The 288,358-nt window shown below is 39.0% G+C and overlaps 1 protein-coding gene across 3 annotated transcripts; it reads left to right on the top strand.

Annotated features, from left to right (window-relative positions):
- Positions 1 to 150,666: 150,666 nt before the first annotated feature.
- Positions 150,667 to 283,498, top strand: ntm (neurotrimin). Of its 3 annotated transcripts, XM_029519178.1 has the most exons (9): positions 150,667 to 150,996; positions 151,170 to 151,260; positions 229,902 to 230,134; positions 254,969 to 255,094; positions 276,764 to 276,892; positions 277,902 to 278,022; positions 278,278 to 278,429; positions 280,249 to 280,284; positions 283,046 to 283,498. In XM_029519178.1, the coding sequence occupies exons 2-9, from the start codon at positions 151,217 to 151,219 to the stop codon at positions 283,144 to 283,146; spliced, it is 942 nt and encodes a 313-aa protein (XP_029375038.1). In that variant the 5' UTR covers positions 150,667 to 150,996; positions 151,170 to 151,216; the 3' UTR covers positions 283,147 to 283,498. The 3 variants fall into 3 exon arrangements, with proteins under 3 accessions (XP_029375038.1, XP_029375036.1, XP_029375037.1); XM_029519176.1 differs by having other exon boundaries at positions 150,667 to 151,260; XM_029519177.1 differs by lacking the exon at positions 280,249 to 280,284 and having other exon boundaries at positions 150,667 to 151,260.
- The last annotated feature ends 4,860 nt before the right edge of the window (positions 283,499 to 288,358 follow it).

The following is a 288,358-nucleotide window of genomic DNA, read 5'->3' as shown; positions in this document are numbered from 1 at the left end:
CACAACTCGCTCCCAGTGGCATCCACGTGCATGTCACCCTTCGGGTGTGTCTACGGCTACCAGCCTCCGCTGTATTCCTGATGATGACCCCTGCCTCCAGTTGGATTAAAAGCTCTTGCCCTACTGGACTCACTACCTCTGCCTCGTTTCCCCTTTTTGCACCTGGGTTCACTCTCATCAGCTCTGATACTTTCTGCAACACCCATCTGTTCAGCTGAACATATCTGATCACAAACATTCTTCCTTCTCAACAACTGCATCACTCACTCTGAGATAAAAAAAGTGTCATTGTGAGTGATTTTAAACAGCGTTAGAAAAGATGACAGTATTTTGAATTTAGTACAGAAACTAGCTTATAATATACTGACACATATTCAATAAATAACTAAAACCAACATTTGAACAACTGAACTTATATAACAGTCATATCAATCAGTGGGACGAACCCTCATGTGTCCTGTATATGGGGGATTCAGGTAACATCTGTAAAAATTATTTTGTACCAAAAATCTGAATTTGACTCATACCTTAATAGCATAGCATACCTCCCAGTGTTGTCAACTAATCCCCCAAACATTAAGTCGGACAGGAGGTGGATTAAATGGCCTGCAGCTACAATGACGCCACTGTGGGAGCAGTATGATGATGATCTCTACTGAATTCTGAAGGCATAGCGTAGGGAGAGGCTGGCCAGAAACTTCAGGCCATAACAATAATCATTGTCAACATCGCAGCTGAACAGCATGAGAGAGCAAGCAAATGGGCTGCCTTTACAGTCAACCCCTTCAAGTTCACTAAAGGCAGAAGTGCAACAAGAGACTCACCTCCTCGGAGGAAGACATAGACCAACATCTTTCACAGACGTACAGCGACCCTGAGAGAGATTAGGAGCTGGCAGAGTATAACATGTTCCTAGATCCCCCTGAACTGGAAGTACAGTATGACATGTTGGAGATGCACCTGAAGGTGGTCAGAGAGGTTGTCCACAAACAAGGGCCAGCTCTGCTCCAGGACCAAGTGGCCCCTCGTACAAGGTGCGCAAGAACTGTTCCAAGCTCCTACTGCATCTGTGGAAAATCCTGCAAGTGTTCTGGAGGAAAGGCAAGATCCCAGACCAATGGCGAGTGGCAGATGTGGTTTGGATCCCAGAGGAGGAAAATTCCACCCAGCTAGACCAGTTCTCCATCATCTCCATCCTGAGCATTGAGGCAAAAATCTTCTTCAGTGCCATTTCCATTTGTGCACCTACCTGACAAAGAACATCTACATCAACACATCAGTCCAGAAGGGTGGCATTTCACAAATGCCAGGCTGTGAGGAGCACACTGGCTAATTCGGGAGCCAGGTTGCCACTGACAATGGCAACCTGTAAGTTGCAATGGCTTGACCTGGCAAACACATTCAGCTCCATTCCGCACAAACTACTCCAGCTCACTCTGTTGAAACATCATGTCCCCAGCAGGTATACAGACCTCGTTGCTGATTAATACAGCAACTCCAGTATGAGGATCTCATCAGGAGCAGCTTAATCGTGTTGGCACAAGGTAGAGCTTGGCATCATCACAGGCTGCACCATCTCTGTGACACTCTCTGTCTTGGCCATGAATATGCTCACTAAGTCTGCTGACCCAGAGTGCAGAGGACCCCAAACAAAATCTGGGCAACAACAGCCACCTATCAGGGCTTTCATGGATGACCTTACTGTCACAACAGAATCCCAGTCCCAGGCTGCCAGTGGATTCTAAAGGAACTCCAAAAGCTGGTTGAGTGGGCCTGGGTGTGTTTTAAACCTGCCAAATCAAGATCCATGGTGCTGAGAAGAGGAAAGCAAAGGTGGAGGACAAGTTTGCAGGCACAGCTATTCCATCAATCACAGAGAAGCCAGGCAAGAGCTTGGGCAAGGTTTTTGACAAATCTGGCATACCTGGAAAGTTCAAAGCCTGGGTCTACCAACATGGCATTCTTCCCAGGATCCTGTGGCACCTCCTTGTCTATGCCATCACAATCTCTACAGTTGAGTCCTTAGAGAGGAATGTCAGCAGCCACCACTATGGCTAGGACTACCAAAGAGAATGAGCAGCATCACTCTCTATGGGCACAACAACAAACTGCAGCTGCCCTTCAAATCCTTGGAGGAGGAGTTCAAGGTGACAAGAGCCAAAGAAGTGATGCAGTATAGGGACTCAAGCAATTTGAAGGTGGCCAAAGCTGAAATCTAAGTGAAGACCAGCAGAAAGTGGAGGGCGGAGGACGCTGTCCAAGAGGCAGAGGCTTGCTGCTCATTTTCATTTACATCTGCTAGTAGCTGACAAGCATTTAAAGTGTTTATTGGTGTCTCATATGATGGATGTGGAATGAATGTCCTCAGTGCTTGGCAAACACTTTCACTTTTAGCTTTGAAATATGCTTAGTCATATGGGATTTGATTTTATGGCTTACGTTCTGAAAATGTCGTGACAGCAGCTTGCGTCAAAAGAAAACTGCTATGAAATTATCTGAAGATGCCTTTTATATTCTAAATCAAGAGGAACATTGTTGAAAGGAACCTATTTTGTTTCAAAAAACAGCATTTTCCAGACATGATGTATGATTACATTCAGAAATAATGAATTTATATGATCCATGCTGATTACCAAAACATTTTCTGGTTGTTTTTACTTAAATATTGGCAAACAACAACAACAAAAAAACTAAATCAGGAGTTTGTCTCTAGATTATTTATGACAATTTTCACCACATTTTCATTTTAGTTTTTTAAATTTTAAATAAAATCACTATTCTTTAGTCCTTATGATCACAGTCATGGTTCTACTCATGGTTTCCTTTCACAGAAACTAGTCCTCAAAACAACACACTGTGGGTAGAATTTTTCAAGGTAGTCTTTGTCAATGTGATGCTGTTACAGTCTGAGGGAGATGAAAGCAACACATTTGCCTTTTGGAAACATCTGTTGCAGTGATATAAAAACAATTAACACACTTAGGACTCAACAATGGTTGGTTACGCTTATGTAAAGATTGAGGTCTGTACACACCTAATTCATTGGAAAGAAGTACTACCAAGGTGAGAGTGTCCCATTGGAGGTCATAATGCATTTTGAAATGTTAATCTTGAACATGATTGTTTTTCAGCCTATATTACTTCTTCATCTTTTTTCACTTTGCCTTGTAGGAAACTGCTTCTGCATCCTGCAGCATCTGCCATCACTTTCAGATACTCCACTCTCTCACCAGTCACTCCACATACCAATGCCATCAGATGTTTTTTTCTTTTTAAATACATTAATGTTATGTTATTATATATATATATATATATATATAATAGTGATTACAGTGCAGGTAAATTTTCAAACACAATGTTTCTAATATCACTGATTCTAAGTAAGTGTCCAGACAACATCCATGTGATTGCCCTGCCTTCTGTTCATCCATCCATCCAGGCATCAAATTTAATAACTGGAAAGTGTCATTAATAAACAGAGGTGGCAAAAGTGCTCATAATTTGTACTTAAGTAGAAGTTTGTCACGTCATCTCATCATCTGTGGAGGTTTGAAAAAAAAAAAAAGTAACGAGCCTGTTTTTACAATTTAAGGAATAGAAAGTACATTTTTTTGTGTATAAATGTAGGGAGTAAAAGTAAAAAGTTGTTACAATACATATGCACAAAATACTCATCCCTCAGGGTTTTATAAGATAACAAAAGTACAGCTGCAAGTGATCGTGCAAGTGAACATTTCTTTCCGTTACATCACATTTTACAACTCTGAACACCACAAAACTTGGCAAATAAAATTTGCTTCAAAAAGGTTTCCTTTCTGAGTTTATTCTTAAGAAAATAAATTACATAAATTAAGGATGTGTTATTAAAAAGTACATCCTTTATGTTGTTGTTGGCAGGACAGCAAAATAAAAAAAATATTGATTTCATCAGCTAATACAATGCAGCATGTTCCCTGCTGGAGTCACTTTAAATCTTCATGCAAGGCTGATGTGAGTGCTCCTACACATAGCTGGTTAGTTACTTGTCTCTCTGCATCACTAACAAACCAATCCTGTCTACAAGTCAATTTAAAGTGAGGAATAGATTCATACACACGACTCACATTGCTCTAACTGAGTGGAAAGTGAAGGAAGAGATTTAATAAAGGTAAAAGTGGTAATATTACCATTGGAACAATTTATATAACACATCAATCTATCTATGACACTCGTTAAGCTTTTTTTTTTATGGTGGCTGGGGGGTAGAGGGTTACAGGGAGATGGAGTGAAGGAGGGATTAGCAGAAGCGGCCAGATGGCAGAGGGAGGGAGCTGAGATGGAGTCCTGGGCAGCCAGCGCTGGGAAGGAGAGCAGAGCAGATGGGAGGATAAGAGGCTTCATAAAACCATATTACCACCGGCATTATCATTATCATGATCACAGGAACAGGAGCAGTGATGAAGCTTATTATGTCAAGCGCTGGATACCGAAAGACCATAGCTGACTGATGAAGGGGCGGGATTAGTGGGGGCACTCAAAATGAGATTGTTGGCATGTTTGACTCGCTTAATAGGAGGTACAGGGGGGTGTTGGCCATCGTAAGTGACATGGGCAAAGGTGATGTTTGAAAACAATTTCAGACAGAGCATCTTCCCACTCCGAATATATGGTCTGAATTCAGTGTGACTGAGTAAGAGAGGCCTTCCCTGTGCTCTGGGTACCAGTCCCTCCTTTTTTCCTCTTTGAGTAAACGTAAAAGCAGACGGGCAGAAAAAGATTGGTTGCATGTAGAACTGATTTCAGGCCTGTGCAGTAAGTGAAAGAAGTTACCAAAGCTTTAAAATAGTCTTTTGTGAAGCAGGGGGCACATGATGGAAATGACTTCACATATTTCTGGATGACACCATTGCTGAAAATTGCCCGCTTCAGTTTCCCAATTGAACTACTGACATTTTCCAAAGTCTCTGGAAAGAAGGCCTCCTATGGCTAAGTACTTCTTGAACATAAAACCATCTTTCTTGTGGTTATTGTAATAACATGATTAACTTTTTAGAACTGTCTTGCCATATTTCTGTATTTTGGAAATCTATCCATCAAATTATTCCAAAGGTTACTTGGCAGCAGGAGCCTTGCTTTGCAATGCAATGATAAGGACAAGAAAAGCTGTTGATGGAGTAAAGAACCTCAGGTCTTCTTTTGTTATAGCCTTTGCATTCTACAAGGAATACAGCTTCATAGAGCTCTGAAGAATATAGCTCATTAGTTGGGATACAGCTTACATCATTACGCTTTTCCCTTTGTTTCTGTCAGTAATACGACAGCTACGAAATGTCGCCCAGCAACAAAAACCTAACTTTGACGTCATAATACCCTTCTGACAGATAACACAGTTATTGTTGATACTACACTGCTACAGTCTGAGTGAGGAGCCAAAGCAGCACAATCAGCAGCATTCCTCAGACTTCTGATCAACTGCTCTAAAAGAAAAGGATCATTAGGTTGACAGTAATTAACAGGTCGATGAAATATTATTTTCTTTACACAAATGATATACTGCACAGTATGAACAGAAATAATAATTGTTCATAAGGTTTGAGAACCTATAACAGTTTGAGATGATGCTATTAAAGAAAAACGTAAACGCAAAAGCAGGATGAAAGATAAATTACAGATTTATCTATTCAACACAAACACAGCGATTTGCTTTGGAGTCAGTGGAAGCACTGGCACGTCCAAATCACAGGACTGATTTCAGATGAGCAGCAAGATGCAACCTAACTAAGTCAGTTTGAAGGTGTGTGGACAGCAAACTGTATTGAGATAATAATAATAATTTGTGAGGCATGTTAGTGTGACACCTGAGTGTTTTATTTCATTTATAGGATGGGCCCCAGAGGGTTAAGTGGTTTTTGAAAACCAAATTAACCTTTTGGCCAAAAATCATGAATTTATGTGCTAATTATGAAACACAGAACTGTCTTAGAGAATGAATTAATGATGTTTCTTATCTATAACGTCGAAGGTCAGACTCTCTCTTAACATCACAATCTTTGAATAAGATACTTTTGGCCTTAACTCATTAACGCTAACTCAGCAACAGAAGGGGAGGTTGCAACCATATTTTCTGCAGCTTGAGCAAGAGCAATTAATTACTTTCCTCATATTCTGTGGGCCCATGATGCCTGAGGGTAGGTGCTTGATTGAGGATTTTTGTGGACAAAGTACCCATTTTATACAATTTAATCTGATTAAATAAAATTGGCTCTTAATTTCTTCAAGCAACAGTAGACGGCAATATTGCAACAATCACCAGTTAATCTATGTGTCTGCAAACTCTTTATAAAAGATTTTGTCTTGTGCATTTAAATGTGCTGACTTGGTGAAATTATAGCTCTTAAATGAAGGTGGTAGAAGACATCTTTGTGAGTTTGAAGAAGGGAATGTTTGCTTGTCCAGTTGCTAAAGATTTGTGAGCAGTTACATTTGGTTAGAGTGGATAAAACACAGAAAAAGCCCTCCACCCAATCTGCATGAATGAAACATCAGCAGTACTCCACCCCTACTCCGTGCTGGAGAGTTTGTACTTATCCACAAAGAGCATGCAGCTCTTGCATGAGGCAAAGAAGGCCTTCTATATTATGTTGGATTTTTATTAGAAGTAAACATTGGCTCAATGACTGAAACAGAAAATGAACAAACATTCCAAGACGTAAGGTTAAAGCAGTGGACACATTGTTTGTAGAGCTCTTGGGATAGCTCATCAATGGCAGCTTACCATCAAATACAGTGACAGCTTTAGAAAAACAGCTTATGTCTAAGTCTTAAGTCTATGACGGCTCTCTCTCTGCAAGAATGACAGTAAATTTATAGAGGCTCAAGGCAAACTTGCAATGGAAAGCAAGCAGAGGGGACTGAAGAAGTGGCACCTGTGATGTGATGGCATTTCAGTGTAGCACTTGTGTATTTAAAAAGAAGAAATGCATGTATCTGTGTGTTTCTTTGTATAGTGTGTCTTTGAACATTTTTGCATGCATGTGTTTATCTGTTCTACAAATCTACATGGTTTGTTAACGCATAATGCATCACTATTTCCCTGAAAGCCTGCATAAAACGTGTGTGCGGTACATGCCTAATATTTATACAACTATGTGTACAGTTGTGTACGTGTGTGTGTGTGTGTGTTTGTGTGTGTGTGCGTGTATGTCAGAGAGATTGTGTGCACACATCTGAGCATGCAGTCTACGATATGCCAAGAACATATTAAGATATTTGTCATGTAATTGCATGGGGGCTGCATTCAGCAGCATTATGTCGATGGGGACATCCTCTGATGAATAATGCAAGAAGTTCATTGAAGGGGCTTCCAGAGAAGAGAGCAGAGCAGAGAAAAGGAAAAGAAAGCTGGTGAAGGAAATGTTTGCGAGTGCTGTCTTATGAATAATTAAAAAGATTTCTGAAAAATTCAGCACTATCTCACTTACTTGAAGGTCATATCCCTGGCATGATGTCTGTCGCCCTTCAAAAGGGAAATTGAGTTTCCGTTCATCACTTGGATAAGATCAGTTACCTCTAAGGATGGTGTTTGCCACACAATAACTAGACCAGTGCTGACAACAAGCATTAGCGCTTGGTGAACAGTGTCAGTGCAGAGGCCTTGGTGTAATCCAAGACTGGAGTCCTGTCTTGCCAAATTAAACTGCAGATCGGAGCTGTGCAGCAAATTCTGTCAGAATTAAAGGGCCCACATTTTTCTATGTTGGTGTTTTTTTTATTTTTTTTTATTTTCATAAGATTTATTTTTCTTTTAGTAGGCCTTCCAACAACATATTGGCTCCAAATGAATAGAGTAAAAAATAGAACCAATTTTAGGTAGAGACATAAAGAAACCAAATCCTCTTTTTAAACACTTTTAATAGACTTTTAAACAAAAGTCTATTAACAGTCAGAATTGCATATATTTCATAATTACACCTTCAATCCCTAAAAAGGCAGGGGTTTGTTCCTGAATGAAAGCTGAATCTACTTTACCTCATGTCTGTCTCAATCCAGAGGTTTAAGCCTAAGAGGTGAGATGGAGTCTTACCAGATAAGACCAGAGTTTAAACAATGAAAAAAGAAAAATCTGCATATTTCTGACTGCCTGCAAATGGTTGTCACAAAATGTGTTCATTTTTCATCTTGTCATTGAATAAGTAGTATTATGATATTATGATATGATTGAAAAGGCTGATAATCAAACAAGTACAATTATTCATGCGTGGTTTTAATCATTTCAGTATTGACTTTGAGACGTCTTCTGGCAAGATAATTATCTTACGAGATAATTACTAGCTTTTGAATATGATCAATAAAAAGTCATTAGTAAGGAATTTTAGACCTTTTTAATCATTGGTTATGCTCTTCTCAAGTCTGTGCATTTTTTTCAACAAATATTGTCACTCAGAGCTGGGCTTATTAAAATTTGATTTGATTTAGTCAGACCCTCTTTATAATTGAATTATCAGAGTTGTATTCAGCCTGCCTTCTGCTTAGGCAGCCTGCTAAGATCAGTTACAGTGTAGTTAGGCGTAAGGAGGAGCCAAGTCAGACGAAGAGATCCAACGTGCTCTGATTTGCAGATGCTTATAATCTTTCATCTTCTTCTTTTACATTTGTTATAGAGGAAGAGACAGAGGTAACATATTTTGGGGCGATGCAAGCGATGGCAAGCAAGTCGCAAACTGTAATTTATATATAGTCTATTTTGTTAACCCTCAAACCCAGAGACAGAGGACTGACAATAAATTGCACTCCCATTCCACACATTTTTTTCTCAAAGGCATGGTGCAAAATGTGAAGCTTTTTAAAGGCCTTTCTTGCACCACTAACTTTGATTGCTTTTCTTCGTCCAGCTGTTATGGCCACTCAGTATCAGTTTTAATGATGTGGAGACAAAGCTGGGACGGGATAGAGGCTGACCACACTGCAGACTCAGTCAACTGAAAATGTGGTACTTGATTGAAAGTCTGAATTGAGTCTCAAAGGAATGTTTTTCAGAGCCTTTAGTCCACAACATGTCCCTTACCCTGCACTAAGGCAATTATCTCACCTTATTATGGTCCAAAGCTTAAACAGTGGTCATCCTTCCACTGTAACAGTCAGTTACACAGTAATCCTGCTTTATTATTCACCTAACTGCACTTAAAGGGGGTAGTTAGACATTTTGGAAAATAAAGATCTCTGATTTCTTTTTCATGATTCACACGAGAACACACAAAGCAGCCCCGTGTCTGTACATGACACACTAGCTGAATACAGGATGTAGTTAGCTTAACTTACGTTAGCTTTGAAAAGAAGGATAAAACTAACAACACTAATAACTCTGACTGATCAACACATTTATTTCACCTGGATTTTGAATGTAAAAAGGACCACTGGTCATTTTGGTTGGATGGTCAAAGTTGAGAAAAAACTATATGGAGCCTTATCACACTGCGATGGCTGGATTTAGTTCAATTATGCCAAACCTTAAACCTGTATTCACTGACCATATCTGGAAACCCACATTAATGTCAGAGACACTCCACAGAAGTACGAGGCAGACTGATGAACTGCTGTTGGTCAGTTCTTGATAAACACACAACGTCCTCTTAATATCAGGCTATATTTCTGTTGAGTAAAATAAATTAGATATGTGCAAATGATTTAGTTGTGATGGTTGTTACAGAGAAGCTGTGACTCAGGAAATAGAAAGGGTTGTCCATTAATCAAAAAGTCACTAATATGCACTAATATACGGTATGAGTTCATATTTAATGTCATAGTCATGTCAGATGGCAGATTGCAGCTTCAAATTACTAGGGTAGTTCATATCATTAATGTCAGCCCTAACCATGTTTACCCCGATACTGACTATCTCAAGTTTCGGTTCCTAGGCTTGGGGCCTTTCTTTGAGGAGTTTGCATGTTCTCTCCGTACCTGCGTGGGTTTCTTCTGGATAATTTGGATTCCTTCCTGTGTCCAGAGGCATGCATGTTTAGGTTAACTGGTGACTCTAATTCGTCCCGTGATGGACTGGCGACCTGCCCAGGCTGTACCCCACCCCCACCCAGTGTGAGTTGGGATTGGCTCCAGCACTCCCTGTGACCTGGAGAGGTCATAGAAGATGACTGAATGAATGATTGCAACATAAATCAAAATTTAGACACAAAACACACGTTTTAGCATCACACATGCCTCTGGATATAATTGCTTTGCTTTTCAGTTTCTCATTGTCCTCAATGTCCCAAACATGAAAGTAAAAAAAAACCAAAAAAAAATACACACACACACGAAAAAAAAAAAAAAAAAATAATAATTTTGAGTCATAAATGCCAAGTTGTTTTTTCCAACCCGCCCAGGCTAATAATAGACCAACTTTCCCACCTCCTGTTTACTGCTTAATTATATTTCACAGGTGACTTTACAAATGGCAATTGTTCTGCTAGTTGAATGTGGGGCAGAAAAAAATGTTTTAGTGCATTTGCCACCTCCTTCACTGCTGCAGAGGGTCTTTAACTTTCACCTTGTGGCAACTGTCACCTTGCAATAATTCCTATGTGCATGGAAGATTCAGAAAATTGGATATGAGTATTTATGCACGTTAACTGGAGGTGAGAGCTCATTTGCAGTCAGTGTAACTGCTGTGGCAATGTTTCACAGGTGAAGTGTGGGAACACACTGAAATGACCCTGACACCATGAGACCGAGAATGTTTTCCTTTCCTCATACTTGTAGTAGAGTATGTTAGAACAGCAAGACAAAGCTTCAATTGATGGTCCATCTGATGACATTGCAGTATGGAAAGAGAGAGTGTTGATTGGTGGATGATATTTCTCCTGTGTCTGCTGAGAGATAACTTCAGCAATTGACCTGACTTCTGGGGATGTGGATTTGCAATGCTGGGTAGTGAGATTATCATGGCAGCTCCTGAAAGTTTTAATGGTTTTAAAAGTTTTAATTAAAGGGTAATTTCACCTTCTCTGTTTCGCTGTGAGTTTGTGGAGGTTGAACAACAGAGCTTATTTAGTGTGAGGCAAAGAGGTTGGTAAGGAGAATTCTCTAGGATGGGGTGGATAAAGTGCTACGAATGAATGCAGGAACCCAGGAGCAAGCTGGTTTTCAATTGCGATTGGCCATTAGAAGCAGAGGGGCTTCTTTTTTTGATCCCAAATGGTCAGGAACCATTATTTCAGTCTCACCCTGGGGCTCATGCTCATTAAAACCAACAAATGTTTTGCTTATTCTGAATGGAGTGGTCAAAGGGACCAGTTTGTGTGCAGAAGAGATGTTTCAGCATCTACCATAAATGTTTGATTTGACAAAAAGTAAATGCCAAGTAGTTACCATATGTATGGACAAAAAAATAGGTACTCTTCTGGGGAAACAAAGCCTTTCCACACTGCTCACCTCAAGGCAACACCTGAGCTAGCATTAATTCTGAGCTAATGAAATGATCCAAACCTTTTCCATTCACTCAATTATGACTGAGCCAAGACAGTCCCATGACAAAATATACAGCTTGTCCTAACTACTGTATTGTCTAATTGCTAAAACCAATCATTTGCTGTTGAGGTTGCTCATAGGTTTACCTACGCCAACTACGAAAACACGCAACAAAAGATAAACACACAACATTATAAGTTGTTCACACAGGACATAGGGCTGTCTGCATAGGCAGCAGCAGATCTGAATATAGAGTTTGTTTAGGCCTCAGTTTCATAATCCTTACACCCACCATACTGCAAAATTTCAGTTGATTGTGTAACAAGTTTTTAGTGAGTACTGGTTTGAGACAAGTTGATATTTCTTTTCTGCATTCGTTGAGTCATGCCATGAGTTTTACCATTGATCTGAACAACAAACACGGGTCATTTGAGTTGCGCTGATATGGCTGCAGATTTTTTTTATCTTTTAACCAAACAACGGTAGAAAAAAGGTTAAAAGTGTTGATGTGTTGGAGGTTTGCTAGTTGGCAATAAGCACAGAACTGCAAGTTGTCTGCAGCTCATCTAACAGTTCCTGTTGGCTGTTTCCTGCTCTATTTTTTCTGAAATATTTAAGACAAATCTACAGACTAAAGAGCAGGGGTGAGAGAGTGATGGGATAAAGGTCTTTTTAAATGCCTTCCTGTGGTACCAGTACTACTGGCCATCTTACTGGTGCTGTTATAATCAAATCAAATCAAATCAAATCAGAGTTATTTGTATAGCGCCAAATCATAATAAAGTTACATCAAGGCACCTTACATATAGAGCAGGTCTAGACCAAACTCTTTATAAAATTATTTAAAGAGATCCAACAGATCCCCCGATGAGCAAGCAATTGGCGACAGTGGCAAGGAAAAACTTCCTTTAAGAGGCAGAAACCTCAGGCAGATCCAGGCTCAGGGGGGCGGCCATCTGCCCCGACCGGATGGGTTGAGAGTGGGAGAGAGAGAGAGACAGAGAGAGAGAGTGAGATAGGCATGGGGGGGGGTATAGACAGGAACATGTTGCTGCATGAAGTTCATGGAGTTGAGCTGTTGTACAGAATTCATGAAGATATGGGACCAGCAGGTGTTGCAGGAACATGGGATGGTGATGAGTCACCACCTGCAGGATGAGGACAGGGAGAGAGAGAAGAGGAACTGGGAGAGACAGAGAGTTTGGCAGAACATGGTTAGTAAATGCAAAAACTGTGTTTTTTAAGAAGGATGGTTCTTATCAGCACATGTAAGGGGGGAGGAAGGGAGAGCGAGCGAGAGAAAGGGAGAGAGAAAGAGGGAGGGGGGGAGAGAGGGTGACAGGGAGAGACAAACAGAGAGAGAGAGAGTTGTATGGTTATAGTGACTAATGATATTTTGGTAGCACTATAATGTGTCTTTAACTGTACAGTGTCATAACAGAATATGTTGAGTGTGATATATTGGCCAATTAAGAAAATGTGTAAAAAAAAAAAAAAAAATTATCTGAAATACAGTCACGGTGTTGTGCTGGCATTCATTAGGTCCCTTATACTATACTAAAAGATTCCAGTTTTTCCCAGAGAAAAGTGTTTTTGTTTATTTTTTCTTTTTTTTTAACATTCTGTCATTTCATCTGTCAGACCCATAGTCTCTTCTGGCTTAGACCTTATGTTAGTTACTTGTGCCATCACGCTGATAATTGCATCAGAATTCTCTCTATAGACTCAGATATTATGTCTTGAACTAGAAAATTGGAAAAAATTTGAGCTATTTGTTTGATCCAATGTCTGTGGCAAATACGATGTTTCCAAAACTATTTCCAAAACTATTCCTATTTTTTCCCAACGTTGAGAACTGTAAGCTCAACATGGCTGAGGCAGAGCAGGTCTTCCAGAAATCGAAAGGTTGGTTCCCTGGCTCCTCCAGTCTCTCCAGTGTTGATGTGTCCTTAGATACTCTACCTCAAGTAACGGTAGAAAGTGCTGTGTTGAATGATCAAATGCGACTTCTATTGTAAAGTCTTTGAGTAGTGGATAAGACAAGAAAACTTGTATGCAAGTGCATGCCATTAACTTTTTTCCTCACATCACTGTTAACAGGTGCTGTGTATGTGCATCCGTGTAAAGCCAACAGTGGCAATATACATCCAGATGAAAGTGAGAATAAACTTCCATTTCAAGCCTGAACTAAATTATGTTATTTTATGTCTGACCACTTGGACCCCATGTCAGAGCATTCTTAATGTGGTTGTTTCCACTCCATTGTTTTTTTGCCTCAGCATGCAGGGTGATTGTGAAAGTATCAAGGGTGTCATTGTCTCACTTTCCCTGCACTCATTCTCCTTCCTGCCTCTTCACTCTGAAATGAAGTGAACCAATACAAAAAGGCCCTGTCCTTGAGAAAATTATAGGGTCAACAGAGATGTCTTTGTGTATGAAAGGAAAATACAATAGGTACGATAGGAAGTGACTTGCAACACCTCCTTATAGATGCCTGCTTTGCATCAACCAGCAAACAACAAAGAAGGGCAGCACCTGTGATGGGATTATGGTGCACAAGGTAGCACTCCAGATAGACAGAGGATGATGTTTCTAAATCAAAGCAGAGAACCACCCTTTGAAAAGCACAATCTCAGAAATGAAGTCTCAGCAGCAGGATATGTAACAGTTCTTTAGGTAAAAACCCTAGAGATATACTAAAGCTATTTGCTCCATGAGGCAATAAAGGTGCTTTCTCTAGCTCGCTTGCTAGTTTTAGTTATGGATGACCTGAGCTTTTCTAAATACAAAGACAATCAAAATTTTTCTCTATAGGAAAATGGAGAGCACAGGAGCTTTCTGGTTTGAGCACAAAGTGTTTAGCACAGTGCATCCTCGTATTCAACATGTACAATTCTACGATTTGATTGACAAGAACAAAACAAGAAGAAAACAATAAATGGAGTATAGCAGATAGCATGACAAACCTTCAGATAATTACTTTGCAGCAGACAGCTCTAAAATTTGTTACAAGCTGGAGAAAGTAGTTCAACAGCAGCTGTATAACAGCTATATGCAGACAAAATTATAAAGGTGATTTCTGACTATTTATTTAGTCAGTTCTTCACATCTATTAATGATTAAATTAAAAGGCCAACATAAACTGTACTGCACTTACACAGCCATTTTATTGTGAAACACTCACTGAACAATGGAAGAAACATCCAGTCATTTAGTCATGTAATTTCACAGACTTGGTCAATCAGTTTAAGAACATGTCACATCTTTTCCTGGCATTTAGAACTGACATGCAAGCAGATGAATAGTAAGATGTGCATTTGCCAGCTATGGAAGGTCCTGGGTCAATTCTCAGTTTTTATATTGACTGTCATACTCACAGGAGCGGCGTATGTTCAGCTTCCTATGTTCAGATTATAAAAAGTAGATCCAAACACATGTGTCTTACACAAACCTCCTGGTAATGTGATAAAGACCGTGCCCATGTTTTACCTGCCTATGTACTGCTGCCTATGACCTGGCAGTTGCTCTGATGTATTTTATTCAACCATATTCAAACTACTTTCAAAGTTGTTTGTTTGATTACCCCTCGGCAGTAGAAACACAGGAATAGATTCTGCCTAGCATGAAGCAAACTGAAAAAAAAGAAAAAAGTTGAAGTTTAGCAGAGAAAATTTAAGAAGCTGCACAGGTCTGTTTTTATGCCAATCAAATGAATGTCTGCAGGGAAACATTTGTGCTTCCAACCAGTAAAAGGGAATGCAGAACCTAATCCAACATGCTGCAGTGCAACTGGAAGGCGTGACACAAGCCTGTCTTTAATTAAAACTTTGGTTGTACACAGCTGATGAAATCCAGTTTATCATGGAGCTAATGGGACAGCAGGATAAGGAGAATCGAGTCGACAGCAATTTGTAAAGACCAAAAGTTTGGACACACCTTCTCATTCAAATGAATAGAAAAGTGTGTCCAAACTTTTGGCCTGTACTGTATAATACGAACAGAGGAAACAAACAAACACAAAAAGAAACTGTGGAGGATAGCTGCTGATGATAGGGTGCTGGAATTGCAGAGCATGAATGAAAGAACAGCCTGAACAACCATCTGAATCTCTCCTGAAATATTGCCTCCATGGCGGCTCACATATACAAGCCTGATTGCCATGGTTATAATAATAAACATGTGGACTTTACAATTAGCAGGGTGCCTACTGCCAGGATCTGCCAGGTTAGCTTGTCTGTTCTATTGTCTTTGTCTGTCACTTGCCTGTTTTATTTTGAAAGGCTCTTTCAAGCAAAGTACCTGTGTGATAACGGTTAGGTAGTTTAGAACCAAGTAGACGCCAATACAGCAGACAATCAGCTGGTCACTTCAGAGGTTTATTCCACACAACTGACACACTATGACCGAGTGGGATTTGAAGATGAGACTTCAGGGTGAAAGTCAATGTTGCCACTACGCAAAAAGTAAAGGTGTCACAAAAGGACCAAGAACATTCACTAGCATTCATTGTGGTGCCAAAGAATGTGCAGCCCATACTAGGTGTATCTGCCTGCACATGATTGAGCCTAGTTAAGAGAGTGCATGTCGTAAACACCAAAGAAGATACAGACTATGATGAGCTGATGAAAGAAAAAATGATCTATTCCAAAGTCCTGGTTGCCTTTCTGGAAAACACAGAATCAGAGTGGATGACAGTGTACCACCAGTCATTCATCCATGCTGCGTGATGCCTTTTGTTTATCAAAACCCACTGAAAGCCAGCCAAGCTGGACAGGATGGAAAACCTGAAAGTGACTGAAAGGACTGATGAACCAACTGAGTGTGTGAGTTATCTTGTTCTTGAGAAAAAGAACAGAAAAATCAGAGCATGCATGGATTCCAGAGATCTAAACTAGTGTTGCAAACTACCAACAAGAGAACAAATGCGACCGTCTGCAAATTGTATGTACTTTGGCAGCTAAAGTTGGAAATAGCAAGTTCAAGATTGTGCGCATTCAATGGTCCATTTGGCAGATATAGATTCCTCTGATTGCCATTCGGCAATGCTTGAGCGCCAGAGGTGTATCACCAGACTATACACATGATCTACAAGCACCTGGAAGGGGTCGACACGTCAATGGATGATATCATTGTGGGGGGAAACACAGAAACTGAGCATGACATGACAAATGTCCTTGAACCAACTAGTAAAGATAATCTGAAGCTGAATAAGGAAAAATTCCAGCTTGGAGTGAAGGAACTGACATTTGGGGGAGATATCCTGAGCACTGAAGGATCCTAGAAAAGTATCAGTGATTGAAAACATGCCAAGGCCACAATGGAAGAAGAATGTGACGAGGTTTCGTGGCGTGATAAACTGTTTGGGAAAATTTATACCCACTTTCTCTGAAAAGATTGTGTCTCTGAGACAGCTTACTGAAAAGACAATTGAATGGGAGTGTAGCTGTTAGCATAAAAATTCATGATGCAACTTGAAAAAGTTGCTTCCAGAAGAGTCAGTTCGAGGTTCTATGATCCAGCAAAGCCTATTAAGATTTCATCAGATGCATCACAGAGGGGATTTGGAGCTGTTCTTATGCAGAAGTAAGGTGACCGGCAACCTATCGCATAAGCATTGTTTCCTATGACAGATGTAAAGACGCGATATGCCTGTGGAAGATTCCGCCAGTGTGTTTCAGAGCAGGCAATAAGTGTTGAAACTGACCATAAGCCACTCATTGCATTGTTCAAAGCCACTGTCCACCGAGAAGCCAAAGAATGATGATCTGGCTGCAACTCTACACACTCAATGTGATGTTCACTCCTGCTAAGCTGATATGCACAGCCTACACATTATGTAGAGCTGCTGACTGGAAAGAGCCAGCGAACACAAAAGTGTAAAGATGTAAAAGCTAATGTGGATATGATCACAAGTGCAATGCCTGATGAAGCTCATAAAAACTGAGATGAACAAAGATGAAACTCCAGGAACACTGCGCAAAACCATCATAGATGGGCGGTCCAAAGGTAAGCAAGATTGTTCCCCTCTCATCCAAGAATACTGGAACAGCAGAGTTGTCAGTGGTAGGATTAGGGTCATCATCGACAACGTAAGTAAAATTATTATACCAAGGAGCCTATGAGAAGAAATGCTGAAGAAGATACATGCAGCACATCTTGGCATCGAAAACTGAGCACATGAGATGATGTACTGGCCATGGATCAACCAGGATGTGACCAATGAACTGTACAACAAGTCTGAAGTATCGAGACAGCAATACTGCCCAGCAGCTAAAGCCACACCACCACACTGACCATATCAGGGGGTGGGCGCAGACCTATTTATTTCTGGAGTAGAGGACTACAATGCACTCACAAACTACTATTCTCTATATTCAGGGGTGTTTAGACTGCACACGAGAAAAGCAGAGACTAATAACATCCATGAAAGCCAATTTCTCCAAGTGTCTGCCAAGTGAAGAATTCACAGATAATGGACCCCAGTTTCCCAAAACGAAATTCAGACATTTTCTTGAAGAATGGGACTTTGTGCACCCTGAGATCAAACCTGCCCATTCAGAAAAACCTGCTGAAAAGAAAGGAGGAAGACAGTATGAAGAAGGTCAAGGAGCAACAAAAAGTGAAACAGAAGTTCTGTTATGACTGAGGGACACAAAATCCACCTGAACATGTTGGAGAGTAAGTGAGGTTCAAAGGCAAAACAAACACATGGGTGCAGAAGGCAACTGTTCTAAGTTGTTATCCTTTCTTTTGAAATGTAGCCAAACTTTTGAGCGTTTGTGCCGCTTGGGTGCCCTGTTTCCTGCTATCTGCACCGCTGACGTCATTTGTACTCACTGGAAACTGAAATTCTGAAGAACGAACACTGAAAATCCGCAAGAAGTGTGAAGCCAACTGAGATTTAAACACATACATTAGCCTGAAGGTTATGATGTCATAATATCTCTTCAAGTTTTACTGTAGTGTTGAACAGCCTGAGAAAAGTACAACATAGTTGTGATAAGTGCTTAAGTCGAGTTTAATAAGTCAAACGAGAGATGTTATTTTCACAAGAGAATACTTTTATTTTGAAACTGAGAGATCTTGTGTTTATAAAAGAAAAATGCCTTAGTTTATTTATTTTTCAAGAAGAGCTGTAATGATAGGAGCAAATAGATCCATCCATCAGGTTGTTGTTCCTGTCTACATCTGAAGATGTTAAGTTTGGTCAAGATCCTTCTCATTACAGGGTTAGTCTCAATACAGTTTTGTCATTGAAGAACCCACTACACAAATAGTACACCAGTTACACTCAGTTATACCTATGGGCAATTCACCAATCAACCTACACATGCATGCTTTTGGACTGTAGGAGGAAACTGGATGAATCCAATCCCTCTGTGGGCCTGAAAACTACCTGATTTAAATGAGTGGCTCCTTATCAGACATCAGAGCTTGATGACTAGCTGATCATTTGAATCAGGTGTGTTAGAGCAGGGTAACATCTAAAGCATGCAGGGCAGTAGCTCTCCAGGACTGGAGTTGGTGACCCCTGCTCTAAATTGACCATAGGTGTGAATGATTGTTTGTCTTTGTGTGTTAGCCCTGTGATGGGCTGATGACCTGTCTAGGGATTATACCACCTGTTGGCTGGTATTGGCTCCAGAAGCCCCACGACCCAGAAACAGAAAAGCAGTAGAAAATGGATAAATGAAAACACTAACTCAACATTTTGCAGCCCTTCTTCACTCCATAGAAGAAGATGAAAAATCAATTTCTGGTGTAGGTCTAATATACCACCAGCTGCTTTATTCTTCAGTAAAATCAAGCAAGAGGTATTATAGAGTGACTTAATTCCATATTTGAATGCAATAATGTGTCATGATAGATTTATTCTTTGAAAAGTTTGATTCAAATAGTTTTTTTTTAAATTACTTGCATGTGGATAGCTTAGTTTTCCCAGATAAATAAAAATATTAATGTGCTGTATGACCTTGTTGGAATGGGTAAATTCAAAAGCCCAATTAGCTACTGGGCTTGTATTTGTTTGTGCTGGGAGAGCAGCAGACTGAGCTGAGCAGTTGGAGCTCTTAATATATCCAGGCACAGATTGCGGGCATGTTGCTCCCCTATTTGTGAAATTGACTTTTAGCATGTAATGAACAACTGCATATTTAAGTACTAATAGCCTCTAATGGAAGTTAATTTTGTGCCCTGGGGAAATGATATTAAGAAGCATCAAATGTTACGGTGGAATAGGATTGAAAGGATAAAATCAAAGATGCTTAAAGCTGCAATTGTTTGATTTAATCTGCCACTGTGGTTGAGAGACGACTGATTTAAAGAATTGAGTAGCTAACTTTACTTTGAGGCACCCACAGAGAAGACAGCTTAATAAAATTCTTTACAGGATATGAGATGCTGGATAAGGTCAAATTTACACTGCAAGGGTATAGGCTAATTGAATGCACTGAAATTATACCAGCAGTGTAATTGCTCAATTAAATTACAGTAGTTCCAACATGAATAAATATAGCAAGAGGCAAGCAGAGGAAATGTAATCAGTTAAAGGAAGATGTTGTTCAGAAGCCTTATTCTCAAAATAAATGCTAATGATGCTACAGCTTCTTTGCGGTGTTAAAGCCTAATTTCAGTTGTCACCAACCTTTCACAAAATTTGTGCTTGTCTGAGTGAGGAAAATGTGTGACATGCAACAGGCTGACTCTGTATTAACAAAACTCGTCTTGATGTTGAGGATGGTATGTGTTTTTTTCATGATTTTTATTTATCAAATCAAAGTATGAGTTGATGGTAAATTGAAGAGGAAAGAAAAGCAAGACTCAGTTTTACTCCTTCTGGTGCTTGTTACAGAGATTTTTACTGCAGTGTGGAAAAGGCCTCAAGCCACCCTGTTGCTTACAAGTACATTCACAAGAAAGCCAATTTTTTCTTTATTTTTTACGGAAAAGACACAACTTTCCACATATAAAGAAGAAACTGAATAGTGTTGAAGAAAAAAACAATCTGAGTCTAGTTCCAGGTTGGCTGAGGTGGTGTGAGTTTATTGAAGTTCCAGGTGATGGTGAGCCTACCGACACAGAGTGGGTCCGGTAACAGAGATTGACCGACACTGGCCGACCGACAGACTGACCGACAGAGACTGACAGAGACTGACAGAGACTGACAGATACTCACAGAGAGACTCTCCCAATGTAGGGCCAGCTAACAGATATACCCTGTCCCCGGGTGTGGTCACAGACAGTTCATGCATGGATCGTATAGTGGGATGTGTATTACCGATAAACACAGGAGGGTGAACTCAGTAGGGGGCAGGGATGGTTCCCAGACAAGGCCACAGACAAAGAAACAAAAGGACAAAGGAATGACACTCAGGTAGACACTGATCAGCAGGGGAGCGAAGACAGGAGGAAATATCATTTGGTTGGGTTTGCCCCAGACGTGTAATGACAAGTCCCTTTTCAAAGGAAATGTATCTAAGTTTGTAAATTCTTCTTCAATAGTTTCTCCCATTAATCTTTCTTATCTTGTTATTATTCCATAACTAGTTAATAAGTTAGCTTGACCCTTATTCTGTGCATCAATCAGCAGCAATGGATGTGCAATTTAGTTTAACCTTGGCTGTAAGGAGAATAGAGGAAACTGAAATACGTTCCCCAGCGAGTGAGTTGCAGTGTAGTAGGATGAATGTGTCTGACATCAGGGTCTGTTTTCTCACTGGTTTACGGGTAAGTAAATGCAAATGTAGACCAAGCAGTTCCACGCAAATAAATCCCACAAATAAATACAGCATTAAGCAAAAGCAGAAACCCACAATGCTTGTTCTTCTATTTTTCTGTCTCTTTTGTTGGATTTTAGTTGATGCAGGCTTGAATAGATTTGTTGGATATATGACTACATTTTTCTACATGGGACACAGGATAATGTTTCACCAACAGGGCAGTAACATTACCAAAACTAATTTAATGGTTATTAAGATGGAAATTCAAAATACTCAACAAACAAGAACTGAGCAGGCATCATATATATATATATATATATATATATATATATATAATATCGGGAAGAGTAAAACGACTCTAACTTTACATAAAGCTACACAAACAACGAAAATGTGTGTATCATTCTGTGTGGAAGTTTTCTTTGGTTATTATAGTTCCCAGTGTTTTCCTCTATCCTACAGTCTCTATTGAGTTGCATGTTTAATTAGCTGAGGCTGTGATAATTATTATGTGGAGACTTGATGACATTTTAAAAATAACTTAAGAGGAAATCATAATGGTATGAAAAAACTGAAAAACTTTAATGTGGCACAAAAAGGTCAACCAAAACCTGACATCTAATGATGTGATAATGAAACCCTAACCCTTGGAAAACATATGAAATTCAAAATTGATAGTCCAGATTTAAATTGATGCAATTGATTGTATGAATACATCTAAATAAACTTGCCCACTCTTTGAAATTCATACATTGCTTTTGTCACCTTGCTGAAAAGTTTGTCCTTGATAAATCTGAAACTGATAACCAAAATGCAAATTTCCAATCTGATTTCAAACAGAAGACATTCGAATATCTGCCAAGTGAAGCTACAAGGAATCAAAGTGGGAAAGATCCTGTCATCACTTAACCTTTCATCTAGAGATTTGCTTGACTGACTGCAAATGGCATGTGAAACTCAACATGAGTCTGTTACACACAGCTTTGAATTCCCATCAGACTGAACTGCTTCTTATTTATAGCTCAGATCCCCTAATTCAGGGAATGGTATAACCTCATTTGAATTTCAATGTGTAAAGTCAAAAGAGTGATATAGTGACAAAAAGCAACATAGCTGGGGCAATTCAAACATCATCTGACAAGGATATTAGAAATGTAAAGTGTGCAAATTTTGCTCCATTTCTCTCATAAAGCATAAGACCTCTTTTTACGATCATAGTTTAAACTGCAAAGGATGGATTTTCTCTGTAAAATACTATTAATATGCAAAGCTGAAAATTTTGCTGCATAAGATATGAGGTCATAAATGAAAATATGTTGCAGTGGAGTTAAAAATGGCTCAATGGCTCCCTGTAAAGATGTTTTTGCCCACTGTTTTGGCAAATCCCTACATGATGACAACCTTCAAACCCCTATCAAAGGCTGAGTTTTAAATCCCATTTACCCATTTACAGAATGGAAGTCACTGACCTTCGACAGGACAATTGCTCCATCAACGGTTACACATATATGAAAATCACTGTTGATGTTGTCTAATGTTAAGCAGATGAGATGGGTCTCATCTCGCAGTTTGACTCAGCTGAGCACCTACATACCATATCTGTTATTTCCTTGATCACATTGTGAGAATCAGAGCGAGATGAAGTGGCTCAGTTGTTGATGGTATCAGCTGTAGGTGCAGTCAAGCGACAACCTAAACTAAATCATGCATCAAATTAATTTCCAGACGGCCTTTCAGAAGAAGCCTTTATAATAAACTTAAATACTCAGTGTAGTGGATCTGTTCTCTGCAATGGGGATCTGTCACTTGATTTCTCTTTCACAATCCTCTGATGTTGTTGTATATCTCCATCTGAGACGTTTTTATTCAGGTGTGGTTGTAACAACAACATAGACTCCCTGTGTGTGTATGTCTGTGTGTGTGTGTGCTGTCCTCATGATCCATATGTCTTCATCCAGTGTAGCATATGTTACACTGGATGAAGACATATGGATGGATGGATGGTTTACCGTGCAGGGAGCCTAAAAATAATATTTGAGTTAGTAGTGAGCTTACCATATTTATAAAATTATAATTTGGGCGAGAGTGTGTTTTGAATTGGGAGGAAACTGATTTGATTTACTTTAAAGTAAAAGTGTAAAAAAAATAAGAATAATAACCCCCCCATTTTTTTGCATCATAAAGCTATGTTGTGTTATCCTGTTCCCATGTCTCTACTGAAACAGTGCAGTTTCAGGCAGATTTTTGCTACATCCTTATATTTTTGATGAGAAGGTGCTTGCATCTGTCCCTCTTGTGGCTGCATGGGGAGCAGTTACAAAAATAATTTCAAAATCTGCAACTAACTTAAAGGAACTCCACAAGTGAAAGCTCATTTCCTGTTGGGAGCAAAACTGTCTAGAATTTTTCTTCCACTTGCATTGTTGACATAAGTTTCATGCGTGCAACTCAATCTTTTTATCAGAAAACAGGAGAAGGGAAGGGAGATAGCAGAATAGTTACACTGTATTTTAATACAAACTGCATCTCACTTACAATTGTAACATTTTAATCCCACCTGAAAAATAACATTATTCGAAACTGCAAGTAACTTACGTCAAGGTTGTTGAATTGAGTTAAACTGCCAAACAAAGTGCAATGATCCCTTCCATGCTCCATGCTGACTGGCTGGAATAGTGTATGGGTCATCTGCATTGTTTGAGGGCTTCTTTTGTTCTTGTGTGTATTCGATGGTTTATTCAGACCCAAGCAAAGCATTCAAAGTGAAATAATCATTACCCCACCATTCAGGGTGGGGTAATTTGACCAGGAGACAATCCTGATGCTTGCTTATTGCATTTACTTGTGCCAGCATTGGTCCATATCCATCACCTCTTTGAATTTTTAAAATAACTTGCTGAGCAGAAGTAGAGGTTTTGCACAAAATTGAGGTGAGTTTGATTTTCATATTTGAGCAACTGGATTACTTACCATATGAAGCAGGTAATTTCCTACTTGACAATTTGTTGCACAATATAGAATGTGGTTAGTCTGGAAACAGCAGGAACAGGAGCATTTTGTTACATTTTGACCTGAAGAATATAAAGTGTGATGCAGCCTCACTGTAAAGTCCAGTCATTGTCATGCTGCTAATGTCTTTGCATGCCTTGATGAAGTAAAGTGACTGGAAGATGTATTAACACCTGTTCCTACTGTATAATCTGTAGAGTGTCTACACAAATCACAACTCAAAGCTTGTTGCCTTACAGGGACATATGGTGTGAATGCATTAAGCATAAACATTGCACACGCAAGTGAGTTAATGTCAACAATGAACAGATGGTGGAATATAAAGATGTTATCTAATGCCAGGGTAGAGCTAATGGGCTTACCATACGTATATGTGTGCATCACATGTGACCTCATGAGATGTTTATTATTCGGTGTACATCGATCTAGTCTGCAGCATTACTTTAATTTGGCACAAATTAAAGTCTGTTTGACACTACATACTGCATCAGTATGATGTCAATGCAGGACTATATTTCATGTGAAATGGTGACACACTCAGACCGATAACGTTATATAATCATCATTTGTGACGTCTACAGTGTAAAAGGGGGACATTCATTCAAGGCCTGTTGGTCGCAATAGAATCCACAGTGACAAATGTAATCAAACTGTAATTATCAGAAATAGCAACATTTGGTAATACATTCTGCAGAACAAAGCTTTTACTTCTAACTCTCCTCACCCCAGACTACTAATCACTGATTGAATGAAATAACACTATGTAGAGTAGGTGTTTTTTTTTCTTTCCATACACACAAGTGTCAAGTGCTGCTTCAGTAATCTGACAATATTCAATGACCCTGTCAAGACTGCAAATGTAAGAGTGACGTATAAATTTCCATCACTTCCAACAATGCAGATCAACTGAAAGAGTTTGAGTAGATCTCGAAAGCAGGAATTTCACCCAGGCTAAAATAACTGCATGGAAATCATTGATTTTTTTTCTGTATTTCAGCTATGTCACCAGGAGATCAGTGGATAAATGACTGAATGTTGAGAAAATGTCATTATTTATGTTGGATTGTGCAGCCAGCGTTACTCTGTTGAAGCAGTGTCCACTAGGACTGTGACCATTTGTGAGGCCACAGCCTTTTCCCAACAAAAATACAATTCAATTCAACGATTCAAATTGTGCTGCTTTAGGCACCTGTGTGGTTTTACCAAGAAGTGCTTGATGTGCAAACTGCAGCTCCACTCTACATGCTAAAAATAACAAGATACACACAACTCTAAGAGATGCAGGGTTACCTCGAGCATGATCCCAAGACAGAGTGAGTGCTCATTACAGCAGCCTTTTTGCACATATCTATGTGTGTGTGTGTGTGTGTGTGTGTGTGTGTGTGTGTGTGTGTGTGTGTGTTTGAGTGCAAACTACGGACAACAAACAAGAAAATGCCATGAAATGAATCTGTCTTTATTGTCTTACAGACTAGCAACCTTGCATAGCAAAAGAACGCACCTGCCCAGTCAACAATAAGACAGAAAAGATCCTCTGAGACTTGATCAGGCCCAACCAGACCAATGACCTGTAGGTATTCATGTGACTCTCATGTGACTGCCAAACAACCTTGAATTGGGGTTGAATTATACAGCATATGTGATGCCTGATTCTGCATCATTCCCGGGTCCTTTTTTTCAACAGTTGACTCTCCTGGAGAGTTTTAAGGAGAAATGTGTGAAATTATCAAAAATTATCATTATGCAAGTTATTTTTTACAGAATGTAAATATGATCACATTGGTTTTTTTTTACCAAGTGATGTGAGAATATTTAAAATGTTGTTATTGTGTATACCAAGAGTAATGTCACCCACTGAGTAATTAAATAATACAGAAAAAATCTGAGGCCCACTATTAAATGTATGCAAAATAGTGCAGGATAACAGAGAACCTTAATAACACAAATCCCTCCTGAAGTATGAACAGAATTTGGTTCATCCTGCTCTTCAGCACTAATCTTTGGAATTTGACAGTGATATACATTTCAATATCTCGCAATTCAGCTTATCTGTGATAAAGTCACCAATAAATTAATTCATGACCTTGACAGAAATGTCTGAGAGCATGCTTTATGTTGCAGCTTTCTTTGCATCAAGTTTTAGACATCTGGGCTCTCATGTACAGTAGACCAGTTTATTCAGACTCAGATAGATGTGCTGTCACATGCTATCAGACACACTGAATGGCATTTCAGTTTAATCCAGTTGCGAGGTCCCTTTGGCCAGTCAATGCCAAAGCAGTTTGCAATGAATCCACTCTTGGCGCTAATGCGGCAAATGCTCTGAATGCATGATGTAATTGTTTGTTTTACTCTTTTCTCTCTCTTTCTCTCTTTCTAGGTAAGTGAAACAAATTGCTGAGGCTGAATGAAAGCAGACTGCCTTGGGGTATCACATTACACAACACACCCTTCTCCGGTACAGTACCCAGCCTTCACACTAAGGGAGCTTATACTATTTTCAATTATCTCATACCTGGACTAATGTCTGAATGTTATTGTTTTTTTTTTTTGTTTGTTTGTTTTCTTTTGCTTCTGACTGGTGTTGAGGTGACTGTGAAAGTCATTCATTGCTCTTGAGAGGGTGGTGATGGATGAAGAAATGTATTAATTTTAATTGGAAGCACTGAAGCTCAAACTGTAGTGTTATGATTCTGCATTGATTGAAGTAGAAGAAAAGAGTGCCAGTGCTTAGAAACAGAAGTTGACTTTTGACTTTTACAATACAATGTGTGAGGTAATTTGGGCTGTGCTCAACAACTAAATTTGCAACTGCTGAATTTATCACAATTTGACAGTGTTTCCACAAAGCTACTCTTGACTGCTATCTCACTGTTGGCTGACTGTTGTTGACGCTGTTCAACTGCATACTGAGGCATAGCAGTAAAGCTTCAGATCTAGAGCAGATTACTTGGACAAATAGATGAAATGCTAGTGTTGTGTACAGGAGGTTCCTTGGTCCATTTTAATTACTGGTTTCTGCTTAATCTTTCTGGTTTTCTTGACTCCATTACCATTTAAAAAAAAAATCACCAAATCAGTTATTCAGAAATAGCACATGCTCAGGTAATTATATATTTATTCATTTATTTGGCCCACAATTGGGAAATTTAAGAGTAAAAAAGAAGTAATGGGGTAAAAGTAGTGAGAAGAACAGAAGTGAAATAAAAAGTAGTTAAAAAGTAAGGTAAATCTGGATATTTTACAGTTGTCTGTAGATTATTTACACATATGTGTATGTGTAGTGTGTAGTTTACTGGTAAGAGTACTTCTATTAATTAAATTACTGTCAACTACAATACACAGAAAGTTACATGTTTGGGTTGTTCCACAGCTAATCTGAAGTTTCTATCTTTGTGTAATCAGGAATTCTGTTCTTTCTTTTGGGTAATAATGATGAGAAAATCAAATCCAAAGCCTCCAATCCTCTAAACATCCTGTTGTCCATGTCACAAGATCATACTCAGACTAACTGCTCATCACTCTGAGATCAGGAAAACACAGGGTTGATCCCAGAGCCTTACAAGCAACTATGAGCTAGGCTTCTGAATGAGACACTCTGATTGGCTGTGATATCACCCACTGGAGTCAATAGGAGTGTCCTATGAAGAGATTTGACTTTGGAAGTCATTAAGGATAAACCCACAGAAGTAAGGCAGCACTGTTCCAGTCAGATCAGACTGAACAAGAGCTTGACTAATTTTGTTCATAGAGGTATCATTTGAGGTGAGCAACCCAAGATGACCTTTCTAGAACAAGCAGATTCTCCAGTTTAAAGAGAAAAAAGAGGCATCCCTCCTTCTCAAACCACCAGAGAGAAATAATGCTCTAAAGACAACATGGGCTTAAGAAGGTTAAGACAATGCACAGTGCAATGCAAACATTTTTAGAGACAAAACACCAACTTAATGAGACTGTTATCCATTTCCTTAGCTAGCCAGGAAATGTCAGCAGTCTGAGGAAGAACCCACATCTTATATACATATATATACATGACTGAAATTCACAATGAAACCAAATAAAAACACAAGCACTGATTAAACTAACATTATGATAAATAAACTGTTTCCTTGTGGCACAGTTCTGTTGCTCATTCATGCAGAATATCAGCAGCAAGACATGAGTCTGATCATCAAGGACACTTCAGCAGGCAAGGCAAGACATTTTCTACCTATTGAGGCAATAATGTAAAGGAGCAAGATCATGGTCAGTCAGAGAATAAGAGTATCTTTTTTTTTCTTTTTTTTTACATCACAGCAGAATTTGTTTCCTTGAGATAAATTAAATGTCAAGAATATTTTACTCTGCTTCACATCAACAAGTTATATTTGGAGTGTTAGTCAGTGAACTACTTCTATTTATATATTATTATTTATACAAGGTGTTTTTGGCAGTACTGCAACATCATAGCCCACCCTATAAACAGCCACCATTACAACATGGTGGTTGGCAGCTGTAGGAGTGTCCTCATATGTCAGTGCTCTTTCAAAATAAATCTGCAGCATTGCCAACTTCAACTTCATCAGCATCATTTGATTAATTTACTTTTTAGAACGTTTGAGGAACAACAGAGGACATTGTCACAAATGTGACAACTTTCTGGACAACCCTTTCTTTTCATTGAAAAGGGTAGAAAATGGCAGAGATGTGGACCAACAGCCAGTTACTCAGATGGCAGCTCTGCACTGTGACAAACAGACACGTAATCTGTCTTTGGTAACTTTCTCTCTGAGTGATCACTGTACATGAGCTACCCCTGAAACCATGACCACACTGTACATTTTAGTCTGACTGGTGGAGTATTGGTCTGAAATTAGCTGAGACTAAACTGAAACCATCTAAGAATGGACTGAATGCAGATATGTTGCGTATGGACCAAGTCTTGTAAAACAAGCGTTTGAGAGAACATGTCTGTGTGATATCTTAATCCTGATGACAAACTGGGAACATGAGAGAGATGAGTTGATTTGCAAGCCCCTTTTGCGATTCTGAAATAACACAGATACACCATGCCTAAAAATCTTTGCTGCTTTAGTTGTCTTAATTGATAGAAATGTCATCTCTTAATAAGCTTTGCCACCGACTGTGAGGTGAAATCACTGCATTTGTGCTTGACTCCTGGCTGTGTCATGCAGCGTAATTGGGCTCCAGTCCTTCGATTTTAATGCCCAAGCAGCCAAACAAGTGCACGATGACTCTGCTCCAATTGGTCATGCTCATTACAGAAGATTGGTTTGCTGAAGGTCTAAATTAATTACAGTGCATTACAGTGAATGCGTGCAGATGTATTTTCTGACTTTATATAAGAGAATGGAGTAAGAGAAGGAGTAAGCCTTTTCAAAATTAACTTTTATAGTTAGATGCACAGAGACAGTGAGTAATTAAAGCAAACATCATTAATAGTTTGAAGTTTACATGCTGACATCAGTGTCTTAGAATCAGTTTAGAATAAATCTTTCTGGGTGATTCATGACAGGAATTCCTTGTGAGCAATACATGAAAACTATTGTATTTGTTAATAATGAGCAATGAGCCCAGAAAACATCTATCCAGCAATAGCTCCGATGCCACCTGGCATATTACAGTAGTTGTTTATTTATTTATTTATTTATTTTTATTTAAATATTTGGTTCCTGATGATATTTCATGCACTCTAAGCTTTTCTTTGATGTATTGATTAAAGAAATATCCTAATTTAATACTTACTTAATTAAAGCTTACCGCTGTAATACATTACATTACACTCACTCACTTATGATGATCTCATTTCATTTTATTTGAGCTACTAGTGTAGCTTGATAAAACTGATGGTTGGTGAGCTCATTGAATTCACACACAAATGCTCTGGCTCTGAAAAGACTTTAGTGTGTTGCTGATTAAGTAGATAGGCAGGGCTGAGGACGTAGTTGAAGGCTGATTATATTGGTTGATTATATTTTAGTTGGGCTCATTTTAAGGCTCATTCTCACTCTGTGAACATTTCTCTTTGTCCTGAGTCTTAATAAATTTACAGTATTAACTTAGAACCTAGACCTGCTTTCTATTAAAACAGCCATGGCCATTTACCTTTATACTAGCATTCAGAAACTATCACTAAAATAAAATAATTCACTGGACTCCATGCAGCCATTTCTTTCCCTTTTTTTTCTTTTGCAAAAGCCTTAAGAATTTAGACTGATGTTTGATGTTCTTAAGTGACCATGAGGCTGAAGGATTACTTCCCAAATGAAGCCTGCTTTGGGTTGTTGGTATTATAGTCCTTTTAATGATCAGTTTACCTCTTCATTTTCTGTTGAGCTGTTGAATTTTTCATTTAACAAGACATTCTGGCCTGACTTTTTTTTCTTGGTGGTTCCACTACAGTAATTGCAGTGATGTGCATTGGCAGAAGGACAGACAGGAGAAGCTTATTTGAAAAATAAAGTTGGAGAATTAGTGATGTAATTTGTAATGGTTTTAACAATTTCACCACTGTCTCTTCATGAAAAAAATAAAAGAAGCATTATAATTTTAACATACATTTTATTTATTTTTTTCCCCAGTACAGCACTATCACTGCATAGATCCATTGTACTGTAACATAAACAGATAGCAGTGTTGTCAGGTGAAAAATCTGAAAAATTCTTCCACAATTTATTAAAGACTAGAGAGACTACAGCTCAGAAAAAGCTGAACAATCTGTCTTCATAGTAAAACAAGTCATAATTTAACTTTTCTTTTATCAATTCAAGACGTGTTTTTTTTTTTATTTTTTATTTCTTCTCCCTAGTTTTCTTTCAGGCTTTATGACCTCCTCTGTCAAAGAGGCTGAGTTGGCTTTGTTTCTGGCCATGTAATAATGGCACTTTGTTTTGCGTTATATCAGAATTGGAATATCATGGAGCCAAGAGTCAGATGCCTCTGCCGCCCAGCACAAAGGAAGATTTGTAATCCTTGCTCTTTTGTTCATAGTGACATGGTGAATATTGTGTTTAGGGCTCCTAGACAGAATTCTTTCTGTACTGGTAATGTGGATTTAAATGAGAAGAAATTATAACACAGAAACAAATAAAATAAATACATTGAAAAAAAAAAATATAAATAAATAATATTTCGGTATTTCAGCAGAGACATCTTTCCATTATAATATAATATGGTCCATTGGCACAGATTATGTTAATCCACAAGGCGATGGTGTTGAAATTATTCATTAGCATAATAGGAAGAAGCTAATTGAGTGAATTCTTGCCAAATTACCAGACGTGGTTAATTGTCTGCCTTAAGCCTCAGTCAAATGTGAGCATCTACATGCATCTACATGCATGCAAACACCTACACTTGCACAAAATGCTTGCAAAGGTATATGCAAGAGGGATGACTACACTTCATCTATGACAGGCATTCTATTTAGAGCAAGTGTTGCACAGGTGCTCACTGCTTTAAGATAGACAAGATCTTTGAGTGGAATTGACTCCTGGCTGACAAAAAAAAAAAAAAAAAAAAAAGAAGATATGAATACTGAGTAGGTCAGTGGCAATACAGTTAAACACTCACAACCCTGAATGTCTTTCAATTGTGTCACTCACACACAAGAGGTAGGTGCTCCTTAAAAAATACTATCCAAGCCAATGGCAATCACAAAGCTGGCACAGGGACAGATAATACAGTTGATTTTTGTTTTTAGAAGGTATACAGTGTGTCAAGCAAATGCCTCAGACCATACCAAAATAACTTGCTGATTTACACAAGAGCCTTCATGCATGCAGTTAAGGAGCAGCGTTGATTAATCAGAAACTATTACTTCTTTCCTATACCTTAATGGGGATGTGCGTGTGGGTGTGTTGAGCACTAGTACACCCTGGATAATGTCACATTAGCATACCTCTATCCATATGTCACTCAGTGTAAAATATAAGATGTACCTGTAGAGTCAGCCCTACACTGACTTCACAAATATGTCTCTCGTGTAATCAGGAGGCAGTCATGTGCTTCACCACAGCAGCTGACATAACAGCCCTGCATAACTTACCGGGGGCTGCACTGAGGAATGGACACATTAGCTCTACTGTAATACAAAGGAGTGGTTCATCCAAGTAAAGCACAACATACAAGAGCTTCACATTTTCTGCTGAAATCACGCAAAAAATTTAGGCATGAGGTGTGACTACATTATGATCAATTAGACAAGTAGGAGGATTGCTGCATTCATGGCCAACATCAGCTATTTCATTTATTCATTCATTCATCTTCTACCCTACTTATCCAGGTTGCAGGGGTTGCAGGGGAACCAATCCCAGCCCACTCTGGACATGTTGTCAGTCCACTCCAGGACCAACATATAGAGACAGACAAGGACGAAAAACCAGTCACATTCGCACTTGTGCCAATGCAGAGTCACAAATCAACCTTCAGTAGACATTAAAAATAACAAATTCCTACTTGAAAATTGTCTTGCCATTTGAGACAGCAGTCATGCTGATAGCTGATAGCAAGCAAGATACCATTTTCATCATTGACACACATTAATGTGTACATTCATCAATAATACTGTCATTTCGTTCGGACCGTACAAGTCCTGAAACTGATAGCACTGAGCTGGACTAAATGAGCCCAAAAAGTCTAGCAAATATTAATATGTTTTTTAATTCATGTTCAAACTATAACAAGTAACAAAAAATTAATGCTCAAGGGATAGAGTTGTTGCCATTACATAAATATTCGGACAAATAATTTAAATGCATGGTCCAATATCTACATCTTAAAAACCCACTGAGATTTTCACAGGGATTCTGATAGTGTATATTATTCTGATGGGAGAAAAAAATAAGGAAAAAAGCCTTAGGCTGCATCAGGCTTTTTGTAGCATAATTCTCAAAGTGAGTCTGTAATAAGAACAGAAGAGCATTCTTCACTCATTAGAAGAGACTGTATATAATCAGCTTATTTGGCCTACTGAAATTCTTTTGTCAGGTGCAGAAGCACCTTCCCTTGCAGGAGTTGAGATATTGACTTAATGTTATGCTTCTGAGGAACAATTTTTCAGTTCCTTCTGGGATATGTTCAAGGAGTTCCCAGGCCAGATAACATTTATAGTTTTGCCAGGGTTAGGGAACATACTGTAGGTTTGCTGGTGTATCAAAAAGTTGTCTTTTGGCTCAGCTCCTTCATCACCACAATACTGACACAGCACCAGTCCATTAGTCAATCTCATGTTCCATTTTATCATCATGAACCCCAGACCCCTGAACCATAAATTCCAGAGCCATTCTTGTGTGTGGATATGAGTCTAATCACGACTATAAACACGCACATTAATGCATTTCAGTGCAGCCACTGGGAGTTGGTCAGGGTGGATACAAAAGTTCTAACTGTGAAACCAGAAACTGGGTTTCACATTCACAGTCTCATCTGTGATTTGGAAACAGTGCCTTCTTCAAGGTTGGTGAAAGATGAAAATAAATATGTTTTGCTTTTTAAGTGTCAGCATAGCTTTTCTTTATAGTGTTTATCGAAAAAAAAAAAAAAAAATCGCACACTTGCATTTAGTCATATTCATACATATTCACTGTTGAAAGTTATCTGAGCCATGTTTCAAATATATTTATATAAAAACTTGCCTGCTTATTCAATACTGTGTTCAGCCAACAAGCATTAAAAAAATCTAATAAAATGGGGATATGAATTCAAGTGCCAACCTTTCATGACGTATCCCATTGGTTTTGTGTGCTGTAATGATGAAGCTTCCACTTTGTAATATGTCAGTCATCATCTTGTTTGAATTAAACCATTAGAAACCTTGTTTGGAGAAGAAGGTGAAGCTGGGAAGGCGTGAGGTCTGGATCTGCCCTGTTCTGTATTCCAGCCTGATTGTGTGATACAGTCTGTAAATCACACTGTTGCCACACCCTAAACCTAACCATAAATATCCTGCCTTATATACATATACTTTACAAAAACATATTCCTACGGTCAAATCAAATCAAATTTATTCATATAGTGCCAAATCATAACAAAGTTACATCAAGGCACTTTACGCATACTGTAACTCTGTAACCACTGTTACCACATACTGTAACCACACTCTTTATGGAGTTGTTAAAGGGTTCTAACATATCCCTCTAAGAGGAAGGACTTGGTGACAGTGGCAAGGAAAAACTTCCTTTGAGAGGCTGAAACCTTGGACAGGGTTAGGGGAGCGAGAGAGAGAAGCAAAGGCAGTGAGAGAGATACTGTGACAGCGAGCATGAAAGAGAGGAAAACCGGGACATCGTAGAAGGATGGTGAAAGAACAAGAGCAGGAGGAGAAAGAATACCATAGAAAATGCAACCACAAAATACAGAATAGTTCTTGCAACCTGGTAACACTAAATGTGTCCTACTACATATTAGGTATACTTAATAACAATGGGAAATGAGTAGTAGTATGTAATGACGTAACTGGCGGTAGATATCGCAGCAGATATTCAGCAGGACCATGGAGCAGAGTTGATTCAGCACCCGTAGGATAGGGACAGGAGGGACAAAACACAAATTATGGAAAGAAACAAAGCGACAAGTAATTATGTAATGTATTTCACATAGTTCATAACAATCATGTAACAAAATAATAATATATACTAAAATCTCTTGGAATATGAATTTAACAGCTTAATATAAAAGAAAGACCTGAGTCAGTGTCAGAAAGGACTTAAAATACACCAAGTGCTGTTATTTATCATGCTATCCTTGAAATGACAAAGATTTGTGAAACACTCATGGCTTGTTATTGAGCTATTGAGAATGCAAGAATGCTTTCAAATGATAAGGGCAACACTTAATTGTTCACAACATTAATTTAGGGATTAAGTGGTGACAGGTATGAAGAGAAATTTTTTAGGCAGTTCTCCAGATACCCTATTAAACCGCAGCGGATGAAACATGAAAGCTAGAGGATGAGTACAGGCTGCTTATTTTGTGACACCAGAGCTGAACACTTTCATTTGTGAGGATTTCTGTGTTTAAGGGGACATTTAAGTCAACTTTCAATCACCCTGATTGAAAGTTGAAAACCCTGATATTTCTCTGCAGCTCAGGAGGCAGAGGGCACAGGTGCATCAGTTTAGAAAGGGGAGAAGAAAATGATTTTCTTGAGATGATTGTTTACATACAAATAAAAGATAACCACCAATCAAGTCAAATTTAGAATTAACACTTAGTAGACTGTCTGGATGCATTTCATTTTAAATTACTGGACAATGAGGAGTCCTCACTACTTTAACCAATTAAAACAAGACTACTTTATTACTTGTTACAAATTTATCATAAAAAATATGAATTAAAAACACATCTCTGTAGACTGTCTGACAAACAGAGATTTTCTGTGGGAAACATACTTGACTTATAAGCCTCTTTGATTTGACCAAAAGACTTGACTGCAGCAGTAGCTTTATAAAATCTACAATCATATCAGTCTCATGGTTTAACCACTTGTTTCTATTGCAAGAAAGTTCATGTAAGTTAGTAATTTGAAAGAATGAATCTTCTTTAAATCCCAAAACAGACTGGATTTACTCTCCAGCTTCTACCTTATAAAATAACATTGAGTATAATTGCAAAGATTAACAAAATCAAATTATGCGCAGTCCTACCTAAAGGTGAGCTGCCAGCCTGCAACTAACATCTGTCCTCTTAAACCATCTCAAAGTAAAAGGAAAGGAATTGATATTCAGTATATGCTGAGCAATAGAACATTTTTTCACATGGCTATAAAATATCTAATGACAAATTATGTGCCACTTCATTTGAAAAGAGAATTATTTTGTATGTTTGCTTCTGTCAGTTTTTGGTTTTTAAAGAAATAATCATATCTCTTATTGCTATAGCCAGTGTTAGCTGTTTTTCACTATATTTATTTGCTATCCAATTTTGCAATATAAGAGATTATAATGAGCAGCTGTTTCTTCAGGCCAGACCAGACACTGCAGTGACTCAGTATGAGAAAATAGGATGTAAGAAACAATGGATTGTCCCTTATATAAGATATTAGATGCATAACTTGCCAATTATAAAAAGTAGCACTTTTCACAAGGCTTTGTACACTACTTTCTAGCCTGTATGGCTGGTTATGAATTCACTGATGCAATGAACATCACAGTTCAGCAACTGAGATTTTGTTGGCTTGAGTCGATAAAGCTTCACAGAAAATGAATAAAAGCAAGTTGCTAAGGAGGGGTGAAAGCAAGGCTTCTGGTGGTTTTTACTTGTCCGTGCTACCATGTCAATGGGACCTTCTCCTTTGTTGCTTGTGCTAAAATTTAAAAAGCATGGAGGTCATTCTTTCAGCTTTCTGCAAAGTCTTTTCAAACTTTTGGGAACGGAAATCTGTGGTTACAACTTTTTTATGCTCTCACCTATTGCTACAGGTATACTGCTCTGAGCTTACTGCTATGACCTCAACAGGCGAATAGAAAACCAATGAAACTCCTTTCAAATTGCTCTCTGGTAATAATCTGTTAGTCTCAAGGAATGTACACAGACACTAAGACTTTTACTTGCTATTTATTTTATGACAATTCATAATTCTAATAGCTACGATCTCCAAGGAAGGCAAATGAGTTGCACAACAGTAATTCACAACAATTCACAACCACTGTCTTGTGGCACTAAGGATGCCACAGATAATAAAACTTTGAGCCTGCCTTGTCATATGCAATATACTGCTGATTTTCCTGTACATTACCAACGACGAATTCTGAAAAGTTTAAACTGCCACTTGCTGCCTCTTAGTTTAAATGACTGAAGGTAATACTTTCCAGAAATCCATACTTCTGGAAACTTCTTTAAACTTCTTTAAAAACGACAGCCATCATTTTAAATCATTGCAACCATCTGTTCAAACAGAGCACTTGCGAATCCCAGACATTATTTCTGAAGAAATGTGTCGGAGGGAAACACAAAAGAAAATTAATCTTTTTTTCTGTGTCTAGGTATCTATGTTGTGGATGAACAGTAACTTCCCACTCTGGCAATCTGTTTCAGCTTTAGCAGAGACACTCAATGTTATTAAAATATTAAACACTGCTTAGTTTGCATGATGAATGTGGATGATCTCTCTGGTCATTTGTCTTTTGTACTAGTTGTGTTGAACATCTTATTCCTACTTGCTTCAATGTGCCTGGTTAGAAAGGAAGTGACACTTAACTGATTTGTACACAGATCTGCCCCACTTCTGTGTAACTATTACTATTTAATGCTTTTATGAATTTAAGTTTGAAGTTTTTTTTCATCACGAGCTTTAACTAAAATATGTGGCCCTCATGTTCTCTAGTTGAGTCACACTGTCAAAAGCTGCTCTGAGTTGCCCAACTCTCTCCAAGTGATGAATTATGCAGGGTATTACACTAATATCGTGCCTCGCCAGAGAAAAGTGTTTTGTATCTCATAGCACTGATTTCAAGGTAATGCACCTTAAATTTTGACTAACTCCACTCCAAAGAACGTGGTGTAAAGCATTTTTAATGTTTATATGCAAGGCGAAATACAAAACATCAGCATGATTTAGCGTGGTCCTCCGAGTGTGGAGTGATGTTTATTCCATTGCCTTTTTCCACCCGCTGCAGCATGCAGCTGAAATAAACGAGTGCACTATACGAACAATTGGCTATACTAATGGGTCAATTTAGCCCAGAGCAGAAATGGAAAACAAGGCACAGCTGATACAGGTTTACTGCAAAAGTGCTGACAATTTCTGAAGTGATACAGGTATTAAAATAATACGCTTCTTTACAACTTTACAGCAGCATATAATGAGTTGGATACAAGCCACGTGCATGTGTATGGTGGTAGTAGGTCTGTGTCACCCATCTTAGCATTTAAATGTTTAAATTTAATGCTTCTTTTGCAGTCCTAGTAACTGCCTATTGGGTGTTTTAATCATGAGCTCTTCTCTAGAGCTGTTTTCAAAGCTTTCGTTTTAAACAGCACCTTGCAATCTATGGTTGTTTTTATGAATTTGATGATTTGTGTTCCATGTATTTGTTGTGTCATGTGGCGTATCTATGTTTTTAATGTAACGCCGGTTGCACAGAGAATTGCCTCTCGGGGATAGTAAATATTCTTGAATTGAACTTTCATCTACTCAATGTACAGCAGGTTGGATATAAAATCTGCCAGAAAAGGACAGAATATAAGAACCAACTGGAGAAATTAGTCCCAAGTGTCTTTTGCTCTGTGCATTTGGAATAGCTTGGAATAGCAAGTTTGTGAATTGAGTTCGGTTTTCCAATTTCTGAATGATAGTTGTGAAAAAATTATCACAAATCACCTTTCCACTGATGTATTTAACTTCAAAAGCATCAAATGTAGCAAAGTAATATAATTCTGGGCCTGTCTCTGGCAGAATCCAGTGAGACTGTGAAGCTGAAATTCATATGGAGAAATAAACTAATAAGACAATTAATTAGAAGAATCTGCATAATGAAAAGAAGCCATGGAGGTATATTTTATAATAAGTTAAATTAGAATCTGTCATGTTTAAATGGAAATGTAACTAAATGAGAATGATTGAACACTGTAAGACTAAAGTGATAATTAAGCCAAGGTTACACAATGTCAGTGGACTGTTGAGGCTGCAGAGAGGAATACTAGTGTTAGCAGTCACCTTGCACCACAGTACGAGAACGTATTCAGCTGCTACATAAATTTGATAGTGTTTAAAAAAAAATAGTTTGGTTCAATCTGTTTTCCCTCCCCACAGAAAATAACAATTTACATAAGTAATTATGCCTCAATTATCTATACTGCTTGGCCATGCAGAGGGGATGCAGCCAATTCCAGCTGACAATTACTGGCAGGTACTGGCTGTCAGTCTTGGGAAACATATAGACAATGAGGGTCCTGTTTTACTCTAACATAAATGTCTTTGGTGTGGGGGAGGAAGAACCTGAAGTGAATCCTCACTGAACCTGGGTGAAAATGCAAATTCCACACAGACAGGACCTAGTTCCAGGTTTAAGTCAAGGACCCTCTCACAGTGAGATGGCATTAAATCCCCATGTAGTTCACCTTGCCTTCCAATGTCATGAAGTACGGGGGGTTGGTAGCACTGAACTCCCCAGCAAGAAGATTCTGGGTCTGAAACCTGGGTCTCCCATTTGGGTGAAGAGTTGTTTGTCTCTACACATTAATAGACTGGTGACCCATCCAATGTATACCTGCCCAATATCAGCTGAGATTAGCTCCAGCCCGAGACCCTGCACAAAAGAGCAGTATAGATAATGGATGGATATTATTCATTTATCTATGTATTTATAGATATTTACTGAATGTGCAGTCACTTCAATTTCAGTTATTCTCCCAACTCAAACTCAGTGTTTTTTCTCAGTCTCAGTGTGCTTTCTGTGGTTGTCTTCCATTTCTTTGTGGCTTTTGGGCTATTCTTTATCACTGAACTGTCCCTCTTCCTAGTCTGTTGGAATGACTTTGTCGCCATTCAACTTATTCCTCTGGGTCTTTTTAACAAGAACTGCATAAAAAAAAGGGGGGCTCTGGCTCAGGGGCTTCCCTTGGGCCCTTGGTGTGTTCCTGTTCAGTAATCCTTCCATGACCACAATCATTTCCAAACATGAATCCTGGGACAGTCATTTGCATGCCTTCTGTCCAACAACTCCTGCCGATTTTACTGCTGCTTCCATAGTTCAAAAAACAAATTTCCTCTGAACCTAACTGAGAAAACCGTTGAGATGTTGAGTATGAACATGTTTTCTTCGAAATGAGACATGTAGTAATATGAGTGGTTCTGCACATCATTCTTTTTAGACCACCACTGAACACACTTTATTACTGCCTCACCCAAAGCTGACCAGTAAAAAATCACTTTATACATCACATCTAATCATTTGTTTAGAGCTGCACTCATTTTCAAGTGCATTTCAATTCTTAATGAGCTGATCTGCCTGTGAAAAATAGCCTTGCTTTAAAAATGCATAAGAGAAGAAAAAATACAGGACAAAAGCCAACAGGGTCTATTTATCTGGAGGTAACGAAGGATTGCTCATTTGAATGCTGCTGTCAGTTTCTCTTTTGTCTGGTGTTGCAAAAATGAGTGGGGAGGGCTCTGACAGTCATCAGCATCAACTCCAATAATTCACTCTGGAGTATGACTCCATCACAGGCCACAGGCAGCTCTGCAGGGGCACCGGCCTGCCATCAGGCAACATTATAGAGCAAATGGAGGTGAGCAGTAAACCTTAGGTAGTCATCACTGCTGTGACAGATTGTCCAATAACACTGTGAGAAGTCAACAGCTTACCTATAACAAATGAGACATTTTATTTTCTTTAAACCTTCAGTTCTAGTCTGATGAGCACTCTTTAGTCTGTATATCATTGTCATTATGTCAATTGCTGCCTTCATGTGAAGTTCATGGTAAAAAACAAAAAAAAAAACAACTGTCCAATCGACAGGTGGCCACTTTATCCCCGTATCTGCTAGCATAGTTAAGATAAAGGAATTAAAAAAAAAAAGAGTGTAGGGTGTGGGAACCAGCCTGGGAGGCCAAGGTGGTGACAGTGTTGCCTGTTGTGATAGCAAAAGGTGGAAACACAAACAAACTGTCACTTAAAAAGCACTGATGTCAGTGAATAACTTCCCCCTGGACCAAAACCATCATAATCTCAACCAGCAGTCCCAGTGGAGGATGCCCCAAAACCACGCAGTCCAGCATTCTGTTTCACTGCTCCACCAATCAATTAGACTGGATAGAGATAAGTGCAACACAACTGCTAATTTTAGCTATGTTGCAGCAAACTATATAGCTAATTATTTTCACAAAATTCTTGGCATGAATTATACTTACTTATCTCAATTAACACTGAAACAGTCCATGTGCCTAACATGTCATCAATGGAAGAATATCATTGATGATACCAAAGATTGTGAAACAATTCCAGGAATACTGTAATATGATGCTGTCACTGTCCAACAAGTGAAACATACTATAATATTAAATTTAGGTCACATCTCCGGTCCCCAAGTAAAAACAGGCTACCTGCTGCTGCTGCCAATAACTTTCAGTCGAACCCAGTAAATGGCCGGAAGACAAGAGGAGGTGGAGGAGAGATGCAGAGAGTAAGAAGAAAAAGGCCAAAGGCACAAACAAAAGTGCAAGCTCAACCACATTTTCAAAGTCTGGGATGGTGTGTGTGAAGTTTCTTATGCTTGAATACGGAGATCACTGTTTGAGCTCTGTGGCTCTCTTATTGTAAAACCAGTGGGCTAATTGTTATGTGTGTCTCGTCTTATGCATTTGTATGCACTGATTGTGTTTGTTATGGTTCTTTGAGAATTCAGTCATAGCTATTGACACATGCACAGATGGACGTCAGAAGGAAGTCACAGTGCGGTTTTGCCTCCAAGAGGGAGACTGAAGTCACTGTTTGGGGTGTGTTACAGTTTCTAACCCTCCCTCCCCTAATTGATCAGCATGGCAGGGAGAATAGAAAGAGGGAACCGGAGGAAGTCAAAATAACTCAAATATTAGTGCTGAAGATGCTCTTTCATTAGCTTATTTGTTTTGTGTTTTGTGGGTAAGCACTAGGGGCACTGGGCAGTAGGTCAGGCACAGCAGAAAATACAGGTCACCAAGTGTAGAGGCAGGTAATGCACTAAGAGTGGAAAAAGTTGTTTTGATCCCCCACCCCAGGGCACAGCAGAGAAGCATCATGTTTTAAACATGTGTGTTTGCTGTTCAACAGGCTGCAAATAAATCATTCTAACTGTGAAACTTGCCTGGCAAATGATTACATTATTATTACATGATTACTGATTACACCTAACTGGCATGGTGAATGTTTTGTCCTTTGTAAGTTGATTATGACTTTTCTTGAATTTTGAATTTTTTGAGAAAACTTTTTTTCTTTCTTGTCTTTATTTGACAAATGAATACAAGTGCAGTTCATTACTGTAAGCGCATTAAAAAGTTAAAGGCCAGTAAGAACTTAAACTAACTACTCTCTCCTGGGTTCAAGTTGAGTGTCCAGAGTATAAGGACTAACTGAATTCAACAGTGATTAGTGTTTGTGAGTCTGTCAGTGCTTTGCTGGTACAGCTGTAGCTGTGCTATGAGTGATAGACCGGTATCAGACACAATGAAAATGTCCATGAAAAAAGCAGAGGAGATAGAGGTGGAGGTGAAAGTTGCCTCAGAGCAAGAATATCGTGTTTGTCAGCTGTATTACACTGAAGAGAATGTCAATTAGGGAGTCGGGACGGTTATACATGAGGAGAATTTATTGAAATCCATGTAGTCCCTTTGCATGTATCATTACTTGACTGACAATAAAGGCTTTGTTATGAATACAAGCATTTTATAGTCCCTTTCATGGAGTAATTTCATTTATGGGGTTTATTTAAATGTCTGTAGAGAATTATCTCTTACCTGAGCCCCTCCTCCACTAATATCCTCCAATTATTCCTATATAACCACAGCACACTGAGATGTACACTGACATCTCATTACTCAGCCTCATTAATCTGTAACCTCCATTATTTATCCTGTTTAAATGTATAACTGACACATTTATTTTCTTTTACCATTACATGTTGGAATTGAGCAAGTTGAGGCTTGTTTAGTCCTCAAATCAAATGTAATTTTTTTGCAAACCTGTTTTGTTTGGAGATGGGGAAAATGGTAAAAGGCTCAAAGGGGCCAGTGAAATCAAGCACAACCTGCATGCATCTGTTGTCTCTGATTGATGAGTGGATGCTTCCTGTTTGACAAAGAATGCAGCCCAAGAGCACTAAACATGGCTCTTAGAGGTAGGGCAGACAACCTACGGTGAAGCTGTTAGAACCATATGAATGCAGCCATGTGTTGGAACACTAATGACCAGGTAATGCTTCATTTTAGGACCTTAACATAATCTGTCAAATGTGTCACGGCTGGAGCATGGGACCCAAGAGCTGACCACAGAGACGAGTGAACGCAGAAAGAAGTTTGAGACAGGGATTTTAATAATGATCAAACTGAAGGCAGCAAGGGGTCAGGATGGACAGTTCAAAGGAAGGAGGGAAGCAGCTGGAGTTCAGACAGGGAGGTAGTGCACAAATTGCAGTATCAGGTGAGTAGAGGCAGGGCAGTGGCAGGGGGAGCAGGCAAAACTGTTGCAGGTAGGCCAGGTTCTTTTGATCCGTCCAGACGATGAATGGGATTTCGGCTCCCTCCAACCAGTGCCTCCACTCCTGCAAGGCCAGCACCACCGATTCCCAATATCATAATGGTGTTCTTCAGGAGACAGATGGCAAGAGAAGAAAACACAGGTTTGTAATTTATTCCAGCAGAACTGAGAGAGGACAGCGCCGACCCCTGTGTCGGTGGCTTCAGAACAGGAGCAGAGGAGAACAGAGTCTTCAATGTCATCTAGGTAAACAAAAACAAACTGGTTGAGCATCATTGACCAGTGCCTGAAACACAGCTGGGGCATTAGTCAAACCAAAAAGGCATCACCAAATACTTGAAATTCCCCAGCTGTGTCTTGAACGCCGTTTTCCACTCATTTTCCTGTCGGATGTGGACCAGGTGGTAGGCATTCTTGAGATCGAGCTTAGAGAACACTGTAGCCTGGTGAGTCAAGCAACAGTAAGGGGGTATTTGTTCTTTATGCTTATGTTGTTTAGTCCTCTATAGTTGATACAGGGCTGTAAGGTCTTGTCCTTCTTGTCAAAGAAAAAAAAACCCTGCACCCACTGGAGAGGACGAGGCTTGGTACGTATGTACGACTCCATAGATTCAGGAAAGTTTGTAGAGAGGGCTGGGTGGGAGAGGCGCACCGGACAAGAGATCTATACCACAGTCATATGGGCAATGAGGTGGCAGGGAGATAGTCCAGTGCAATGTTCCAACTAATGACAGTACCTTTGACCCAGTCGAGGTGAAGGTTGTGCAGCTTCAGCCAAAGGAGTCCGAGAATGAGGGGAGTTGATGTCCCTGAGGGTTAACTGAGGTGAGAAGGGGGATAGGGACTGTTTGATGAGTGACTTGAGCCAAAAATCTGCCATCCAGCACTTTAACTCTCTGGGGTTCAGAGAGTGGGGTGACTGTAATAGCATACTGGTTGGCTAAGTGTGATGTGATGAAGCTTTCATCAGCACCTGAATCTATCAAAGACTTCACCGGGATTCATACCTGGTTCCATAGGAGGGTTGTCTCCAATTGGGTGCACTTGGAAGGCGGAGAGCTCAGAGTCAGAGTCAGGCATCTCTGCTGCATCCTCCACTCATGCTTTGCAAGTGTTAGCCCGTTATGGCTTAGCTGCATAGGCTCACAAGGAAAGGAAATCTTAGTACAATGACCACCTCAATTACTGCTACAGGTTCAAATATGAAATATCCTGTCAGTGATGGTTATTCTTTGTTCACATGTTTCATGTACAGAATCAAAGTGTGACAGTTATTAGATGCAAAATATCACAGGTGTGAGACTGTGGTAGCACACTGAAGTATTAGCCAAAATGAGAAATGTGTGGATATGTAACATTTTCATTCATTTTTTTGTGGAATGAGCCCCAAGGTTATTGAAATCTAACTGTACAAATGGCCTCATAGAATAGGAAGTAATACGTGTGATTAGTGCGAGGAAAAAGTTGAAGTAGCAGCAGCTGCTGCCACTGTGTCCTTAATCAAAATAATGCAAAACATTTTCAACTAATAAATGTTTGACTGATTAGCCGCTCACATTACATGAAACAGGAGACTTTCTTTCCAAAGAGAAAACGCAGACAACACGCAAAGATGATTTAGGATAAGAAGGGCACTTATTTAATACATTAAAAGTAAAAATTCAGATGTACTGGTACCCATATATATTAAAAGAAACAGCTTCTAATTTGTTCAAGTGCTGAACCATCCATCCATCATTGTTTTTATCCGTTATCCAAACTTCCTCGTCCATGTGTGACATTTAATTTCTCCAGTTTGTTCTAGGTTTAATGTCAGACTTTCAAACAGCTGGTTGTGCCTGAAACATCTCCAATAGGAGAAGGCTCTGTCAGATAAAAATGTTTGCAGATGTTTCACTTGTAATCGAGTTTTCCCTTGATATGAATAAGAGTCTCGGAGAACTGGTGAAGTAAATTGTTCCTCTCGTCTGGTGCATAATTAAAAACACTGTTTACATTAGAAATAGACCCGGAAGCTGTTTCATTAATAGAATTCCTTTTTAACGTAACACAACTAAGGAAATAATGGGAACGTAAATGATGTGGGTTGCTAAGAACAGGTGACACTTCAGATCTTGTGACTCACTTTATCCACTATTTCACTGCGTACATGGTCTTTAAATGCAAAATACAACCAAACATCTTGGTTTTGATTATATCCTTTTTCCATCACAGTGACAAGAGCCTATAAAAGACATTTATTAAAAGAAAGTTACTGGACATTATGAATCTAAGTCAATTTATTAAAGCAAACATCACAACCCAACATTCAACATGCTATTAGTTATACAAAATACAATTTTTGTGTAAAAATTAAAAGTTTGATTGTAATTAAAAGTTGACTAATCATCCATTATGTATTATATTGGATTAAATTAAATTTCACAGTTTTCAATTGATGTTTCAAACCTAGTTTGTGTAAAGCATTTATTTGGTGGTTTCAATAAATCTAGACCAACTGATCTACTCTCCCACAGTTTTATTTTTCATGTAATAAAAGCTTTTCACTTGACAGCTCAGAATGATTTTATGAATGTATATGAGATAACTCATATAATATATTCAGCCAGTCAATATTTCTCACTCTCAGTCTAGGACTATTAAGAAACATGGATAGATCCACCCCAGTCTCCCAGCCCCAGTCCAGGCTAAATGGAAATTTTTATTACTTCACCATTTCTACTCAGCAATTTGGGAAAGGGGAGGCATAAAACACAAGCAATTCAATACCTTGATTTCAATAAGATACCCAGTCAACAGGGCACAAGGGCAAACATACATTGAACCTGGGTAATGCTCATAAAAATGTTGGGTACTTTATACTGGGATAGACCAAGCCTGGTGAAAAACAAATAAAATTTTAGGAACTGCATTCTGCTCCACTGAGGATGGCTCTTAAATGCAAGAGTAATTTGGGTGTGGATCCTCACAGCACCAATCACTCAGAGTATGTAACATGTTGAAATTATGGTCAACACAAATCAATGACAGTAAATTTAACAGAGATATGGTGTAAACAGCATCTTGAAAATTCTTTAATGCCAGCCCACACACATTTTGCTGCTTGTTAATAAAGTTTCACAAGCTTTACAGTAAAGCCTAACCTCCAAGCAATGTTGGGAAACTGTGTTTTATTGTTTACAGTGATTCATAAGTCTTATCTTGAGCGACCAAGTCCAAGGTACACTAAAATCAATAAGTTTATAAATTGAACCAGAGTCACAGTTTACTCAGCATAGTGAATAAACACTGCTTTCACTTGGTTATCTCTGGTGTTTGATAGCACTAAAAGGAAGGAAGGAAGAATAGTGCAGCTTCTCTGCTGCTGGGTTCAAATGCAACCACACTTGAATGTCTCATACAACCAAGAGCATCTCACTCCTTAAAAGTCCCTCCAGCTACAACCGTCTCTTCCTGGAAACATAAATGCTAATGGGTCAATGAATACATAATGAGCTGAATGAGAGTAAAATAGCGTCTAATTGCCCTGAAACAATTAAGCTGACTGCTACTGTCCTGAATACTGTTGCTTGTTTCTCCCTTCAGGGATTCTTCTTGGTATTGATAGAAGATAACATTACATGACATTATATGACATTACATGCCATTACATGAAACAACTTGGCATGCTACATAGATGAAGGTTTTCTCTAGGTACATTTCAATTGATTACCAAGCAGGGACCTCAGCTGGAAAAGAAAGTCTGCAGTGCCTCCTTCATCACTAAGCAAATATATTCTCATATTCTCCTACTTCAAGATGGCAAAAGCTGTTCACCCTGAGTTTAAAAGCCATTCTATATGTGATATTATGGCAGGGAGTACCTTTGAATGTGTTCCAACAAAAGAACTCACTACTGTCACCGGTGCACTAAACTGAAATTCTGCCGTAGTGAAACATCAGCCCAGTATTTCTTTGTCTTGGGAATGTTTTCCATTCTGCACCATGTGTTAGTGCCGGGTGTAAACACACACACACACACACAGTGAAATTAACAGAGTTGATACAATTTTTCCATTCTATTTGAACTGGCATGTGTGGGTGAATACCTTGCTATGTTATGAGTAAATCAAAAAGTAAATAAATAAAATGATATGTTCCTGATACAAACACTGTGTTAAAAAACACATTACTAATTAAACATGACAAAGAACAAGCTCTCTGTACAATTAAGGTTTTTTTTTTTAGTTTTTCAAGTTGTGTTGACAAAACTTGAGAACTTGCTTTCATTCTTCCAGCTGCAGCTAGATCTCTTTTTTTGTACAGAAACCCTCTGTAAAGCATCTAAGGAAAGTGTCCATGAACAACATTACCTGAATGTAGCCTTTTAGTTTGTTTTCTATGTTTCTCTCTCTTGTTCCATTTGAACACTGCACACTCAAAATGAATGTGTACACTAGAGACTCTTAACCCATAAAAAAAGACCTGCAAGTTGTTGGTGCAAGTAGGTTTTTATGTCCCTGCAGCACATTTTGCGGCAAGTGTTGTGTGAGAAAGTGTCAGTTTTTTCAGTGAATGGTTGTGAATGTTTTCGCTCATTGGACAGAGCCTGTCTAGTGGCTGTGATGCTTCAGGACTGAGGCGTGTATGTGAGAGGTGGGTCTACAAGATAATTTCAAAGTGATAGTAAGAATTTCTGTCAAACAGAATGTAAGTAATTATTGTCACGTTGACAATAAGGTTCCACCAAAACTGAGAAACTTTGTAACCCCAATAAACGTCTATCTGTCATATATCTCCTGCTCATACTGCTTGTAACAGACCATGAGGAGAAGCAACAACCCATTAGGTTAGGTTGGAAGTTTTGCACTTATTAATACTGTGTAATGACTGATTGTCTCCACAGTGTAAGTACTATCAGACTTTAATTCGTGGAAGTTCCCACTATGATTATGAGCTTTATTTAGATAATACTTGGGAAAGGGAACCACATATTTACTAAATGTATGATGCCAAACTATTTTTGTTCCCTAACCCCTAATCCTAGGGGTTATGTTAATGTTGGATAGTTCCATATACCCCAACCTGTGCCCACAGCACACACCCACAAAGATGTACTATCTTTCATGTACAAAGGTAGAAAATTAAATGTGTAGAGGTGAGGGTGTAGAGTGTATCTGTTTTCAATTACATCAGTGTTTGACATTATTGTCTAAAACACAGTTGGTATACCAGCTTTCAGCTCCAAAATATCTGAGAGAAGAAACATGTTTGCTGGTTTATGTGTATTTGTTTTGCTAAAGACAGTATCTCCCCTTTTTCGCTTTAAAAAATAATTAATAGATCATAATGATCTTCATGAGCAAATTTGCATGTGACCATTTTGCTCTGAATAACCTGATGATTAGCTGGCCTGGCTGTTCTGTGTGGTTCTACATTAGTATTTCTCAATGGCAACATTCAGGAAGGCCCTTGCTCTTATCAGAGTGGAGTATAAAGTGCTCCCCATGATGTGGAGTAAAACTGGGGATGAGACGGCTCGCTGCAGTTGATGATACAATTACACCAGGCCCCTTCGGAAGCTGCCCTGATGAAGTACTGGCTTGACTTTGACTAGAATTACTGTAGCAGAGTTTATAATGAAGTCTGGGAATTCGCTATTAGCATATGCCATGTGATGATGTGATATCAACATATTGTTTTATCAGCTGCAGCTTAATTAATATTTCATAATGCTCAGCATACATGTCAAGGCTTCCAGTGTTCATATTAGGGAAGAAAGACAACATAGTAGCACTGTAGACTGCTTTCTTTTTTATACTGGAAGTGAGCTAGAAGTTCTAAAGAAATGAGAAGCCATAAGAGAAGCTGCTGATATTTGCTAATATTAAAACTTATATTTAGCCATTTCTCCTTCTCTGAGCATTGCCTCTGATAGGGGAGGTGGGTCATTTTGTTATGTTTTTGATATCTGCAATTACCTAAACATTCTTAATCATAATTATATTTGTAAATTGCAATTATTTATTATTCTGAACCAGCACAGAACTCTGTGATTCATTACAGTCCAATAATTACACGTTGTAGAGAGGCTTAAGATGATTTGATCTCGAGGAAAATGTATCACACTTCATACTGCTACTCATATTACTCATTTTTTCTCAGTTTACAGCTCCTAGACACAAATCTGTTAAATGGAGAAAATGGAGAAAATGAAGTTATTTGTGTTACGAACTGTATTATTTGTGCATATTGTATTGTATGTATAGGCTGAGGACAGAACACCACATGTTATGAGACATCCTCACATCTATGTGTCAATAACTGTACAGCTAAAGGCTAGGGTCATAAATGTATCCAGATACATGTGCTATAAAAAGGAATGACTCTGCAGGAGTCCTAAATGTGACACTTTAAAGTGAAACATAGTGGAGTAGAAGGTTTGGAATTCTCAGCAGGTGCGTCCTTCACTCTGCTTTGTGTTGGCATTACTGCTTTTTTTATCGGAGGAGATGGGCTGATTGCGAATTGGGGCATATTGCTACTTTATGATTGCAAGCCTCCAAACATTATTTTCAGAAAAAGCCCCTCAGGACAGTGGGGACACCTTGACACATTTCTTTGAACAGTTTGGCTAAGAACAACAATATTATAAATCCCTGTCTCTCTGGTGATGCTCAACACACCAGAGGCATCATGTTTATTTTGCTCCACCCTCACTGATACAAGCCATTTCAGTGGCTTGTAAATTGTCAGATCACTGCTAATTTCTTCATCTAGGTCTGCAGACTTCGGTCAACACAATCGAGTTTATTGTTTTAGAAAGTGCAAAACTGAAAACTGCACTAACATAACTAAAATTCAGCAATAATGCTGTATGTAATCTGCAATATTTATTTGAATGAAATTGGTTGTTTTTTTTTTTTATTTTCTAAATTAGGGAATGTTGCCTTTTTAATGTTGATTTTTACTGCGCATCTCTGAGGACATAAATGAGTCTCTCTGTCTCTCTACACTTTCTTATTAAATAATTAAGGTATGAAATAGCCAAAAAACTGTTGTTTTGCAGTCATTTAATGCATGCTGATTGGACTTGTGGTGGTCTTTACTGTTAAAACCTAATAAGAACTAATGCATCAGTCTCTCCGTCTCTCGTGCTTGCCCACCTGCTCAATGAGCACATATAAGTGTGTGTTGGCAACTAATAAGGACTAACAGCAGACAGGCCACTCTTGTGTTAAATATGAAATACAGTGTAATCTTAACACTGTATTTAATGCTGTTACTTAATGAGGGCACTGTATATTTACAAGGATGAGGTGAAATGTATGAACATAAAATCTCAGCATCAAAAAATCTTTGCATTGAATACATGAATCATCATCATTGAGAGGGCAATTCAGGAAATGTACAAAATAAATATCAATGCGGAGAAGCAGTGTTTGGAACTCTTTGTAAAACATCCGTAGTAGATAGATGGATAGATGGACAGACAACAGGAAGACAGACAGATGGACAGAAAGACAGAATCTTATTGTTTGAACAAGAATCATGTACTTGTGGCAGGAGGTGTCAATATGTTTAAGAGTCAACCCAAAAGGATTAAATTCCACTGATTTCAAATTACATTATTCATTAATTTTCTCATTCAACTTCTACTGCTGGAGTCAATCCCAGCTCACATTAGGCAAGAGCGGGGTACCCCCTGGACAGGTTGCTAGTCCATCACAGGGCCAACACACAGAGAAAGACAGAGATGAACAACCACTCACACTCATACCTATGGGCAATTTAGATTCGCAAATCAACCCAGGCCCGACCTTCTTGCTGTGAGGCAACAGTGCGGTTATATTTTTTATATAAACATTAAAGTTATCTCAGGGCACCTTTCATAAGCAGGTTTAGACCAAACTCTTTGTAAAATTAATTAAAAGGGACTGAAAAAATTCCACCATGCATTATGAGGTATTACTTTCTCACCTGCCAGTAACTGAACTTCATTAAATGTGTGAAAATGATGTTTGAATTTTTCTCTCATGGCCAACAGACAGATGTGTTTAGAAGAAAGTATCATTTTTGTCAGTGGTTGCTCTACCAATCACTCACAGATCATCTTGAATTTAGTTCATCATCACAGTCTATCTCATCCCAAACATGATGCTTCTGTAGCCCAGATCACACAAGATGAATTTTTCTGTAAAAACATGTTGATTCATATTGAGGATCAGTCACCTACTATGCTGTTTTCAGTTTCTAGTCTCGGTGTTTAACAAAGATTTAAATGCAAAGTTTCTTGTTTTATATTTTGGTTTGACTATCCAGAGAGTGCTGCAGGAGAGCTGACTAACATAACCTGGAACAGGTTTGACAGATGCAAAATGGCAATTTGGCATCAAGTTCTTTCTGCTTGATCTCACCTTTAGCTGAGTTCCTGTGCCTTGAACTTGTCAACCACTTAATGAAATATTGCTTGCTATAGAATACCCCGACAAAAAAGAAGGATTATCCATTGTTCAAATAATCTTATACCTAAGTGCAGTGGAAGAAGCTTTTATTTACACAGTTTGCATATTTAAATCTAGTTATGTCATGCTTTTAAAGATGTTAACACAAAGTACCATGTTGTCATGGGAATATCTGCCTGTTGGCACCTACATCCCCTTTCAGACATTTCAGGATCTTGTATGTTAATTTAATGGTAATTAACCTGTCAGTCTCACCATCTGAAAAAGTCTCTTTTATGTTAAAGTCACAGTGGTCGGGCCTGTTAACATTATCTGCATCAGCTTCAACACAGTAGAGATCTGAAGTGCATGCAGACAGATTAACATGAAGTCTGCAGCAGCACAAGGTGAAACATGCAGAGAGAGAGAGATTAAGTGTTTTCCCTCCAAGATTACAGTCATCTACTGCTACATCATCATTTTCAATACATAAAGAAAATAAATCCAGTTAAATGAACCATCATGTTTCTCATGATCACAACTGTTTTAACCCCCGCTGCTCTCTCTCGCTCTCTCTCTCTCTCTCTCTCTCTCTCTCTCTCTCTTGCTCTATTTTTTGATGCCCAAGTACCTGGAGAGCAAAATATGCAAATAGCCACTTTCTGTAAATGTCCTTTCGTGCGTGTAAGAATAACATGAAGTCCTCTTTGTCTGAATGTGCAATGAACAAATGCTTGATAGATGAAATTAGTATTGTTGCATGTTTTATGTATAAAATGGCTCATATCTAAACCTGTGTCTGCATCTAACTTGTTATATAAAGATGAAGCTTTAATTGAAAAGCAAGTTGTCAACTTCATCATTTTTTAGGTCAATAACTAGCAGTTGGCTAATGGGACAGTTTGTCCCCCTGCACAGCTATTCAATATTTTTCCCTCTGTTTTTTCTTAGCAAGGACACGTTTGACCTCAACATGACATGAACCAAGCTCTTTTAATGACAGTGTTAATAGGCTTCACACTTGCAGGTGAAGTGCTGCAGAGTGCTAATGAAATGCACACCACTAGCTAGACTGCTCAGCTCAGGAACCCATCGGGGTGGGAGGTGAGAGGGAGAGAGCGCTGCCTCCTCATACAATAATTCACTACTGTTTAACGATAGCTTGGGAGTGAGGTGCCCAGGCAATAGGAGAGGCATACATCCAGACTGAAATCTTTCAAATTGCATCTGAATGGCCCTTTAAACAACTGGCACCATGACTCCATCAGAGTGTGAGTTTCCTCTCCAATCACAGATAACAACGGAGTCAGGTACTTCCTGTGAGGAAATGATGAGGAACTCCCTTCCTCTTTTGCCAGAGCTTACTAAGTGTAATATACAAGGACATTATTTGCCAAATATGCACACATCCATACATACAGACACACACACACACACACACACACACACACACACACACACACAAACACTCCAGCTCATTCTCTGTGCAAACGATTTGTCAAGGTCAGAGCGAAAGAGCGAGTGAGTGGGTGTTACTCATGTAGGCACTGGCGAAGAAAAGCAGAGTCACTTAATGGTCTGTTTATCATCATCTGGAACACCGAAGTGGATGCATCCCTGGCTTACTGGTCATTGCCTTTTAATGTATTTATGCCCCTCACACTTTGGACTGTTGGAGCTTTTGCATTGGACGAGAAGTTCACAGAAACAGCAGGTTCATGTTTTTTGCACGTTTTGAGTTTATTGGAAATTCTCCATCAGTCATTTGCTGACTTCACAGCAAATGGCATGAAAGTGCACAGTCTGTGAATATCTGGCTTTGCAGTTTAAGGCACACTAATTGAAATTAAGTGGCTGATAAAATGAACTAAATATCCATTTGTAGTGTTTTGGAACTGGGAAAAAAAACTATTAAAGTCAGGTTTATTGCTGGGAAAAACTTCAGATACCAGAAGCATAGGCTCTGCTTCTTTGCCAACGCCAACAGATCATCAATGTGCTGCTGCAGAGTTAGCCATGTCAATTTGTTTCTAGAGACAAATTCTGCTCAGCAGAAAGATGGCATGCTGGTTCATTTGTGTAAGTTTGAGGGCATTTGTGCACCTCAGTTAAGTTTCAGGAATAATATCTAAATGTGAAAAACGTTGTGTTGTGCTTACATGTTAAAGAAACACAGTAAGGTCAAAGATGCAAAAGAAAAGAACGGCACATAAAAAAAACTGAAAAAAAACTGACTTATAAAATTTTTTGTAATAGTGGTCTTATTTTTAAACTGTGAAACATGAATGTAATCTACTTTATTTAAATCAGTGTGAGTTAAAGTTTGAGCGAGCTCCCCTCTAGTGTCAACTTTACACAAATCTGAATATAACATAATCAGATCTCGGTTACATGAAGTTACATGAAGTCAGGTGGTTCAGATTGTGGGGATGGCCTCTTTAGTCTTATATACCATGCCTCAGGGATGCATATAGCAGGCTGGGAGAGGAAAATGACTGACCTTTGCACAGGAACAAGTGCTTTAATGGCAGAAAGACACATAATTTAACCTGATTTAAAACTCATTTCCACTTTCCACATATTTCAGATTGAGCTACTTCTGTGTTCATAATAACTTGTTCAGGCCATTTTATGCTTTTATTTGACACAGAGAGTGACAGAGAGAAAGAAATGGAATGTGGAAAGAGAGTGGGAGACTGATGAGAATTATGTTATCCTGCTGAGGGCAAAGTTTACTCTCTTGTCATTCAGCTGCAACAGTGCCACCCCGAGTTCATAATATTTCTATTTAAATTATATCAATGATATCCACAGAGCAGAAATTGACTGGCTAAGATCTGCACAGCTGTAGATTAGATATAGAAGCTGTTACTTTTGCATTTGAAGGTGACACAACCCTTTTTCCTCGTATTGTTTGGTCAGGGAAAGAAACCCCTTCTGCCAAAGTGTCTGAAATTAACATGTTTGGAGCTACACAACAAAATGACATGTACAATACAAGACAGAAGGCAAAATCACAGAAGAAAGTGTCACTCATATAGTCAAGAACATAGTAATGTGGTTGCTCTACATTCAGCTAACAAACCAAGTTAACTAAAGTGAGTGACAGAAGACACACAATTAGTGTTCCTGATAATGCCATTTCAATAAAATAACAAGTTGGCCTCCACTCAATATAATTATGCATTATATTAAGACAGCTTTCCTATATTGTGAGCAATTTGTCAAAAGTGTAAATATATTTTATTAAAGGGGCCTATGACAAGCAAAAGTAGTTTGAGAATCCCTGGTATACTGTTCATTCGAGTGCATGTTAATGTCAGTCTTTTTATGTTCATGTTGTATGAAAGTAATAACTGAGGTTGTGAATGTCTCTGTCAATCATGTCCAACAGTGGAGAAAAACGAGATGTTCTTTTTTAATATGTTTTTCAAATATATGAATTTTACCCTCAATGTCAGATAATTAGAGTTGATCTGAAATTTAAACGTCCTATGTGCTACATCCTCCAACACTGCATGATTTCTTTCTTTAGGTGATTATTGGAATTCTGCTATATCTATATTAGAACGCTCAAAAGAGAGTGAGTGTGAGAAGAAATGCAAGATTGCATTTGCATTGGTTCTCCATCACAAACAACCGTAAAGGACATATATTATTCCATATTTGGTGAAGGTGGAGCTGAGTAGGAGTGACCGGTGGATCAGATGTGCTCAGGCAGGTTGCTGTGTGTGGTGCAGTTTGTCACTCACACAGCTGCCACATTCTAATGCATATCGTGCTTTGGTTATTTACTGTAGAAAATGTTGGCAGACATAATAAATCAAGAAAGAACTTGGGCCATTTTCAAATTTTATATAGCGTTTATGTTTGTATGAGCATTTCGTCAGCATCAGATGATTTTGTGCTGATGGTTCAAATAATAACCTTAAAATAAATTAAATTATTTATTTTTTTTGCACAGTGGCCGTTTTTGGTGCTTAAAAGCACAAACATATCTTCTGGTAATAAAAACTTCCAATAAAATATTGTAAAAGTGAAGACTGAACCATCAGAAATATAGGGCCAGAATACATCAAAGGATCTTATGCACATCCACACATGTGAATCATGTGTGGGTGTGTGTCTCCACATGAAGGATCTCCAACATGCCCAGTGCACACACTTACATTTAAAGGCAAATTGAGCACAACCATGTAGCTATTAGGGGAAAGCAGGCAGGTATCAGCCTGCCTCCCTGCTTGAACAGCTGTGTGCCCACTGCGGCTGTGTGCTTCATGACACACTTGCACCAACTACCATATGGCACCGGCTTTGGCTCTTTCCGCCCTCACTGCAGAGCATATTTAATAGGAATAAATTGAGCTAATTTATCTGCCCAGTTGGCATATTTCATAACAGGATTGATGATTTCATTTTTTGTAGAATATTAATGATGAGAAATGTATGCATAATTTTTCCTTTTCAGTGAAAAGTCTCCGCTGCTGTGTCAAATGGTTGAGGCAGCAACCTTACCTCATCCTGTGGGGTTTCTTTGGTCATGTGAAAATTGGAAATTTGAAAGCAGATGCATGTTGTGCCTAGGATTGTGTATCGTATTGCCTCTTATCAAGTCTCAATCTGGAAGGGATGTTCTTTACTATGGATTGACTTAAGAACAATTACTGAAGGAAGGAGTGTAACAATGGCTTAATTATGTTTTTTTTATTAAATTAAAAGGGGTATATAAAAACGTAAAAACGTGCTAATTATATACAGGTGTAAATCAAAGCATAAACTAGGTGAAACAGGTGACCTTGGATATGTAAATGGAATGGCATGATCTAACAATGATAATTAAGCGGCTGGTGACACTTGAGGATTTGGGTGAATGAATGGTTTATAGTTTATCAAAATACAAGGGGGAGTCTGTCTGAGAAAAAAGGAAGAAGAGCTCTAAAACTAAAATTTGATTCATCGGGGCCTTTAATAGCCATGCCTCGCACCACTCAGAAGCAGATAAATGCCACCTTACTTGGTGGACGACTCAACTGGCCACACAAAGAGCAGGAGATGACCGACAAGAACCCATTAAACCCTAACCCGCATAGAGGTCCTTCGTCGTGGCCTCCCAAGCTAGACTGGTTCTCGGCTGAAATGGCTGTCGGTCTGGCTCGTCCCTCTTCAGCGGCAGTGTCGTCTTTCGTGCGATTGGCTTGGTTAATATCTTGGTTAATAATTCTTCTCTTTCCTGATGAAAAGAGACTGGAGCCATGGGCAGCAGAAGCGGCCCTGGTTACTGCGGCAACTCGAGACGCTGGAGGCTGGGTGCCGTGCAGTCAAACTTGGCCTGGCTTCAAGTTGGAACGTAGCCCTTGTAGCTTAGTGGCTAAATACTGACTTCTGAGTCTCTTTTTTGGTTGTGGTTGTTATTGCTTCGTCAGGTCTCCTGGGGAAGCTCTCCTCTTCAGAACTTCCCCAGAACTCCACCAAATTCAAGAACGCCTAAAATTTAATTTTGACTACTTTTGGTCGCCAACCCATGGGTGTGGTCTGGTTGTCGGCGCAAATTTGGTCCAATCGAAATTCCCCCCTTAACTTCAGGGCATAGCAAGGGCGGTTTTTGGATTTTTACTACGCCTTTCATTCACCCAAGTTTGGAGTTATATATAAAACAAAGATAAATGTATCGTTTCGATAGGTACAGTTTTCTCTGCTTGTTGTGGTTACTTCGGTGGGCATGGTTTTATCTGATTCACTGTAAAACATAATTAAATGGTAATTAGGTAATCACAACATCACAGAGCACACAAACAAATGAACTAAGAAAAGAACATTTTCATGCACTGGCTGTGGAAAATCAGAAATGTATGACAATGGACTGTGTATGAAGTTTCTTTTTCTTTTTACAGAACAGTTATAGGCAACAACCAAGCACATAGATTACGCTGCTCAGGCAATATTCCATCGGTTCCAGTGGTTCGTCATTCAGTTGGCGCTGTTGTTACATTATGGGAATAGTTCATAGTCCGGTATAAATTCTATCTCAGCCAAACTATCTCGTAGAAAAATGGTTCGAACAACTGTGACGTCCTCTTCTCGCGGGGAAATTGTTCGGCATGTCTGGTGTCTCTCATTTGATCAGAATATCCAATTTCTTCTGATATCTTTGTGTTCTTGTTGGCCTGTATGCATTCCAAAGTGGCAATTTGCATCCGTTGCCTGATAGTGTTGTTAGGCCATCCCGAGTGGAGGGTCAGAGAAGGGGTACCTCTCTGCGGGGTTAGGCAGGTTTATGCAGATTTGTGGCATGGACTGCAATTTATTGTTTGACAAATCTCTGCAGAGGCAAATCGGAGCTGAGCAGTTGTGTAGTAAGGCCTTGAGAAGTGGGTATGCACATTAGTTCTCCACCTGTTTTTCTCTTCTCTTCTTTTATTATTTTTTTTTACAGGCTGGTCCAAGTAGTAAAAACACCCTATGCTATAAACAGTGACATCTTAGACTCCTGAATAATTAGCTCAACCAGAACTGGGCCAGTTTATCATGAATTTAACATTAGGAACAGAAGAGCTGGAGATTTTACAATCAATACTGGCCTTCAAACTAAAGAGCGACACAGCTACAAAATGATGCATTTAGAATGAACTCTTCCTTTTTCATTTCCACATATGGAAATTGGACAACTATTCTCTAACCCAGCAGGTAGCACATTGGCCAGTAGTTTCTTTTGTAAACTATGAACTGCTGCAGTCTAATAGAGACATTAAAAGTCCATATACTCCTAAGATAGACATCCATATGGTCGTTAATTATAAACCAGGTCTAGATTCTATCGTAATACTCTATCAAATGTCTCAGTTCACAGAGAAATACTCAGGGTCTGTATTCAGACAGTGAGCCTTGAAACCAGCTGTCAGGGCTTCTAGAACTTTTTTTTTTTTTTTTTCAAACGTCACCTGAAATTTGAATTGTATGCTTCAGCAACATATTGTATCCATGTGCTTATGTTAGGTGATGGAGGTACTAACACATCTGGAAAGAGGAGAGGGGGCAGAAGTCCCAGCCACCTTTTTTAACTGATACACTAAGACAAAGAAATTTGGACAAAAATTTAAAATATGTAGCCATGGAATAGCTAGAGACAGTACAAGTTTTTTTTAATACGGAGTCTATATGGTTGGTCCGAATGTGCAGTCAACTTTAACAAACTTAAAATTTCCTTTTTACATCTTTAAATATTATTGAAGAAAGAAATATAAAGGTTTGGACACACTTTCCTATTCATATATATATATTTGGTTGACCTCCTGTCTGCAGAATTTTCTGATTGGTGGTATAACAATAACACAGTCCCCACCTTCAGCCACACCATAAGCACAGCCCACATTGACCCACGATCCAGCCTTGCAGGATTTGGTTTCTTTAATTACCTGAAATCTGTTATTTTAAATTGGGCACACACACAGATCTGTTAGCTGAAGTAGCACAAGAAAGGTATGACAGTTAAATATATTCAGCTGCCTTGCAGCAGCAGAGTGCATGATGGGTAGTCACTATCGTTATTTTGGAATAAATAGTAGCAATTGAAAAAAAGAAAAGCATGGCGCTGTCACTCTTTCATCACTGTGATGGCAAAAAATAAAAATTCAATTAAATGAAGAGAAAAACTGTCAAAAAGGCAATTTGAAACTCTCCCTATTTCCTTCCAATGCTTACTCTGCACCTGCATTACCTCAGGGTAGTAGTTAAAGCTCTGTTTGACAGGTTGTGGAAAAAGATGCGCTGTGCATCTTTATTGCTGTACGCCTTATTTGTGTGTTTTCCTGTGCCTCTTAAGTATGCCTTTCCCTGACTGCTTTAGGTTCAATAGAGCCATCACCTGCACTGTGCCTCCATAGGTTGTCGCCCAAGGTCAACAAGCTCTCAGCCACTCAGACACACCATGTGATTAGCTGGAATATCATACACACTGTTACGCAGGGCAGACAGCAGAAAAGAGGTGAGCAGTTTGTATATCAGTGCTGGGGTGCTGAGCCTCTAGCCCTGTGTTAACTTTAAACCAAGACAGATATTTTGGGTCTTTAGTTTAAATTCAACATCTTACAAAATAACTATAGGGATTTGGGTAAACATTAACTCGACCTGCAGTGCAACCTGCCTGGATGTAAAGAGGCATTCACTGGGTCTGCTATTAAAGTTAATTAAAGTCTTTCTACTTTGCCAGGATCGTTTATTGTTTTTCATTGCTTCCTGTTTAAAAAACAGGAAGTAACATATGCACACTAAACCATTTAAAAGTCTCTTGTGCCTTTGCCTGAGTTATATTTTAACAAAGGGAATATACCTGAAATAATGTTTTGTTTTTTACTATTTTCATTATGTCATGAATTACACAACTTCAGAGTTGGTTGATGAGTTGGTCACATAAATATATGATATATTTTTTCTCCTTGCTGAAATGATAATGAAATGATTTTGACCTGTCTGTCTGAACATACATACTGTTATATTAATTAGCCAAACATCTTTGCTGAAACATAATTAACTAGTGTGATTTAGTTATATTTAGTGTCATCTTTATTGGAGATATGATGATAAGAAGGCAAACAGTACAATCATCCTGGCAGCCCAATTAGATCATTCACTCTAGTACCTCATAAATATGCTAGTTTCTTCTTGGTGTTCCCTCAAGGCAAGCAGAGAAGCAACGATGTGTGGCAGAGGTTCACACAAGACAGCTGCATCAGAGAGAGCTGGAGCTGACTGGTCAATATGGGATTTTTGACTAAACCGACAAAATCAACTAAATTCTCCATATCTATTCACCAGTGCAGTTACCATACATGTGACTGTGCGTGTCCCTGTATGTCTGTGTTAGGTCTTACATGCCTGTTTTCAGAAACACTTCAAACAAACAAACATACAAATGGAAAAACATCCCAGCCACTGATGTAATAGTAACACAACTGGCTCTTCCTGACGCTCAGGAGACTAAAATCTGGTCAAAGTGGTGTCGTTGCAAGTAAAGCGTTTGCTTCTAGCTTTGGCAGTCCATCACTCCGCAGGACTTAATGTAAAATTGGACACATCTACACTCATAGATAAGGAGTTAGAAAATAATAAAGTCAGAACACTTTCTCCTTGCTGAGTTCCAGGTTGCCTCTGCACTTCTGTATATTTTAATGCAAATTATCATATCTTTTCCGGTCACTCACCTACGCAAACACTACACTTCTTTTTGACTTGTGTGTCTGTGTGTGTGTAGGTTAGGCAGCTCCTACACACACTTCACAAAGCCACTGACTACATATCCATGAAAACACACATCTGGAGATGTCAGGTAAACTGTAATTGAAAGGAGAGAGTGTGGTAATTTAATTCCAAGGGCCTTGAGTACTTTTATGATGGGAAAAAAATAGCCTTGCCACATGGGAAGGTCATCAAAGAATTCACTTGGTGTATCTTTTATTGTGAAAATAAATAAATAAATAAATAAATAGATAAACAAACTGGATTTACGCAAAAACATCCTGAGATATGAAAAATGATATACCTCTGGCATGATTTTGGATTTCTGCAGATGATCTGGATGGAAAGGAATGAAAAAGAAAAAGGGAAATCAATTGATGTTTAACCTCTTTGATAGTGAGGGTTATACAGCTGAACAAAGGTGCATTGCTAGGCTCATAACTGTGTTCATTTATGAGCTGCTCTCAAACCAGGTTTCCCAAGGCTTGCTTGGCCAGAGCTTAGGTGTCTCCAATCATGCTCTGATGCTCTGATTCCCACTGCAGAAATGATCACTCTGTCTTCTCCAATAGTTTGGATTGAGCTAACAAACATACAAAAGCTCTGTGCCAAGATAAAGAAAAACAATATTATTTCCATCAGAGGAAACAGTTTGGTTCCTCATGTTCTTCCCTGTGTTCTTGCAGGAGGATGTCCCGGCTTATTTCATTTGTACATTTGTACAACTTCGTCTGAGTTATCTTACAAAACATGACAAAGTTTGTAGTGGAAGAAGAGTCTTGTGAATGTGCAACATTTTTAACAGGTTTCTGTTGCTGCCAGCTCCCAGAGGGTCCCAGAGTCCCAGGGGGCCACTGTTTAAGGTCCAGTTTGAACTCTGCATTGCCAGGAATGGTGGGCAGAATCAGGCAGCACACATGGGTAGCTGTAATGAGTTTGTCAGGGTGTGTTCGGAACAGGAACTTTATATTTGTCATTTGCAACTTGGTAGTAACATTGCTCATCCGAGCTGCTGAGAAAATTCTGTCTTGTTGTGAATAAATATTCACTGGTTTCTTGTCCCTTTAGAGATGCCACGTGTTTCTCCTCCTGCCTTCACCATTTCATCCATCTAGCACTGCTGGAGTTGGTTCAAATCTCCATTTCCCCTTTTTTTTCTTCAAGATCTGTCTGTCAGTGTCACTCTGTCTGTCAGTGTCTGTCTGTGAGTACATATGGATGGCTCTTGTGTTTTATTAATTAATGCTGTGGTTTGCGGGGCTGTTAGACAGCTGCCATGTAATTTTTTGCATTAAGTCAATTACACAAATTAAATTCAGGGAATATTTTTAGCAGAGACTCAATTAAGAGACAAAAAATTCCCCTATTTTCATATCACAGATTAATGACGGACTCATAAAGTTGATATAGCATGAAGCATTATAAATCTGATTAGAATCTTCAATAGCTTTTTTCTTTCATTGTCTATTAAAAATGAAGAACAAAGGCTGGTTTTAAGGCAGTGTACATTTCTCCAGGGACTCATACTTTTACAATATTAATAGTTGATCAGTAATATAATAGATATGATTTATCATGGAAGACCACATGGAAATCTCAATTACATCCATACATAGAAATATTTTTTATAAATATTGAGCCTCTTCAATGTTAAGAAGTGACTCTGGTTTCTTTGAGCTAATCTTTGCAGCTCGGCATCAGTTTGCAGAGTTTTTATCCTTGGGTCGTAAACATGCTTCATAAGCATCTATTCACTTCTACTGTACTTGAAAGTCATAAGTGTTTACAGCTAAGTCCCCAGATGCAGAGTTCTTCGCATTATGGGCTCATTTAAAAGTGCTTTGCTCACAATGATAACAGCTTAGATGGAGGTGCAATAAAATGCACTGTAGTCAATCTTCATTATAGACTTTAATAATAAATATAACTTGGTTGGGGTTATATAAACTGTATTTCTGATCCCATTGTACTAATCAGGATGCAATAGAGTAGGTCTATGTTTGGGTGTTGCAGTGTGCTGCTTTTCATTTTAATAAACATACAACAGCCAGGATGGCATTAATTTATCAAGGTCCATAGAGTTCTACACAGAAAAAATGGTAAATGTGTGCAATCAAACATGTTTCTTTCGTATTGAACAAACAAACATTATGTTCTATTTATACAGTTTTTACTTGACTTAATATGATTGAAAAATTCCAGGACTAAAATACAAGAGTTTGGCTCACCTGTCACCTTCTTGATTGTTTGATGAAAGGTCTCCCAATTTATCTCAGTTTATTAGGAAGTGAATGCAGGTGTGACACTCAAGTAATTCAAGAAAGAGGCTCATTGTTCTGGCATTTGTTCTTTCGCTATTGTCAAGAAATCCCAGAAAAAAAGAAAAAGGAGGAGAGATGTGCTGGTGGGCTTTCAGACAAATGTGTCCAAACTATCAATCAAAGCAAAAACTACAGTATGTGTCTGTTCAAGCTAATGACAGAACATGGGACAGTTTAATGGCCAACAATGCACAGAAGGAAAATATACACAGGCAATGCTTTAACAATAAAAAACATCATGTGGATGCTTTGAATAGAGGAAGTAATTTACAAAGTGTCCATCAAATGACAGTGTTTTTATTGATTGTTATTCCATTTCACCATGTGCATTCTTTATCTGCCAAGTGCATCTCATTAATTCACGTCTGCACTCATCCTCTTTCACTCACTGTTCAGATAAACATCAATATTGACTCCTAAAAAGTCTGTGTCCACTCCTCTTGATTCCCTCTGTGTCAAAAATAATTCTCCATTTCATGTTCTGAATCTCATATTCTTTGAATTAACACATTCCTGCTTCATATGAAAAGAGAGATATTTCACCTGGACCAGTTGCAGAGTTCAGGTCTCAAAACACATGTGTGGTTTCTGTTTAACATAAGGACATCAAACACGGATAATCTTCATACTGATTCGCCTTGCCAAAGATTAGCCTGTGCTTTGTGCCAGTGCACAGGCAGGACAGTGTTATTTTGAGACTACACTGCGTGTATCCCTCTGCTGCTGCAGAAGAAGAATTGGGGGGGGGGGGGTCACTCTGCATTAATGGATCTCAAGGACATTAACAACAGCCTGCAAATTATTACTTAGAAAGAAAGTAGCCGTTATTGGACTTGGTGCTGAGAACCAGTCTCAAGTATCCTGTTTTGAAGATTATATGCTTGTGAAATGGTCTAATCAACCAATTATTCAACTGACTGCTATTTTCTTAGTGAGATTTTTGCAATGTATACGAGGAAAGATGAGATGATACTGCTAGACAGTTTATAAATATATTTATTAGATGTGCAGGACTGTGATGTCTAAAAAGAGTTTTGTGAGTGTGGCACAAATTAAGCTACACACCTTCTCATTCAAATGAATAGGAAAGTGTGTCCAAACTTTTGGCCTGTACTGCATATAGACAATAAAGTCACAGCAGTTCCTTCCATCCTCTTAGATAGTGTCTCTGTATTTAGCTGGAGATATCACAGACAAGCCCTCAGAGGGAGGGAGGAATTGGTTCCCTTGTCACCCAGCAAATGCATCCTTTGGGCTTACACATTGTCTTGTCTTTACAGGGAATACATCCGACTGCCTTTTCCTGCTCTGCTCGTCCTGCTATGTTTTCAGCTTCATGTGGTTTGTTGTTGAGTAAACTTTTGCTGATCTCACACTTCAACCACTGCAATAATCTGTTCAGGTTGTAGTGGGCAGACACACAGAGTCGGAGGAAATTAGAACAGGCACCCTAGCCCTCCTCCTGTGGGGTGGATTAATAGAAAAGTGTAGGCATGACATCAGCACCAAGGCTTACGCTGCAGACGATGTTGCTGTGAAAATGTCATGATACAGACTCTCAGAAGCTGTTGTGAGATCGAGTTTTTCCCTGTCATCCTCTTCACTTCTTATCTTATACACTCACATGATTTGGGGTTTGTGGAATTAGCCGCTTTGTGGTAGGGCAGATTCCTCACAAACCCTTAGTGTTGATAAATACTGGAAAATTCAAATCAACACTGAAACACAAGTTTAAACTCAATCGTCTTGATGGACGCAAATTGTAATATTAGTGAACACATCATGTGGAGATGAGAATACAAGAGATGACTGGCTCGTATGTCCAGGCGACTGAATAATTTGTTGCTCTACTGTCCTCTAGAGGAAAATTAAATGCATCACAGCTCATTTCCCCTGCAGTGTTGCAAAAGCTAAATTGGACAATGGATGTTAAGAAAGGAAACGAGATGGGACAGACTCACCACACACTAAAGAAAAACAGTTCCTCCACATCCCTTTGCTTTAATTTTTTTTTTGCCCATCATTCATACCAACAGCTTTCTTCACTTTTTGATAGGATATGAGATGCTATTGTATTGTTATCAAACAGACAGTGAAACCCACGGTGATGTGTGGATACAGCTTTGCAGAATATGTGAAACGTGACTCATTGATCACCTCAGCCCATTCACAGACAATGAAGTCTGAAGGTCTCCCCTTATTCACTGGCTCCATCGCGCTTTGTCACATCTGAACAAACATGTCATAGAAATTTGATTTGTATAGAAGTAATTTGATCTTGCAAGAGAAACATTATGCATTGTTCACATGCAAGTTTCTCAAACACAAACATAACCACTATGTTCTGGACTCTCTGACTCTGGTCTCTGGTGTGTGTTTCATTTGATCATTCAAAAGATAAATTAGTTAACATCAAAAACAAGACATTCCCAGCTGACATACGGTTAGGACTGGGTACATCCTGCATAGTCCTTGGCATAGAGGCATACAGACACAAACATCCGGCAATTCAGACTCACACTCAGACAATCAAATTAAAGGACCTCGAGAAGGGAACTCACGTAGGCATATGGCCCAGGCTTCAGAACCACCTTACTGTGAGGCTTACTGTTGACTGCTAAATATAATCCATCATAATTGAGAAAACTGTTTAGTTTTAGATTAATAAGATTTAGGTCTGGATGGGAATACTGACAATAGAGTATAAAATATAGAACAGTCTGACCCTTTAGAGAAAGTCCTCTTTGACGCATGCAAACCACCTGCGAATAAAAATGAACCTGAAATGACACTTTGCAGGTGAGTCATCCCGATATTAAGGTTTGATAAAGCTAATGTTATTTGATGAGCTACTGGTGTGTTTCTGCCAAGCTACGAATTGAAGACACATAGGTGTCAGAAACAGAAACAGAAGCAGAAACATCTAAGCTTTTTCTCCCACTAATTCACGCCACAGTTACAAATGACGCTTGATGACAACAGCGGGCCCAGTGAAACTTTCCATTCACCATCTCTAATTAGATATGGTAGGGAGTTCGGCTTGGATAATGGATACAGACAATGAGGACAATCTGCAAATAAACAAAATGTCTAGTAATATCTTTGAACAGAGCGACGTGTTATCCTTGGTGGTCATGTGAATATGACCTGCTGCATGGAAGATGAAAGAGCAACACAGTAACTTGATCTTTGCAGGTCATTGTTTCACTTATGTAGCAGCAGATGCAGCTACTGCTTACTGGAGATAAATGGGCAGTAAAAAAATTAAGAATCATGAGCTTCATTGAGGGTGACACTAATTCTTTACAGCTCACTGGGATATACTTCATGATATACTGCAAAGTGGCATTAAGTTGTTTCAGGTCTGCTACCTTGACATGGGATCTTGGGGTCAGATGGGGTCATGGTTATGAAATCACAATTTCAGCAGCAGCATGAAGTGATGGTTGGTTATTGTCGCCTTAAGGGACCAGGGTCCAGCCATTGGCTCAAACTTCACTGGTTCTGCTGTCAAACTACTGTATTTGGGCAAGAGGTGAAACACTGCACTAGGATAAAAATTATTACACTGTCATGATGCCATGAATGTACTGGATTTACCTAGCAAGGTGACAGCAACTTCCTGCTCTAATTCATTTCCATCTAAAGCATTTGATATCACTTGTTTACACTATACACAAAGTTATGACCTGGACTTGTTCCTCTTTAGTGGGAAAAGTAAGCTCATAAAAAATAGTAGTAAGAAATGATCTCTGTGCCTGGTAGTTTGCAAATTACAGTTCTACAGTTTTTATTTGTTTCACTGTCTTCTGTTTGTAATAGTGCCTGTCACTCAGGTGCTCACACCAAAAACTGAAAATGTCACTGCCATAGAAACAGGCTTTTATCAAGAATAAAGATGTTGATGAGCTTGTAGCTTCTCTGCAGAAGTTAATAAGTGAAACCTTGAAAGTTACCCTGACTGTACGATTCAGGGATGAAAGCAGATGTGATACTACTGTATACGATTCTATTATTTTACTACTCTATTTTCCTTCTTTTCATTTCATAAATAGGCATTGAACAATGTAAAATTAAATAACAAGAGAGTCGAGATATTTGAAACATTTGGCTTTTTTTAGTAGATGTGCAGGATATCTAAACTTCTTTGAAAGATCAATAGAGAGGAATTGACAGAACAATTCCCCTCATCACTTCTATCATGAAGGTTTTTCCACTTCCCTTGGAGATTTTGTAGCTTAGCAACAGCTTGGGTAAGTGGCTGTGAGCTGGAGGAGAGACGAGGGGTGGGTTAATGGTCTGCGTGTAGAGTCTTTTGCACCACTGTGCCTTCCATTAATACTGTATCTCTAATTGGGCACAGTTTAATTGCATCACAACATCTTAATGACACACCCATCATCCTGTCCTTGAGCAATTCAAATATAAGCTTGGCCTTTAGTGCTGAGAGTTTATTGTTTGGGAGAAGAGCTTTTGTTCAAACAGAAAAAGTTGATTTTTAACACCACAGAGGAGCAGCCAGTTTATTCCCTGTGGTCTGTTTAAATTTAGCCCTCATGCTTTTGTTTTTGCCTCTGCTGTAAAATAGCACATAAAATCATTTGGCGGAATGGAGCATAGACAAGACTGCATTTATAACACTGACAAATATTTATTGCTGCAACATCAGACACATGCTCTAGGAAGAAGCTGAGGCTTTTTTAATTGTCATAAAGAGCTTTGTGAGTCATACAATGGAGTTATTATGTTTATGTTGTTTATGTTTGTCTTATTTTGGACTCCAGCCTCTGTGATGTATAAATTTAATGAGACATAGGGCAGATGAAACGGAAGCAAGGGGCACCAGAAGCCGGGTAGAAGGGCAGAAGGGCGGGAAAGTTTTTTTTTTTTTTTAACAATTACTTTGTCTTGATAACACTATTCGATAAATCAGTCAAGAAAAACACAACAAAACAAAAGAAGACATAGTCCTGAGTCTTTCAATAATGAAATAATTCTAAAAGATTTTTAATTTCCATCCCTCCTGCAACTATTCCACCTTCAGTGACAGTGAAAAGGGAAAAGCCCTCAGCTATCATTTTAGAAAAAAAAAAAAGGCAGAGCATGAGAAACATGAAAGAGATTAATATGGAGGAATATTAGGGCCCAGCAGGAGAGAAATATTTGAGAGAAAGAAGATTTTTTCTCATTATGCACTTCAAGAAAAAAGTTACAATTTTGAGATTAATGTTGAAATACAATTTTAAGAATAAAGTCAAAATGTTGTGATATCAATTATGTAGTTGCATAACTTCAGAAACGTACCCTTAACATTACACTCCACGGATGTAGTTACAGCTGCTGCGTACATAGCTATCAATCACTCTCCTAACTGGATCTGATGGACCAGAGGAGACATTTCGACATTATTCATGAAATTGTATTTCAACTTTATTCTTAAAATTGTACTTAACATTTGACTTTTATCTCAAAGTGCTTAATGAAAAAAAAAATCTTCCTCCTCTCAAATATATTTCTCCCACCTGGCCCTAATACTCTTCCGTAGAGGAAGGCAATACTGTGATGACATAGTTTATTAAAAATTGCAAAAGCACAACGTTAATTACAGCATTTGCAACCCAGCTAGTGTATCAGCAAATGCCAGTTGGTTGCTTAATGTCAATGCTACACCATGCCTGAAAATGGACAAATATAGAATATTTATTATCAGGACTGATATTGGTCAAAAAAAGAAAAAGAATTAATTAAAAAATCTAAAGTAGTAAAAGTTATTTATTTTTATAGCAGTTTAGAAGACAGAGATTTTTGCCTTCTACAGTATTCTAAGGGACACTTTTCTAAATGAGGCATAAGGTTTAATGTGCTGCTGTGCAAGCCACCCACTGTTTGACCTCAGAAACGATAGAAAGATATGCATAGGCCTGTTCATTCATTTATTCATCTTCTTCCACTTATCCATGTCCAGTTTGCGGGGGTGCTGGAGCCAATCACAGCTCACATTGGCCGAGGGCAGGGTACACCTTGGACAGGTTGCCAGTTCATCACAGAGCCGACATACAGAGACAGACAGAGACAAACAACCACTCACACCCAGACCTATGGGCAATTTAGAGTCAACAACTACCCCAAACATGCATGTTTTTGGACAGTGAGAGGAAACTGGAGTACCTGGAGGAAACCTACACAGACACGGGGGGATTCCATAGATTATAGTCATTGCTTATAAAAACAATGAAATATTGCTAGAGCCATCATAGACTTGGCTTAGCCACAGCTCCAAGCCACTGCACACGCCACCATCTGTCACAGCACTGGAGCCAAGCTAAAACTTGTAAAATCCTACCTCAGATCTATCATGGGGTAAGAGGACTAAGCAGACTTCAAAAGAGCTGTCTTATGATAATGCAATAGATCAAGATGAGGTGATACTATAGGCTATCGAACTGAGTTGAGCAAAGGTTAGGGTTAGGGTGGCAAATGTAGATAGCACCCTCTATTGGACTTTACATACTATGTATTTGCAAAATGTCCAGGTTTTCCAGAGTATTTTGTAAATCAAAGTCAAATCAAATCAAATCATATTTATTGTATAGCACTAACATACTTACACATAGAGCAGGTCAAGACCAGTGTAGGGTCAGAATGACAACAGGAGAGGGGGATATTCAAACGTGTAGGCAGGAACACGATGTTGCATGAAGTTCATGGAGATGATGCTGTAGTACAGAATTCATGAGGATAAGGGAGCTGTAGGTGTTGCATGAACATAGGATGATAGTGAGTCAGCATCTGCAGGATGAGGACAGGGAGAGAGAGGAGAGGAGCTGGGAGAGACAGAGACGTTTGGAAAATGTGGTTAGTAAATGCAGTACACATGCAGAACCGGAAGAAACAGGGATTTTTAGGAAGCATGGTTATTGTCGGCGCATGCGGTGGGTGGGCGGGGGGGCTATAGCCTAGGCCTATAGCAGCATAGCTAAAGAGTAGATGGACTTTTATTAACTATAAGCTCTGTCATACAAAAAAGTTTTAAGGTCTTGAAAATTTCTAGAGTTCGCCCCCCGGACTGATACTAAAAGTTGGTTCCATAGAGAAGAGGGGCCTGATGACTGAAAGATCTGCCTCCAGATTTACTCTTGGAGACTCTGGGAACCACAAGTAAACTTCCATCTAGAGAGTGGAGTGGCCTACTAGAACAACAAGGAACTAGAAGCTCTCTGAAATAAGATGGAGCTTGGCCATTAAGTGCTTTATATGTTAACAGAAGGATTTAAAATTTTATTCTGTAATTTACTGGCTGCCAATGAAGAGCAGCTAACACAGGAGAGATGTGATCTCTTTTCCTAGTTCCTGTTAATATTCGTGCAGCAGCCTTCTGAATCAACTGAAGGCCTTTCAGAGATTTGTTTGGACATCAAGATAGTAATGAGTTACAGTAGTCCAGCCTGGTTCTGCTGTCAAACTACTGTATTTGGGCAAGAGGTGAAACACAGCACTAGGATAAAAATTATTACACTGCCATGATGCCATGAATGTACTGGATATACCTAGCAATGTGACAGCAACTTCCTGTTCCAATTCATTTCCATCTAAAGCATTTGACAACACTTGTTTAGACTATACAAAAAATTATGACCTGGACTTGATCCTCTTTAGTGGGAAAAGTATGCTCGTAAAAAATAGTAGTAAGATATTATCTCTGTGCCTGTTAGTTTGCAAATTACAGTTCTACAGTTTTTGTTTGTTTCACTGTCTTTTGTTTGTAATAGCACCTGTGACTCAGGTGCTCACACCAAAAACTTAAAATGTCACTGCCATAGAAACACCTCAGTACGGACCTGGAGGACGGTACACTGTAACTAACAGAACTGGTTTTTCACCTTTCCAGTTTCAATGGGAAAGACTAAGAGTGAGGTTGTTGAAAGACCTTCCGCCAGAGTCTGGTCTAGGGTTGATTAATAAGCTTAATTGAAATATTGCAGCCACCACGACCTGTGGTACGAGGGATATGAAAATTAACATGACTGGGGTGTAACTTTGTTAAGACTAACATACTCATCCTGCTGCAGCCAGGTTTCAGTTATACAAAATAAATCAATACGATGATCAGCAATGAGCAGCAATTATTAACTAGTAGGGATTTTGATGATAGTGATTGAATATTCAGCAGTCCAAATTTAATTGCAGTGTTATTTGAAGCTGAATTTGTGGCTATGTTGATTTCAGTTAAGTTTTTGTTTTTGTTTTTAGCTCGTCTTCTGTTTAATTTGGGTTTATTAACTTTTCTAAATTTAGGTGGTCGGGGGACAGACACAGTTTCTATAGACCTAAACATAGACAGACTCTGTTCTATTCTCGGCAGGTGACTGCTCTGACTGAGGCGCAGAGGAGCGTGTTAAACTGCGGCTCTGCCTCCTGGTCTCGACTCGGGGATGTCAGGATTTTGGCTTTCTAATAAAATATTCCATATTCCTAGACATGAGAGCGGCCCCGTCCACGGTGGGATGGACGCCATCTCTCCTAATCAGACCAGGTCTCCCCTAGAAAGACTTCCAGTTAGCTATGTAGCCCACATTGTACGGTGTACATCGATTTGGCTGACTTGCACACTGATTCCACATTAATTTTTGTGACTTCTGAATGGCAAAGTCGGGTGTCATTATTGTGGTGTTGGATTCGTTCACAGACAGTAACGACCACTTTGGGTTTGCTTTGCAGCCTTTACTGGAACTTATTATGCAGTACATTTCCATACATGAGCGGCCATTCTCCGCTAACCGTATCCCCTCGCCTTTGTCTCATGAACAACAGTTCCTGCCCCAATGACGTCATCGTCTGGTCAAACGTTTAACTGATAACATAACGCCACATCCCCCTTATTTTAAGTTCAAAGTTAACCTTAGCTGTGGCTTCTAAGAAGTTCAATTTAAACAACAAACTTTTTCAGTACACCTTATCTTTTAACTCTTTTCTACTTTTTCTTCAAATGTGATGACATAACAAAATCGCATAGCACATCCCAATAACGCTGTGGCCTCATTTTAAACTTAAAATTTATAAACCATATTTATAAACCACTTAACTACACTACTAAACTTTATTTTTCTTTTACAGTCTCACAGGTTAAGTCTCTGTGGTTTTATTATTTCTCTGCTCGACCTTGTTCTCATGACTCCAGGCATGCTCTGAGATGTTGTTGACAAAGCTTGCTTTTGCTGGAGTGTTCACTTTTGGCAGATTCTCCTGTTGTTTCTCATCCTGAGACTCTGGCGCTGGCATTGGCACAAGATGGTGACAGTTTCTCCTCAATGTCCCTTGTGGCCCGCTGATCACATATGACCGTGGGGTGCGGTGTTCAATATTAAATGAGCATCGGCTAGAGCAAGAAGAACGCTAACTTTGACTCTCTCCCTTATTAATCCACAGTCCACAGTAGTCCACAGACCATGTTTTATCGGCTACACAGCGCACCCTCGCCTGTGTAACCTTTGCTGCTGGTCCAGATTTCCCCTAGGTCTGGCACCGATAACACATGGAAGGATGGAAGCTAGGTGTGGAGGCCTTCCGGCCTCCTGTGGGCATCAGGCTTAGTTGGGGAGAGTATTCCATCCCTTTCTTTAAGGACATCAGCTCTATTTCAGTCTGCTTATGCTGCTGCACAGCTTGCTCTTCTTGCTCCTTCGCCTGGTCCAGTTGTCATGGCAAGTCCCGCTGTCGGTCCTGTTCAACACTTCGGGCTCTCTCATGGGCCCTTACCTTGGCCCTCAAACCACTTCTTCCTGAGCCATGTAGAGCTCTTCCTGTGCTTGCATTAGATCCTGGTTTGTTTTAGTTAATTGATCCTCAAGAATATTCACTGCTCTTCTCTTTTCTTTTAGTTCGCCAATGGTTGTCTTAGCGATTTGGTTCATATACCTATACTGTGCTGTCAGCAAGATGGCCAACTTGCCAACAACCCAATGCCGCAGTTTATAGCTTATCTTCCAGTGGGGTCCTCAAGGCCTAAACTATGAGTTCGACTATAGCTTGATCTATGCCGAGTGCATCGAATGCAGAGAACTTGTCAAGATAGCTGGGTATAGCTTTTTGAGTCAGTTTTGCTTGTGCGTCGTTGAGGTTATCAAAAGGATCTACTAGGCTCAAAGGAGGAGAATTAATTCTCTCAGCCATGTTTGTTCTCAGTGTGCCCAGTCTGGTTGAGAAACCTCTGTCTTTTAACAAACAGCAGTGCACCACAGCATCACAGAACACAGCAGAAATGATGTGGCAGCAGCAGTCAAGGATATTCAGCAGGCTAAACAGTGACTCACTAAGCAACCAGAAATGCAACTAAATTTTAGTAGACAGGCAGTTAGTTGGGTAGGTGAGTGTGCAGGTTGGCTACTTAAATGATAATGTTCAGCCTCTATATTATAGCAATTCTACATGTACGTTTACTGTATTCAGGTTATTGTTCAGGCGCTATTGTTACATAATTGGAATAGTTCCTCCTCCGGTGTAAATTCTATCTCAGCCAAACTATCTTGTAGAAAAATGGTTCTAAAAGCTGTGAAGTCTTCTCGCGGGAGAATCAATTTGGCATGTTTGCAGTCTCTTATTTGATCGGAATATCCAATTTCTTATTAAATCAATCTTTGTGTCCTTGTTGGCCTGTATGCATTCCAGAGCGGCAATTTGCAACCATTGCCGGGTAATGTCATCAGGCCGACCCGAGTGGAGGGTCAGAGAAGGGGTACCCCTCTGCGGGGTTAGGCAGGTTTATGCAGATTTATGGCATGGACTGCAATTTATTGTTTGATAAAGGTCCACGATGGCACTTAGCAGAGATCTGGGAAATCTCTGTGGAGGCAACAGTCTCTTTAAAGAAGAGATCGGAATCTCCACCCCACACTTTCCGGACCTAACAACACTTGTTACCTGACAATGCATTTGTCAATTGCAATTTATTTATTGGCCCTGAATGAAATAATTTACTGTATTAGTAGGGAATGATTTCTTCCTGGTCAGGTGGGCCGAAGTAGAGGAAGCCATCTGTATTACTCTCCAGATGTGACAAAGCACAGCTGGTGGCTGTATTTCTAGCAGAAATAAATTCTTATACATAGTGATCTACATTATCTACAGGATAACAGGGACGTCCACAGAGAGCAGAAACAACTGAGGTCTTTGGTTGACATTAAGCAAACTTTCACTGATGAGGTTCATAGAGCATTTCTAATTAAGTTACTTCAGATTAGTTTTGCCATTGTTAACACACACAAAAAAAAAAAAAAATAATGATTCCTGTTGTCCTGCTAATAATGACAGTTTTAACTATGTTAAAGGTCCCTTCGATTCCACATTTTTGTTGTTATCAAATCAAATCAAATCAGATTTATTTGTATAGCGCCAAATCATAACAAAGGTACATCAAGGCACTTTACAAATAGAACAGGTCTAGACCAAACTCTTTATAAAATTATTTAAAGAGACCCAACAGATCCCCCGATGAGCAAGCACTTGGCGACAGTGGCAAGGAAAAACTTCCTTTAAGAGGCAGAAACCTCGAGCAGAACCAGGCTCAGGGGGGGGCGGCCATCTGCCTCGACCAGTTGGGTTGAGAGTGGGAGAGAGAGAGAGAGAGTGAGATAGGCATTGGGGGGGGGGGTGTAGGCAGGAACATGTTGCTGCATGAAGTTCATGGAGTTGAGCTGTAGTACAGAATTCATGAAATATGGGACCAGCAGGTGTTGCAGGAACATAATTTCCTGCAGATAGTCATGTTGGCCCTGTGTTGGAAAGGGTTGGAAACTGCTGGAGTATAAGCTACTGCATTGTCAGCGTGAAGAACAGTTACACAGATATCACAGCTATGATTTAATATAATGCAGAACACAATGCAGACAACATGCATCTGTAAACACACCGCCTCAGAGCATTTTGGGAAATCCCACATGCTTATTCACTCTGCATGCCTCTAAAATGAAGTGAAGTAAAAATGTGAATTCTTAGCACAATTTGGAATTCAACTGTGGAAAGTCTGTTCTCGTTGTAAGTACAGTACTCAATTTAATGATGATGTTAGTTTTCATCGGAGTAAAGCGCAGACATGGTGTTTCACATACTGCTACCACACACACACATACAGTATATATATATATATATATATATATATATGTATACATATATATATACACAACTACCTTCAGTCTCGCTGCATTCGCTCAACATAGCACAAGTGACTGTGCCAGAGGCTTTTGATGGTGTTTGCAACAGTTTCTGGGGAAGGCAGCGATCTATTGAAATTATTCATTAAATCTTGAGTGTGTTGATAAGCTGCAAGATCAGGGGAAGTTGAATTGAAGGCAGCAGTACACTGCAGGTGTGTGTGTGAATATGAGCAGAATTGCAGCTGTGTGGGATGTAAAGGTAATACAAGAACGATGACAGACAGACAAATCCATTTCAGTGGTCTCAGCAATTGTGCCTAAAAAAATAAGATTGTTTATAAGCCTGTTGGCATTTAATGCAACATTGGGAAATAGTCAACTCAGCGTTGTGCTGCTAATTCAAAAGGGGATTTATTCATACCTCCAACAGTATGAATTGTTTTTTTTTTTCTGAGTGGTGAATGCAGACCTTAGACCTGTCAATCCTTGGTATCAGAACAAAACGTCAGGCTGGAGTTTATAGTCAGTCAAAACACACATCACATGTGCCCTTCAACTTTTTTTGTTGATTTTTTTTTCTCTTACTTTAAACGCTATATTACTTATCACATCCATATCTTCTCCCTGTTCCTCTGGTGACAACTTTGAAATATACAAGAGGAACAAACAACATGTAGTGCCTGGCACGGCAGATGCTCACAGCCGTGAAGCAGGCCTGCATGAAGTCAAAATAACCCTTTTAACTAGTGAACAAAAGCGCTTAAAACGTCCTCTTGTGTGATGTGTAGATTGTGTCCAAGGAAAGTATGTATTTATCCTGCTGGATTGCATCAAAATCTGTATCCTGTCAATCTCTTCCTACACTCAAGTGTTCCCATGCATTCTGTGGGTTTATTCAGCAAGGAGCAAACATGCAGTTTTGATGCAAATGCTGCAGAGAAAATGGTCACTTTGACTGTCATCATTTCCAGTCACCAAAGCTAACACTTGCACCAGGAATGATGTTTTCCCTTGGCCAGAATTGTAAGACAAATAGTTTTCATGCTGATGCAACCCCATGAATACAGGCATCTGTGCTGTCACACAGCTGTTAAATGGCTGTTCAGACTGGCCAGTCTACAGGTGAATAAATCACAGCTATTTCTACCTGAGGCATAAAAAGGAACACTGTGTATAAGATTTATAAAAGAATAAATAAGAACCAAAAACTACCTCAACTACCTGCTCTCACAGGCTTCCATTTGCAGCAATAAGAACAAAAGCTCTCGGCTCGACTTGTGAATTATATACACAAACAAATTTCTACATTTCCATATGAATATGCTCAGTCTCAGGACCACAGTTATCCTTGTAAGTCTGTTTGAATGATGTAAATTATTTGTTTAACCTATGTACATCGTGAAATGTAATTTAAATTAAATATATTCACTCTTTTAACTTATGCATTTTTGGCTGACACGTGAACAGACTTGTAGTAAATGAAATAATGCTTTTAAGTGTCTTTCAAGTGTCTCAGTGACTTATCTTCTGTGCATATAATGGTGGGACAAAAGTCGGACGTCACAGCAAGACAATGGTGGTGGTTAGCTTAGCTTATTTTATATTGACAGAAGAAGACAAGACAAGACAAGACAAGACAAGACAAGAAGAAATAGTTTAACGTTATAAAAGTTACACAGTTCACATTTTCCTCTCAAAATGAACAATGGTGGTAAGCCAGCAATTATCAACAATTAAAAAACAATCTTATGTAATGTCATTTACTAGCGTAGGATTTAGAGAACACAGCCTGTAAATATCATGTAAATCTGATTATGTTTGTATTATTAGGATGACATCCTGTGTACAGGAGGTGTTGCTCTGTGTGTGACTCAGTATTCATACATAGAGGTTCAGTCTGGCTGGCTGGCTGAGTTTTATCATGTTTATTACATGATTGAACTTATCATAAGAGTTTTATCATGTGTGCAAAATTGGTGGCAGCTTGGACAATGTATGCTGGAGTTGCAAGAACTTCCTCTTTTATGCTGACATATTGAAAATGTCACCATTACCATGACCAACATGTATAGTGGATGAAAAAGAAATTGATACTTTCCCATCTTGAAGGATCTTAATTGATACTCAGTGTATATGAAGTCGTTTGGATAAATGTTGCAGGAGTAGTTCTTTTATTTGCCAGTCCTGCTGCCTTCCTGTGTCCAGTAGGTGGCACTCTGAGTGTGACTTAGTAATAACAGATAGGTGTGTTCAGGGTGGGACCCTGGTCATGCATGATGGATTTGAGGCAGCTTGGTTGATGTATGCTAGTGTTATGAGGACTTCCTCTGTCATGGAGACTCAACTAAATTGGCGCCTCAGGAATAACTGGCAAAAAAGATTTTGATAATTTATTATCTTCAAGGCCATGAGATAATTCTGAGGGATTGTGAAAATTGTATTTATATCAGGGTTAACCCTAACCCTAACCCTAACCCTTTCAAGCAAACACTCAGAGAAAACCCATCCTGCAAGGTTAAATGGTCAATCCAGGTGGAATGGGCTTAGGGATTTGGCTGGAGGCAGTGACTGCTTAGTTGTAACATCACAAACATCCAGTAATACTGACAGTTGGTTTTAAGGCTTAGTTAAGGCTATGAGCATTTCTGTGTGGAGTGACACCTTTGATATTTTCACCATAGAGAGCCTGGACTTGATTTATAATCCAAGACCACATGAAGGTCTACCTTTAGACTATGTGGATCTTAAAAAGGCCTTTGATTGGGAGAAAAAAGAGAGTAAACAGCCTTAGCACCAGTTCCTTGGGTAATTGCTAAAGAAATTATATTTGCATACATCGTTCTCAGCATGTTTCACAGGAATATATCCACAGCGGGCTTAAAACACCTGCTGATGGCTGATGGCCGCCCCCCCTGAGCCTGGTTCTGCTTGAAGTTTCTGCCTCTTAAAGGAAGTTTTTCCTTGCCACTGTCGCCAAGTTCTTGCTCACTGGGGGATCTGTTGGGTCTCTTTAAATAATTTTATGAAGAGTTTGGTCTAGACCTGTTCTATATGTAAAGTGCCTTGATGTAACTTTGTTACTGTTGAATAAAAACTGTTTTGTCTAGTTTGCATTGAGTAGGAAGATCCAGGCGCTGGTTCAAAAGGAACCTGAATTAGACTGTTATGGCAAATTGTTATTGGCTGTCAGAGACTTAGACTGGGAGAGAAAGACACTCCCATAGCAATCTGAACTTTGTGGGAAAGCAGGAAATAAAAAGTCTGACTGAGCGGAGTATATGTCTTGTAGAGCACCAGCCCCATCTACTGTCTCCGCCAGGCAAAAGCAGCACCATTTATCTTCATAACATGATCACAAACAGAGCTATCTGAGAATGAAGGAGGCAAAATGAGAGTTATTTTGGTGTCAGTTCGGTTTGCAAATTCCATTAATCAATGACCGATCAATACCATATAATTTCATCCAGCTTTCCAGAATAGTGAATGTGGCTCGTATGTTTGCTGGTGTTTGTTGAGATATAAAATCTGCCTGATGGGAGCTCAGACTCAAAATTAGGATGGAGTTACATTGTTCTCAAGCTCTCCAGTTGATTTTAATGATAATATAAGCATCAACTTTTTTCTTTTACTTCTTCCTTGACTTTTCATGACATAAACAGTTTACGGGTGCATTAGATTGTGTGTTGCAGACGATTGGCTTTTCCAGTTCATTAAATGAGACAACATATTTTCTATAGAGTTCATGATGTCTTTCTTAGTAAATAGATCAATGCAGAATGAATGAAAGGGAATAATCTCACTATACTGTACCTTTCCTTTGCAAAAAAGGTGTCATAGTACAGTGAGTCTGTGATGTTACTACATCAGTGTAGGGGAAAATATATGACATATCACACTGCATTATGTATTATGTGGTCACACACATACATGCAGGCACATGGTCAAATACTCATGTATGCAGGGTGCCTCCATGTTTTATTACAATGCTCAATATTTGGTACAGGTGTATTGATAAGGTATTTCAACAGGAGGTAACACAACATATTCCGATTTTGTTCCCCTGCCTTATCTGCTGCATGTAGGACACACTGTGCCTGCATCCACATTTTTGTACATTCTATAGATATATGTAACTTCTTGTATTAAAGGTGATCATAGTAATCATTTAAAAGGGTTAAAAATAATAATAGTAATCATTTGAACCTCAGAGTCTTAATGTAACTTGTCTGGCAGTGGCCTGTACAAACAATTAGCCTGTCTGCACAATGACTTTTTGGACATAATGTTTGACGTCAAGCTGAAATGCTGACTGTACCTCCATAAGCTCAGCTATGCATTCTGAAGGATGTTTCTGCTAGTCTATCTTTGCTTCACATCATGAACCATCAGAAAAAGCATTGTTCTTTTCTAGGGTCAGTGTGGCTTTTCACTATTTGTCCATGCTGACACCCCTTTCTGTTTTTTGTAAATATTGGCTGCAGAAATGTTTAAACTTTTTTGTTTTCTGTATTCAATGAACAAGAAGCTAAGTATTGGGTTGTACTTGAGAGACAAAATGTATCGACATCAAATATTGTCAATATTTTTTTTATCTGCTGTAGTTAGGTGATCAATACAATTTATTCACGCCATTATTTCTGAAAGCATCCCAGATGCTATCTCATCTATATTATTAATGCTTACCAAACTGCAATGACGAGCCCATTACAAAGCGACACACAACGCACTTTTAGAATTTCTGATATTGAATATCTTAAATCAAGCTGTTAAACACTTTACTATCGCTTGGAATTGTGATTGCATTTGCTTTAATCCCCAGGAAGTGTATTTTCAATTGCTTCGGCATAGTGTGGAAACACATCAGTATATAAAATCCCACTCTTCCAACAATATGTCTGCACAATAGCCAAGCAATGAAGTGCAGGGAAATTTCTGTCCACCTCTGTGATGAAGCACAGATCAGGAACAGGGTCATAAAACCATTTCGAAGTACACTACTCACAATAAGTTAGGGATATTGTTATTTACATGAGTGCTTTTCCTATTTGGTCTGAATTTTAATGAAATAAGTAAAGGTTCCCTTTGATATTACTAATAATGAATGAGAAGAAACACCATTTTCATTAGTTTAATATTTATTACCCCAAAAATTTAGACAATAAGAAGGATAGCCCCAAATAAAAAAAAGTAGCATGTGTTTCCACCATTTGCCGCAATGACAGCTTGACAGCGACGTCTCATGCTCCTCACTAGCCTCATGATGTTGTTCTGAGGACGAGCGGACGGACGGACGGACAGACGGGTGGACAGGGGCATGAACAACCAAACCTGCTCTTGTCGGAACACGTGAAATTGAGTGCCACTCCTGTGAAGCCGGACCTGCTTCAGGGCAAATTTATTTTCAAGAAGCTTCCCATTGGAGATCTTGACAAGAAAAAGGTTGTTTGCGCCTTGTGCAAAGCGGAGTTCGCATACTGCAGAAGTTCCACGAGCCTAAAGCAGCCATAGCTTTAGTTAACATTATTATGGGTTGCATGCTCGCCATAATATTAGCTTGCTGAATAATTTCTTATTTTTGCCTCATTATAGGCCTAGCCTATTACTAGCGAACTTATTCTGATCCACTGTCTGTCCTAACGTTAGGTGTGATTAAAACAGAGGAGCGCCACTTTGCAGAAGCGTGTGCCAGACAGTTTCTTGACGTCGCCAATAAGTGGGAGATAGAAGACAAAATCACCACTATTGGAACTGACAGCGCTCCCAATATGATAGCAGCAGGGAGGATACTTCCATTTGAGCATGTGCCCTGTGTTGCGCATCTTGTACAGAGGGCCATTGTAATGTCACTTGGTGGTTTCGATGTTTTATTTGGGGAAGTGACGTAAAGTGGTTCGACATTTCAAACACAGCCCGGCCACCTCAGACGAGCTGAGTGCCCAGCAAGCATCCCTTAAGCTCAAGAAGGAGTCACTCGTGCTAGACATCCCGACACGTTGGAATTCCACCTTCGAGATGATCAAATGCATAAGGTGCAACAAAGAGAAAACAAACCTGGATTGGCTGAAGGTATGTCAGAGTGACCAGAAGATAACTGTATTCCCAATGGATAGATTAAGTCATGAAGAAATATGGAGGTTTCGATTTGGAAAGTAAATTTTCATCAATCAGTAATTAATATATTTTTTTTAATTCATCAAAGGTGGCGACTGTTCTGGATCCATGATTTAAGGACCTGCCCAGAAGAGAGCCAAGCTGAGGGAGTTGGTGAAGGGAGAGGAACTTCCTGAGGACCCTGAGCCACCTAAGAAGAAAACATCCCTGCTACCAATGTCATCATCGTCAGAGTCGGATGAGGAGACACTAGCAGACAACACTGTGGAGAGGTGCAAGGTAGAACCCAAAGCCAGCGAGGATCAGTGTCCACTGAAGTGGTGGTCGGAGCAGTCTGTTTGCTATGGTAAGATGGCCCACATTGCCCGGAAGTACTTGGGGACCCCTGCCACAACTGTCCCATGTGAGAGACTGTTCTCTTTAGCAGCCCATATTGTACAGAAGAGGAGATCCAGTTTGTCCTCGGACAACGTAAACAGGCTGGTCTGTCTTAGTGATTTGTGGAAGAAGTAGAAGTAGAGGCTGGACTTATTGACTCAAGCCATGTCACAAAGTTACTTACTGTAAATGGTTCTTCATGGCCTAATGGCCTACAGTTTAATATGTAAGGTTACTGGCTATTCATGTTTAATTTAATAAACAGAAACCTGTCCAGTTCTAGGCTTCTTGTCATTATTTATGTAACACACATATTTTGAATGTAATTTGAATGCCTCTATATATATATATATATAACAGTGCGCACCAGCTAATAGCTCATTGTCTGTGGTCTGTTTTTTTTATTTTTCAAGGCAAGAAGTCAAACCAGACCAATGCATCCTTATCCTTACTACCAACTACCAGGAACATGCGTAGTGATGACAGGAAAGTTTAAAAATAACTGACACAAATGTAGTCATTAGATTCGCAAATGTATAATTTTAATAATAACAGTAACAACTAAAACTAGAAATTATTTATTCATTAGCTCATTATTTGTCATATTAGTTTGAGTATGAGAAGTACTGGTTCATTACCAGAACTCACCATTAAGGTAAAGCTCTCTTGAGTAGCTTCACATCCCCTCCAGTTTTAATATCCAGATAGACAGTTAACAAATACAAAAATCTAGTAAATGTTTTGGAAATAAAAAAGGATCTTGTTGAGTCTCATCCTTTACCACAGTGCTGTTCCACCATCTCTAGGTAAAAAGGATACGACGGGTGGATATTTGCAGCAATTTGGGTGTGATAAGCTGAACATAAGATGCACTCGCTAAATTAACAGCTTGTTCAAGTGAGGAGCCAGAGCTTGAAAGAACAGATTATGAAGATGTATGGTGGTTTCACTTTGTAGGAGCCATTAGAAAGTTTACAATACTTGAAACCCCCATCACGGTGAATAGATTCCAAAATTTTAACTACTCTGAAGCTTCCTGCTACTTTTCAACTGCAGGCTCAGTTAGTGAAGTTCAATGATTCAACTATTTGTTTAATTATTAGCATTCGTCAAGCTTTGAACTAGCTAACACATCAACAGTGTCTCGCTGCAAAGTCTGACCTACGTATTCCCTCACTCAGTCTGTGATTGACATTTTGATATTTAGGCAAGCAACAGAGTAAAAGCATCCCTTCTGTCAAGTTTTCTTTGTCACATCATCAGTCTTGTAGCATTTCAATATTATTCTAGTTCAAACTTCTGATTAAATTTTTGTCATCTGACACCACCCACGCCCCAAAGATGAGAAGAGAAATGTTGCATGCTCTTTTGCTGTCTTATTCACTCCTCAAATGTGGAAAGAACCAATCATATCCATATTAATTTAGATGCAGCTCTAAATTTATCCATCCTCCGCCAGCACAGCCCTTACTTCGAGTTTGCATCAGATAATCAGACCCTGTGGATCCATCTCCAGTTCCATCCCATGGCCTGTCAGCAAACCATAAAAGGATTTTCTCTGCTCATTCTCTGGCTAAAACCTTGTTCGTTGTTTGTATATCCTCTTCTGTTAACTATTTTTGTTCTTGTTTTTTGTTTTTTCTTAACAGGCTGATGTGTACTGCAACAGTCCTCAATGACTCCATAGTCTTCTGCATGGAGTGTTCACTGAGGGATTTCCTTTGGAATATACTCTATATATAAAATCTTAAATTGTTTTCGTCAATAACTCCCTTGAAAACTGACACACCAAGGCCAAAACATTGGACTCCAGACTGAGCTCACTCATGCCCTATACCTCTATCTTTGCGATGTCTTGTCTGCAAGGGTCTGCTCTGCTGATGAAATATACTTTGCCTGGAATTAGAGGTCTCATGTGTTTTCATGGAGACTTCTGGCCCTTTAATCACTTCTCTGTGATATTTCTGAGTGGAGTATAACGGTACGCTATGCAATTGACATGACATGTGCAACTTGTTAAACAACAGTCACCATAACAGATGTGATCAGTGTGTGCACTAAGATGCGCTTTACATGAGCTGCCAAACGGAACATTATTTGAATGGTTAACCCTCAAATCACAGGTGGACTGAAAACCAAAGTTTGCATGTAATCATAACAAATCAGAATGATTCAGAATATTCATAATTTGCAGCCTGTAAAGCCTGATTGCATCAGTAATACAACCAACAAATATGATTTCTGTTGTTGTCCTTAGCTTCTACACAAATATGATTAGAGTTGGACAGAAATGTATCCAGTGCATGCAGGTATCAGGATGGCAGAGCTCGGCCAGTGCTGTAGTGTTGAGCTATTTGTCGACGGGGATTCAGATTATATGTTTATTGTCAGTCTGAAGAATTAATGCTCATATGATTTTATTGTTTTGGTTTTTTTTGTCATAGTATGTCAAATACTTAGATCTGTTGAAGATGAAATATAATGGCACTAGAAGATGGAGCTGCTCGAGCTGCTGATCAGAGCCCAGTCTACTGTACTAAACACAGAAATAACAACCATCTTTTCATCCCTGCAAGGGAAGAATAGAAACATGAGGTGCAGCATCCACGCAACATCTCTGTAGTCTATAGCAGCTGAATTTTATGGTTTCTGGTCATCAATTGGAATCATTTCGGTAGAGATTTTAATATAGCCACCCTCCAGACTAAGAAGAGGTGCAGCAGACAAGAGGAGTCAGGGGCTTAAAGAAAAGGAAAAAACCCAAACAAACAAATTTTGCCTATTTCGTAATTACATAAGTTAGTCCCCTCTGTGAAAAAACTGGGTTTTCTAAAAAGATTTTTTTATATCTACTTACATCTACTTAAACCTCATGTCATAGATGAATTATTTTTGAAAATGAGCGGCTCAATTGTTTGATGGACTGTACCTACAGTCGGTTGGCCGTAGTTTTTTTTTAAGACTCAAGATCAGTAGAGACCCCGAAAGATAAAAATCATTTGGTGTTCCATTTGAGGGTCCCATAGACTTTTCAACTTTAAACTTTTGTAAGTCTTTGTAAAAAGACATTCATTTTTTTAGAACAAAAAATTATGTCCGCGCGCCTCTTCATCTTATGCTTTAGGTTTATGCATGTAGGAAAGGGCATGTAGGGGGCCAACAGGGGCCAGTGCCCCTGTAATACTAAGTGTGGACTCACCTGTGGCCCCAACTCTGAATGAAGATTATCCAATAATTAATAAAATATTGTGCAAAAGGCGGAACTAATGTGCGTGGCTCAACATCCTATTCAGATCCTTAAGCGCATTGCACCACTGAAAGCGGCAGTCAGTTTTGTAGATATATGGTCAAAAAGACGATAAAAATAAATCAAATAAGATTTTGAACATTTTTCCTTTTTGCCCCGGGTTGAATGTGCCCCTCTGACACAACCTCTGGCCCAGCCGTGCCCCCTCAGCAAAACTGGACTAGAACCACCACTGCCATTAAGCCAATCAGATGAGAGCCTTAGACCCTCTCTTCTGATTCTTTTATTATTAGTGATTGAAATAAATAAATAACTAAATAAAGCAAAGCTGAATACATGGTCAGGTTGAGCTGTGTAAAAGGCAAAGCTTTAAGGACGTGGTTGTATGCATGTGGCATCTAACGGTTCATTTGATAACAATTTTTAAATGTGATAAATTTTTAACTACCAACTACATTTGTGGGAGGTCGCAAAGATTTATGTTGAGTGTGTAACTTTGCAAAAGCAATGTTGGACACCATAGTTTTCTCTGGACCCCTGCCCAATCTCACCAGTGACGTGTAGCTGTATGTCGCCATTTAACCATTGGTTCTCAAGGTGGTGTCCAGAAAACAATGTGGGCTACTGAGATAACTGGAAGATTTTCTGGGGGAGACCTGGTCTGAGTATCCATCCCACCATGTAGGGGGATAGGAATCTGGCTGAATTTACTACAAAATTAAAACCGTGACATTTTCGAGTCAAGACCAGGGTTAAGAGCTGCAGTTTAATACTCTTCACTGTGCCTCAATCAGAGTGGTTGCCTACCGAGATTAAAATAGAAACCATATCCATAGAAAACTGTGTCTTTTCATATTCCTTGTGCCATTGGTTAAGAATCAATTGTCGACCAAAAGCTTGATATAGATCTTTTCAAAGCCATACCCTCAGTCTCTCCCATTTAAACTGAAAAATTTAAAAACCAGCTCTGCTAGTTGCAGTATATCATCCACCTGGTCCTTACTTAGAGTTTCTATCCCAGCGTGTGAATGAACAAACTCATTGTTTCAATCACAGCCTTGATCTTGTCTTAACATTCTATATTGAAATTGACTGATCATTTCCCCATAACCCTCTCCTTAACTAGTAACATTTGAGTTCACAACAAATGGCTTCAAAGCATATAGGAATAAATTCAGCTATAGCAGATGTTTATCTGAAAATGCTGTGGCCAAATTTAAGGAGAAGATTCAGACGTAATTTGCAAAACTTCCATGTCTAAATTCGATAGAGGACTTCTCCCCTACACAGATTGATGACCTTGTGAATAGCACTGTGGCCTCACTGTGTTCAAATGTTGATTCTGTGGCTCCTCTGAAAAAGAAAGTAATGAAACAAAGGAGGCTGGCACCTTGGTATAGCCCTCAAATTCGTGCCTTAAAGCAAATGTCATGAAATTACAAAGGAAGTGGCAGTCCAGTAATGCAGATGAATTCCATTTAGCCTGGAAAGAAAGCTGAAAAACATATAAAAAAAGCTCTTCGCAGTGACAGAAGCTCTTACTATTCAGTGTTGATAGATGAAAACAAGAACAATCTTAAGTCTCTCATAAGTGCTGTAGCCAGGCTGGTAGAGAGTCATAACTCAGTGGAACCATTGATTCTGTTAGCTCTTAGCAGGGATGATTTTATGTTATTTTTTACTAATGAGATTTTAACAATCAGAGCCAAAATTCAACAGCTCTTACCTCCAATTGGCATTAGTCCATGTCAAATGCAGCAGCTTCTCAATCAACTGTAACACCTGCTTTGTATTTGGAAATTTTTTCACCTTTAAATTTATCCGTTTCTATGTAATCATCTTAGCCATCAACTTGTCTTTTAGACCCAATACCTACCAGGCTATTTAAAGATGGTTTCCCACTAATTACCACACACATTTTGGACCTGATTAATGTGAATTTATCTCCTGGTGAAATACCACAGCCTTCCAAGATTATGTGATTAAGCTTCTCCTCAAAAGACTTAATCTTGATCCAGATGTTTTGGTGAATTATAGACCCATTTATAACCTTCCTTTTATCTCCAAAATTCTTGAAGCACCAATTGCAAGCAAATGGATGGCTTGTTTTGAAACATTTCAGTCAGGTGTTAGGGTACATCACAGCACAGAAACAGCACTGGTAAAAGTTACCATCAACAGTCTAATGGCTTAAGACAATGGATTGGTCTCCATATTCGTCCTGTTACTGCCAATGTCAGTGGTGCTTTTGACACCATTGACTGTAATATTCCATTATAAAGGCTGAAACATGAAATTGGGATTAAGCCGCACTAAATTGGTTTAAATTATATTTATCAGCGAGATATCCCTTTAACAATGATTCTTCCTCATGCACTTTAGTTAATCACGGGGTTCCAAAGGGTTCTGTCCTTGGACCGATTCTTCTCATCATATATATGCTTCTCTTAGGCAATATTATCTGGAAGCACAGCATCAATTTTCTGGAAGGCTCACTTTGGCATACTTAGCTCCGTGTTTGTTGTCAAAATGCCGATGTAGATTGTACTCTGGAACCGACACCACCTCATAACACATTCTCACAGAAGCACAAACATGTATTTGCCTTCCCATCTTTCATGAAACAGTCTTCCACCTACATCAATTTTTCTCTTCCCGGACATTTTGGGATCATTTGTATTTCTCAATTCCAATTGTTGAAAACTGCATTGATCTGCACAGCAATCTAGTGGAGGGATGTCATCACTTCATGGTTAACATAATTGGCATTGTGGGAAATGTAGTTTGCGGTAAAATGCACACTTTTTGACATATTTATTTCAAGACAATCAGACCTTTGAAGCTGTGGCCCACGGGCCTTGGGTTTGACACATATGCTCTAGATGGAGGTTTACTTGTGGTTCATGGAGTCTCCAAGAGTAAGTCTGGAGGCAGATCTATCAGTTATCAGGTTCCTCTCCTATGGAACCAACTTCCAGTGTCAGTCTGGGGAGTGGGCTCTGTCGCAGCTTTCAAGATCAGGCTTAAAACCTTCCTTAATGACGAAGCTTATGATTAAAAGTTTAAGGCTGAATTACTGTGTTATTTTGTTATTATTATTTTTTTTTATTTATTTACTTATGTTGCTGGAGGCCTACACTGCTGGGGGATGCACTGAGCACCTCTCTCTCTCTCTCTCTCTCAGAGGAACTCTGCCCAAGCACCTGAGCCTGTGCTCCCGCTCCTGCAAGGTTAAAAGTTCTGTGATAGCTGGAAGCAAGGCCTGGATACTATGGCTAGCAGAATAGTTTGGACAGCTGTCTGTGGCTGTTTGTGGCTGTCTGTCTCACCATCACCTGCCACCCACGACACACATGATTGTACATTATATTACATGTCACTAACTTTGTTTCTTCCTGTAGTCTGTGTTTTGTACCTCCTGTCTTCTGTCTTCCTGTTCCTGTAGGTCCTGAATCATCTCTATTCCATATTCCTACTCAATACCTGCTGCTGCAATAGTTACCTTTAGTTATCATTATTACACACTACTACTCATTTCTCATTTTAACTCTTCTGCTAAAAAACCCATTTCCCTTTCAACATTTCTTTTTTTTTTTAGTTTTTTCAGTTTAGTTTTTTTTTTTTTTTTTACCAGGTTGCAATCTCTATTTAAATCTGTATGTTTTGTTTGTATTTTCTTTGGCATCTTCTCTCCTCCTTTCTCCATCACTCTATTGAACCCCCTCACCTTTCACTTCACCCAACTTTTCTGACTAAGCCCTGCCTTCTGTGTAACCTATAAGCTCACATTCTTGGATGCCCCTTTGTGCTTCATGGTTAGCCAAGTACGGCTTTAGCGAATTCTACATTTAGTTTTGAAGCGGTCATAATTAGTGAAGTTGGTTCCTGAGTCTTACCATATCTGTCCTCAGACTATCATGCACCTCCCTTGGAACAGCATGAGACCTGCAACAACATGTAGAGACAGAAAACAAAATTTATTATTCAATTCTGCAAACATTACTGAGAACAAACACCCCAGCGTTGTTTACTGGATTCACTGCTTAATGAAGCATACTGCACTGACTACATATGAGTTTTTTGTTCCACTGACTCCAATATAATTTATCATTAGTGTAAGAAATATTAGCTAATAGTTTGCTAACTTGGGAAATTATTCCCAGGGAGCCAGAGCCCAGAGATGCTGCAGTTTCATCTTCCTCTGAGACTATTCACAGGTTAGACAAGCATCACATGAAGTACAGTACATGTATTATTCAATCTTATTATTAGCCTGAATTTAATTCTGTTCAGTGAAACAGCATCTGAATATTAATATGCATGATGTTGTTTTGATTTCCATTTACAGACAGCTGCACCTGTGAATGTAGGTCTTAAGTCTTCAAGGTTAACTGGAGTTGTATTGTATGCCCTAAATAGTGCATATTGTATGCACTTATGACCTTTATGAGTGTTGTGGATGTTCTCTCCATGTAATACTTCACATTAGAAAAAAGGAGCCAGAACTGAGGTGGTCACACAAGGATAGATGACAAAGTTGCAGACTTTTTATGATAGAAGTTTAATGAGTGGTGATAGCATTAGTCATGCCCTCTCAGTGCAAGCTCCTCTCTCTGAATTCTGAGCATGATCCACAGACACCAAATGTCGTAGAGAACACGTCCACCCTCAGGCAGAACCCTCCCACCTTAGATTACCTCTCGTCCATCCCTGAAAGCGCCTGTTCACTTAAAGTCCCATTCATTAGAGCAGATCATACCACACTGTGAGCTGGCCAGCTAGGTCTCTGAAAGGCCAAGGGAGCCATCCCGAGAATCCTCTCGTTCAGTTATTAGAACAAGACCTGACTCTGCAAAGGAGAAAAGTGAAGGAGGGAGCAAAACCCATTACTCTTCCTCTCCTAATCTTCATCACGATTTCTTCTCCAACCCACACCTCCTTATTCTTCTGACAGCATGACTCTCTGTGTGCGATGTTTGGGCAAAGGAATAAAAACCTCTGAGTGCAACTGTAGGGGAAAAATAAATTGGAATTAACTGAGGTTCAGTTTTATCAACCCACATGCCATAGGTGGCTGCTGGTCTATCAGCCCTGAGGAGGAACAACTTAATAACAGCCTCATTAAGAGCATAGTCCATTACAGATAAGGGTCTCCCTGAGATACGCTAATTAAAAGCAAAGGGGCGGGGGAGTTGGGTTCAGAGTGGGCAAATTGGACACAGTCAGAGAAACTTCAAGTTTTCATTGTAAAAAACAAAAGCCTGGCTAATCCAGCTGTTTCCTGTGTGAGGCTTTGTATCTGCCCTGATGCACCTTCCCTGAGTTCTCCAGGTATTTCTTACTGTCGGCCACATTAAGACTTAAGAAAGGGTGACTTTACACAATGATCCTGCCAAATTTGATTTTACTGTGTGTGTATGTGTGTTGTACACTTTTAAAAAGCACGTTTCAATGGAGTTGACCACTTGGTGGCAGAAGAGCTCTACTGTGCTGCAAACTCCTCTCTCTGTTTTTCCCTCCCTGTCAAAGGGAAAAAAAATATCAAAAAGAAGAGCTTGTGCACTGGTAAAGACACTGGAAATCAGTTGTAGATGTCATGACTATTATGCTGTGGTAGCCATGACACCTTATCACCCATTGCATACAGACTGACATATCCTCACTTCTGTTTTCAGTATGCCAAATGAGCTGATGATATATTGCAGAGGAAGACGCTGAAATCTTGCAATTGGGATTTCATGATAAAATGTCAGATGCGCATATATGCAGCTATACATTGAATGATATACAGGTAGTGTATCTAATGGAGGTGCTGGTATCTGGATCATTGCTGATTGTTCGTTCCTGAATCAATCCTTGAGGTATCTTTTAAATAGTTTTAATAGCAAATACACTGAAGCTAAGGCATGGTCACAGCAATGCAGCTATTTAAGCTTGCAAGTATTCCTCCTTGACTTGAAGCCACAAGGAATCTGTCTCAAAAGTTAAAAGCATTTTAATCATGGAAGGAGGAGCGAAATTATTAGACTCATAGAAACTGTGTCGCCCATCAACACGCCATATCTCTGTCTGGCGTTACACTTTTGAAGCACTTCAAATTTATTCTTTGTTGTTTAACAAAAAAAACAAAAAAAAAAAAGGCCCCACCTCAGTGGATTTTATGTTGGGGGATTGAATGTTTCTGAAAATACTTTCATCCTCGAAGAGGGGGAAGAATAAGTGACAGGAAATATTCTGTGTGGCAGTCCATGTGTATGTGGCAGTCCATTCTCTTTGGAAACAAACATGCATGCCTAGTAAAAATGGCTCAAGCAGGCAGAAAATACATTTCCTGCTCTGTGCACTCCAGTTGTCTTTGGTTTCATCGTTTTATCTATTTCAATGCAGCTGCTAGTGCTGTCATTGATAGTAAGGGCAAGGACTGTTCATACACAAACCATTTCTCTTCTGGGAAGAATTGATTTAATGACAACATCCAGTGGCCGCAATCGATGGGGCAGAGGGAAAGGTACATTATGAGGAAAGGAAGACAGATAATGGAGGATCACAGAGCCATTTCCATCACTCTAACCAGTATCCTTGAACACTCCACCCCCTCTTATTCCAAGTACACAGTAGAACTTCCTTGCTAAAGTATCTTATTATCACGTTGTCCTTACCTTTGACCTGCTTACTCACCACACTGAAACGTACACTTCAGTATGATGATCACTTCAGTTTCACCTAACTTTGCTACTCAGGCACTTCTCTAACCATGGCTGTGGATAAATATGAAGAAATGGTGTCCTCCCAAGTGAACAGCCCCTCTCTCTCCTTCTTTTCTCTCTCTCTGTCTCTCTCCCTCCGGTATCTGCACATATGGAACACATCCACATTGAGCATATGTGATGAGATGTCACAATATATTACAGAGGTCTAGTTCCTCTCACAGTGGAAGGAATCGTTTTGTGCCTCACACACACCATGATGTTGTTTTATAGCTATAAAAGCTTCTCCTGTTTTCATGACAATGAGTGTCTCTCTGCTGGATTGCAGCTTTTTTTCACTTTTCCCAGATAAAATTAAGAAAAAAATATTGAACAAACTATTTAACCATTTTTTTAATGTGTTTATTCTCAGCTTACACTAAGGAATTGTAGTAAAATGTCATGGACTGATGGAAAGCTAGCATCATACTGGGAATGATGTAGAATATACTGTCAAGCCACAGATTCAGAACCAGATTGAGTGTTCAGTTAATTGATACTGGTCTGGGATTTCTCACCTCAGGGAGGTCACTCTGATGACACTGGATCCCTCACAACAGAGGCCAGGGGACCTGTTTTCAGTTTCTACTCATGAACAACAAGCGGAACTCTGCCCAGGCACCTGAGGCTGTGCTCCGGCTCCTGGCAAGTTAAAAGTTCTGTGATAGCTGGAAGCAAGGCCACTTTGGCTAGCAGAATAGTTTTGACAGCTGTAAAACTGAAAGAAAAAATCTGAGTTCCTTGTGTTAAGATTTTACAATATGAGTTATACTGTAAACGCTATTGTACGGTATATGCAGCACCTTAGGCAAATACCGCTTACTATTGGGCAATACGCATTGCTTAGCTCATCAACCCACTTACATTGACATGCAAATTCATTGCCATACACTTAGTAAGTACCATAATTCATGGAAACTTCATCATCGAATGACCTCTTTCTTTCATCTAGAAAGAAGTAACTCAATGCACTCTTTTTAATATGTAATTGGAGTGCTTGTGAGAAAAAAACAAAAAAACAAGCTCCATCATCTGGCTGTTCTCGTAGCCTTAACAACATCCATTGCCTCTTTCTGCGTCACTAAATTTTACCTTTCAGAAAATGTAATATTTCCAACTTCCTTCAAGGCCATTTGGCTGGTTAAAAGCTGCCATTGGCTGCTGCTGTTGTATCTCTCTTCCCTTTATATTCCCTGGGTGATGGGGAGCCCAGGTGTTGGCAGCTAGCAGCTTACATGGCAGCAAAGTGATATTTTGATGAGAAGACAGTCGGCACGCTTTGCAATTCTGCTGCACAGCACAGCATTGTGGTTCTGGCGCTCCAATGGGACAGCCAGATCCTTGGGTCCACACAGCTTTCAGTGGTGCCTGCCAACAACGCCAACTCCCAATCACAGATGTTCATGCAGCTACCGCATTGGCAGCATCAAGCCCCTTGTGTTGACCTTATTCAGTAGTGCAGCTAGCCATTGATGAGGAGTGGATGCTCCAGACATCAGTGTGCATGTGAAAGGAGTATTCTGATTTTGAGAGAGATTAGCTCTTTGGGTGATAAACGTGTCAAATTCTTTTTTCGTTTAATGATCATCTCAGTCATTGGGATCCTTGTGTTACTGGTGGACCGTTTTTTACATGCTCTTCAGTACAATCTTACTTGGTTTTACAACTGGTGGAGATTCCCCCTGATGGTCGGTCACCAGATATGAAGTTCTTCAGTACTGGCGTCACTTTACAGACTCAGTGTCGACATCCAGTTTTATACATAGACTCTGCTTTTGAATTTGGGAGCAAACTCCACACAAAATGGCACCAGGTCCAGGGTTCAAGCCCCCAACACCTTCTTGCTGTCTGGTAATAATCCAGCCAGTGGACCACCACTTTTTGCAAAACTATCAATTTCTGAAAATTCCAGTTCTTTCACCATCTAGCCCTGATGACCCATAACCTTTAATCATTTATTAGGCTTATAAGTTTTGATCAGGTAACCTTATCCCCCCCCCCCCCCCCCCCCCCTTTTTTTTTTTGGATCCTTTTCTTTTTAGAGGCTTAAAAAGTCAAGGTGTAAATATATATATTCTATTCAGGTGGTTATACAGTACATATATGAAGGAACTTAAGTAAAGGGTTGCATCAAAGGTGCATGCTCGTGGTCAAAGGGAGCTTGAGATTTCTGTCAATGGCCTTTTTACTTCACAAACAAAATCTTTTGGACCCACTCCCTCTATATAAGCAAAGCAAAGCAAACAAACAAACAAACAAACAAACAAATACATAAATAAATAAATAAAATTTAATTAAATTAATTAATTTAAAAAGAACATAAAAAACCTCAAAAATACAAATAGAGACTTTTCTTACATTATGACCTCCTTCCCAGTGTAAACCTAGCCTTCAGTTTTCTAAAGAAAAGCAAGTGTTATAGCAAGGAGCAATTCTCACTTAGATTTTTCCTGTGTGTGCTTGTGTGCTTGTATGCTTGTTTTTTTTATTATGTCATTATTTTTTTAATAATTAATAATAACTTCATTTAATCATTTATTGACAGTGCGAGAGCATTATTGCATCTGAGGAAGTCCTATATTTTTATTATTCCACCACATACTTTGAAACTCTTGAACATCTGACAGCACGTCAGGATCGCATGAAATTTCAATATTGTAGTGGTGGCAGAAATGCACGCAACTCAATAGCGCCACCTTGAAAATCAAGAAAATGTAGTCCCTCAATACAGACTGATGTAAACAAAAATATTTTGTCAGTAATCACATGCTTACTATACATTATCCCGCAGTTTCTTAATGTGCAGGCTCACTATCGCCCCCCCTACGTTGAGGAAACGGTACTGGCTGCCTCAAGGCAAGCCTTTTTCTTGTGGATTCATGTCAGATCAATAAGACTTAAATATTACACACATACGAAAAATATAGCATTTATATCCTACTGTAACCGTAGAGGCTGTTTGTGCAATATCGTCACACCCCTCTTGTGACCTTGTAAATATGCTTTTCACGGCGTGATGGCCGTGATAATCACCTGACAATGGGAGGAAATTCATTTGAATTCATTTTAAAATGTGAGGTGGTGGTGGTGGTGGGATGGGGGCGAGGAGGCTTACCTGATTTATTATGACTGAGCAGCTGTCGTTTTACAATGGCTGAAATTTTTAGGGGATACACACAAACCATCACTACTTCTGTAGTCAACACCATCACCACCATCCATCCCCACTACTTCCCTTGAAAACCTCCAATCTCATATGCACTGAGGCAGATGCAATTATTTTCACAGAGATAGAGGGAAATGTCATTAGCACTCTCAAAAAAGCCTCCACATTCTGTCACCTTCTACTCTTTTTTTCTTATTTCCATGATTCCCTTTATCAATTAAGTCTGCTCTCAAGATTGTCTGCGGCAATTTCATTACAGTCAATTAGCCTAGAGAGAGAGAGAGAGAAAGCAGAGAGCTTTCCAGTCAGTGAGGGAGCCATTGACACACAACATGCATCTCAGCCTCTGCATACCAAGCAGTGACAGTGGGAGGCTGTTAGCCAAAAGGCCCTGACTACAGCTAAGGACATTTACCTCTCTCAAGACTAATAATGTTTCTGAAACATTCATTGAGAGACTGCAGAGACAAACTGCTGGGCTTTCCTGACTAGATGCATTTATATACAAAATGTTGTGATGGACATAGCAGCTATGAAATCTCCTCCTCTGTTGGATGGTGTAACAGAGAAACAAGTCAGTATTTAGAATTTTGCAGAGGGCAGCAGCAACACTCCAGGGAGAATATTCACGCAAACATTTTCTGCAATCTTCCAGCAGTGTAGACACTATGAAGAAACATTGCCATTAATTTGATCGCTAAAATCAAGAGGCAGGCAAGTTAAATTGGCATGTGACGAGGAAATTAAAGCTATTCATTGTTCAAATTAGCATAGTTTGAAGATACCAAGTGACTCTGTACAATAACTAACACAGTGGAAGATGAATTCAGTCAGGGAATTGCGTACAATGGGAATGGCAGCAGATGACAACAGAGCAAAAAACTATAAAAAAAAACCCTGTCCAACTCCCTGACGGTCCAGTGGTGGCCATACCTTCCAAAATTAAACACAGCTAAGTTTACCACCAATAATCTTGTAGGTTCCAAAGCAATAATGAAAATTTGTTAGCCTTAATAATAGCTTAAATATAAAGACCATGGTAAAAATGTCAGAGCTTTTCCTTTTGCTCTACAGCTAAAATTTGTTCACTTGCCAGTCTAGAAATTTTGCATCAATCTTCATTTTGTCTCTGACAGCTGTCTCCAGAGGTGGCAGCCAATGCTAATGCTAGTAAGCTAATGGTTGTGTCCCAGTTCAGGGGCTTCATCCATCTGAGGACACAAAGGCTAACACAGTGTATAGAGTACGGTATAACCAATGACCAAATTATTAATATATTTTTATTATAAGTACTATCTTCCCAAGACATATGCTGTTGTTGCAAATGCAAACCAACTACTACTTATTGCAGTTTAAAAACATTAAAACATACAGTTACACGTATGCTGCATGAGCATGTATTGTAAGGGATCTTAGTATTTACCTCTACTGTTCATAGAAAATGCAGTAAGGCAGGTTTTCTTTTTTTTTTAGAGAGTGGGCCAGTTTGAAATATTGAGCTGTTAGAGGAAGGGCTGCAGGCGACAGGCTACACACGTACAACTTCTCAGCCAGGAAGCCAACTCTTCTCACTGTGTCAGACTGGAACTGAGTGCTGCAACAAATCAAACCTCCAAATATGAAAAAAGGCCAGTTGTTGCTTGACTTGCTAATTAAAATGGCAATACTTTGTTTTGCTGCCTCCAGAATCCTGTGACTTTGGAGACAGATGGAAAGATAGATTTATTAAATCTCGCATGAGACTGAGCTGTACAAATAACTTGGTGGTTACGCATATGCAGAGTTGAGGTGTGTGCGTGTGCGTGTGTAATCACACAGCCACATGATAGAGTGTTGTTCAATGGAGTTGAACTCTTAATGCAGCATTTACAGATGCTTCAGAGAATTTCTTTACAAACACATATGCTGAAGACCTTTAGACCCCTTTCCTGTCCTAATTTTTTCTTTCAAATTCATTACAGCTTGTTAAAACCAATTTATTATAGAGTGCTTATACATGGTAAATGCATAAATGTTTCTGCCACAATATTATCAAGGTCAAGTTGACCCAGTGAAATGATTCTGCTGGCCTGTATCAGGGCAGTACAGTGGCTAGTGGCTATAGTGGGCTTGTTCTACCCGTGCTTGCATGAGTTTCTTCCCCTCATCCAGTAATTAGAAATAAAAGGTTTCTCCTCCATAACAGATGATCTGATTAGATTTTGGAGCATATCTCTGAATTTGTTTGGATATCAATAAAATAAAAAAAAGAAGTTAAGAACCAACATCACATCAGTCATATGAAGGGAGGAATTCATCAAATTAATAAATGAAATACATTTTTTTGTGTGGCGTTTGCATGTTCTCCCTGTGCCTGCGTGGGTTTCCGCCCTCAAAAGACATGAATGGTGACTCTAAATTGTCCGTAGGTCTGGGTGTGAGTGGTTGTGCATCTCTGTCTATCTCTGTGTGTTGGCCCTGTGATGGACTGGTGACCCTGCCCTTGCCCAGTGAGAGCTGGGAGAGGCTCCAGCATCCCCGTGACCCGGAATGGATAAGCGGTAGAAGATGAATGAATGAATATGAGGAAGTGCGAGCAATATAGTCTGAACAACCTGAAGCAATAGCAGTTCTGTTTTTCTTTTTTTGTTGTTGTTATCGTTGAGTTTGTGTGTGTCTGTGTGTGTTTGTGTTTTTGTGAGTGAGAGAGAGAGAGAGAGAGTAAATAAATAGATTTATTGTCAGTGTCACCAAGTGTATCTTTGCACCACAAGAGATTTCACAAAATAGTTGCGGCATTTCTGGACACAGTGAATTGAATATACTGGAAGCTGGAAGAAAATTAAAGTCACACCAGTTTGGACCAACATTGAGTTTTGTGGGAATTTTTATTCATGAAGGACTGAAAGTAATTTATTTCAACTAAATCTAGATGCACATCCAAGTTCAACTTTCAGCAGCAAGTTTGTGCCACTGACTACTAGCATGTTCACAGTGCAGTCATAGAGGAAAACAGAGTTGGTATTAGCTGTTGTAAATACACTGCTCAATTTCCCCTGTTACATTTACTCTGCTGCAAAAAAGCTGACAGTGACAGACAGTGACAGACAGTGACAGCAGTGGATGGCGCATTTGATGAAACTGTGTGACCATTTAGTCCACAATCTGAAGCTTCTGCTAACAGTAACTCTTTTCGACCCAAATTATGGTAAAAAAAAAAAAAAAAAAAAAATGCCAGGGAGCAGAAAATATAACAGAGATAATTTAGCCTTGTCAGCTAGAGAGTTGGGATACATACCTGAAAACAGCTGCACACCAAATACCACAATAGTCACCAAATCAGTTTCACTGCACTGTCCTCTGGTGTGATGAGCTCTTAACTATTTTCACAGGCTGCACCCTCTCGCCTCAGGTCCTGTATAATGTAGCTTTTGGTCACACACACATTATTTGGTTCCTCTTCTGTTGGTGTGTCTCATTAAAATGGAATCCTGGAAATCTGTCAAGAAACCCACAAATTTCAAAAATACAATGCAACTAATGAGTTATGACAACTTCACTTCCCCTCAAAACTACAGGCCATGCTGGCATGAGCATCAGCTTAATCTACATCCACTTGCCTGTAACACAGACTCCTTCCTGTCACTCCCTCCTCTTAATGTCCACCTCAAGCTCAGTATTCGTCCATATTTACCGTGGTTGGCAGGGATGGTTTGATTTCTCAAATTAGACATATTTGTGTGCATTGGGTTATAGTTCACTACAGGCATATTTGTGTTGTAAAGGTTTGAAAACAAACCGACTGCAGCATCTTCAAATAATGTGCAAGATGTGATATTTTGTGTGTGAATTTGAACTAATTTATCCAAACAAATGTGAAATCACAAAGCGACTCATGTTCCATCCACTACTGCTATTGAAAGTGGATGGAGTGCATTACTTTCTTATAAGTAATGCAGAATTAAATGAATCCTTCAGAGCCTTCAGCTTTGACAACAGCAGCTGCTTAAACAGATTGGATAACTTTAGATACGCTCCTCTTGCTGAGACAAAGCCAATAAACTAACTGACTAACTGGGTTTGAGGTCCTTTCAAAGGGTCAGTATGAGTGTAACTCAACAGAAAATTTGTGTGGAAATGGCATGAATTCTTCCAATAAAAATTATTTTGTCATAATTTAGTCTGGAGCCCCCATGTTCAAAATGTATGTGCAAATGGAATGAGGCCCATTTTAACAAAAGGTAGCAGCCTTTTTACATCAATCTGTGTTCCTCTGCCCCCTCTTAACATTTCTGCAAGGCATACCAGTTTGTTGGATCTCAGTCAGAAACACAAAGAGGTGGTCTCTGCCTATCATCATCAAAGTCAAGACCAGCAACATTGTCAGCACCACCAGCCTCGCCAACAGCTCCCACGCCCACTTCAGGCACTCAATAGCTTTTACGATTCCTTCATGCATATATATCCATTCTGTTCTTTGTTTCTCCTTTCATTGTTCACAGATTATGCATCAACTTTTCAAATGATCCCTGTGGGATCATTCTTACAGTTGGGGAGACTTACATACACAATGGTATGAACCCCTGTCCTGTAATTTCTTATCAAACTTCAACACAGCCGAAACTTTCAGTACATGATGGGACATAAGTAACGTCCGTAGGAGGTGAGTGCAGGGCATTCAGTGTGATTGCTGGCATCCACATTCAGATATTGTAGTATTCTTCTCAGTGTTTGAAGTTTTTCATAAATTAATCAATGACAAGGTATTAAGTCCTGAAAAAAAATGGCTTTCCTTCAATAGGTCAAAGCCTGGGCAAATTTTCTCGAACTCACCCACTCCCCTCTGGATTGATTTAAGGTTTGGTTCCAGGACCCCTCTTGTTTGCAAAATTCACCAGCTGCTTGTTTCAAATTACCTCATGTAGCTTATGTTACCATCCCATCTGACAGCATCACTGTCTCTTGTTGGACCTAAGCATGGATGAAGAAATATGACCTTCAACTAAAACTCTGTAACACCCAACTCCTGGTCATGCCAGCCAGTCTCTTCATTAATATCAATAACAAAGTCACTTCTGCATTCATTACATCAACTTAGACCACAAGAAAACAGGGTGTCTTATTCAATGACCAATGATCCTTCTCTTTGAATCTATATCTTGGTCATGTCTTTTCCTCAACACAACATCAGATAAATCACACCATTCAGACACTCAACAGCACTAAAGATGTGCTGATGTCCCTTCTTGTAATTGGCTTTGGATAAAAATGTCTGTCAAATGAGCTAACATAATGTGATGTTTTCAATAAGATTATAAGGTTATGTGATGTTTCTGCTTTATATGTGGTTTCATCTTACTTTTATGTTCAGAGTGGAATAAAGTTTGAAAGATGATGATCAGCTGTTCAGCACTTGGCCTGTTTGACTGTAGATAGGCACTCAGGACCTTCAGATTTTGACCTCTCTCTGTTTCATTCTCTGTCAATTTTTTTGCTAAGTTCATTATTATAATGAAGCTAAGACTCAGTTTACACTTTGTCAGAGTAGGGCATCAATGTCATTCATTCATCTTCTACCACTTATCCATTTATGGTCAAGGGGGCTGCTGGAGCCAGTCCCAGTTTACATTGGGCGAGGGTGGGGTACACTCTGGACAGGTCCAGTCCATTGCAAGACCAACACATAGAGAGAGACAGAGACATACAGAGACAAACAACCACTCACACTCAGACCTACAGACAAGCATAGGAAACCAGAGTACCTGGAGGAAACCCACACAAGCACTGGGAGGACATGCAGACTCTGCACAGAAAGGCCCCAGGCCGGGAACCGAACCCGCAACCTTGTTACTGTGTGGCAACAGTGCTAATCACTATGGCAGTTAACCACTATGCTGCCAAGATGCCCTGCATCTATTTCATCCATTTTCAAATACATGAACATTTTAAAGGGTGAACAGAGTTATTTTACATAATTAAAAGCAGCTAAACCCGTACAATACACGTTGTATATATGAAGAGAATTAAGCTGTCCATGCAATTTTAAAAACACTCTTAGGTATCTCAGATGGTATCTTTCCTTCCCACGCTTTAATTGAAACATTTAGAGGTTTGTCTGTCCATGTTTACTGAGTACTGAAGTAGTCACAAGTCAGTGTTTCTGACAGTGTCATACATGGAGGCATGCTCCTTCCAGAATCTTAAATGTTTAAACAAAAAGACATTTTGTCGAGTACTCACTGACAAGAAAGTGGAAATCCAGAGATGAACTGCTCAGTTCTGTTAGTGGTGATGAGATGAAGCATAGCATAGTGCGAGGTAAATCCAGCACGAGTCAAACTGGGTTCAACCTAGATTGTCTGGTTAATTCAGTCTGTTCAGTGTCTGGATCTGAGACAATACCAGGATCATATACACAGATAAGAAGAGCACAAGAAGGTTTATTTCTAATGCATCCTTCATAGAATGAGTCACAAAATACTTCACAAGGGTAGTAAAAACAATCTTTGGCTGTTGTCCTCCTATCTAATCTGTGTGCAGCATGAGCAGTGTGTGTGTGCCCTCTTCTCCGCCTCTGACTCAGTATAAGTGCCTTCAAGCTCTCCCTGCTCCTCTGGGTTATTAAATGTCCTCATTCTTGTCTTAGGACTTTTGGAGAGCAGATGATCCTCATTAATCGTGTCCAGATGGAGGACATGTGTCTGCAGCCTCTTCTGCCCTGACTCTCAGGAACCCAGTCTGACAAATCCTCTCATAAAGATATCATTCCCCTGCCAACAACTCCAGTTCCCCATTCTCATGAGACACCAACTCTTGATTCGTTCTTCCTTATTTGCACAAAGCATTGATCAGGTGGAAGCAGTTGTGAAATTAGGACAAGATGGGGTTGTAATAAATGATGAATATCCCTTGCTGAGCATTTTTGCTGGGGCCTGGTACATGAGGTATAGCAATCAATGTTAATATTGCCTTACTAGAATGCAAATGAAGAGTTGGGCTGCCAACCCATCAAACACAATAATTGAACTGTCATCCAAAATCAGTGTGTTCCCCTACTTCTCTCCTTGTATTCCCTTTTCTTATATATTTCATGAAATTGTCATCAATTCAAGTGAAGAATTATTTCCTGTTTTAATTTACTCAGCCAAATTGAATACTGCTCAGACATCGCTGACAGCTACTACCATTTATATTTGCATTGATGAAACAGCAGTTCAACAGAGATCAAGAAACTTGACCTTTAAAGGTGAACAAATTACCTGTTTTCACTCACTTATTGATGTTTTAACTCAACTGTGCTGCTTTCCTAAGAAAAGAGTGGATGACACCTCAAGGTAACTGATTCACTGGCTGCTGTTCCTGCTGCTGCTGCAGAGGATCAATTTTGTGTGATAACATCCTGTTGCGAAAGCAAAATCTGAATTCCTCTGGAAAATTTTCAATGTCAAGGAATTGTATTTCTCTTTAGTGTAGCAGCCTGTATTAAATCATGTACCATTTAATAAGCACATGTCTGATGGTGTAGCTGATAGATTACCCCTATTGGGGTAATGTGTTTCCAAAAATCACATTGTGTTTAGAGTGATGGGGGCAAACAAGCCTCCAACAAGATCTGGATTGTCAAAACAACATACAAAGAAATCATATTTGTATGACCCTGAACTACTGTACTTAGTTCAGGGAATAAACTTGTGAATGAAGTTGGCTTGGATTTGGATCAGTCTGACCCTTTGACTCGAAAATGCTTTGCTGCTGTGTGTTTATCCATCCATTCATCATCCTCCAGCTTTGCCATTTAGATCTGCAGTCACCTATTGGCCCCAATAGCTGATGACACAGCTAATTAGTGACTCATTCAAAAGCCCAGCTGTTAGCTGTTTGTAATGGAAATTTCTTATTATAGTTTTTAATATATATATATATATATATATATATTTTTTAATAAAATAAGGACAATTTCAATGTATGTTTTTATTTTTTCTTGTTTTCTGAGTTATCATCCCCTACAGTAATCAGAATCTTTACTGATTGACACATAAATAATTGACTGTGGCTGTACTCATTCTAAATATATGGAGACTTGATGACATTTTAAAAAAATAAAAATGTCAAGTCAAACTAGACCTCTTGGACAACACCAGTGAGTTTATGATTTGTATTGTGGTTAGTTTGCTTAGATGTTTGACGACACTGTCATTTCCTGTCACTAAAAGATCATTGTGACTTCCTGGCCTTTTCTGAACCGACTTCTGTGACTGAGTGCTTTGCGCTCAAAGGTCCAAGGTGATGTGTTTCAATTTCCCAGGTGCAAATGAAATTACATGTTAAATTACAGTGTTTGATTAAAAGCTGATTCCTCTTTGAAACAAGTTATATTGGCACAAGAAATCCCCTTTTAAGTGATCGTTGAGCGTTACAAAAGTAACGCATTGCATTGCTTTTTGTTGTAACAAGGTAATTTAAGGCATTACAAAAAACATTTTACTTTACAAATGTCAGTAACGCGTGTTACAATGCATTTTAACCCAGATTGAAGTGGTGAGTTTTTTTCTAGACAAAATCATCAAAATCACTGCAAGACCAGCAGAGAAGTCCGCACACAATGTTTCACTTCCCTTCTAATCAACTATACAGAACAGAAGTGATGAGTGCAGCAACAGCAGATTCAATGGTGGACAATATGTTCGCAAGATTACTTTCAGTTCGTCAGAAATAAGGACATGAGGAGTATTGTAGTTAAATGCACTTTATGTGCGAAACCCAAAGGTCTTTCCACTTCCCAAAAATAGCACCAGTAATTTTAAATTACTGCGGCTATTATATTGTTAACATATCATACAGTTTTTAGCCTCAGGTCTAGTTCAATCAGATGTCACATCACCTTCCACTGGAAGTGTAATGAGCTAATTGTCCATAATTAACTACATTTAGAATGCCAAATCCATATTTCCAGTTATTTTGTTGAGAGTAACTTAAAAGTAATGCAAAAGAAGTTTAATGCCTGACATTACAAATACAGTGATATTATAATGTAATTAATTGCTTTGAAATTAAAGTAACATGTAATAAATAAGGCATTATGGTTTTGAAGTAATTTGCACAACATTGGTTGAATGCTAATGATCATGAGGCATCGGAATGTATGTCTTTGAACAGGGTCAGTTTTGCAGGATTCTGAGGAAAGTGTGCTTCATTCTGTTGCTTCTTCTGGTGTGACTGACTTCACTAACTATATTACTACTATAAAGAGATGGGAGTGATACATGCCTCTGCAGTGGGAGACCTATCAAGAAAAGTGGTTACACGTTCTGTTGTTTAAATGTGAAGCCAATGCTGAAGAGCCTGAAACCTGCATTCTACCCAATAAGGGACAACTCCACTGGCTGTAAAAATAGTTCAGATGTATTGAATTCTCTTTTAAAATGACTGTACTCCTCCCATGATTTATTAACTCAGTAAACGTTTTCCGAGTGGTCTCAGTCTCAAGTTTTCAAGTCTTCAGTGCAACATTCATTCATCTTCTACCACTTATCCATTTCTGGGGGGGTACTTGCTCCAATTTTAGCTCACATTGGGCAAGGGCAGGGTACACCCTGGAATGGTCACCAGTACATTGCAGGGCCAACATACAGAGACAGTCAGAGACAAACAACCATTTACACTCACACTCAGACCTACGGACATTTTAGAGTCAACAAAAAATCCGAACATGCATAGACAGTGGTAATGCTGGTGGTTTGCGCTGCTTCCCACACGTGAGGCCTTTCTGTGCAAGGTTTGCATGTTTTCTCTATACTTTTGTGGTTTTAGGTTAATTGGTGCCTCTAAACTGCAGGTATGTGAGCTGTTGTCCCTCTGTATATCTCTCCATATTATGTCTGTCACCATCTTCTTTTTTTGAAACCAGTAAAAACCATATATGGAGGAGCAGGCCTAGTTGAGGAGGACTTAGGGCTGGATCTGACCTGCTCTGTACTCTGTCCCCGTTGGGTGGTACAGTCTGTTGGGCAGGGTACACCCTAGACAGGTGTTTAAAAATAAATGTGGAAAGGAAAGATACCATCTGATGTATCTAAGAGTGTTTTCAAAATTGCATGGACAGCTTCATTTTCTGTTGCTCTTTTGTATTAATTCTTGTTTCACATATACAATGCATACTGTGAGTTTAGCCGCTTTTATTATTTAATTAAAACAAGTACCATCAAATCAGAATAGGGTGGAGAGCAGCTCAGATCCAGCCTTTAGTCCTCCTCAAGTCAACCTGCTCCTCCAAATGTGGTTTTTATTGGCTTAAAAAGAAACAAGATGGCAGCAGACACATTTCAAACTGAAGGCTTCAAAATGGACACTCAGAGACCAATGGGTGAATTATTAGTTGGTTACCATTTCAGTCGAACTATTCCACACCCTTGCTTCATCTACCACCATGTCTGAGAGGGAGAGAAGAGACCCCAGCAATCTTTTTATTTTTTTGGTTGTGATCTCTCCACTATTTGATGACAAAGACCTTGAAGCACAGACTCCATTGTTTCTATTGCAATAACTGTAAAAGTCTTGGAGATATTTAAGATGTGGAAAATAAATCTTAAAACATAATAAGTACATTTTACATTGTCATTTGCTAAAGCTGCACTCCTAGTCTTAAAAATATTGAAGAATGATTGTGGTTTGAAAGAGCACAAATATTTTTACTTGGTTCAGGTGACATTAGAGAACAAATGATCTTTTACTGTTTACATATCCACATACATTTACCCACATCCCCTGACATTAAACATACATACAATAAACATACATACAATATGCAGCAATTTCAGTTTGCCAGAAAGAAAAACATTTGGCTTCTCATGCAAAAGCCCCCTGCCAATTTTGACTGCCCAAAATGTTCAGTTTAATTTTAAATTGATTTTATTTAATCTCAGTACATATACACCAAAGACTTTAGAGAGGGAAGAAAATCAAGGTGAATATCAAAACATCTTTTCTTTTCTGGTAGTCTGTAATGACAATAAACCTTGGGATTTCACAAAGATTTAGAAAACTTGAATGTGTGGAAGGTGAGCTGTGTGAATGCTGCTATTCATCCTTCGTCCTTTTTGAACAGTAGTGTGTTCTTTGATATCAAATTCTCCAGTGGGTAATAGGCAACTTGATAATTATCACAGTCTTATGCAAATATGCAAATGGGGCCAGTTACATTATGCTTCAAGGAAAATTAGGACAACAATGCCGCGACTGTTGAATCTCAATTAGTTGGGAAGGAAGCTTGTGAGTCAAAGTGAATAACACAGGAGCAGGAGGCAACGACTCATAAGGAGTGCTTTCAACATCAGAATGTATCTGAGAGGGATAGTATCACCTCATTCAATTTCATCCTAATTACAGTTCATGTAAAAGAGCCGACACTGGCAGCGGGCAGAGTGGGGGGGTGGATGATAATTAAACAGAAAGAAATTATGCCTTCATATAAACATGTAATGAGTCATTTTAATGTCCACAGGCAGCAGTTTTCTTGACATTACCCAGCTCTCTGCTTATTTCTATTAATCCCCGGCCTTCAGCCTGGAAAAAAAAAACAAAAAAAACAATGAGGATGCTTCAACTGCCATCTGTTCAGGCTGCTTAACAAATGGGACACAGTCAAACTGCTATTAAATTGTGAATTTTTATGATTATAATGGGAAGCTCTGTAATTATTGCTATAGACAGCCCCTCTGGTGAACTCAGTCCCATGACTATTACTCTGTTTTTTAAAGAATTTCTGTTGTGGGTCTTCCCATCTAAAAAACAGTCCTAGGTGAAGTCTCTTGAAGAACTAAAGTCTGCTTTTTACTCAGGGACCATCAGCTACATTTAAAGTCACAATTTACTCCAGCTGAGGTCGCAGAAAATGTGTGTACACTGGCTTATATTAGTGGCTTGAATTAGTTGCTTGTGTCAAGGTAAAAACCTCATCAACCACTTACAGTGAAACCAGGTCAAACCAGAAGAAGACGATAACAGCAGTGGTCAAAACAACAAGTGACACCATGCTATTACTTGACACCACTGCACTGTCGTTATAGAGCTAGACAGTGGGTGTGTATGTTTAAATAACCTTTTACACCAATTCATGTTGTAATCCTCTCATATGTCATTTGACCTGCAGGAGTTGGAATCGGTTTTCATTATTTCCTGATGTAGTTGCTGATGTGAAGCAGATAATATACTCATGTCAGGAGAGTATATATTGCCAGGACTAGATTCAAGAGAAATGTCACTTTGATAGATGCCCACAGTCCACCATTAAAAGACTTCAGAAGTTGGCAAGGTCCCAAGGCTGGGACATGTGTCTCCATGGCATCCTGCAGAGCTGCTCACATTACCCCAGCAACAAATCAGGGTGGAAGATATATGTAAGTGCCGTGGTGCTCACTGTCATACAGAGTGGTTGACAGGTTGACCAAGCGGTTGACCGGTTGACCAAGGAGGAGGTTGAGGGTGGGGGGAATTGGGGGAGTCAGTACAGATCTGTGCTGCCCACAGCTTTTGTATGTCTGTCTCATTTCACAATTCATTAGCAGAGCGTGACTGTCAGGCAAGCATTCAGCTCTACCGATCCATCAGAACCTGCCACACAGCTATAACAACTGAGAGATGAGGCCTCGGTATTCAAATACCATTAGCCCCATCAGCCCCGGCTATACCGCCAGGCAGCCCAGTCAGCCAGTCAGCATCTTGTTCCTGACTCAAAAGATAATAAAAACGTATCAACAAATCAGAAACCTCTCCAGTATCTCTCTCCATCCGCTGCCATTCCCACTAACTTGTGGTGGATACGCTGCTATATTAAAGATATGATGACTGACATTCCTTTTCTTTTCTATCCTTTCACATTTTCTCCCCTAATTTGAACCATTTCTGCTCCTTCCAACTCTTTTTGCTCTCACATTTTTCTCTAAATTTAAGGGAAATAAATAAAAAAAAAAGAGCTTTAGATGTGTAATCATCAGGTTGCCAGAAATCACCCCATAGCTGTCAGCTGTATTTTGATACAGTACTGTTACCACATAGGCATGGTTTGTCTCTACATTCCATGATGTGATGAAAAAAAAAATCTGTAATCATGATTATGTAAGCAGTAAGAGACACTGTTGTGTGGGGAAATATATGAGGTCTCAAACCTGCAAAGAGCTGATCACATGTAGAGATTATACCATGAACACTAAATTATTCATATTTTTGAAGGAATTATGATGAAATTATGTGCGAATGAATTAATAAATAATTATTTAGGGCAGCACGGCAGCATAGTGGTTAGCACTGTCGCATCACAACAAGATGGTCATGGGTTCGGTTCCCAGTATGAGGCCTTTCTTTGTGGAGTTTGCATGTTCTCATTGTGCCTGTGGGGATTTACTCCCACCGTCCAAAAACATCATGTTTGTTTTTTAATTGGTGACTCTAAATTATCTGTAGGTGTGAGTGATTGTTTGTCTCCGTGTGTTGGCCCTGTGATGGATTGGCGACCTGTCCAGGGTATACCAGCTCACCCAGTGTGAGCTGGAATTGGCTCCAGCAGCTGCACGACCCGGAAACGGAAATGAGGTGGAGGTGGTGGTTAAGATGGATGGATGGTTCAGAGCTCACCTGAGCCAGCATGGACTATAAGTTTAATCAAAGAGAAAAGCTGTAACTCTAGTTTTTACCCTTCTTCGCCTCAAACTGGGAGTCTGTTTTCTACAGCAGCCTAATAGTTGAATGCTCTGTCTTCAAACCCCTTAGACCACAAGAAAATAGACTACAGGATAGTATCAGCACTTAAAGGAACAGTTGGCCTCAGTTTTGAAGGAGCTTGTAAGGAGGATACTTTTGAATTCTATTTCGGATTTATGAGGGAGAAATTGTTATTACAAGAGGAATACGATCTGTTTTCTTTGTTTCTGTCAGTATCACCACTTTTACTGGACATTCTGAAAACAAAAATATAGTAGTCCACCTTAGACGCATATAGACTACTTTCTCGGCTTCCTTTTGAGGCAGGATATTTGTAATTTACAAAGTATTATAGCAAGGGTGCAAGAAGCCTGCACTAGTTTTATGCATTAAGAAAAATACATGCCATACCCCAAGGTGGTGCAATACAAAGCAAATGTATTATTAAATTCTACTTTGTCTTTTCTGGGGTAAACACAAGAGCCCGACTTTTGTCTGAATGTTCTTTTGGCTTTATGGATAAATATAATTTAGTTTAGAATAGAGACAAGTTTATAATCTGGGGCCACGAAAAGGTTATTGTTTTTTTCATTGTGCTGCCTCTGTGCTATGATGGACTCTAAATCCTGACCTTCAAATAAACCTTTCTTCTGCAAATAATCTTATAAGTGGTTTTGCTGAATTGCATTGCTGAATTTGGCTAAAACATGTGGATCAAGAGTCAGCTTTTTTATCTGATTTTGATTCACTGTGACCTTAGCAAAAAACCACAATATTTAGGCAATAGCTTATAATAGGCCTAGAATGGACTTATTATATCACAGATAAAGGCTGTTGTAATCTATTCATCTGCCTTCATCAAATGGGTACCAAATCAAGTAATCGGATTGGCCCATAGACATTATATAATGAGTACAATCTACGACTACGACATCAAATTGCTTTTAGAGACCTGTATCACTGTATGACTAACGAGTGACATAACAAAAATAACATATGGGCTGGTTAGCAGTTATTTAACAACATTTCAAACCTAAGATAAAAAGGAAGACACAGTGGAAACGGCATGCGCACCTAATGAGGAGCAAGTAGACCAAAACAAAGTGCTGAAATTTAGTTTGTTTTTCTGTTGTACAACTGCCATGCGGTATGTGGAGGCAGCCAGGAGGATCTACTTTCCATTAATTTGTTCATCTTCTACAGTTTATCTGGTAATGGGGGTTGCTGGAACCAATGCCTGCTCAGATTGGGTGAGGCGGGGTACACCCTGGACAATTGCCAGTCCATCACATTAGACAGACAAAAATGAACAACCACTCACACTCACATTTAGACATATGGACAGTTTAGAGTCACCACTTAACCTAAACATTATGTCTTTGGATGGTAGGAGGAAACCGGAGTACCTGGAGGAAACCCACCCAGACATGGGGAGATGGTTAGGCCTGGGAACCAAACCTGCAGCCTTCAGCTGTGTGGATCTCCTGTTTTTGCATCTATTACTTATTTTTTTTTACCTTACCTTGTATTTTAGCCCATTCCACAGCCTGCCGTGAGCTATTGCCTAATTGCTAAAGCAGAATAGATTTGATATAAGGTTAAGCATCTTTGAACATTGAAAAAAGTTCTCAAAGGTAGGCTGATTGTTTAAAAGAAAAAACAATACATAAGAAACAGCATCATGATAGTTTATTTGAAGGGCATCTATTACACATTACATGTGTCAATTGTGAGAAGGGGGTGAATTTAGAATCTTCATAACATAATTTGACTTTACTCTAATACGTACAGCAGTGTTTGTATAGCTTTTGCTAGAAAGGATTCACAGAAGGATTCCCACTTGATATTATCATTTAATAGATAATTTAAAAATGTATTTCACTCATGTCATGTCAAATTATCATGACAGTGTTCATTGTAATTTATGGTAGTCACAAATTCCATTGGTCTGTGAATTGTCATTATGAAGACCCCAATTTGTACTTTTGCTGTAGATCATCCTTTTTTGTTGTTTTTTTGAAAGCAGGGAAAAGAATATATTTGTGGAAGAAAGTGGTGCTGGTGGGAGTGAGTGTAAAATCTGCCCTACTCTATGAGGGGAGAGACTGAGACCATTGACTCAGAAAAATGTTTACTTTACTGAGGAAATAAATCAATTGAAAAGTAGGGTCATTTTCCCATTACAGCCTCACTTCATTTTTCAACCAGTGGAGTTGCCCACCAACAGTCTTAAATAGAATTAAGGTTTAGATCTCTATAGCATTGGCTTGAGCATCTGCTGTACGTTCTCTTTTATATGCAGGCTGTGGTTTCACAATCAGAAATCAGGTGCTTCATATAGGAAGACTGCAGGAAGCACCTTTTTCCTTGAGGGATTACTCTGTTCTAACGTTGGTCATAAGACACATACATAATGAGATATAAAATCATGCATATCAATAAAATTAAGAACCTCTGGCAAATTAAACAATTACCCAGGCTTTGCTGTGAAGTACATCTAATCATGCTAAGAATGTTTCTAAATAAATAGATTTTCATGAGCAATGTGACTGACCTTTCAAGTGAATTTAAAATTGGAATGAACAAACAAATCAAATTACACTGAGTTAAAACCAACTGAAATGTTTAATTAATGTGTGATGGTACAGTGGGAAAGATCAAGTGGGTAGAGAGGGAAAATATTTTGAAATTTTTTTATTGCAATCATAGATTAAGGTTCAAAATTATTAGGACTCACTTTTCAATGAACAAGAGATTAGTTTTGCTTTGTTAGCAGAATGTTTGAAGGCCTAATAGCAAATCACATTTATTTGTATAATGCCAAATCATAACAAAGTTATATCAAGGCACTTTACATATAGAGCAGGTCTAGACCAAATTATTTAAAGAGACCCAACAGATCCCCCGATGAGCAAGCACTTGGCGACAGTGGCAAGGAAAAACTTCCTTTAAGAGGCGGAAACCTCAAGCAGAACCAGGCTCGGGGGGGGGGGCATCTGCCTTGATCGGTTGGGTTGAGAGTGGGAGAGAGAGAGAGAGAGTGAGATAGGCATTGGGGGGAGGGTATAGGCAGGAACATGTTGCTGCATGAAGTTCATGGAGTTGAGCTGTAGTACAGAATTCATGAAATATGGGACCTTATTATTATTATTATTATTATTACATATCTTGCAAGTATAAATTACAGTTTGCCCAATTTAGAATGAACAATTTTAGCAATTGTTTAGTAGCTGGCATGGATGAAAAAAGTAAGGTCTGCATGCTAACACATTCACATTCATGGCACATATGTTTACTGAATGAATCTTTGCTGAACATCCAACATCAGCTTGAAACATTATTTTTTAATAGATGGTGTCATTGCAGTTTTGTTTTCGGTTTTTCATTCAACAGCTTCACACCTATAGATTAGGTGATGTGTGGCTAATTATAACTGGAAAATATATCATGTGGCAGACAGCTAGTTAGAAAATCTGTTCCATGGATGTGAAATGCTAAAAACACAAGAAAACAGGTGTTTGTGATGGTGTAGTGGTGGAGAGGTGGTGTCAGATGTAGCCTATAGGAGGCCATAAAAAATGTTCCACCATTTTAGCCAATCACCATAATCAGGTGGATGCGCTCAGGGGGGGACCTATGACCAGGGTGCATTTGGACATGCAACAGAGCAGGAGGGTGGTTAGGGGAGTGGGCATTTGTACATTGTAGTTTTAGATTCTAGAGAAATTCAACTTATGTCTTCAGCTTACAGGAACATTTGCAGAACCGGAGACATGACCATTTCACTGAGCAAAATCAACTATTCACTTGGTCTCATATGTGACTCTGACCCAACTCTCCTTTTACTTTTTCTTGTACATTGACAGGACATTGATCCAACTAAGCATACAGAGTCCCATTTAACCAACAATACTGTGAGTGACAGGATTATGTCATGCTACCTTCTTTCTTTAGCCAACCCCCATATTTTCACAGCACCCTGGGATTTTTTAGTAGGTAGAGAAGATGAGCAATGTTGTCTCATCTCCAGCACTGGCATCATCGCCTTTCTCCTTAATCCTTCAGGCAGTCAATTTGCAGCCAGCCAAGTGTGAAGCTCTATAATGATGGGTTATTGACCCGTTTGCAGTTTGGCAACAAAGACTAAGGCAAACGGATAGTTCCTGTTTTTCTATATGATATTCAAATAGGTCTCTGGCACTGAGGGTAATGTAACTGAAATTGGGAATAGTTTTCTGATAATGGTCATACAAATATAGGCTAATGTTTTACCAGTGGTAATGCAAAATTAATTAAGTGGGTACATGTGCTATTCAAGCCACATTTTGTTAAATTTGGGGGTTAAATTATCCTTTCTTCCTTTTTTGTTCCATTAATTTTAAAAATAATTATGGATGGGCATTATTTTTTACCAGAACGCTGAGTTTGGCAGTTGAAAACAAAAGCAAAAACTTCTTGATTTTAAATGTATATGTTAGATAACATCTAGTCCATCATTGCCTAGTCATGTAAATGTTTGGTTTTAAGGTCAGGCTCATTATTTTTACTACTGTTACTGCAGTTCCCTTCCTATTACACTTTTTATATGGGAGCAAATATATTAATGAATAAATATTAATATGCAGCCAAGGACATGTTGACAGGTACTATTAAGTATCAGGTGCTGCAGATACAACACTTCTATCTCTATTTTGATTCCAGTTTTATCTAGCTTCATTCCAATCCAACGAGATCCCTCCATATCCAAGAATAAAAAAAGACATGAGTTCCCATCAGCTTATCTAGAAGAAATCCAATCTTCCTAGAAAGCATGCTTTCTTTTATGACACTTTTTTCCTGTCTGTCTCTGTTTTTCCCTCTTTTTGTTGATCTCTGTCTCTCATTCCATCTTTCTCTGCTTCCCGTGAGGTTCTTGTGGTTATTTATCTTGACACAAGGGAGGGGACACCTCAAGGTAAGACTTGACAGGGATTCCTCTCCACAATTTCTGGCACCTCTCTCCATTCCCCTGCTGTCACTGTGGGGGAATATAAGAGAATCATAAAAGAATGCTGTCATGTCACTGTCACAAACACTGTATGGTACCAAGAAGTCCAGCACCAATGCTGACTGTGAGCAGCAGAAATGTGCTGCATCAGTGTGTGTGTGTGTGTTACTGTATGTGTGTCTGTGTCTGTGTATATGTATACATAAGTCCCTGTATGCAATGGTTTGGGCAAAAAGAAAGTGTATTTCTGTCTTTACCTGACAATGTGAGTGTACATATGAAGTCATAGACACATACAGTACCATAAAGAAATCCTGGTCTTAACTCCTGACATGAGAAATTTGCCAAAAGCTAGAGTGATGTCCCATCTTTATGGTTTGATTGAATGAATAATGCTACCTCCAGATTCAAACAGGAAGCAGCGAGCTCAGTAGCTCACATGCATTGAGGGAGATAAAGGTAACCGGACGATTGGAAAATTGTTTCAAAGTAAAATAGGAATAATAATAATAATGAATCTCAAAGCCCAAACTGTTTTTCCCCCCACCAGGGTGATGATGCACAGCAAAAGAGAGTTAAATTCAACTCCCACAGAGTTGGAATTATTATTATTACACTGGCCACTATTTAACTCAGAATGTGTTAAAATCAAATTTTGTAAACAAAATTACAAATGAACTCCTAAATGTTTAACTCTTAAAATTAAACTCCCCAACTTTTGCTTTGTCGGTAAAGAATCAAATCTTACATGTAGTGGTCCTTTAAGAATCTCATCTTCATAAACTTTCATAATGTGTGAGTACAAACCTATTGATTGTTGGGATCTCTGATCCGATGTTATTTACATACTTTTGTACGGTTGATAATCATGCTGTTTTAATATGTCGTTTACAGCATGATTATCAAACGTGCAAAAGTATGTAAATAACATAGGGTCAGAGATCCCAATAATGATTCATTGTCTCTAGCTGTCACATGTTAGTCCTGAGTGTATGGCAGGAGCAAGGAGATCTGCCACCAACACAGAACATGCTCAAGCCACCCTGGTCAGTAGTCAATCATTGTTTGACAGATCTATACTAAAAGAGGCTAAAGTAGGCCAACCCCAGCTCAGATCAAAGTGGGCAGTAGCAATCCAGTGGGCCTTGAGGTTTAATGAATAAAACATTGTGTGTGTGTGGCGATATTAGGCAATAGCTTTATAGGGCAGACAGTCCACAGCCCGCTGTGCCATATGGTCTGTCTCAGTTCATAATTGAATATTTGTTTGAATCAAATTTCAAAGCACAGTGAGTTACAGGGTATTGATGGATTCCACACTATCTGTCTGTGGTCTGTACAGATATGAGCACTTTCTGATTTACACTTACGTTAATGTTGAGCATGGGCATGCTTCAGGACTCTTTAGCTCATATAAGAATGAGCCACTATTGGCAAAACAGTAAGAGTAAATGTTATTAAATATTAAAATGTTAATCTAACAGCTTTTGAAATTGCTAAAATATCTTGATTTGAAAGCAAGACATTGAGTAGAGCTCATTGTGAACTCTTGTACTGTATTAAATCAACATTTCCAGCAGCTGTTAATGGTCTGAAAGACGTATTAGAGAAGGTAGATCCCCATGTTTCAAAGTTCCTCATCACTCATTAAAAAGTATCATAATCATAGCTTTTTTAGCTGATGCCCTTTCCTTTCAATTGTCAGTTTCATTTCTTTCTCTAGGCTCCAAAACTAGGTTTAATGATAAGGCAATAACTCTTAGCAACATATCCATCTGTCGTCATGTGTAGACTTAGTTCTGCTGACTTTTGCAGCGCCTGGAGTTGTTCCTAAGTGCAGGAGACTTTCCTCTGCATGGCGGCTGGCAGTGATCCTTCTTAATTCTCCCTCTGTTACCTTGACTCACCTACTTCCATGAGGCAGATCATCTAGTAATCAAATACAGTAGGAACTGTTTCATGTAAATGGGCTTCCACACTGTGCTGAGATGGCAGAGGAAGAGGCCAGACTGTTGTCTCTTACAGAAGGAAGCCTTACTAAGGAAGGAGCATCACATTAAGTTAGCAGCTGAGGCATTTGCCGCTGTTGGGATGTGTCTGGAGGGACAATGGTTTACCTTGAGTAATACTGAGTCCAAGCCTTTGAAAATGCTTCCAAATGAGGAAAAAAAAACAAACAAACACTCATTTAAACAAAAAATGATTAGATATTAGGCAGTTTAGCAGTTGTTGACAAGGATATTAGCAGTGCTGTCAGGGATCATGCCAGCTCATTGACTTGGACGGAGCTGTGATCCACTCAGAAAAGACCAATCTGGTAATGAAACACAACTGTGGGGTGTTCAGCATCACCTTGGTCTGACTTTGTTTTTGGATCGATTGCAGAGACATTGCACATCACTTCATATTTTTAATTGAGCAGCACCATGAACTCATTCACCCAGTTGGAAATGCCAGAAGCCAGCAAAGCAGGGAAAAGGAAATAAATTGGGCCAAGGTTACAGGGATGAGGAACATGTATTTAGTATATTGAGGATGTGGTGGAAATAAAAAATAGGAATCAGAGAAAGTGGCTGGCTTCCCTGTGACTGAAAGTTCTAACAGATGGAAGGTAGGTGTGTGATGCCATTGAGCTTTGACAGCCAAAGCTGGTTTTTCTTGTCTAAGTAGGTTTGAAGCAACTTTATCTCCTTTAAAGTGGGAAATAACAAGCTCAGTGCTGGGAATCAGTTTCATCACCCAGAGGTAGATGCACTCTGGTTCACGAATTATTACTGCCGGGGACAGTGAGAGGCTGTTCTGCCACATATATGCCAAATTATGGACAAACTAAATCCTTTTTTCCTCTCTTACAGTCCCTCATTTAATGCATAATTGGTTGAGCATATGTGTTTTGGATTATTTTGAAGTCCTCAGTAATGATTCATTTCGCGAGTTTGAAGCTTTAAATAAAATCTTGTATTAGGATGCTTGGATGTGGACGATTGCAGTAATTTTCCTGCACAAGTCTACTGAGATTGAATGGTTCCCCCATGCAGCAAAATTTATATTTGTTAACTGAGCAGTAAAAAAAGTGGTATATTGTGCTCCATGCTGACTAGAATCCAAAGATGTAGTTAGGAATTAAAGATTCATTTGGTTTTTGACTCCTCATGTCATGCCTATGTACCAGGGCCATTACAAAGCTCAGCTATTTGTTTAAGTAATGTAGGAAAACTTCACTTATTGCACAGCAAGGGCAATCAAAATACCCTCGATTCTGAATGTTCACACCAGGGAGGTTAAATTTTATGAAGTGAACTGTTAACTTTTCTGTACGGAAGCCCTGAGGGTCCATGAAGGAGAAAAAAAAAAAATAAAAAAATAAACAATTAGAAACTAATAATCCTGGTGAATTATAATAGTTTTCTCTGTTGTATCTTTTACTTTAGTTCAGGTAAAATGCTTTTCCAAAATATAATTTTTATTTCCAAATTTACCTTTATGAACCTAACCTGAATTAACATCAGACTGTTTTTGTGATTTCACCTTTGAAATTTAGATAGATAGATAGATAGACAGATCCATCCATCCATCCATCCATCTTCTCCTTTTCCGTTTCCGAGTTGTAGGGGGTGCTGGAGCCAATCCCAGCTAACATTCCTGGTGAGGGGCGAGGTACACCCTGGCCAGGTTGCCAGTCCATTACAGGGCCAACACACAGAGACAAACAACCACCTACACTCACACTCAGACCCACGGACAACCCAGAGTCACCAATTAACGTAGACATGCATGTCTTTGGACAGTGGGAAGAAACCAGAGTACCTGGAGGAAACGCAGACAAGGGAAGAGGATGGAAACTCTCAGGCCGGGAACCAAACCCACCACCTTCTTATTGTGGGTTAACAGAGCGACAGCAAAACCAATTCATTAATTAATTAGATTTTGGTGGTTCAGTGGTTCAAAGGTCAAGGTCAGTGTGAAAAAAAAAAACAAAACACATAAACGAAACACAAAACAAGTTTCCCACACTAACCCACAAATTATTAAAGCCAAATTTACACTCAAATATGTGTGAGAAAGAATTTAAGTGATGACAATTTATGTCCAAATTCACAAAGGTCATCTTCACTGTGACATCATAATATGATTCAAACATCAATTGCCATTACTCCAAGCTGTTTTAGGGCCTTCCAAATGGCACAGCATCTTCCTATGGGTTATTAAAAGTAGCTAATACATTGGACCATTATCTTGGCTTTCTCACAGAGTTAATTATGGGAACATGTCCCCCGAATAATTTCCACCTGCTAAAGAATGGACAATCAGCAGCTGAATGTGACTGAATGGTGAGCTGACTGAATGAGAGCTGAAGCACACACAATAAAATGATTTAAAGTAGGCACTGTCCATCTTTAGATTAATAAAGAGAGATGGAATTAACAAAGGCCAAGTGAATACCAAAAACCAAAAGAAGGTTCCATTGTCCGTGTGCATTGTATGTTAGTAGTGTTTTAGAGACGACTCACTGTGGCTGGAACATCCTTTCTAATGTAATACTTTTGAACCTGCACAGGGGAGCTAAGGCCCAAAGTCCACCACAGGTTATACGGCTCTGCATAATTTGGATAATCTGCTACCACTGAGGACAGATTCTGTGTCATATTTGTCATTTTTATTACTTTATTTTGATTTATTATTCATAATTTTTTTCAAAATACAGGTTTAATTTGGCAGTGAATAAAGTGATTCAGTGCATTCAAATAATCAAATGTCTTTTTGCCTGAGCAGCAGGTAAACAAAAAGACTATTATTACTGATCAAATAGTAAACGTTATGTGGCCCATTGGAGATTAATATGTCTGTGATTTTCTCAATTTATCTAGTTCTTCCAAAAATTTGTGTCAGGGGAAGAAACAAACAAGATTATGTATGTATGTATGTATGTATGTATGGAGTATGTATTGAGTGACACTTGAGTGACAAAAATAATAAACTGACCTGAGTCAATCTGTCTATCCTTTATTTTGCTAAAAGTCATAACTGACTGGACACTGGGACAACAGTGAATTAAGTGAGTCAATGCATTCACAGCTCTATTGTACAACACAACAGATTGTCTGTACCTTCAGGAATGGTTGAGGCATCCCATCACTAAAATAAATTTGCGTCGACTACTCTGTCCATCTTTATGATTGCTGGATGTAAACCCTTCAGTGGGGTAAGTTAAGCATAACTTCTGTAAAACTCAGTTTGCTATTGGCAGCCTTAGCACCATGAAGGGGGAATTTTCCCCATCTGTTGAGGGTTTTAGCTTTCTCGTCCTTTGTGCATCTTGGACCGACATCAGACATATTGTCAGAGAGGGAATGGCTGTGAACCAGGTTGTGCCGGCCATCCCCCGCCTCTGTGCCCGTATCTGAGGGCAGATAGCTGGAAGAACACAGTGTTGTCATACTGTCTGGCTGCCTTTTTCAATCTTATGTGTGCATGTGTGTGTGTGTGCATGCCACAATTTCTACCAAGCAGGGCTCTTTTCAAAAAGCCCTTTCAGTGTTTTTATTTGCCAAATACGTCTGAAATATTCAATTCATTTTCAAGATGGGCAATTATGTAGCAAAAGTATTTACAATGCATCTGTCCCTGCAGCTCAATAGGTTGAGCATAGTAATTATTCTCCAATATTCACCAGAGACTCTTTTCCCATGCTGCACCTCTTCAGCAACATTAATGTGTTATGTGTTCATTTTACACACAGAAGTGTTATTGGTGTGCCAATTGTTGCACTTAAAGAAGTGAAAAACTAGGTGATGCTCAGGGTTTTTGTTTCAGTAGCTGTGTTAGGAGATAGCAGACAAATATAGACTGCACAGTTTTTGCTACCAAAAACAGCTGGGGGAGAGAGAATGGCTGTTGTCTTGTTGAACAGCCAGAAAACAGTTAGATTTTGTGCCAGGTGACTTCTAGTGGTTGAGGTAATGATAACAGGGGCAAATGGAAAAGTGGGAAAACAGTTTATAGGGTGACAAAGTCATAAACCTTACCCATTTCTGAGAGTTCACATTGCAAATACTGGTGCCACTTGACCTGCAGGAGTTTTACACCTTCACTTCAGTGTCATGGTGCAGTTATTTTTTTTCTGTTTCCATACAAAATAGCCAATTAATGCTCAGTCTTCCTTCCAGTTGCCTTTAAGACCAGATATCAAAGTCAGTAGCAGGAACAAGCACAGCTCCTTCTCAGAGCACGGATGTCATGCAATAGGAATCCACACGGATGCCCCAGGGGCAGCTACGACTTTCTCCTATCTGACACAGACCTAATACCTCTTCTGCTTAACGAGCCACTTGATCATCCTGCCAACTTGTGCTGCCAGATCAATTTGGGCAGAAGCAGAAAAAAATTTCAGGCAAAATTCCTTCCTGCCGGAGGTATTTGAAGCTGCTTATCAACAATGGGCAGCGGGCAACAGACCAAGACAGGCACTGCTGACCCCAGTGGCCTCTATGTAATATGGTGGACTCTGGTATGAAATGAGACCTTGTTACTATTGAAACTGGCAGGATGTCAGAAGTCATTTTTCTTTCTTGTATGAACAATGTGAGATCTGAACCTTTTGCCTTCCCTAAAAATTCCACAGGAATTTCAAATTTGTTCTGTTAGACTTTGACAACTTTGCTTTGAAGTATATTACTTTTCCCATTCTTATAAATAAATCACTTCTTTTATGACACAACATAATACTGTAGTGCTGTGCCAGCATTTTTGCTTTAAGTATTGAGGCCTTGAATGCTCTTGTATTCTGGAGTTAGTGCGCCAGGCTAGTCAGTGAAAATGCCCAGCCTTGACCCAAGCTTTGCAATACGCATGGTGGAACAAGCTCAGCACATCAGCATTTACCTTATGTTCTGTGAAACCAAGGTTAGCATCTCATTGGGAAGCTCTGTGATTTATCAGAGAAAAGTGGGATCCAGTGGAAGGTCAGCTGGGACTCTTTGCTTTGCTTTGTTTGAACTTTAAGCAGAGAGATACGCGTTACGGTTTACCTGCTCTCGCCTCTTTGCAGGGATCTAAAGACAATCTCCTGAGATACCTCTTTGGTACAAACCCTTAAAAAGCATTTTTAATCAAGATTGATCTGGTTTAGCTCTCATAGTCAACATTTTCCTTCCCTCTTTGGCTAAATTTGCTCGTGTGCAAGTCCCTGTTCATACCATTTACAGATGTTTGCCTGTGTTTGTCCAACCAGTTCTTGTTGCTGTATTAATTAATATGAAGGAGGCAGGTGAGAATGAGGAGATGTGAAAGGATATTTTGACACCCACTGTGCATTATAGAACAGAATAAATGTGTGTAGACCACAAAAACTGAATAAATTGATAGCATATACTGAATTTGCAGTTGTCAATTCAGCTGCATTAAGCAATGACCTTCTGCAGCACAGCTTATCTGTCTCTGTCTGTTAATGTTGTAACGCCTTCATTTTCATTTCTCCTTGATTTTCTAGCTAAAATCTCTCTGAATGTTGCCCTCTTCCTGTCCAGATTGTACACTCAGGGTCACTGTGCTACACAAACACTTGAAGACCCAATTCAGGGTCAAAAACAAAATTTAGATTTATTTATTTTTTGCACTGTTAAGTGCTGTTGCCTCACAGCAAGAAGCTCCTGGGTTCAATTCCTGAGCCCGGGGCATTTCTGTGTAGAGTTAGCATTTTCTCCCCATGCGTGAGTGTGAGTGCGTTTGTTCGTCTTTGTATATCTCTGTGTCTTGGTCAGGGTGACCTGTCCAGAGTGTACCTTCCCTCGCCCAATGTGAGTTTGGATTGGCTCCACCATCCCCCACAACCAAGACACAGATAAGTGTTAGAAGAGAAATGAATGAATGAATGTCCAACGTTAATATGGTTTTACAAAAAAAGATGAATGAACTTAACAAGAAGGATAATGCTCTGCAGGAAAGAAACAAATACAAAGTAAGCTTAATTAAAAAAAATGACAACTGAGCCAATAACTTACATTTGAATAGACTCAGGCAGTTCTGTAATACCATGTTTCATTCATCCTAATGATGGCAACCTCATTTCCATCTCTATTGCCAAATGTATATTTGACAGAAATATCCTAAGGGATTGTTGAACCTTCAAACCTTTTCCCAAGGTCTGTTATAGGGGGCTTCAGTGTTTTTTGAAAAAACCTTCGTTACCTTGGCCTATTTCTAAGATGAATGCCCCTTTACGGCTTTCACTCTTTTTCTTCAATAACTGAAAGGTGTCTCAATGTGCGTGTAGGAACTGAACAAATGAATTAGAAAAAAAAAATCTCTTTTCTCTTCCGTTTCATGTCAGCAAGGACTACAGCCCCCTGTCAAGATAAGTCTCTGTCTTTGGTCTCCAGTCTTTGACTCCTATGTTCATGATCGACACCCTTCTCAATGGCAGAGCTGATTCAAACAGAAAGCTTTGATTAGTCCGATTGCTTTTCAGTCAGGGTAGTGCCAGCCACATCATTTGCATGATCAACTCCCACTTTCCATAAGAATATTTCATTTTAGTTATAGCCATAAGCTGAAATAGTTTAATGAAATGCTCTTCTCATAAAATGCCCCTAGTTTTTTTCTACTCTATGTATTAGCTGAGTTAATGTTTATATGTAACAGTGTATCAGTGCTAACGGCTTAACATTGCTAGTGCTGTGCTCTTTGTTTTAAAAGTAGTGTAGTAGTGCAAACCCTAATAAGATGCTCATAAATTGCAGTAAAGCTACATGACAATGTCAAATGTAGACGCATACAAAATCCACAAGCTGTAAGTCTGTAACATTAGATGTCGGGTTAACAAGGTAACAAACACTGTGGGGTTTGCCATGGATTTTAGCGGCTGCAGAGTGAAAAGTAGAGTCTAAAACCATGCTGTCGTTTCAGTCCATAGACTGGCTGTGTTGGCCAGGTTATGTGAACTATGTGAAGGCAGCGCTGAAGAGCTTTATTGTTCTATTCTCTGTAATGACCATCAAGAGATTTCTCAGCAAATGTTTCCTATTGAGCTGATGGTCTCAGTCTCTAGTTTCAAGTCTTCTGCAATACAATATGATTAGGTTATAACTACACACTCACACTTATCTTTGCAGCGCTTGCTAGAGACAATCTAGGGCAGGGTACACAGGGCCAAAATAGAGACAGACACAGGGAGAACATGCAAACTCCGCACAGAAAGGACCCAGGCTGGGAACCGAATCTGCAACCTTCTTATTGTGGGGCGACAGCACTAACCACTACACAGCCATGCTGCCCAAGTAATAAATATTGATGGTTACAAATCATGACCACATGTTTCACAGATGAACCATTAATATGATCAAGACACTTACAAAAGAAAAAAGGCACTGTAAGTTTTGTGACTTCTCAGTAAGAGTAATTTCCTTCTCTGTGGAAATTTATAACTTACTTCCGTATACCTTGTCTTCCAATCGAGAGTTTAGATCATGCCCCCTGTCAATGCTCATTAAGTTGCAGCTGCATACTTCATTCCAAAAGCTCAGGTTGAAAGAAGGTTACATTGTTTTTTAATGTAGCTATCGCTTAGCAATCATCTATTGTTTATGAGTAAATCTCTTAAGATGGGAGGTGACTGCAAACAGCTGACAGTTGAAAATCCATTCAGGAATGGAGGTCTAGTGTTAAGTTTGTGTTTAGCTAAAGAGCACCAGATCAATAAAGTATTGACAGGAAATTGGTATCATCTCTGTTGATGTATCAGTAATTACTTGTTCAGCAGCAGGCAGGTACAAGGGCAGTTGTGAGCAGTTTGAAAACGCTGATAACCACATTTTGTTTCATGTCTGCTGCTGAGCAAGAACCTTGGTGTCTGAACGTTTTATCTGCTTCACTTTTAAACTATGTGAACAAAAACTCTTAACTTCTTGTTTTTTCAAGGTAAATATCCTATCCTATAAGGTAAATATCTAATCATAACATAATAATGTCACTGGTAACAGCTCCGTCTTGTTTAAAATTCCCACATCTGGCATTTCCAATGCTTTATTATGTAAAATAAACAAATTAGATCCTTTCTCTCAACACCATGATTTCATATTAGGGACATGGAAGGAAACCATAAAGCTGCATTGTATCTATTGCTTTTGAATTTAACAACCTAGAATACTCACAAACTATTGAGAATAGTTATGAGCTTCTTTTCAGGATAATAAGTCAGGATGCACAGCAAGGTTTTCAAAAATCAAAAAGCCAATTTCATAATTTTTTCATGCATTAACATTCAAGACAGAATAAAATTTTCTTAGAACAGTATTAATGTTACTCTCGATTCTGAATCAGTGAGAACTGATATGTATAATGTCTGGTCTGTTGAACTAGAGACCATCTGAATGATAGGTAATAAGCACTAAGCTATAGCTGTCTTGTTTTGTTTTTGTTTTTTTCTTTGAAGGTTGTGAGTACTTAGGTAAGGTGGCTTTTTTGAAGGTCGTGGGTTTGGGTTGGCTTTGAGTTGGGTTCGGTTTGGGTTTCTTCCAGCAATTTGGAAATGAATAAGCAGTAGAAGAAGAATGAATGAATGAAAAAAAAAAAAAAAAAGTTGTTTTATGTTCCATACCTAAAATTAATTTAGGTGAGGCATCATTCCCAAAAGCATGCAGTTCTTTGAAAAGCTCCTGAATCAAGGATATTTAATCGGAATATAATTGTAATGAGCATATGCATACGAATTATGCATTCTGCAAATTATAATGAATCGATCGTCATCAACAGTGACAACAGTCATTGTTTCATTGATTACTGCTGCTGCTTCCCCTGGATTATCTGCTTCTGGTGCAGGCAAAGTACAGTAAGGGGCATTCGGTCACACCGAGCTCAGAACTCTGGAGCAATGAGTGAGGAGTGACCCTTTCTTCAAACACTCAGCAGACATACAAAGTACAAAGAGGGTTATTATCTGCAGATACCTGTTGTAAAAGGCCATGACTTGTGCAGAGCACACTTCCCTCATGAGGTCACATTCCATCCAAGGGTTACAACAATACTGAGCAAGGTGCTAAGTATCATTGTAGGAGGAGCAGAATAATTACTACATTTGAAGAGTAACAAATCCCCCTTTTGAACATACATTGATCACTAAAAATGTCATATATATTGAACCCTTACAAGCCTTTATAAGTTTAATGTAAGGCTTCACTGACAAAGATAGAAAAGAAGCTTGCTGTTTTTCTGTGATGAAAGCATCACTGTGATGGGTAGATCTAAGCAAATCAGGGAACTATATTCAGCTATATTATTTACCTTAGTCATAAATCACCTTTTATAATGTCATCAGAGCCATCATCACTATCAGGAAATTGGTCAGGGACATCATTATTAGTTTTTTGTTGGAGCATTTATAATTGCATCATCTGAACAGAGATCAGGCTGGAAAAGCATCTTCTGATTGTGGGAGTAACACAACAAGAAAAAATCATTAACATCATCAGGATGACTATCAAGGGAATTCTGAACAATCAAATTTTATAATCATCACGTTGAAGGTTTATGGAGTGGACTGTCAGCTGGCTCAGATAGATTTGCTTTCACTTCTTCTGCAACAGAACAGAGAGACTTTATGAGTTCATAAAGGCTAGGATTCATGAGAGTCAGTGGTGTAGGTGCTTTCATAGGTTGCAAAATCAACAGAGGGATAGTGACCAAGCAAGATTTCAAATGGGAAGAGATTGAGATCAGTTCTGCTTCTCATTTTCATGTTTGAAAAGCACAAAAGGGAGGACTTTCATCCATGAAAGGTGAGTTTCCGCACTTGGGTAGTTTATTTTTCTAAATGCCATTCGCTCTTTCTACTGCACTTTAACTTTGTGGATGGAATGCACAGCGCCGTTCAAGATTTATGCCCAGTACAGAGCTGAGTTGGTTTTGGGTCTCATTGACAGAGTGTGATCCACTGTCAAATTAAATTTTCATTGGGATACCAATGAGCCACACCAGAAGATGTGTAATGCTTTGCTGAGACAACCGCTATCCATTTGGAAAATATGTCAACCATAACCAAACAATATTTCTTACCTCCAAATGGTGTGAGTTTTATGAAATCAATCAGATGTTCAAAAGGAGTCAATACATTCATGGCCCTGATGTATCTTGAAAGGCCAACTTGGGTTGTGTTGTGCACCTATAAGATATCTCTTGCAATGTTGCTAAGGAAATGTAATGAAACCTTTTGTGAAGCATGATTGTGTTATAGCCTGTAACGTTCTCCCTTTTGACACATGTCATGGCTCAATTCAGCAAAGTTTCTCAACAGCTCCTTTGCATGCTTCAGTAAGAGCCACAAACTCTGCAGATTGAGCAGAATATGAATCTGGCAAACAACCTGAAGCAAGTACAGTGGATGAAAAGCGCACAGCCAAACCCCAATCTGTTTTTGCCAGTCAAGGGGTCTGTAGATGATTAGCCATTAGTGAACAAAATCATGTCAGGGTTGGTTAAAGTAACATCAGTAAGATCAAGATGTGCACTATAAAATGTTTGCACAGAAAGGATTCAGTCATGGAGAATTCTTATAATTCAGCCTGAATAATGGCATTCATCACTAGGCAAGAATATTAATTGGAGCATTTTGTCCACAATTTGAAACAGGAAAAATGGTCAAGCAAGGGGACCAAACAATGATGTATGGATGGCAGAGTAGGAAATTATCCAACACTGGTCCTCGTCTGCAGGGGTCAGGAGAGACCAGAAATACTCCAAGGAAGGACTGCTGAAACTGCGTGGTCCTGATACCACAGCTCAGTTGGTCTAGAGGGGCCCAGACCTCCATAACTAAGGTTTTAGCAGCAAATGGGAAATGTACACAATATTAGGCAGCTAGTCATGATATAATGGCTGATTGTAGTCATTTTAATACACAGGTTCAAACTGTGCATGTTATGGATCAATACAATGCAGATCAGGGTGATGGATTTACTGCAACAAGAGCTGAGATATGGTTAAATATTTAATAAAGTATCTTTATAGTTTTACTCATGATTCCCAAAGCACAGTAAAACTTTTATTGTGAAATCAACTGTGCAGCGATATTTGACCTCCACATGTTATTGCTAAGGGACTAAGAGACACCAGATGTCTAAGTCGCTCATAATCAGATTGTATCTACTTGACCAATAGAGAAATCAATGTTCTCACAAGCCTTGTGCTGTACAGTTATTAATACATTGAGGAATTATTCCAGTAGAAGCTGCTGTTAGATCAAAGGCCATGGAAACAGAGGGAACTGATGAAAAGAGGAGATCCCTGAATTACAGCTGGAGCAAGATGCCATCATGCATGTATGTTTCCAGAAGGGATGCATGTGGAGTAAAAGCAAGGAGTTGGGTGGAGGAGTGAGTTGAGGGGAGGGGGCAGGTAAATCAAAAGAGGCTGCTTGTGTGGATTTTCTAAACCAAACAAGTTGTTCCAAGCCATGTGTAATTCACCTCACAGATGATGGGTTTTACAGCCTTTTCTCCTGTATTCTATCCAGTGGGGATCTGTAAATCTGTCAAAGAGAGAGTCAATTCCATTCCCCCTGCTGTAATCTCATTTGCCTCTGGTGCCAATGGTGCATCAAATGCCGTCACAGGCTCCTGTAGTTGTGTGCAGCCTGTCAAGCCTGGGAGTAAATTCCACCTGTCCCACATGAGGTGCTCCATCAACCACAAAAATCCATTATCCCAGAATGTTTTAAGGGGCTAATGGAATCCTTATCTTTATTTTGCACTGGAAGAATTTAATTACATGCTGTAGTTGAAGTTGCCCCAATTTATCATCCATAAATGCATATTTGTCCTTTTTAAGATCCCACGCTGTTCATGAGGATGTTCCTGAGTCTATGTCTGTTTTGCAGGACTCCCAATCACTGGATATAGTCATTTTATTATTTCATCATGGGTTAGCACGTTTCTATATCTAGCCTGTACCAATATACTATATGCCACTTTGGAACATCTTCATCCTCCAGCACATTGTTCGTGCCTTTGGCATTTCCCTGCAAATCCACAGCATATTATCAGAAACAGCACTGTGGATGCATCACTGTAATGTGTATCGTGGGAATTTGATCAAACAATGTTTTCCTTTCAGAATGGCAAAGACTCTCCAACACTTGCTCCATAATTATTTGGGGTTGTTTGTGTGTTTTTGCGTGCTTGCACACATGCCAGAAAAAGGAAAAGAAAGCCACAAAGGAGCTGCAAATGAAACTGAATAATTACCTTTGTGACATTTTGTTTAGGCAGCCATAATGCTGAGATATGTTTTGTTTTCAGATTGTTTGAGAGAATATCTTTGATGACAAGTCCCTTAAAGTGGAAGCTGCAAATGTTACATTTGGAGCTTGTTAAAGCCGAGTGTTCTCTCCACTGTCGTGGAGAGCTAAAGAGGCAAATTCGTGGCATTGTGTTGCAGAACATTTCCTACCACATAAATTGGTGCTGGGAAGTTGTCTTCATATCCACGGAAAGTAACTGCAAGGTAGTAATCATGGCTGATTTCACTAAACCGTGGTGATGAAAAATGAAGAAAAGCCAAATGCCATGGGTCGTGTGGGCCATTGGCACAGCTTGCTTGTTGCTTTATTCTTCTTCACCGGGCTGAATGTTTCAGACTGTTGATTCCCTTCCATTTCTGCTTTCAATACTCTGTTTGGATAATTCTCACTGTAAAATATGTAATATAATGACCAATTTGACAATATCTAAAAAGCTCTGCTACAGTACATCCTCATTCCTACCCTGTCCTTTATGTTCTTAACATGCAAAAAGGGAAATTTTTTACCAATGGACAAAATTAATATGCTGCTGAATATGAGCCTAGCTTCACCAACTCTAATATAGAGTACTCAAAAAATCCTCTGATCCTAAATTCTCAGATTGTTTAAATTCTCCTTCAGCTTTCAATCAGTGCCCAAAAAAAGAATGGCCAATGTTATTAACAAAGAAAAACTTAATTATCAGTTTGACAGAACTATTCAGATATTTTGTTAGCAGAAGTTCTTTGTTCTCCTCAGTCGTCTTCCAGATGTTTCTACATCTATCTATTCGTGTTAAATTGAATACACTTGGCATATATAATACATGACACATTTGTATTTCTGTATAGAACTGTTAAAGCTCTTAGAGAAAACATCTGGCCAGGGGGTGGAATTAAAGACCTGTTGAGCTCAGAAAAGTTTGTTTTCCCATCCAAAAAAAGAGACAGAAGGAATTTCATATGGGAGATTGCTGAGAATCTGATGGTTAGAGTAGCATAATAATCACTTCAACACCATCCATCCATCCATGCATCTTCAACCGCTTTTCTGTCACAGGGGGTTCTGGAGCCAATCCCAGCTCACACTGGGCGAGGGCAATTAACTCAATGTCTTTGGACAGTGAGAGGAAACTGGTATACCTGGAGGAAACCCACGTAGACACAGGGAGAACATGCAAACTACGCTGCAGTACTAGATTTACAAGACAAAATTAATGTCAAAACATGATTGTCTGGTCTGCTGAAGCCAGGACTGAACAGTTTTGCCTCAGGTCTAAGGCAAAGCAAGTTTATTTATAGAGCACATTTCATACACAAAGGCAATTCAATGTGCTTTACATACATACTGTACATTGAAAAGTAAGAACAGTGACATGAATTAAATCAGTCATAAAATCATAAAATAATTTAACGATTAAAAGAATATGCAGCTGTTTGGATAAAGAGAAGTACAGTAAGGGTTTCCTGCATAAGCGCATGAGAAAAGCATTTAAATGTATTTAAAAGTAAGACTAAGAGTCCTGCAAGGTTTATATTCTCCAAACATATCAAAGATGTATTCTGGTCCCAAAAAATTCTGTGATTTGTTAAGTAGTAGGGTTTCAAACTCTATTCTGTCACTGACTGGAAGCCAGTCTAATGTGCTCTGATCTCTTTGTCCTGGTTACAACTGTAGCAGCGGCGTTCTGGATGAGCTGCAGCTGCTTCAGGCTCCTTTTGGGGAGTCTGTACATAAGACCATTTCAGTAATCAAGTCTACTGCAGATGAACGCATGGATGAGCTTTTCCTGGTCTTTTTGGGTGAAAAAACTTTTAATTCTGTTGATGTTTTTGAGTTGGTAAAAATCTGATGTGGCTGTTGAAAGTCAGACCTGAGGAAATTAACACACTGCAGGTGGTCTGTGGTATTGAGAGATCGGGACTCAAGATATTTACTAATACTGACCCGCTTCTCTTTGTTGCCAAACAGAATAATGTCAGTTTTATCCTTATTTAATTGAAGAAAATTCAGGCTCATTTAGTTATTTATTAGCCCCAGACAGTGACACAGTGAGTCTAATGGGCTGCAGTCGTCTGGTGACATAGACACATGAAGTTGTGTATCAGCTGCATAACTGTGATAATTGATATTAAAATTTTGTAACATTTGACCACAAGGGAACATATGCATATTGAACAGAAGGAACTAAGAACTGACCCTTGGGGGATTCCACACGTCATAGCCACTACTTCATATTCATTGCTGCCAATTGTGACAAAATAACTCTGGCCTACTAAAAAAGACCTGAAGCAATTAAGGGCCACTCCAGGAAGTCCAAACCAATTTTCCAACCTTGGCACCAGGTTTCTGTGATCTACAGTGTCAAATGCAGCGCTGGGATCTAGTAAAACCAGGACTGATACGTGACCAGAATCAGTATTCAGCCTGATGTAATTTAACACTTTGACCAGTGCTCTTTCAGTGTCATGGTGAGGTCGGAAGCCTGACTGAAATTTATCAAGATTACTGGTTTTGTTTAAAAAGTTGTCATGTCTGGAGGAAATATAATATAATATAATAATATATAATATCCTTAGGATTTCAAAAGTTTCTCCCATCTCCACATGGGACCTCTCTGGCCCGCTTTAGCAGAGTGTAGTCAGGTACTACTAAAAGTAAAAGAGTATGTCAAATTTTTACATGTTTGATTGTCTTTATTTTGTTTTTTACCCTAATAATGTTAACCTTATAATGTTGATTTGGCCCAGTAGATTCTATTTATAAGGTTTCATTTTCTCATGTTTTCCACATCATTACATTGACTTACATCCACTGATACATAATTAAATCCACACTTTAGTTTCTTAAATAACTGCAGGAAATTCCAGGACAGATATACCTCTAGTTTCAGCAGCAGGTCCTTGTCTTCTTCTGAGCACTGACATGAACTCCACCAAGGCACAAAGCATGATCTTTGGAACACCACCACAGACAGTGTATTTTTTAATCACAGATACCACAGCTGTGCACACACATGCTTGACACAAAGAAAATCCAGTCAGGTTTCACCTTTACTCTTCATTTGCACAAATACTGTCACCAAGGCAGACATGCAAAAGTCTGGAGTTTTAATTTTAAGCATGACACTTCATGTTGGAAAGTGAGAACTGTCTTCCTGTGGAGCTACGTATGCTGCTGAGGAGCCAGTCTAAGGATGGATGCAGTAACAATGGAATCCCACTAATGGTGCTATGCATATTGTTTTGCAAGTAGTGTTGCTGTGCAAACATAACAGGGTATCCTCATAAAGCAACAGCACATGCTTATAAATTGCAATGAAGTGACAGAGCTGATGAGAGTGAACCCAGGTGCAAAAAGGGGAAGCGAGGCAAAGGGCAAACAGGGCAAGAGCTTTTAATCCAAATGGAGGCAGGGGTCATACACAAAAAGGCTGGCAGGATCAGGCAGACAAAACAGGCAAGGAGTAGGCAGGAAAATCAAACATCAAAAAACAGTCCAGGCATACAGTAGGAGCAAACAAGTGGGTACGCAAGAGCGCTTAGCACACGGGAGTTAACAAAGACAATCTGGCAAAGGCATGGCGAATGAGGCGGGGTTTAAATACACAGGAAACAACACAGGTGAAACAAATTAGGAATCAACTCATGGCGGGAAAAAGAACAAAGAGGGGAAGTAAACGGCAAACAACAACATGGAACACAAGATTTTCAAAATAAAGCAGTAAGTGTACAAGACAACAAAAACAGTCTGACAACAGCTATGATCTTATCTTACAATGTCGGAAACAGAAGAATACAAGATCCACAAGCTTGAGAAATCTGTGAACCAATAGATGTCTAGCTCTCAAGGTGACAAACTCTGGGGGGCCTGCCACAGATTTTAGGGAAAGCAGAGTGAGAGGTGGGGCCTAACACAATGCTGTCAGCTCAGCCCTGTCTGCAAAAGTGAACTCTGAGTCAGCAACTGAAAACTGCTGGCAGGAATGAGTTAACTTGCATGGGTCCTACTACCCACCTCTCCTTGTGTCCCCATTTGGCTACACCATCATGTTTTTACAGTAGGCCTGAACAGACTTAACACTGGCTCCATAGAGGCCCTTGTGTTTCTGTAGTGGGGAATGATTTTTTATTCGTTATTGGTAATTAAGAGTTATAATCTCTCAGTTTAGTTTACATTGAGTTGGTACAGAGTCCTGATAAAATCTGGACTGAGTAGAACCTTTCATTGATGTAAGGAAGAATGTGACCATAACAGGGATGTGAGTTACACAAGGACTGGCAGTTGGAGAGGTTCTTAGATTAATATTGATGTATTTGTGTTTGCATAGTCATCAGTGTCTATATATTTAATGATTAGTATTATATTAATCTGCAATTTAAGCATGAGGGCAATGCTGTTTTGTGAACATACATACATTAAGGAGAACCTTGTTTGCTTTGTGAGAAATGGTGTCAGGAAAATCACTAATCTGGATTTCACTAAAAATTTTCACTAAAAATGACACTGCATCACCTGTAGTAGTACCTCCTGTACTAGTACAGGTACTACTAGTACCTGTAGTAGTAGTACCTCCATGTCCAGGACTGCATCATAGTGTTAAGGAAATAAATTTAAGTGATGAAGGTTTAGAAGTGTGGTTGATGCGTCTCACACGCATCGTGTGTGAACACCCAAGGCAACTACACAACACGAATAAATTCAGACCCCATTAAAAATTACTAAAGGGAATACATTGAAAGGATCTGAAAACATTAAGATTGCTGTCACAGATAAGCAGAATAATAAAGTTGCTTTGAAGACATTTCAATTTCAATGAGGACCCAATTGCAGGAGCCAGAAACCAGGTAGGTGATGAAAAAAGACTTTAATCTGAACTAAATCTACAACATAAATTGAACAAGAAAACATGGACAAAACTCAGGCTCAGGAGGCAGCGACGCAGACGAGGCAGGAACAGGAACGCAGGGTGGCGGCTGCGGCAGTCCGGCCGGAACAGGGTGACAGGATGGTGGCTGCGGCAGCCCGGCCGGAACAGGGTCACAGGATGACGGCTGCGGTGGCCCGGCCGGAACAGGGTGAACTTGCTTGGATGTCCAGACCTGGGCATGGTGGCCGTTGTTTTGAATGCCCTCCACTTTTAAACAATTTTTCAGATGGTGGACTGGCTGATGTCAAAACCCTTACCAGACTCATAAGTCGCCACAAGCTTCTTTCTGAGGGCCTCTTTGGATCTCTCACTTCAACAGGCAGGGGCACATCGAACTAAATGTCTGAGGTTTAAATAAGGCAGGCTTCCTTCAAAATATTGGGTAATGTTCTGATCATGTGCACCTGATGTGATACACCTGTGTGATTTTGACCATTATAAGTGGGAAAATATGTGGGGTGTCCTAATTTATTCCTCATCAGAAATTCCATTCTCTTTAAATTGCATTTTACATAAAGTTTTAAAATGGCTTTTCTTAATTTTAGTTAGTTCAGTTTAGTGCTATTACTTGGATCTCTGAGTATTGTTAAAAGTAATTAAATATCCATATGTCCAAATATGTAAAAAGAAATATAGATTGTCCTAATTTTTTCACATGACAGTACAAGATGATGACTGACTAAAATACAGTTCTGTGCTTAATGGATTAAATGTTTGAATGCAAAGTGAGGAAACCAAACTTCTGCTCCGCAGTACATTATGCATCTTGGTTTGTAAGAGGCGTCCTTGTTGTGTCCATCACTCCTTGACATGACAGGAGGATTATTTATGGGGCACTCAGGGGGAGTTATGCTGTGACAGCTGTCTGACACAGCAACAACAGTTTGGAGGGTAGGAAGGGTCTAATTCTAGTGGGATTATTCACTGAATTATACCAGTGAGTAATCCCACCAGTATTTGTGTTACATTTGTGTATTAGATAAACCCATTGTCTCCTGTTTCAGTCTTTACACTTTATGTTGTAATTTGCGCACATTGTGCAGTTAACTTAGCCTAAACCTTAGCCATTAAGACTCAGAAGACACTTTACTATGTGCAACGGAGCACAACTATTTATCAAAAGGAAAACATCCAGATCTGGATTTGAAAATTCTGGTTAATGGCTGCAGGAATATATTGCACCAGTAAGAACTGATTAAAGGGGCTTGTTGATTTAAAGCCCTTTAACCTGAAAAATTCCAATTTAATTAACCACTTAATCCTTCTGTGCACATACATTCAGCTCTGCTGTTGAGTCCAGTGTGTTAAACTGTCCTTACTCTACATCACAAAGCCCTGATATCTGCTGGCAAGATGCGGGGATCAGACACACTTGTGCTCCCATTTCATCACCATCCCTTACACTCCTGCTGCTTTGACAGGCCTCATCAACTAAAAGGCAGGTCTGGGGTTGGCATTTAATCTCAATTACTACTCTGCCATGGGACAAGATGCAACTAACACAGCAGCTGCATCATCTTTAGATAAGAGAGAACAATTGATGGGTAACCTAGAAGTGTCCAGCTTTTTGTGTGTGTATGTGTGTGTGTGTGAGTGTGTGATTCTCTCATGGGCTACCTTTGAGGATGAATTTCCTAATTCTGGATGCTTTGTCCAGTCTGGGAAAAAACTGTGTCCCTGTTCATGGTTGGATTTAAGGTTCAGTTCGCAGCTTTGTAGAAACAAACATGTGGTGGGTGTGAATTTGAGTCCATCCCACCCACTTGGTTTGCACAGACAAACAGACTATTCATTTTCAAGGATAACTGAGGTACTGTACCAGGTGTTCATCTGAAAGTACAGTTACTGAGTTCTCAAAGGAAAAAAACTGGGACTGTCTAACAATTTATAAAACTCAAACAATAAAACCACAACAAATGCCTTGTTCAATAACGTTAAGGGAAGAGATAGAAAACATACCTTTATCCTCCCCTTTGATGAGAGCTGCCCAAAAAATGTATGGGTTGTTCTCCGACTCATCCCCTGTACTCTCAGCCAATTTGTTTAGCATTTCTGAAAAACCCATGCTGAGGTAAAGTTGACACAATACAGTTTGTCTCGCTTCTCTCTCCTTCGTGGTTTCAATGCTTCACTTTTCAGATTCTATTATTTGTGGCAGGTACTGTTCAAAGCACCTACGTTTAGGTTAATAGGTGACTCGATCCTGTACATGAGTGTGCACCACCTCTGTATATCTCTATATGCCAGATACCTGTCCAGGATGTACCCTAGCCTTGCCTAATGTCAGCTGGCATTGTCTGCTCCCCCCATGACCCTCACCGATAAGCAGTACAGAAAATAGATGGATTATTTATGGCCCATTGCATGTCGTATGCATAGGGAGTTGTGTAGGGCACCAGTTCACACAAAGGTGAGGTAGGAGGAATAACCCATGTCTGTTAAATTAATCCTGTTCACTCTATTAATGCTTATCATGTTTACTGTTCACCAAAGACCAAACATGCTCAACAGTAGCGCAAGTTTGGTCTTTGGAGAACAGTAACCATGAATTCACCCACTGATGGCCGATTTGAAGGTTCCATTTTGTAGTTCAGTATCTGTTCAGTATTTTTCTGTTTTGTGCCTTTGTCTACAGACTCCCAAAAAAATCTCTTTGTGACTCTTGTGATCGTATAGTCCAGAGCTTAGCCAAATCATGTAAAAATAAACAGAATCCATGACCTCAACCTAGAGATGTATAAATGCTTTGCCCCTCCAGCTGCTTCTTACTTTTTATAGTGCTTTCATCACCTATTCCAATAAAGTTGACAAAGGCCATGACAGACTGAAAGACATCAACCAGGTCATGTAAATATATTTGGCTAAAGTTCAAAAATCGCCTGAATGTGAAATAGAAATTGCAGCTTGTGATTGATCTTATATCTTTTTACATAGTGGGGGGTCTACAGTGGTCTCATGCTGCCTAAAGGTGCTTGACTAGGCAGAGGTGGCTTCCTGAGTCTACCCATGCTGATATTAAATTATCGAACAGTAAACGACAGCTGTTTCTGGGTAGTATCACCAACTCAGTCCTGGATGACAAGATTTTTTTAGGCCTTGCTTTGTTTTGATGGTGTGGAGTTAGACTTCATAATTTCTACTGCAGCTGGACGGTATGTTCCAGGGATGCTGGCCCTGACTAGCGTGCTGCTGCAGCAGATAAATAATCAAATATATCATGTGGGAAGAAGCATTAACTGTTCTCAAGGTCGAACTTCACACACACATGCACATGTACACCTACACAACATTTTATCAGTATCAGATAAAGGTGGCGCACAACACTGCAACTCATGCTTGGAGTCATGTTTGATTTAATTAAATTTGGTTATAAGGTACTAAGGCATTATAGCACATTATTACTGCATCACATTATTATAACAGTTTTTTTGTGACTGTACAACACAGGTGTTATCATTATGGGGGGGGGGATTCATTCCAGCTAACATTGGGAGGGGCACACCCAGGACAGGTCTATCACAGGGCTGTAATACATAAGCATGCAGAATACAGAGATGGATTACCTGGAGCAACCTCAGGGAGAAAATGCAAACTCTACATAAAAAAGCCCAAGGCTGAGGATTCAAACCCTGCAAGGAGACAATGCTAACTGTGGAGCCACTGCCTGGTACAGTCAAACTTTTAGAACGTATGCTTAAACAACCCACTATCAATAAATGAGTTATCAATATACTGTCAAATTGTTATATCCCACTGTAACGTAAAGCTCACCTCAGGGTGAATGAAATAATGAAAGATTCCAATTCTCCTTCTTTTCCTCTTATATTTATTATCATTGTGTTTTTTATTGTTTAGTTTTTTTTTTTTTTAATATGATTTTCTTTTCATTATGTTTTTGTATTTTTATTGCCCAGGCAGGGCAATGGGTGAAACAAGAACAGTTTGACTCTGCTTTTGCTTGGGCTTGTCAAGCAAACCTCCAGGATTCAAGAGGAAAACAAGAATCGAGCCAAACTCTGTGCTACTATCCATTACACTTTATAGATTCACCAACATCTCAGGTGGTGTTTTGCCTGCAAAGTGACAGGACAGTTAAACAATTGACTTGTTCCCAAATCCCTGTCTTTACTTGTAAGTGCAATGTTAACACAACTGATATAACCAAAACTACAGAAATACAGCAGGACCCAGTTTGTTACTAGAATTACTGAAGCACATGCCACATTATCTAATAAACAGGATGATGAAATATTTCATTTATTTGTGGTGCACTTTAAGTCCCGATTGCAAAGAGGTTGGGACTTATAATATTGCAATATATTTAAGACACATCTACAGTCATTCTTAAACACCTTTCAATCACATTTTCCTCTTGAATATGCATTAAAATCCTCTGCCTAAAAAGAGTCAGTGAGTTCGGGTGGCCACATGGCTTTGCATATTGCTGTGGTTAATGCATTATTAGTCACAGTTTGCAGTTTTTTCCATTCCTGGAGGAAAAGCTCATAGAGGCTTGATTTTGTCAACAAAAAGAATAAAACCACATAATAATTAGATGTGTGCACCTTCCCGCCTTAAGCTGACATGTTATAAAGCTTTGCTGAAAAAATTCTGTACAGCAGCAAAAATGTGTTTATTAAAGTGGCTTTACTCAAGGGGTGAAAAGAGCATGAATGGGGTGGGGGCTTTTTTTTAAAAAAAGCCGTTATATCAGCGTGTATTTCCCCCAAAAAACAACTGCTGAAATGAATAACCAAACAAGCCCACATGACTGACATTAATAATTACTGAGCTGCCCAGGGGCCCTCCAGATTATTAAGACATTGAAGATAAAGTGTTTTCTTCATATTGTGTGTTTATGCCTAATATTGCTTTGACCTGTGTAAATTTGGGAACACTTGGGAGGTGAACCTCTCTGGGCAACCACATCCATTCGTTTCCATGGATGCAGCTGTATGATATATGGCTTCAAATCCGCCTAACACGGTAGCTAAAGACAAAATCAGATACTTTTGAAAATAATGCTGGCGAGGTGTCAGTGGAAGTGGAATATGTGTTCCTATCTGCTGTGGTGCGTGTGTGTGTGTATTTGAAACTGAAACTTATCACTAAGGATATGACACTGCAAAAGTGCACTTAACATACCTTGCAGTCAGGAAGTCATTTCTAAAGGGTGTTGAAGACAACTTCAGGGGCATCAATCTCCTTATTAGAAAGTAATGGTCACTTCCACTTGGGGAGCTCTAACACCTAAGGGCCACTTTGGTATTGATTGCTTGAGCCCATTGTGATTAAAAACTTGGCAAATCTGCTCGTGGTGATTGCTGGGGATGAAGGGTGGAGCAGAACTCGAGCCTCCAGACACAACTGTCCCCTGACTCAGTGCCATTTGGAAACCTCTCTTAGACCACAAGCAGCCATCTTCACAGCCACTCAACCACAATGGCTCTCCCACAGCTGCTATCACTCCTGTTTGTTGATTCTTAATTATTGTTTTTCTGCACGATTCCAAACCCCAAGTCAAGTGTCTCCTGTCCACACATCTGCAAGTGCTCCAGTGCAATTACTCAGACATGCAATCACTTGCATACAATGGGGAAATCTCATAAAAACACATTCACTTTGTTTTTTTCTTTTTCCCTGGGCTCTCTGGAGATCCAATTATACTGTGTGTTTAATTCCACACTGAGGGAAATATGTGTGGTTAATATGTGAAGAAGAGATTAAGTGGCATTCTTGATGTTTGATCACATGCAGCAGGTCAAGGTGTCCAACCGTCTTCTTCACTGAGATCCACCCTCCTTGTCTGCAAAGATATCTTTCATTAATGCCAAATGACTAAGAACTCGTTACCTGAGCTTACATTGTGGGGAAAGAGAGTCTTAAAGAAGTACGCTGATCATCTGGAAGTCATCAAGAGCGACTGTGGTGCAGAGCAGCAGAGATAACTGTTTAACTTGCTTTCCAGAGTGCCAGTGTGATCCATTTCATGCACATCTGGCTTCTGGCTAGCAGCTACAGTGAAAATTGCAGCATGAAAGGTGTTTCTCTCCACAGCTGATCAGCGGCTGCTGTTTAGTGTCATGTGATATTGCACTAAATTTGTTCTTATATTTATTGCATGCACAGACTTCTTCTTGGAACACTTGTAATTTGTCAAGACAACCAATGGCACAATCATCTACTGGGGCATTTTATGAGCTCATTAAATCCTGATATGGTATTTGAAAATACTCCAAACAGCCAACTATAATATGTTGATTGCTATTTTGATGCAGTGAATATAAATTGCACTTTTGTTATATAAAATCCAAATTGATATGTTCACAGGAAAAAAAGGACTGGAACCTTAAACAGACAGCATCCTGCGATCTGAGGGATTCCGGACTAATTAAGCTGCCATTTATAGAAAATATTTTCTGTTCTCAAGAGGAATCATATTTGAAGATATTAAAGATGACTTAAAAAGCAAATAGAATTTAATTAGATATTCGCAAAAGGGCAGACTGTGTTTGTTTTTATGGACTCCTAGAAATGCAGTCATAGTGATAAAAAGTTCATCCTGAGGAATCTGGAATTTCATTCTCTGCAATATCTATCTGGAGCATTTGAGGCACAATCAACGTATTTTATAACATTCAAATGTGACTTCAGGATGCAATCCATGGTTTGGATTCCACAATCCACATCAGCTACATCCCTGTGCCTGACCCTGTGATTTGCTACAAACACAACACTCTGCTTACAATATAATTTCCTTTAAAAACAGAAATGTCAAAACAAATTAGTGGCATAAAAATGCAATTTCCAGAGATGAGGTTGGGAGTACTGATAGGTTCAGATGTGGCTGAAACACAGAGCTAACTGCAAATAAAAACAATTACTCTAACTCAAGGTCAACTTATGAGTCTGTCGGGGACAGAGGTTTCTCTGTGTGGTGTGTTTGTGTTATCAAGCCAGTGTCCCAGTATCAAGTGTTAAGGCTTTAAAGTTACGGAGCAAGGTTCAGCAGGCGGCTTCAGAAATGTCAGAATGTCAAAAACTGGCACATCACTATCACAAGTATGAAGGAGCTGAAAGATGCCTTTGAAAAGGCCTTCAGTTAGGATCCTTCTTCAACTGCATCATCCAAGATGAAAGATGATTAGATACACTCTTAGGATATGATGCTTCGGCAAGGATTTTGATTGGCCCAAACACAATACTGAGCTACACAGACAAAACTGCACACTAAACATTTTCCAACTGTTTTTGTTTTCATAGTTTTATGTAATTGATGCTTTGACTTGGAGTTTCTGCTTCAAATGACTGCAAATCAGGTCATTGTGTCCGTTGAATTGTCTCTGATGGTTGTAACCTCTCATCCACTAAAATCAATTTACCAGATGAAATTCAGTAACGCTCTCAACAACCAGCTGCTCCAAGGTTTCAAGCAGTAGCATTTTAGCCTAAGGTTCTCTTCCTCTCCAATATTTAAAATCCATATAACTGCTGTCTAAAGTGCTATTATATTACATTTGAAGGATTTTGCAATCTCAAGCATCAATGGCTTTAATCCACATCATACTTCCGTGTAAATTTCTTCATATCCACTAAAGTACATAGAGTATGGAGCATGTCTTTTTGTCTATGGGCAGTCATTTTGCTGATTTGAGAGCATTCCTGTAATAGGGGGTTGGGCATCTATTCAGTCGGTGTGCTACTGATGAATGGTACTGAACAACCAACTGCACCTGTGGTCGGTCTGACCAATTTTCTTGATTCCCAGTAATGGTTTTGACTGCTGAACCCACCTGCCCCCTCCTGAAAATATACTGTAATACTCTCATTTATATACGATAGCTTGATTGACAGGTGTGGAGGATTGTCTAATAGTGGTCATTGAACTGATGTCTGTCTGGCATCATGACACCCTGAACACATCTATCCCACACTGATCTTTTTTCTCTATCAATCATTCCAATTAACAACAGGCAAAACATCCTTTCCTGCCTTCAGGCGCATTAGGATTCTAAAGACAAAAAGCTTCATGACTAAAATATAGTGTGCCAGAAGGTGGAGAACGCTGGCTTTGCTGAATAAAAGTGTTTTTACATGCTATTCTCACATCAGGTCATCAGGAACCTGTCCTGTTTGCTACATCAGAGTCACTGGGGGGAAGACACTTTATTCAGTGATATCTTAAACTAGTTGAAGGAGAGCATAATTTACTGCGTTAGCCCATCTTTTCCCTGTGGTCCTTTGATTCTAACCATCCAATTAGGCCTATGTGATTACCATTTGTCTAGCTTGACATCATCTTCTTCACCAGCAGACAATCAAGTAAATCAGGGCTTCTTTCTGCTCTTGTTGTCTTTCTCTCATTGTCGTCTTTATTTACCTTATTACTTTTGGTACTACAGCTGACAGACGCGCTCCCCACAGCATCTCTATTAATCATGTCTTTAAAAAGCCAAATAAGTGACGACAATTACACAAGGACATATTAAATGTTTTGTCTTTTAGAAATATAATATTAAACATTGATTTACATTTATTATCTTTCTAATTATCATAGATTGTATTGCTATATTTATTTTTTATCCTTCTTTTTACCACATAGAGTTTGGAGGAAACGTAAATGCTGCATGAATAAATTTTACCGATACTAATTGTGACCTACAAAGGACACTGTTTGCATTCTATATTTTATGATTTGTACAGAATTAAAACACGTCATTAAAGTTAAGAATAAGTCATAACATTGGTTGAATGTCAAAAAGTCAGAATTTCTGGTATCCATATCCTCCTTTAAGAAATATAGATCCATACATGGTTGTACATGGCCAGTTTATGACCTAAAAGTTAGGATGAATGAAGGGAAAAGAACGGAAATGTATTTTATAGACCGACACAGTGTGTGTCGGGACGAGGAGGTTGGGTTGGATGAGGGTCACTAAAACATAGCAATATAACACAGAAGGGCAGCCTTTGATTCCCATGTGAAAGTAGTGGTTGTTTACAATATCCATGATTGTTCCATCAATCACGTTGTTACCAGAGTAATGGAGATAATCTAATTGAGGAAGTATTTATCTTAACCCAAACTTTCTTTCTTTTTTTTTTTAAACTTGGGCAGTACCTTCCTTACCTAAAACGTGTCAAGCCACAGTGATATCACCTACAGTATGTGTATAGTCCATGTATGGTATAGTCATTCATATAGATGTCCCCCTAGATCACCTGTGATATGATCTATTTTCCTCTGAATGGGACAGTCATTTAAAAATTAACATCATGTTGTATTGCAGAAAATTTTTAACTATAGACTGAGAAAATGAACTCTTTAGTGAAATCTTAACTGAGCTGATAAATCCAGTGAGATGGAGAAAGATTTTCCAATAAACTTCAATACAATTTAACTTCTTCAACAGCCAGTGGAGCCAGTGGTTAAGGGAATGTACACATTAACTTGACATCCTATCCCTTTTATATACATCCAAAGACAATAAAGCCAGGAAACTGACCTGTATATAGTTCAACTCCCCTGTCCAAATACGATTTGTCTAGATTTTGTGGACCTCTTCAGGGTAGCACAACACAATGAAAACATAATATTAACATTGCAAAGCAGAAACAGATTACATTAGATCATCCAGCAGAGTTGCGTGTCTGACCAACTGACACAGTTCAATCTTTGTGTCCATTGGCGACTGATAGAACACATATCCTGTTGGCAGCAAAGGAGGGTGAAAATGAGTTTGATGAGGAGTTTGAGTTTCAAGTCTTAAAACCAAAGGGCTAGATGAGGTGAAGTACAGAGGTGTTCATGCATCTCGGTCGAGTAATTCATTCATTCACCTTTAACCAGTTGTCCGTTTCCTGGTCGTGGGGTTTTGGAGCCAAACTCACACTGGGGGAGGACGGGGTACACCCTGGACAGGTCACCAGTCAATCACAGGGCCAACACACAGAGACAGACAGTGATGAACAACCAGTCACACTCACACCAATAAGCAATCTAGAGTCACCAACTAACCTAAACATGTATATCTTTGGATGGTGGGAGGAAACCGGAATACCCGGAAGAAACTCAGGGCTGGAACATAATGCACAACTGTCTTATTGTGGGGCAACAGCACTCATCACTATGCTGTCTTGCTGTTCCTGTTGATTCATAACCCTTTCAAAATGTACACAGTTATTTATTAAATTGTTAACACTGAAATATTGTTTATGCTAAGAATATAACTTTTGCACTTTTTGTTGATATTTTTCGTGATTATGTTACTCTTTCTAAAGCTGAAAGAGTAACATGTGACATTGCAAATTACCAGCTTATAGATAGTGATGTGATAGTGACTGGTTTACTAAATAAGGTTTTATAGACAGTGCAACGTGAGATGGCGCTATGCCTTAATTCCCCTTGTTCATTCGTTACGTATATACCTAACATTCAGGTGGCATAGGAAGCGCTGCATAGAGGTGCAGTGGCATTTATAGCCTGTGTGGAGGTGGAGCTTTGACGGTGAGTTCCTGCACTCTGGGAAAGTTAAGTGATGTGACTGGATGGCTTTCTGGCAATGTGCAGCCCGGAGGCTTGTTTTTCTGGATGGTGACATCTCATTCTCTCCTTTTCAAGATCTGGACTATAAAATAGCTCAGATGCTGTCAAGCCTGAAGCACAACTCCCCCCTTCTTCCTGCCTCATAACACACTGCTTAGTGTTGCTGCAGAGACATATCCTATGGTGAACTGTTTGTCTTATCCATAGGATATCAGTGCAGAGTAAATTTAATGTGTTTTTAAATTCAGTGTTTGCAGTTAGGAGAACATGTAATTGTGTTCTGCTTATTCTGTCCCAATTTTTCCCCTTGTTCATGAAGTGAAAAAGGCTTGAATTCCAGCCAGTGATGAGTGTAGGTTGTGATATTCAGACCTATAATGGATTTTGACATTAAATGTCCAGAGCTTCTTGGGGTCTTTAAAACAGAGACACAAATGACTAGCCTGCACCTTGGTACTAATTTCAACATTATTAGAAGAAATACTGGGCCTAGATTTAAAGGCCAGTCCAACTGATGGAAATGTATAGAAATAGATATAGGATGAAATCAAGGTCAAATAACGTGCTGATAAGTAATATGCTTAGAATTGTAGCACTTGGAATTCACATTTGTATGACTTAATTACCTGCACTGTGTGTCTGAGTGTGACAAGTCAAGGTAAAATTGCTGAGAGGCAATATGCTGAGTACTGAAAACACAGGTGAATACTGGCATTAAATGAATGCGAGCAATAGCATTTATGAGCACAAGAATGAACAATTTCATCTATCTCTTTTTTATTTGATCCATACACCATGTAATGAATGGGGCTAAGAGACAGAGCCTAAAGTAATTAAGCTAGAACACGAAAGCATGATGGTTTTCCTCTATGCTTTATTCCCTTACACATTATGAATCTAGATCAATAATTGAATCATCAGCTAAATAGCTGATGATAACAATGACAATGCAGTGGATGTTTCATGATAAGAAGAAGACTTGGTATTACAAATTTAGAATAAGATGCTTCCCATAGAGAATGCTGTATGTACTGGTCTTACAAAATCGGCTTCTAGAGAGATTCTGACAAGGTAGCTGTGTCAGGTAGCACACGTCTCTGCCTATAACACTACAACACTGCAACACTCATTGTAGCAACTCATCAGTCACACCTTGGTCACTCCTGACCAAGTGGCAAACCGTTTTGATGTAATTTTGATGTAATATGATCATCGGCCAACCCCCCCCCCCACTTCATTTGGTGGAGATGGAGGGGAAGAGAGTGGTGATCTGATCAGCTCTGTGCTATCATTCTGATTACTGTTTCTTGTGCAGTTTGCCAATCACAGTACAGCTCAAGCCCTTATACCTCTCCTGCCTTTGGGTTAATTTCCTCCAAAGGGCCTATCAATTAAAAATACTTGAGACTAGAGTCTGAGACCATAATCTAATTGGGAGAATGTTTACTTGGTAATTAATGAGAAGCAGGTCCATTTTCAGATAGAATTCAATACAATCTGGCTTCTTTTTACACCAAGTGGGGTCACCACTTAATGGTCATTAGACAGAATGGAGGTTTGAGACACTTCAGCATTGACTTAACTTTACAGCCCTGAGGACTTTTAAATGCAGTCTATGTACCTGATGAGCAGGTCAGTCCTGAAAAGATCAATTTGTCAGTGGCAATAAACAAAGAGTGAAGACAAACCTTTTAAAAGTTTAATATGGCACATCAAGGTATTAATTCCATTGGCACTGAATTCATTTCATATTGGAAACAAACTCTTTTCTGTAGAAACTTGATTCAACATGAAAACAATGCAAATAGTCAAGAGATCTGGAATTTAAAAACACACACACACACAAAGTACCTCAGAACAATGGACAAAAAGAAAGGAGCAACTCAAAATATTGCTGGTAGAAATATTGACTGCACTGATATTGTCACATTCTGATGTCTATTAAAGCTGTCATCTTAACCGTGTCACTAATGTTATTGGAGCATTTAGCAGCTGGGCCTGAAAACCTATTTTCTCAAACAATTTCTTACTATGAGCAATGAGGTGTGAAGAGAGCACACAATCCCCTGCTAAGTTTAGAACAGTTTATGGTTATTTCATGACAGATTTCTCCATGTGTTTCTGTTCTTTCTCTAATTTTAAGTGTGTCAGACTCACACACCAATCAGATTTTACTGACATTAGAACACAAATCTGATGAGATTAAAAATTCAAGATCTGGATGTGTCAAATGCACAGTTACAGACATTGCAGCAATTGCTTTCATGAAATGTCCGCGCTTCAAGCTTTCCCAATTAAGCTAAAAATAAAAGTTATGTGAGGATATAATCTAGTTTTCTGAACTTTGAAACCTAAATGAATTTACTCTGAGAAACTCTCTGACTTTGATTTTTCTGCTATGGGCTAATTCAGATGATGTGATAATTAGTCTTTATGGCCCAAAACGTCCAAAATAGGACCATCATTTAAAAAAATTTACATCATGTTTTGAGTTGAAAAGTAGAAATTGAGACCATAAACACGACGGAAATGTTTACTGAAAAAATAAATCAAGTAAGATGGGACATTTTCACATAGACTTCAATCCAATGTGACTTTTTACACGTGGAGTTGCCCCCTTAATAGTCATTAGATTGAATACAGGTTTAAGGCAATTCAGCACTGGCTTCACTTTTCAGTCGCAGGTGGACAGTCTACTTTTGCAGTATGATGGCTCTCTCTCAGATCTCTCACAATTGTACACAGTGGTCTTTTAACTGTCACGTATTCATTTTGTTTCCATGCTTGGCTATACATTGTTCATCCAGCAAAGGTGTATGCTGTCAGTCTGTATAGTTGGGAGTTACACAGGTTTTGGGTCAAAGAATGCGTCTGAGACACTGACCCTGTATATAGAACGCTTATGAACCATGTGTTGCTGAAGCATTGAATGAATGAGTGAGTTGAATGTCCTGAGTTATTTAATCCACAATCCACAGTAGAGTTGAATTAGCATAATTTTAAATGAAGTATCATGTATGTTTCTTTGTGCTTTTAATTTCTGAGGGGGCCCTATATCAGAGAAAGGTAAAATAACAGGTCGAAAGGGCCATGAACATGAACCTCTCTGTCCTGCCACTGTGACATGTACAACCACTCTAAAATAGAATGTCATCCTGTAAGGGATGAGCCCACAGCTTGTCTGTCAGCAAGTGACTATGACCTGATCTTTGGCATCTGGTGGTCTTCGTAATGAAGATGGGAGCAAAGGGAAAAGTTCAGTGATGTAGTTCATAGAGTGACAAGGTCCATGGCAAGAATGGATAGACGGCTCAACAAAACACAGATATGTGACACAAGAGAGCAGTTGCTGTGACCATGTACTTCATATTGCCACTACCAGGTAATAATCAGACATTTATTCCTCAGGTCTGAATGCTGCAATGATATGTTCTCAAACCTATGCTTTTACAAAGTAAAACAACCAAGACTATGCTTGAAAAGTAAAAAAAAAGGGCTTCTGTTGCCACCGATGAAAAAAACAAAGCAAAAAAACAAACAAACTTGTGCCCCCTTAACTCCAGGGTTTAAAAGTAGCTCTGGCACAACCTAATATATGACTCCTACTGCAGTGCTTGATTTTTTATGTAAAGGTAGCAGTTTATGCTATTTCTATTACTCTGTGTGTTAATTAATATGGGCTTCATGGGTTGCAAATATGAAATCTGGATCTGGGAATCTGGGATTGGGGGAAGCCATAATCAAAAATCAGGGTCAAAAAGATGTTGACCTTTTCCGTGACATTCAACATGTTGATTTTTTTCTACACATACATAGACTCTATTAATTATTTTTTTTTCCAATGATTGATCAACAACTCTAAACTATGCATTTTTTTGTTTACACCACTTTACAAGATCAAAATCTTTTTGACCCTTATTTGACTCCATACCGTTTCACCATGCACACAGCAAATTCCCAACTGATCTGCCGATAAAAGAAGACATATCACAACATGAATCTGTGAATGTTAAGCACAGACTTACAAATGCTGAATACTTAGCTACCATTTGTGCATATTCACCCTAAGCTAGAAATTGCTTCTATTACATGCAGTATGGGTTCAGAATGAAATTTAACTCAATATGAATTGGAAATGAATCGCAATACATCCATAGAGTGAGTAAATGAGACAGAGGTACTGAAAGGTAGACACTTAATGTTTGAGCTTATTTCTGAACATTCATTTTCTTTTTCATTGTAATTTTTTGTCCAATGTTAAAATTCAGATTTGATTGTAGATGTGGATTCCTAATGGCAGGATCAACTGCAACATTGTAGAGCTGTCTGATATGAATGGTGATGAATTTGGTGCTGAAATAGTGGTCCATCTATAATATTCATAACAACAAAGAATTTCATGTTTGGGTTATTGCCAGTAATGTAACACTTTAGTTAGTCATGATGATAAACACTTGTAGTTGAACCTTTATAGTCAGAAACATTTATTTTATTCAGTTAATACTTGCTGCATCACATGTGATCTTTGAATTCTTGGATGGGCTCTACAGCAGTTGACACAATTCTTTGTACAGTAACTGTTAATTGGATGGTGCATGGACATGAGTGCTTGACAAGATTATCCTGGACAAAATAATTGGGATTCACTATGTTATTGCAACACACGGAAATAAAATATTTATTGTGTTACAAATTGGAGGCAACATTTTTCGAGAAAAACATTGATCCTACACAAGTCATTCTGCATCAAAAGGTATGAATAAAGGAAATGTATTAATTCTTGTCACAGTATGAGTCTGTTCATTCTCATGCAACATTTTCATCATCCAGACCTACAGCTCATCCGATGCCCCAACATCTACCCTCCAGTCCTCACATGCACACTGCTAGGGACAAACCCTAGAAAAGGTGCTGAATCGGACAGACTACTGGGTAAAGTGCTTTGGACTTGTGCTGGGAGGAGTGCTGACTGGGATATTCAACATGTCCCTGTCTGAAGGCAGCTACCATCATTCAGGTGCATAAGAAAATATCCATAATGGGCCTCAGTGACTACAGACCAACTACTGATGTCTGTAGTAATGGAGTGTTTTGAGAGGCTTGTTTTCCAGCACCTCAATGCTAGCCTCCCCAGAAACTTCAACCCACATCAGTTTGCCTACAGGGCAAACTGCTCCACAGAAGATAGCATTGCCACTGCTCTCCATGTGGCCCTGAGCAGCTCATCAGGAACTCATGGGTTACTATGTCAGGATGCTGTTTGTCAATTACAGCTCAGCATTTAACACCACCATCTGTGACATCCTGGTGGAGAAGCTGGCTAACCCTAACTCCCCCTCCCCCATCTACTACTGGATTAAGGGCTTCCTGACCAACCAACTACAGTCTACTGACCTAACTTGACTACTGTCAAGTTAGGTCAGCTCAACTCCTCCAAACTGACACTCAGCATGGGCTCCCCGCAAGTCTGTGTGCTGAGCCCCCTCCTGTACGCTCTCTAAATGCATGACTGCGCCCACATCCACATATTCCATCATCAAATTTTCCAATAACACCACGGTAGTGGGCCTGATCTGAGGGGGAGACGAGACAGCCTTTAGAGAGTTAAAACAGAGGCTGGCAGTGTGTCCAAAACTAAAGAGATGGTCATCGACTTCAGGAAGGAGAGAGAGGACCACACCCCACTAATCATCAACGGTGTGTGCATGAAGAGAGTGGCCCCTTTAAGTTCCTGGGGTCACATATCTTGGAGGACCTTAGCTGGATGACCAATACATCAGCGCTGATCAAGAAGGCCCATCAGAGACTACACTTTCTGAGGGTGCTGCGGAGTCACCACCCAAAGGGGAATATGCTGGTGTCTTTCGACCGGGCCACCAGAGAGTCGGTGCGATGTACTGTGTCACAGGGTGGTTTGCTGCCTCCTTGGCTGCAGACGGGAGGGCTCTACAGAGGGTTACCAGGACTGTGGAAAAGATCATTGAATGCCCTCTGCACTCCCTGGAGAACATTGCCAGCTCCCACTGCCTAAGCAGAGCACAGAGGATCTTTGCAGACACTTCCCACCAGGGTCAAAATCTGTTTAACCTGCTGCCATCAGGCAGGCGGTTCAGGTCCCTGAAACACAGGACCAATAGACTAAACTGTTTCTATCCGTGGGCTGTCAGAAACCTGAACTCCGCATTATAGCAGTGGTGCAATTTTTTTTCAGTGCAATTGCTTACATGGACTGAACTTTTACAGTCTATAGTGTGTTCACAATTTCCCAATCTGTGCATTTACTGGGATAGTTCAGCTTCCAGTTTACAGTGTGTTTATGGTGAATGTCTACCCCTAAATTATTAGTTTTATTTTTATATTGTCTGTTTGCACTACTGGGAGTCTTTTGTTTTATTTGCAATTTTTTGTATGCTTGGTCATAGAATGACAATAAAGTCATTTTCTATTCTGTCCAATTCATTTGAAGATACTGATTATTTCAGTAGCAGAAATTCGCCAAAATGAACATTTTAAGTATCTTGGGACATGCTGTGAAAATACTTTATCATTCATCCCTCGTGTAGAAGGCAAAATTTTGGCCTCAGACCAATTTAAGCTGATGTGGCTGGACTCTTTTAAGTATCACTGTGTTCGATGTTCTTTTGGGAGCCTATTTTTTTACTCTTGTGATTTATTCATATAAATCAAAGCTTAAGAGGTAAACCATTAAAAAAATTAATTAATAGTCTCTCTCAAAAAGTGACTGATGGAAAATGAGACTATTTTATATTTTAAGCAAAACATGTCAAAATCTAAATTTTTAATTTATTAGATTTATTTTATTTAATTTACTGTTTTCTGACACTTAAATTATGAATTTGGAAATTAATAATGGATACTTTTAACAGATAAAGAAAAAACAACAAACAAACCCCAAAACACATGTACATGTGTCTGTAGTTGTTTGCAGTTTAAGTATGTGAGCTTGTAAATGCCATGAAATTAAACTGCCTTGGCGTGCGCATAAGAGGGATATATTTTTTTTAAATGTGTAGTTGCTGTAACCGCGGATCTCTGTCTGCTTGTCACGTCACCGGGGGCTCGGTGCTATTAACGGAGCTCCGGCGGAGAAACTCTTCCGTGACTACCGATTCAAATCTCTTAACTTGGCCCGGCTCCGTTTCCAGTCAACATGCCCGCGGCGTCTCTCTGTGCTCCGTCTGCTTCTTAGGGCTCACGTCGGTTCGAGGACGAACACTACTGAGTGACTGGTGGGAAAAGAAAAGAAAACATAATAAAAACTTGGGTGAGGGGAGAAGGATAGTCACCCGTCGGGACCGACAGCGAGACATGGTGTTTTTCTCCCTTCCCTCTGTCTGAACAGTAAGCAGCGGGTGTTTAACCACAGTGCAGCCTGATAGGGTCGAGCGCTGAGTCCTCAACTGCTCACCGCGGATACCTGGTCAGAAGATTTGGATTAAGACCAATGTACTGGGGGTAAATAATCTCCACAGGAGCGTTTACCGGGAGAGAAGCGCGCCACTCTCTTGGCTGCGGGATTTGTTTAGTGCTCCCCCGAAGGCTGAAGACGATGTCCGGCCGTGGATACTTAGTCGCTTTTTACAAATGCACACTTCTCTCTCTGAGGATTTTGCTTCTTGTTCCTGCAGGGTTGCCAGTCCGCAGTCAAGGGGACTCTCAGTCCGACAACAAAGTGATGGATAACATCACCGTCCGACAGGGAGAGACAGTCTTTCTCAGGTGAGTCTACCATTTCTCTCCTGTCTTTTTTCCCTCATCTTCTTCCTCTCTTCCGCTGCTCCCATTCAATCCTCCTCCTGCGGTTGAGCTGTAGGTTCGGGCTTGAAGTATTAAGACAACAACATCACTCAAGTGCTGTCTGTTTTATCATGTTCCCACCACGGAAGAAAAAAAAAAAACGTGTGTGTGTGTGTGTATGGGGTGGGGGGGTGGGGGGGGGGGGATTTGAGAGGATTAGCCTGGAAAACACTCAATTCAGAAGCGATACTCTACTAATCTCCAGCAGCCGTTAACGAGAGACTTAGTGCTTTTAATTGTTGTGTGATGGTGCAGAACTAAAGGTGTGTTGGAGCCCTCCGAGTGTCTGCTGTGGACTCTTTTTCTCTTTTTCCGCTGCAGGTGGAAAAAGAAAAGGGAAAGAAGACGAAAGATAGTAAACACACACTATAAATCCTGGTGTAGTCCAAATGGATGGACTAGCAATTCCTAAAGACGGGAGATTGTCTGTGGTGACCTTTCCCCTCCTCCGCCCTCAGAGGCTTACTGGGCACAGAGGGATTTGTGCTGCTTTCAAGTGGTGTGGGGAATGTCCAATTTACCATGAGCAATAATAACAATGGCTGAAGGAATGGATTTTGTACAGCAAGGTGCGATGTGTGGATGTCTGGGGGCATAGTTGCAGTGTTGACAGTTAAAGGTGAAGATGCTGTTGTGGGGCAATTGCGCTTTGTGCGAATGAGATGAGGATACGTGATGAAGAAGTCAGGTTGGGGCAGCCTCAACGCTGGGAATTAAATTTTTTCCAAGCTCTCTCTTGTTTAGAGTCTTGCTAAATTGCTGGACTTGAGGTCAAGCTAAAATAATGTTCATTCAGCTGCAAAATTACCCAAATGATGCATTGACTAAGGTCACTATGCTCAACCACAGCCATCAAAGAAACAGTCACATAGTCACACAATAATTCAACCAAAGTTCCAATAAAATCTTTTTTTTTTTCTTTTGTATGCAGGAGGGTGTTGTGAATCTCAGACTAACAATTTAGCAGCTTCTGTAAGCCTTGGTTGTCTTACAAAAAACTAATTAGAGCCTGTTTAAAGTTGCATTTGGCTCATCCTCTCTGACTAGACTCAACAAGTGTTATTTGAACCTGTTCACGGGCATCTTTTGGTAGTTTTCTCTGGTCAAGAACAGTTATGTGGGGTTCAGGGATCCCTTTGGTCAACGCAGTTTATCAGTGAAGTGAGGATTCCCTCAACTTGGTTTTTTCTTTAATTTACTGTAGGCTATCACAGTGAAGGGAATGAAAGTGCTCACTAGGTGACTGCCCAAGATTAAGAACAACAGTGCAGCAGAGTAAAAAAGACCTGGCTCAGGATTGTACTGATCTAGACTAATTTTTTATGTAACATGTTAAGAGCCTCTGTTAAGCACAGCACAGTGCTAACCATGATAATGACATCATTCATGTAGACAGGAGACCATTTCAGTTCATAAATGTTTGTATCAGTGGAATGTCTTGCATTGGTTTTAAGTGTATACTCTTTGAAGGGCTTACTGGGACAAAAATAAATAAGTGATAATCCTGTGGCTTTACAGACCTGAACTGGTGAATTCCCATGTCCTTTGAAGTGGTCTTAAAATCCCTGCCAAAGATGGGCTGAACTAATAAGGATGGCAGGTGGCATAACTGAGCTGCTTTTGCACAATTGTTTGCATGAAACAAGAAAAATAAATAATAATAATACATATTTATCAATTCCAATTATATAAAAATTTTATGTACCTAAATTTCTAATTTTAATTCAAAGCACATTACAACCTGCATTAGACTCCTAGATAGACCCCCTAGTTCTTATTAGTTAACTGTAATTGTTTTATTATGAAAATAAAATTTAATTTTCAATTGATTGTAGCTGTCAGTTAGGTCCCTCCAGGAAATTGCAATCTTAATATCACAATAATTAATGCAAATTCAAACTATTTTTAGCAGTTTGCAATTGTTCAAAATTCCTGCAAAGTTCCAAAAAAGTTTAAATATCAATGCTGTCCTGTTTTGTCTCGCCCACTTGGTCACATTTTCCCGAACTGTGTATTTATTCTGAAAAGTCAGCTCTAACTCGAGTATGTCCAAATCTGAGTGGTGATATCAGTCTCTCATCTCTTTAGTTCCTTCTTGCGCATTTATTTTCTCCCACTTTCCTTTGAATTCCATAGAACCACTTGTCCTTTGTTTTGTTCCCATTGCTTCTGCTGTCCCTCCTTTTTGCGTGTGTGTGTGGCAGGGGGTTGCACCCCCACCCCCTTCAAGTAGCAATTTTTGCCAGTTCCTGCAATTTTACTGCAATTTCTGAGAAAACCTCCTGCAAACTCAAGCATTTTGTTCTGCAACATCCACAATACAACTCAGTCTCAGAGGGACTGGTCAATCAGAATCAGACAAAACCAAAATAAATTGCAATTATTGCATCTCTAGTCCTGCCATGTCTTTTATCACAAGCTACTAACAACCATGTCAACCACTCAGTAACAATCCTGTGTTTGTTTCACTGTAAAAAAGGTTTTCTGATCATTTACATATTGCTATACCTTAGCCAACCTGCACAGAAGGGCTACTATTGAAAACCTGACATTGTTTATATTTCTCTTAAAATTGGGTTTCAGTGCCCTTATTACTCCAGAGTTCAACCCTCTACAGGTCAATGGCACTGGCAAGTCTGAACTCGCCATGAAGTACATCAATCCTCCAGGCTGAGAAGAAATAGCTGTTTCAGTCCCAAATTGATTTCCTGAGGCTCCTTTATTTTGAAAGATCTGGGCAGTGGCTGTAATGCCCCAACTGTGTCTTCAGCTGCAACCAATTTTGTTGTCCACAATAGACTTAATTATATCTCTTTTAGTTTGGACTGCAGGATACATTAGGTTATATAGGTAAAAATTTACAAAGTGTAATAAAAATATGCTATGTTCAAGGATGTTTTTCCCCTTCTTTTTCTCTTTTGTTTTAAGTAGGACATTGGACTGTCCTTTCGGTGTCAGGCTGCCTGCCAGCCGGTCCAGCTCCCACCCTGGACAACTCCTAATGAGCTTTACTTCAACACTGACTGCACACTCTTTTTAACTTTTTTCTAAAACGCAACACAGTATTTACTAAAGATTAAGGCAAGGTAGTGGGATTATAAAACTGAAAAAGAAAATATAGCATGGAAATTCAAAAGCACATCTAAGACATGAGAAACAAAGTGAGGTTTGCAGCAGCATATGTGATGCAGGAAAGTCACCTTCCGTGAACTGGCTTAGCCAGTTTGCATTGCCGTTATAGGTTCTGGGAAATATGGATGTATTGTGCTCCTCTGGCACAACAAATGATGTTAAGACTACAGACTCACCACCCTTGTCTTGCTAAGTGCTAACAAGCTCCCCGTTGCCCTTTTTGACAACTGTCAAAACTGAAGGTGGTAACACATTTTAAAATAAATTAAGTTAGAGATGCCATTTTCCTTAACTTTAGTGTTGTTGTTTTTTTCCAGTGCTTCTGTCTGATCTATGGAAACTAGGCATAAATAACACAAAGTCTGAATTTATCTCATGTAACATTTGCACATTGCTGCATTATTGCATTGCATATATGTTTTTTTTTTTTTTTTATCCATTATTTCTGTCTTTCCCCTGTCCAAGTTTGAAACACCAGAGTCAAATTTCTAGTATGCTTACACATACCAGGCAATAAAACAATTTCTGATTCTGATTCTGATCTCAATGTGAGCTGAGCTCACACTCCCCAGATGAGGTGTTGCTGAAATCTCCTGGGGAGAGAGACCAGCAAAAGTAAAGCATTACAACATCACAATAAATTACATAGATACAGTCTGCGACCAACACTAGTACAACAATGGATGTTCAACATTTTCAAAATTGTAAAACAAAATAATTCAAGGCTTTGGCAATACAGAAGCTTTTAGTTAAAGAAAAGTTGTGACTTGGTTTATTTTCCTTGATTAGAGGACAGGCTAATTAGAGGTAGACCATGTCTGGAGATTTTTTGCCAAACTGCAATGTGCTTTCATTGCACCAGGAACTTGATGAGTACTTCTGTCTGATTGTCAGAACTGAGCTTGTTCTGGAAAAAAAACAAAACAAAGCAAAACATTTAACCGCTGCAAAATGTAATTATAAACCTACTAATAATTAGTGACTCTATTGTGTAATCCTTTTTAAAAGAGCCATTTATATGTTTTACTACAAGCTACATAGCAAACATTAGGATCAACAGCTTTTTAGTGTCAGTCTTGATTCCTTTTAGTCACCAAGACAAAACACAAACTCTCATCTATTTTATATCCTTTCTTCTACTGAAGTTACAGTAGCACACTAACCACAGCGCTCATTTTTTTTCTTATAGTAACCCATTTTAGCTTCTAGTTTGCCTTGAAGATGCAGCATTGTTCAGAAGACCTTTTGTCTTGTAAACTAAACAGTGGCTGAAGGTCTTGTCACCACCACCTGTTCCTGGCAAGAAACCATCTACAGCGACAGAGGAAACAAATAGCCCATTCACTGAAGTGTTTACTATAAATGTGATGTGAGAAGCTATTCCATCTCACAATGTGAGAAAAACTTAGCTCCACTAAGCTACAAATAGATAATAAAAAACTTAACATTACTGTATAATAATTCAAGGCACTTTCCATACATCTGCTGGAAATGGAATAAGGTCATTACCTAATCTTCCATTTGCTGTAGCCATGTAAAATAAAATCTTTCAAGGCAACAACAATAAAGGGAAATATGAAAACGCCCATTGATGGGCTTCAACTGCCCTCTGTATTGTAACTGCTTTGAGAGAGCTACATTTTTCCTTCGCCATATTTTTTCTTTCTGTTGATTGGCTACTCTGCTTGAGGGATTTTCTGTTTTCTGTCCTTATGTGCAGTGAATTGTTAAATCTCTCTTTCTTTACAAGCTGAATTAGATCAGTGTTTACTGTCCTAACAGGAGCAGCAGAGAGATGAAAGATACTTTCTATCGTACTCTGTGTACATTAGCAGCATTGTCTCTTTCATACAACAGACAATAAGTAGACTAAATAAGAAGCACATTTGTTTCCCAAGGCCCTGCCCACTCAAATAGGCTTAAAGGAGACAAGCTGCCTCCTGAGAATGTGATTAATGAATGCCAGCACAGTGGTCATGGTGGGCTGACAACCTCCTGAGACTGTTATCTACCTGCATGGCATTCTCCTCCCTGAAGCACATCAGGTTACCATTTATTTTCCTCTCTCCTAGCTGCCCAATCAAGTTTGTGCGTCAGATTTCTGGGATTAGGCTCTATTCCAAACAGGGATCCGGGGGTAATTGCCTTTTTGTTTAGTTGCATTTGGATTGGTTATATTTACACATGTATTAATTTGTTTTCTTACATATGGCTTGCAGCTTTTCAGCTTGTTCTGCGTGTTGTTGCTGGGAATGGAACCATCACTCTGGAAAGCTTTGCCAGCCAGCCATGAAGATTTTTCCATCTAGCCCATGTTAGGAGTTAAAGCTGCTTTCTTGTTAAGAGAACATTCTTTTTATTCCTCATACGCCATGGGCCAAGATTGGAAAGCTGATAATTCGATTTCACAGAGGGATGCTAACGATTCCCTCTGTAATTCCATTTTCTTTCACCTTGCATTGTCTAGCTGGGTTGCTATCCATCAGTCCCACATTTTCACTTATTGTCTTCTGTGTTATCGTCCCAGAAAAGAGCTTTCAGTGTCATAATAATTTCAATATATTTTATATACTTTTTTCTAATGAAGCTACAATATAGCTTAAAGCATTTTTACCATTTGATTAAGTACAAAGAGAAAGATTTTTTGCCTTTTATTTTATTGTATCATTTGGACTAAGTACAAAAAAAAAAAAAGGGTTAGGGTTAGGGTTAGGGTGCTGTTAAGGAAACATAGATGTGTAATATGTCATTTCATTCAACAGCAATCGCAGTATTGCTCCTTTGACTGTTTCATAATGGATGGTATTGTACAGCTTTCTAATATTCCTCAGATATCAGGTAAATTTTAAATAGGACTCCTTTGCATGGTTTATGTTATCAACACAGTGGCCCAGCTCCATTTTGACACGCAGATGGTATAGAAACTGATGAGTGACAGGTAAGCTTGATTTATTCTGCTTTTATTATGATCCAAATTTCTTTGACAATTTTACCTACAAGATGGTCACAGACAACAGTTGTCACACAAATTAAAACAATTTCCGTAGCAGTGAATAAAATCCTCAGGCTCATTCTCATTCTTTGGGAAGAGCAGGTACCAATTATGAAGACACAGACATACCTGTGGAGGAAATTTTCTTATTTCCCAGGTGAGAGAATGAACGTGCTCAACGCGGCCAAGCTTGAATGATTTAATGAGAACAAACCTTTAACAAAACCCAACACACATTCCAAAAAACAGTAACAAGCAAGCAACAACAGTTATATCAGAGTTTTATTTAAGTAGTCAGCTGAACAGTTCTTTCTTCCAGGTGGGTAAGAGAAGTCTGACAGTGGCTTGAGTGTAGTTTAATACAGATCAAAGATCAAAGGGTCCTGGTAGTTGTTTGTATATTTGTATATTTTTTTGTATATTATTTTCACAGGGCATCAGATGAGCCCTTCCTGTCCTGTGGTCATATTTACGACCTCTTGTGACAAATGCTGACTGATCTCCACAGGCTCTTCAACAAATCCCTGGTTAATCAATCGAAGGATTCAGTCAGAAGCTGCATATCTCTTAAGAAAACAGGGCATTCCCAGTCACACAGTTTAGATTTCAGAAGATGGTAATGGCAAACCTGTTAGTTTCTTAATTGCATTCACTACTTAGAGCAAATGTATCATGGAGTAATGTTTTTTGTAACTTGCAACCTCCCCCGATGTCAGTCATTGGTTTGTGAGCTGCTGTCTTGAAACCGCCAATTTTATTGGGAGTGATAGGGGGCATCTGACATGTGCTCTTATTTCTGGTCTGGACTGTTTTCCAGTTTGTCAATAATATTGCAATTATGTCCTAATCCATTGACTGCTTTTCCATTTTCCTGTAACTGGTGACATCTTTTTTATTATTATTATATAATGTATTGAACACTTGAAACTAGAGATTGAGAACATAGAACTTCAATGTGGTCTGAATTCTTTTTAGAACTATTGGCATCGCCCCTTGATGGCCATTAGATAGAATGCAGGTTTAAGGCTCTTCAGCATAAGTATCACTGTACAGTAAACTTGTGTCCAGTTTTACAGTCTATGATGATATGTCCGCACCTGCTAAGTGCAACCTTTCCTCTCTTTTAGCCCTGTACTTAGTCCTTACCAACTCCTGAGGCAAATAAATGCCTCTTCAGGTGATAAATGCTATGTTTACCAGCTGGTCTTTAACTGTCAGCTGATCAGATGGCGTACAGTGCCCCTAATACCCAAATATCTACCTGTTGCTGCAGAAAATTACACTGAAAGGTGAATTGGACTAAAATAATAAAGCAATAGGCTGCACAGCTAAATGAAAAGCTGAAACTCATTATAATAGAGCTACAGATTTAGGTTATAATTTGCTCTTCATTCACCATCAACTCCTTTTGCATTTCAATAGATTTCCATTGTGGATTCAAATAAAAGTAGGAAACCAAATTTGAAATTCATGACCGTACTGACCTTACCACACCATAGTGTAGGACCCTAATGCTTTACGTTCTACATTCTTCTTAATGGGGCCATCATTTAAAAGATAGTATGTTGTATTGGGCTACAGAAGAGATGACAAACTCAAAAAAAAAAAAAAAAAGTTTAAATAAATAAATAAAATTGATTTATAAAATTTGAAATTTTAATTTAATTTCCATGGTATCCAAAGATAAAAGATTGTCGTAAAATGCAGCTGAAATTTTTGGCATAATTATTCAACAGATATTAATCAGGAAGACCAGGAAGTAGGTATTTTGTGTTGCGTGTCATGACATCAACTTGTGTGGATTTTCTGGAAAACAACTTAGCCTACATTTAAAATGGTGGATTACGTTGAACATGGGCTGATATATGCAACAACAGTGATTCATCATCAGTAATTTCTAGAAGACACTTTTTTCTCAGTTTCCCCTCTAACACTTGTCTTCCTTTTAAGTGATTTAATTCCACTGTGAATGCTGTCCAGGAAATTACAAAGCCACTGTAATGAAGTGCAGCTGATTAGACAAGTGCCCTTGTGTGAACATTAATTTTCTTGCTATCCAGGAAGTTTGAAATGACTGCTGGTCAGGTTAGAGAGAGCAGATTGATTTTTTTTTTTTTTTATTGCCTTAAATCTGAACATTTTCAATATTTCAAAACCTTAAAGTTAGATCATCTTTTGATAGTGTTGTTCTCCAAATAATTACAGTGCAATGGATGCTTTGGTTAAATTTTTGAAATGGAAATAAGCTGTTTCACATGAAAGTGTATTTCTTCATTTTGCTTTTTTCTCTATTTGCAGTTGCCACAGCAACTCAGCTCTATGACTTGCATAAATGATTTGGCCATAGTTTTTACGCTGGATGCCCTTCCTGTGGTAACCCTCCCCATCCCCATCTAGACTTGTGACTGGGACAAGGCTACCACTGGTTTGCTTTGTGGTTGGGGTTTGAATCTGTGGCCTCTGCTTGCAGCTCTACCACTGAGCTATATCCCCGGGCACTACTTACTGTCCGTGTAGAGCACATATAAACAAATTAATTGTAAAATCATTTTTGTATTATATACACAATAACAACAAAAATGTAGCTAGTGTCTGTTAGCTAGAGCATCAATAACACCTCAGTCAATCTAAATCAACTAAAATGCTTCTCTAAATAAACATTGTAAATGCACACCTACCATGCACTTTCGATGCTGCTCAAAAATTCTATGACTCACTAGCTACCTATTTTTTGTGGGTATACAGTTTAATTAACAAGACAATATACACAGATATATACTTATCATTGAAGAAAATAAATGTTATGCTTAAAAGATGGTTAAAAGCATTATCCCCAGTGATGATTGAATATATCACTCAGAAAATAGTACTGCATTCCAATATATTGTAAGTATCAAATGAAATGGTGGCCCAGATAATTTATGAGCCTTAAATGGAAAATCAGGAAAACATACCGGTTTGGAGCAAAGTGCAATAAATAACCTTGGGTTAAACCAGTGCTTCTCAAATAGTGGGGTGCGCCCCCCTGGAGGGGTGCGGTGCGATGCCGGGGGGGGGGGGGGGGGGGGGGGGTGTGTGACCCCGTGGAACATGTTTTTCTTGCTATACTAGAATAAAGTGTGATATATATAGTCCTTTCCTTTTTCTTTTTTGTTTTCTTTAATGATAGTAAGAAAACAATGTTATGCAGAGGTGTACTTATAACAATTTTATAGACAAATGACACTAATTATTGTCGTGGTGAGGGGGTGGGCGTAACAGAAAATAATTGAGGCGCACTGGGTTAAACCAAAATAGAAAAGCACAAAGTGAAAGTAGCATTTTTGGTGTTTCTGTTACACATGATCATTGGACGAAATCAAGATTATGTTGTCTGATGTTGATTAAGTACCAACCCAAATCAAAATTATTTTCCAAAACCTAGCCAAGCCGTGATTGCTATATAAGAAACTGCGCTGACATCCTTTAGAAGCTGCTTATGAACACTAAATATATGACTGAAAGTCAGCGGGACTGGGCTGTCCTGTTTCAAAGGCTCCTGATTATGCCACGGACGAATGTTCCCTCTTTTTCTTGAGAAGTTGAGGCAAAAACAACCAATGTGGAGTTTTAGATTACAGTTAAAAATTCAGGTGTTGAGTGTTTCCAACAGTACAAGTCTTTAACACTGAGGGGGGGGGGGCTAAAAGTGGATAGGCAACAGGAGCCCTGCTTTGTGATGGTTGTGTTGCACAGCATGACAGGAAGAGATGGTAAAAGAAGCAAAAATTCTCCTAAGACCAGACCATGTCATGTCAATTCGAACTTTGTGGTCTACAATGTTTACAATGAAGGACCACATGTTTGGAAGGATGCAGCCACTGATTTGGATACAGCCAGAGTGTTTCATAGAGCATTTCATAAATGTAACCATGAAATATAAAGTCAGGAATATTACATATGATATACACTATCTCAGAAAAAATATGGTTACTCAGCTTGGATAAAGATTAGCTGGTATTTTTAAATCTGAGATATTTTTAGGAACAGAATTACAGGTTGAGTTTCATTCCTAAGAGACTGTATATTCATATTTATGTGCATCTGTACCCACAGAATAACTACTTTTTATAGACCCACTTTTGCAGACCGTATACATATTGAAGCTCAAGATCAAGCAAGCTTTTGCCCACCTGCTCTTCTATAAAATGTGTCACTGGGTGATAAATTGCATAAGTGGTAAACATACAGTGTAGCTGCTGTATCTGGCATATACCTCCCTTCAACGATTAGCATGAACAAACAAGTGACTGAGCTGGTGAATCTGATTGATGTGAATACCATTCCTTTGCCTTCACTTAAAAGCCATCTGGCATTCAGCTGTAAAACAGACAGCTTTATTTATTTTTCAACAGTAATTGTGCCATATAAACTGCTCCTCTGGCTAAGAGAAGTTTCTCACTGACTTTATACTTCAAAGAAAAGAGACAGGGAGAGTAGAATTATTGAAGGCAGAGCTCTGGGCTGAAGCTCCAATACAACCTTTATGGCTAATCAGAAACTATCAGCCAGGCTTTCTTTGTGTGTGTGTGTGTGTGTGTGTGTGTGTGTGTGTGTGAGTGAGTGAATAGGCATAACCAACATTAGCAAACATACAGCACGCATACACACACATTTTATTTTGTTGCATCAACAATACTTATTATCAGTTTAAAAACTACAACCATGCTCCCTCCTCCTGAGGTACAGTGTCACTAATAAAAATAATAATAATTTTATATATATATATCAAAGTCGCTGCATGTTGAAATATTATTATGCAACAAGTGTCCTCTCTGCAAGCACGTCCTGTTTAATTTCACTATAGACGTCAGTGAGAACATTGAATCTGATCATATGGGGGATGGGAAGAGCAGATAGGAGTGTGCGTGTGTGTTTGGGATGAGGACAGGGCAATGTCAACAACGGGTACCAAATGTAATACACCATAAAACTACCAGATTTATAAGACAGGTAGTTTAAATATTGGTGCATAAATATTTAATACAGTCAATGTAGTAAATCACACTGATAAATCATTACTGAAGCTTTTGTTCATCACAAGGACACATTTATTCATAAGCCCCCTCACACCATGTCTACTGTCATAATTTTGCCAAAACTCCTATGCGTCCCTTACTAGGTACAACTTAATTCCTTTTTACTCAGGCATTTTTGTGCTTTCCCAGGAATGGAGGCAAATAATTTTTGCATATAAGTCAAACTACAGTTTGTAAGTTGACTCAGAAACTGATGATTATGATTACAATCACTTCTCATTTTTTACACTTCCAAAAATAGATATAAGAGCAATGGGAAATTTGTAATGCCGGTCCACACAGTGAACCAAGATTACAACTTACAAGATCAAAGTGAGGCCTAAAGGGGAAGGGATAATCCATTAAGGGCTCAAGTTGGTAACCATTGATACTCATGGTGTCAGAAGGGATATGAGTGTTTTGTGACCTTTCTTTTGTTTTTTAATCAGATGAAGGCTAATTGAAGTTGTTTTAGCAGATGCCATGGTAATCAATATCCAAATCAGTATTTGATTACAGAGCTTTTCAGCATTATCATTCTTTACCACCAAATTCCAACTATCCACTCAGGTAAGAAATACCATAACCAACATTATTCATTATGTATCAATATTGATAAAATAGTTTTTCCAAGACAAGGACATGGAAACTTAATGATATGCAAGCAGAAACAATGTCCCGAAAAGAAAACGACACACCCATCTCTCTGCCTCTCCTCTCTTCTCTGTCTGCCACTCCCATTATCTTTCTCTGTCCCCTTTCTCATCTCTATCCAGTCCTCCTTTCATCATTATCTCTGCCACTGCCATCATCTCTCTCTGTCCCTCCCATTATCTCCCTGGTGCATTGGTTGGAAGAGACTGTCCTGACACTTATGTGAGGTCCTCTGTGGCCCAGTTTGATGGTCAGCACAGTCGCTAAACATATGCTCCATTCACCTTTGGATCAGTGCAGTTTTGTGTTGGCTCATTTTACTTGCAAGAGTGGATTTACTTCTGAGTGTGTTTTTTTGTGTTTTTTTTCTTGACTATTCCCTAGAGGTCTATTTTTGTCCTGAAAGATTTGGATTTAACTTTAAGTGTAATGCATTTTCCATTTGCTTGTTTTTACTGTTGATGTGGTCCCCTGGATGAGATGCTCCTTTGTGGACAGTGAGGACATAGCAAGATATCCCAGGGCAAATGAAAATGCAGGTGTTTATCACCAGAGCATGAACAACCATAAGTTAGTTTCATTAACTGCAAAGCTCCAATATGTTTTAATTCATGTATACTTAATATATTTTTGAGATACAACAGTTCACAGTTTGTGAATGTTCAGTGACGTTCATGCACAGACGTAAAGGAAAGGTCAGCTTTGCTAAAAAAACAGACTCTACGCTAGATGATGAACATCATTAATTTTGCTCAGCATGTTCACAGTCAAGTGTGTGACATTTTCTCTCGCGCCTGTACCACAAGGATGAGCTTTCTGTCTGAAATGAGAATGAATATCATACATGAAATGAGTAGAACAGTGTGTGTGCAGTATATTTAGTATGTTGCTCAGTGATCACACAAAAATAACCTACATTATAATTTTTTCATATATTATTTGGTATTTATTTATTATTTTTTTATGAATTTGCGACCCTATGTAGTTGAAACTGTTACAGTATCTGCTTACATTCTATTTATTTGTATTGCCCCCTGAGCCTTATAATATTTAAGGTCAATGATTTGCAATGATTTCTATGTGTGAGAGCGTCTGCATCATGGTGGAACACAACATACTACTGCAGGTGTAAAGCAGTAGCAGCACCAGCAGCTTTGTGCTCATTCTGAGAGAGATACACTCTTGGTGTTTCAATTCGCCTCTGTAATGCAGGATGAAATGAAAACCTGTGACCTGGGGTGCAACATTTAGTTCAGGTTATTTCCTTGAAAAGTATCCACCTTTTTTTTTTTTTGAAAAACATTGAAAGTATGTAGCTGTGAACAGCTTACTGCAGCATGACCTGAAGAATGCAGCCAGCTCTCTAATCACCAAACATATTTCAAACACAGATGGTTCTAAACCTAGACACATTTGTCAAATTAAATAAAAAAGTTTAACAAGTTAAGGCATAGCAGGACTTAATATAGCATATCTTACTGTGTTTTTGTTGAGAATGTCGTTCAATCGATGTTATTGACTGAATTTGTTCCATTGGCACTCAAAAAAGTCTTTTATCCAAATACATTTTCAATACAATTAATTATGTTAAAAGACATTTTCCCAATTAATTTATGGTCTCAGTCTCCAATTTCAAGTCTTCAATAAAACATTATGTTAATTTTTGAAACAGTGGTCACAGAGGAGAATAGACTAAAGAATGGGATGCATTTGTGCGTGTGGCTATTGTATAAGTGACAGACTATACCAGAAAATCAGGGTAAATTTCAGAGCAGGTCAGATCAAGCCCTCACTCCTCCTAAGCTCCAACCTTTCCTCTAGATATGGTTCCTTCTGATTTCAAAGAAACAAAATAGTTATATTCTAAACTGGACGCTTCAACTGCAGTTCACAAACTAAAGGGTGGTGCTGCATTGGGTTGACACTTCGTATTTTACTCACGATTATCCCTTAGCTTCTCACAATGACCCATTTCCAGATTAATGTATCAGTGTAATGGCTGCCACTGATCTGTTCCTTGACTGCAGTACAGTTTGAATGCAAGTGTGATGCAAATGCATGAAGACTGAAGCCTTCAGACTGGAACTGTTATGAATGTGATGTGTGGTAAAGAAGTAATTCATGTTCATAATACGTCTTTGTCCCATGATAATTTTTTTCACAATATAATTATTTCATTGGCTGCAGTACCATTATTGTCGCTACTACACTGTCACACTTGCTGTGTAGAACACTCATGAGCTGTGTCCCAATTAAGTTGCAGTTGCATTTGCATCACAGCTCAGTGACTAATCTGTCCTGTATTGCTCTTTCCCAGAAATGTGTCCTTCTCCTGGGAAAGGGTGGATCCTTAGTCCCTGAACCTACCCCAAAATTTACGCCAAACATGGGCTCCCATCATAATTAAAGCAAACAATAGCAACAGAAGGGGTTACACTTATAGCTTAGTTCAACAGCTGCCAGTAAATCTGTTGAAACCAAGGGCCTTAAAAGCACCAACTTTCGTGAAAAAAAGTTTTGTTGTTCAGGTTGCTAGGTATCGGGGGCTGCACTTTGAATGCAGATAATAAAGTAGGACACAGCTATGAACCAAGGTCATTTTGAGGCAGCAGCCCTACTGAGAGCTCTATTTGAAAGTGTAATTATACTAGGTGTTTCCCATTTTAGGTTCTTCTCTTGGAATTTAGCTGTTTCTTTTTTTGTTTGTTTTTTTGTTTGTTTTTACTCGTTAATTCCAAAGGTGGAGTGGGATAGACAAAGACGAAGTTAACCCACATGGCTTATTTACACTATCTAAACGTGGACAGCTGAAACAGCTTATTTTGTACTGTATTGTGGAGTTTTGTGTTGTTTGTTTGCACCAAGCAGCCCGATCCTACCTGCTGAGCGCAAACAGAAAATCATATTATGTCCAGTGCAAATTGTAAGAAATTGAAAGAGAAATAGCGTTAAGAGTTTGAGCTACACAAAGCAACTGTTTGTATCTGCATCATTGTATTCATTAAAATAGCTGCATTCAAGGGATAGCAGAATGATTTGATTAAATCACATTGTTGATTAATCTGATCAAGTGGTTGATGGCCTTATGTGACATCTAGTAGCAATTGTCTACAGAACCATTAAGTGAAAAATCTGAGAACTGTCTCAGCTGTGTGTGTTATCCAGACTTAGGCTTGTAAGTTTTCAATGTGTTGTCAGATCATCAAGGACTGAAACCACAGTAGCACATCAGTCAAGCTGAGCAAGGTGGTCAATCTGGTTTCAGTTCCCTGCTACAGTAACTTGATTCTCATTGGATGGAATATATGAAACAATTTATTTCCTTCTAATTTCTGCTTCATTGTCATGTATCATCTAAAGTGTTTCTCCTGATCTTTGCCATGGTACAGAAGTGATGTTAGATCATAGCAGGTTTCAGGAGGCAGTGGCAGAAAGAGTGCCACGCAGGTATTCATGTTTATAATTGATATGTCAATTCTTGATAAATCATCCCCAGTGAAGATCAGAGGCCAGCCTAGTATCTTTGTCAGCTCTTTCTACCATAATGTATTCTGATTCACCATTTTGCATGCTGGGCTGATTGCAAGATGTGTCCTCTCAGAACTGGTTCACAGTTTGACAAGCTGTCAGGAAGCATGTCGCTGATGGCAGTACCTGCCTGTCAGTTTGTGTGTGTGTGTGACTGAGAAAAACAAACCTTTTTGATCAGCGCTTCCCTTAAGCTCATTTTTGAGCCCTGTTGCAATCTGTTTCACACTGAAGGGACAGTTTGACTGAAATTATTAGGCTGTGCAATTAGCCCAAAATTGTTTTAAGAGTGGGATTTTTATAGTGTATGCTCTTTTTAACATTTTTCTCATGGCATTGAGAGCTACTCAAAAAAACAAATATAATCAAAATTGCACTATGGCCAAGTGTACCATGTCCCTCTTTCTGTACCTGTTAAATCCCTGTCTAAAATTTTATAACTGACATAAAACTAACAGAATGAAACTGGATTGATTAGTCTTCTTATAAGAAACACCTGAATATCAGTTAATTAATGAGCCCACACATTTAATTTCCAGCCAGTCTCTGCTTGACCGGATACTGGTCTACAAATAGATTTCACAAAAGCAGAGAGGGTGTCTGACTGCCTCACTTATTGTGCACTTGTCTACTTGAGCTTGAAAACTGAGGTCAGCCAAATTAATTAGAACCAGGTAATGTAGAATGCGTGAGGCAATGTATAAATATCCATTGAACAATCATAATGAGTTAATTTCATAATACCTAATTCATAATGCTTGGGACGATTCATGCTCTACATCAACTGAAGTTATAGATGGAGACACAAAGTTCATAGGGGCCAGTAAAGTGTGTGAAGCTCAGGGGCACCTCAGAATTAGAAAAAAAAAAAAATTGACACTGTGCAAATGAGGGCGTCAGATATAGGTAGCAGGGGTGTAATGCTATATGTATTCATCCCAAACTGCTAAGTACAGGGTGTTTGGGACAAATACATGCATGTACAGAATGTACAGAAAATATTACCTTGTTTTCTTTGGGTGATGGAACTAGGGCTGAAACGATTCCTCGAATAATTCAAGTACCCCAATTACAAAAAATTATCAAGGAATTCCCTCTGTCTCAAGGAATCGTTTAATTTTTACAGAGCATGGTATTTCGCCCTAACTACTTTTAATAGAGACAGAGCGCACTTTTAAACAATCCATAACTCTCCATTGACTTTGTATTGTGTGAAGGTGTCTCTTGTTACTGATTATAATAATACAAATTTAACTTTGAGCAAAGTTATTGATAAATGTAAGATAAGAAACAAAGATCTCACTTGAGAAGTTCCCATACTTTGCTAACTCATCCACCCACCCTGATTTCCTCTTAATTTGGGCAATGTTCCTCATCACACTACATAACCTGACTTCCTGCTCAGCATCCCTCATTTACCAGCCCACACCAGGATGTTGGTTTGTAATGAGCTGCTTTCACAGATTGAGCTAATGGGCAAGTTTTATTTGTTGATTTTTTTTCTTCACAGTGCCGACAGTTATCGACAGATGATTTTCCAGTGTGATATTCTTGTTGACATATTGATGATATTAGTTTGTTTACTTTATGACAAAGATATGTCTGTTTAACATGGCAATAATGATGAAAGAGACAGACCAAAGTCTGGTTTCTGTCATTGACCAAAGTGGAAGCAGCTGTATTTTAATCTAAACTGGTTCCAAGCACAAAGTGACCCTCAAACTGTGACAACAGAACTATGAAGTAGTCCAGGGGCCTCATTTATAAAACTGTGCATACACTAGGATCATTACTAAAAGTAAACATATAGCCAAAAGCCATGGGTCAGAGTTTGCTTTGGGGTGTGCACATTCTCCCGTCAAGTCTGTTTTTTATAGATCACAACCCTTGCGTGGAAAGTGACATACGCCAGTTTCAGGCCCCGCTTTGTGCATATGCCACGTTTATAATGAGGCCCCAGGAGGGCTACTCGTTGTTTTCCATATTATTTATATTTCCATATGAATCTACTAATGTGTGAATGTCGGAAACCAGAGTATCCAGAGAAAACCCATGCAGGCACAGGCAGAACATGCAAACGCCAAACGGAAAGGCCCCAGGCCCGGGAACCAAACCTACAACATTCTTACTGTGGGGCAACAGTCCTAACCGTGTGCTTACCGCCATGCTGCCCATCGTTTGATTTGTATAACTTTAATTAGCAGTTTCTATGGTTAATCAGATGCTTTTGATTCATTCTAAAGTTGCATTCACATGCTAGTTTTCATAGTTGGCATGTATTTGTTGTACTATGTCTCAATGTTTGAGAGGTCACAATAAATCTGATTTACTAAACCAGAAAAAGAAGAGCCTCTGCCATGCCCTGTCTTCCCTATAATGTTTCTGAAGGTGTAATCTTCTGAGAACTGGGTTTCTTTTTTGCTGCTCTATATCCTCTGTCCTTTTCATTTTTTAACTTTAATATTTTCTTTGCAGTATTTAGTAATTTGGAATCCAGAAGAAGGCAAGCTTCCATCTGTTCTTCTTTTACTACCTCCAATTAAATATGTATAAGGCATCTGTCTTTGCAGAATAATTTTTCCTCCCTCTCACCTCTCCAAACTGCAGTTTAAACTTGTTCATGTTGGAACCATTTATCAATTGCAAAGTGTAATTCAGGTGGGAGAGCTCCAAGTGCACATCTGGACACCCAGTAAGTATAATTTATAGGTTGCAAGCCTGAGGGTAGCGAGCACCAAAGTCAGGTATGTCACTGTCTCCATATGAGCAGTATCTGATCAAGGTCAAGTGCTAGATCAATGCTAAGTATCTGTTTCTCAGCAGGATGTGGTCTGGTGACAGTTCTTTTATTATATACCATAAATCACTTCACAGGGAGACAAATGATGAAGCTATCACACATCAGACATTTTCTTGACATCGTAGCTCAACAACAAACTGGGTAAATAAAGTTCCCTGTAAAGCTGTCCTACATTTTTAATGATATTACTTTAAATTGAATTAAGGGTCATCTGAAAATGACCTTTCAGACACAGTATTAGTGCACACGCAAATTGAGCTTCCTACTAACAACAATGGAAAAGAGGTGTGATGATGCTGAACGTGTCAGATTAGGCCTGGAGAATGTTGGCGCAGGTGGCCATGCTAAGTGACTAACATTACGTTACTCGAGGAATTGATCCAACGCCTTGGATTTCCTGCCAGACATAATGGTGTGTAACCTCTGTAACAGATTGAAGAAATTGTTGCTGCTGTTGTTGCTACAGGGTGGTTGTAGTTTTGAGCAGGCCACCCTTGTAATCTCATTAGACCCCCATGTTTCCCCCATCTAGGACAACGGCTGTTGGGATTGTCAGAATCAGTATCTATTTTTCATTTATTTTTTAAACTAAATTTAACAGTGTTTCATTGTCATATAAATAATTTATACATGCAGCTTGACAGCTGTCCTGGGGTAGGAAAAGCCATTGCAATTGTACTGCAATTGTACACAGAAACAACTTGGTCCAGGTATCTGTCCCAAAGAGCATTGTCCTCCCAACTACTGACCCCTAATTTTTACATAATTTTAATATGTAATTTACAATTTCCTCAAGAAAAGCTCAGATCAATCCAAGTCTTACCCAGCTTTGTTCATGCCTCAACTGACCAGTAATTGTTCAGAACAAACAAATTGGTGCTTGTTAGAAAGAGCTGATTCTCTAGTTGAAAGAGAAAAAACAAGATGCTTATCACTGTGATGCTCTAAAGATATTGTGAAGTGTAATTAATAAGGTAAGTAGTGTTTGAAGCGAGTGAGCCACAGTAATTCATTCAAACAGTTGAGTTCACTACATCAATGTTAGATTTCTTTGCTTCAGTTTTTCTACTTCTGTTTCAATGTCTACATTTTGATGAGTTAAATATATTCAGCTCAGTCGTGCAGCTCATCAAGCTACTTGATATGTAGCAGACCTGCAAAAGTCTATCATAATTTCAACTGAAATATTTACCTTCACCCCTGAAGCAGCTCTCTGCTGCCAGTGCCACCCTGAGATGACTACAGTAACAGTAGTGTGACAATAATTTATCCCCAGGGGTTGTGCTGTTAATTTGACCAGTTGCATTCAGACGTGATATCAAAGAGAGGAAGATGGTGACCAGAGCAGTCTCATGGTTAAGTATGACAGGAAGCATCAAATGACTGAGCTGTCATATGACCATAGTGTTTTACTTAATTTTCACGGGAGTCCAGAAGTTCACTGGGAATCTTTTCAACTACTTTGGCTGTTTATTGGCTTAAACTTGCGAACCTACAGTAGCCCCAGGGCTCAACACATTGCAGCTTCAGTTAAAACATGCAAGTGGAGAAAACATCTTCATTGACGCTTGCAAACATTGACAACACAACGGAAGCGTTTCCAGTGGACACAAAACAGTGATGCCCCGAAGGCTATTAAGGTGCTGTTCTAAGTCCCACACCTGGCTTTTGCTACATATCATCTTTTCTCCCTCTCACTCGCCCTGACTCCCCTATCTTTCTTTGCTTTGGAATATGTAGCTTTAAAAAGCAAATGAACCCAGCTGGTGTACGCTTGCATGGATGTTTTTACATCTACATGTATTATACTACATTGACATGCTGCTGAAAAGTTGAAGAACAATTGCATCCCAGTCTGGAAACACACTTTTTTATTGTATTTGCAGGGTTTTGTTTTGAGTGTTTGCATTGGGTGTGCGTATTTGGTTGTGTTGATACTATTTGCAGGACAAATTGGAAAATATGTTTTTGTCATTTGAGTTTTGGCTGTAAGGGTCTTTGTGAGAATCGTCCTCCTACTCCTCATAACTCTGGCTTTCTTCCTTAGAGCAGGCATTTCATTAAATCCCCTAGATGATGTCAGTTTTCTGGGGAGGACGATTTTGAGGGTTGATGGTTTTCCTGCCTGATCCTAAGATGCCTTAGTGAGTTTGAATCAACTAAGCAGCTCCTGTCTGGCAGTGCAAACACTGGCTGAGCCTTTAAAGGGTGAGGCTGCAGTTTTTGTATATTTTTTTCTTCTTTATTATCTAAACCAAACTGTGAAAAGATCAAAACCAAAAATGAGCTGTTTTATCTGTCTTCAGCCATGTCTGTGTCACTAAGCTCACGCTGAAGATGACTGTCATTAAACAACAGTAATTTGTGATGCTTTTTCTGTTCTAAAGGGTATTTGAGGCAGAGGGATTGTTTATGTGGGAATGAGTCAAAGCAAACTACAGTGGCAGGGAACATGGTGATGAATCTAGCACTGTTTTCAATTTTAAACATTCCATAGAGTCTCTGTACAAATTAATTTTTTCAGCTATGTCACATTTCGATTCTTTTCTTTTCCTTTGAGTCACAAATACAGCAGTGTTTTGTCTATATTTTGTCCTTACATCCACCTGCTTACACATGCTCATCACAAGGACATGCTAAATTACATAATTTATTCACACATATCCCCCACACTCTTTCACTTTCACATCAGGAAACTGCTCCTGTGCATTTGTAATAAAATTACGTTGCTTTGCTTTTCCTCGTCTAAATGTGCTGTCTTACACAATCTGTAATATGAAACCTAAACCGCTGCTATGTGACTGCAAATTGGCTCAGGTAATTTTAATTGAAGAATAATTCATTGAAGAATATTAAAAGACCTGCATTTCAAAAGTACAGTTGAACCCATACAGTTATGGTTACAGTTACAGTTATATGAGTACCTGAGTCATGACATCAAACAGACACTTTAAATAATTGGCCTCAGTGCAGAAAGCACAGAAACATCTGCATATTAATCCAGTTGTTTGTGTTTCATGACAGGACATCAGACCAATATCTGTAATCTTTCATTTTGGAGTGTAAGAGGAACCTGCACCAAATGAGGACCTCACTCTAAAGTGATGCAGTGATGCAGCTGCAATTTTTAGCACTTGCTGATTAAAAGTAAAATACTTTAGTGTGCAATGTAATAACTGCCAGGATATGAATGTTTTTTAAATTGTGGTAATTGTTTCCCCAATAAAATGAAGATCAGTTCACAGACTCTGCTCAAGTAATTATCATGAGCTCATAGGAATATGTAATAAATATGTATCAGCCATTATGACCTCCTGCCTAATGTTGTGCAGATCCCGTTTGCCATCAGAATAGTCCACACTCTGTGTGAGTGAGCTAAATATCAGCAGCAGAACCTTTAAGTACCAGACGTTGGGAGGTCTTGTTGGTCAAGGTTATTCTGCAGATGCTGGATTGGATTGAGATCTGGGGAATTTCGGGCTAAGTCAACACCTTGAACATGTTGGGTTCAGACTGAATCATAGTTGCAGTGTGGCAGGGAGCATTATCCTGTTGAAATACATTGCTGCCATCAAATAATACTGTTTCCATGAATGGCTGGACTGGACTGGTCTGGACCAGGTTTAAGTTGGTTGTAAGTAACTTCCACATGAATGGCAGGACCCAACGTTTCTCATTGTATTGATCACTGCAGACCCGGTACATCCCACAGAGCTACAGTTTGGAAACTCTCTGAGCCTGTCATTATGATTGGAAAATAAATGAAATGAGGGTCCAAAATTGCAACAGGCCAGATTGTGCAAAATTGCAAACTGCAAGAAATATCGCAATAGTCAATATCGTCTGTTTACAAAGGTAATGTGACAGTGTGAGAGCACTTTGCTCCGCCTTGTTCAAATAAAAAAATACTTAACTGTGTAAATGATGGAAAATACAACCATTCACACACACATTCAAACTCAAAGCAAATATTCTGCATGCTGTGCTGTTAGAAATTAATGACTATTACTTGATACATTTCTTTTTGCCTTATATTTGTTTTTGCAGCTTCTCAGTATGGTAAGGCCTTGGTGTCAAGAAGAAAAAAACAAATGCATCTCATCTGAAAGTAATGTCTTTTAGATGGCTGCCAACATAATAACGTGTATTTGACGGCAGCAGTTGACATAACAATCCAGCTACTTTTAATAGAGCTATTCCAGTAGCTCAAAATGCATTCAGAGCAAGGAGGGAAAACATGATTCTCCCCACTTTAAAGGTGGCTGAGAAATAACTGTCTTGCTGGCCCAGAGCTTATAATGGCTATCATGTATCTGCAGGGGTTTCATTTGGTTATTGGTACATACTGTGGCTGTAAATCAGTGATCGCTTTACCTGGAGCTGGGAGCTCTAGCTTTCTGAATTCACCACTAAGAGGGGTGTAAAATCCTCTACCTTATAGTGAAAAGGTCGTGGGTTTTTACTGGGGCAGTTTCCAGTTTCCTCCCACGGTCCAAAGACATGTGTTTGCAAGTCACGGGGGATGCTGGATTCAATCCCAGCTCAAATTGGGGGAGGGCGAGGTACACCCTGGACAGGTTGCCAGCCCATCGCAGTGCCAACACATTGAGACAAACGACCACTCACACTCACATTCATACCTACAGACAATTTAGAGTCATCAATTAACCTAAACATGCATTTCTTTGGACGGTGGGAGGAAACCCATGTAAACACAGGGAGAACATGCAAACTCCACACAGAAAGGCCTTGGGCCAGGAGCCAGACCACATTCTTGCTGCAGGGCAACAGCGTTAAACACTATGCAGCTGAACTGCCCTCCAAAGACATCCTGTTTGGATTAATTGGTGACTCTAAATTGTCCATAGGTCTGAGTGTGAGTGGTTGTTCACCTTTGTCTGTCTCTGTGTTGACCCTGCAATAGACTGGCGACCTGAGATGGATAACCATTAGAAAATTAGCAAGTGAGAGAGTTTATGGGTTGAGGCCAATGCATGTTGATGAGCAAGTTCAGAATACCCAAATGAAGCAAAATGTTAATTTCCATGACTAAGCCAAAGAGATGTATCATAAAATTAAAGTTCTTTGGTTCAATGCTGTAAGGTTGTAAAAATAAATCAGATTGTATTGATGTCTATTTGAAAATGCCCCCATGTTTCACTTGATTTATTAGCTCAGTAAACATTTTCCGAATTAGTTTATGATGTCAGGCTATAGTTTCAGGTCATCTTCAATAAACGGGATACATTAAAATTATGCTAATGAACGACTGACAGACTGTACCACCCAATCAGGACATAGAACAGGCCCTCTCTCCTCGTCAGCTCGGCCGCAATTGAACATCTACAATATGCTTTCATAATAATTATGTTTTGTGCTCACCAACATGAAAGTAAATCAAAATTACAACAAGACCCGGTATAATTGCAGTTGAAACAATAGCACCTTCATTGACCGTCTCATTCTAGGAGTCCTTCAGTGTTTCCAGTCAAAGCATTTAGGTTATATTTCAGAAGGGAAATGCTAAGGCAGCATTCAGAAACACAGAGCATCACATTTCAGGTACTACACTGACACTTTATGTTTACATTATGATAACACAACAAAATGGTTAAAACCGAAGACTGCTCATAAAAACAGACTGAGACTGAAAAGTGAAGTCAATTTTGAAGAGCCTTAAACCTGCATTCTAATCTAATGACCATCAGTGGGTGAGTGGCTTTAAAATATCACACTTCATTGAAGTCTATTTGAAAATACCTGTAGTTCTGACTTGATTTATTATCTCAGTAAACTTGCCTATCAATCAGGATAGTGTACAGAGCAGCTCAGCTCCAATCCTTACTCCTCCTTAGCTCCACCGCCTCAGATGTATTTTTACTTTTGTTTGTTTAACAGAAGCTCACAAACTGATAGGTGATGTCACAGAGGATTAACACTTACTGATAACTTACAAAGTGACACAGTTATATTCGTGTCATTTTTTTTTTTTTTTTTTTTTTTTTTTTTTTTTTATTTAAAGTACTCTCAAAGCAGTTGTAATTCATAGACTAATGTGCTGGCAGGAGCCAATCCAAGCTGTCAGGGATGGACCAAACCCTAAACTGTTTTCTGGGGTTCAAACCCATAACCCAGTGTGTTACCCAATGACAATGTTTCTTTGGGCTGAAATTTTGGGTAAATGAAGACCCGCTATGTTTATTGTGTTCAGGTACTGCAACTCTAAAGCACATCTTGTCAGGAAAAAGCTCAGGTATGCAGATCTATGTGAGGATGCTGAGCAGCGCGGATGGAAGGTTAGGATTTGTCCAGTGGAAATAGGATGCAGAGGGTTTGTAGTAAGATCTGCTGTTGCTTTGTTTAGGGAGTTAGGAGGAAGGGGACAGAGGGTGAGGAAAATAGTGAAGGAAATGTCGGATGAGGCGATAAGATCCAGTCTGTGGATTTGGACTAGAAGAAGTAATAGTAGCTGGGGGCCCAGCAGGGGGTGCTCTGAAGACAGACAAACTCTTGGGAGAAGCAGAGGAAGAAATCCAGGAAGAGGAAGTGTATTTAAGTGGAGGGTGTGGCCTGTTTGAGCCTCTTTGAGACCATGCGGTTAATCCAGGTGAGTTGGCATGTATTCGTTTGGTTTGAGTATATATATGACTTTCATCCAGCTTCTTCACTCAATATGGCCTCTTTTGGGTTAATAAAAAAAAAAAGCGAAGAAGAGAGAGGAAATTAACCCAACACCAGACTGGTGGCAGTTACCACCTCTGGAGACTGCTTGTGGTGAGCTTTTATTTATTTATTTATTTATTTTTTTTTTTTCGTTTCTTTTCTTTCCCACTGAAATAGCAAAACTTATCATCACGGAATAGCGGGCTCCCAGTGAAATGGATGGCTCTGCTGTGTATTAACCTGAGGCTCAAACTATAATATAAGACAGAAGCTCACCATCATCTCTGAAATCATTTGTAGAAATAAGTTTGTTTTTTTTTTTTTTTTTTGGTTCAATTTGATAACTTCTTTTTAAGCTACCTTGAGTCTTCCTCAAAGCCTTTGTTTGAGCAAGATATATTATGAGTGCTCTAAGTCGAGGTCATAGGTGGATTACTTTTGAGGCACTGATGTAAAAATAGACAAAATATTTGTACAGCAAATTCATGGACAGTTATCTTTGAGTGAGCATGTATAGATTGAATCATCCAGGTTCAGCCTACACTGCTATTCTGTCTTTCTGTCTATGTTTGGGAAGTCATTTCACTTAAGGTATTGGAATAGTTACTGTTTTATTGCTGTGGAGGTCCCATGAGAGCTTTTGTTAGTTGGAGCAGATGTTCACTAAATGAGACGTGAACTGTCTTCACCATTATGTATTTCCCTCCTCTTTGATGTCATTTATGCCATGAACATGTGTATATTCAAATGTGAGCAGACTTCAGTTGGTCTTCAAATTTATTTGTTTAGAGAAACACAAGAAACTTCCTCCAGAAGTCTCACCTCCAGAAGGCTAGACCGTGAACACTGGCATCCCAGCGTCACCCCCGTAATGCCAGCCATCACCACTCCTCACACAAAGACAACTATCTCAAACAGCACTACTATCACCTACTCTGACCTCTCACCAACTGCACCAGTGAAAGCGGGGTGGGGATAGAGACCCTGGTTCGGGTAGGGGGGGAGAAATAGAAGAGAGAGAAAAGTAGGGATGGGGTACAGACCCTGGTTCGGGTAGGGGGCATGAGAGTATAGAGTGTGCAGGAAGTGGAGGCACTACAAGCTACGCTAGCACACCAGCAGATTCAGCAACCAAACTCACCTGAACAGCCAAAGCCAACACTCCAACACAGGCCAATTCTCCTAGGCTAACCGCATGGTGTCGAAAGGCACCAACACACAGCACTATTTCAAACAACGCCACTGTCAACTACTCTAACCTCTCACCGATTGCACCAGTGAAAGCGGGGTGGGGATACAGACCCTGGTTCGGGTAGGGGGGAGAAATAGAAGAGGTGGAGAGAAAAGTAGGGATGGGATACAAAGATGAAATTGGGATCAATCAGAAAGACATCACTTTGTTCATGTTAACAATGACTCATCACCCATGTTAGTTCCCCAGAGTTCTGTACTTGGACCAGTCCTTTTCACCATATATATGTTTCCCTTAGGCAATATTATCTGGGAGCACAGCATCAATTTTCAAAGTTATGCAGATGATAGTGAAGCCGAATGAAACTACTCAGCTAATCAGCTTTCAGGTATGTCTTGCAGACATTAAGACTTGGGTGACCTGCAACTTTTTACTCAGACAAAACTTAAGTCGTTGTACTTCTCCCTAAGCACCTCAGAGAAGTATTATCTGATCAATTTACCACTCTGGATGGCATTACTTTGGTCCACTGTTAGGAATGTTGGAGTCATTTTTGATCAGGGCATGACTTTTATCCCTCATATAAAACAAGTCTCAATGACAGCCTTCTTTCATCTACACAATATTAAGATCAGAAATACTGTCTCAAGAGGATGCAGAAAAACTAGCGCATGCTTTGTTACCTCTAAACTGAGGTATTTCATCGTAATTCATTACAATTAATTAATTGTAATTCATTACTATGCGGCAGCCCCAATCTGAAAGGCCTTCAGTTGATTCAGAATGCTGCTGCATGAATATGTCTTCATTGTCTGCATACACCGTGTGTGTTCAGGGTCAAAAATGGCCTGCCTTCACTAAACTTCTAAAATATAGCAGCTTAATTGATTTAAAGTCTCAAATCTATTTTGCATGATGAAACAACCTGTCATTCACCGCAAACTTTATGAATATCTGGGTTTTGCCTCTTCACACTACAGAAAGACTGCATTTAATCATTGGATACCATTCGTTTTTATTATATTTCTATTATAACACACCTGTCATAAGTCCAGTTTAATTATTATTATTCTTGCTAAAGGCACTGCATAGGTGTAAACATACATTTTCCAGCAGGAGATGGCACCTATATAGCCTAAGAAAGTAGAAGAAATGTGGAGAAAGTACTTTTGAATCTTTTTTGGCAACATGGTGATACTAAAAAACTACAAAATACTTTTCTCATCTCTTAACCACTCCCCCACTCAAAGTGTACAAACAACAATAAGTATGAGGAAAATCAGATAATAAATACAAAACAAAAAAGGTAAAGAACACACATCAATCAGTATTATTTGGCACATAAGGGACAGTATGTAAGTGTCTGCCCATGGCCCCTGCAGATTATTACACATACACGCATACACAATTTATAACACTTAGTCCTTTTTTTTGTTTGTTCTTTGAGGGGCAGAATTGATACCCGATGCTCTTGGATGTCCTGGTACCCAATATTGTCCCCCATTAGTAATTTAATTATTCTTATGTTCCTGTAATTTTTGACAATAATTTGGCAAAAAAAATCTTATCTTAGTAAGCAACTAGAAGTGTTTGTTGGACAATTAGAAATGTTTGTTTTCTTTTGTCTGTAAACTTGAGTCCTGTATGGGGTAATTGGAGGAGAGATGCTGCACATGTGCAAGAAAGTTATAGTTTTGTCTGAGTTCAGTCAGTAGCACACATCATCTAAAATTCTCAGTGTGCTGCTTTTTTTTTTTTTTGTGGTGTGTAAATGATTGTATAACTGCTGACCCCTAGGACATTTTTCGTCCCCTTCTTGTGTACAGCTTTCATTGAAATATGGACAGAGGCACTGTTTCACTTTTTCTAATGTTTGGGTCACTGGTGGAAAAATTATCAAATTTCAAGATGAAAAAAGATGACTTGGTGATGATGGTTTTCTGTGCTATCCAAACATGGTCTGGGGTCATTTTTGACCCAAAGACAACACAAGTTTAAAGAAAAAATGTCCTGAATATAACTATGTGCCACCTGGTTATAATTAAGTATCAATCCTCTGTGACATTCCCTACCAGTTTTGGAGCTGGTAAGTGATGAAAGGCTTAAGGACTTATAGTCTTTAGCCCTAATCAATTTGCTGTGTCACTAACCATAAATGAAACGTGGGGCTTCAGGTTCCACAGTGCTACATATCAGTATTTTCTTCCCAAAATATAACCTATGTCGTGCTTTGGATTGTGTATAGTGTTGATTCTTATCAAATCTCAATCTGGAAGGGCTGTTCTATACTGTGGATTGATTTAAGAACATTTACTGAGGGAAGGAGTGTAACAATGGTTTAATTTATGGGGGTTTTTATTAATTAAAAAGGGGTAAATAAAAACATGCTCATTATATACAGGTGTAAATCAAAGCATAAACTAGGTGAAACAGGTGAGCTTGGATATGTAAATGAGATGGCATGATATAACGATGATAATTAAGCGGCTGGTGACTCTTGAGGATTTGGGCAAATGAATGGCACATTGTTTATCAAAATACAAGGGGGAATCTGTCTGAAGGAGAGTTCTAAAGCTAAAATTTGATTCACTGTTGTCTAATAGCCATGCCTCGCACCACTCAGAACAACCCGCTGGGGAAGCAGATAAATGCCACCTTACTTGGTAGGCGACTCAACTGGCCACGCAAAGAGCAGGAGATGACCGACTGAAGTAGCTGTCGGCCTGGCTCATTCCTCTTCAGTGGCGTGTGAAAGTGTTTTCTTTCATGTGATTGGCTTAGTTATTAAGTTAATATTCGAATTATCCTTCTTTCCTGATGAAAACAGACTGGAGCCGTGTGTGGCACAAGCAGCCCTGGTTAACACGGCAACTCGAGACGCAGGAGGCTGAGTGCCATGTAGCCAAACTTGTTCCAGTCTCTAGCAGCTTCAGCTTCAACTTGGAACTTAGCCCTTATAGCTTAGCGGCTAAATTCTGACTTCTGGGTTTCTTTTTCTGTTGTTGTTGTTAATGCTTCGTCAGGTCTCCTGGGGAAGCTCTCCTCTTCAGAACTTCCCCAGAACTCTGCCAAGACTCCAAAAAAAATAATAATAATTTGAACTACTTTTATTTGGAGGCTGACCTATGGGTGTAGTCGGGTTGTCGGCGCAAATTTGGTCCAATTGAATTTCTCCCTTAAGCTTCAGGGCATAGCAAGGGCGGTGTTTGGATTTTAACTACGCCTTTCATTCATCCAAGTTTGGAGTTATATGTAAAACAAGGATAAATGTATCATTTGATAAGTGCAGTTTTCTCTGCTTGTTGTGGTTACTTCGGTGGACATGTTTTTTTTTTTTTTTTTTAATTCACTGTAAAACACAATTAAATGGTTATTAGGCAATCACGACATCACCGAGCACACAAACAAATGAACTAAGAAAAGATATGTTAACTGGCTGGGGACAGTGTATGAAGTGTCTTTCTTTTTCTCTTTCTCAGGCATTTATGAGTGGAATTCAAGTATGTAGGCTATGGTGTGGTGGCAACTCGCCATCAGGTGCTGCTCTGGCTGCGTGATTGTAGTAGTTCGTTATTCAATGAAAGTCCTATCTCTGCCAAATTAGCTTGTAGAAAAATGGATCGAACAGCTACAAAGTCCTCTTTTTGCAGAGAAGTCAGTTCGGTGTCTTTCCAGTCTTTTACTTGATCAGAGCATCCTATTTCTTATAACCGTTGTGTCCTTATGAGTATGGATGCATTCCAGAGCGGCAATTTTCGTTCGCTGCCTGATAAGGTTATCAGGTTAGCGTGAGTGGTGGGTCAGAGAAGGGATACCTCTCTGCGGGGTGAGGCAGGTTTATGATGATTTGTGGCGCTGACTGCAATCCATTGTCTTGGGAAAGCAGGGTCTCTAGATGCCAGGTTCAGATAAGGGTCCAGGTGGGTGGCAGATGAGGGCCCCCTTTCTTTGGACCTCACAACACTTAACTGCTTTGACGGGAATCACTAATGGGCTTATCAGAAGAAATGTGCTATTATTTCAGCTACAATTGATCCAGGTCATGTGGTGATTTTGATTTATTATCTTTAAAAGCACATAGCATAATTATTAATTGAAGCATATTAACGATTGTGTTCAGGACAAAGGGTTGGTTGTCCCCACCGAGTTTAACAATTACTTTAAAACTGATTCAGTTATGGCAAAATATCCCACCATGAACCACACTTTGCAAAGTGTTTTGATCAACCCTTCATGATTTCACACATTTGCTTGTAATTTGGTCATTGCATGTTCATTTGTTAAAATCAGAAAAAGGGCTGAGGGGTTGATCTGACCTGCTCGTTCCTTGATCTTGGTTAAGTGGTACAGTCCAATCTACATTAGCAATACAGTACATTAGCCATGCCCTGATGCATCCTCAAGTTTATGGTCTATTTTCCTCTTGATGGAACCAACATTTTAAAAAATTATATTATCTGTTAATTGATTAATATTTGAAACTAGAGACTGAGAGTATAAAGAAATTCTGAAGAAAAAAAAAAAAGTATTGTCAATTTCCCATATACTTCAATGAAGTCGCCTCCAATGATCATTAGTATGTTGGTTTTTGACATTTCAGCATTGGCTTCACTTTGCAGATCCAGAGTTAGTGTCCATTTTTATATACAGTCTATTTTCTGGATTATTGGTGGCCATATTTTTTGATCAATGCTCTCAATTCTTTTGTCCTAAAATGCAAATTACAGTGCCAACGCTTGGCTAATTGGAATCATATTTCACACTGTCTGCACTGATGATGCATAGTTTTGTCCTGCTGTAAAATGTGGTCATGTATCAGATATAACCACAGAAATTACAGTGAGTCGAACGTGTCTAGGTTGTACAGTGCACATGTGATTCCATGATGGCCGAGAACTAACATCAAATGTCATTAAAAGGCAGCTACAATGAAATAGAGGTGTCAAGTATTTAAGATTGCAGTCTGTGAGATTATCTGTGTTTGACAGAAGGTTCAAAGTGAGCTTAAAAAAAAAAAAGTGCTTTTAGTCAATTTGGTCAGAGCTGTTGTTTTTTTTTGTTTTTGTTTTTTTTTTATGCCGCATGCTGCTGCAACAGACAGGCCACTCCAAAGTCTGGATACCTCCAGCTGGAATTCTATACGCCATGTCATTTAAAACACGTAATTAATACCTACTGGGCAGGTTATATCATGCACTATTCATTTTCAGTTTGTTCCAGAAATCTGTCTTGTAACTCTTGTGAATCCATCCATGCTTTTACACGCTTATTGTTTGTTCTTCGCAGTCTGAATGTGTTTGAAGCACAGTAGCCTTAAAGCATTGACACGTATTTTGAAGTGAAGCATTCTGAAGTGCAGTTTGACAACAGCAGCTTTTCTCTTGTCTTCAATGACTCAGCCTCAAAGCTCATTTTGGAACAACGTTCCCTGTGTGACATTTCAGACACGGACAACCAAGGTGATGAAAGTATGTTTCTCAGCAATGCAACAAATGAAGTCATTTGTCATTGATATTTTAATCAAGCTTTGTTGTCTGGTTAGGTCTGATGGACTCTTAAATCAGAATATTTTTAGAAAACAATCACCCGTGGGTCTTTTGCCACCTATCTGAAATGCAGCTTTCCCTGCTATTGTGGCTGTCTAAAACCCCAGTGGTGCATAGCACTGATGAAGCAGCCAGGGAGATAATCAAATACTTAATAAATGAGAAATGTTATGCTTCATTATACTTCCTTTGATAAATGTACTGCCTCATTTTTTTTCCCATGACAAATGCAGATTATGCTGTATCAGAGGCTACAGGTTGTTTCATGTATATTTAGTTGTGATTAACCCTATGACAGAAACATTGCATGAATTTACAATTGAATTTGTTGTGCAGACATATGCCACTCTGTTGGTTTGCATTAAAACAATTATAGAGAGACAAAAGACTATTTCTCTGCCTTTGACCACTGACACAGAAAATGACACAAAGAACAGTAACGCAGATGTTTAGAGCCAACTGAGTATCTGTACTCAGCCAACAAGAACAATTGCGAAGCGGCTTGTTATAGAAGATCGACACACGTACACACACAGAAACACACATACATACTTGTGTAATCCTTGTGGGTTTATTTGCTGTTTCAGTTGGAGATTTGAAAAGCTTTATTTAAATTCTAAATGCAATTGCCATTGCTATTTTCCTATTGGAAAAAAAACAAAAAACTGTGGTTTATGCATAGACGTTTATCATCAAAATGCTGATGTGAAAGGCCCATACACTGTAAAAGTAGATATTAAAGGTCAATACACTCTCAGGGTGGATGTTACAGGTACATGCAGTCTAAATTGATTAAAGGCCCATGCACACTTCAGGTAGATTCTGTGTAGTTGTTGGTTGTATAAGGCTAAGTTCTCTTTTAATTCTGTAAAGGTGCTCAGTCCACAGAGAAATGTTCACTAGTATATTCAGAAACCGGACCTTAAACCCAACCGTCATGATTTCTGGAACTTTATGATGTCACAACAAAGCATCCACTGCCCATCGTCATGCCCTCATCTGCCACCCACCTGGACCCACTATTGAATCTCACAGGACTTGTTTTGAACCTGATCAGAAGAAATTTTAGGGGTCTAACAGTATGTGTATTAGTTCCTAACTGCTCGGTACAGGACGTTTGGGACAAATACGGCATGTGCTGAACATATCAAAAAATCACCACGCTACTGTAAAGCAAAGTGGAACTACTCAGTTCGTAAGTATCGCAAAGCCACATATGTTCTTGTCGAGCCATCCTAGCAACCTCGTTTAGCGTGTAGCACAGACCAGCCTTACTCATTTTTATTTTCCTACCTAGATCCAGGTATGCTTTTATTTAAAAAGAACCATCTTTTGCTCAGGGAGAATTGTGGTGTGTTTAATGTTTTCACTGTTTCATGTTTTCAATTTGACAATAAATGAAAAACAAGATCTTTTGTTTGTTTGTTTTTCTGAAAAGCAAACAAAAAAGAAATTGCACCAGTTTTTTAAAAACTGGTACATACCGATGGTGCATACAAAACAATGCCTTTAATGTACTGTTACACTCCTGGAAGAGATATCGGGGCTTCTCTTCCAATCGGGATTTGCTTGGGATGCCCCAAGACTTGGGATGCTTCTCAGCGTTCTTCCTCCTCCAAACACAAGTTGAGTTTTTACCAAAAGTTCTATTTGGGTTTCATCTGACCACATGATATTCTCCCACTCCTCTTCTGGATCATTAATCAGGTCCCTCCGTGTAATTCTGGGATTTTTGCTCACTGTTCTTATGATCATTTTGACCCCACAGGCTGAGATCTTGCATGGGGCCTCAGATCGGGGGAGATTATCAATGGTTATCAATTATCTTCCGTTTTCTTACAATTGCTCCCACAGTTGATTTATTCACACCAACCTGCTTGCCTATTGTAGATTCACTCTTCCTAGCCTGGTGCAGGTCTACAATTTTCATTCTGGTGTCCTTCAATAGCGCTTTGGTCTTGGCCAGGGTTGAGTTTGAAGTCTGACTGTTTGAAGCTGTGGACAGGTGTCTTTTATACAGATAACGAGTTCAAACAGGTGCCATTAATACAGGTAACGAGCGGAGGACAGAAGAGCCAAATACTTATTTTTTTTTTCTCTCATTTTGTCTCTCATAGTTGAAGTGTACCTATGATGAAAATTACAGACCCCTCATCTTTCTAAGTAGATGAACTTGCACAATCAGTGGCTGACTAAATACTTTTTTGCCCCACTGTATGTTCGACTGTTAAGTCAGACAAGTCTGATTTATTTTAAGTCCCATGCATCTTGAAGTCAAGAGATGATGCAGTGCAATATGAAAGAAGACAGAGTACAGAATACAGAGTATTAACATTTTAATTTCCTGATGGGTCATGACAGTAGTGCAGCCTGGTTTGGGTCACTTCTTTTTCAGACGGTGACAGTGCACTGCTGACAGGCTCTGCATCGAGGCCAATAACAGAGCAGTGTTCATCTCTTCATGACACATAAATGTCCTAACCTCGGCCGCAGTACTGATAAAAGCAGAGTGGTAAGAATGCTATCTGTGACACAGCTGCATATTTGGGTCTATATTATCATGCTTTATTTAAGGTGTTATCCTTCACTCTTTCACTTACCTCAGAAAAAAATTTGGACTTTTCCGTTAACTTCAAATCCTCTTACATCATAAAGAAGCTTTGGCCTGCTCATAGGAATTTACAGAAATGATGCCAGTTGCTACTGGGAACTGATCATTTCTGATTACTAATTCAGTATACTCTTAAATACCTCAGTGTGTCTTCTTTTTTTTCCCAGTTTAATGAAAACAGGGCTGTGCTGCTTAATATCTGAGGGGTCATGCATGAAACGCACACTCCTGCATTACTAATTATTTTGTTAGCAGCTTTCAAAACAGCTTGTGACTTTGTGCTAGCCATTTTTCTCACTTTGTAATTTTCCTGTAATGCAGCTTTTGCTGTGCACTTGAGGCCAAATTTCCTGTTTGCTGTAATTCATAAATTGCAGTTCTTCTAATGGGCTCAGTCTCATCTATGTTGGTGCTACATTTGAAATAACCCTCATAAAAAAAAAATATATTTTCCACATTAATACACAGTATATTGACTTACTGATTAAGATTTAAAATTAACCCAATCACTTTTACCAACACAGTGACAACGTTGTTGGCTGTGTGCTAAACAAATTTCTCAGAGCTGTCTCTAAATTAATATTAATTTAGCTGGAGTTAAGATTAGCAGAAGAAATTTAATTGGAGTAAAGCATTAACTGTCCAAATGGCCTCAGAAAATTTGGATATCAGATAACTGAGCTTTATCACTGTTTATGCCAAGCCCTCAGCCCAGGCAGAATTATCCGTAGCGGAACAATTGCATTGTTTGAATGTCAAGCGACTGAAAATTATAAATATAATCAGGAACAAATTTATAGCAAAATATTTTCATATAGATAAGAAAAGACTGCATATGATTTAGCAAAAAGTAAGTAATGTTTAAAATGTAGTGTGAAAATTAACACCCACAATCCATTTTTATGGAAAATATGAGAAGATGTTTATCCCACAAGACTTCTAAGTATAGAATTGGCTCACATGAAGGAAAATCAGCATTATTCAATGTTTCAATGATTAAAAAGAAGTGTACTCACATAACAAATATTCAAATATGCATACACACTTCCTTTGTCTTTGTCTATTATTCTGCTAGTTAACATCGCCCTCATGATGGCCTATGTGTCCAGGCTCCAGGGATGGTAAAGAGGATGACAGGACCGGAATTGACTTGGATGGATTCTGTTAAAGTCTTAACAGGATTTGTTCTGGCAGTAACAATGACTAATCGAATTGGGGTGAGAGCATCTTAGCCACAGTCTATAATGACTGACAAAGAGTTGCTGCATACATTGAATTTATGGATGCAGTAGCCCCTGATAAAAACAAATTGGTCCCTCCCTCCACTGTTAGTCCAGTTGTTCTTTCTGCTTGTTCTAAGGGGAGACACAGGGGAAAGTGAAATGCCAGCTGCTTTAGTTTTATGTAACTGATAACTATACATTAAGCTTGTATAGATCCAATGGAGTGAATACACACTAATCAACTCATCATATTGTAACCACTTTATTTGCATGATCATGCAGGTCTATAATCCAACTTGTCACATGATTTATTTGCTCAGAAAATATTTTGCTCATGGGTTTATGGTATCAATCTCTAGTTTAAAGTCTTCATCAATACAACATGGTGTTCATTTTTGAAATGATGGTCTCATTTAGAGGAAAGCAGACTGTAAAGGAGGCCATGCATTAGGCTCTGGCTACCATACCAAAAACACGGCCCTGTTTGACACAGGGCAGTTCAGATCCACGCTCCTCAGCACACAAATCGATTGGTGACACCAAAAGCAGTTGGTGTTTGGACAGGAATGAGCTGGGAGGTGGGGCAAAGCGTTGAAATGCTGCCTGTGGTTTTTGACCAAGTACCAATTGGATTTACAGGTTTGGTGCTGCATGTGTTGTGATATCTATAGTTTACACATACTCAAAAAGTGCTTGTTTCAAAGATGAACCAAATCCCCAGAGAGCGAGATGGTATACTGTACAAGAAAAGACACTGCAGGCAGAGTGAAACATAGATGCAATGAAACTGTTATTCAGATCCGGCAGCAACGGAAGCAGCATCTAGTTAACCTTTGGTTCAGTCCTGACACCCACAGCGTGTGCCTTTGTACCTTCTGCTTTGATATTACTGTTGTTTGATGTAACCTCCTGACTCATTTTTCTTTGCATTGTTGAGCCTTATCATTTATCCTGTGAAATGGGCCAGCATGTGCTGCTGCTTTAATTTCAAGCTTATTAAAAAGAGGGATGAAATTGAGGAGGAAGTATTAAAGGGTAGAATTAGCATGTTGAGACAATCCTCTGTGAAATTACCGCATATTAGGGCAGCTGAAGTTACCTTCAAACGTGCACTGTATTGAGCCAATTCCCCATGTTTACCTGTTTTCCAAGAGCCTTAATTAACCCGTCACTCACTTCTGAACTGCCTGTAATCTTTGCAAAATCAGACAAGCCAACATCCCTCGTGTAATTGTGAAAATCATTTCATTTAGAATAGAGGGTTATTTGCAAAAGAGTTGCACGGCACATACGAGCACAAAATCTACCATATAATATTTCTAAATAACATGATTTGTGTAATTTTGAAATTAGTTTTTCACGGTCATACACAGACAACCTTGCACTACCAGCTGTGCTTTCTAATGCACTTGGCAAACTGCTTTCAGCAGAGCTGTGCTTTCGTGTATAGGCTTTACTTTCAGCATGGAGAATGCTGGGACTTTGTTCCAGCTTGGGGGTATCTTTCACACCCACAGTTTTTTTCATTTTTCTTGTGCATTTTTTATGCTTTTGAGGTCCCATATTGTAGAAAGTGAAATTTCCATGTCTTTCATTGGTTATAAAGTAGGCCCAGATGCTGTTTAAATACTGGGAAAACAATCACATTTTTCAAGCTATACGGAAATACTCACAGCCTATTGTCGGAAGGTGTACAAGAAAATTAGCCATCAAGACTTTTGGAGTTTCTGATGTCACCTTTTCAGCTAAACCCCCAAGTGGTCCTGACCACACCTACCTATAATGCCTTTATATCAGCCAATAGCCAGCCTCTAGAGATCAGAATAAAATGAGCCATCATTCACCATATCAAGTTTTTTTTTTTTTTTTTTTTCATTTAACATAAGAAGCAGGATTTTTGATTTTGAGATCCTTTAAGATCTTTACAAATAAATAAAGTGCATATTAATCTGTTCCTTGTTCTCTACAAGCACGGGTTTGAGAAGTAAAATGTAAGGAAATCCACTACATCCATTATTTATACTGCTTTTCTATGGGACAGGATCATGGAGCTCTGGAGCCAGTCACAACTGGTATCGGGTGAGGGCTGGATCTAACCCGGGCAGGTCTCCAGTCTATCAAAGGAACGATATATAGAGACTGATAAACATTCACATTCACAGACAATTTTAAGAGTCACCTAAGCTTGGAGGAAGTTGCAGGGAACCCAAGATGGCACAGGGCATACAAATACTCAGAAGGTCCTTGAGCCCAGAACCTTCCTGCTGTGAAGAGACCAGCCTACCATCTGTACAACTGTGTCGCCCAGATTCATACATTCCTGGTCTATCACATTACCTGTTTGAGGAAAATGGCTATATTTTCCATAACTACTAACTAACTACTCATGAGCTAAAGACATTGTTACATATGCATTGCTGGTTGTGTGTAAAAGATTAAAACAGCAGAGAGGTTCTATTCTCAAAGCTGACAATTGCCTTTCAACTTCAGTAGGTGTGAGAGGCCCAGGTGACACCACACACTAAAGTGCATACGATTATATTTGCTACAGTGCTGTAAGTTTTGGCTCTTTGTCAGAGCGGTGATCATTGTATTTATTAGATATAGCGTCAATATAAGAGAAGTGATGAGATATCTTCGCAATCTCTTTTTTGGTTCTTCAACGTATTACTTTATTGAATACAGGATAACTCAGATTTGCTTTGCAAAAAAAAAAAAAAAAACAAAACATTTTGAAGTGGAAGGAAACATTTTTCTTGATTAATAGCTCCCATGACAGATACTGTACTCACACATCATCACTTCCAGAAGCTAGATACATAAAATTGTAGATGAAAGTCTAGATTCATAACTGAAACTATGTGTATGTGAACCCACAAAAAAACAGACATTCTTCAGAACTATAAAAGCATCCATGATGCAATGCCTCATTGAAAAATTTGATGTGTTCATCAGCCTATATTTGTTTTGTCTTTCCTTTGTCCAAAATAGAAACACCGGAGTCAAATTCCTAATATGTTTACACCTATCTGGTAATAAATCTGTTTCTGATTCTCATTTCCATTCCTATACCTAGCCATAACTGCATAAAGATCAAACATCAGCTTGCAAACAAAATCACTGTCAGTGCCTCAAGTTAACCATGGCTGAGAAAAGACCCACAAATTGAAAACTGTCACAGTAAATTGTAAAATCCTGTTTTACTGTGAACATCATTTGTCTTCATTAGGTTACTGAAATTCTGAGACTGATCAGTAAAAATTTTAATAATATCGAAACAGTTCACAGAATGAGTCACAATAAATAATAATAATACAGTAAATAGCACTACCCACAACTGACTGTAACAAACCATTTCAGAACTTCATAACCGAAATTTAGATGAGCTCCAAAAGCTTTGATGAATGAAAATTCCCACTTTGAGTTAAGAGGTAATGCTTAGTTAATTTCTCACGTTGGTTTTCAAGTTGAAGAATAACCTCGGCTCCACACAGAAAATATGCTCAGAGTTTATGTTTTGGAAAAGAAAGAGTTCAAGGATATCTTAGATGTCTAATGTTTGTGAATCAACTCAGTGGGCTCAAAAGATAAAGGCATAGAGACATAGACAATAAGATATTTAGAGCGTTAGAGGCTTTGAATCAGATTTTTCATCATTATAGCTCAAAAAAATGAGCAGAACCTCCTGATCAGATAAAGATACAACACTTCAAATCAGATCTAGAAAAATAAGGACAATTTCTGTCTGTTTTATCCACTATCCATTATAACAATGAACAATGAGTGTCAAATAAAACAATTGCTAAGGCTGATTCTGAATATGTGGAGACTTTGAGACATTTTCAAAAATACAAGTATATAAGCACAGAAAAGCTGGAGAACAGGCAAGCATAATTAATAGCTGACCAAAACTCCATTCCATCAAGAGAGAGAAAAAGAAGACAGTTAAAGCCAATCTGATTGCTCCTCTCATACAAAGAGTTTCTGGTTCATAGAGCAAGATAAACTGAATATTTCTCATGGGAAATCCATATGAATCACAAACAAGATATTTATTCTCTTAAAATAGTGTATGATGCTGTCTTAATCAATCAGGAATTCAAATATTTTCCTTCTTTGACAGATTTCCAGAATGGCAAATACCGCTGTTACACTCTCCCTCAACTCTTCATGACTTATACAATGCAATGAAAGATATGAAGCGTGGTACATCGCCGGACTGGGATGGTACCCCTCCTGAACTATACTTAGTGTTCTGAGCTGATGTGAGCCCAACCCTACTAGAAATGTTCTAACAAGCTATTGAGAAGAGAAGTTTAAACAGAGACACAAACACTACAAATATTACCCTGTTGTACAAAAAAGGGTGAGGATAGTCATTAATGTTCCAGGCACTTCCCTTCAGTCTCTCCTGTATGGTGATATATAACTGTATACTAAGGTTCTAGATCGGCATCTCGACCGTACTGCCATCCCTGGCATGGGGATTGTTGTGAGGAGTAAAGCCTTTGGAGATAAATGTATTTATATATTTAAAACTTTCTATCATATCCCATCCTCAATGGTCATTACATCTAATCAGTGCCCTTCATCCTTCCTCATCAGCATTGGTGCCCATTAAGGGTGCCCGGTCTCTGCATTACTTTTTGCTTTGTCCCTTGAACCCTTAGTCCAAATCAGGACTTCACATGAAGCAAAGCCAAAAGCAGCGAAAAAAACACACCATAAGTGTTTCTTGTGTGCAGATGATATGTTCTTATTATTTTAATTCTCTGCAGGTAGGTCTGAATTTTATTCATAATTTTAACAGAATTTCAGGTTAGAAGATTGATTTGAACAAATTCACCTTGCTTACATTAACAAAAGCTAGAAGTAATCTACATCTAGACAAAATTATTGGAATGCACTGAAAACAGTTGTGATTAGATGATTTGGGTGAGCCGATTCACTAATTTGAGTAAGCAGACTCACCATTAACAGTTCTGAATCAGAAGATTTGTCTGTATAGGTTCACTGTTCCAGGTCAGCGGACTTACCAGAAACACCGTGCTGGGATGGTACTCCTCCTGAGGCTGAAGTCTGACAAGTCCGTCTTTAAGAACCATTTTCCTGTAGCTGTGGAATAGCTGTGGACTCAGATGATATGGTTCACTGACTTGACTCCAGTCAGTGAATCTCAGTCTACTTCTTTTTCTGGCTTTTCCCTATTTGGGGTCACCGCAGTAAGTCAGCTTCTTGTGACTTGCATGCTTCCATTTGGCTACATTTCTGCTGGATGCCCCTTGGAACTGGCACAAGCATAACTGGATCACACTAGTGAGTAACACAGATTTTTACAGATCTTAAAATGAACCGAGTTTACCACCAACAATTATAAGCACATTTTGTAATCACAAAAATTGATTTTAAGACTTCATAATTAGTCAACTACAACTGCCCGGAGAGCCGATTTCGATTGCCATCAAGTTAAAAATGTCCTATACCTTTTGTTACGACAGAGTTTGACACTTCATTCATCTACCTGATAACTGTTTTAATGTCTGTTTTAACTGTTAACATCAAGGATATTATAGTTGTATTTGTAAAGGTATAATATATGAAGTGATTGATTGTTTAGTATTTTTTCCTTGTTTTCTGTGGACCCCAGGAAGACTAGTTGGTTACTACGGTACCAACTAATGGGGATCCTAAATAAACATAATAATAACTAGAAAATTCCAGGGAAATTTTGAAGTGCCATGGGGCCCGTCGTTTGTCTCTGTGTGTGGGTGTCTAGATATGTATGTGAGTATGTCTGTATATTTGTCTCTATTTGTGTCTGTGTATATGTGTGAGTGCGTCTGTATATTTGTCTCTATTTGTGTATGTGTATATGTGTGAGTGCGTCTGTATATCTGTCTCTGTGTGTGTCTGTGTATATGTGTGAGTGCGTCTGGATATTTGTCTCTCTGTGTGTCTGGATATCTGTGTGTATGTCTGTGTATATGTGTGAGTGCGACTGGATATTTGTCTCTGTTTGTGTCTGTGTATATATATATATATATATATATATATATATATATATATATATATATATATATATATATATAGAGTGAGGTGAGACGAGCATGACAATTGAACTGTGATTGTGTAGTAGCTATCATAAAGCCTGTTGTCACCAACAGAGTTCAAATTCTTGTGACCCATTTAAACTTTGAACGGCGTTTCTGTGACGAAGCATGACGAAGCAGTGTGGCTCCATATGTGTGTCTATATATCTGTCTCTATTTGTGTCTGTGTATATGTGTTAGTGCGTCTGCATATTTCTCTCTGTGTGTTTCTGTGTATATGTGTGAGTGCATCTGTATATCTGTCTGTGTTTGTGTGTGTCTGTATATCTGTATCTGTTTGTGTCTGTGTGTGAGTGCGTGTGTGAGAAGAAAGTGATGGCCATAGCCAACAGACAGAGTGAGATGAGACCAGCATGACAATTGAACTGTGATTGTGTAATAAGAGTAGTAGCTATCATAAAGCCTGTTGACACAAACAGAGTTCAAAGTGTTGTGACGCGTTTAAACTTTGAATGGCGTTTCTGTGACAAAGTATGACGAAGCAGTGCGGCTCCAAAGAGGGGTGGGTTTGATACAACACCAACAGCTGCACACAGAGCTGAGCTGAGGGACCTGCGGTTGCCACGGTCATTTGAGAATTCGCTCTGGTCAGAGCTCAGACTCTCCCCAAAAGTCTCCGAAAAGTGGCTTTTGACCACGTCCCGCTCTACTGCGAATTGCGAGCAAACCGTAGCTCCAGTCTGAAAAACGAAAGCACCGTGAGAGACAGAAGAGTCGGCAGATTCCGACAGTCTTTGAATCAAAAACTCCTTAAAATGAGCGTGTACGGACAGTGCGAAGACAGAGTGAAATTTTTTGAGGAAAACCTTGATTTACATTACTTTCAATTGGGGCAGAAACAGCTGTTGCTGGCGCTCTGAGCCCTCCCGTTTAAATTTGGTGAGGAGCTGAGCTCTCAAAATGACATTTTATGAATCCCAAGACCCGTGTCTACGTTTTGCCAAAAAATTATTTGTCTCCTTTGTACGGTTTGGCCGTGAGCTCAAATTAAAAATGAAAATGACGGTTACTTTTTCACTCTGCTCTCACTCTAGTTAACGAGCGGCTCCACTCTAACTTTGAGGAAAAAGTGATTTGGACTCCTTTGAGCGCTTGTAGTTTGAAAAGTATACTGTTTATACGGTTTGATGTTCTGGGAACAGCACAAGATTTCCTCCGTTTTAAAGTTTGAATGACATTTCTACGTGCAGTTATGACAGAGCTACGCGACTGAGAAAATCGTTGGCTCCCATGCATTTCCTATGGAAAATTTCGGCTGGTTTTTTGGGAATAACTTTGGGAAAATTGGGAATATCGACTCGTCAGAATTTAGCACACGATTCCCGATCGAGCCGCACGTTTTGATATATATATATATATATATATATATGTATTGTTGGGCTTTGTCTAGCGGTACGACCCGCATTAATTGCCGAAAATGTGACGGAATAATAATAAGTATGGAAAAGATTAAGTAGTGCCTCGTGCTTTGCACAGAGTGCACTACTTCTACTGTGTTGAAGTAGTGATTCTGAGCTAAAGCCCGTGGCAATAAATAATAATAATAAACTGTGTATTTGTTACCACAACAAATATAAGCTGTGAACTACTTGTGTGTGTGCACAGTGTGCAAGAAGCGGCCAGTGGAAGTCAAAAGGTATACTAGAGTTTCATTAATTTAGGATTGCTTTCAACATACAAGTGGAATTGATTTGGAGTTTTGAAAATGAAACGCTGACTCAGCAATCTGAAAACAGCACTGAGTACACATATTGATGTTCTGCTTATCAACATGGAATAATGGGAGAGGGGCGTCCAAACTACTCATTTTAAAAAGTGTGCGGTACTTGTCCCACACTCGTATATGGTAGGTATGACAGTAACAAATATTTGCTGGAGACTTTTTATTTACAGGTATGCCCTGCCATGCACACACTTTGTCCACTCATCCTGTACTGGGTTTATTTCATAAATATTATTATTATTATGTTACACAAATTTAAAATATTGATGTTTTTTGTTTATCAACAAATCAATTCATTGTTTCATGTCTATATAAAAACTTTGAAGAAAATTTAAATAGATTTTAATATAAATTGGTCAAAAGTTGTTCTTTTTGGCTTTTCTCCATTCGGGGTTGGTGCAGCAAGTCAGCTCCATGACTTATATGATTGATTTGGCCACAATGTTGATGCTGGATGCCCTTCCTGTCACAACCCTCCCTATTTATGCTTCCCACTGATTTGCCTTTTGGCTGGGATTTGAACCTAGGGGCTCTGCATGCAAATGTACCACTGAGCTATATTTTCATAAGGGCATATACCTTTTAAAGCATATGCCCTTCCTGACGCAACCCTCCCAATCGTCCAGGCTTGGGACCAGCATAAGAATAACACCACCAGGCGCTTTGTGGCTGGGCTTCCTCGTTGGGGGATCGAACCTCAATCTCCTGCATACCAAGCGGGTATATTCACTACTATACTAATGGGGCATAAATTGGTCAAGCTTATGGAGACATATTTCTTTTACTTTTCATAATCATAATCATCAATTAATTAATTTGAAATTAATTCAGAGCTGGGCCAGCATGACAGCATAGTGGTTCGCGCTGTTTCCCCACAATAGGATATGGGTACGGTTCCCAGCCTGGAGCCTTTCTGTGCGGAGTTTGCATGTTCTCTGCGTGCCTGCATGGGTTTCCTCTGGGTATTCTAGTTTCCTCCCATCATCCAAAAACATGCATGTTTGGGTTAATTGGTGACTCTGTTGTGAGTGTGAGTGGTTGTTGGTCTCTGTCTGTCTCTGTATGTTGGCCCTGTGATGGGCTGGGGACCTGTCCAGGGTGTACCCTGCCCTCACCCAGAGTGTGGCTCCAGCCACCCCTGCGACCAAGAGACAGATAAGTGGTCAAAGACAAATGAATGAATGAATTCTTGCTTATTACCAAGGAAATCAAATTAATTTTACTCAAAATGCAACAGCCACAGATGTACACATGATGTGGAAATGCCTAGGGATTTATCCTTTTAAGTTGAATGTGATTGTTAACTGAGACGGATATACATTTTTTGCCACACAACTTACTGAAAAATGATACATCACCTTGTTGAACACTTAATATGAAGAGAGTTCTGTGTACTGGTTTAACAACTGCTAAGAAACTGTTGTATTATCTCATGTATATATCAGTGGAAGCTATTATTTTATGAGGTAATAACCTTAGAAGCCTCTTGTGCTTAAGTACAAAGAGCAAAGATGCAAAATATACAAATTCTGCAGAGTGCAGCTTTGAAAGTCAAATTATTACTTAAAACTGAATATTTATAGGGCCTAGGTCCAACCTTCTGGTTAAACAAATTCCAACAAACAATCTAAGCATTTTTCCTTGCTCCAGTGTATTTGGCACATTTGCTATTGAATACAAATACAGTGTGACTATAATTACTTTTATCGCAAAGTTGATATGATCTTCTATCTCTTTTCCTTTTTTTTGGTTTTGTTTTGGTGGTTTGTGGCTTTAACTACATTTTTACACATGCTCTAATTGTACAGTCTGGTTACCCCATGTGTGTGACCTTCACATGGAAAGTGAAATAAAAAATGTATATCAAAAGAACCAGAAAAGACTTAATTTGTTTCTAAAAGGGATGAAATAAGAGTCAGAATTAATTTTAACTTCAGCTGTATCTAAACAAACCCTATACATTATATTTATTTTTGGGAAGCCAGCGTAATGACTAATAACTACTTACAGTAAGAACCTGGTGGAGCTGTTCAAATCATAATGCGTACAACTCTAATCTGTTGTTCATAAGAAAGCGCTTCATTCAAAATTTTAGCAGAAACGTGTTCTTTCATTTCCTAAAAGAAAGTATCAAACAGGGAAATCACAAGGGTGGCCTGGATTAATTGTATGAGTTTGGACATTGAATTATATGAGGGTTTTTCATCATGAGAATACGAAATAACTGGCTCAATGAAGCAGATACTAATCTTTTGAAATATTTTAGAGAATCAGCCAATGAAAGCTAACAGCCTGCCCTCATCCCCTCATTGAGGTTTTTGCAACATTTTCACAGTCACCATGTTACTGAGCCACAATGGAACGAGCCATATTCTTCAAACCGTCACACTGAAAATATATGAGGCAAATTAACCATCCAAAGGGAGCTGAAGTGAAGGGATGAATCCAGAGGGCATAAAAAGATGGCTCGTGGCTCTCCATCTTCGCTTCTTGCCGTGTCGCAGTTGCATCAGAGAGCTGTCCCAGCTTTTGTCTCAACCGGATCGCCGAAGGGAGCAACACCAAACATTTGGTTGTTGCCCCCACAAAATCCTGGGTCAGTCCTCAGCTTGCAGGACAAGCGCAGACTGTTGTTTTTCCCTTTCTTTTCTCCTCAAAATTAGCGCCGACAACCGTGCGATCATCTGATCTACGTGCTTAGAAGACCAGCACGCCAACTTTTTTACCAGAAGCTAACAAAGAACAATCTTCCCCGCTGCCGCCGAGGAATCCATCATGTCGCCGTTATCTGAGAATAGCACGGACCGCTCGACCGCCCCTAAATTCCATAAATTGCAAAAGTGATTGGTGACCTCGTGTCGGCCATCACGTGATTGGTGATTGCTCAATATCACTAATTGAATCACCAATACCGACTCCGTTCGCCGGCTCAGCTATTGTGTAGTGATATTGTAACAATCAACTGTGTTGACGCCGTCCGTGATCTCTTTCTTCTTCAATTTCTTCCCCTTACACACATTCACATGCGGCAACCAGCCGCCATCTTGGCTCCAAGGGGTGCCTAATCGACATCACTCAAGTGACTCCCCGGCCATTTTTACTGCTCACACACACACACACACACACACTCTCACTCCTTCTCTCTCCCCCTACACGCACATCCTCAAGATCCATAGATAGACTGGTACTATTGTGATTATCATTGCTGTCGCTATTTGAGTGTTGCTGCATGTTACTATTGTTACCGCTAAGGCTATCCATATTGCTAACCCATTCTTATTGCATATGTGTTATCTGTTGTAGATTAGTAGCTGATGTGTGTCATTGAATAATGAAACTATGACAGCCATTTATCCGGTGTGATGTTACTTTGAATAAATTATGTTATACCATCGTTTTTGATTGTTGTAGCTATTGATGTGACAGTTGCTTTTATTTATTTATAACAGCCAGTGTTAACCTTTGAGACTTGATATGCATTTTGCTAATGTGGACATTGGTCCCTTGTAACAGGGTGGTGCCCCAAACTTTACTACTTAAAGTAAATAATTCTATGTGACGGTATGGTGTTGTATTGCGGGTGAGGACCCAAATGCAGGAGCCAGATTGTTTTTAAAAAAAATAAAACAAAACCAAAACTACAAAACACACTGACGTTACACAAAACCAAAAACTAAGATGGAGGGAGGAGGGGTAGACAAGCACAGACAACAGGCAGAGAGACTAAACAAGACAAACACCACCAAGTGAACGAGAGACAACATCGCAAGTGAGATGGATCTCACGTGGACTAAACAGAAAACATGACTTAAATACAGTGACTAGACAAGACACAGGTGATCCACATTAAGGGCAGGGAAAAACAACCAGGAAGTAAAGTAACGGGGAACACAACAGAAACAGGACTTCAAAATAAAACTACCAGACAGAACCCAAGACATGACAGTACCCCCCCCCCCCCCCCAAAAAAAAAAAAAAAAAAAAAAAAAAACACGGCAGGGGAGGCAGAGACAAAACAGGACACAGCAAACAGTGTAATATTATGAGTTTCAATTACCGACTGGGTCAACAAGGCAGAGGTCAACCTGACATTTGAGAAAAGTTAAAGTTCAAATATCAACTTTTGAACAACTGGTCAAATTTATGAGAGGAAGAAGTCATTTGTACACTGTGTTTCACACTGATTTGTTATTTGTTAGAGCCTTGTAACCTCTTTATGTTGTGTAAAAACTCAACTTCTCACACTGAACATATATGATATAAGAGTGACCTGTGACCAAAGCACAGATTTTTTTCATAAACTGCGATGCACTGCCCAAAGCTCATGGACATGGAGGTACTGTTAAGCTGCACATTACCTCACAGGCTCTGCCACATTCCTTTCAAAATGAGGCCTGGGATAATGATAGCAGCTGATTCACTCAGGTGCCAGGTAAACAGCAGTGTCTTATAAAGAAGATTGAGTGTTCTCAGTTGCCAATGTCAACTCAGTCGACAATGATATTGCCATGCTAGTCAGTTCATATGAGAAAAAGCTGTTTTATTTTTATGAGGTGGAAGTGGTTGTGTAACTACAGCAAGAGTGCTGACAGCTGCTGTAAAATAAGAGCTAATAATAAAGAGAGCAAGTGAAGATAGGCAGGGAAAGATGTTTTACAACCTGTACCTAACCCCTTAACGCATGAATTCATATACAGGTATATATAAAAAATTGTTGTGTTTTTGCTTTAAAGGAGATGCTGAATTAAGCGGAGATTGTTAACTTGATTTTAGCACATAAAATAAAATAGAAAAAAGAAAACAGATTTTCCCATCTCAGGAGATGGAGATACTTTTATTGATGCCACAAAATCATTTTCAGTTTCCTGACTATAGAACACCAACTATTAACTATTATAATGTCATTTTAAAATGAATTAATCATAACATTGACAGGAAAAAAAAGCAGTTACGTATCGAAAATGCACAAACTGTCATTAGGGGAATGCACACTCTATCTCTGCCGTTCCTGTAATAGAAACAGTTTGTTGCGAATTTAAAACAGTAGGTGTTAAGGTGTTCAAATATTGCGTGGCTGATGCAATATTAGTGTTTTGTTGCCACGTGTGTTAGTAGCAGCAGCAAGTGCCTTAACTTTTTTTTGACCTGGCACTGCTTTTCTTGAATCGTCATCAGTGGCGTCCTGTAACTGCACAATTTTACTAACCATCCAGCAGTGGCCTCTGTGCTCAGTGAGTATGGTTGTCTGCTGCTGTACGATGCAACACAAAATCATTGTGAAAACCGAGGTATGTTGTTTCGATGTATCTGCGGCATTGGTTTATCATTAGCAAAGCTGGAAGCGATGATGCTAAATGGTCATGTTAATCAGTTGTTGAACAGTCCCCACCCCTCTCCCTCCACTATCGATACTATAGTCATAATTAAATCACATTTTTGTCACTTGTTTTATTTGCCTATGTGCAAACACAGCTCTGTTGCTCATTGTACTGGCTCAACCTTTCCTCACTGCCCGATTGTGGGGTGAAAGTTAAATTGTGATTGATGGTGTGCTAAACTCACAACAACAATATAATATAAACAACAAAACATGCTCATGCAGACACAGGAAGATATTATTACTGCTGAGCAATTTCACTTGTCTGTATTATTTTTTCCCCTTTATTCCTCCAGAACACTTTCAAAGAGACGCATGTTTCCTACACAAAAACTCCAATCATCTGCAGGGCAGTTCTACAGTTTGGATCCACCGTAACCTCGGTGCAAACTTAGGTGTGAAGGCCTCTGTATCCCCGCAGCTCCGGTTCACCCAACCACAGTTTTAATTGGCAAGCCTCCATCCATCTATGCTCTCCTTGAAATCACAAGTGTTCCTTCTGCCCATGAGACTCATCACTTTCCAAAGCTCTTCATCACTGACGTTATTTGCCCCCAAACCCTCTGACTAACTTCAAATGTGATAAATATGCCATCAAAATATTGACATTTTGATTAAGAAAATTCGAACTGAGTTCTTTTAAAAAGCAGCAAAAACAACACAAAACATCTTGCCAGACAACTTCAGTGGGAAAAAACCCTCTGCAGCAAACAGAAGCTCAAGCTCCAAAATTAAAGTTTCTGGTTAGGTCCTGAAGAGCATTTTGATTTCTTCTCCAAATGAATTTGCTGAGTATCTATTGAAGTGACAGCAGAATTAGGGGACACAATCCCAGTGTTGATATTACCAACATGAATCATAGTTATATCAATGTAAAATATTGGACTAAGTTCTGGTGAAATATGTAATTACAGTATGTCCTGGTGCTTTTTAAGCACAGGGCAGTTTCATTCTGTAGAAAAACACTAATAAAAGATCAACTTATAGTGTTAAAGCAGCTGTAGAAAACCTGTCAGTGCACCCTTTATATTATCTTTCACTCTCTTAATAATGGCACAGTACAGTTAATTTCTTCAACAATAAAAGTATACAATATTCATAAATGACCAGTACTTTATAGTCTCAGTCTTTCATTTAAAAGCTGGACATTATGTTTCAGCATGATACACAAAACTGCTGAATTTAAAATTGCTTTACAATTTTTTTTCTTCATATCTTGCACAGGGCAGGATGTGATTTTCTGTTTTATTATTTTTATCAATTTATTTTTTTCATCAGTTTTTTGTTGTTGTTTTTTTTCTGTGAATTCCTGTATGCTGGATACATGTAACTTGGCCAAGTAAATGGAAATTATGTGAATAATAATGCAGCCTGTCAGCCAGATGGCTGTGCTGTGATTGAGGCTCTAATCACCAAAATTTTAGAAAGACCACTCATCTAACAAAGGAGGTCCCATAGACTATGGGTGGTGTGGTTTAGTATGTGGGACACATTGTGATAAATTATCATAAATTAAGACCATCAAAAAAACTAAATACAAAGCTTAATGATATATAGTGAATTGCCATATGTCTCTATTTAGTTGTTAAATAGGTATAAATATGTTTTAGATGGTTTTTGGTAAATCTACTTGCTACAAGTAAAAATCTGAACTGGAGCTGCCTGGAATTGAGGCCCTCTGTTGGTTCAAGAAGTTTTCTGTCCTCCTGTGGTTATAAAATCCCAGGAAAAGACAGTGGATTGACTGAAAAATTTATGGTTGTCAAGCTGTCAAGACTGCCTTTTGCCACTTTTTGAAAAATTGTCATCTGTGAAGATACAGGTATTTCATCCTGCAGCAGTGAATGCAAATTTGTTGGTGCCTTGACTGACGGTATTATATTGGCATTTGGATGTTTTAAAGAGCACAAAGCCTCTATGTGATGTGTATATTTTAGGCTTCGTTTTAATTTGTGGTTGTGGTGAGGAACCCCCTCACACCTTACCCAGAGGAGTCCTGGGGTAAGGACCCTATTTGACATCTTTATGTTTCTGTTGATGATCATGGAAATGCTCGAACATCACATGTAGCTGCAGCTGTAAATCCTGAATGTCTGTTGATGTTTTTTTTTCCATAGGACAGATATTCTAACTCCACTGGTGTCTACTATGTAGAGTGGAGTCTACTGCAGACCCTTCTAGTTTACTTTGAGGCAGATCCTGTCATGTCAAAAGAAGGGCAAGCTGTAGCACCTGTTTCATATTTACTTCTCTCTTAAGAGAACATTTCCAAATATTGTCAGGTGCTTATGTTTTTCTTTCAAATGTTGAAATGGTGTGACAATCTGTTGAGAACTTACTGAATGGATAACAGTAGGAAGGATCAATAACTTCATACCTTCCAATGTAACAGCTCATCTAAATAAATGACTGGCTGTCTGGTTCACTGTCTCACTGTCTGACTCACTGATCATATTTCCATCACTAGCCAGCAGTGCCTTATTGCTGAATTGCAGTTTCTGGTACAGGAATTACTAGCAATGCATTTACAGCTGTAGTGTCCTTATCTTTGCACATTATCTTGAGACTTAGATGCTGTCTGATTAAAAAATTGGTCAGCATCTGGACGGTGTGGTTGCCGAACAGGGGCTTAGGAGTAAGACCTCCTGTTTCAGTCTCTGAAGTGGCTTTTTTTCCATTTGCTTAGGAACCGCGGGAAAGAACCTCTATACTGAGCCTTGCCTCCCTTACAGCAAATAAAATAATTTCATTACATGAATTATTATTATTTATAAAAGAGGCAGAGGAATAACCAAGCTTAGATACCATAGGCGGGGGGGACGTAGAGGGAGAGAGGAAAGTCATTGGATCCAAGGCTTCATTCTAACTAGTAAGACCTGTTACACAGCTTAGAAGCAGAGTCAAACATAGAAATAGACAATATGCCCAGGGGCCTGTGCCCCGAAGTTCGATTCGGAGCTATCAAGGTAATTTCACTTCCTGTTTTATTTTGAAGTCTTGGTTCTGTTATGTTGCTGTTCGATTTTCTTCCTGGTTGTTCCCTCCTGTGATTGCCTTCCCTGCCCTAATGTGGTTCACCTGTGTCTTGTTTAGTTTGTCTGCCTTTCATTAAGTAATTCTTCTGTACTCTCTATGTTTAGCAGAGTTAGTTGTCACACAGCTCAGAGAGTGCCAGGTTCTCTGTGGTCAGCTGTTGTTCTGCCTGACATTGGAGCAGAGGGATGAGAGCTTGATTGCTTCTAATGCGACTGAAAATTAGGAAAACACTTGTCAGCAGGTGAGCATGATGAGTGAGTCTGAAGGTTTGAAATGGTGACTTGATTGGTTTTGAAGTAGCATCTTAAGCATGTGGAAGAGCTGCCACAGTCCCCCTGTCTCTTTCCCAATGTCTCTTCATATAAAAAGACTGACTCCATGATGTTGAGATCGGGACTCCTCATTCCCTCTGGCTCTGGCTGTACGCATGGCGACAATTAAAATTTAGCAATTTTGATAAGAATGACCTCTTGATGGTTTTAAATGTTGTTTAAGTGAACAAAGCAAATCTCAGAAATGTAAGCTAAGATGAGTTTGCACGTGACAAGCGCCAGAAAAAAATAAGAATGTGTGTATGAGTGGTGTGGCAAAAAAAATAAACAATTCAAGCAGCATCAACGAAAAATATCTGAATACTGCAGCTTAAGTCAAAGTAATATCCCGGCATGCTTAGAGCATCCCACATATGGAATTAACAGAAGCTGTGAGGTGTACATTTTTAATGTGACTTATTTGGATGGTCCAGAGGTGGGAAAGAGGAGCTGTTGTTAGCTAAAAGGCTCTTAACTCCTGAATCAAACACTCATTAATCCCGTTATACAGCCCAGAGAATAATACCAACAGTATGTTGGGGATGGATCATTTTGTGGACAGGTGCTAATGTGATAATTGTGGTATTAATTCTCGGATATTTGACAGACATTGGATTGAGTCTCTTCTATACATCAGTCTGTCATAGTTGAGCTTGTGCCCTGAAATGATAGGCCAGAAAAGGTCTCATTCAGAGAAGAATAAATCATTACCACATAACTTTGAGGCAGAGGCAGACATGCATGAACAAATGAGAGCATCACTCTAAGGTTTGGCAAGTGTGTCAAAATGTGTGTTTTGCATTGTTAGCCATGTGGTCAGATCTGGCACAACATCAGCTGGACTGGTTCATAGCAGACAAACAACAGCAGGGAGCGCTACTTTTAGCGATGCAGAGATTAAGATGATAATCTTAAAAATATGTTCGTGATGATAATCAACAGGGTTTTTCAGAAGTGCAGTCTTTGAGATGTGATTTATAATAGGTTGTTGATGCAGGTTTTATTAGAGTCAGTTCTGGGCCTGACAGAAGATTTAGTCCACTTGATTTTTTTTTTTTTTTTTTTCTGTCCTCAACTTACTCCAGTGAACATTATCAGCTCTCTGCACTGCCTGGCCCTCTAGACCTGTCCCTATCTCCAGTCTCAATGGCCAGAACAACAGCTTTCTCTCAATGGGTGGATCCAATGACCCTGAGGCACTGAGTGTAACTTGCCACCCTATCATAATCAATCTTTTGCTGTGATAGCAGCGCTGCAGGACACATGGGATGTTGAGTTAAGATAAATGTTGGCTTTTACCTAGCGGGAAAAAAACACATTGTTTACCTCTCAAAGGGCAAAGCTTTAGCATATTGAAAACAGATCAAGGAATTAGTCATGTTTAAAATATAAATGGAACTGCCAATTGTCAAGCTTCTTCCTGCCAAAGTGAATCATGAAGGAACAGCTGCTACTCTGTTGCAATGGATAAATGAGCAACACCAGCAGTGAGCAAACACCACAGCTCTACCTGGATTGTATTCACCAAGTGTTGGTTGTTTGTTTCAATACAATGTCCTGCACAGATTGGCTCAACATCTAGAGGGAGAATTTGCAGCATCCATTGTAATGGATATGCACTTGTGTGTTTAAGAGACAGGACAGTTAATTTATTTATAATCACATCTGCATAATCTGTATAGGTAGGTGCGATTTCATCAGGTCTGGTGAGGGTCCTTGCAGACATTCAATCTGGTGCAGGCATGATGTCTGCACATGATCATTTGTGTGAGTGTTTACCAACCCAAATTTCAAACATTTTCATGTGTCTCTTGGCTCCAGGACATTGTCTCCCAGTGAGGGTTACATGGATCTGAGGGGGGTACTAAGTGGCAAGGGGTATAATATTTACCAAGGGTGAAATAGACAGTGATTTCACTTTAAAAAAGTACTTTCATATCCACAAATGATGAGATTCAGACCCAATCCTCAAGCTCAACCTCCCTCACATACCTTGTGTGTGTATGATCTGTGTGAGTCAACCTTTCATTATAAAACTGCCAGCCCCCTGAAAGCAAATTATTATTATTATTAGCCTGCCGCTTTATAAACGGTGCCTTGTATGGATGATCAGAGACGCATCAGCCTTCGGCGCTTTGATACGGCAAAACTGCCAGTCAGTTGCTTTTCTGATGGCTTGATAATCTTTACATAACATATGCTGTTATTGTGCATCACTCATTTCACCACTGACATGCACCAATTGTCACCGCACTTGTATCCATCTTTGGCCCGATAAGGTAACAAATAAACAAAATTTATGAACACACCCACTTCTTTTGTGTGCCTGCCATGGCCTAGAAAGCTTCCGGCTGCCTGTCCCTGCAGCTGTCTGCTTTCCTTTGATTCTTGTAGTACTAGAACATGCTGGTGTAAGAAAGATAAATACAGGCTCTTTCCTGTGCAGCCATGTTTATTCTCTGGGAGTTTGTTTACCCACCTCAGATACCATTGCTCTTCTCCCTCACCTTTTAGCTCCATTTAAATCCGAATCAGTGTTCATCCGCTGAGGCCAGGGGTGACTGTAAAGGCCTGACAATTGTGCACTATTGATTACCATCCACCAAGACTAATTTAAACTGCATACGGCATTATCAATACCTGGTGCTGACCCAGATTAACTATTACTATTCAGTGAGTGTCCATCAGCGCAGTGGATAGGGAGAGTGGTGTGAGAGAGCCAGCTAAATACTGGGTAATTACAAGGGAGACTTGTGGAATCCCTGACGATACATTTGCCAGCAGCCCTTTTGTTTGCTGGCTTGCTTGTTTATTTGAACTCCACCTCCATAATGGACTGCTGGGTAATGAGGTCATGATGTAAAACATAAGGATGAACGAAGACCAGCAACATTGTATTTTCCTTCGTGTTACTGCACAGTCACCCTCAGGCTTGCCATGAAACTGATTTTGTCAGTTTCTTTTTTTTTTCTTTACATTTATATTATCTATATATAACCAGAGCAGTATGGAGGTGTTTACGACGCTGACTTCGCTGAATTTTGAGGAGGGTTGTATTTCTGTGAGAGACGAACAGCACTCCCATGTGGCTTTGACTGCAAGATTACAGTCCCGCTCCTAAATGTGAAGTTTTAGTCAGAGCACAATGCTTGACATTAATTCTCAGAGTGAATGGGCCACAATTTTGGATCCAAGGGCTCATACTCCTCCGTAAGTGCTCCACTAGCACTTACGTTGTTGCCCATTTCTTTACCTTTTAATGCCTTTATAATCTTTTTCTCTTGCCAAGTTTTTCTGGCTGATTTAAAGCTGGAGAGGTCAAATAAATTTAAAGCCACAGCGATAATAATTGAATGACACTGATTTACAATATCCCATCAATTCCATACCCTTTATTCTTTACTCACTTGATTCTAGATTTACTTGTAATTTGCATGAATCATCTTGTGAGGGCATGAGGAGTTTAGATTTATTTATTTTAACCCACTTTATATTTGTGATCACTACAACATTAACACTTATTTTTTTGGATTTGTTTGTAAATTGTTGCAGATCTTGGCACTGATGTTGACGTCACCTACCCTTTACATTTGTTTGATCTGCCGACAACCAAGGCACACAGAAATAAAGAAGCTAAAATTGTTTTTCTTCTTGATAAACTGAGTCATTTATTCATTAATTCATCTTCTATCATCTCTAGCGGGGTGCTGGAGCCAATCCCAGCTAACATTGGACGAGGGCAGGGTATATCCTGGACAGTTCGCCAGTCAAGCGCAGGGCCTAGATGGGGTCAGAATAGTGTTGTTGTTTTTTTTTTTTTTTTTAATCACCTATTCTAAATGAATCCCAGTTCTTTGACTTCACATGCATAGAGGACAGAAGATTGGCTGGATTAAATGTCATTTATCATTGAATGGCTGGTTTATGAATTATTTGTCAGTCTGAGGCTGGGTCTGCTAAAATGTCTTTTCTGTCTTTGAATGGCCGGTTTTGAGGATTTGATCTTCTGGTGTGTTTTTAATTTCTATGAAGATTTCATATATTTGATTGTTTTAAGTGAAAAAAATCACCTTGTCAATATCCATGATACATTTTTTTTATTATACATGTGACATGTGATATAATGATTTCCACCTTGTACTCAGTGAACCAATTCCCAACAATGATTCTGACAGTCGGCGATTAATATGTTACAGTTAGCAGCAGCACAAACACTGACACTTTGCCAGCCACTGCCAGTAACCTGCCAGCAAAGACCATAAACAAAAAATACTAGCTATGCTAATGATTCGGAAGTGTGAACCGGTCTGTGATTCTGGTCTCAACAGACTCCTCATCTGAGTCCTGAGTTTGACTGGGGTTCAAACATGTGGTTTATTGTTTCCTCCTCCAGTCCAAAATAGGCACCTCCACAGTGTATAAGAATATTTTATATGCAATCAAAAAATCCAGGTAAAAAGGTATATTTATCTTTGTTTCAACAATTTTTGCTGAGCTCCTTTAAAAAACAAATTTTGAGTGTAATGCAAAGATATGCTGTAATTTTTTTTTTTTTTTTTTATTAGACTAAATTAGGTCCATAAGAATAGACATAGGCAAAATAATATTTTTTTATTGACTGCTGATAGGTCTCACATAATGACATTCGCCTCCTTTCATAACCACCTGCAAAACAAGGAGAATGTGATATGATATGACATGTTTATTATCATCAACATGTCTTGGCATGGAAAGCAAACAATTATTTGACTGAACAGCTTTTCACTGTCATCTGTTGTGGTTGAGCTACACAATAGACACACTTGACCTAAGAATGCCTTCTGGAGAAAAACAAAATAACAGTGAGTCTACCATTTATTAGAGCATATAAACAGATGCACTGTAGGTGAAACTAAGACATACGCATATGTGTTTGTTGGCTACAAACCAGAACTGTTTTGTTATGGATCTGTGATAAATATATTTTAAAAATTAATTTGACAGTATTGCAAATGTCCATATCTCCAGATTATTTTTGACCATTTATATTGAAATTATCAGTCAATATTTTTTCCATTTTGTGCTCAAGAGAATTACATTTCCCATGATTCTGGGATGATTGTAAAAAGAAAATATGACATTACTGAGGAGTCATAAATTTACCCATGAAGAGCAACTTGAGTGCTGCATATTGTTTACAGATGGTAAACTGGCAATTTAACTATATGGAACTCAACACTATGACACTCTACACTGCACTGAGACTTTTTTAACCAGAAAAAACTATATGTGGAGGACAAGGTGGAGCAGAGGACTGAGGGCTGAATCTGACCTGCTCTGTACTCTAACCTTTTTGTGTGATACAGTCTGTTAACACACAGCAGCAACGCCCAAATCGATTCCCAACTCGGGGCTTTCATTTAAAAAATTAATAGCCACTACCAGTAAGTAGTAGGCCCATTTTCACATCAACTACATACAGGCTGACCTCTTTTTACAACCATTGGAAATGGCTGCTTACTGTATCGTCATTTGAGTGAATGCAGGTTTAAGACCCTACTGCTTTGGCTTCATATTACAGTCTTAGAAACAGTGTCCAGTTTTATATCCAGTCTGACTCTTCCGTGAAGCATGGTCTCTTGTTGTGACGATACAACAATGACTGATGTTCTTGGCTTTACTGCAAAATAAACAGCTGTAACCACCAATCATCAGAAGACTAGTTTTAACTAATAGCTCTGTGAAAAATCACTGCTTCTCAAAAACTGTTTCTAATTAGACATGGGCTGATGGACATGTACAGATGTGTGGTATCAAACTGCTTGTATGTTTGTCATGAGAGCAATCTCGCCCAGTCTTATTTGAAATCATAATTTCCCCTTCCTCTCAATGACTGAATCTTCCCTACAGTTACATTCCACTGTAATCTCCTCACTGTGAAAGACACACACTGTGCTTGGTGATATGGCCTTTGCCCTTCTGTCTCTTCAGTGGTGATGATCTCTAAATGGAAATCAGCAGACTTCCAATGGATTTATGAGCAGGCCTCTGTCCCTACTCCTAACCTGTGTGAGCAAATTAAGATGTCAGATAAGCAAAGAAACTGAAGCTGCCTTTGATGAGGAAATCATTTGACCAATTTAGTGAGAGACAGATGATCATGATCTTGGGGGGCTTTTCCTTTTTTCTCTCTCTCTCTTTTTTTTTTTTTTTGTTTCTCCAGATGCACTGGGGCTGAACTTCACTCTAAAATATAATTTGTGCACACACCATAGTCTTTTTTACTTTGTGAAGCCAAGAAACTTTTCAAGGCCAGACATGTAGTAGTGGAGTTAGTTAACCTTGACCAGAGTCAGTCTTTCGCCTATTTCCATGCCAGCCTGAAGTGATGGGCTTCTCATAGCAGCCAATTAGACTGTGTCATTTCTCGAGGTGTACAGGGCCCCTAGTTTTGATAGATCATGCACCAGAAGCATGTGGAGGGAAAAGCAGACAACCATGGTCTTAGGTTAGCCCAATTCAACATATACCAACCCCCAACATCAGTCAGCTAAGGCTCTGTGATCAATGGGGAGGAAACTGTGTAGCCATTATTTATAGGATCACCAGACCATTAGACCCAACAAACCGCTTAGCTTTTGCCACCAACTGCTTCTCTGTGCCAGACTTGAGGGAAGTGGAGATCGAAGATGGTTAGCGAGATCATATTGTAGGAATTATTCTTTTATATTTACCTCCATCCACTAAACTTACTCTGAGCTTCAGCAAACCAATCTGATTTAACTAACCACAATATGAATGATTTACAATACCACACTCACCAGTTTCTCACAGAACAAAGTCATGCAGTTTCTTTTTTTTTTTTTTTTTTTGCTTTGTTTTGTTAGAAAGATTGTGGGACACCAGTTGAGCTAAAACAAGATGTGTTAGTATTTGGCTTTTGATAATTAGGGATTAAAATCTGCTCTGGTCTATCTCTCTTTGCTGCTGAAGATGATTATTTTTTCATGCTTAAAAGGCAGAAAATTATGCAGATAATTCAGCTCTAGTAAACAGATATGAAGGATGGCAGCAACATTCCCAAATCAGCCCATGGATCAACCTAATCCTACCATTTGCTGAAGCTGGTTCATATTAGCATGAATCCATAATCTGATACTGTGCATTACATAGTGCGGCTTATGTTGGTGCTGTGCATCGTTCCTTTTAGATAAAATCAAAAATACAGTTGCAAAATAATACTCTTGTCTTTCGAAGGTATTTAGTACAATGGTAGTAGTGATACAACAGCTCATTGTAAGGACTGAAAATATGTTAATCAGTCTCAATTTAAATGCATGACATTTTCTGTAGTATTCTAATTAAAAATTAGTAGAAAAAGATCCTGGGAAATAAAAAAAGGAGCTGTACCATTCTGATACATCTCCACAAGAAGCAGTAATTCAAGAGTGAATGCATTTTTATTAACCTCCATCCCCACCCTTATTTCCTGCTAACAAATGGAACTTGATTACAATATAATAATCCCTGGAGAGTTTGTGTGGCTAACATAGTGAGGAGGATAAGCAGTGTGAGTGCAGAAGAAGGGACTACATGACCTTTAGTGGGGGAAATTTAGGCTTTCAGCCACCAACCTTCCCCTTACATCCTTGAAAAAGATTGTTTACCATCAGCAAAGGCATCATCTCTTTTCTGTGTACCTAATGCCCCTTTTTAATTATTCATGGTTGAATCCAAGCTTTACACTCAGCCAGAGCTCATATCCAGCCTTTTCTTTTTTAGCTCTTTGCTGCTCAGACCACCAGAGTGGATCGATGTCTTCCAAGTGCATTTATAGTGCAATATGATGCCATGTACTGGAGTAAAATTTGGTTTGGTGTTGTTCCTTTAATGTAGGTTGTGATGGGGCCAGAGTTGGCTAAGAAATTAGTTACTTCTTCTAATACCAGAGTTTAGAGTTTTGCTTTGATAAACCAAATCTGATCTACATACAGTGTATTATTTTATCCTGAATGTGTGGATCAGAAAAACATCATAGAAAAGTAATTATTGGAGAGGATTGACATTGCCCCAGTGCTTGTATGTCTACTTCCAAACATTCTTCATACTTCATTTTTTCTGGTAGTAAGGGCACCAGGGTTTGAAACAAACAGAGAATGTGAAGATGTGCAGGAGAATGAACCCTTCATTCACTGCAACTTGTCATAATCTAGCCACTACAGGTTACCTAGCTACAAAACCTAACTGTGAGATCATAACCTGCTGACAGCCGACTTGTGGACAGCCCCAATTCCCAGCTCCCATGACATACTGTCATCATCTCCAGAGGCCAGATGCATAAAACTTGGTGTAGATTCATAACTAAAACTATGTGCTATTACATCCTCTCAAAATAAAAGAATCACTGTGACCACAGTGGTGAACATGAACCAGTTAGAGAAACCACCACTACTGTGAGAAATTTATCAGGTCACAGGTTTGGAGCACTGATCGAAGATTCTGTCACGTTTCTTTCAGTTCAGTTTAGTAGTCTTTTGTCAAGAATATAAATGATTCACTGTGTGTACCTGTGCTCTCCAGTAGCCATGCCTGCCTGTCTTTGGGTGTTTTTAAGTTTTTTTTTGCCTTTTCCTGCTGATTTTCTCTTTCTCCTGGTTAATCTTCCTGCCTTGGTGAACTCTGTTCCTGAGCGTTGCTGTTAGTTCCTCCTAAACCTGAACTGTGGAATCAAAATTGATTTTGCTTGCAGCTAACTGTGATGTCCATAACATCCTGACATCTGAATTCACGTGTGACTGCTGACTGACATGGATGAAACATGAATTGAAGTTTTTTAGAACTTAAAAAAAAAAAAAAAAAGATCTGAAGTTTTTTTAGAACTAAAAAAAAAAAAAAAAAAAAGATCTGAAAAGATCCATACAAAGACAAACTTTGAGAACTAACTATGGTTGATTTACGTTTCTACTCACTATAAAACAAACCAAATGTTTTTCCTCTGATCACTGTGTAGATTGCTCAGTCAGTATATGTGAACATGAATTTGTTTCCCAAAGCCATAAGCCAAAGAACAAAGCTCCCTGTTTCTATCATATTATTAAGACAGTTACTCTATTGAGAGTCAGAGTTGTGAACTTGCATGAATGCACTTTTAGAAGTTACAAAAGCCCTTGAGGCATTTTTTGTTGTAAATTCTATTAACTGCCTTTTGCAGGAGGAGAATGTTTTTCTTGATGACACTGAGACTTCAGTCTCATGTCTCACACTTTTCAAAGTTTTGCTAATTTTTATCCGACAAGACTCAACTCTCAGAGATAAGTATCAGGGCTTTTTAATGAATTTTGGCCAGAGTGGCCTGATAAATGATCCAAATGGTTCCCTGGAAATAGGTTAGCTATTTGCTGACTCTCCTCAGACTGAAAAATGCCTGACACATCCCAGCCATTAGCAAATGTAATACTTTAAATTAGCCTCTTTAATTTCCAATCGTTTTGTTGAGGGGTGGAAAGGAGGACCAGGACCACTCTGGTCTGTGTGTATCTGATTTATTTCAGTATCTGTATGCTGTGCAAAAACGTTTATACAAGACAAGTGGAAGTGAGAGCTCTAGCAAATTTGGCCTGATGTGTAGAGCTGTGAGAGCGTTAATATTATTCACAGGGGGACTTTTATCCCTGGCTTAGCTTTGTGTCCAGCGCAATTAAGCAGAGCTCACACGCTTTCTCAGACACTGAGTCTCAATTATCATAAGAGTAGCAGCTGGCTAGCTTGTGTCCCCTTTCTTTTGTGGTTGTTTAAAAACAGAAGGTGGTAGGTGGATGATGCAGGTGATGAGCTTCCAGTTTTCGTGTTTTGCTCCTTGGCAATCTTGATGTCTGTGTGAATATTTCAAAGCCATGTAATTTGCTCAGAGCCTCCTAACACTCCTGTTGGGACAAATCTTATGTTCCCTAAACAAATGTTTCCTCCTATTTTTAAAGGTCCCCACACAGACAAAACAAACACAATCTGACTCTGTCATGACCCATGATTGTCCTCTCAAATCCAGTTGGAAGATGGTTATGGATGAATGATGAGACAATAGACCTCAGGGGCATGAGTAGGTGTGAGAGGTGGTGATCACTTTGGATCAGCCCCTATTGGGGTCCTGGTCTTACTCTTATGTCACCTGTTAAGGCTTGTCATCTTTTTTTGTAATAGTTTCAAACTATTTTGGGACTTTGATAGTGTAGCCTGGAGATAACTAGCCACTGCTCTTCACAATTCATTGTTAATATGAATGTGTGCTAAAATGAGCATGTGTTTCGCAGCATTAGAGCTCAATTTTTCATGTTTAAGAGATTAAGAGGCTGATGAGTTTAGTTGGGTAGCTAATCCAAATGATGATGATGAGCTGAGGCTTCACCAAAGTTATTGACTGAAGTTAATCATGTCAGTGGCAAAGGAAGAAGTCAGGTGATGGAATATAAAGAACCGCAAAGTGTGTGCTGGGACTTGACTGGATAGAACACAGGTGTCTGGTGTTTGCACACATTCGGTCAAGCAGAGCATAGCCCACTGTCTGATGACACATATGGAGGAGGAGGTGGTTTTGAATCACAGATAACCTTTTCAGTGTCAACCCACACCTCAAAATCAACAATGGCCTTTTATAATAACGAACAGGATTATGGATGCAAACCCTCGCATCTGGTGTGACAGTCAGGCGCTCATGTCCTAAATCTACCCTGACAAGAACCTTGATGCACAATATCTTGATAAATGTTGTGTGTCATTCATTCTGAAAATGTGTTGCACCTGCACAATGAAAAATTACCCTCAAGAAGAAATTTTGTGTAAAAGTGAATCCAAGGGATCCTGACCAAGTGTTGGTATTTGACAAGGTAGGAGTGGAACGTGTCAGCTCAGCAGTTACACTGAGAAAGCAGAGCAGCAATGATGACTTGACTGTTGGAAAGAGTAATGCTCCTTGGAAGATCTCCAAGCTCATATATTACAACTATTTATAACTCTCAAGTGTTGCCGCTCTTAATCACCGCTGCCCAGACTAAATAAGTATATGAAAGAGGAGACTTCCTGCTTGCAAGGCGGCCACAGTTGCTTTTCAAGTGGAATTATCATTCAGTTTAAGAGTTTACATATACTATTCCTGAGGGCCATGACAGTTTAGTTAATAACATTTGACACATTAAGATGCCATTAAACTGCAGAAATAGAGTAGGAAGCTGCTCGTAGAAATGAGGAGGAGGCTGTTGGCTTAGGATCCTGAAAAACCCAAGACAGTTTATTAAAGTATTTATGGTGTATTTTTTTTTCTGTCACTGCTATGGTGTTTATGGATTCCAGCTCTCAGATTAATTTATGAATCAAAACACATTATGGTTTTTCAGAAGAAAACCCACCACACGGCTGAGGCATGTATGAAAAAGAAAGGACCTCTTGATGTTTTTTTTTTTGTGTGTGTTTTTTGTTTTTTCTGAATGTACAGTTGGTTGAACATGGTTATTCTGGTAAATATATTAAAACAGGTTAATTCTTAAGCAGAGAAATGTGATACAGAGCATACTTTGAGTAATCTGAATTCTGATACCTAACTGAATTAATTACTTTTATTGTATAAATTATATATTGTATGTGGCAGCATTCACTACCAAATGACATTTGGAACATGCTTCAGAACAGAGCAGGTATCATTTTAAATATTGTGTAAGCAAATAAGGAAAAGGGTGCTAAAAACATGGACTGTACAGACAGATGACTTTAGAATGTGATACCACTCAGATTTTTTATTTATTTTTGATTGATGTGTTTTAGATTGTATAGTATAAGATGAAAGGTGTTGCCAAGCCTCCAATTTTTTTTTTGTCTGCATATGTCCTCATAGTTTAACACCACAAGGTGCCAACATTAAATGAGATTGATGCAGTTATAGTATATTTTATTATTTCAGTGTGTGTATGTGACAATTATTGTTATGATCTGTTTGAAATTTTTCATGTATTGGTAGCCATGCCTCCTATTTCCCTCTAAATGGGAACACCATTTAAAAAATTATCTTTATTGACTGAAGAAGACTTTAAACTACACTGAGACCATGAAGAAACTCATGAAGGATATCTTTACTGAGCTAATAAATGAACAAAGAAGTCAAAACAGTTTCAAACAGACCTCAGATCTGGTAAGGCTCTTCAGCGCTGGCTTCAATTTACAGACACAGAGTCCATTTTTTAAGTTTCGATGTTGCATTTTCACTGCATTTGGTGAGGAAAGTAAAAAAAAAAAAACAAAACAAAATACATTAAGACATTCCACTGAATAAACCTGGATGATTGGCAGAGATTTCTGCCTTAACAGAGATAAAACATGTTGATTCTCATTTTTCATTCTCTCCGTGTCAACCCTGAGCACCTCTGCCATTTGGGAGGGTCAGCTGTCTGCAGTCTGAAAAAAAAAAAAAAAAAAAAAAAAAAAAACTTCCTTAGTCATTCCTTGAATGGATACTCAGGTAAAACACACTGGCAATAATCCAGGGACAATTTAGTCAATTGTCCTAATGGCTCTCACACTGCATGACCTTCACACTGTGCCATGAGACAGATCATTTCAGCTCAGCTGCTTTACACTGGATATTATCTTATTAATGTAAGTGATGCTTCATTTTGTAATATAACCAGGGGTTGAATTGAAAGGACTGTCTAATAAGCAGCAACTGTTTTTCAGTGAACAATTTTGGCACACTTATACAATTTGCCTTGGTAATGCCTTCAGGGAGTTTTAAATGTTTAATGTTTTAAATGTTCACTTTAAGTGAAAGACAAATTAACTGCATTTGGTGGTTCAAGGTCAATGGCCTTCACTATGACCTCACAAAACACATTTTTGAATATTGTCACAAATTGATTCACTTAGGGGCAGAACGGTGGCATAGTGGCATAATAGCGCTGTTGCCTCACAGCAAAATTTTGGTCGTGGGTTCAATTCCCTGCGACAAGGGTTTGCATGTTCTCCCCGTGCTTGTGTGGGTTACCTTTGTGTACTCCAGTTTCCTCTCACCGTCCAAAGACAGGCATGTTCAGGTTGATTGGTAACTCTAAATTGCCTGTAGGTCTGAGTCTGAGTGTGAGTGGTTGTTTGTCGCTTACGTGTTACGATTTGGCCCTGTGATGGACCGGCGACCTGTCCAGGGTGTACCCCGCCCTTGACCAATAAGAGCTAGGATTGGCTCCAGCACCCTCATGACTTGGAAATGGATAAGCTGTAGAAGATGAATTAGTGAATGATCCACTTGGGTGGTAATAGTTTCTTTAGAACAGTATCACAAGTAAATCATTACAAGATAATGATCACTGTGGTCAAATATATAGAGTATCATGTGAGCTAGTTATATGGATGTGAAATTGCATAAAAAAGTCATGAATGAAATATGTTGGATATCGTAATTTACAAATAGAATTTAAGACTACAGCAAATACTTTTAAACTGTATATGTAGAAATGTAGTGGTAAAATACATTTCCATTGAGTATCAGTTTGACCAACGGTGGATAGACAGGGTTCTTTGGAATGATGCATTTCCTGTGCTGATTATGACAATATGAAATTAAACGAAATGAAAATGTTGAATATGATACAATTATTAAGTGAGGATACAGAAGTGTATACTTACATTTGCATCACTTTTCTAACATACACACACACACACACACAGATGACACAGAGTGGGGCAACTCAGGATAAAAAGCTATGCAATAACTGTAATGTGCAGGAGGACTATAAATGATTCCCAGAGGACAATGTGTAAGATATAGGTGAGAGAATAGAATCACCACCCTGATGTTCTAATTTCTCTTTGACTTGTGGCTGCAAAGAGGTAGAGCTGTTGAGCTAAAGCTCCTTCATATTGCAGCAGTTGTTCTGCCCCTCCTCGTGTTTTAGTCCTGAAGAAAGGATAGTGAGGATTTATTGGTATGACCACGCTCTGTGTGGCAGCCCTTACACCAGTTGTTGATGCACTCTGCTAGGAAGCATTCCAGGGCACCAAAGTAGAAGGGTCTAAAGAACCCCTGGGGAGATTTTCCTGTGGTAAAGGCATTCCATCCCTTTAGATACTCATCAGTGTGGACTTCTGGATACCTAAGGGTGCAAACCCTCTCCACAAGTGTCCTGTGTGTACTTCCTCTGCTGTTTCCTTCCACAAGCCACCTCCTTGCTTAAAAAGAGGTTTTTGTTGCAATAGTGACAATAACAGTTCCATTATCTCCCATGCAGGCCTTCCCATAATTGTCAGAGATGTGGCCTATGTATTCAGAAAGGTCAAATGAAAGTCAAGCTTTCCAAAGAATGCAGCAAAGCTTGTTAATGTGTTCATTTTCTATAAGTTGATGCTATTGAGTTTTATTCCCTGATTTTGGCTTTAAGGCAGCACTTCCTTCTTGCCTCACTGAATGACCTACAAAAGAGGTCTGGGAAAGAATGGTTAACCCGCAAAGACAATAAAAAGTATGGGCTAAATACAATAACTATCTGAAATAAATTTATTAATGTTGATTTGGAACTCTGGAACTGGATTACATATGCAACAACACAAAAATCGCCACACCAACCACACTAAAGTTTAGATAAATGCTCCACTGAAGAGATGTGAGCAATGGTCTCATTTATACCACATGACCTGGCCATGGAAGACTTCTAACAGAATCAAAGATGGCTGCTGAGATCCCATTGTTTTGTGTTGTAGTAGCCGGCAGTGACTCAGCTTATTAACTCTTGGTTCCTTAACCAGACACTCATGACTCCTGTTTCTGCAAAACTATAAAAAAAAAGTTAACTTATCGTTTGTTCCCCACTGGTTTATCTGTCCACCTGAACTGTCACTTTAAGATTAATAGCTATATAGAAGAATCCAGAAATCCAGGACTCGCACTATAAAAGTCACTGTTTGAATACTAAGGAGGTAGATCAGTGATTATTCTTCACTTGCGTAGTCTCATTAATGACCTGTCCGTATACCTGCATAACGCCCCTGACGCCCTTAGTGTTGGTGTTATGGAGGCATGTCTGTTGTCATGAGAACGCCGCATTTTAGAGCCCACTAAAAATACCACAGCTGTCTTTCAAGACACAGAGTGCAGATTTATTCCATCCACAGGTTAGATGGAGACAAGTATGCTGACACGGAAATGCTTCCTAATAAATGCATAGATTCAGTTAATTAATAGCCTCATCAGCATATCTGCTGAGGCCTAATATATCATTGTGATTATGGCGGGGCATCAGGCAGCTCAAGTGGTTCTTTTTCCATCAGGTCAGAGCAGTATTTGTTTATCCACTTTGTTTGGCGCTGAGATGGAAAACATAAACAGGGTTGGAAACATGGAAACATATACCTACAGCGGCAGCAGCTTCCTTTTTCAGCCACAGTGAAAAAAACCTTGGGGTTTGGGCCATTTTGTCATGATTTCTTTACGGTTCTATCTGCATTTGTCTAGTGTGTTTTATATTGAGTCATGAAAGAATGCATGCAGATTTACGAGCGTTATTGTTAATGTCAGGTGCTGTTCTTGCTTCTGTGACAATTTGCATGATGTTCAGTTTTCATTTGTTCGGTTTTGAAGAAAGTAGACCATGAAGCAGGGGTGGCATTAGGATGTGGTTATAGTGTGATAGACAGACTTTACCACACAGGTCAACCTGCCAGACAAAGAAGGGAAGACAAATTACAAGATGGAGCCTTCAAAATGGCTATTTATACACCAGATGGCTTGGCCTAGCTTTCATTTGGTATTTGGTTAGTAAAGCATAACCATAATCTGGGCATTGTTCATATTTTCCAAAGCAGTGATGTGTGTTGGAAATAAATAGATAGCTAGTTTGCAGTTGATAAACTAAGTCCAGCAAAAATCTGGAGTTTGTAGACTGTGATGGTTTTGCATCATAATGGCAGGTATTTCCATTATTATTTTTGCCCATTCTGTTTATATCAATAAGGTCAAGTTTCATGTGTAAAAAGACAACACATTGCACCCTCAAAATGATGACTGTGCTGACACAACACCTCTAAAGCTCTTCCAGCAAAACCTTAACATATATACTGTAATTTTTTTGTAATTTTTCTATGTTGTTCTGTATTGCTAATTTGTTTTGAAAAGATTCATTGTAGCAAATTTAGATTTCTCACCTTTTTACAAATTTCTACTTACAACATCTTTAATTGAATTCAGTGTGATGTTCAGTAAAATATTCAGAGGAAAGTAAGTGCAGCCCTGTAACACCATCACTTACTATATTTTCTTAATTGTTGTTTCTGATATTCCTAATAAATAGTTGTAGGAAATGACCCCGTAATTTTGTAAGGGAAAATTATTTGATTTCTTGTACATGAGGTCACCTTTTAACCCCCACAAATTCATCATTTATTCTGATTGTAAAGAAACAGCGTGTCGAAGTTCACTTTGAGATAATAAATATATAAATCATTTCTGGCTGCTGCCACATTCATTTTGAGATGCAGTCTGGAGATTAACTCGGGATTTCACATTTACATTTTATCCCAGATAATTTTAACATAAAACAGACAAATATATATACCATCCAACGCCTTCTTCTGTGGACTTTGCATCTAAAAGCCTGGAACATTTTCTGACATGCCTTGACAGCTCATTCAAATGGAAACTGACCATCATGCCTCTGACATTTTCATGACAGCAAACACTAAAGTTTTGGCTCTAGTTGCAAGCATGAACTTCAGACTATAGTCTGTGAAGAATCTATTGCTAGGGTAATTTCACTGATGGATATGATGGTCTGCCTATAAAGCACATCCTGATTAGATGGGTACAATAAAACCTGCAGGACTGATGGTTAGAGCTGAGTACTGTTAGTCTGAGGTGCTGCAATTTTTTTTTCAATGCAGGAAGCTAATTGATAACTATTTTATCATCAGCCTGTGTTCACAGCTGTGAAATCATGAAGAGTTCCTGCATATTTATACCATGAGCCTTAATCCGCCCTGCCTTGCATTTCTCTTCTACTTTTAAACAATTCCTTATCAACAGTAGCCTCGGGTGCATCTTCAGTAGCAGAAGTAAAGTAATTAAAATCATCATACTGATATCATACTGGAAATACTGCTATGCAGTAAACCTGTAATTCAGGTGCAGCTTCATTATGTTACTGTGATGATGAGCTGTAGACAACAGACTGTCTGTATTTATTAATAGTATCTGAATAAAAATAGAATCACTGAAAGAGACCCAATAAATCCCTCCATGACCAAGCACTTGGTGGCAGTTGTAAGAAAGCAGCCGTAGCTTAACAAAGAATCTTGTACAGACTTGTATTTATAGCTATCAACTCCGAACCCTGGAAAACAATTCTTTGTACAGTAGACCTACAAGAATGTTTTTGAAGATGAATACTAAGGAGGAAAATGCTGAAACTAAAGTAAAAATGAACAAATTAGACAATGTAATGCTGGTAAATAATGGTTAATATGGACAAGCTAGTAACTAATGCAGCCTCACAGTAGGAAGGTTCTGGGTTTAATTCCCAGGCCAGAGGCTTTTCCGTGTGGCGTTTGCATGTTCTCCTTGTGCTTATGTGAGCATCCTTTGTGTCCCAGACATGCCTGTTAAGTAAATAGGTGACTCTCCACTTATCAAAGGCCAGAATGTATGTTTGTCTCTATATGTTGACCCTGTAGTCAACTGGCAACCTGTCCAATGCCCGATCCAGATCCAGGGATTTGCTCCAACCTTCTTATGACATTCCATGCATAAGCAATGTAAACAATGGATGTGTAAAGTGGTCTGACATGCATCCAGAAGTGGTGCCAGTTAAGGTTTTGTTTATTAGTTAGTGCATTTAATGCATGGTCATGATGAAAATTAGTTGAGTGTCTGAGCATGGAGAGTAGAGCAACCATATTTGCAGTCCAACAGAGCTGTGTAGCCATTTTGAATTCTCTCTTTATGTGAGTGTTATCTGCCCTTCAATTTAATTTCACCTAGCTATAAATCTGTATTGTGTATACTGTAATTTCCAGATTATAAACCATTACTTTTTTCATACACTTTGAACCCTGCGGCTTAAAAAAACTATGTGGCTAATTTATGGATTTTTACGTGTAACGAGCTTCATGCCGCCAATACAGTCACATCAGACCAATGAAATTACCAAACAGGTCACAGTGGCCCAATGAAATTGTTTGAATTAAATTAAACGCACCCACACTAAATTCTTCATATCAGTCATTTATTTTGAGCTTCATGCACACACCCTTATCATGGAAAACACACGAAGCAATGCATATGATGCAGCTTTCAAGTTTAAGTCGATTGATCTGGCGAAAGGCAAAATCTTTCTTTGTAACATAATTCCTGCCATATGCCATTTCCTCCCATATTTCTGACACCTGCGGCTGACATACAAGTGTGGTCTATATATGTACAAAACTGTTTTTATCTTTAAATTTAGCAGGTGCGGCTTATATTCAGGTGCGCTCCATAGTCCGGAAAATTACAGTATACATCTTTTTTTTTAAGACCAATTTCTAATAGGACATTATGTTAGATTACAAGCAAGCAAATGGGCAAATCACAGACTCACTTGAAGTGGATGCCAGAGACCATTTGAGCACCCATTTTAATTCAACCTGAGGTAAATTATTTTTCAAATGTTAGTCTGCTCGAAATGCAGTGCTTTAACCAAGGAAAAGTGAAGAATGGTTACAGTCAGGAAACTTTAACTTTAGCATGTTTCCTCCAGCAAAAGAGGTACACTCACTGAGAGGGGTACATCCAAGCATTGCCCCATTCCATTTCTATGTGACATGAGGGATTCATTTCTTTATGAGAAGTATATTATCTCTGGGTGGTCGAGTTTACCTGCAGAGCATCTTCCTCCCACTGAGCTCCTAACATTTTGTGAGTGTCTGTAGAATACATGTTTTAAAGCCCTCAGTGAGCTGCTGGAATGTAAAAAAGATTTGCATAAAAATGTTTTACATTTTCCGTTCAGCCCCCACAAAATATATATATATATATATATATATATACTGTATATGCGCATAATAGTACATGATTGGCATCCTTCATCCTTACATTTGCACTAACCCTAACCCTAACCCTTCCCCCCCAAATAAATAAAAGGAAAAACTAATTAAAACATACCTTAAACAGTTATTTAAGCCACCTGTGCCAGAGCGGCTCAGAAATGCAGAAATTAGCCTTTTGTCCCCCAAACCTAACCCTCTATCTTTCCTGCCACATGCCATCACACTGTATAATAACAGCTAAATAACTCTGGTCATTACTCACAGTCAATGTGCACTTTACTTTACTGTATATATTTTTTTTATTCCTATTGCATATATTTTTTATATATTTTATTCCCTATGTGTAATGCTGCTGTTACATTGCAATTTCCCAGTCTGGGATAAATAAAGTATCTATCTGTCTATCTATCTATCTATCTATCTATCTATCTATCTATCTATCTATCTATCTATCTATCTATCTATCTATCTATCTATCTATCTATCTATCTATCTATCTATCTATCTATCTATCTATCTATCTATCTATCTATCCTTGACACCAAACTACATACACATTGTAATTATAGCTGTGTAATTCAAAATGTAATCAAATGGCATTTAGCCCTGTACAATGTCCAACTCACAGGAGCTGTGTATTTTTTTTTCTAAATGCAAAATGTATAACTATCATGTCTACATATAAAAGTGGCCAAAGGTTCTATAGCTGCCAAGTGTTACCAGTGTTGAAGAGCCTTAAACCTTCATTTTATTTTAATGGCCATCAAGGGGTGACTCTTCCGGTTGTAAGGAGAATTGGGATTGTATTGAAGTCTATGAGAAAATGTCCCTACTTCTGACTTGATTAACTAGCTCAGTAAATGTTTTCCTAATGAATTTATGGGCTCAGTCTCTTCAATAGAGCATGATGTTCGTTTTTTAAATGCTAATCCCATTTAGACGAAAATGGACCAGAAAGCAGGAAATAGTTTAGGAGGCATGGCTACTTTGTTACTGGTAGACTGTACACATCTGCCAATGTTGCTGCAATGTTGTTTATTTATTGTTTATTTTTATTTTTTTGGCAGCCTGTAATTTTAACTAAATTATATATATATATATATTTTAATTCTTAAACATGAATTTGCATTTCTAATCAGCCTGCTTTTTGTGGTCCAAATGTTACAAACCAAACTCTCACTATCGCCAGCTTGAGCAGATATTTTATTTGCTAATAAGGTAAAGTTAATCTTTCAGTGACTAAATGTTGGAAGATGTGACGGAAAGCAGCTGATGGCACTGCATCATCACTGCGAACATGAACTCATCTGATCCACAGTGCAAACACAGGCTGTTGGTGACATCTAATTGTGGAGCAACAAGTGTAATGTATTTTTAATGATGTGCACACTGCTGTCAGAACACATGAGGAGAAGAGGGCAGAAGCTGTTTATTTGTGGATACTCTTTTACGTCCCAATCTCCCATATCTCGTTCTCTCCCCCCTCTAATGCTTTTTAGAGGATTGACAGTCTATTTGGATTATTTTTTTTTACCATCTGTGCGGAAGTGATAAGGGAAGACTGTGTGGTATGTAAAATATTTATCCTTTCGTTTTCTTCTAGTTGCTCTCTGGAGGGATTTAGCTGGTGAGACATATAGTTTCTTTAGGAATATGAATGGCACTCAGTGGAGCCCAGACCTCCACCATGGCCAAAAGAAATCATGTCTGTCAGATCAGATTATTATCTAGACCTATGCCAATGCAGAAATTTCATCTCAAAAGATCTCAACACAATGATTCTGACTGTTTATTACATCACAATCCAAACATTATTTTCTAGTAATTGGTGATGATGCCAGAATTGGTGATGATCATTACAATGTTAAGGAACTTGACGAAAAAAGTTCTTTGATTTGATTGGTTTTTGAATGAGCTATTTGTATGGTTTGATCTTGCTACATAGCCAAAGTTAGCGGCTGTATCTTTAGTATACTTGCCAAGAATTACAGGCATGGTTCTATGTTCACCTCAAGAGATGAATCCAACCTCTGACCAGTGATAATGCAAGACTGACTCACAGACTTGATAAAGAAATGGAAGCAGGTTCCAGGGATGGGGGAAGTCATGCCAATCCTGAAGAGCATGAACCTTTCACTCTAGCTAATTGCCATTGCAGGGTGTATTGTACTGTATTGAAGCCTGAGGGAACATGTCCTTACTTCTCCTATGATTTATTAGCTCAGTCTCAGCCTCTAGTGTCAAGTCTTCAATACAACATGATGTTATTTTTTTAAATGAAGGTCCAATTTAGAAGACCAGGACGTGAAACAGGACATGAATTAGAGTGTGCTTATCATGTAACAACAGACTGTACAACAAAATCATGATAGAGTACACAGCAGGTTAGAACAAATGGAAATGACTGTAACTGAACAAGCTGGCAAAGTCTTCAAAACAACATTTTAGGGGAGGTTGACAGTAGCTACAGGTTCTCAGTATGCAAAATTTGTATTGGAAACATGTGACTGGCTAACATGCTGATGTATGCAGAAAACAAGTGATAGGAATTGGTTAGCAGCACAGTGGTTTGTGCTGTTGTCCCACAATAAGAAGGTTGCTGGTTCAGTTCCTAGCCTGGCGCCTTTCTGTGTGGAGTTTGCATGTTCTCCCTGTGTCTGCATGGGTTTCCTTCAGGTACTCTAGTTTCTTCTCACTCTCCAAAAACAGGGGTGTACCCTGCCCTCACCCAGAGTGAAGTCACCCACCGTGACCTGGAAACAGATAAGCTGTAGAAGATGAAAGAATGAATAAATGAATGCAACTAAATGCAACATTTCCTCAATATTACTGTAACATCTGTTTGTGTTTACGCTATGAAGCAACAGAAAACTTGCAAGCAGCTCCTTTAACTGCATTGGGAACATTCATACTGTACATCTCAGAATTAAAAACATAATAGAACTGCATAAAGGTCCATACATTATTTGATTAGGATTTCCTGTCCAATGCCAACATTCCCTTCTGTACTTTTGTGCATCATCCTGCTTATAAACACACAAGCATACCAACAACTGAGGCTAACTTTATGTGCAACTCTGAGGGTCATTCAAACTAGTAGTCTTTTACATTTCTACTACTGTCTATACTACTGTATAGCACCAAATGATTAAAGTGTCGTACAGACTGTGAATGAGGATTTCTGTTTCCTGAGAAACTTAGCAGTGTACTTCATAACTCACTATAAGAGACACAAGAGTTTCATTGTTTTTCCTCCTTTAATGACTATTGAGAGACCAGCAAATGCAATTTCATATCCCATGACTTGTTTTGTAGTCTTTCATTGCACTTACAGGAGCCTCACTCCTACTCATTCAGCATCACTGCACAGAGCTTCACATGAAATGAGAATTGGAAGACAGTGTAAGCACCGTGCCAGGATAGCCTTAACTGTGTTGCTGACCCTCTCGTATTAAACCAAAATCCCCTGAAGGTGGATTTCTGTAGGAGGCACTGACCACAGCCTTGACTCAGAATGATAAGTAAACAGGAAGATTACTAAGTTCTTTAAAATTCATATCATCATGATCTTTTTTGTCAAGTCTTCCATTCCAATTTTGCCCCAGATTCTATTACACTGCATCCCTGTGTCAGACGTCCATATATCTCAGTGGTTGATAATGACAAAGGGGAACTTTAATACTTCAGAAGATACTTTACGACTTCACACTCTAGTCTTGAAAAAGGATTTCTTTCTTTCTTTTTTTTTTTTACTGTTACCATGGTAAAACTCACCTGCTTCTTTCCCAATAAAAATCTCCCAACAAATTAGGGGGAAGAAAAGGATTAAAAAAAAAAAAAAAAAAACATAACCTATCTACAATATAACACTAAAAGCAATATGTTCATGTGTCTGAAATAAAAAAGTACAAACTAATATATGTTTAATCAGCACAAACATGATCCTCTCTGTCTCATCTCTGGTATTGCAGAAAGTGGAGACAAAATTGACATAATGGATATTTAAACTTGCTGAAACATGATATTCTCTCTTTGACTGTGAGTGGGAGTGACATCTACACCACATGTCTTTCACTCTTCGCTGCTTAGAAGCCAGAGCAGATTCCCACAGTTTGGAGAACAAAATCATATTGATGGAGAAGCCACCCAAACGTGTAAGTCAGGTTTTCTCTAGAGCAACCAGAGCCAAGAAAAAGTCAAAATCCAGCACATGAAGGTACAGAATCCTACATAACATATTATGCACCTTGTTTTTTGAACTCCATACCTCCATTGTATCATATCCTATAAGGTATTGAAACTAAATGAAAGATTGTCTGTTTTACTGTGTTTCATTCATGGATGGCCAAATGGGACATCATGAAAATGAACAGAAAATAACAAAATCCCATTTACTACGTAGTCCCTTAAAGCATTCAAGCATTTACCCCGTCAGTTTGATGGTTTGTAGTCTGAGTCTGAGTTCTTTTGGGCCAAAATGACAACTATTGCATTAGTCCGACTGAGACTGGATTTTTAAAGTACATGCAAACACGTTAGCGCGACTAAAATCTAAAATCGATCTTAAAATAGTCGGACCAACACACCCAGATAATGTGATTGAAAGTCAATCTACTGCTGGTTGTATATGGAAAGACAGACCAGAGCTGGAGGAGGTGATCTGCGCATGTGCTAAAGATTGGCATCAAGCTATGAAGTTGAACGGCATTTAAAACGTAAACATAAGAGGTTAGACAAAAGAAACCTGCTAACTGCTAACTCGTCAAACATGGCAAAGTCTGCAGCAAAAGCTAATTTTTGGACAGATACTGTTTTTTTTTGTGTGTTTTTCCACTTACCAGCTCAGCCTCAGCTAATTGTATATGGTACTCTGTTCACTGTGATAGGTGATAGCAGCTCAGAAAACAAGAAAAAATTAAGATACTTTTTTTTTTCTAGATGAAAACACTACACCATAATATCCAAAGAAACGTTGAACAGAGCTCACACATACAAAGTTCTTTGGATGTGTTTGGGTTGTTCTGGAGCTGATTTGATTTTCTCAGGAGTTGGGCTCATTGTTTTGAACAGTAATGATGAATGAAAAATCAACTCTAATGTTCGAAATATCTTATTGTCCATGTCTCTCTGTTTTTATTTGGTCAACCCAATAAAGATACAAAGGTAATAATGATTTAAAAAAAGAAAAAGGATATGTACAAAAACACTGGAATGCACTTCTACTGCACAAATTTAAAAACTGTTCAGGTAAAAAAGAAAAAAAAAAAAGAAAAAAAAGAAAAGTTTTGTTTTTGGGTAACAAATTCCTTCTACTGCTTATCTCAGCTCACATCTGGCAAGGTCAGCATACACCCTGGACAGGTCGCCAGTCCATCGCAAGGCTAACATACAGAGACAAGCAATCACCTACAATAACACTCACATTTATGGACAATTGAGAGTCACCAGTTAACCCAAGCATTATGTCTTTGGACCGTGGGAGGAAACCAGAGTACCCGGGAAAAATCCACGCAGGCACTGGGAGAACATGCAAATTCTGCACAGAAAGGAATTGTAGGAACTGGACCTACGACCTTGTTATTGTGGGGCAACAGTGCTAACCACTATGCTGCCGTGCTGCCTGTGTAACACATTGAGTCCACAAAGGCAGCTCATCTGATAAGTAATTTTAATAGCAAGAAATAGTGATACACATTCTTCATTATTTTTTATTCATAGAGCACTACTGGTACTCAGATTTATAGGACAAGTGACTTCGTGTGAACAAAAAGAGCCAGAGATGAGCTATACTATGTGATGATCTACAGTAATCAGGAAGTTTACAGTCATTTTGAGACTTAATAAAGTCAAGTGAAGCAAAGTTTGAACTTTGAATATTTGCATTGTACATTTTTTTCCTTCTGTATAGAAATAGTGTATGATTGGGCAATAGGGTGGGAAAATGAGGAACATTTGCCCCTCCTGCACTGATAAAAACGTGTCTCTTACTGCAATGGCCTAACAAGGACACTGAAGCTGGCAGTGTAGCAGTTTTGGATCTCCTCCAAGAAACATCTTAGTCTTCGGTTTTTACACCTGACTGGGCATCCATGTATATGCAAACACATGTTCTTGTAAGACTGTATCTGACCTTGAACTCTACATATATATTTACTGTTTGCAGGCATACTAACTGATTGTTTGAATTTCAAATGGAACTTGCGGCGTGAGCACAGTGCTGCATTTACAACTCAGAAATCAGTCTGCTGTAGCCATTACAAGTAATCCTCGCTGAACTTTATCATAGTAAATAAAGAAAATAAATAACCAACAAATTCATTTATTTTATTATAAATAAAATATTTATTTATATATATGAAAGCCATTGCACACAAACACACACACACCTAAGCATACACATCAGCTTTTTGTCCTCTTTCCTCAACAGACCATCACAAATGCCCCAAGGATGCCTTTGACCCTCCTGCAGTCACTGAAGTGGAAGTGACTGATGCTGTAACAAAAGCTGTGACAGCGTAAATCGAGCTGAGTCTTTCAGCTGAGGCTGAGCTCCTGCTCCACCATCACTACTCTAAAACACTTTAAAGGTTCAAATCTCCTGCTCTTCTGCACATTGGGACATTAGCCAACTTAAGGTTCCATAAATCCAGATAACATATAGTAATTTTTCAGCCAGATATACTGTTGAGTCCAAAGTATGAGTTTCTTCCTTTCTTTGCACACTCACTTGTAAGTAATGCTTTTTGTTTTACTTTTATTTTTCAGCGAATGTTCTTTTTTTTCTCATTTACTCTTCTCAGTAGGAGCCAAATATGTGTCTGAAAATATAGAGTATTGCTGTGTGGAAAGATCAGTGACCTGGCTCCTTGTATCAAAGCTGCAATTTGTGACTGGTGAAACCAATCTGTTGTAATTGGGGCAGAACACAGCTGTGCGGTTTCAGCTCATTGTCTCCATCAGTTTGAATGTCACAAAGCAAGTTTGTGGGCATATTAACAAAAGAAACCTGATGACTGCTTGAGAGCCACATTTGCATATGTACGATGTGTCTGTGGTGACTAAGCTTATTGAAATAATGTCAATAGTTTGCTAATAATTGAAATACCATTAGTATTCCCATTGTATATCTGAACATCAGCATATATTCAATTCTCTGCTTTTAATGAAGAAACTGATTGCAGTTATGCTGCTTCTACTGCATGTGTGATGATGTATTGTATTGTATTGTATGACTCAATTACAAATCTACTGGTATCTTATTTTGCCACAACTCTAAATTTTGCTTACTCAAAATAATGCTGTATAATTCAGCTGATACTCTTTGAGCTTCATCAGAAAGCAGTTGGAAAAGCTTTGTCTACTGCAGAACCAGACCTTTCAACAACTGGTTAGTTCTTCCTCTCTGGTTTTAAGATTTCTGATGAGATGGATGAGCCTCTAACCAGACAGGAAATCAAACTAATACAGATACAGACAGGTAAAACAATAGAAACTACATTGACAGAACAGCAAGCAAACTACTCACACTTGTCACCTCTATGCTTGCTTCATAAAATCTATTCTGTCTGTTCCTTTTCAGGTGTGCACAGGGGGACGTTGTCACACACACAGCATGGCTTAACCGGTCGAGTATACTGTACGCTGGAGAAGACAAATGGTCTGTTGATCCCCGAGTGAGTCTGGTGACCCTTAATCAAGAGGAGTTTACCATCAAGATTGAAAATGTGGACATGACAGATGAGGGGCAGTACGTATGCGCTGTACAAACAAGCAGTCGACCAAGAACCACCTCAGTTCACATCCTCGTCCAAGGTAACACACGTACTATCCTGCTGGCTTCCATTGCTAAACAGCAGGAAGATTAAGATGAATGTTTGACATTTGTTAGTGAATTTATACAAAACGCTTGTTTCTTATTAACAGCTCACAGTTATAATTCTCTAACTTGTATTTTTTGTAGTTTCAGTTGTAAAAAAAAAAAAAACATAACTGCAATGTAATTTCCAGGTTAATCTAAATATTCCAATGAACATGCCACCTCTCTGATGTAGAGTTACTGAGCTACTTATCTGTTTATGTTACACAGCATGTATGACTTGCATTGTGTGATTGATGGTCGTGTTATTCCTGTGTATCATCACATGAGGGCATGAGTGAACAAACTGAAGAGTCAAAACAGACCCGCTCTCATTCTTGAATTTCATTTCCTCATTCATTGCTCCAATGGAGCAATTAGGAGGCTAAGTGCCTTGCTCAAAGAGAGGGAGGGGAGTGGGTGCTTCATTCACTACGTTAGGTGAGGTTAATGGGGAATACCAGATGTTAAGATGCTCTGGCTAAAATGATGTGCAGAGATGTAATAGTCCTCATAGAGATGCAGCACACATTGAGGTGCACTGTGTTGTACGCACATAGCATAATGAGCAAGTTAAATGCAAACAATTTAATATGCAGATTAGCTGTGGAGCATTAAATGCTGTTTGTATGATGCCAAGCTTGAATTCATCACAGAGAAAAAAACCTTTCTTCTTCAGTCTGATCCCAAACAATAAACATGCAGCATTTATGTCACAGAGAAAAGTCATAGCAACAAGCACCAGCTGCTTTTTCAATCCAAAATTTAATTGACTCAACTTTTGTTTTTATTCATAATTTCTGCACGAATGAATGTAAACAAAAAAGAAAAAAGTCTTCTTTCAAGCATTTGCATAATTTTTGTCAAATGAACGCAAATTGTAAGGATGGTAGTATATTAATTTTAGTTTTTTGTTCAATTTTGTTGTCTTTTTTACAGTTAGAAAATGCAGACCTACATGTAAATGATCCAATAATTACATCTTAATTCCATTGCAGTCTCTCTACACTTTGCGTATTGCTCTAAGTCAGACATTCATATTCAGTGTAGCTAAGAGGCAGGTCGCAGGGGCAGGACACAGCAGATGAACATGATCTTTTTGAAGAGAACTTTGACTGATGTGGACACTGGAGTCACTACAGTTCAAGAGTCATTACTTTGGCTGCCAATTCAACCTTACTCTTTATTACAGTTGGTGCCCTATATTATGTTCTGGCTAAACACAGTGTAATGTTTTGTGTTTTTTTTTTTTTTTTTACTTTGCTGGAAAACTCCAGAACAGAAATCCTCTGACGGATATATGTTGTCCATCTAATCCAAACTATTTACTGTCTTCTAACTGAATAAATATTCAGACATGGCAAAACTCAGAAATGGGAGTCATTAGTTTTGATCGTGAGGGAAAAGACTGTTTCATCCTGCAGTTATAAGACAGTGATGTAACAAAGGAGCTTGGGTTCTAACTAAGAACTAACTAAGAATTTTTAGTCATAAAGTATTAAAAGTCTATTTTTACTAACAAATGTGTCACAAACAGGAAGCTGACAACAACGCCTACCTCATGATAACTTTTAGTAAATTAGCACTGATGCTTTCTTTCACAGCAAAGGAGTCAAACCATTTTATGCTTCCCCTACAGATATATTGAAGTAATAATAATAATAATTAACAAAAACATCATGAAATTTGCTGTAAATAGTGAACTAATGGCTTGAGCTAACTCCAAGCACACAAACAGAAAGCTATTTGGTGCCAGCAGGGTAGCAGTCCTAGTTGGTATTCCGATTAAGAACAAAATGTTCTTTGAAATAATACACATTCTTAAGTCAACTGTATATTATTGCTACATTATAATTAATTTGATGCATTGTTTTTGATTTTCCATGTCAACTCAAATCAAATCAAATCAAATCAGATTTATTTATATAGTGCAAATCATAACAAAGTCACATCAAGGCACTTTACATATAGAGCAGATCTAGACCAAACTCTTCATAAAAAATGTGCCCTACAGTCCAAATCTGTAGCACTTGCTGGGACTTTTTCATTCCTCAGCTGGTACTTTGGTCCACACCTCAAGAAAAAAGGTCCCAGCAGTGGAATTCAGCATAGATGTTCAGTTTAATTAAGAACTGGATCCACATCAGTCCACTGAATACTGCACTGTTTTCTTCTTGTCCATGCTTGGTTGCTTTCAGATGCACGTTTTGGGTCATTACCCAGCTGGTGCAGCCCTGACCTGTGACTGAGACAAAGTTCTATGACACTAGGCAGCATTTTTTGCTTCAGATTCCCTTGAAAATATTCAGATCCAAGACTCCATGTGTCAAATTTTGCAGAGCAGCCTGACCCTCCTCCATGTTTCACAGAGGACAAAGCTTTTATTCTTCTTCTTTAGTCACTAATAAGCTGGCCTGAGTTATCAAACAGCTGTAATTCATATTTGGTAAGCCTTTGTAGCTTTATGGCTGGTTCATAGGGTTAGGGATAGGGCACTTTATCTAACTGCTCTTGCTTTGTTTCAGAGTTGGACTCGTCCTGGGTCTATTACCATGGAGCCACGCTTCATTGTAGAACTTGACACAGTGGTACCTGATTGGGGCGGTCATGTCGTATCAGTCATTAAGTTTTCCTTGGTTCCTTCCCACCTTTAAAATTTGAACCCATTTTACGGGCCTTAAACTTCTGAATAATAAGAGCAGCTGAGATCACAGGAGCATCAAACTGCTTGGGGATAGGCCTGAAACCTTTACTTTGACCATGATGAGCAATGATTTTATCCATATCCCATCAGACTCTTTTCTTTCTTTGCTCCAAGCTCAGAGAAGTGAACTTTAATGACACAACATCATAATGAAGAGATTTCATGACTGAAAATGGTAGAGAAAGAATTCATTTGAAGTCAGCCTTCCACTTGAAATATCCCCATCTACTTTACTATAACCACTTCTAATGGGTATCCCTCATTTGTCGTTACCTTTTTAGAAACTCTTTGCTGGAATTTAACTCTTCCAGAGCCCAGCTTTATTTAAATAAACTCTAAGGGTACCAACAGTTTGCATGTTTCAAGACTTTATTCTAACTGAAAATTCAAATGTCAGGGGAAGCAAGCAGCTGCTCATTAGTATTCAATCAAATTATTGTAATTCCTTGCTCTGGGACCTGAGGGATATGTTCCCAGACATTGGGACCTCACTAAAGTATAGCTACCACACACCAACACCCCACTGGATGGGAATCTGTGGATGGTGGTGTTTGAAGTGTCACTTCATATATTTCAGCTAGAAATCTGTCTGAAATACCATCAGTCTCTTTTACTGATTGGTTGTTATTGGTCTGACATCAGTCATTAAGCTAGGAGTCCAATACAGCAAACTCTTAAAACGTTCACTGCAGCTGTCATCTTTGAGGGGCTATTCATACATGCTGCTAAGAAGTTGAAAATTGTGCCATTATCACTTAATAATCTTTCAGACTCAACAGGGACATGACAATTTAAATCAGGTGTTGTACATAAACTTTAAATTCATCAGACTTTTATTACATTTCTGCATTTGTGTAAGCATAGTTATTTCATGTGATATGCACATTTGTACAGTGCACTGCTAAGATTATCTTACAGTTACAGAGTGTAAATGAACCAGCAGCTCTAATGAAATGATCAGTAAATGATTAGTCTTCATAAACAAAGTAATGTCAAGTTTTGTCACGGAGGGTTAGCTTTTAAAGAGCCTATTTTAGAGTTCTCCCTGTGCCTGCATGGATTTCCCCCAGGTACTCCGGTTTCCTCCCACTGTCCAAAGACATCATGTTTGGGTTAACTGGTAACTCTAAATTGTCCGTAGGTCTGAATTTGAGTGTGAGTGGTTGTTGGTCTCTGTCTGTCTCAGTCTTTGGCCCTCTGATGGACTGGCGACCTGTCCAGGGTGTACACCACCCTCGCCAGAATGAGCTTGGATTGGCTCCAGCACCCCTGCGATCCGGAAACGGAAAAGTGGTAGAAGATGGATGGATGGATTTAAGTGGAATGCATCATCTCATTATATATGGCTTAGCAGCGGTCTAGTTGAAGATCGGAGATCAGAAATCACCTGCCACCTACTAAATGACATCCCAGGCCATCAGCTACATTTTCTTAATTATTGTTGTTATCTCTGTCAGCTGTATGTTGCTGACTACTGGAAGGCTGCTGGCTCTGCAGACTCGGACTGGGCACTAAGCTAATCGTTTTTACTGAAAACTGTAAGTAAAATTTAAATATAGTTTTTTTTTTTTTCTCAGTTGGCTAGTGCGTGTTTCGGCCGACATGGTGCCATTTCCTGCACTGCCATGATATAGAACAGTAATTTATTAAGATCCCAAAATACAGACAACACACAAGACACGTGGAGAAGTATAAGAATTTAGTATTGGAATTAATTAATACCCGAAAATGACACTGATCAACTGATGCATGGATCTGGAGCACAGGGAAACTTAGGGTGCAGCAGAGAGGTTTCAAGTTGCTGTACACATTTTTGGAAAAAAAAAATATATTCAAAGAATTGTGTGAAGCACTACATGGGGAGAATATGTTCTGTAGCCAGTGGGAGTAGTCGATTAATGAATGAATGAATGAATGTACGATGATGCAAGTGGATCAGCCAGGAAACTACAGCCACGCCCAACAATACATACAAACACAAAGAGACAGACCATTGAAAACACACACAGGGGAGGAAAAACAGGAGAAACAAGGACACACCTTGACAGCTTAATGGAACAATCAGCAAACCCACATTTTTTTTTTTTTTTAACATTTTTAATGCTTTGTCTTCAGAGCTTCAGTGACTACTTATTGTTATCTGTACATGGTATCTGCTGGCCATGTATCTTTTTATCGTAATGTTCTGTGCAACATTTGGACTGTCTTAAAACCTGGGTAGTATTGGTGGTCCAGCTCTACAGTGATTTAGAGTCTACCTTAAAACACCAGCCTCACCTTAGGGTCTTGTCCTGTTTTCCATGCACGTGCTCCATCTTGGCCACCTTATATGTTGACTTTATGTTCAACACAACCTGTCAAGGCAGATGGCCGAGATGGCCAAACTTTGACATGACATAGACATGAATCATGAGTTAGGATTGTGCAAGTATCAATGACCTAATTATCAAAATAATGTTAAAAATCAAATGAATCAAAGCCTCACTTTTGAGAAACATGTCCAATCCGGCTAGCAGATACCAGATAAACTGTTCCTACCAAAACTTTGGCAAGTGACGTCCACATCTTCATTACTGATCAGTTATCTTATTGTTAATTCTTTGGAGTAAGACATCAATCAGAAAAATCCCTCCCTTGCCTCTAAAATCCATAACTCTGCAGCCAAGATTTTAAATGGCTGTATAAAACATGATTCTTGCTTCCTTACACCAGGTACCTACTGTTTTCAGTTGTGATTTAAAGATTTCATTGATTACTTACAAAGCCCTTACAGGCTTTAGTACAAATCATTTATCCTAGCCATTGCATTATGCCTTATTATGTCCCACTCTGTGACATCCTGATCCATCATTTCCGGCTGTTTCACAGTCCAGATGAAGTTTGACAGTCAAGGCTCCTGCAATCTGAACAGACCAGCCTGAAGGGAACAGGTCTCAAGACTCCTAAAACCCCACTTTTTAAAATATGTCAGTGATTCCCAATATTTTTTATGACAAATCAATCTTTGACAATTACTTTGGATCTTATGCATGCAGGGTAGAGGGGGGCTGGGGCTAACCCCAGCTGACATAGGTTAAAGGCGGGGTGCAACTTTCAGACATTACCAGTCTATCACATAAAGAGACACACAATAACATGGCCAATTTAGAGTCACCAAGTGACCTAAATCTCCATGTCTTTTGACTGGAACCTGGAGAGAAGCCACATAGCCACAGGTAGAACATGCAAACTCCACACAGATATACAAACTAAGAGCCTTCTTGCTGTGTGTGCGAACCAATGAACCACAATGCTGCGCCTGAAGATGACAGCAGCCAAGGTTTAATTTAGGCCAGTCATCATGTTGCAAAATTACTTAACATTGTTAAGTCACTCATATAAATGTGTATAATTTTTCAAAATCAGCACTCAACACAGGAAAAGATGAGAAGCTTCAGCTGAATGTTATCTATACTCTGCTACTATTCTATGTTCTGCTAACTAATACCTTAGTGAACATGTTCATCTTGTATCATACACATACTTTAAAGGGCTTATGCACTGGGCAACTGCTGCAAGGACAGCATCACTCAAGTCCAGCATCATGACTCTTCCATTATCACTTTTCTTATTTTATCACCTTCTTTTTCTGTCCAGCTCTTTCTCACATAACACACATGGCCTTTAATTGATTATATCAGAAGTCAAGCTTCAACCACTGTGACCAGTGTGCACATTTCTTTGAAACATTTGCTTTCTATTTACAACAAATAAGTTAAAAGTAGTGTATATAATCTCAGCTCACTGTTGCCTTGGTGATAGTAAAGGCAGGAAAGAATGCTGGTGAGCAGAGGGTGGATTTATTGAGGCACACTTTTCATTTCAAAGGATTAATTCAATCACAGTATCATAACTGCATGCTACTTTTACAGTGACAGCAATACAAAAACCTAATTTTACTGATTATTACTGCAACCGTATACATTAAATAATTTTTATTGTTTTATTGCGTTGATTGTATTTATTACAATTATATGCTAAATAAGTACTCAACTCACCCAGTAAATATCAAGCTGTTCATTTAAAACATTTAAAACAGAGTCAATTTAAACACACACATATCACACACATAGATATATAGATATACCTAACATACAATGCTATTTTATATATTTATATTGATACAAGTTATAAAATACACCATACAAATTATAATGTTAATTAGGGTTAGCCCTAATTAACGTTAGAAGTTGCATTACTAATTGAAATAATGCAATAACTTCAGAACGTAAAACATTTTCGTTACAAAACATTCCACTTAACACTTTTCAAATTCACATGCCTGACTTAAATCAACATGAAATGAACACCACTTCCTGTAACCTTAAAGGAGCACTTCCCCAAAAAACAATGCTAATTTATTTTGTACATAATCTCCTAAATGTCCCAAAACCCATTCATTCATTCAGTTTAATAGTTATTCTTGGGGAAATTATTTGAATCATGTCCACCAACAATGTCTTCAGAACACACAATACTGATGACATTACTGGTGGCATCACTGGTGCATAAATCAAATCATTAACTCTCAGTAAATATCAAACTAAATGAATGTGTGCAGTGTTATTTACAGTTTGGGCATATTTATGAGTTTGTGTGCAAGATAACTTAGTGCTTTTTCCATGGAGTACCCACTTATGGTACATCACAACCCTCAAAATACAAACATAGCTACACAGGAAAGGTCTTTGGGTTTTTTTATCAATGGACACCCAAGCCACTTCGACCTGCAGTATGCTGTGTTGTTGTACTCGCTTTGCAGCAAGAGATGCTCTCCTGTAAGCACACGAAGATAGCCTTGAAGATTGAAGATTGAGCCTGATGCAGTTGTAATTAGTTTAGTTAGTTTTGATAACACCTGAAGAGAAATGATGAGGACTGTCAGTATTAAGTTAATCCCAATCAATAAAAATGCCGCAATTAATGCTTTATTTTTTTTTTTTATCACATTAATTGCATGCTGTTATTTTGTCCCTTCACCGCACAATTAACTTGCCATCTAGCAGTCAGCAGCTTCCTACTTCCTGACACTGTGTATGTCATGGACTGGAACAAAACAATATGTTTATGGTGGTTCAAAAAAAAAAAAAAAAAAAAATCAAACTCCAAAATAGCTCATAAAACAAAATCAAAAGTAAATAACAGCTTTTGTAAATTGGGGTTTAAATGTTTAATGCTTAATATTTGAAGCAAGCTATATGTCTGAAGTCGACATTGTGGTCGATCAGGCCTTTTCCACTTCTTTTGATTTGAAATGAATGTAAACATGTCATTTTCTTTGATTTCCAATAAGTTACATTGTTGAGAACTGCTTTAAATTATTAATATATCCCCAAAAAACAGCTGGAAAGCTTCATCAATCCATACATCCTATATTTACTAAAAAGAGAAATGGCTCTTCATTTGGATCAACATGAATGTCATACATCTTGTTAATAGTTCGTACAGAAAAAAAATTATAGAAATGATTTATCGAATTTGCCTGAATCTATCACAATTCATATACCGATGAAAGCTAGATTCTCTGTGTACCAGTTTTTTCTGTTCTGAAAAGGGTTAGTTAGTTAGGGTTAGCTAATGTTGACATTATGCTAATGTTTCTTATCGCCAAAAAGTTTTATTTTTAGTGTTGTGTAGTCTGGCAAACTGTGATGAATACTAATCTAGCTTTGAAATAACTCATTCATTTGTAAATTTTAATTCCAACTTACTTTTATAAATAAATTACTAACATCAGAACTAGCATTAAATAAAAGTAAAAGTTACAGTATTCATAACTCAGTCTTATTTCCCTTTGCTTGCAAATTCACAGTCTCTAAGGGAAAATCCACTTAGTAGCATTCATCCACATGATGTCCACAACATCCATCCAATCACGACCTGCAAGGTAAAACCAACCAATAGCCACTCAAAACCAGTCCAGAATAATCCCATGCAAAACTATATATGGCTTTGAAAGTCCAACAGCATTGCTATCATATTGAAAAATGTATCATAATCTTTGTAAAATAACACAATAAGTACTCACATGTAAGTCATGATCTCTTTATTTGTTATTTATTCATTTATTTGAGATAGAACTGCAGACCTGGTAACCCTGGCTGCAGCCTGATTTCCTAGTTAACACTGACAATCACCTTATCTTTGTGCAAAATGACAAAGCTGATGTTTTGGCTTGCTGTCTTTATCTCTACACAAAGTGTGTCAAAAATTTGACATTTAAATAAATAATGAAATAAAAATGGAAAAAATGGGTTGGTGACAAATGTGGATAAATTCATAGTATATAAGTTAAGTTATCTACATAGTAGATGTAGATAAGTCATTTACATAAATGTAAAAAGAATATAGTGGATCTCTGTATAGCCAAAATTCCCATGATGCAATAAAAACTACAGTTACTTACTGCAAAAACTATTTCGCTGTGTAGTACTATGTGGTTTGTGGTAAATTACTAGAAATGTCTAAAAGTCAGTCCATCGTGGGCTTTTTCTGCCCGTTGACCAAAAACACAAGAAATTATCTTGTTTTAACCAGGAAATATTCTCTCTATACACATCAAGATGTTTTAATCAGATCTCTTCAACTTTGCCCTTGTTGATGTCCCGCCAATCTTTTATGCAAAGGTAGGAAATAGCTTACACTCTGACAATGTCAAGACCATATTTCATACACACACACACACACACAGTCCTTCTGTCGTTGAAGTGCAGTTTAGTGTTTCTATGTGTGATAAACAGAGCAGAAGACATCACTAGTCAGAAAATGTCGCCATGGCAGCAAAGTGAATGGGCATTCAAGAAGAGTAATAAATAGATTATTTATCTTACAGATACAGTTTCATTTTTTTTTTCACTTGCTGCCTGATGTAGTCCTCCCCTCGACAGGTTCCATCGTAACTAGATGATCAATATCACTGACTTTAGCTGTCAGTGAATGAACCCCTGGATAATCTGTATACATTTTCTCTTTCCTCAGATTCAGATACATTATCTTATTATCTCATGCAGTTTTGGTTCCTTGGTGTAGAGTTCCTTTCTGTATGGAGTTTGCATGTTCTCCCCGTGCCTACGTGGATTTCCTTCAGGTACTCCGGTTTCCTCCCACCGTCCACTGGTATCATGTGTGGGTTAATTGGTGACTCTAAATATTCCTTAGGTCTCAGTGTGAGTGTAAGTGGTTGTTTGATGCTGTCTGTCTTTGTGTGTCGGCCCTGTGATGGATTGGAGACCTGTCTACAGGTGTACCCCACTCTCACCCAGTGTGATTGGCTCCAGAAGCCCTAGAATCCGGAAACTGATAAACAGTAGAAGATGGATGGATGGATGAATCAAACCAAAGAAGATTGCAAGATTATTATTGCATTTCATGCACTAGTACATCGTTGTTTTAAGATAATGAACAGGTCATTTTCATTTTCATGGTCCTCTCACTGCAGATCATCTTCTCTGATTGCAGTGCCTCTATACCCTGATGCCTGCATGTTTGCCAACAGTAAAATCAAATATATTTTGGTTGTAATCACACAATCTCACATTACTGCCATGGAAGTGACCAAGTATCTTTCAAACTACACATTTTGTAATTTCTATAAATGTATTAATGTGTGAATACTGTGTCATTGCAGTGGTTCACATAGAAATGATCAAAACAAGTTATTTATTTATTTATTTATTTATTTATTTAATTGATCCATCTTCTACTATTTATCCGTTTTCGGGTCACGAGCTGTGCTGGAGCCAAGCCTTGCTCATACTAGACAAAGAGGGGGTACATCCTGGACAGGTCCATCACAGGGCCAACACACAAAGACAGACGAAAACAGGTACTAGGTACAAACATTAAATGTATTAATTTTGCTCACTCTTGATTTACTATTTAACAGCTGGATTTCATTAAATCCCACTTTCCCAGAAAGTTTTTAAGGACCTTTTGAAAACTTTGAATGTCTCTTAGATCACACATCTCCACTTTTTGTCAGACTAAATAGGATGAGCAACTTGAGCAAAAACCTTCATAGTTGTGGTCTTTCCATTTTAATGCAAACTCTCTTGACAGCTTCATGAGAATAAGTGGTGGAATAATTGTCATCACTGTGTGAATTTGTATGCTAGGGAGGGTGAGCCAGCCACCGTTGAAAGCAACAAGACACAATAAATGGTTTCCATGTGTCCATCCAAAAGATTCTTGATTGGGTGTGTTTTAAAATAATGAGAAGGTTATAGTTGGTGCATTGCTGAATGCTGTCCCAGCTACTCTGTGCTCATTAATCCTAAAAAAAATAATTATTTGCTGAATTAACAGGAAAAAAATGGAACGGAGAGTAGCTGACATCTAAAATACAGCAACTGCTTGTACGCCTGTTTTTTCATCCAGGAAAATTAAAATGTTCCAGGAATATTTTAGAGCTATACTGAGTACTTTAAAAACTAATCTCGAACAATACACAAGTTCATCTGAAAAATCCTTACAGTGGAAAGTTCATTGAAAAAAATGCACAAAAAAGAACCAAAATCCAGTGTTCTGCTGATCTGCTTTCAACTCTGCTCTGATCTTGACCCACTCCCAAGTAAACTGTCTGCCATTTGATGCCCTTGGCTGTCTGTCATTCAATGTTGGCTACACATTTGTAGTGTTCAAGGTCTTTTATGAGTACATTCTTCAATATCAAAATAATGCAGTGATAGTGGTGTGTTCATGCCCAAGCGGACTGCAAGTAGGAACTGCTGACAATTTCTTTAGTTAAGTAGGTTTTTCAGAGCTAAAAGTGGAAATTTGGTTAAAACAGGGCTTGACTTGTGAGTATAACTCACTGGTGTGTTTCCGTCAAGCAGAAACCTTTCAGGCTAAAATCAAGGCTAACCGTCAAATGCCAAAGAATGCACAAAGGACCACTGGAGTCTGGTTACAACATTGAGTCAGTCCCCATGACTACAATATTAAAATGTTCAACTTTAAATAAACATGTTCACAGCCTGGCATAGAACCTATTTTGGTTTCTATGGCCAACTTCCTCCTCAATAATGACTGTACGGAGGTGAAGTTTAATATAACTATTTATATTTCATTAAGGCATAAAGTTATGCATGATCAAGCAGCATGGCCTCTTTGAGTCACTGGTGTGTGACTTAATTATCGCAGAAATGGCGATGATGATTAAGTCGATGATTTTGGTGATGATGGAGCGGGTCAATAAGCTTGAAAGTCACTGGATCTACGTTAGGGGTGGGGAAAAAAAGGATTGACCAAACAGTTTTTTATGGGGTGATTTTAATAATCTGTTCTTTTTGATATAAATAATTTTTAATTGCTTCATTTCGTTTGGACCAGATTGTAACAATGTGACGACATATCCGTTTCCAGGATATAACTAATACAAGCTGAGCAGGAGTGCGAGCTGCCAAAACCACAAAATGGCGCACCAAGGGGGTCTTTGGACTAGCTCAGTTTGCATGAACAGCTAAATAGCTATTTACTTTAAAGGATATACTGTATACTTTTGTTGAATCTATTGGACATTTTGTTTATGTATGAAGAATTACATTAATTTAAAGGCTCTACTCTATTCATTTAGGCTTTGTTGTATTTGTTTTCATAAAGTTCATGAAGTTCAAACTTAACCCTTAGATGCTCAAGTGACTGGATCCTAGACTCTTCCATAAGTGGGTCAAAAATGATCCGTGTTAGAATGTATGTGTTTATATTCCACGTTTGTCGTTTTGACCAAGAATAATTATTTGTATTAAATTTTGTATTATGTTTTGGTCCACACAAGAATTATTTTATGTATTAAATATTTTTATTTGTCACTTTTTTTATATTTTTATCCATTATCCATTGTGTGTGTCTGTGTGTGTGTGTGTAACTGTGTAACGGTCCAGAGAGTTCCTCTGTCTTTTCATGCCTTTTCCCCACTATATATAGTTGTGACAAACTACCTGTTTCTGGCTGTGATCATTGCACACAGGTACATTGCATTTCCCACATCAACTGCTGACTTTACGATGTTTGTTACTTCGGCAGATCTGACACCTCTTTCTCTTTGGTTGGCCCTGTCTGCTTCTTTCCTGTGGCTGAGTTGAGGATTTTGTCGCCCCACACCTTCCCATTGCTTCAATGATAATGATTAGGTAGCTAGTTTCTTAAAGAGCAGGGACTGCTAAATAGCATTTTGCTTTGAAAAGTAATGTAGGATGTATATTCAAGAAATTGAATATACATTCATTTTCTACTATTTATCCGTTTCTGGGTTCTTATTGTGGGGAACGATGCTAACCACTATACTGCCATGCTGCCACATTCATGAATATTATTTGTGTAAAATCTAATGTATATTTTTTATTTGTATTTTGTATCTGTTACGACCCCGGTCTAGGAGTCTTGGACGCAACACAAAACGCCAGATGCTGTTTGGCAAATCAAGGTTTTATTGCCATAGGGGAAAAAAGAGGAAATGGGTAATATAACCAAAGGAACAAACTGAGGAAGAGGGCCGGTGGATGCTGGCCAATTAAAAAAAATAATAAAACATAAAGAGGACTCACTGCGCTATTTTTCTCTTCTTGTTCACAGTAGAAGGTACAGTCGAGGCGAGCCGTCCGTTTCAGACAGCTTCCCGGACTGACTGACGAGTTGCCTCTCTTGTAGTAGGTAGTCAGGCAGTCGGTCAGGTGCCGCACCAATCCAAATAGGTGGAACAGTCCCGGTGCAACCGGAGGAAAGATGCCGTTCCAATCGGAGGGACGGAGGCGTGGCTAAGTGTGCGGGAGGGAGAGAGAGAGAAAGACACACACACACACACACACACACACACACACACATACATACAGTACGGACCGCTGTACCCTTATCCTACAACCGTAACAGTATCTATGCAGTATGATGCTTCTAAAGTAAATGTCACACTGACAGAGTGAATTGATGTGCATTGTTTTCAGAAAGAATTAAAACAACAATGCAATAATCGCAATAAAATCACAATAATCAATACTACTGGCGCCCACGTATTGTGATAACATTGAATCAGCACTAAAACATATCCCCAAAAACCAAGCCCCAATCGATGTCTATTTTTATTTACATTCTCTAGTTCACAAGCATCTGTTTAAATGGTTCTGCACATTAAAAAAAGGAATAAAACATAAAGAGGACTCACTGAGCTATTTTTCTCTACTTGTTTTTGATTTCCAAAGAAAAAAACACAAAAGCTGCCTGCTTAACTAAAAACCCAAAATACAAAGGACCAGCACCCCTGCACCTAGGAAGACCACACATCAAATATTTAACGAAATTATGTCAGTCTCCAGATAAGAGATAGGACACACACACACACACACACACACACACATACATACAGTACGGACCGCAGTACCCTTATCCTACAACCGTAACAGTATCTATGCAGTATGATGCTTCTAAAGTAAATAAAGTAAAGTAAATTAAAGCTTGGCATTGAAAGAACACCATAAAAAGGAAAAAAAGTGTATTGCCTCAATAATATTTCATGCTTGGTGGAAGCAAAAAGTAAGTTTATTCACAAAATGAAAACAAATTTAGGGAATAAAGGGAAGGCAACTGATGCATATGAAACACTCTGTATTTTCTGCCACTAATTGTTTCAACAAACCAACAAAACTGTATTGAGTTGAAAAAATTTTGAATTTTCCTTGCATTTTGTTGAAAATAAATATTTAAATTTTCAAGATATTTTGATGCAAACTAGTGCTGAAAATTAAAGCACGATTATGCCCCAAGTCAAATTAAGACAAGGAAGAGAAATAAGAAATCCTTGAATATCAACATAGGTTTAATTTAAATGACTAACCCTCAGAATGTCCCCAACACACACTGCCTATTCCTCTGCAGACATTTGTTAATGTTAAAATACAATTATGCACTAATATTTTCATGAAAAATTATTACACTTAAATATGAATAAATTCAAATTGCTTTGACAAATGGTATAAGATTCTTCCACCCTCATGGCGGGGGGATAAAAAAAAAGATAGGCTGCAAGAGTTGGTTTGAGGCAATCTCTGAAGCACTGCTTTGTCAGACAAAGAGAGGTTACACCTCTAATTTAACATGCATTATAGGAAATTGAGGCCAGACAAAGCCAATCTGATGACTCCACACACACTTTCACATAAACACCTCCCCATGCACTTTCCAGATGTACAGACATTTTAATAGGAAAGGAAGAGCACACAGCGCAATACAGCAGGTAATTTGTTGATGTAAACAAAATAAGGCTGCACAGGCAGCGGAAACGTTTGATTTTGAAGTGCTTAGCTGCAAATTGTCTCAAAATGTTTCCAAGTGCCTCTCATCAGGCTGTTTGCTGTCAGTCTCTCCTGTTGCTTCTTCCCAACTGCCTTTCCCGCCACAGCATGTTGTCTTCCTCCTCTTCTTCTCTAGCATCACTCTCTTCATTTACTGCTATCCCTTCCTGACCCCCTCCTGCTGCTTTAGCTGTCACAGCTGCTCTGGGTTTAGCCTGGAAATATTGGAAACAAATTAATCACATCACTAATCGCCCCGGACAGGTTTTTCAGCTTCCCTATGTCTTCCTATGAAGACTCACAAGCTAATGCTTCTGCACCACACTGTGTTTGCACCTCCACAGGACAAGGCCTTTTGAGTCTCTTAAAATATTTTTTTTCTATATTCATCTGGATTGAGGGAACAAACATTGGGCGTCCATGTTAAAGAGTTAACATTAACATTATCCACTAGGACAAGCAGTCGATATAGGCTAGCAGCTATGCCAAGCGCCTCCTCTGTGGGGAAAAGGCAACAACACTCCTTCCTCCCACACAAGATCATGTTTGGACTCAGTTTGCTGTGAGAGTAGGGGTAGTCCATGAATGGCTCTATTGTCAATGTGTTTGTAAGTGAGAGAGAGCGAGGAGAAGAGCAATCAATACTTTGCGCAGAGCTCTACAATGACATGCAATTTTACACATTTCTAATAGTTAAAAAAAAAAGAAGAAACAATTAAAATCAATATGTGCTGGTGCGTTGATAGTAATAACAGGCATAAAATGCTCAACTTTCAAGTTTAAGAGTTGGCCAAACCAAAATTTATGTTCTCTTTTTTTCACTGTATTTTCATATTTATAGTGTATTGTATATGTCAATTATACTGTGTACATACAAGGGTGGCACGACGGCATAGTGGTTAGCACTGTTGCCCCACAATAAGGTCGCAGGCTCGGTTCCTGATTGTGTGGAGTTTGCATGTTCTCCTTGTGTCTGCAAGGGTTTTCTCCAGGTATTCTTGTTTCCTCCGACAGTCAAAGACATGCAAGTCTACAAAGATTGGTAACTCTAAAATGCCTCTTAGGTTTGAATGAGAGTGAGTAGTTGTTCATCTGAGTATACCCAGTAATCCCAGTGTGGCTCCAGCACCCCTGGGACCCAGAAACGGATAAGCAGTAGAAGATTAATGAATGCATTGACCTTTTTTGCTCCAATCTTACTGAATACTACAACTATGAGCCCTAATAAGCTGCTGTAGAGAGGGAATAGCACAAGTCAGTATATGATTGGGAAATGTAGCTCGCCACCAGTAGGAGGGTAGGCCATGACCTTTGACACACCAATACACAGTATTGGTGTATATATTAGTAGGATCATATACCTTTACTTCACACATAGTGGGTGATCTTCACCCCCCTCTAGCTTTTTCTGGAGTGAAGTAGCTGAACCTCCACTTATCAGAAGACTTGAGTTGTGACTAATAGGTCTGTGAAAAATCAGTGCTTCTCAACACTGTTTCTAATAAGACATGGGCTAATGGACATGTACAGAAGTGTGGCATCAAACTGCTTGTGTGTTTTCCAGGAGAGCAATCTTGCCAGAGGACCAGCAAGCCGCACCCAGTTTTATTTCAAATTATAATTTCCCTTTCCTCTCAGTGACAGTAAAATCTTCCCTACAGTTACACCCCACTGCAATCTCCCCACTGTGAAAGACACACACTGTGTTACTTAAGACGATGATATGGCCTTTGCCCTTCTGTCTCTTCAGCGGCAATGATCTCTAAATGGAAATCAGCAGACTGGATTTATGAGCAGGCCTCTGTACCCACTCCTAACCTGTGTGAGCAAATTAAGATGTCAGATAAGCAAAGAGACTGAAGCTGCCTTTGATGAAGAAATCATTTGACCAATTTAATGAAAGACAGACTGGCCACTGCAGGTGGGCTCTGGCCTGGTGCCCTGAGGTTGACTCGTCGCAGCATTCCCTGTGTGGAGGCAGCCATTCCTTCTTTCTAGTGTCGTTGTGACTGTGTCCTGTATCACTGGCATCCTGGGGCATGCAATGGGCGAAGTCTCTGTTCATCCAGGGCTGGAGCCTAGGCCTTTCTGGGTGGTGTGGGGGGTGCCTTTTGGCGGCTGGCCTGTGCCGGTTTGCAGTGGCTGCCGCGGTGGCTTGCATGCCCCTGTGGCTGCACTGCACGAGGAACGGGCTCCAGGTGGAGGCCTGCTGGATTGATGCACCAGCGGCCCATTTAGGCACACAATATACATCAAACGTAAGTTTTTTATGCACCACATATGGGGGAGAGACCAGGGCTGGTTTATGGGGCCGTTACCCCCGTGGATCTCTGGGGGCTGTGGCATGCCACATGGCTGCGGTGGCTCTCTGCGTTTGGTGCCTCATGCGCTCCTGCACACAGGGTGGCAGGCCTGTGGCTGTGGCCACTGGTGATGGTCTCACTCATATTTGTTCCCCTTTGTTCCCCCCTGTATTCAGTGAGGCGCAGAACTGCCCTCCCTGCCACACAAAGGTCATTCCACTCAATTAAGATCAACAAACTAGCTTCCAGGGAGGGCTGGTGATGGTCACACATGCACACTAAAATAATACAATATTTAGCTGCAAGACTAAAAGTGCATCAGTTAGGGTTAGGGTTAGGGTTGACAGACCTTGCAGTGTTAAACTATGAAAACAAATTCAGAAAAAAAAAAGAAAAAAAAAGAAAAAAGGATAAGCGGCAGAAGATGAATGATTGAATATTACACACTTGATCACTTGAGTCAACTGTCGTTCCTGACCTTTGCATGAGCCCTGAGGTCAACCATGACCTTTGACCCTCACCTCATGGCAGAGCTGCCTGAACAAAATAGAGAGAGAGAAAGCTGTTCTCAGCTCAGACGTCAAGTGAGTTATCACTTCATTTAAGTACTGTTCTATCTGATGTCTATTTATAGCTTAAAGTAGGGAAGCACCACTCACTTGATTTGCTCTGACGGCACGCCATCGCCCCATACATCACCACACTTTTCCTTTTGCTCCTGTCACCATTACAATAACAACTACATGTTGCCAAGCAACAAATCTTACTATGGGTCACAATAACCTGCTACACAGATAACACATTCTCAGAATTTTGATGGAAATAAGTGTTTTTTTTTTTTTGTGTTATGCCACGTGAATGTATTTACTTGGAAAACTCTTGTTGGAGTTTTGATTCCCATCTATCACATTGTCAGACTGTACAATTTTTCTAAACAAGATACCACTTTTTTGAGCAGGGACTGTATTATAATTAGCAGATTTATGACACAAAATATTCAAACATGTCATAACCTGACAGTTTCGATTGAATTAATCTGAAACTGCTTTTACATCACAAACACAAGGTTTTGCCTTGGCCTCTTACAACAGAGCAAGAATGAAGCAACACAGAGACACTTACTGTATTCTTTTGTCATTCAGGAGGGGTAAATGGGGATTAGGATGACATTCAGTAAATTATTCATAAAGATTTTCTCTTACAAACAAAGTCTCATGAAACCAAAGCAAGTTAAAGCACTGGTGACACTCTGCTCATTCATCAATCTGAAGTGTTAAAATGGAGGCATGTTCTTGTTATTTGAAATGGAAATGACAAAGAGGTAGCTTGGACAGATAAGTCAAGGATAGCAGTAAATAATAAATAAATGTATAAACAATTTCTCTTCAGAAAAACCTAATAAAGCCATCAAAAAAAATAAAAATAAAAATAAAAATAAAAATCATACATAGCCTTCACCTAAATCTTTAGATGTTTTTGACAGTAATCTTTTGATGTAGTTTTCTCAAATGAGCAGTTTCCGGATGTGAATGTTAACACAAAAGGCGGAAATCACTTATTCTGTATGTGGCCACAAAAGCAGGAACATCAGAAGGCAAAGATCGGTAGATAAAAAGACAAAAGATAGAAATGCATCAAATGATAAATATTGCTATTCATATCCTACTCTAGATCAACAGAAAACACTGAATATAAAATTATTGTTATACAAAGTGAATTCTTCAAATTGACCCTAAACAGACAAAGAGATTTGCCCAAATTTCAATGAAAAATTTGTTGGTTACTACTATTGTATTCATTCCAAACGAGACCTTGCGCATTGCTCAGTATCCAACATGAAGGCAGAACATAAAGGCTTCCTAAAACCCAGACAATAGTTAGTTTTGATTCATTTTATTCAAAATATATTTTATTCAACGACATAATTATGTGTATGAATGCTTGAAACGTGAACACTGTAGGTTAGTAACAGTAAGAATGTCGGAGTTGTTGCTGCCATTAAAGTCATGACGTTTAACATGAAAACTGAAAATTTCCAGTCATATTTACAGTCTAGTTGTGTTGATAAAACTAATACAGATACAAAGGCTTTTGTCAAAGTCAGATCTCAGTTAAACCCCAGGGTCAAGTTTGCTGGTGAGATACGACTGTGATGTTATCTGTTTATGTCTAACATTAGCTGTTTATTACCGCTGCCAATCATATTCAGGCTTAAAAGAACCTCAGCATCATAATTATTTTAAACAAAAATGGAACAATCCCACTAGCATTTTACCAAGGGAACCAGGGTGATGCAAACATCTGGCTTTCCCAACAAAAATAAGTCATCCCTGCATCATTGTAAAAAGTCAATGGAATGGAAATTAGATGAAAAATCACCAGCAGCAGCAAATAGATATTTGAACCACAGCAAAAAGTAAAATGTAAAAAAAAAATGCCATACATCCAGAACATTGTGAATCTAGTTCAGATTTTTACAGACAGACAGATGACTGATGTAGCCATTGCAGCTACAGTAGATCTGTTCTATCATGAAAGAACAGTTGGTTCATTGGGGGGGGGGGGGGGGAAATGGAAATCACCCATTGGTTTGTGAGTTACCATTTTAAAGCCTCCAGTTTGTCATTTATCTGTTACCATTTGGTTTTACAAACCAGGAGAAGCCCTATTTCAAGTTGAAGAGGAGTAAAACTGCTCTGTACTCTGTCCTGATTGTGTAGTACAGTAGCCACATCCTAATCCATCCACTGCTTTATGGTCTGTTTTTCCTCTAAATGGGACCATCGTTTAAATAAATAAACATCATGTCGTACTGAGGACTTGAAACATTTACTGAGATAATAAAGGATGTGAGAACGGTCATTTTCCGTTAGACTTCAATACAATCTGTCTTCTTTTCACGGCCAGTGGAGTCGACCCCTGATGATCATTAGATAGAATGAAGATTAAAGTCTTGTCAGCATTGGCTTCACTTTACAGCCCCAGAACTATTATATACAGTGCATGTGTTAGACCCAAACATCAATAGCCACAATGACACACTGTTATTGAAGGGCTTGAGAGCCATTCAAGTTTCTTCTGTCTGGTGTTTGCACTGCTCCTGTGCAGGAGGGACAAAATTCACATTTGAAGATTTAGAGGGCAGTATTCTTTGCTGAACTGTAGCAAAGGGATTGTGGCCCTGAATGAACAGAGCATTGCTCTTCAAGGAGGACTGTGGATTTTTTTGTAATCTATTATATTGGAGATTGTCAAGGTTCTCTTGGAGCTCTTTACCGCTGCATAAACCAAATGGAGATATAAATGTTATATTAAAGCAAACTTAAGCACTGAACCCGCCCAATGATAGAAAAAGTTTTCTTCAGAGGGTTGCCATTAATCAGTTTAACCTCAAATTGTCAATGAGGTCGTGATTTATTGTTATTATTTGCTTTTTTATATACAACATGTACAATTTAATGTGGTCTTGACTAAGCGATTGGCTAAGGAAATCCACATGTCCTTGGAAGTCATGGGTGTTAAATACTTCATATGAAATATTGTCAGAGTTGAAATTCTCACTTTCACAAAAAAAGGTGTCTCCTTTCAAAAATGACCAGGTTATGGCAGAGAAAAGTGTATTCGACTCAAACATCATTAACATATTGATGAGAAAATAAATGAGGACAGTCCTTCATTTGCGTAATTAAGTTAAAATTTAGTGGAGGGATTATTTATGGGGCCTCATGTAAATATTAAGTCTTGGTTTGTTTGGGGCAAGGGCTTAATTTGGCTTTTATTTTGAAAAATAACTTAAAAATTTAATACCGGGATAAATCAACAATAATTCACAGAACATAAGCATTATGTTTATGTACACAATAATCATTCACTCATCTTCTGTTGCTTATCTGTTTCTGGGTCACGGGGGCTGCTGGAACCAATCCCAGCTCACATTGGGGGAGGGTGGGGTACACCCTGGACAGGTCACCAGTCCATCACAGGGCCAACACACAGAGACAGACAGAGACAAACGATCACCTGCCAAATCAAAAAAATCAAAATCAAATCAAATCAGATTTGTTTTTATGGTGCCAAATCATAGCAAAGTTACATCAAGGCACTTTACATATAGAGTAGACCAAACTCTTTATAAAATGATTTAAAGACACCCAACAGATCCCCGATGAGCAAGCACTTGGTGACAGTGGCAAGGAAAAACTTCCTTTAAGAGGAAGAAACCTCGTCCAGAACCAGGCTTGGGGGGGTGGCCATCTGCCTCTACCGATTGGGTTGAGAGTGAGAAAGAGAGAGAGTGAGAGATACCCCACTCACACTCACATTCAGACCTACGTACAATTTAGAGCCACCAATTAACCCAAACATGATGTCTTTTAATGGTGGGAGTACCTTCACGAGCACAGGGAGAAAATGTAAACTGCGCAGAAAGGCCTCAGGCCCATGACCATCTTGTTGTAGAGCAACAGTGCTAACCATATATAAATTTACTTCTGATAGAACAAACAATGTAATTTAAGCATTAAAATGAGATATGCCTATTATCTCACTCCCCAATCAAGGTTGCAAGAAACTTGGATTACATTTTGGATATGGCATTTGTCTCTCAGTCATGCAATATACAAATTCAGAGAGGACGGTACTGAGTCTGCAACCATCAGGTTGAACTCAATCATCTCCATGATTTCCATCTCAGCCATTGAAACTTCACGGAAATGGCCTTAGTGTATAGCTACCAAGTCCCACATACTTTAAAAAATAATTCATTTGGACTGCCCTCCCCCTATACATAAATTGATAATACAGCAGAACATCAGTCTGTCCACTTAATTGCTTTTTTTTTTTTTGTTTGTTTGTTCTTTTTCTCAGAGTGCTATTTCAGGACTTCATTATAATCAGACAAATATTACTTTTAATGAGTAATGTAGCTTGTAAGTGTTTTAATAATACAATTATAACTAATCTAATTGGTTTTCACTGGCAAACATAAGGTGGCATCTTTGAGACTTGGGTTTTTTACATTTATCAATTCTATTAACAGAATAGAAGTAGTTCTTTTGTCTTCTTATTAGAAAATTGAAGTGGTTCTGTGAGTGGTATATATAGTGGTATATAAATAAAAAGGCATAAAAAATCCATGCAAGCCAGATTTACACTCCTGATTGTAATCATCTTTCTTAACCTTGGAGCAGTACTCTCCAAGGAGTTGAGATCTGTCTTGCACTAAGTGCTCTGTATTACAGATCTATCATTTTCTTGTTCAGGGGCAAATTACGCTAAAGACCTTTAAAAATCACTGTGTAAAATTTTGCTCTAAGCCATGGAGGAGATATTTTGAAAGCAGTTTGATGTCATCTACGTTATTTGAAGTCACTCTTATTATTTATTTCTTTGAAATGGGTTTTATATTTATGTGGAACGCTTCAGATAATATATCTGTTTTCTTGCTGGTGTTGATGGTTAACATTATCAACTTTGAAATAAAGCTCAGACCTTGGTCACTGAAATTTTATGATTTAACCACCTCTTCTCATGTACCATCGATACTTTAGGTTGTTGTCTCAGATGGCCCTTTGTTGGATAATTCACTTAAAAAAAATCTTGATTAAGCAGTCTGCCTTGAGGGAAAAAAAAGGTAGCTTTAAAAATGTCTAAAGAAATCAATACATTATAGCAGCTCTGGTTTATACACTGGTTTAGACAGCAACACTACCTGCTGAAAGAATTTATTGCAAAACAACTAGCTGTTAGTGCAGTTCAGTAATCCTCTGGGTAGCGGCATCCCTTAAAAACAGGTGGAATTGACTTACCAATTCCAGGCATTTTTTTTGTATCTTTCAAGGCAAAGATGATTTTTTTACCACAATCATTATCAGAACTAAATGAAATGCAACAGTGTTAGAAAATTGTTAACACTATTCCTGGCCGTAGATATCTGTCAGAACTTAATTGTTGCCCTCAATAGGCTGACATTATGGGCGCTGCTTCCAGGAACTAGCAGCATGGCAGAATTCAATCAAAAGTGTATTTTTTATATAAAATATAAGTTTATATTTATATGGCCAGGCACAGCTGGCACAGCTGCAGCTCACTTGGAAAACAGGATGGGATCAGAAAAGAATACATACATACCATACATTATAGGTGAGGGTTTTCTGCTTTCATCCCCAGTAAATGCATGGCCCTGCCCCTCATGACAAACTGAAAGTTTGGAAAATCCTGTGGAGTCGTTTCTCAAAGACATTATATTGTTTATGTCTATAAATCTCAATAATGCAATAATGCATTGCATAACAGTAGGATTATCTTCTAAATCAACCTTTCGAAGATTCTTTGGCTGTATTCATCGCAGTAAACAAATTGATTCTTTTTCATGCATTCTGCATCTTATTAACCAATCCTTCATCAATCTTTATGTCTACCAGCCAGAATAATATTTCTTTCAACATGATTGTCTGTTTAAAGCATTATGTGTTTCTCAGATTTTTATGTATGTACATACAGTGGGGGTGTTAGCAAAAAAAATTTACAAAAATGCTCTTGAACAAAAGTGTGTAGCAGCTGACCTGTTGAGGTAGAGCTATTGGGCTGAAACCACACTTCCTCTGCTAGAATCTCTGATTTTCAAAACTACAGAGAAATTGTTATTCACAGCAAGTTGGGCTAAGTAAGAGGTGCAAAGCTTCAGCAGTGTTTTAAAGACCCTTTATACATTTTTAGTCCCCAAAACTCCTAAATTGCTGAACCAAACTGCTCACTCAATTTGCCATCAGCTTACCTTAGCTGGTCAAAACCCCCCAGTGTTTTGCTGCAACTGCTAAAGGAAGGAGAAATTTGAGAATCCAGTGGATAAGAAAAATAAGCAGTTAAATTCTTAACTTGTTGATGGGGTACTGAAAGCACTACATTGCCACTGCTGTAGTGTATTTGACAAAATTAGAACTATTACACAAGCTGTGTAACAGATTAGAGCTGTGTGTGTGTGTGACCACCTGATAGATTTTTGGCCTCCACCAGCACCTGAGGGAAACAGCCAGGCAAACAGGCAGAGAGGCAGGCACATTTATAAGCAGGCAGTATGACCTGTGAGAACTTTTTTGAGGAATCTCAGGCTTCAAATGTCTCTTTCTACATGTTGTGATGAAAACACTGATGGAACAACATACATAATGATGCTAATAATTACAAAATTATTCAACCTCTGTGCACAGTTCATTCGGAGCTGATAAATTAATTATTGTCTGCGGTTCTCTTCACACACTTACAAGCACACTTATAAGAAACACGTACAAGAAACATAATTGTCTCATATTAATTTGGATCTATTTGGTTTGCAGCCATGGTTGCACATACTGAAAAGGTTCATCCAAATGAATAGATAACAGATACCCAAGTCTTTGCTAGACCTCCCTGATGGTTAAGTGCTCGTGTCTCTCAATAAACACATTTTCTCCTTTTCTTTCACAGTACCACCAAAAATCATCAACTTGTCAAGAGATATGGTGGTGAATGAAGGCTCCAATGTCACCCTAATGTGCCAAGCCAGCGGCAAACCAGAGCCGTCTATAAGCTGGAAGCTCATCTCTTCTTCAGGTGAGATTTTTTACATGAACAGCTATGGGGCAGTTTGTGACTTCTATAGTTTCCTTTTAAGCGTATCGCAGTCATTGTGCTTCCCACATTATTCCCCTCACTATGCCTCCCTCTGCTTCTCTCCCTTACCATCAACCCCTCTGTGTTTATGCTCCTATCTTTGACTTTGTTTTGACCCTTGGTTTCACTTCAGTTATTACCCATCATTATGTCTTTCCAGTTTATCATTACAACGCAATCGTTCACAGGAAAATAAACTGGCCCTGTTGTAATTGAAGTAATTAATGAAGATAATTGGATGGATTTAAATGTCATGGAGGTGCTCTGAATGACAGGATTAATACAAGGTAACAATAACGCAGTGTGGAAAACCATGCAAAGGCAAGCAAGTTCACAGCAACTACGTCCAGCTGGTTTATGACTCTCATTCTTCACATCCTTCCTGTGGCCCACAGGACAGTAAAATGTGTACACAGCCTACCCTGTCAATGTGTCTCTTAGTCAGGAAAGATGCTTGCATTCACGATGAACGGTATTTAAAATCCCTAGCTGAGGTTCTTTCATCTACGCTGTTCTTTGTGTCAAAGCAGGGATCTGCGAATTGGAGTGTTAACATAACTCAAGTGTGAATGACCTATCTGTAAGGAGATAAACATTTAAAAGGAAGTGGAATGATTAGTGAAACATTAAATTATTTTGCACACATCACTGTGCATGCATGACTTGATGAGAGGTCTTCTCTGCTTTGTTGTCTTTCTTTTATTGTAAGGAGAGACAGCTGCTGTGTGGCATCAGTCCAACTGTTTGGGTCACTGAGTAAACATGGGATTTGCGATCTACAATAACTGTGGCAATAATGAGCCAGTTGTTGTAGATATTTTTAACTGTTGTTCTGTTATTTGGGTCCCACGAGTTTGGACAATGCAGTTTAACATAGTGCTAATGCTTTAGGTTAGCTTTTATATACACATTCATTCATTCATTCATCTTCTACAGCTTGTCCATTTCTGGGTCATAGGGGGTGCTGGAGCCAATCCATCCTACACTGGGTGCGGGCGGGTTACACCCTGGACAGGTCACCAGTCCATCACAAGGCCAACATACAGAGACACACAGGGATAAACAACCACACTCGGACCTATGGAAAATTTACAGTCAAAAATTAACCCAAACATGATGATGGGAGGAAACTGGAGTACCTGGAGGAAACCCGCATAGACAGAAGGAGAACATGCAGGCCTGGAACCAAGTCTGAGATCTTCTTATTGTGGGACAACAGTGCTAACCACTATGCTGCCGTGCAACCCTTTTATGTACACAGTATAATTGAAATATACATTCACTCACTCACTCATCTTTATCCGCTTTATTCGTATCTGGGTCACGGGGCCGCTGGAGCCAATCCGAGCTCACATTGGGTTCGCCAGTCCATTGCAGGGCCAACACACAAGGACAGAGACGAACAACCAGTCACGCTTGCATTCACACCCACGGTCAATTTAGAGTCTCCTGTTAACCTATACATGCATGTCTTGGGACGGTGAGAGGAAACTGGAGTACCCGGAGGAAGCCCATGCAGACAAGGTTAGAACATGCAAACTCCACACAGAAGGACCCAGGCCCGGGAACCAAGCCTGTGACGTTCTTATTGTGGGGAAACAGTGCTAACCACTATGCCACCCTTTTATCTACACAGTATAATTGAAATATACAATACACTATAATATGAAAATACAGTGAAAAAAAGAGAACATAAATTTTGGTTTGGCAAACCCTTAAACTTAATCTGATTTTCTATTGTGCTTCAGGGTAGATTTTGTGAAATCAAGAAATACATTTTTTTATATTTTACCAGAATTTTTTTTTTGGGGCAAACATAGGACGGCCCAGGGACATAGCTTTTTGGGGAGAGTGGAAGTGCAACATTGCTGGTCGCACCATTTCAGTCCATATTACACTTGATTATTGCATGTGGGCATGGCAGACTGCTGAGTCCAGGTGTTGACAGCTCCTATGAACGGGCGTTTCATGGTTGTGTTACACAAATGACCTGATTAACTATTGTGTTTTGTTTAAAAGGCGCCATAATTATTGATTCTTACTTGGCAACATTATTGCAAAATGTTGATTTGATATTCAACTCATGATCACACACTCATAGAGTAGCTGTAACAATGGCTTGATGAGTAAATTAGTGGATGGAGTGTCAGAGGAGGGAGGACTGCTGATTCGTAAGGTGATGATTCATGGTGTCTCTTGAGGATTTTGGCTTGCTGCTTTATGTGGATAAACATTACATTAGTTTGTGAATTAAAAACCGCCAGCTCTCAATGGAGCCACTGTGGTTTACCTTGCAATTTCATTGCCTGCTTTCTACCTTCACACATTAGTTGTTATTATTAACATTACACAGAAGATGTCATCATTCTGTATCTGAGAGTTCGCTTGGGATACCACATGAAAATGTGAACTTACACTCAATCAAATTGTAGCTGATGTTGTGTTTAATGTCATCTAGTGATCTAAGGTGTGCATTGATTTAATTTCGACTCTGGTGTTCGTGGATTATAGTGGACACACTGTCTGCATGAGATGCTTGTCTGTCATGTCACGGCTGAAGTGTATTATACGTGTCTACACAGAGGTCTGTTGACGTGACTGGGAATGCAAAAAAGAGCATGGAATAATTACACAACAAGTAACACAAAACTGATACTTTCCAGTGTTGTCTCTGTGTGCAGGTAGAGTGACAAACACTCACTCTGTTTTGTGAACTGCTGTTTGGAAGTCTTGAGAAGGTGAGCTGAAGAGGAGTGAAGGCTGGATCGAACCAGCTCTGTACTCTGTCTTGCTTGTATTGGAAAGTCAGCCACACCCTCATCCATCCCCTGCTTTATGGTCTATTTTCCACTAGTATTAATGTATTTAATATTTGAAATAGAGACTGACACCATAAACTCATTAGGAAAATGTTAACTGAGCTAATAAATCAAGTGGGAAGTAGGGACGTTTTCACATGGACTTTAATAAAGTCTGACAAAAAGTAAGAGATACTTGAGCACTGGATTCTATTCACAGCCACTTCAGCAGCTGCATTTTGAGAAGTGACATGTGTGAGTCGTTTACTATAAAAAACAAATTCGAAATAAATTTGAAGTGAAGGGAAATGTATTCAGTAGATATACTGCATTATTAAATAATGTCCGAGATTTTAGATGCATGTGTTCAATGCAAAGGTTCTATATGGCAATGACCCACATAATGTGCTGCACAATCTTTCCAACAAACCTTTGTGTTATGATTTCTGGCATTCTGAGCAACTCATGGCATGGTGCAAAAGATGGAGTATACTGAGTAAGCAGCTTGACCAGCATGTGTCCTGCAGGAGGCCACAATCTGTCAACGTTTCCTGGAGTTCGTGGTGGTTTGTTTGGCTACAAGTCATCCACTGGCTGTATGGCAATTGGTTACTTGGCCTCAGGCCAGTATACATTTTGGATGAAGCCCCTTCCTAAGGTCTAAATGCAGTGTGCTGCAACAGAAGTCCTTATCAGATGTTCAAGCAGCACTTGCAAGACCTTGTACCCACACCTTCCTAATGGTGGAACGACAGAAGGTGAATGAAATAGCTTGGAATTGAAGTTCTGTGTCCAAGACTATGCATGTCTTCCAGGAATCTTAGTGTGTCTCGTTATAATATTTACACCATCATCCCATGATGGTTGTTAGCTCACTCTGTGACAACAAACTCTTTCCGCCTGGCTTCAAATACCATTTAATATTTAATAGTATCGGTAGATCATGTTATATTCCCCATCTCTTCAAAAGTGATCAAGACCTTTTTTGAAAATAAACCAGGTCAAAATTTTTGTGATTTAGAACTCAAGAATGTGGCTTACCTTTCAACACTAACACAATTTCCCTCTCCACTTTTTTGAGAACATCCACACCACAGACACGGGGTAGGAATCAACTTGACTGAACTTGGTATTCATCAGACCTAATCAGTGATGTGAGAGGTGGGTTACTGATTACAGCAACCTGCTACTCAACCGTATCTACTTCCGGTTTCTCTGCATGCCCATCAACAAAGAATTACTGAAATTTAATGACTCTGCCAAATGAAAGGTGAAAGGAAAATATGAGCAGCTCACACGGTTATCAAGGAACATTGACAGCAACAATGATCTTGCAATTTAGGATTCACCAATACTGGAAAATGTGTTCGATGGCATCATATCTGGTGAAAATGACATAAATTACAGTTGAAAAACTGTATAAAAAGCATAAGAGTAAAAATAATGTTTAATTGGGAAAAGCTGTCTCATTAGCTTGTTCTCTTCAACAGTCAATCAACTGCCTTGTCATGAAAATGGTGAATTAGGGAGTTAGAAGGAAAGAGGAAAAGTGTCCGAATATGATTGCTAGGCCAGAAGTGTGACGTGTGCTCACTAGGCATGGGACAGAAGCACCTAGGTATGTGTGGGAACCATTGCTGTGAAATCTCTTTAATTGGATCCAACAGACAAATTCATCTTAAATTCCTTCCCCAATGTGAACAACAGAGCTGTTTTCTCCTCAGACCCCCTCAAGGTGCAAGGCAATTATAATTGCCTATAGCTACATTAAGATGTCGGGATGGAATTCAATAGTCACCCTTGGGCCAAATGATACAGTTTGGTTTCAGTGCACCACACTGAGCTAAATGAGAGACTATCCACACATTTTTATATGTTGACTTTAAATGTATTGATCGAATGTTCTCTTAGTGTAGTTTTATTTGAGAGACAAGCCAGTTTGGCCAATTGGATGAATGTGAACTTTAGGGCAGCAATTATAGAGGTGCCACGGTGACTGACCACCTGAAGGGGGCAATTATATATTTGCAACATCAATGTTATTTTCAGCAAACCAATCTTTCATACAGATGGTTCAGATCTCTGCTGTGCATCAGTGCACCGGGGGAGAGCTTGGTGTGTGAGCTTGTATGTGGCCATGTCTTTGTGTGTATGTGTGTGTGGGTGGTTGTTACGGGTTTTCTGCGACAGCAATGCGATTGAGAATTTTTATGTAAAACAAGCTATCTTTTGTGGCCCCGAGTTTGGTTCAAAGGCATTCACTATTCTGTGTTCATCCCAACACTTTTCAGCAACAAATGGATCCAGTGACTGGTTACTTGTGTTGATCTGTTTAAAATCTATATCTGAGCCAATATATTTGAAATTCATAGTGATTTTTTTTTGTCTGTTTGTTTGTTTGTGAGCTTGTAGCCAGCAAAACCAGCAAAACTTCATCTCAGGAATGTCCATTGGCTTTCAGTTTAGCGTGAGATGAGAATGTAATTCGACAAATATTAGCTTGAGAAGTTGTCGTTTTGGTTCTCCTTTTGCCTAAACAAAAGACAGTGATTCAGACTTGTTTTTCTCTCCATTTGTTAAAGTTAAATGTGCTCATTCTAATATATATATATATATATATATATATATTGTCAGTTTCATCACCAGTCTTCAGCTGAAGGCTTGATAATAAATCTTGGTGAGAATACATAGTCACACAGCACAGTTGTCACCCTGACTCTGAGAGCGAGCACCAGAGCAGAAAATGTCCCAGTACTTGCTGAAGTCCAAACCTATGTTCCAGTATCTCCCAGCTGAAAAGCAACTCTGCAGCAGCCCGGGGCCATTCAGTGTGGGCCCAGCTATTGCAGCACTCTGGGATGTTAAAAAGAAAGAATTAAATAAATAAAGATCCTGCTTGTGCGTATGTGTGTGTGTGTGTGTGTGTGTGTGTGTGTGTAAAGATTGATGAGTTCAAGCTGAGGCTGGAGCTCTCGCATAGCCGTGACCCAGCTTTCTCTCACCTTTGATAGATAGATGGCTTTAGGGGCTTGTGGTGGATCAGAAGTGATCCTTGGTATCTTCCACAGACCACATGACCTGACTGCAAAGTTTTTCAGCCCAGGTGGCCAGGCAACAGCCTGGTGCATTAAACCAGCTGAAATGACCATGCACAGATAGAATTTGGCCAAGGAGGTCTGCCTGGAAAAATCAATTTGAGGTGTAGTTGATCTGGCTGGGGGTCCCAAAAAAATTGGTAAATTGAGTCCTATCAATTAGGGAAGATGGACGTGACGTGTGTTGTACTTGCTCAATGTTGCTTTATATTAAAATTTTGGTTTTGATCTTTAATGTTTGGAATGGGGCATTGCTAGCATAGTGGTTAGAACTGTTGCCTCACAATAAGAAGTTTCCGGGTATGATTCCCAGGCCTGGGGCCTCCCCGTACCTGGATGGGTTTCCTCCAAGTACTCCGGTTTCCTCCCACCATCGAAAGCCATGCAGGTTTAGGTGAACTGGTGACTTTAACTAGTCCATAGGTGTGAGTGTGAAGGTTTCTTTATCTCTGTCTGTCTCTGTGCGTTGGCCCAGTGATTGGACTGGCAACTTGTCCAGGGTGTACCCCTCAGCCCCGCCCAATTTGAGCTGGGATTGACTCCAGAACCCCCTGTGACCTGAAAACAGATCAGCGGTAGAAAATGAACAAGTGAGGTTTCATCCATCATGTTTACAGATACTATAGCTACAGGTGTTTGCTCTGCAGTAACACAGCAGACTGAGTTCGCATTCTTTCAAAAAAAACAGCTTGGTTGTCTTTACAGTGCTTTCCACTGCAGAGTTGGACTCCTTCAAATGCTCTTCACTGTTTTGGTTTAGCCTGGAAGGATCACATAACACCTCACACAACATTAACACATTGATTTACCTTCTAAAAGCTGACACTTAGGCATTAAAACTAGAAAACACTGATTTGTATTGATGACTGTATTGTTATGGCTGGCTTGAACACTGAACATAATAATGAACATCTCACCTGCAGGAATTTAGTACATATGAATTTATTCAAGTGCCTTCATGAAAATGGGTGAATAAAGGAAGACCAGATACCTAGCAGCAGAAAGGTGCTGCTTCAACAGGATGGAGAGAGAGAGTGAGAGAGATGAACCCCCCCCATAAATTCGATATTAATCATACAAATTGTAGTTTTGAACTATATTGTCCCAACGCATAAGCCTCTGGTTGCTATTGTACATGTAATGTAGGCACGCCAAAGGGCCAAAGGGTTATGATCTGTGTGCACAACAACAGGCTGCGCAGAAGAACCAACATATACTTCCAAGTGCTGTAGAGCCCACAGCAAAGCCAGTGCTTCTTTCTCAGTCGTGCTGTAGTTCTGCTTGGTCTGTGACAACGTTTTGGAAAGATAGCAGACAGGGTGATCGATACCTACTGAGTCTTCCTGAATCAGAACACCTCCAGCACCTGCACTACTAGCATCAACCTCAAGCTTGAACGGAACAGCGAAGTGGGAGGCAGCAAGTACTGGTGAATTACACAGGACAGCTTTCCCAGCTTGGAAGACCTGCTCACATCTGGAATCCCACTCCAGCTCCCTAGCAGGACTGACTAAGTCAGTCAGGGGAGAAAAAATAGTAGCAAAGTTGTGACAAAAAGCCCTATAGTAACTCGCTAGTATTAGGAGACATCATAACTGCCGCTTGGTGGTTTGTCTGCCGCTGATCTACTTCTTTACCAACATCAGTGATGGTGGCCTTTGCAAACTCACATTTAGTCAGGTTCAGGGTCAGTGAGGCATTTTCAAAGTGCTAAAAAACTGTCAGGAGAGTATTCATGTGACTCTCCCAGTGAGGTGAATACAGACTACAATGTTGTCTAAATAGGCCTCACAGTTAGTTACACCAGACAACACTGTGAACATGAGCTGCTGAAAGGTGGCAGGGGGGTTACACATGCCAAATATCATTACAGTGTACTGAAGGAAGTTGTCTGGGGTGATAAAGGCAGAGATGTCGGAAGCTCCCTGTGTCAAGGGAACTTGCCAGTAACCTTTTAGCAACTCTAGCTTTGTCACATAATCAATGCAGTCCTCGACACAGGACAGAGGGAACAAGTCAGGTTTGGTTACACTGTTAACTTTGCGATAGTCTGTGCAGAATCTAGGAGTCAACTTTTGGAACCAATAAACAGGGTAAACTCCAAGAACTGGTGATAGGAACTGCAAGACCATTGGTTAAGAAGCACTCAACCTCTTTCTGCATTAATTTATGCTTGATAGGGTTCACGGATAAGGATGCTGCTCGATCCTTATCACCTATGTCAATAGCATGCTTCAATACATTTGTGCAAGTGGGTACATCTGAGAACAAAGCAAGATGGCCACTCATCAGATGGAGAACATCTTCCCTTTGAGAGTCAGAAAGAAAGGACAGATAAGTCTCTAGATTTTCCAGCCCTTTTTTTGAAGTGCTTTGTTCCTCTTGGTACCAGGCAGCATATAACTTCAACATGTTGATATGGCACACACAAATTCACGCTTTCTGTCTGGAGTACAAATTACATAATTTGTGTCACTCAGCTTCTTCTCAACAACATAAGGCCCAACAAACCTTGCAAGTAACACTGACCCAGGTATTGGCAGAAGAGCCAATACTGAATCTCCAGGTTGGAAAGAGATCTGCACAGCATTTTTGTTTGCCGTTTCATTCCAGATTGAGAGTTTGCCATGGCCTACTTCGCTACTTTGCAGGCATGATGGAGACGCTCTCAAAAGAAACTCACATAGTCAAGCACATTGACATTAGGTGGAGGATCTGCCAGTAGCAGTGGCCAAACACCAACTGGGCGAGGCTGAACCCCAGTGACTCTTGCACAGTTTCCTGCACTGCAAACAACAGAAAGGGTATGCCTTCATCCCACTCTGGACCATGTTCAAGGCAGTAAGGGGCGTAGCATGTGCTTTACAGGCTGCTGGAATCTCTCAAGTGCTCCTTGGCTGTTGGATGGTAAGCACTAGAAATCTGATGCTTCACAGCTACATCCTCTATTATCTGAGTGAATACCAAAAGTAGTACAGAATTTAACAAAGTTTTCCTACAACGCTACCTCAGTTTAGTGAATGGTGGCACACATGATGGTCAAAGTTATTGATGAGACAAGTCTTTCAAATGGATATTATATTATAGGAATAGGCTGGAAGGGTGTTGGGTGAATCACCTGATTAGGTTTGCCTGCTATCTGATATACATGGCAGGTGCGACAATACTCATCCACAGCAGCCTTTAAACCAGGGCCAAAGTAGTGTTGTAGTACATCTTTCTAATCCCCAAGTGACCAGACATAGCATTATTGTGAGCTAAGTTCAGTATCTGTGAGCGATACACAGAGGGAACCACAACTTGGTAAGAGACACTCCAATCAGACCCATCAGAAAAAGCAGGCCACTTATGCATAAGTACATCACCGTCCACAGGGACAGATAGCAGTTCTTCTTTCAGCTTCACAGCTGCAAAACACTTGGCCAAGGAAGGATCAGCCCTCTTTGACGATGCTATCTCTGCTCTACCTAACTGTAATGGGGTTTCAGCAGGATCACTGGGTTTAACCAATGTCCAATCAACTTTAGGGGCAACGGATAAGTTATCCCTGTCACTTTCACATTCAGGACTAACCGCACAAGCAGCAACTAGCTTTGCCTCATCTGTATTTAGAGGATCAACTATAAAGGTGCTGGAAAGGTTAACAGAATCAGCTTCTTCAAGACTCAGCACGAGTCACAATGCGAGCATGGAAAACAGCTGTCTCACTGTGGTCAGGCTGTTCAGAAGGCACAGGGCTGTCTGTCACAACTGGTGGAGGAAACACCTTTTTCCTAGCAAGGTCGTTACCTAAAATGAGACTGGCATGCTCAACTGGGATGTAAGGACACAAACCCACTGGCACGAGCCCTATAACCAAACAAACAAAAACACAGTATGCACGGGTGCCCTAAGATAGGACATTTCACATCCTTGTATCAGTGTATCACCATCAAGGAAAGACTTCTTGGACAGGGGTTGCACTCCTTGCAGGAGTGCCTTCAGAACTGTCTGAGCAGCATGGATCTTGCTCTTGCAGAGCACAGAACCAATTAAAGCCACACGTGTCGGTTTCTGCTCCTTACTTAAAACAGAGCAGTCACCTGGCTTCTTGCAGAAGAAACAAGCCCCTTTTGAATTTCCATTTCTAGAAATAAAGGCTTTACGACCAGAAGTGTAGGGAGTAGAACTACCAGCAAGAACTTTGTTGGAAAGCGAGAACACAAAGGGAGTGTATGCAATTTTCTTACTCTCTACTTAAATCTCTAACTAACTTAAATAAGTGGAAACCAACTCTGGAACACAATTTAGCCCTTTCAGCAGAATCAGCTGTCACTATGGGTGTGTCCCAAAAATCAAACATTTTCTCAGGCAAATTCCACATAGGTTTGCCTTTCACTTTTGGCATAGCTAACAAAAGCGCTCATAGGCACGCAAAAAATAGCAGCTTTAACAGCGTCATAGTCAGCACTTTCATTCAAATTTAGTAAGAATACACTGCAACAGCATTGTCAAGTTTGGCTTTGGCCACTCCAAAGTGGTTGCCAGCTACTCAAAGTGTGAAAAATACTTTTCAAAATCTTTCTTACTGAATGGAGGGACCAAACTTCTGTTTTTACCGACACCAAATTTAGCACTGCTGGAGGCAACAAGATGTATCACTCTTGCTTGAGCTTTTAACTCTACTGTATCTCCTTGAGTTCCCTCTCATGTGTAAGTCTCAGTTTTTCACATTCCAGCTCATGCTGCTTTAACTACTCCATTTCCTTTGCCTCAATCTCTAGTTCTAGACTCCTCAACTGAAGCTTTAGTTCTAGCTCCCTCAAGCCTGAACTTTGTCTGCACTTCCTTTTCTTCCTTTCTTCTGCCACAACTCACTCTGCTCTTCCTGGTCTCAGTCTGCTCATTGGGCAAATCAGTCTTTTCACACAGTATGCCTTGTTCAGCCAAACCATTTCTGATTTTTGTATGCCGTTCCTATTTTCTTAAATTGCCCTGAACGCTAATACCATAATGGGCTGCTACAGAGCGAAGATCTTTCTTTGTGCAGCCTAAGAGTTGCTGAGTGTCAGGATCTTTGACAAAGCTGTCCGACTCAAATGTCGTGATTGCCAACAATAAACGTGAATACTAATCTATGAGCGACCAGATAGTAGCATACACTGAAGTTAAATACACTAGCCTGCTAACGCACACAGTCAGTGTCAGTTAGTGTTATCAACAATGTTTCATCCACTACAAACAAACAACAAATGTCTCCACTGAGACTCCAAGCTTGTAAAACAGGGTTACAAGAACTGTATGATTGGTGGCTATAGGCTACAAACAAATCACAGCTCACAAGTAGAAATTAGGATTCAAGAAACTGTCACCTAAGTAGTATCCTCAGCACAAAATACCCCTTAAAGTACCACACAATGTGCATACTGCAAAAGCAGAGTTACAGAGAACTCACACACAAAAGTGAGCACAGCCCACAATGGCTTCTTAATTACTGGCCTCACAAAAGGTACTATGAATGTTTAACAGTAAACCCCAAATAATAAATACAACTCCTTCACACACAAAGCAACCCTCACACAGGTCATCATCGACGGTAGCATACCACTCTTAAAACGGATTTCAACATGTCTAACCTACTCTATAACTAACACAGTTCCCTATGTATCACACAGGGTTACTACCTTACTTTATCTTTTTATCTTCAGTGATGCACCCAGTCACACCAGAGACCTCCCCAGGGCTATCACAGAAAAATAAAAAAGTGGTGCTGGCCTCTTCATCACCTGCCAGCTTACTCCCTGGGCAAGTTCAGCAGACTACCTCATTTGGCTACACATAGATGACCTCACTAACTAACCAGAAACTAAATGACTAGGTTTGCATCCCAGACGAGCCCCCATTATTATGTTGCGTTTGGCTCAAACACCGAACATAATATTGGCCACCACACGAGTAGGAATGAACTACATATGAATTTGAAGTATATTGGGATGCAAAATGGATGAATAAAGGAAGACCAGATACCTAGCAGTAGGATGGAGGGACACAGAGAGAGAGAGAGTGCTGAACAAAGAGGATCTGCCTATGTAGATTCAGCCCACAAATCAGCAGAGGTGCCTGCCAAACAGATGATCAACCTAAAGGAATGAACAGGAAACACCAAAATAAAACAGGATATAACAGTATACAGGAAAAATTATTCAATATGATATTGTTGAAATATATTATTAGACTACATTCTCAACTTACTATTTATTAATTCAGAAGTAAATTCTTGTATTATATATAATGTATATTTTTTCATCATAGCTTTTGTTGACATTACACCCAAGCTGATTCTTTCTCCTCCTTTTATGCTTTGGCCTTTTTTTCTCACCTTTGGAAGAGAAATTCACTTTGTACCTTTGCCAAATGCAATGAAACAAACGGCTAAACAGAGTAAAAACACCAATGCCTTTTGAAACATTTTCCAATTCTTTACCCAAACAAACAAATAATGAAAAATATCTCAATGTTGGTTGAATGCACTTGAATATTAGGGTTATCTGTGGAATATCTGAGAAGAATTTCTTGGACAAATTATTGTCAACATTCTAAGAGGCAATTAAATGTATTAATTTCTTAGTTAGGGTTAACCCAAACTAAGAAATGCTGGCTTACTACCCATTTTCTCTTCCATAATGTGTCTTGACTTTTTCACTTGCAACAGGCTGCTGTTTTACAAAGTATTGTCACTTGAAGCTTGTTGTATCAGGGCCCAAGGGGTTAACACCCAAACCACTAAGGTACTTCTGAAAGCTGCTGAAAACCTCAAATTATGACTTTTATCATGCCCGTGTAAACAATCTTGTCATCTTGTACTGGCTGGACAATGAAGACGAGGGTCCTGAATGTACTGGATATACTAAATAATGGGTAGTTGCCTCCTGGCTGTTTATTTAATTTTTGATTTTATCATGTGGAAATCTAACTAAATAAATAATTCTGGCTCATCATCAACAAAACAAAACAAAACAAAAAAAGACTGATTTGCCATTAAACGCCCTCTTTCAATACAATCGTGTACTCATGTTAATGTCCACATGATGTTTTCTATTTATAATAAAGTCATATGATAAATGACCAAAACTTGTGATGACAGTGGGAGGGGCTAAACCTCAAGGCTTGCAGGTACTGTCAGTTACGAGCTGTTAAACGACAAACAAATTATTATGCCATCTGTTCTGATACATGTGCTAGTCACAGGATTTGTTGCATGCAAGTCTATTGGTTTGGTTTGTGTGCTGTTGCTGTTGTGATTTAACATATTTCAAAATAAACAAATGAACAAACAAACAAACAAATGAATAAATAAATAAAACAATCAAAAAAGTAGTTGTAGCTGAGAATGTTGCTCTGATCTGGTCTGTCACATGCTAGCCACAGCCCAAATAGATAGTCTGGATTATGGTGTGTTTTCCACTAAATAGGACCATCATTTTAAAAGTTACCATAGCGTTGTAACGAAGATTTGAAACTAGAGATTGACACTATAAACTAATTAGAACAATGTTTGCTGAGTAATGAGATTGGCAACAGCCATGGTTTTTTTATTTCTTTGTATGCTCAAAAATATGCATGCTATTGACAGGTCACATTTAAACTGCACTGTCGCAACCGATTCTCTTCATTGGCAAACCTATTGATAGAGGCAAAGCTGCCTTATTGCATCCTAGTAATTTGTAGAAGCCCTAGCCACTATATTTCTCTGATTGTTTTCCCAACTCAGCCATTTAATGTTTGTTTCGTTCAAACGGGATGATACATCAAAGAAGGGCTGGCACATTAAAAAAATTCCATGGCTAATAATCAGTGGTATAGTAACTATCTGTATATTTCCCTAGCACAGTGACAGCAGCAGAGGCGCATCATAAGATTCCAGCTGCAGCTGTCAGCTGCTTTGCCCTCATGGACAGCGTTTGAATGCATTTTCTTTCTTTCAGTGTGTGCCTCACAGTGTCAGATTGAGGTATGGGATGGAGTCCAAAATTGTCTCAGATCCTTGTACCAATACATTTTGGTGATGTTTTGTATCTTTGGTGATTTGGCACAGTGGTTAGCACTTTTGTCCCCCAGCAATAAGGTTCTGGATTTGAGCCCTGTGCCTGGGGCATTTTTGGATGGTTGTTTGTCTGTATATGTTGTCCTTGTGATATACTGGCAATATGTCCAGATTACAATTTGCCTTCAGCCAACGGCAGCTTGGCTTCAGCCTCCCATAGCCCTGCACAGATACGTATGGATGGAGAGACGGATGGATAAGTGTTTTTGGTTGTATTATGTCTTGTATTGTACAAAGTAGGTTGTATGGTTAATTTTGTTAAATTTTCATTGATATACATTGACTTCTATAGCAAATGTACTCATTGTATCACACACTGAAACAGAGGCCACCTCTATCATTTATTCAAGCACCCTTTGGTGGTGTAATTGTAACATGTTAGAAACATTCAAGGACTTTGCTGGTTTCACTTGGCCTTTCCTAGATAGCACTTTTGGGAACTGAGAGGATATCATGGAGAGAGTTTTGCAATTAGGAATCTCAGCCTAAGGGGAAACAAAGAAACACTGTGCTCTCAATCAAATGGCAATTTTCACAAAGAGGTTTCGCCAATAGCACAATTCGATCCATCATCCAACAGCACCCCAACTGTGTCCCTAAAGGGATTTTGGCCTCCAAGTAAAGAGGCCAAGGTCTTGTTGGGCAGCAAGATCAATGAGGGTGAGTGACACCAACCTGGCAACAATCCTTTCTATCATCCCAGATTACATTCCAGATGTCAGCCAAAGTAAACAGCTGTCAGTTGTGATTAGAAATGCATCACCACCATATTGAAACCTTAAAGGGGCGTCTTATAGGTAGTTCACAGGCTATTCCTTTGGAAGAGTGAGTGGCAACAACAAAGGTGATGCCGGGTTTAGTGTTGCCTTGAACCTAATCATGACAAACTGTACACCTTGCTGCCACACACAGCACTGAGGTGTGAAGTGCCACCAACTGGAGAAGCATTGGTTGAGGTGTTGGATCAAACTGAAGACCCCTGGGTCCAGTCCATGTCAGATGGCGTGGAAACACAACACTAAACATCTGTGCAGTTTTTTGGTTTGACAGCCAACACGAGCAGAAGCCGATGCAATCTCTCTTGAATTTGGATGCTACAGTCAGTCCTCTCGGAAAGACACACAGAGATGTCTGCAGCTGCAGAAAAGCAGGCTTAATGACAAACGTCAGCCAAGGATATTTGTGAGGACATCCTACAACAAAAGAGACTGAGGCCCACAAAGCAGCACTTTTCATACCAACTGTCTGATGAACCTTTGAGTGATGCATAGAAAACGCTGGAGGTGACATTTTTCACAATGCAGTCAATGATGCTGCCACCTGATTTTCCACATTGGGAGATGTGATGCGGGACAGACGCTCAGAATGCAGTCAACCTTCCAGAGTCTTTTGAATGAATAGCTGACAGAACAATATGAAAAATGTGAACGATGCAAGACTCTGCACTACAAAGAATTCTTGCCATTGGAGGCCATGACCCAGCTTGAGCTGCTGAACTCCATACACACAATAAGGGACCTCTGAGAAATGTGTCAACATTTGTCAAGTTCTCTCAGTGTTTATTCCGCTGGCTTTGCCGCTGACTCTTAAGCAGAACTCATCAGATCCTTTTTTAGCATTTGTGTGATATAGAATTTGTGCATTTGCAATTTACTCTATTTTTACTCATACACAACAATCTGTCTTTTTTACTTCTTTTTGTTTTTCCATTGCTGTTCAAAGGTCTGAAGAAAAATTCAGTGTCAGTCGTTAGTGGATGTGTGGGTGGATATGTTTATTTTGGGGGGCAGAGGTATTTGAGTAACAAAAGCTGTGTCGCTTCATCTTCAACACATTTCACTCTGACTACCTTTCTCTCAAGACAACAGCGGTTCCAGTGTCCCTACTTCCTCTCTCTCTCTCTCTCTCTCCATCTGTGTCTCTGTGTGCTTTTTCTGTCTGTTAAGAGCTCATATGTGCTCTTCCACTTCTATTTCTTTCTCTCCCCCGTGTTTGGATTCATCAATTTAAATCCTCACCACCTCATCACATCCCTCTTGCTCTCTTCTGCTTAAATGCCAATATCCCTCAAGCATCTGCTCTTACAAAGTTGTTCCCTTGACCTGCACACAAATATCTTTCCATTTTCTATCCCATTTTCTTTTTGCCCATGAGTTTGAGGACACAGAAAGGGTACACATTCTCCTGCTGGCCTCTTCCAAGTAGTCCTGGCTCTCTTTGTATTCTGCTCCTGACTGCCTTCTCCTGTGTGGTCTCCCCAGTCTGATGCCATGTCACTTTGAAGGCAGTGCAGAACACTGTACAATCTTGTTAATGACATGCTCACAAATTGTCTTTAACAAAGACTCAGTGATTGGAACGAAACAAAGAAACACATTTTACTGTAGGTGGAAAACCTAGAAGAAATATTATTACTCCTGCTGTTCTTCTTTTCAGACACAGACTCATTAAGATAAAGGAATTCTGGAATGAGGAGTTCTTAGTGTGTTTTTAGAGTTGTGATCTCTTTGTTTCTGCTAAGGTAACATTTGTTTTCTCTCTAGTACACAGAAGTAGAAACTTTATTCTGTAGCATGCAGTACTCACTGCTTTCTTTAGTGTTGTTCCAACTGTTTGTGGGACTGGTGGTCAAAAGGACAAGCAGCACATGAATAGGCTTAGGAGTCTCTTCTATCAGAGGACAGACAGACAACACAATAATGCAGCCAATTTCAATTTAATGCATGTTTTCTTTTACTCACCCGCATTATTTAACAGCTGTGAACCTCTGATGCTGAACTGGACAGACTGTTGATGCTGATGAAGGTGGAGGAGCGCGCTGATGAGAGATTATACGTTTGACTCGGGGGTCATCATCTATTAAGGAAGGTCTTCATTGGCTCTCATTGCAATTTGAAAATCCATACCATAGTTAGCTAGTTAAGATTTATTTCTTCTGGATTTCTCATTCAGATCATCATCATTTTTGCAATAAAGAATAGTGCATGCATGCAAGATCACACGAACAGCTGTCACACACAAAGACACTTGTCGACAAAGGATTTGCTAGATGGCCATAGCTTGGTTAGGGGGCAGGAAAACATAATGATTCGTGTTAAAAACTACTCCCTCAACATTACACATGGTTAAAATGATAACTTTGTGGAAGGTCATGGATAAAAGAACAAAAGCAACCCGGATCGTTTCTTTCCCATAAGAACTGAATGTGGGTCATAATAAGCTGCTCTATGGCCCACATTTTTCTTTCATTTTTAGAAAGGAAAACGACAGTCTCATGCCGGCAACTCATGATCGGTGACTGTATTGTGTGAGTAAACAATTGTTAGTGTAATAATGATTTGGTGAAATTGTTTATATGATTATATCAGATTAATGTTATGACCATTAACATTAACAAATTGGCCCTCACATAGTTGCACTGTTAAATTTTATGCAGCGGCATTTCCTTTATAATGTGCTTTGTTGAGAAAACATAAGCAGCTGTTTTTGCTGTCGAGAAAGCTGAAAAAAAGCTTATGATGAGCTGGAACTTTCACCCACAGCAAAGTGGAATATCAAGCAATAACTGCCCAAGCTTGCGTGCGGACAGCCTGTGTGGTTGCTCTGCAGCCAGGTGCTGTTTTCAGGCAGATTTAATGAAGGTAAACACGGAGAACAGCCGTGCGTAACAGCACTGCACTCCAGCGCAGCACTTCACAGGGGCTGGAGACGTAACAACATATCAGACCAGCTGCCTTCAGATGCTGCAGGGATTTAATGAAGTGAAGGATAAACTGTTCTCATACTGTATACAGCAGCTGTGAATTGCAGATACTGTAAAAGTCATACATTTATTTAGACAACACTGCACACTGAGGTTCTGACTTGCTTTGCTTTAACTACATTATTTTGAACTGAGAATGTCCCAGAAATTATTCTGGGCATTAATTGACAATAATTGAGTAATTTACTTCACATTTACATTCAATTCACATTCAGTTTAATGCGGTTGAAGCGGGAAATCGGAAGCGGTCATCTCAATTGACCTCTCAATTAAATTGATGTTCAACCATTAGAATGCTTGACATAGTGGTCATATCAATACTTGAGGTTGCAAGTGGGTAGCTGTTGATGTTAGTCTTTCTTCCTTTCTTAATCATATGCCAGTTAGTATCGTATTGTGTTTGTCAAGCCTCCTGATGTTGCATTTGTTCTGCACATTAGTCGTACAGTGACCTGGTGAAGTCTGGAACAGGAGAGGACAAAAACCAGCATAATTAGTAAGTGTGGCAATGTTGCAGAAAAGGATGGTGAGATTGTGTTGATAAAATATGACAATTTAGTAGTTAATTCAGTGCATAGGGGTGCAGACACGGTAGATATGTGATGATTCACTCTTCAATCATAGCAGGGTGCTTTTGCCAGGGCAAAATGCCATATGTTAAAACAAGTAGTGAATGGAATTGCTTGAAATGGTGATACAGAGGTGTTGCTGTATATTTAATTTTTTTTTCCTTTGCCAAGAAAGTTTGTAGGTGATTTTGCATGAGAAAAGTAAGAATCCCTTCTTCTTTTTTTTAATTTGACAGAGCCCATTTCTTTGAAATCCAACCCTTCACACAGCTGCTAAAAGTGTTTGCTTAGTTGGTCAATCAGTCTTCCATGTATGTGGAGTATGGGATTAGCTATTGTTATTTCATCTATAATCAGTAGTAGTTTTCCCAGTTTTGTTCATCACCCCACTCCCTCATCTTAGCAGAACCAGATCTGTTCATCATGGAAATGGATGTATGTGAAAATTCTAGTTGACTCAAAATAATATATTGCTTTGTTCCTGCACTGTCAATAATGAGTGCTCCTAAAGGTTTAAGAATGTCACTGTTGAATTTCTGCAGACTCGGTGTTGCAGATTTGTAAATATTGCAGCATCTCCAAAGCATCTGTTCTTGTTATTTGCTTTGCATTAGTCTCTGTTAATTGTGTGTAAAAAAAAATGTATTTCATCATTTTATTTTGGTTCCATTAGAACTTGACATCCCTGTCATTTTATTTTTTTTGTGGACTAGTCTGTGTCCATTTGTCATCCAGGTCACCAGTAGTTCTCACTATCTTTTCAGTGCCATCTATTTTTTCATTCTTTGTCAAACTGAGTCTGGTTTCCATTTATTATAGATCTGTCTTTTTCAAATGTGTTGTTCTCATGGTTCAACTTGGTCAGAAGAGTCCTTTAAGATCTTTTAAGAAGCATGGAGAATTTCAAGACATCAAAATGATGGGGCATATATAATTGCTGTCTATTGCAGTCAGATTTCAGAGAGTTTTATCAGCAACAATCACAGCTGCTTCCTCTTCAGCGGTGCTTTTGATAATACAGTTTTTAGTATTTGGATCAACTTCCTCTTATTACCAATTGCAATACTAGTTCAGGGTACCCAGCGTTTTTGGATTCCCTGGGATGGGAGCAGGAATGTGCTAACACCAGGGACTCCATTGTGCTACTGGGAAATTTCGCGAGTACATTGTAAATGACAGTGTGACTCGGAGGAACACCCTGCCTGATCTGAACCTGATTGGCGTTCAGTTCCTGGACTTGTGTGTTAGTCATGGTGTGTCCATAAATGACATTCACAAATGCACACACTCACACTGGCTAATTAAAATATGGCGACACAGCACTGATTCCAGAAGCTTTAGATTGAATCTAATGAGCTTAATAGAATCAGGTAGATTTAGCTGTTACCTATTTTTTTCTTACTGTGGTTTCAGGAGTCCTGCTTGCTTGGTCTTGTTTGACTCTAAACAGCAACAGCCGCTGTTTTAACCACTGGCTAAAACATCCATTTACCATAAACACTCAGAAAGTTACTAGCCTACATTAGACACAGCCTTTGCATCTAATGCCCTCAGTTTGTTCATTGTGTTTTCTGATATGCCCCTAACCCTAACCCTACTGCAGGATGCAATGCCTGCCCTTTCAAATTAAAAGTTCTCCAGCAATTCAGTAAGTAGAATCAATTCCTTTGCCGCAAGGAAGACTAATTGGAACAGATACACACAGATACATGAATCCATAGACACATGCATGCATACATGAATTGATAAATACATACATACATAGACTAATATATCAAAACATAGACGCATGCTTACTTAGACACATATGTTCATACATACATGGACATATGAACATGTAAAGGCATATGCACATAGACAGACATACATCCATCCAAAACGCTCTTAAATCATTGCTAAAACACATATCTCTTTTCTGTCATGACAATATTGTGGTGATGGCTTGGTTAAGTTTAGTCACGGAGGGGTAGAAACTTCAAGAGAAACTGAAAGGAAAGTGAAAGGATCTTTCTTGTTATGGTTACAACAATAAGTGATTGATCACTTGTGTTGAGTTGAGGACCAATATTAAGAGAAACTGAGGTTGACTGAAGCAAATGAGTAAACAGCTTTTCTGGTCTTGTTAACCTCTCAGAGTGCTTTACATATAAGCCATGTAATCATATAGCACATACTCCTCCACATAGTGCTTTTACTAACAGCCCCAGTTGGTTCAGCAACAGTTTGGGCCTCAGTATTTTGTCCAGTGACACTGTAGGTGCCTGGGATTGAATCACCTATTGGTGGACAACCTGTTGTACGTCCTTACTGCAGTTATATCACTGATTTCCAAGGCTTTCTAGTGTTGACAAGGAAATCATTTCTTGAGGCTTTGCAAAAGTCACTGAGGTCAAAGTCAAAGAAGCAAAAACCCCATATTACAAGATTTAAACCTGAATCCATTTTCAGTGTATTACTGCCACACACCAACACCTTGGGAAGAGGATTGAAGTCAATTGTGTTTTTTGTCCTTTATGTTGAGTGCTGCATTAAGTGTCTCTGTCAAGCATTTTGGATTCTTACAAGAGAAGTAGTGGGGCTGGCATTTTCTTCTATTCATACTCCCGTATCTCAGTTGTAGTCCTGGTGTGCTCACAGGCTTGAGAGACATGGAAAACAGGACAGTGTGAAAGGTCTGACAGAAGAGTGATAATGAGCAGGGGCTGAACCAAACACTAATCACCAAGTGTTGTAACAACCTCTGAAAAATGTCAGTGAGCTCAAGAAAATGCCTTTGTAAAGTGTTGGAAGAGGCAAGTAAAAAGCTTGGGAGGAGGAGACAGTGTTGTGCCAGTTTCGTGATATTTGCTTGTGTAAATTTTGGCACATATAGCTGTGTGACTTTGCCTCTCATACCAGATCAATTTGCTTCAATTTAACAGAATCTGCCTGTGATGTTGTTCTTGAACTCAGATCTATCTGATTTCTGTTTATTAATTAATTAATAAAAAAAAAAAGTTAGAGATGGGAATTTCAACCTTCTTTGGTTATACCAATATAAATGTAGTTTTTCTTGCCTAATGCTGGAACAATTTCTATCACAGTGAAAAACAGAAAATATAAATTGGCTGGGTGTTAATTGTAGTAAATATCCATGATTAACACCTTCCTTCTTCTCTTTTGTGTGCCGAAGCCTCTCCCAGAGGCCATGCGGGGACGTGGACCGTGAAAATATCAATTGAGGCCACAGCTGTTGACTTGTGGCATTAACTCTGAATGACTTCTCCACTTTCTCCCTCTTTGTGCATGTGATCTTTCACAGGGGACCTTGCATCAGATGATGAGTACCTGGAAATCCCATCCATCTCCAGAAAGCGAGCAGGAACATACGAATGTACAGCTGTCAATGATATTGACACAGATGTTCAGACCGTGGACATAACCGTTAACTGTGAGTCTGCTGCAGAAGTTGTTAACACATTCTAATGTAACTTATGACTTGTGTGTCTTCACAGATCATAATAGATTATGGAAAGAAATATGAACAGGGCTTGTTGTGCATGTGGTTAGAACTGACAGTTTTGAATATGATGCTGGGCTGTGAAACATTATCATTAAAATTCTTCTTTGGCTAAAAAGAAGTGTTCAAAGCTAAAGTGCTAATTATCTCCGCTGGCTACATAAACGTTTAACCTTAGATAGGCTAAGAAGCTGCAGATTTAAAGGTAATGAAAGAAGCACCCTCTGAAGTAAATTTGATGAATCAAAATACAAACCATTTACTATGAGATGTATTTAATATGTCCAAATTCCACTTATTAATCAACTTCACTTACTAATTCACAGTGCATTTAAATGGGTTGATTATATATCTATTTTTAGCTGTGGCTAATCCAAGTCAAATTAATTTGTCATCAAGCAAAGATTTGAATTTGCAGCAGAGGGATTTTTTTTTTTTTAAAGATAAAAAAGAGCAAAATTTATATCTAATCGGTTATTAAGAAGTATTTATAAAAAAAAAAAAAACTTGTCAAAACTCTGCAGCTGTAATTATATGCTGCTTCAGTGACATAAAACTGAAAACATTTAGCACTTTTAGATTATAAAAGACATTACATTTTGGATTATGTGCCTTTCCAGTAGTTTGCTTAATTTTTAGCATTACATTTTATTTTTTTTTTTATGCATTGATCAATTTAGATAAACATTTGTGAATGACTAACTAATGACAAAAATTAACATGCCGAATTAACATGCACAGCTGTACTATTACATGTGTTAGAATGAATTGCCAGTTTTCAGAACACATAGTATGTTAACCTCCATTTCTTTGCCCAGACAGGGAAAATTATCCATGAATCAGCTGCAGTCAATAATCCTAACACCCATCGTTCTGCAGTAACCCACACCCACCCTTTCCTCAAGTCTGATCACAATGATCACAATGCTCTTATGTGTAGATGCTCCAACCGTGTCAGAGGGCAGAGACGTTGGAGTGACTCTGGGCCAGAGAGGTATTCTGGAGTGCGAGGCTGATGCAGTGCCTGAGGCAGATTTTGAGTGGTATAAAGATAACATAAGGTAATGGCTCCTACATTTGCATTTAAAGTAGACAAATAGAAGCAGAAATGCGTGTGTGTGTATGTGTGTGAGACAGTGCTGACTGATCTGCTTTCACAGTTACTGATAGATATTGATCGGCTGCCAGTCACACAGGCATTAAAATAATAAGATTACTGCATAATTGCATTTAATTACTATTATTAATTATGTGTAATAATTTGGTGAGGGACATTAGAAAAACCAGACAAAAACATTGTTTTTTCTCCTATAAAGGATTTTTAATGGCTTCGATGGCATGGAGATTGTGAATTCTGGATTGCTGTCCAAGCTGACGTTTTTCAACGTTTCTGACGGAGACTATGGCAATTACACCTGCGTCGCCATCAACAAACTTGGGAGCTCAAACACAAGCTTCCTTCTGTATGGTAAGCACTGACATCTGTTACATTTAAACTTACAGTGACAGAGAACCTGTTCAGTGTAAAATCTGCTAATCTGTTATCGAAATTTAAAGCTTTATTTTCCTTGTGGTGAGAAATGTGAAAGCTTATCCAGCCTCATTTGGGTACACACTTTTTCAGCCCAAGCTTAGCCCTAAGCAACACAACACAGTAGTTGTTAATAAAGACACAAGAGTCATTTGTTGTTGCACCCATCTGCCATTCAGTGAGCCTTTAGCAGTGAATTGTCAACAATTTGATAAAGGTTTTACCCTCTTAAGCCCACAGAGGTATTTTTCACCAAACTTTAGAATTGTCTCAAAAACATATTCCCTAAAGAGCACTGTTATGAAAAAGATGTCTATAGATCTGAAGACAGGACAACCCGAACTGCAATGAAGAGCAGTTTTTACAATTCACAACACACCCAGCTAAGAAGTATTAAATGATTTCTCAATTGGCATACTACAGTACTTATAACTTGGTTTCTATGTGGGTTCCTTAAGACTGTATGCTTCCACATTATGTAAAACTGTTAAGTCAAACAATACATAGATCTGCAAAGTATTTAAATCCAAACCCACCTCCATCGTAGGAGGACAGCTTCACTAAATTCAATCATTGCATGTTCTTACACTAAGTGGTGTATGAAAAGTTATGAGGTTTAATTTTTCTAGTGTACCGTATTTTCAGTTTAAAGGGCATGTTACAATGGAATTGGAAATGCTAATTAGTCCCTCAATACTGTAGCTTGTAGCTGCTATGGTTTCACTCTCCTAATATACGCATTATTTGCAGCACTTATAGAGTGTAGACATGGAGGATCTGATTGGATGGGGCAGTATGAGCATTTGGGAGGGCATTGTCCCTCTGTACTCAAGTCTGATACTCTGTATAAATTTGTTTCCTACAGAGGTTTTATATTTTCATGACAACATAAGTCTGAATAGGAACACACAGGTGAGACCAGCAGAAGCAACATAAAGCTAAAATGTGCAGTGACTCGTACAGTGCACGGGCTAGAAATTGCTTTGGGTCACACACCAGGTGAGCAATCTTCATTCAAGTAAAAGGGCTCCAGCTGTGTGTCTAGTATCCAACTCCTTTAATAACACCATCAGGATGAAGCTCCTGAATGAACATCCAAGTCACAGCTGGATGTAAGCATTTAGCATATAGCATGCACCAGTTGGTAAAACAATATCACACAGTAAACAACATCACTGCTGTGTTTGACTTCACTTCCCCTAGCATCAGCACCAAGCACTGCAGTGATTAAATAAGGAAAATGTAACCTTTATTATTACTATTAAATGTTTACCTAAGCTGAGGTGATGCTAACTACACCCCTTGTTCCTGCAGTCACATGGTCAGTCAACATAAATTATCTAGATTAAAAAATACCAGAGCAAATAAATAAATAAACAAATTAGAAGAAAAGCAAAAAAAAAAAAGTTTCAATCTTCCCATTAAATGACAGCAATGCCTCATTTCTGGCCAAAAAATAACCTCCAAAGATGTCAAGGAAACACTGAATCTTGCAAATGATCACATTATCAACACCGTGGTGGGGAAAATTAAAACAGAGTAGGGTTTCATCCTTCAAAGGGGCTTTTGAAACAACTTGTAATTTGATGAATGGGTGCTGGGATTATTATCAGTTTGACCTCTTCAGTGACTGTGTGGCTACAATTTAAAGTCCATTCAAGCAGCATACTTATCATGCTTTTCACAGGTGTTGTCAATGATGTGCCACTGTTCTGTTTCCAATATGTTGCTCTGTTTCATTTGTTCCCTGGTGTAGTGGTAATTGAACCCACTAGCTCAACGCTATTGCAAGGTTAGTATTCTGCCCCAGCATGCACTTGAGCTGTTGTGAATCGAAAGCATTAACTGCATGCTGGGACTTAACAAACATTGCCATTTTCACAAATAGGAAGTCATGTCAGTGTCTCTGGAGTTTTAGTTTTATGTTTCTTCTATAACTCACAAAAAAAAACAAATAATTTTTTGGGATCTGATCCTATCCAGCTCTACTCTCCTATTGACTCTATGAATGAATATACATGTCAGAGCTGCTACTGTAATATCAACACATCATCCATGTATCTTTGTGAAAATGGGCAATGTGGCCCTTTGCACTAACCATGTTTCATCTCTGTCCTTTGCAAACCAAACTGCTTCTCTGTTTGATGTGGCTTCATTTTGATTTGTGCATGCTCTTTTTTTTCCAATGTAAGTATTTACCATCTTTTCTCATCATCATTCATGCTTATGTGATCGTTTGTATTTCGACTCTACACTTGCACAGAAAACAATAGAGGCAGTCACAGAGAAAGCCTCAAACACAAACAAACCCCCCCCAAAAAAGGTCTTAGTTGATCGTAGATTGTACATTACCAAGTAGATGATTCCCGTAAATGTTTGTAGAACCAGTTTTTGTTACGATAGTCCTAAGATCCTCACCATATCTTGTCATTTAATGCGTCCTTGTGAATTCAGAAAGCAGCATCCTGTAAGCAAACTCCCCCCATTGAAAACACAGAACTGTATTAATGGCCTTGATTTTTACTGAGTGAACATCATTATTCTAATTAGCAATATGCAGGATTAGGGATAATCCACTGTGGCTGGGTAATTGGATAGACGCCCCAAAGGAAACTGGCGAACTCAGAAATCCAAGGGAAATGAGTAGTCATTGTGTGACAAGCTTCAAAGTAGAAAGTTAAAATTTGTCCTCAATCCCCATACAATGGATTCATGTAGATAGAACTTGGCTCATCCCTGAAGAGAGCATGATGAAAATATTATGTTGCATCAGGCTGTATGGTGCTTTATTTTAGAAGTAGATTCTTGCGAATATCATACATTGTTCTTAAAAGCTGTGTGAGCACTGTACAACTTAGTAACGTAATAATATTTCTGAGGGTTCGCAAAATAGTGGCTAGAGCCTCAATTTAATTAAAAATGACAGGATTCTACAAATGCTAACTTCATTTTTTTTCTTCTTTTTTTTGTAGAATCTAAAATAATCTGTGCATACTACTAAGGTTGAGTATGTTGAACTAAAATCAGGTGAATCAGTTTTATCACTAAAATAGCTCTGGGAAACACTGCATATGCAGTGTATGCATTGTACATATATTAATATATGGGCTGAGGCCTAAAAATTCAGAAACATAATGATAGTAGTGTTAAAGTTTCTTACAAACAATTTGTTCCAACTGACCAGAGCAAACTTGGAAGTCAAAGCATAATTGTCAGAAACACTGCGGTTGTAAAGAGCAGCTTTCTGCACTGAGAATATCTTTCTTGGAAGAAGATTACCTCCTTGAAGTAATAAGTCGTAGGCAATGCCCAGTTTTAGTCCTTTTAAAATTAAGAACAGCATTTGATGCTGCAGACTATGTCATTGTGATTATCACACCAAGGAAAAAACGGTGTTGCTTTCTGCAGCACAAGTTAACCTCCTGCCCCCTCATGGAAACTTTTTTATAGTCATTTTATGTGCAGTTTATTTTTATTTCCCTACAAGATTGCTTCCTGGCTCTAGTTTACCAGCCTCCTTTGAGAATAGAAATATTTTATGAATAATCTCTTCAGAACGAGGTCTCTTCATGTTTTTCATATTAAAATGTAAGTTTTGATATTGGATTTGTATCAAAACAATTATTACTATTGAATACTATGAAGGGAGTTATAGTGTAGGTCAGCTTTTTCTTAGCCACACGTGGACAATCAGCAAAAAAAAAAAATCTCAGTTTGGGAATATTATCAGCATCTCTTCGGGGGTTGGATGTCACATTTACATCTATATTTATAAGATGTGTTAGGCACATTTAAATGAGATGCAACATTTTGGAATACATTTTTCCAAGGGACAACAAGTCCCATAGTATGTGATCACCAACCCTCAACATGGCTCAGGTAACACAAGTGCACAACATGACAATCAACATCTTTGAACCGCTGAAGCTGAGGAGGGTGAATTTATTCAAGGACAGTTTTTGAGGGATTCAAATGAAAGTAAAAAGTGATGACCAGCCAACATTTCTGATCCTTTTCTGTTCTGAAATGTCTTCTCTTTGGCAGAAATTATATATATATATATATATATATATATATGTGTGTGTGTGTGTGTGTGCATGTGTGTGTGCGTATATATATATATAAGTGGGATACAAATTAGTATATACTGTACAACTGAATATTCGGTTCTCATTCTGTTTGTGCTTAACTAAATATCAAATACATCTGTGGTTCGAGCTTATTTTTCATGATTAAATCACAACCTTTGTCTAAAAATCACAATAAACAATTTAAATGAATTTAAATGAATATTTAGTCTGCTATAGTATGCATATATTAAAATGTAAAATGTTTTAATCATTCATTAATATCGCCTCATGTCATCTTACCTGTGATGTCATTAAAGTCAACATTTTCAACTTGCCAGATGTGGTAATGAAAAAAATTATCAGTCATTTGTATAAAATTACAGAATTATTATTGTTATTCAACCTCAAAACACACACAAGAGAAACAAACAATCACAAGCAGGGACTCACCCAGGTGGTTTTTTCTTCCCTCCTTTCTACCAGGGCCGAGAGCAGTCCAGGACGGAAGTGGGGGCGTGAAGGGACTGCACTCACACACTTGTCTCCTTTTCATAGTCTTTCTGCCACTCCTGCTCAGGTTTTGAACGGGAATGGATCTGAACAAGGATACTATGTGTGTGTGTGTGTGTGTGTGTGTGTGTGTGGGTGTGCGTGTGTGCGTGTGTGTGTGAATGCATGTGAGTATGCATGTCTGTGTGTGTGCATTTATTTTTTGTTTCAACCTGAACTATAAACTGATGCACAGTGAGTGCATGAAGTTCCAAGTTATGTAATGATGTTGATAAATTAGATACGTACATAACAAAATCTTATGATTATTTGTTTTAGTTATTAGTTTTTACGGACGTAACATAGGTTTCACACCTTAACTGAATTGTGTTAGATATTTTTCTCTCGAAATTAAATTACTCTGGATTGACTCTTTTTAGCTATCAGTCTCGGGACAAAAAAAAAAAAAAAAAAGAAGAATGATTTTTTAAAATGAAGTTTCTCTTATGAGATGGATTTGTCTTAATTTTTAACAGCATTGCATATTCATCTCAATTCCAGGAAAAGGCGAATTTACAGCATGTATGAGAGGTGAATATTAAATACCTCAAAGTCAAACCGAGACAGTGAAGCAGAAGGAATTTAGGTTACCCTGAGGCTGAAAGCCTGGTATTATCATATTTTAATGTATAATAATTATCATTCAGTCTGGTTGTTGAAAGCAGAATTGTTTTTGACCTTCACGTATTTTTGTTCATAGCATTATAGTGATATACTTGCAGTTGTGATATTTTAATCTTTATATTTTGTTTTGTTTTGTTTTTCTCCACTCACATTTTGTTTTGTTTTTTGTTTTGTTTTTTGACAAGGGATAGTATAATGTCATTATTTAGAAAAAATTCCTGGTTTAATGTCTCTGTTGTATTTTTATTTTCTTTACAAGTACAGTTGTACACAATAATGGTGTCAAGAATAATTATGTTATAATTAAGCAGTTCAAATGGAGCGAGAGTTAACTGCACATGTGTGGAGTCAGTGTCTGACTTAAGTAATGCAAATTGATTAATGCGTTTCTACTTTGAACATCATGCAATTTCTACACAACACAGTTATTTGAGAAAATTTTCCTCTTCATGTTCCAAACCAGCAGTGGAAGGTTAGAGACAACTCAGTGCAAGGATGTTATAACAAAAAATAAACACTTTGTGCATGTAGTAAGACACCAGTAACCCAAAGACTTGAGACTAACTGCACACACACACTTCCATAGTATTGTCTCTTCACAGACAAAAGCATCAACATATTGGGTTTTCATATGGGTTTCAAATGGGGGGCGGGGGGGGTAATTTGGGGAAAATAAAATCTAAAACCATTGATACCTTTAAACCAAAACGTACAGCGTGTGGTTTAGCAGAACGTGATGCTTCCAGCTTTTATTGAAAAGAATAAAATTGCAATAAAGGAGGTTGATTGGAGTTAAAAAAAAAAAAAAAAAAGAAAAAAAAGAAAGGCAACAACTGCATTTTTATAGCCATTGATATTTAGCTTGTATTGTCAGAAAAGACAGGATATTGAGGATAGATGAAAATCATATCTCACTGTTTTTTATTGAGTAAAATCAGTGCAGATTGAGAATCAGGCTGTGAAGAAGAGCAACAAACCTCGTTCCTGGTTTTTGTTGTGATCGTTGGGATTTTATGCAACATTCAGTTAACCTCTCACCACACAACAGCAAGAATTAAAGCCAGTGTACTGTGTTAGCAAGGGCCTCACATCAGCCACCAGACCACACCCCTACCCCCCATCCCCAGCAGTGGCAACAACAATGAACTTGGTGTTTTCTAATGTGGAGATGGAGTATTTTTTTAAAACTCCACAGATCTTTTTGTGATCACGTCTCAAGCACAGCCATCTACTGACTGAGTTACACCTGCACATCAATTGGACAATGTGCAATAACATTGGGCAGGAACAGTGAATTAAAACTAATTTGTATGTGTCTGTGTGTTGGTAGGGTGGCGATGCCTTTCTTTTGATCCAGCAGCTTGGATTCAGTTGGTATTTATCAAATGTATACAGGCTCAGGTTACACTGAGCAGGACATGAAAGGAGGAGCAAGACAGAAGAAGTGGTCTCACCTCACTTCACTTTTATCCTCTTTTAAAAGAAAATTCTAAATTCAAACTTTGTTTTTTTTTTTTTTTCTCCAAATTCCCTACACTGCTTTGGGCTCAACTGAAGTCTTACTCCCATGGTCCATATGTACCTCAGTTTTGTTTTGTTTTGTTTTTGTTTTTTTTTCTCTTTATAGCTCTTGGGAATAAGAAGGTTTGTGCTCCCTGATGTGAAAAAAGCCAATATCCAAATCAAAAAGGCATGAAAGAGATAGAGCCATCACTGAAATTGATCAGGGTAATCATCAGCTGAATCTGACAGCCTAATCACCATTTGTTTCACACACAACACAAAGGAAGTGAGGGAGAGAGAGAAAGAGACAGACACTGCAGATTATTAGTCAACTACAGCACAGGGATATTTGGAAATGACATGGTAATTATACCATCCTGGGTTGAAGGATAGCACGGTTGACTTGTTTTGCACAAGATTAACCACAGCTAAAATCACCTCCCAAGGAGGTCTGTGCTGGATCTGTCTGCAGATGGGTGACAATATCCCACAAACAATCAATAGCCTCATCATTGAGTTCTTTTAAAGGCTGAAAAAGGAGCTTAAGCGTAAAAACACTTCGCTTAACAGTTCCCCTGGAAATATCAATTAAGAAACACACACTTACACAAACATAGCTACAACTTTTCAGGACAACCAAGCACACACTGTAGAAAGTGGGGTATTTTTATTTTTCCGCTGACTCTGAGCACTCCAGCAATGTGTCAAATTATTTATCAATATAATTGTAAAGTCACATTTGGATGTGATCTGGGGTGACGTGATGGTGACACGCATTTATGGACCCTCATGTGGCACTATGCCACGCAGCAGTGTTCATTGTATGTGCATCTCAGAGTTCCACAGGTTCCAGAGCGGACAGCACAGACAACTGAATGCATTTCATTGCTTTGACCTTGATATTTGTGATCCATTCTTTATTTCTTTTTACGTAATTTTAAATGCAATAAAATATCATTCAAGTCAAGCGCACTATTACCAAGAAAAAAAAACATGCAAGTGCTTACCTTTAGAGTGAAGAAAGACAAAATATAACATATTATGCATTTCTAGACTAAATGGAAATGGATGGTCTTTTCTTTTTTTTTCATATTTAACTAGAGGTATGGAGTTGGTTGTTCAGCTGTTTTAACCTAATAATCTACTTAATAATAACAATACCATGAATATCATTATTTCAGATCCATCGTTAAAAGCAACCCACTTACTGTTGGCACTAAACAGAAATGTCGTTTATGGTCCGTCATGAGCACCATAGTCACAGGGAAAGATGCATGAGAGAGGCAAGGAGCATCTGGTCTGTGATGTGAGAATGTGCTCTACTTTTTGGTGGAGCTAGAAAGCTGTCGCTGTCAAATCGCTGCTTGTAATCCCAGCCGGATCACACTTCCTAAGGTTGAGGCCTCAGTCTGAGCCGCATGCAGCCAAAAGAAAAATGCTATCTCTGGGTTAGGGTGCTCTGAGTGACCTCCTGTTCCAGACATGTAAAAGTAGTGAAGAAAGTTTGATTTGGATTCTGTTTTTTTCGGATTCAGACTCCTGTTACACAGAGCACTGAAATAACTACAGCCACATTACATTTAGGGGGACAGCATATAGTCATGTGCTATGGTATGACTCATTTGGTTGAGAAAAAGATAATGAGCTCCCAGTACCGCCTTACATTGTCCTACTGTTAAGTGGACCCGCTCTGCATTGTAAATGTTAAACTACATGCAGTAACATCCTGTATATGCATACAGCCTCTGCAGGGTACAGTGAAAAAATACAATGAACACTGATTGTCTCATCTTGTTTTATTTTTCAAACAGTGGCATATAACATGCGCTGTACTTGGGCAGGGAGAACAGCTGCAGATAACATGCATGTTTTAGTGAGAAATTAGGAACATCGAAGGGAAAATAAACCCTCCTCAGAAAAATGTTCTACACTTTCTGTCTACATGACGTTAAAAAGAAAAGTCAGCCTGTGTGCTGTCTTATTACAGCAAATGCACCAAATTTCCACCAAGCTCGACTTAAAAGAAAAAAGGATATGCAAAACACAATGTAAGTCCCATTCAAGCTGGGAGAGAAGGGCTCAGATATACACTGGCAAAAATATTTTTGTTTCACCCCCAAAGTTCAGCACAGAAACTGCTGTGAAAAGACTTCAATACACATAAATTTCCCTGTTTCTGTCTGAATCCAGTCAGCCAATTCGAAATCACAGCCCATGAAGGCTTATATTTTGGCAGAAGCACTGCATATTTATGTTGATATGACCAATTCCACTCTCTGTTTGAAGACTGCATAGGGATTGCAGGGCTCACTCTTTCTCTCAGCCCAAGCAAACATGGGTTGGAAAACGGGCTAACTTGAGAAAAAAAAAATAAAAAGTTTTGAGTAAATGTATTTTCTTTGTCTCTATGTGTGAAAGGCCAGAGAGCAGTAATAGAAGAAAATTTGATACCATTTATGAAAAATTACTGCGTTCATGTTGCACCTACCACATGGTAAAATAAATTTTAGGTGTTGTGACATTTGTGTGATTTGCATTGCAATCTGGAAGGAATCCTTCTTTGGATGTGAACTTTGGTTAGATACAAAGAATCAAACCTTTCTCTTGACTGCCAGGGGAATTATTATCATAGCAGACGCATGAAGTATTCTCACAATCCAATGAGATTTATTTTGGATGATTTACATAAACAAAATTTTGCCCTTTGCCTGGCTACAAGTTCACAGAGCTTTTTTGACCGGAAAGCTCTCAAGTGGAGGGAGATGTCATGCTGTTTGACTCCCTTGCATTGTAAAGGATTGTCGGTTCTTATGTATTTTCTTGATGAAAAGTGTGTGCTCATATTTAAGACTGATAATAAAATGTTGTACCTTAAGATCATCACATTTGTGGTCCTTTTAACAATTTTCATTGGGAAGTTGATATGAAAATATCCATTAGAATAATATCAGACTGGGCACCCTGGTGAGGCAGTACTTACCACTGTTGCCTCTAGGTAATGGTTCAGATGCCCTATCACTATGGAGTTACTTCCAGGTAGTCCCGCATTTTCCCAAGTCCATGGACATGCATGTCAGGTCAATTTTCCTCTGCTGATCTGGGGTCAAGTCTCAGGAGCAG

The sequence above is a fragment of the Echeneis naucrates genome, chromosome 14 (assembly GCF_900963305.1).
Source record: "Echeneis naucrates chromosome 14, fEcheNa1.1, whole genome shotgun sequence".
NCBI classification, from domain to species: Eukaryota; Metazoa; Chordata; class Actinopteri; order Carangiformes; family Echeneidae; genus Echeneis; species Echeneis naucrates.
This window is presented reverse-complemented; position numbering and strand designations above follow the sequence as displayed.

Excerpts from the sequence above, each read along its gene's own strand:
- ntm (XM_029519176.1), top strand. The coding sequence starts at position 151,091 with ATGTCCGGCCGTGGATACTTAGTCGCTTTTTACAAATGCACACTTCTC. Across the intron at positions 255,095-276,763 it reads GAAGCTCATCTCTTCTTCAG|GGGACCTTGCATCAGATGAT; the intron begins GTGAGATTTTTT and ends GATCTTTCACAG. Across the intron at positions 280,285-283,045 it reads TAGCTCAACGCTATTGCAAG|GGCCGAGAGCAGTCCAGGAC; the intron begins GTTAGTATTCTG and ends CCTTTCTACCAG.